This window comes from Chiloscyllium punctatum, unplaced genomic scaffold, assembly GCF_047496795.1.
Source record: "Chiloscyllium punctatum isolate Juve2018m unplaced genomic scaffold, sChiPun1.3 scaffold_126, whole genome shotgun sequence".
NCBI lineage: Eukaryota > Metazoa > Chordata > Chondrichthyes > Orectolobiformes > Hemiscylliidae > Chiloscyllium > Chiloscyllium punctatum.
The window spans coordinates 16945-305302 of record NW_027309860.1 but is presented as its reverse complement, the minus strand read 5'-3'; positions in this window follow the sequence as shown (position 1 = coordinate 305302).

The window sequence follows — 288358 nt, the reverse complement described above, 5'->3', positions numbered from 1 at the left end:
GCGTAATTAGACATGGTCCATAAATGTTGGCCTATCAACTACACCCACATTCCATGAACAAATCTAAAATGATAAACTGCAACAGCATTAATTGAATGGGAACAAGACTGATAGATAAATGCCTGTTGCCTTCCAGAATTGTGCTGGCTGTGTACTTTGACTTTGTGCAGTTCCCTAGTACTGTGCCTGGATGCTTGCATTTATTCAAAGTTGTGTTTTGGAACATTTGACAGACATGTGAATGGAGGAAAATTGTGGACAGACAGAAAGGTGCTGCGCAGACCACTCTCAGATCAGCCATGATCTGACTGTCTGTTCGAGCAATGACGAAGTGTCTAATGACCCACTCCTGCTCTTCAGTTCTCTGTTCCTATGTTCCATTCAGTCCTTAAAACCACTTGTATAGGAGCAGATAGAGAACACTTGCTCCAAATACCTGGTTTGCAGTATTACAGGATATCATTCAGTCCCTCAACACTGTGTGGTTTGCTGTGAGTTGGAAAATGTGATGGGAAATTCAAGCTGTGTATGAAAGTGGTCTCCCACCTCTTTAAAGAGTGTCTCCTCTCTGCAAGTGGTGTTTCATTTGTTGGTCATGTTGTAGACCCAGATTCATGTGAATATCCAGCCCATACCTCTCCCAGAGATGGCTCATAAAATTCTTTTCTCTCATTGTCCTCAACATTCAATAGGAAAATTTCCAGGAAAATTAAAACCATTAACATTCCAAAGACAGAATATGAGAACATAAGAAACAGGAAGAGGTAATTTGGATGCTCAAACCATTGTATGCTATCATGGCTAACCTACTGTTGGCATTAACTCTTCTTTAATGCGCAATTCTTCACAGCCCTCAGCTCTCTGACAGGTCAAAAATCCATCTGCCTCCTTTTTAAATACTTGGAGTGATATAGCTCCCCTAACTTTCTAGACCGTGAATTCCTAACATTCACTACCCTCTATGAGAAGAAAATACTCTCCACACAGACACCATCACGTATTAACATTAACAAAAGTGTTTAACTGACCTGCTCAGGTAAGAGGGATTGACCCTAATATCAAGGCTGGATATGACTGAAGATTTTATCGACAGAGGCGCTTAAATACTCAGAATCATGCATCCCGATTAAAAATAAAAATACAAGCCATGGAATTCATCACCTTCTCAGTGTCTGTGTAGAATATAACGAGTGATTGTCCATCACCATCAAGTTTGAATGCAATGACCTGTTATTCGTTGACTGTGCTACAGATTAACCTTCACTCACTCGTCTTTTACCACCAGCTCAGGGATTAGTCTCATAAACTTTCTTTGCACAACCTCTATTGTCATGAGATAATTCCTTTTAAAGGAGAAAAATCTGTCCATAATACCCCGAATATGGCCTCAACTACACTCTCAGTGATGATCACAATACTTCCTTTCCCTCACTTACTGGTCTCCGTATCTTTATTATGACATAAAAACCCATTCCTTCTCTATGCACTGCCACTGTTGTGGAATTTAAAAGTTCCTTACATCTGTCTGTCAGCATCAGTAAAGCCAGCATCAGAGGTGCCCGTGGAAATGAACATCACTCTTGGGGAGAGACTCGGTCAGAAAGATTGCACTTGAAATAGGGAATGGACACCTACCTGAATGGAAATGAAGTGTAGAAATAAGGAAAACAGGCAGAGGAAGGGAGCTAACTTTACTTTTGTTCGTCTCTCACGGGATGTGTGCAGCCATGGTCAGGCCAGCATGTTATGCTGAGCTTGAACTGAGTGACTGGTTCAGTTGTTACACAGGACAGTCAAGAGTAAAACACATTGCTGTGGGTTTGCACAGACATGACTGGGGAAGGATAACGCATTGGCTTCTCTGAAGGACATGGAGCAAGCAGATTGGCCTTTTCTCACAAATGATGATAGTTTCAGTCCAATAACATCAATGTCGTTCATGAGATATCAACAGATTATTATTCTGTGCCTCTAGATTATGTGTCAATGACTTAAGCGGCATGCAGCATCTGCCCGTCTGACAGAATCCGTGCAGTAAACAAGTTCAACATACTCAAGAGCAATTATTCTGTAATTGACATGTGGTTAAAAGGGACTTGATAAATTGTATCCAGATTTAACAAAGGCACAATTGATGGTTTATTCAGAAGATGCACTGAGGCAGGGGTGGAGTCGAGGATATCATGATGGTGGTATTGGACAGGATTCGTGAGTGGGAGGATATAGAAATGTAGATCTGTGCAGGGCTAGACGGATTATGGAGATTGAGAACAGTCTGGTTCTCCTCACAATTTAGTGAGTAATTTGCTCGATACAATTTGTGAGGAATGGAATATTTCATTGGAATTGAAAATGTTGACATCCACCTTTCTAAATTTTAAATAATATATGCAGCAATTCAGTCCAACCTGGCTTAATGAACAGATAGAATGAATTACCAGGAACACCAAATTAGCGAGAATGGGATAGTAACCAGCTTGAATAACCATCAGTACATCATAGATCCGCAAAGCTAATGAGATCCAAGGCCGAGAAAGACAGTAAAGACCCTCGGATAAACTCCTGTCCATTGCTGGAACATTTCAGGCTCATGGTCTCAGATTCTGATCCATTGTTGGAACATTCCAGTCTAATGTTCTCAGATTCTGATCTCTCCTCCCCCTCTCTCTGGATCTGCTGATGCCTGTTAGTGCTGTCAGTGATGCTCCCGCTGATACTATGAGATAACACATTGAACCGAGTCCCTAATTAATAGAAGAGGAAAGTCCTCCAGTGACATATTTAGGATGCATGGGGACTGACATCAATCATTGTCACTGAACAAATACCTCCCGTTAACCCATTTCACTTGAATGTGTTTTATTAAAATTCCAAATTATGATTAAAAATTTACATATTCTGAATGATATATGTGGGGGTGACTGAGGGAACAAATGTTGGGTCTGGTAGATCAATCATGTGTAAACATTCAATCTGCCTTGGATATGGGAGCAATGCCAAAGGTTTATCAGAATATAAGCGTGCTTCTTCGTTTATGAATTGAAACATACGTTCTGTATCGACTGATCAGGCACTGCAATATCAGGAAGACATTGAGAAAACCTTTATCGGCCATGATCTGAGAAGATAATATCCCTAAGACTACATGCAGTTATAACAGACTGCGACATGGCTATGTTAAAAGGGATTTGTACCTAAGAGATAATGGGGACTGCAGATATTGGATAATTCAGTGTAGGTAAAGCATGGCGGAGGAAAATGCACAGTAAGCCAGGCAACACCCGAGGAGCAAGAGAGTCGACGTTTCAGGCAGGACCTTTCTTCAGGACTGGGGAGGGAGAAGGGGCTAACAGAAAATGGGTGATGGGGTGATGCTGGGGGAAAGATCAGCGATAGGTGAGTGAAGATAGGAGGTGATAGTGATAGATCGGTGGGGAGTGTGGAGCAGATGGTGCGAAGGAAGATGGACATTAAGTCTCCTCAAGAGGGCAGATGTGAGTCCGGGGGTTGGATCTGGGATCTGGGTTGGCCAGGGTAGACTTGTAAACCAGTGAATCCAATGTTCATGCCGTATGTTTCGGGCTTCCGAGGCAGAAGATGAGGTGTTACTGGTAACATCCTGGTAAACTATTCTCAACCATGTCCGGCTTAATAATCTCCTTCCTATAACAGAACTGCACACAGTACTTCAGAAGAGGCTGTATCAATATCCTGCACAATCTCAGCATGACTTCCCAACTTCTCACCTCAAAGGTATGAGCAATGAAGTAACCTTAAACACCCTACGCCACAAACTTCAAAGAAATATACCTGCGCCCCTGGGTCCCTCTTTTCTATATAACTACCAAAGCCCACCACTAATTGTATAAGTCCTCCCCTTGTTTGTTTTACCAAAATGCAATGCCTCACATGTATCCATGTTAAACCCCATCTGCCACACCCCAGCCCAGTGAGTGATATTACTGCCCCCTCACACTCCCCCTTTGAATTAAACGACAATCCCCTCTCCAGAAGGCCTACAGACACCAGCCTTGAGTTTCCCAAAGACCCAGAGCTTGGTTTGCCTTGAGCAGGCAGAGCGAGGAGTCCATAACCAAAAGCTGGAAAGGAAACAGTTGCCTTGTATCAATGAATGATTTTAGGACGAGGGATGCCAAATGATTGAGATTTGAAATAGTGACAAGTATTTTGGGCCCAGAATTGTGCTCCTTTCTCCTCTCTGGTGTTCAGTATTGATATCTACTTGAGCTCATTAATAGTACAGAGTGTGTCTGCAGGATTTCTTCCCCTAAAATAGCAGACTGCTGGTAATATCCATTTAAACCAGAAATCATAGCCAAGCAATTGAAGATGTTCATTGGTTATCTCAATGGCACAGCGAATGCACTCAACATCCTTTAGTTGAGGCTAATAACTTGTACTTTTTTTTCAATTAGAAATGTCTCCTGTATAATTTGGTAATGTTAACCAGAATTTAATAAATCCACACACTTCAAATATGACCCGAAATCTGGGCATGATTTAGGCCTTGTTTCATGGATGGTGCCCACGTTTCTGAGCCGGAGCTCTGGATTCGATTCCAGTCCATGACTGTCTGATAGTGCCCCTATCTCTGGAGAAGGTGGAGTGGAGTCATGTCCTATGGAGGTGTGTCACAGCATGTTACAACAGGCTGATGAACAACATACAAGAGCATCATGTTGCAGCTTTAGGGACTAATGCTGAATGATGATAGTGTCCCTATCACTGCGCCGAAAAATCTAGTTCCAAATCCCACAGAGCTGTTTCATAATATGTCTGAACAAGTTGATTAAACTTTTTTGGAATCGTGCCTTGATGGAGAAGGAAGAGGTACCACTACTGAATTTGAGACTATAGACCCAGGATGACTGAAAGCGCAGCCAACCGTCTTGATTGGAATTAACATTTACACTTTCTAGAGGTTTATAAAATTATGAAGGGCATGGATAGGGTGAGTGGTCAAGGTTCCTTCCCCCCAAGGTAGGAGAGTCTAAAACTAGAAGGCATAGGATTAAGGTGGGAAGAGAAATATTTGAAAGACAATGAAGAACAACTTTTTTTCCTGCAGAGGGTCGTGCTTCTATGGAATAAACTGCCAGGGAAACTGGTGGAGGCTGGAACAATTACAACATTTAAAAGGCAACTGGATGGCTTTATGATTAGTGGGACATGGGCCAAATGCTGGCAAATGTGAGTGGATTAATTTAGAATAATCGGATGGCATGAACAGGTTGAAGGGTCTGTTTCCCTGTTGTACATCTCTATGAATCATTGATTTAATTAATGAAGGTCTCTTTGTAATCTTCAGCTGTTCACCATTATAAAAACACTGTCCACTGTATACCAAAAAATGATGTCATCCGCAAATTTGCGAAATGTACCTTCTATAACTCTCATCTAAATCATATATATATAAATGACAAACAAAAGTGGACCCAACAATTTCGCCTCTGGATCATCGCTGCCCACAGGCTTCCAGTTTAAAAACAACCATCCAGCATCACCCTGTCTCCTGCCATTAAACAGATATACACAGAAACACACACGCAATCACACACACATACAGAGACACCGATGCAACGATGTTTTGAAGACAAAGGTTAAATTAAAGCAACGATCGAGAGTTACAGTGAGAAGGCGGGAAAGATGTGTTGAGAAACACACCCGACAGGATCAAATAGCAAAGTAGACTTGTTGGGCCAAATGGCCTAATTCCAATTTCTTATCTTCTGTGGCCTTAAGGTGTCAGTATTATTTTCCAAGGGTGCAGTAGAAGCTAAGTTTGATAAATACTTGACTGAACAGTCAATTTGACTGTGGGATAGGTTTGAGGGGCTGAATGTTATATGTTTTTTCCTATTTGCTGTGCCCTTGTTTCTGAAAAGAGAGGTGACTTGTTGTGAGGTTAACACGCTTTAATATAAAATGGGTCTCCCATTTCCATTTGAGATTACTTTGCTCCTTTCTCCTTTGGATTGTGCGATCTGTGGCGTTCTCATCCCCCAAGAACAATGAAGTCTGGGTCATTGAGGATATTCAAGGTTGACCTTGACTGATCATTGATGAACAGGAGGGTCAATATTGATGAACAGACAGGAAAGGGGTATTCAGTTACAATCAGACCAGTCATGATGTTTCTAAACTGAGCAGCAAGTTGGAGAGGGGACGAATGGCCAACTGCTGCTTCTACCTCACCCGTTGTTCTTTCAATTGACCCCCAAGGTTGTTACAGACGGAGAGAAAGATCCCATTCAGCCAGTCAGCATCGTAACAATACAGCAGGGGGAGGCCATAATTCACCTCTATGGGGTTCGACAGGAATAGAATGAAGTATTCAAATCATTTCAGTAAATTACACAGCACAGGAGGACGCCATATAACCATCCCAGGCTGTTACACAGGAGCAGGGGCGCCCTGGGCAGCATCAGGAAATACAGAGAAGAGGTCATTACTCATTTTGTTTTTGGCAAAAAGTAACTAGTTGAATTCTTCAGGGATCTGTGTGAGATCATCAACAAATTACAATCCACACCAATGAACTGGATGGAGAGGATGGAGCTCAGTTTGATCATACATCAGGATAGTCAATCAATAAGATGTCAAATGGAGACAGAGCGTCTCCAATGAGATACAGACAGGCGAGGGCAGAGGGTCTGCAATGGGATACATAGAGGGGGAGGGAAGAGCATCTGCAATGATATTCAGACAGGGAGAGGGCAGAGCGTCTGCAATGGGATACAGACAGGGGTCGGCAGAGAGTCTGCAATGGGATACGGGGGGGGGAGGGCAGAGCATCTGCAATGGAATACAGACGGGGGAAGGGCAGAGCATCTGCAATGGGATACAGACAGGGGGAGGGCAGAGCATCTGCAATGGAATACAGACGGGGGAAGGCAGAGCGTCTACAGTGGAATACAGACAGGGGGAGGGCAGACCGTCTACAATATGATACATACAGGGGGAGGGCAGAGCGTCTGCAATGGGATACAGACAGGGGGAGGGCAGAGCGTGTGCAATGGGATACAGATGGGGGAAGGCATAGCGTCTACAGTGGAATACAGACAGGGGGAGAGCAGACCGTCTACAATATGATACAGACAGGGGGAGTGCAGAGCGTCTGCAATGGGATACAGACGGGGGAAGGCGGAGCATCTACAGTGGAATACAGACAGAGTGATGGCAGACTGTCTACGATATGATACAGACAAGGGAGGACCGAGCGTATGCAATGGGACACTAACAGGGAGGGGCAGCGCTTCTGCAATGGGATATAGACAGGGGGAGGGCAGAGCGTCTGCAATGGGAAACATACAGGGGGAGAGCAGAGCGTCTGCAATGAGATACAGACGGGGAGGGCAGAGCGTCTGCAATGGGCTACAGATAGGGAAGGGGTGCGCGTCGGCAATGGGATAGAGACGGGGGAAGGCATAGCGTGTACAGTGGAATACAGACGGGGAGGGCAGACCGTCTGCAATGGGACACTAACAGGGGAGGGGCAGAGCTTCGACAATGGGATACTGACAGGGGGAGGGCAGAGCGTCTGTAATGTGATTGAGACAGGGGAGGGCGGACCATCTGAAATGGGATACAGACAGGGGGAGGGACAGAGAATCAAGCAATGGGATACAGACAAGGGGAGGGGCAGAGCTTCTACAATTGGGATACAGACAGGGGGAGGGCAGAGCGTCTGCAACGGGATACAGACAGGGGGAGGGCGGATCATCTGCAATGGGATACAGACAGAGGACAGTTTTGAGCAAACCTTCAGCAGAAGACAAAGCAGCAGAAAATTATTTGAATGCAAGCAGAATGCATTCAAACAGAGTGGTACAGAGGGATCTGTGTGTCTTAGTGCATGAATCACATCAAATTACTCTGAAGATGCAGCTGGTGATTTGACAATAAATGGAATTATTCTGTTCTGTGTAAGGGGTGTTGTGTTTGATCTTAGCGATGATTTTTGCATCAGTACAGGGCATTGCTGAGATCACATCTGATGTATTATGTGTCGTTATAATTGCTTTAACTGATCAAAACAAAATTGCTTTCGAAAGGTTTCAAAGATTTTTCTCTTTACTCATTCTTGGGATGAAGGCATGATGTTACGAAGAAGGAACAGTTCGACCTGAGAATGAGAGATGTTTTATTGACCATATAACATCTTGAGAAGAGTGTAGTTGGTAAATACCGGATGGATATTTCTTCTTATGTGGGAGAATAAAATTGGGGAAATAATTTAAGCATAAGTCAGGTTCAAAGGAAAGGTCATTGGACCAAAAAATTGAACTCTGATTTCTCTTCATATCTGATGCCAGACAGGCTGAGCTTTTCCAGCAATTTCTGTATTTGTTTAAGAATAAAACATATTCAACTTAACACAGATATTGTGAAGTCATCAAAAGCTTATGTTTACATTATGCAGGCACATATTAACACATCTTCAAAACAAGTAGGGCCATTTATTGTTAATGAATTGATTCGGTGTATGACAACAGCAATGATGCACTGACCTGGAGTCGAGAATGTGATGGAGTCATATCGTTCGGACAATATTCAAGGAGAGCTCACAGGGTCCCGTTTGGGTGAGAAACAGCCTGGAATAGGACAGAACGGGCCAAGCCGGGTGGTGGAGTGCCCGATATCCGTTCCCTCACCCCCCTCCCCCCGCCATGTGGGGAGGACCCTGGTACGAGCTGGAGGGGACCGGGACACCTCGTGTGGAGATTCTGAAACATCCACGTCCCACCGACCGAGTAAGTAGCAATGTTCAGTGAAGGGCAATTCTCACTTTAAACCCACTGGCAGCTCCGTTTCCCCCCGGCACAACTTAGAAGCCGTGGCCCTGATGCCATCTCCCTTTTGTGTCGAGCTGGTACAAATGGAATCCCCACGGTCTCGGTGGGCAGGAGGGTGGGCTCACATCACATCGTCACCACCACTTCCCAGGAAGGGAGCACCGAGACTGCCTCCTACACCTCCCCCAATAAACAGCTCAGATACTGAAACTAATCTGTGATAGTTACTGCTCTCCCCACTTGTCCTGATATCTTCAACAATCTGTGCTCATATACACCCAGCGCCCTCTGCTCCTGCAGCCCCTTTACCATGGCACAGCCTGCTTTAAACTGCTGTTCATTGTCATTCCTACCAAAGTGCATCACCTCACACTGCTCTGCATTTATCCCCATCTGCCATAAACCTGAACACTACATCAACGTGTCACCGTCCTGTTACAGTTCCACACTGTCCATCATAGACTTCAGAGTTCTTCCAGGTTTGGTGCCATCTACAAACATTGAGATTGTTATAGTGTCACAGTACCCATGAAACAACTGAAATCCTGCCCCACACACACGAGTGTGAGCAAGTGAAATACTGATATATTCCCACGGACAGAGTTGACATGCTGTCAATGAGCAACAAAAATCCTACCATATACGAGACAGAGTAGATGAAATATTGACAAACCACAGAACAAAAGAAACCCGATAGGTCCCACTTATCGATATTCATCAGGGTATAATGTGATGAAGGACTGATGTGAACTGTACCTTTAAGAGAGGGTGAATGCTGTTCTGAACTGAGAGCTGCCTAGCACCTGTGATATGAGAGGATGGCAGACCCAGAAACAGAATATTGCTATAGAGCTGGAGTCGGGTAATAAGCAGTTAAGAGAAAGAGGGTCCCAGAGTTGTGCATAGTTGATGTAAAATGTTCACTTTCAGAGTGAAAAGAATTAAATTGATGTTTTTATTTAAAGAGTGGAATTTGGGTGTTCTCTGTCCCTCATATTTTAACAGTTTACAAGGTGAATTGAGCATTTTTTATGTTTCATTTAAGTTACCAGATGAGCTTCACGCTGTGTCCTAACCATCCCCGTGTGTTTATCTGTGTGTCTCTGTGTGGGGCAGGTCTGGTAGTCTCTGTGGTGCTTAAAGTGCTACAATGCCACCCTCTGCTGGCCTCCACAAGCCACTGCACAGGCATTGACAGAGGGTGAAAACCAACAGGAATTCATTCAGTGATGGGGAGGGAGAGGGCAGCTGCTCACAGCACCATCCAAACTGATGTCTTATCCATGGACTGATCTAAATGTCCTTTAAACATTGTAACTGTCCCTGCTTTCACCACTTCCTCTGGAAGTTCATTCCACACACAAGCCAGCTTCTGTCGAACATAATTACCTCTCATGACTTTCGTAAAACTTTTTTCCTCGCACCTTAAAAATCCCTAGTTTTGAATCCTCAACTCTAGAGAAAAGACATCAGTCGTTCAGCATCTCTGTAACCCTCATTATTTTATAAATCTCTGTAAAGTTACTGCTTAATCTTATATCCTTCAGTGAAAAAAGTCCCAGCCGATTCAGCCTCTCCTTCTAGCTCACTCCCTCCTTTCCCAGCAACAACCAGGTTAATCTCTTCTCAATCCTCTCCAGCTTAATAATATCAACGTCAGTAATATCAAAGTGAATAGTCAAGGTATTTTCTAAGGGTATGGGGAGTCCAAAACTAGAGGACATAGGCTTAAGGTGAGAGGGGAAACATTTAAAAGTGACATAAGGGGCAGCTATTTCACCCAGAGGGTGGTGTGCCTATGGAATGAGCGGGCAGGATGACCAGACTGGACACAGATGTCTCACCAATGTCCTGTACAACCACAACATGACATCCCAATTCCGATATTCAAAGGTCTGTCCGATGAAGAAGTGTGTGTTAAACACCTTCTTTACCACACTATCTATACGAGATGCAAATTTTAAAGAATTAAACCTGACGGCCTGAGTTTCTGTCCTACAGCCCTGCCAAAGGTTCTACTTTTAATTGTATAGGTCCTGCTCTTGTTTGATTTACCAAATCCAATACCTCGCATTAATCCAAACTAAACTCCATCAGCGACCCCTCAGCCCAGTGAGTGATATTACTGTCACATCACCCTCCCTCTTCAATTTTAAAATGGCCATCCCTCTGCAGGAGGCCTGCACACTCCGGCCTTGATTTTCACAAAGACCCTAAGCTTGGTTTGCCTTGTGTGGTTAGGGGGAGGAGGGACAGATTACAGACACAGTCAGTGGGGAGGAGAGGCTGGACAGTAATCAGCGGCCAGGAAGAGGGGAGTCGCACGTTAGAGATGGGTAAGTGTGATCGGTGTTTTGGGGTCAGAAATTAAGCTCTTCCTTCGTCTCTAGTGTTCAGTAATAAATATCTATTTGAGACCCTTCATTGGGCAGAGTGTGTCTGCAGGATTTCTTTCCTTAATATTGCAGACTATAGATAATCGCACTTAAAGATGTTTATTGTTAATTTTGATGGCACTGTATGTACACTCAATATCCTACAGTTGAGACAAATATCTTGCATTTGTTTAATAATACAAAGTGTTGTTTGTAATTCATTAATGGTAACCTGGTTGTAGTAAATCCACACCGAGCTGAAAGTGGGCACTAAAATATGACCCAAAATCTGGGTATGGTAGTGTAATGGGTAGTGTCCCTGTCTCTGAGCCAGAGCTCTGGATTTGAATCCAATTCCTGAACTTGTGTGGTGGTGTTCCAAGCTCTGGGCTAGAAGGCCTGGATTCAAGTCCTGCCTGTTGCAGAGGTATGTCCCAGCATGTCAGGACAGTCTGATGAACAAACACACGGGAGAATAATGTGACAGCTTTATGGGTATTGCTGAGTGATGCTAGTGTCCCTATCTCCGGGCACAAAGGTCTAGGTGTAAAGCCCACAGAGGTGTCTCAGGATACATCTGAACAAACTGATTAAAATGGATTTAGAATTGTGACTTGATGGAGAAGGAAGAGGTGTCAGGATTGCATTTCAGAATTTAGGCCCAGGATAACTGAAAGTACAGCCATTCGTGTTGATTGGGGTCACATTTTGCATCAGTAAAGGTTTATAAAATCAAAATGGCCATAGATAGGGTGAGTAGTCAGGGGTTTTTCCACAGGTTAGGGACATCCAAAACTAGAGGGAAAGTGAAAGGGGAAAGGATTTGAGGAGGCCTAAAGGGCACCATTTCACACAGAGGGTGGTGTGCGTATGGAATGAGCTGCCAGAGGAAGTGGTGGAGGCTGGTACAACTACAGCATCTGGGTACTGAGAGACCTGGCGAGCTTTTCCAGCAATTTCTGTATTTCTTTAAAACATGCATTCAGTTTAACACAGGTATTCTGAATAAATTAAACATTTTTATTTTTTAATGACGCAGGGACATATAACCATATCTTCAAATTGACCGAGACCATTTTCTGCTCAGGGTATTGCTCTGTGTATGACAGCAGCAATGATGCACCTACATGGAACAGGGAATGTGATGGAGACATAGTTTGGACAATGTACAAGGAGACCTCACATGGTCCAGTTTGGGAGAGGATGACATTACTGTGTGATTCAACTCAGAGAGGGAGACAATGTAATCTGCCTGAGAAGGAATGGTCTATTGCACTCTCTCTCCTTCATTGTTCCTCATCACAGCAATGTGTGTGAGCTAAAAAAAACCTCTACAGTCATCGCTACCATTCTTATTTTTATGGAATCCCTGCAGTGTGGAAACAGGCCCTTCGACCCAACAAGTCCATACCAACCTTCCCAACCCATTCCCCTATATTTACCTCTGACTATTGCACATAACCTAGAAATCCCTGAACACTACAGACAATTTAGCAAGACCAATCCACCGAACCTACACAGTTTGTGGTAGGAAACTGGATCACCCATTAGAAGCTCATACAGACAAGGGGAGAATGTGCAAACTCCACACAGACGGTCACCCAAGGCTGGAATCGACCCCAAGTCCCTGGTGCTGTGAGGCAGCAGTGCTCACCACTGTGCTACCCTTTGGGTGATCTCTAACCAGAATTCACTGGAATTTACTCACTGCCGAAAGCAAAGGGAATTCAGCCAAATCCAAACTCTCCCAGGATGAAATCCCATTGCTAGCAGCTGTGTGAGTACAATATCTTCAGAAGCAGAATAATGTTTTGGCAAATCTCACAATTTTTCCTTTTGTCATGAGTTCCAACGATATCTGGACAAAGTTCTTTCAAGTTAGACTTGCAGTGTGTGTGTGTGTGTGTGTGTGTGTGTGTGTGTGTGTGTGTGTGTGTGTGTGTGTGTGTGTGTGTGTGTGTGTGTGTGTGTGTGTGTGTGTGTGTGTGTGTCAGTGTTTTTATAAAGGGAAATATTGGTTATATACTTGCAATAAACAAACAGTTTGGCATTCATCTTTTCATCATAGTTTGAGTAACATTGCTCTGGATCATAAACATGTTGTTTTAGCAGATTAAAGAAACTAGTCTGACTTGTTCCTAAAACTGACCCTGACCCAGTCTGAGACCGATATCATCGGCCATATCACCAACCTGGTTACATTTAACATTTGTTGTGAGCAGTGGAGGAGTGGGACTAGAAAAGGAAACAGTGACCCAAAAAGCCAGGGAACTATAGACCGGTGAGCCTGATGTCAGTGGTGGGTAAGTTGTTGGAGGGGATTCTGAGGGATAGCATTTACATACAGTTGGGAAGGCAAAGGGCTGATCGGAGTAGACAATGTGGCTTTCTGCATGGGAAATCATGTCTCATTAATTTGGTTGAGTTTTTTGAAGAGGTGACAAAGAAGATTGATGAAGGCAGTTTGGTAGACATTGTCTATATAGACTTCAGCAAGGTGTTCATTTAAAGAACAAAGACCAAAGAAAATTTACAGCCCAGGAACAGGCCCTTCGCCCCCAAAGCCTGAGCCGATCCAAATGTACTGTCTAAATCTGTCGGTCAATTCCTAACCATCTGTATCCCTCTGCTCCCCATCTACTCATGCATCTGTCCAGACGCATCTTAAATGAATCTACCGTGTCTGCCTCTACCACCTCTGTTGGCAACACGTTCCAAATGCCCACCACCCTCTGTGTGAAGTACTTACCACGTGTATCCCCTTTAAACATTCCACCTCTCACCTTGAAAGCACAACCTCTCGTTATTCATTCCTTCAACCTGGGAAAAAGCTTGTACTTATCCACTCTGTCTATACCCTTCGTGATTTTGCAAACATTAATCAGGTCCCCCCTCAATCTTCTTTTATCGAGTGAAATAAACCTAACCTACTCAGCCTGTCTTCATAGCTAGTATTTCATTCTGATTGGTAGACAGATTAGTAAGTTTCAGTCACATAGGATACAGAAGAAGCTAGTCACAAATGGCTTGAGTGAAGAGGGATATGTTTCAGCCTGGAGGCTTGTGAGGAGCAGTATGCTGTAAGAATCAGTACTGAGTTCACTGCATTTCATCATTTATGTAAAGGATTTAGATGTGAATATCGGGGCAATAGTTAGTAAGGTTACAGATGACATCAGAAAGCTGGTGTAGTAGATTATCTCAGAGTACAACAAGACCGCAATTAAATGGGACAAAGGGGCAAGGAGTAACAAATGAAGTTTAATTTAGATAAATATGAAGCTTTGCATTTTGGGAAGGCAAATCAGGGCAGACATTATATACTTCATGGTCAGGTCCTGGGGCATGTTGTGAAACAAAGTGGCATAGGGCCGCAGATGCATTGTTCCTTGAAAGTCGAGTCGCAGGTAGACAGTGTGGTGCAGAACACATTTGGCACATTTGCCTTAATCAGTCAGAGCATTGAGTGTAGGAGTTGTGGTGGCATGTTGTATCTGTACAGGATGTTGGTGAGGCCACTTTTAAAATCTGCGTACAACTCGGTTTTCTGCAGAAATGACTGACACGGATGTTCCAGGACTGGTAGTTTGAGCTTTAAGGAGAGGTTGATTAGTTTGAGGTGTTTCCCCTTGGAGTGTCAGAGGCTGAAGGGTGACATTATACAGGTTTATAAAACCATCAGGGGCATGGATATTCTGAACAGCCACGTTCTGCTCCCCAGGATAGGGGAGTCCAGAACAAGAGAGCATAGGTTGAAGGTGAGGGGGAATTGATTTAGAAGGTTTATAAAGGTAAATGTTTCACACAGAGAGTGGTGTGTGTACATAAAGTGCTGTCAGAGGAAGTGCTGAAGACGGTTACAATTGCACATTTAAAAAGTATCTGAAAGAGGAGGAATATTGGCCAAATGCTGGCAAATTCGGACTGGATCAGATTTGATATCTGATCGGAGTGAACAGTTTGGACTAACGGGTCTGTTTCCGTTCTGCATGACTCTCTGATTCCATAAGAGGGATGATGAAAAATTCTGTAAGGTCCTTTCAAGTCGTACTTCTCTTCTCTGGAAGTTTATCATGCCTCTATGTTTACATTGATTGAAAGCTGCATGAGTTAAATATTTGACAGGGAAATGAGTCACGGATAATGGGATACAGAGAGGAAAGTGGGGCTGAGACCCCAACCTGATCAGCCACAATCTTACTGCCTGGCGGAGAAGGCTCAAAGTATCTAATGACCCACTCCTGCTCCTCAGTCCAATGTTCCTGTGTTCCATTCAGCCCCTCAAACCTGCTAGACAGGAACAGTTGGAGGCCACTTACTCCTATAACCTGGTGCACAGAAACAGAGGAGACCATGCAGTCCCTCAAGACTGTCCCACCCGCTTTGAGGTGATTTGGGAAATGTAATTGGAAAGCCCAGGCTGGGTATGAAAGAGGCCCCTCATCTCTCTTTAGAAAGCTTCCCCTCTCTGCAGCTTGTGCTTCATTTGTTGGTCATGTTGTAGACACAGATTCACTGAGAATACAGCCCCCATACCTCACCCAGAGATGGCTCAGAAAATCATCTGGTCGCCCTGACTGCAATATACAATACCAGAACATTCATAAAAAATAACTTTCATTAACTTTCCAATAGCAGAATGTGAAAACATCAGAAACAGGGGCATGTCGTTCACTCCCCAAACCTGCCTTGCCCTTCACTAAGATCATGACTGATCTGCTCCTAGCCTCAAATCCTCTTTCAAACCCAATTCTTCATAGCCCTCACCTCTCTGACAGGTCAATATCCATCTATTTCCTCTTCAAATACTTTCAGTCATCTAGCTCCCCGAACACTCTTGAGAAGAGAAATCCTGACATTCAATACCACCTGTTTGAAGAAAACACTTGCTGCTCCTATATCATGGCTTATTGATGCGAAGACAAGAGGTTGAGACAAGGGTTTAGATAAAAATTACTGGCCCCGATATCAAGGCAGTAATTGACTTCTGTTGACACCAAGGAGCTGGACTTAATGGGAATCAGAGTAACCTCTCCAGTGTTTGGAGTCAAACATGGCACAAAGGAAGATGTTCATCATCTCTGTCCTGGGTCACCTCTGTGGGAGATCCTCAGAGTAGCTTCCCCTTCACAAACATCTTTAGCTGCTTCATCAATGTCTCCCCGCGCTCACCCTCCCCACCATAAGAACAGAAGTGGGGATGGTCACTGAAGATTCCACAATGTTCTGAATAATTTGACGCCCCCGTCAGCTCCTGAACTGGTCTGTGTCCATGTGCAGCAAGACCCAGGCTCCATTGAGACTTGTGCTGTTAAAGTATCAGTAACATTCATCTACCAGCACTGCCTGACACTGCACATTGCCACAATAAAATAAGAGTTCATTCAGCACCTCACGCTGGTTTCACAGGAATATGAGGAAGTCGTTCAGCCCATTGACATGATTGGAGAAGAACAGGGATAGCCTATTCAGTGCCTCCAGCCTATTACTCAGGAAGAGAAGGAGTCTAGTGTGATGGACCACAACAGAACCCCTCGAAAATATTTGACGGCAATAGCCTGGACTTTTTTGTTTTCTTATTTTAAAGGAAATGTAAAGTGTCTGTTCCAGATGCAATGTGACTGGTCAAACTACTCGGTGGTAAGCAAAATACCATCTATTTCAACACGAAAGAAGAAATAACTCCACAGAAAGAGGAATTTAGAATAACGTAATACTGTTGGACAGCTTAACAGAATAATAGATCTAGGAACTATTACTAATGAACTGTTCCAATATAGGGAAATCCCATAAGCACAGCCCTTGGCAAAAAGGAATATTCAGACACAGAATGTCACAAATATTTCTCCAATCCAGGAATTAAAAACAGAATTAAGAGAAAATTCAGAGACAGTAGCAACCAGGAGACATCCACTGAAGCTTCCAACTCTGTGGAGACCCCAATAGTTTCTGATGTTACTGAGAAACCAAAACCCAGAGATCCTAATCTGTGAGAGCTGGCCACACCCATTCAGGCTGCATTAAAATAAACGCAAGGTCTCCCTAGCTGTTACTCAAGTGGTCTTAACTAGCCAGCTTTGTGATGACCATACAATCTCTCTCTTAAAAGAAACCTGGACAAAATAACCTCTTAAAGCTGCAGCACCATCACACTTGACAGTACATCGAGTTGTCAAACAGGAACCAGGGGTAACCCAGTCAGGCCCTTGGTTCTGTCCAATCGGACGAGGAAGAAGCCAATCACTCCCTTGAGTCACTTATACAGGAACAGCATGAGGCCATTCCCATCTCAATGCACTTACACGGGGGCAGAATGTGGTAATTGATGCTGATTCCTGATGAATGTCTTATGCCCAATACGTCAATTCTCCTGGTACTCTTGTGCTGCCTGACCTGCTGTGCTTTTCCAGCAATCGACTCTCTACTCTGATCTCCAGCATGGGCAGTCCTCACTGTTTCCTAATTGATGCTCTAACATGATGAACAAGTGGAGCAGAAGCTGCACAGACAGACTGCTCCACGTTGTTCCTCCTGGCTCCGTTGCTCATGATACACATGTGGGACTTTAACGTGGTTTTCTAATGGTGAGCAGGGAAGACATTTGTCTTGTGTGAAGTCTCAAGAAGGCATCTTTAATCTCTGCGAAGACAGCCTGGTGTTCTCTATGTAGGGTGGAAGCTGGTGGGAATGGCTACCTGTTTCAGATGGAAGGTATTGTGGCTGCTGTTGGGGATTGTGAGCAACCTGATGTTCAGTACGGGTTCACACGCTGACTGCACAATAAAGAGGCGAGAGTTAATTTAGGCATATAAACTATTAGGAAGGCCATGTTAGACTGATGAATGGATGCTCTAATTTCAAATAATGCTGATCTTGTTCATGTTGACCTTGTCTAGTGCACGTCCTATTCAGGGTAACTTGTATGCCTTACTCTGTCCAAATTTCCACCCTCTGATCTGTCTGGCCATGCTTACTATGATCTGTCTCCACTGCTCAGAAAAAAGTGTTTCCCTGTACTGAGATACACGTGACAATAAATCAAACCAATCAATCCTGGGTAAAGTATGGAATTTCTCTCCCTGTCAATGTCTCTTTTGGAAATAAGTGATCGCTGCCACTCCTCGTGTTTCAGCATCACCATTTCTTCGTCTCTCACAGCTCCACAGATTAAACACTCAGCTTATTCACTCTATCCTCATGTTACCATCACCCGTGTCTGTGGTACGGAGATCATTCCTTACAAAGGAGATCAAATCTGTACAGAGTGCCCCAAATGCTCTCTCAGGAAGGCTGTACAACAGCAGGAAGATGGCTTTACTTATGTACTCGGATCATCGTACAATAAAGGACAGCATGCCATTGACTGCACCCATTACTTACACAGGGTTTGATTCAGACTGGTCAGCATAAAATTGTGATTGGGAGATCATGCTTCCCAAATTTCTTAGAGTCCTGTGTTGAAGTGACCAAGAATGTTGATGAGGGCAGAATGATTAATGTAGTCTCTATGGATTTCAATAAGGCCTTTTGACAAGGTTCACATGGCAGGCTGCTCTGGAAGGTTCCATCACGTAGACTACTGGGGGAACTGGCCAATTGGATACACAGTTGGCTTGTTGATAGGAAGCAGAGGGTTTAGTGGAAGGATGCCTGTCAGACTGGAGGTTGGGTCCATAGCTGTTTGTTATCTATGAATTAGTTGACAATGTACAAGGCATGATTAGTAAGTTTGCAGATGACACTAAAATAAGTGGGAGCATGATCAGTGAGGAAGTTTCTCAGAAATTGCAGCAGGACCTTAATCAGGTGGGCAAGTGGGCTGAGAAATGGCAAATGGAATTTAATATAGATGTGTGAGGTCTTGCAGTTTTGAATTTCAAATCAAGGTAGGAGTTTCATGGTGAATGGGAGGGTCTTAAGGGGTGCAGTGGGCAGAGGGACTTTGGTGTTCAGGTGCACGGTTCCCTGAGAGTGTAGTCACAGGTAGGCAGGGCAGAGAAGAAGGCTTTTGACACACTCGCCTTCGTCAGGCAGGACATTGAGTCCAGAAATTGGGAATTTATGTTGCAGTTACACAGGACTTTGGTAAGGCCACAATTGGAGTATTGTGTTCAGTTTTGTCACCTTGTTATAGGGAGGATGTTATTAAATTAGTTAGAGTGCAGAAGAAATTTACAAAGACGTTGCCAGGACCCAATGGTCTGAGTTATAGGGAGAGGTTGGACAAGCTAGGACCTTTTCTTTAGAGTGTAGGAGACGGAGGAGGGTCCTTATAGAGCTGTATAAGATCATGAGGGATAGGGATAGGGTGAATGCTCTCAGTCTTTTCCAAAGTTTAGAGAATCAAGGACGAGAGGGGATCAGTTTAAGGTTAAAGGGGAAGGAATAAAAGGCAACCTGAGGGACCACTTATTTACATAAATGGCTGGTACGTGGATGAGCTGCCAGAAGATGTGGCTGAGGGGGATGTATTAACAAAATTTCAAAAGCATTTGGATAAATATGTGGATAGGAAAGGACGAGAAGGATATGGGCCAACTGCAGGGAAATGGGGTTAGTGTGAATGGACATTTACAAGGTGGAGTCAAACCCCTTTGTTAATTAAAACCAAACACCCAGAAAAGCTCGCCACACCTCCTAATCTGTTAACATATGAGTGACACAGATCTCCTACATTCCACTATTTAAACAAAAATTAACAAGTTAATTTCTTAACTTTAATAGTGAACACTAAACAAAAACTATTCGCAAATACAAGCCCCTCTTTTCTTAGCTACTTACTATCTGACTCCAACTCTGTAAAATGTATGCTGTTCCAACAACCCACATATTAAACGTTACAATCTCAAGACCACACAGTCTCTGTCTTCCCCGCTGTGTTCACTATTTCAGCTTGTATCTCCCTGGGTCATGTTTTTTTTTAATGCAAGTATGTTTTACATGAACATGTGACATTGATAGAGAGTGTTTGAGATGGCCAGTTAGCACTCCTGCTCTACAGCAGTTACTCTGCTGTTGGATGGCAGTAGCTCTCCCTCCAGTGTTCAAAATGCTGGGTTTATTTATTTACCATGATACAATAATTCTCATAATTTGATTGATTTCTAGATGTATGAACAATAATATTCAAATTCCATTGGCTTCTGATATTCTGAGCATTATTTAAAGTCTTTGTTTGCATTTGAATTGCTGTCAAAACAGCAACCAAAACTCAGACTTCCATTTCCCAGCTAATTGTTACATTTGGAACAGTCTGACCTTTAGCTGGCATCTGTGGCTGTACTTTCGATTCAGCAAAACCCGTCCTATCTTAAAGTGAACAGACATAAATTAGATTCCAGACAGTAACACACCCCGGGCTATCTGTTATTCTGCATATTAACCTCCTTGAACCCCTCGATTAGATTCCAGGCCGTAACTTAATCTGGGCTATCTGTTGTTCTGTATATAACCCACCCTGAACTCCTCGATTTGATTCCAGGCCGTAACTCACTCTGGACTATCTGTTATTCTGTATATAACCCACCCTGAACACCTCGATTCGATTCCAGGCTGTACCTCAGTCCGGGGTATCTGTTATTCTGTATATAAACCACCCTGATCCCCTCGATTAGATTCCAGGCTGTAACACACCCCAGAATATCTGTTATTCTGTATATAAACCACTCTGAACCCCTCGATTAGATAGCAGGCTGTAACTCACTCCGGGGTGTCTGCTGTTCTGTATACAAACGACCCTGAACACCTCGATTCGATTCCAGGCAGTAACTTCCTGTCAGGGTTGAAAGGGAAGGCTGGTAGTTATAGGGAATGCTGGCTGACTAAAGAAATTGAGGGTTTGGTTCAGAAAAAGAAGGAAGCATATGTCAGGTATAGACAGGATAGATCGAGTGAATCTTTAGAAGAGGATAAAGGAAGTTGGAGTACACTTAAGAGGGAACTCAGGAGGGCAAAACGCGGACATGAGATAGCTTTGGCAAATAGAATTAAGGAGAATCCAAAGTGTTTTTACAAATATATTAAGGACAAAGGGTAACTAGGGAGAGAATAGGGCCCCTCTAAGATCAGTAAGGCGGCCTTTGTGTGGAGCCACAGAAAATGGGGGAGATATTAAATGAATATTTTGCATCAGTATTTACTGTGGAAAAGGATATGGAAGATATAGACTGTAGGGAAATCGATGGTGACATCTTGCAAAATGTCCAGAGAAACAGAGGAGGAAGTGCTGGATTTCTTGAAACGGTTAAAGGTGGATAAATCCCCAGGACCTGATCAGGTGTACCCGAGAACTCTGTGGGAAGCTAGAGAAGTGATTGCTGGGCCTCTTGCTGAGAAATATGTATCATCGATAGTCACAGGTAAGATGCCAGAAGACTGGAGTTTGGCAAACGTGGTGCCACTGTTTAAGAAGGGCGGTAAAGACAAGCCAGGGAGCTATAGACCAGTGAGCCTGACCTCGGCGGTGGGCAAGTTGTTGGAGGGAATCCTGAGGGACAGAATGTGCATGAAGTTGGAAAGGCAAGGACTGATTCAGGATAGTCAACATGGCTTTGTGCGTGGGAAATCATGTATCACAAACTTGATTGAGTTTTTTGAAGAAGTAACAAAGAAGATTGATGAGGGCAGAGCAGTAGACGTGATCCATATGGAGTTCAGTAAGGCGTTCGACAAGGTTCCCCATGGGAGAATGGTTAGCAACGTTAGATCTCATGGAATACAGGGAGAAGTAGCAATTTAGATACAGAATTGGCTCAAAGGTAGAAGACAGAGAGTGGTGGTGGAGGGTTGTTTTTCAGACTGGAGGCCTGTGACCAGTGGAGTGCCACAAAGATCAGTGTTGGGCCCTCTACGTTTTGTCATTTATGTAAATGATTTGGATGCGAGCATAAGAGGTACCCTTAGCAAGTTTACAGATGACACCAAAATTGCAGGTGTAGTGGACAGAGAAGAGGGTTTCCTCAGATTACAACAGGATCTGGACCAGATGGGCCAATGGGCTGAGAAGTGACAGATGGAGTTTAATTCAGATAAATGCGAGGTGCTGCATTTTGGGAAAGCAAATCTTAGCAGGACTTCTACATTTAATGGTAAGGTCCTAGGGTGTGTTGCTGCACAAAGAGACCTTGGAGTGCAGGTTCATAGCTCCTTGAAAGTGGAGTCGCAGGTAGATAGGATAGTGAAGAAGGTATTTGGTATGCTTTCCTTTATTGGTCAGAGTACCGATTACAGGAGTTGGGAGGTCATGTTGCGGCAATACAGGACATTGGTTAGGTCAGTCTGGGAATATTGCGTGCAATTCCGGTCTCCTTCCTAACGGAAAGATGTTGTGAAACTTGAAAGGGTTCAGAAAAGATTTACAAGAATGTTGCCAGGGTTGGAGTATTTGAGCTACAGGGAGAGGCTGAACAGTCTGGGGCTCTTTTCCCTGAAGTGTCGGAGGCTGAGGGATTAACTTATCGAGGATTCCCCTGGGGTAAGGGAGACCAGAACTAGAGGGCATACGTTTAGTTTGAGAGGGGAAAGATATGAAAGAGACCTAAGGGAAAACTTTTTCTCGCAGAAGGTGGTACATGTATGGAGTGATCTGCCAGAGGAAGTGGTGAAGGCTGGTACAATTGCAACATTTAAGAGGAATTTGGATGAGTATATGAATAAGAAGGGTTTGGAGGGACATGTGCCAGGTACTGGCAGGTGGAACTAGATTGGGTTGGGATATCTGGTAGGCATTGACAGGTTGGACGGAAGGGTCTGTTTCCATACTGTGCATCTCTATGATTCTATGACTGTATAACTCACTCCGGGCAACCTGTTATTCTGCATATAAACCACCCTGAAACCATCGATGAGATTCCAGTCTGCAACTCACTCTGGGGTATCTGTTATTGTACACATAACCGTCCCGAATCCCCTTTATAAAATTCCAATCTGCAACTGACTTCCAATTTTAAGGGGCTCTGTACATTAGCCACTTCAATCCTTTGATTAGATTCCAGTCTGTATCACACTCCTGGGTATCTGTTAGTCTGTATATTAGCCATCCAATCCAAATCCTGTTAAAATTGCCCATGGTATTCAGGGATGTGTAGGTGAGGTGCATTAGTCAGGGGTAAATGTGGGGAAATGGGTCTGGATGGGTTATTCTTCTGAGGGTCAGTGTGGTCTTGTTGGGCTGAAGGGCTTGTTTCCCCACTGTCGGGATTATATGAATCACCCGGAACCCTCTCGATTAGATTCCAACGTGTAACTCACTTCCATGTATATGTGACTGGCATGTTTCAAAAACACCCCAAAACCTTCAATTCTATTCCACTTCGATAAACACGAGGCGCTGCATTTTGAGAAAGCAAATTTGAGCAGGATTTATACACTTAATGGTCAGGTCCGAGGGAGAGTTGCTGAACAAAGAGACTTTGAAGTGCAGGTTCGTAGCTCCGTGAGAGTAGAGTGGCAGGTGGATAAGATAATGGAGGCAGCGTTTGGTATGCTTTCCTTTATTGGTCAGAGTTTTGAGTATAGGCATTGAGAGGTCATGTTGTGGCTGGACTGGACATGGGTTAGGCCACTGTTGGAATATGGCATGCAATTCAGGTCTCCTTCCTATCGGAAGCATGTTGTGAAACATGGAAGGGTTCAGAAAAGATTTTCAAGGTAGATGCCAGGGTGAGAGGATTTGAGCACCAGGGAGAGGCTGAATAGTCTGGGGCTGTTTTCCCTGGAACGTCAGAGGCTGAGGGGTGACCTTATAGAGTTTTATAAAATCATGACGGGCATGGATAGGATAAATAGACAAAGTCTTTTCTTTGGGGTGGGGAGTCCAGAACGAGAAGGCATAGGTTTAATGTGAGAGGTAATATGAAAGAGACCTAAAGGGCAACTTGTTCACTCAGAGGGTGGTACATGAATGTAATGAACTGTCATAGGAAGTGGTGGAGGCTGGTACAATTGCAACATTTAAAATGCAGCTCAATTGGTATATGAATGGGAAGGTTTGGAGGGAGATGGGCCAAGTGCTTGAAAAAGAGACTAGAGTAGATTAGGATATCTGGTCGGCATGTTCAGATTGGACCAAACGGTCTGTTTCCATGCTGTACATCTCTATGACTGTATGACTCCGTGATTTTGAGACACACTACTTGTTATCTGTTATTCTGTATGTAAACCACCTCAATCCTCTCGATTAGATTCCACTCTGTCCCTCACTCCTGGGTATCTCTTATGCTGTATGTAAACCCGAAACCCCTCAATTAGATTCCAGTCTGGAACTCACTCCTAGGGATCTGTTATTGGATCTGTGGAGTGATCCTTGTTGAATGTTAGACTCAAGACAAGTTAAACTAAATGGTCAAATTTTACATGGGTAGCAAGAACACAGACAGCTGCTGGTTCATTTCTGTCCGGTTACATATCTCCAAGTTTCAGATTGGGGCTGAATTTCTGTCACAATGGGGAAAGTCTCAAAAGCTGTTTACTGTCCTGCATGAATGCATCATCATAACATGAATTCTCTTGCAAGATAGGAAATGGAGACAGCTTCTGGAAGGTGTCTGTATCCCTGTGTGTGTGATTCGGTGTGTCTGTGATTCTGTGTGCATGTTCAATGTTTTATATATTTTCAAACTGTATTGATGTTGCCAGTCTCTCTTGCTTTTCCTTATTTATAAACTCAATGTCATCGTTTTGCTGATATAAAATGGTGGCTGTGGACAAATCTAAAATGTCTGCCTGACTGATTTGTGTCAGGAATACTTTCAGCAAGGGGGAGGGGGCAATGTGTCAAAAGCCATTTCCATTCATTGATGCTAGCAGAGATAGGAAATGGAGACAGCTCTTTGAAGGTGGTTACAATGTAAATCCCAGAACCTGTTTGCAGTGAATGCGGAGAGACAATGTGACATTCCAGTAAGGTCTGCCTTACTTTCCAAGCTCCTAATATATAACAGAAACATAATACACAAAACTTGATAGAGCTCAGCCACTGAATTGTAGATTTGCAGCGTTGGATCAGAATCCTGACTGGCAAGGGCTTATCCCAAATTGAAGGGTTTCTCATATCCCACACTGACCTTCTGTGGGTTCAAAATGTGTGTTGACTACAAATAAACGAAAATATTGCACCTGCAATTAAACAGAACTCTTTCTGTAACTTTGTGCATCTGTTGGTTTAAGTATCTTTCAACAGGATTGAAGATAAATGAGGCAGTGAGAGATAGGTAGCACTATAACCAGAATGTCAGTGCAGTATAAAAGGTATATTAATATCTTCAGTGAAAGGGGAAAACAGAGGAGGATAGTCCTCAACTGAGGATTATGGGGAGTCAGTAAAGTTGTATAGTTTGTGGCGGATTATGTTTATGTGAGTCAAGATTTAAAACCAGTTGGCCAATAGTACACTTTGTGGCACACACCCAGTTACAAGTTATTTCACATAAAAAGGTTAACATATCCCTCGATTAGATTACAGGCTGTAAGTCACACGGGGCTATCTGTTATTCTGTATATAAACCACCCTGAACTACTCGATTAGATTCCAGACTGTAACTCAATCCATGGCATCTGTTATTCTGTACATAAACCATCCTAAATCCCTCGATTAGGTTCCAACCTGCAACACATTCTAGGCTATCTGTTATTCTGTATCTAAAACTCCCTGAACCCCTCGATTAGATTCCAGGCTGTAACTAACTCCAGGGTATCTGTTATTCTGGATATAAACCACCTTGAACCCTGCAATTAGATTCCAGGTTGTAACTCACTGCGGGCTACCTGTTATTCTGTATATAAACTACCCTGAAAGTCTCGATTAGATTATTGGCTGTAACTCACTCCGGGGTACCTGTTATTCCTATATAAACCACCCGAACCCCTCGAATAGATTCCAGTCTGTAACTCACTCCGGGCTATGTTATTTTGTATATTAACCATCCTGAACCCATTGATTTGATTTCACTTCCTGACATGTTAAGCTCATGTTTCCAACACAATCTAATCTCAATAATGATCAATGTATCACTGGTCCTCCTATCTTCTGGCACTACCATCATGTTAACTTTCTGATGTTTACATACATGATTACCTGTAGCAGTGAGACGCAGGTAGACAGAGTGGTGTTGAACACATTTGGCACATTTGCCTTAATCAGTCAGAGCATTGAGTATAGGGGTTGTGGTGGTATGGTGCATCTGTACAAGATGTTGGTGAGGCCACTTTAAGAATACTGCGTACAACTCGGTTTTCTGCAGAAATGACTTACATGAATGTTCCAGGACTGGAGGCTTGAGCTTTAGGGAGAGGCTGGTTAGGTTGAGGTGTTTCCCCCTGGAGTGTCAGAGGTTGAGAGGCAACATTATACAGGTTTATAAAACCATCAGGGGCATGGATATTCTGAACAGCCATGTTCTGCTCCCAAGGATAGGGGAGTCCAGAACAAGACAGCATAGGTTGGAGGGGAGAGGGCGAATGAGTTAGAAGGGACCTGAAGGTAAATATTTCACACAGAGAGTGGTGTGTGTACAGAAAGTACAGTCAGAGGAAGTGGTCAAGGCGGGTACAATCACAGCAGGAATATTGGCCAAATGCTGGTAAATGGGACTAAATCAGATTTGAGATCTGATCGGAGTGAACAGATTGGACTAACGGGTCTGTTTCCATTCTGCATGACTCTCTGATTCTATAAGAGGGATGATGAATAATTCTGAAAGGACCTTTCAAGTCGGAATTATCTTCAGTGGAAGGTTGTCGTGTCTCTATGTTCACATTAATTGAAAGCTGTGTTAGTTAAATATTTGACAGAGAAGTGAGTCATGCACAATGGGACACAGACAGGAGAGTGGGACTGAGACCCCAACCTGATCAGCTACAATTTTAGTGCCTGGTGGAGAAGGCTCACAGTATCTAATGACCCACTCCTGCTCCTCAGTCCCATGTTCCTGTGTTCCATTCAGCCCCTCAAACCTGCTAGACAGGAGCAGTTGGAGGCTACTTACTCCTATAACCTGGTGCACAGAAACAGAGGAGACCATTCAGCCCCTCAGTACTGTCCCACACAGTTTGAAGTGAATTTGGAAATGTAATTGGAAAACCCAGGCTGGGTATGAAAGAGGCCCCTCATCTCTCTTCACACAGCTTCCCCTCTCTGCAACTTGTGCTTCATTTGTTGGTCATGTTGTACACCCAGATTCAGTGTGAATACAGCCCCCATACCTCACCCAGAGATGGCTCACAAAATCCTCTGGTCTCCCTGTCTGCAACATTCAATAACAGAACATCCATGAAAATAACACCCACTAACTTTCCAATAACAGAATGTGAGAACGTCAGAAACAGGGGCAGGTGGTTCACTCCCCAAGCCTGCCTTGCCCTTCTTTAAGATCATGACTGATCTGCTCCTGGTCTCAAATCCTCTTTCATATCCAATTCTTCATCGCCCTCAACTCTCTGACAGGTCAATTTCCATCTACCTCCTCTTCAAATACGTTCAGTCATATAGCTCCCCGAATACCCTTGAGGAGAGAAATCCTGATATTCAATCCCACCTGTTTGAAGAAAACACTTGCTGCTCCTATCTCATTGGCCTGTTGATGTGAACAAAAGAGGTTATCACAAGGGTTCAGGTAAAAATGACTGGCCCCGATATCAAGGCTGTGGTTGACTTCTATTGACATAAAGGAGCTTAACAAAACTGAACTTAATGGGTATCAGAGTAACCTCTCCAGTGTTTGGGGTCAAACATGGCACAAAGGAAGATGGTTATCATCTCTGTCCTGGGTCACCTTTGTGGGAGATCCTCAGGGTAGCTTCCCCTTCACAAACATCTTCAGCTGCTTCATCAATGTCTCCCCACCCCCACCTCCCCACCATAAGATCAGAAGTGGGGATGGTCGCTAAAGATTCCACAATATTCAGAACATTTTGTCCTCCGTCAGCTCCTTAACTGGTCTTTGTCCGTGTGTAGCAGGATCCAGACTCCATTGAGACTTGTGCTGTTAAACCGTCCGTAACATTCATGTAACAACACTGGCGGGCACTGCACATTGCTCCAGTAAAACAAGAGTTCATTCAGCACCTCACGCTGGTTTCACAGGAATATGAGGAAGCCATTCACCCCATTGACACTATTGATGATGAACAGGGACAACCCATTCAGTGCCTCTGGCCGATTACCCAGGAAGAGAAGGAGTCTGGTGTGATGGGCAAAACCAGAGCCCCTCGAAAAAATTTGAAGGCAGTAGCCTCGATTCTAATGTTTTCTTATTTTAAAGGAAATGTAAAGTGTCTGTTCCAGATGCAATGTGACTGGTCAAACTACTCGGTGTGAAGCAAAACACCATCTACTTAAACACGAAAGAGAAAATGAAACCAAAGAAAGAGAAATTTAGAATAACGTAATTCTACTGGACAAGTTAACAGAATAATAGATCTAGAAAGTATTACTAATGAACTGTTCCAATATAGGAAAATCCCACACACAGCCCTTGGAAAAAAGAAATATTTAGACACAGATTGTCACAAATATTTCTCCAATCCAGGAATTAAAAACAACATCAAGAGAAACTTCAGAGAGGGTTGCAACCAGGAAACATTCACTGAAGCTTCAAACTCTGTGGAGACCCCAATAGTTCCTGATGTCACTGAGAAACCAAAACCCAGAGATCCTAATCTGAGAGAGCTGGCCACACCCATTCAGGCTGCACTAAAATAAACACAAGGCCTCCCTAGCTCTTACTCAAGTGGTCTTTACTCACCAGCTTGGTAACGATCGTTCAATCCCTCTCTTAAAAGAAACCAAGACAAAATAACCTCTTAAAGCTGCAGCATTGTCACACAAGTCAGTACAATGAGCTGTCAAACAAGAACCAGGGGTAACCAGTCAGGACCTTGGCCCTGTCCAATTGGACGAGGTTGAAGCCAATCACTCCCGTGAGTCACTTACACAGGAACAGTAGGAGGCCATTCCAACCTCAATGCACTTACACGGGGGCAGAATGAAGAAATTGATGCTGAATCCTGATGAATGCCTTATGCCCAAAACTCCGATTCTCCTGGTCCTCGGATGCTGCCTGACCTGCTGTACTTTTCCAGCAATTGATGCTCTACTCTGATCTCCAGCCTCGGCAGTCTTAAGTGTCTCCTAATTGATGCTCTAACATGATGACCAAGTGGGGCAGAGGCTGCACAGAGAGATTATTCCACGTTGTTCCTCTTGGCTCCGTTGTTTATGATACACATGTGGGACTTAACGTGGTTTTCTAGTGGTGAGCAGGGAAGCCATATGTCTTGTGCGAAGTCTCAAGAAGACAACTTCCATCTCCAAGAAGATAGACTGGTGCTCTCTATGTAGGGAGGAAACTGTTGGGAATTGCTACCTGTTTCAGACGGAAGGTATTGTGGCTGCTGTTGGGGATTGCGAACAACCCGACTGCACAATAACATGGGGAAAGTTAATTTAGCCATATAAACTATTAGGAAAGTCATGTTAGACTGATGAATGGACTCTCTAAGTTCAAATAATGCTGATCTTGTTAATGTTGACCTTGTCTAGTGCATGTCCTGTTTAGTGTATCCCGTGTGCCTTACTCTGTCCAAGTCTATTTCCACCCTATGATCTGTCTGGCCATGCTTACTATGATCTTCCTCCACTGCTCGTAAACAAAGTGTTTCCCTGTACTGAGGTGCATGTGACAATAAATCAAACCAATCAATCCTGTGTAAAGTATGGAATTTCTCTCCCTGTCAATGTCTCTTTTGGAAATAAGTGATCGCTGCCACTCCTCGAGTTTCAGCGTCACCATTTCTTCATCTCTCACAGCACTACAGATTAAACACTCAGCTTGTTCACTCTATCCCCATGTTACCATCACCCGTGTCTGTGGTAAGGAGATCATTCCTTACAAAGGACATCAAATTTGTACAGAATGCCACAAATGCTCTCTCAGCAAGGCTCTACAACAGCCGGAAGATGTCTTTACTTATGTACTCGAATCATCTTACAATGAAGGACAGCATACCATTGTCTGCACCCATTACTTACACAGGGTTTGATTTGGAGCAGTCAGCATAGACTTGTGAGTGGGAAATCATGCTTCCCAAATTTCTTTGAGTCTTTTGATGAAGTTACCAGGACGTTTGATGAGGGCAGAGTGATAGACGTAGTCTCTATGGATTTCAGTAAGGCCTTTGATAAGGTTCCACATGGCAGGCTGCTCAGGAAGGTTTCATCTCGTGGAATACTGGGGGAACTGGCCAATTGGATACACAGTTGGGTTGATGGTAGGAAGCAGAGGGTTGAGTGGAAGGATGTTTGTCAGACCAGAGGCTTGGTCCATTGCTGTTTGTTACCTATGATTTGGTTGAGAATGTACAAGGTATGATTAGTAAGTTTGCAGATGACACTAAAGTAATTGGGAGCATGATCAGTGAGAAAGTTTATCAGAAATTGCAGCAGGACCTTAATCAGGTGGGAAATGGACCGAGAAATGGTAAATGGAATTTAATATAGAAGCGTGAGGTCTTGCATTTTGGAAATTCAGATCAAAGTAGGAGTTTCATGGTGAATGGGAGGGTATTCAAGGGTGTAGTGGGCAGAGGGAACTTGGCGTTCAGGTGCACCGTTCTCTAAGAGTGGAGACACAGTGCAGTGAAGAAGGCTTTTGGCACATTGGCCTTCATCAGGCAGGATATTGAGTATAGAAGTTGGGACGTTCTGTTGCAGTTACACAGGACTTTGGTAAGGCCGCACTTGGAGTATTGTGTTCAGCTTTGTCACCTTGTTATGGGGAGGATGTTGTTAAATTGGAAAGAGTGCATAAGAAATTTGCAAGGACATTGCCAGGACCCAATGGTCTGAGTTATCGGGAGAGTGTGGACAAGCTAGGACCTTTTCTTTAGCATGTAGGAGACTGAGGAAGTCCTTATAGAGCTGTATAAAATCACGAGGGGTATGGATAGGGTTAACGCTCTCAGTCTTTTTCCAAGGTGGACAGAATCGAGGATTAGAGGGGATCAGTTTAAGGTTAGAGGGGAAGGAATAAAAGGGAACCTGAAGGGCCACTTCTTTATACGGAGGGCTGGTACGTGGATGAGTTGCCAGCAGATATGGTTGAGGGGGGCACATTAACAACATTTCAAAAACATTTGGATAAATATGTGGATCGGAAAGGACTGGAAGGATATTGGCCAACTGCAGGGAAATGGGGCTAACGTGGATGGACATTTACAAGGTGGACTCGAACCCCTCTGTTAATTAAAACCAAACACCCAGAAAAGCTAGTCTCACCTCGTAATCTGTTAAAATGTGAGTGACACCGATCTCCTACATTCCACCACTTAAACAAAAATTATCAAGTTAGTTTCTTAACTTTAATAGTGAACACGAAGCAACAACTATTCACAAATGCAAGCCCCTCTTTTCTTAGCTACTTACTATCTGACTCCAACTCTGTAAAAATATGCTGTTCCAACAACCCACATATGAAACATTACAATCTCAAGACCACACAGTCTCTATCTTCCCCGCTGTGTTCACTCTTCCAGCTGATGATCTCCTTGGGTCGTTTTTTTTCATTGCAAATAGGTTTGACATGAACATGTGTCTTTGATCGAGAGTGTTTGAGATGGTCAGTTAGCACTCCTGCTCTACAGCAGTTACTCTGATGTTGGATGGCAGCAGCTCTCCCTCCAGTGTTCAAAATGCTGGGTTTGTATACTCCCCATGATATAATAATTCTCATAATTTGATTGCTGTCCAGGTGTCCAAACAATAATATTCAAATTCTGTTGGCATATGGTGTCCTGAGCGTTATTTAAAGTATTTGGTTACATTTGAATAGCTGTCAAATCAGCAACCAAAACTCAGGAATCCATTCCTCATCTTATGGTGACATGTGGGTTAATTTCTATTCAACAAAACCCGATCTGTCTTAAAGTGCCCATACATGTTTTTGGCTTCATAACATCTTCCTGCTTCAGAAAATAAAATGAACCAGCAGAATGAAAAGATGGCTACATTTCTTTTCCTCTAATTCTTAATCCCAATTTTATGAAATACAAAAGTATTAATCTCAGTTATATCATTCATAGTAATTCTGCACACCAATACAACACTGGAATAAGTCAAATCTTATCTACACTGCTTTCCTTTAAATCCGCGAAAACCCATCTGCTATCGCATTGTAGGAGCAACAGCATGTACATTTTGTGAGTTTAAAGTCAGTAAGATAAGACCCCAATTAAATAGTCTGATATTCTGGTCTTTAAATATTCCAAAAAATGCGAGAGATTTGTCGTTGTCCACAAACATCTCTGACAATTTGTTTGTCATATAAAAATTAAAATATTGTCAGGCCAGTGTGGAACATAATCCTTCTTGTTCAATCATGGAGATTTTGTTGGTTTTTTTTTGCTGGTGGATATTGAGATTATTCGGAAAGTAGCCAATTAGCCATTCAATTCCATCATCCTCTTTCTGTATCAATACATCTCCGAACCCTATATCCCGAGCATCAAACACAATTTTCAAAGGGTTTCAGAATATTTGGTGTAGCTAAAACTGGCGTGGTGATTAATCCTGCTTTGAAATTTCTCAAATGCCTCCTGACATTGTTCTGTCCACCACAATTCTGTGTTCTTCTTCAGTAAATCCATCAGTGGTGCCAAGACACTGCTGAGGTTTTGAACAAACATTCAATAGAATCCACTCAGTTCCATAAACCAAAGCACCTCTTTCTTCGAGCATGGTCGTGGAAATTCCTCAAAGCCCTTCGTTTTTATGTTCCATGGGGTCAACCTTCCATGTCCAATGTAATGTCCCAAGAACGTCACCTCTGCCTTCACGAATTATGGTTTCTTTAAGTTTATTCCCAAGTTTGCTCCTTGTAATCGTTCAACATGCTCTGTTAACTGTAACATGTGAGCTTTCAATCATTTGCTAAAGATCACTGCATCATACAGATAAGCTGCAGAATTTGTTCATATGGCCACACCTCTGTTCTTGAGTCTTAAATGTGGCTGGTGCATTATTCATCCATATGAAATACTCCATAAAGTTTTTTTGTCATCTCCTGCATCTTTACCAGGTAGTTTAACTGACTCCACACTTTTTTTTAATTTGAAAGGGGCCACTAGACCTGGCTTTGAAGGGATTTCCTACCACTGGTGGCGATACTGATATGTCATCCCCACGGGAAATCGTCAAAGTTTCAGAGATTTTTATCTGCCACCTGCATCAATCTATACTGTGCCCCCTTCAGGTGCTGTTTAGCTAACTCACCTACTCCATCCAATCTCTCCCTCAACTCACTTACATAATCCAAGTGTGAGATATCCGACTTCGGTCCTGTAAGTTTATACTTAATTACTTTCAAAGGACCGCTCACTTCATGTACTAATATTAACTCAAATGAAGTAAAGTGAGTAGATTTATTTGGGGCATCTCTAATGGCAAACAATTTAATGTGACACCTTTATCCCAACCATTCGGGTAATCCTGACAGTACGCTGTTAACATGGTCCTCAATGTCTGATGCTAACTTTCCAAGGCTCCCTGGGATTCAGGATGGGATGCCTTTGATTTGATTTGCTGCATGCCTAAGCCATCCATGACTTCCTTAAACAGCTGAGCGGTAAAATGAGACCCTTGGTCTGACTGAATCTCTCTGGGCAGCCCACAGCGAGTAAAGGAAGCTACCAACTCCTCCACCTCCCTTTTTGCCTTAACACACCAATAATGGAATTGCCTCTGGAAATCTGGTGGACATTTCCATTATGGTCAGCAAATATTGGTTTCCACTTTTACTTTAGAAAGGGAAGTGACACAATGAATCATAACCCACGTGCAAGGTTCTTCGAATGCAGGAATTGGCAAGAAAGGTGCTGGTTTTATTACTGCCTGTTACTTACCTACCATTTGGTATGTATGTCACGTAAAACAAACATTAACAGCGTCCTTGTGCATTCCAGGCCTCTAGAAATGCTTCCGTACCTTAGCCTGAGTCTTCTGTACACCTCGGTGACCCCATGCAGTTAGTTTATGAGCTGCCCGTTGCACTGCACGTTACTGCGAACACAATCTGGTGCACTTCGGCCCATTTCCCTTCTGCAGTAACCTATCGGGGTCTCCATTTTAATTTTATGATTCTATCTTTAAGTGGGCGGCATGGTGGCACAGTGGTTAGCACTGCTGCCTCACAGCGCCAGAGACCTGCGTTCAATTCCTGACTCGGGTGGCTGACTGTGCGGAGTTTGCACGTTCTCCCCGTGTCTGCGTGGGTTTCCTCTGGGTGCTCCGGTTTCCTCCCACAGTCCAAAGATGTGCAGGTTCAGGTGATTTGGCCATGCTAAATTGCCTGTAGTGTTAGGTAAAAGGGGTGGGTGTGGGGGAATGGGTGGGTTGTGCTTCGGCGGGTCGGTGTGGGCTTGTTGGGCCGAAGGGCCTGTTTCCACACTGTAAGTAATCTTAACAACGTTCGACAATATATTCTGATTCCTTTTCTGTGTGTGTGCATGTGTATGTGTGTGTGAATGTGTGTGTATATATCTGTTGTAAGTCCATTAGCCTTTCTGGACTAAACCCCCCTGCCTGATCCTCTGCCTGTTCAGGTTTTTCCTGCACCGTGACATCAAACAGGGGGTCAGGTCACTGAGCGTCAATTCATTTGTCTTTTTCGTTCGTTTTTCATTCCTGCTGTAACTTATGACAGTGGGATCTTGTTACTACACAGTCTGGAAAGAATCCTGGGTAATTTTCTTTTAACTCACCAATTCCCGAGTCTTCCTTTGGCTTCTCCACCACAAGGGGTGCCTATCCCACCTCGCCTCCTGCTAAATCGTTCCCAAGAACAAACTGTGTTCCTGGAACTGACACTCTGTTACTCACTGTCACTGTTACTTCCCTAATCTTGATTTGGCATTCCATCCAGATGTTACACAAGGGAATGCTTAATTTATGTCCCCATTCCACAAATTAACACGCTCTTGATTAACATGCCAGAAAGTGTGAAAAAATCTTTCATCTCTTCCTATTAGAGGATGAGAGAAAGTGAGGGCTGCAGATGCTGGAGATGGGAGTTAAAAAGTGTGGGGCTGGAAATGCACAGCACTTCGGCAGCATCTGAGGGGCAGGAGCATTGACGTTTCAGGCATAAATCCCTCATCAGGAAAGGGGGAGGGAAGGGAGGGGGAAGGAGGTTGAGAAATAAATGGGAGAATGGGGGTGGAGCTGGGTGGAAGGGAGCTTGCAAGGCGATAGGTAAATGCAAGTGGGGTGTGATGGTGATAGGTCAAACAGGAGGGTGATAGGACTCCTATCGGTGGTAGGACAGCTGGAACCCTCAAACTGTATAGCATCAACGTTGACTTCACCAAATTCCAAATCTCCCCTCCACCAACCTCTCCCAGATCCAACCGTTCAATCTAGCACTGCCCTCTTGGACTGCCCTAAATAGCCATCTTCCTTCCCACATATCGACTCCACCTTTCCCTCCGACATATCACTATCATTTCCACCTTCCCAGTGACCCTACCACCAGCCCAGCTATTATCTATTTATTCGTATTTATCTTTCAGCCCCCTTGTCCTCCCGCCATGTTCCTGACGATGGGTTTCTGCCTGATATTCGATTGTTCTGCTGTTCAGACGCTGCCTGATCTGTTGTGCTTTTCTGGCGTCTCACTTTTCAACTATTACAGACTGAGCAGATCCCATATCTCACAAAATTATAACTTCTTGTCCTTCTCCGCCCTGTTCTTTCTGAGTAAACTTTATCTTCAGAGGCGAATTCTTTAGAGAGATCAGGTATTGACTCCATACCCAGTCCTTGCCGAGGATGTGCAATTTCCTGCAGCTCCTCGGCTCCACTTGGGGTCTCCTTTACCAGTGTCGCTAATGCCACTGGGCTTAGCCTCTTCTACCACATTTTCCCCAAAGTGTCTTCCTTTAACGCCCAGCATGGTGTGTCCCAGCTTACTGCAGTGAAAACAACTTTTTCCCTGAGTCCTTCTTAAACCACCAACACTGTAATTTTATGTGTTCCACTCCCTTATAGTGAGAACACCTGAGGCCCTTCACCACCTTTCAACCCCCTTGGGCTTCTTTCTTCACCTGTGGTAAACTATTGTGAACTACTGTTCGCTTTGTAATGTGTGATCGCCCCTTCTCCCAATTTCTATCCCTCACAGGATGAAATTCCTGCCAGAAGCTAAATTTCATCACATGCCACAATGCATATTTATCTGCCATTTCTGCCGCGCTTCTCACTTCTTGAAGTTTCTATTCATTCACATGAATTCCTACTATCTCTGGAAGTAAGTCTTTTAACTTCTCCAGCAGATTAATCTCCCTTCAAACCTCACAGGTCTTATCCATTTTTAAGGCCAGCACCCACCTGTCAAAATGACTGTGGTTAATTCTTTCAAACACAATATAAGTCTGACCTGGTTCCGTCTCTATTTTTTCTGAACTTCTGTCTATATGCTTCTAGTACCAATTCATAACCAATAAAAATAGCCAATTTAACATCTTGATAATCTCTTGATCCCTCATCTGACAGCGCTGCACATACCTCACCAGCTGGGCCCACCAGCTTAGTCTGAACTAGCATTACCCACAAGTTCACTGGACACGTCATCTGCCAAGCCATTTTTTCAAATGAAATAAAAAAGGGTTTGACAACTTTCTCACCGAGATATGGCAAGTTACTAACCTAGTTGTATACATCCCTACATTCTCCCTTCATTTCCATCCTGTTAATTTAAATTTCTTCTCTAATTCCCAACTTCTGAATTTCAAATCCCCTCTCTCTTTCTTTTTCCTGTCTTTCTCTTTCGTCTCTCTCTGTTTCCGTCCCTTTATTTATCTTCTAACTCCAGTTGCCACATTTGCAATTTATGTTTTTTATAACTCTACTGCAGTTGCCTGTTTCTCTGATACATCAAAGTGCTTAACCAACTCCATTACAATTTCAGCTTCCCTTTTCTCCCTGGTTAAACCCAATTCCAACCTATTTGCTAATTCAAAAAAATGTCCTCCTTCTGTCTTTCTAAACTTCCTTGGAAAATTTGGGAACCTCTTTAATAATGTTAAAAGCTATTTCCCTCACTTTTCATTTAACCAACCACAAGTAACAAAATTAAACGAATTTTCCCACTGGTTTTATTTGAAGATCAAAGTCGCTAATTGCAATGAGTTGGAATTTGCTGGGACCCGTTGTATCTCAAATCTGTTCAAGTCCGTCCACATGGCAAGGCCCCAAAATTGTTATGACATCAATATCGAACCCCTCTGTTAATTAAAACCACACACCCAGAAAAGCTCACCTCACATCATAATCTGTCAAAATGTGAGCGACAGAGAACTCCTAAATTCCACTAATAAACAAAAATTAACAATTCGTATGTGTGCAAGTTAGCTCGCTGAGCTTGAAGGTATGTTTTCAGACGTTTCGTCACCATGACGAGGTGACATCATCAGTGAGAGTATCTGCTGAAGCTCTGGTGGTATGTCCCACCTCTCTATTTATAGGTCTTGGTTTCTTAAAATGGGTGATGTCATTTCCGGTTATTTTAACAAGAGAATGTAGACAGGATCTAAATTGATGCGTTTATTGATGGACTTCTGGTTAGAATACCATTCCTCTAAGAAGGTCCTTGAGTGTCTTAGTATGTGTGTGTGCATTGTCCCAGTCAAAGTGGTGCCCTTCTTTGTCTGTATGTACGGAACGTAGTGATAATGGGTCATGTCTTTTGGTGGCTAGTTGGTGTTCATGTATCCTCGTAACACAACAACAGGACAGTTTCAATGGTGGAAAAATGATTTTATATACACTGTTTAATCAATGTGTGTGTGCAGATAAGTCGCATTTTTCATATGTGTGCAACACATTGTAAATGAACAACGGAGACACAGTTAACGAAAAATGATGCATATGATGTATAAAATTGATAAAACATTAAAACATGTTTTGATCCTCTCAACGTTCCCTCCTTTTCTGGGATTCCCAACTCTAATCTCTCATTCTTACCAGGATGTGTGCTCCAAATGCTTGATTCTGGTGTCCCAACTTATTTCAGTTAATCCCCTTTCTACTGGGACTTCAATATGTTGGCCTGCTGGGTTCTTTCCAAAACTAGTGTCTGTCATATTATTGGAGATAAATATTCTGGCATCAGACTCAGTATTTGAACATATTACTCTGTTGTACATGCACTGTACAAAGGACCACAGCACACAGGCATTGCCAAAACATTGGGGATGTTCACCTAATTCTTTCGATAATGTGGTTGCCTCATTTTCCACATCTCCATATCTATATCCTCTCTCTCGTTCTCCCGTTGTATTTAGGAAAGAAATCCACCAATTATTCTTCGTGTTCCATCTCCCAAAACTCCTTCTTTCAGTTTATATCTAGCGCTCTCTTCAAGATGTAATGTGGTTAAAATTAAGCAATATAACTACAAAGACATACGGGCGTAGCTGGCCAGTGTTAATTGGAAGGGGAGCTGAGCAGGAAAGACCATGGCGCAGCAATGGGAGGAGGTTCTGGGGATAATTCGAAAGATAATACCAGAAATGCAACCCCAAGAACTTGAAACATACTCATGGGAGGACAAGGCAGCCATGAGTGATAATGCATCAAACCAAAAGAGAAAATATACAATGTGGTGAAGATGATTGGGAATCCAGAGAATTCATTAGCTCTGAAACTACATAACGCAGGCATCACTGACACTGCAAATCTCTTAATCATGATCAGGGAAAGAAACAGAGGAAAAACATTGACTTGAAACACAGAAGATGGTATTTCTCAAGGAAAAAGATTCAGGTGACTTAAACATTTGCATTAAGATCAGTTAAATGCTTTTGCGGAATGTGTCAGGTTGGAGGCAAGACCCGGGGAGAGAGACCCTCAGCAGGATGAGAGTATGAAAATGGAAGTATTTCCACATCAGAAACCAGGTTAGGTCACTGAGTGCAGGGCTGATGGTTGAATGGGTCTCAGTGAGATTTGTGGAACAGACAGCAGAATTGCATTGCAGATATTGCAGCTCGAAACTGCGTATTCACGTAGTGCTGTAGACCACAGCAGCAGGAGAAGCAGACCTGCATTAAACACAACCTGCAACTTTTTACCAGGGAAACACTTCAGTCTGTCATTACCATCAACACCATCTATGGCTCAGTGAGGAGTGTGGGTGAATATGTCAGAGTCAGAATCACATGAATTTTAACCTGATGCTAACTCGTTAAAGCTACCGGTCTTGACCAACAGATCTGATCGAAGACTTGCAGTCCTGTCACATTCAGTTATAAATGATGATGGACGATTAAACAAATGACTGGAGGAGGGGGTTCCACAAACATTCCCATCCGAAATAATGGAACAGACCTGCACATCAGTGTAAAAGAGAAAGATGCTTTATCTGCACCATCTTCTGTTGAGTCGATGACACACCTCACCCTCTTTATGATGCCCACAAAATCACAGATACCAGTCTTCAACCAATTTGATTCACTTCACGTGACATGAAGAAACAGGTGAACACAGTAGATACAACACAGACAATGGACCCTGACACCATTCCTGCAACAAAACTGAAGACTTGTGCTGCACAACAAGCCGTGTCCCTGGAGAAGCTGTTTCATTCCTGATCCAACTCTGACATCTCCCTGGCAATGTGGAAAATTACTCCCCTTTGTCCCGTCCCCTAAAACGGGAATAATTACAATCTGACCAATTACCATCTCCTCAGTCCCACCATGACACTCAAATTGGTGGGAGTTCTTTTTGACAGAGCTTTCAAGCAGCACAGAAAGAACCTTCTCAGTATGGTTTCCGATAGGTCCCCATGTGGAGATGGTGCTGTTGTGGAAATGTCACTGGATTAATAATCCAGACCAGGCTAATGCTCTGGCAGTGGGTGGAAGTTAAAAACAATTAATAAAATATCGAGATCTCAAATCTGGGGTCAGTAACAGTGCCCTTGAAGCCAATATCGATTGTAAACAGAATTTCCTTCTCCAATGTACGTTTAGGAAGTGAATCTCCCATGGTATCCTGGGCTGGCCTAAAAGTGACTCCAAAGACCCTGACATGTGATAAACCTTTCGATGGTCTCTGAAATCGCCAAGCAAGGGCACTCATTTGTATCAAACTACTCCGAGGTCTGAAAGAATGAAACCGGACAGAACACCGTGCCTCTGCATCAGTGTTGGAAAAGGGAATGGGAACACAGTCCTGTCGACCCTGCAGAAACCTCCTTCCAAACATCCTTGTGACAGCATTTACAGAGCTTTCCCACAGACTGCACAGAAACATCGGGAATGGAAAACACATTTAGCCTCCTCATTCTAGTTCATGGAAAATATCTCCTCAATGCACTTACCCCACACGATATACATATCCATTAATGTGAGTAAACTTGGGAAGCTATAAAATAGGCGGTGCAGTAGTACGTTTGGTCCATCGAGTTTGCTATCCAATTCAATAGAAAAATGCTTGGCTCTTCATTTCCACACTGTACTCCTGCTCTCCCACCATCCCTTTACTGTCTCTAAATCCTTATTTATAAGCAGTGTCTCGGTTTCCAGGTGCGAGCGAATTCCCCAGGTTCCCCAGTCAGTGAGAGCAGACATTTATTATCATTTCAATGCAGAGTGACTGCCTGTACCTAATACTGTGGCCCCTTGTCTTACAAGTCCCAGCCAGGGGAATTATCATCCCTGCTTCCAATCTGTCTCACCCTGTCAGAGTTTTGTATATTTCACTGAGATCTCCACTCATTTTCCTAAACCCCATGGAATACTGGCCCAGTGACCCCAAACTCTGATCCCACAACATGCCCGTCACCCCAGAGATCAGTCTGGTCATCCCTCACTGCTCTCCATCAATGTCAGGTTTGTCCTTTATTAGGTAAGGAGACCAAAACTGCACACAATACAGAACAATGTTTGAGATTATGTCTCACCAAGGCCATGCACAGCTGCAGTAAGACACCTTTTCTCCTGGACTCACATCCCCCTGAAATGAAGGTCCACTCACCATTTATCTTCCTCACTGCTTTCTGTTTCTGCAGTACTGCTTTCAGCGACTGGTGTACAGGGAGATGCAGATCCTTTTCAGTGTTACAGTTCCCCACTTGGTGGGTCTGTATACACTGGTCAGTTTGCCAATGCCATGCCCAGTATTGACTTCTGGTTACAGAACTCACTGAGCTGCAGGTGCCTCAGAGGTTTATGCAGAAGGAAACAACAAAAAGGAGCATACGTCCCTTTGTAGATCAACATGTTTCAACCAATCCCTTTCAAATGGTAGGCTGCCAATTTATCGTTTCCACCAAAGGGCACACCGTCACCTCTATCCACGTTGTTCTCCATCTGTCACGTATTTACCCATTCACTCCAATTGTCTTAGTCTTCTCGGTGCTTTTCTTTTACCTCCTCGCCCACTCACAACCCCACACCCATTAGTGCTGTCAGCAGGCTGGGATATATTGTATCTGATTCCAGCAACCAAATGTTTAAAGGGCATTGTGAACAGCTGGGCCCCAAGCACCGATCCCTGCGACACCTCAGCAAACTTCCTCTGTTAATTTCTATTTATTTATTTCATGAATCTGGGTGTCACTGGCTGGGCCAGCATTTATTGCCCGTCCCTAGTTGCCCTTGAGAAGGTGCTGGTGAGCTGCCTTGTTGAACCGCTGCAGTCCACCTGCTGTGGTTGACCTCCAATGCCATTAGGGAGGGAATCCCAGGATTCTGACCCAGTGACTGTGAAGGAGTGGTGATAAATTTCCAAGTCAGGATGGTGTATGGCTTGGAGGGAACCTGAAGATGATGGTATTCCCATACATCTGCAGCCCTTGTCCTTCTAGATAGACATTATCGTGAGTTGGGAAGATGTTCTCTGAGGATCTTCGTTGAAGCATTTCATTGCAGCATGGAGATAGTCAAACACTGCTGCTGCTGCTGAGCTTTGATGGCGGAGCCTTGTCGATGAAGGGACAGTCACATTGGCTGCTTTGTCCTGGATGTTATAAAGGTTCTTGAGTGTTGTTGGGGCTGCACTCATCTAGGCAAATTGGCAGTCTCCTATTACACTTCTGACTTATGCATTGTAGACGATGGACAGACTTTTGGAAGTCAGGATGTGAGTACTCGCCGCAGTATTCCTAGCTTCGTACCTGCTCTTATAGTTACGGTGTTCATGTGGCGAGACCAGTGAGTTTCTGAGCAATGATTACCCACCAGGAATCTGATACTGGGGATTCAGTGATAGTAACACCATTGAATGCCAAGGGGCAGGTTAGATTGTATTTTATTGGTGATGGTCACGGTCTGGCATTCATGTGGCCTGAATATTACTTGCCACTTGTCAGCCTGGAAACTTTTCAGATCTTGTCGCATTTGAACATGGACTGTTTCAGTATCTGAGGAGCCACAAATGTTGCAGAACGTTGTACAATCATTGGCGAACATCCCCACTTCTGACATTAAAATCGAAGGAAGGTCATTGATGAAGCAGCCCTGAGGAAGTTTTCGGTCACTGCTCGAGGGACTCCGACAGACTTGGAGCTGAGTTGACTGACCTTCATCAACCATGACCATCTTCCCACGTGTCAGGTATGAACCTAGCCAGCAGGGATTTGGCCTCTGATACCCATTGATTCCAGTGTTGCAAAGGCCCCTTGATACCACACTTGGTCGAATGCAGCGTTGATTTAAAGGGCTATCGCTCTCACCCTACCTCTGGAATTCAGCTCTTTTGTTCATGTTTGAACCACGGTAATGGGGTCAGGAGCTGAGTGGCCCTGGTGGAGCCCAAACTGGGCGACATTGACCAGGGTATTGCTGAGCAGGTTGCTGCTTAAAAGCACAGAGACCTTCCACCACTTCACTGAAGATCGAGAGTGGACCGATGAAGTGGTATTTGGCCGGATTGGATTTGTTCTCCTTTTTATATACAGGAGATACTTGGGGTAATTTTCCACATAATGAGGAAAAGCCATTGTTGTAACTGTATTGAAACAGTTTGGCTAGGGGAGTGGCAAGTTATGGAGCACAAATTTTCATTTTTATTGCCAGAATGTTGTGAGAGTATGGATCCTTTGGAGTATCCAGTATCTCAGACCGTTTCTGGATATCGCGTGGACTGAATCGAATTGGTTGATGACTGGTAACTGAGTTGCTGAGGACCACTGGAGGAGGCTGAGATGGATCATCCACTCAGCACTTCTGACTGAAGGTTGTTGCGAATGCATCAGCCTTATCTTATACACTGAGGTGCTGGGCTCTGCCATCATGGAGGAAGGGGTTATTTGTGGAATCTCTTCCTCCAGTGAATTGTTTCATTGTCCCCAACGTTTCTCGACAAGATGTGGAAGGACTGCAGAGCTTAGATCTGAACCGTTGCTTGTGAGATCACTTAGCTCTGTCTATCACTTACTGCTTATGCCCTTTGGCGCACAAGTAATCCTGATTGGTGACTTCAGCAGGCTGACACCCCATTATCAGGTATGGCTGGTGCAGCTCCTGCCATCCTGCATACTCCACTGAACCAAGGTTGATCCTCTCGATTGATGGCAATTGTTGCGAGGGGGATATGCCAGTCCATGAGGTTATGCCGGAGTACAATTCCACTGCTATTGATGACCCACAGCACCTAATGAACATCCAGATTTGAGCTGCTAGATCTGTTCGAAGTCTGCCCTATTAAGCACCGTGATAGTACCACCCAAAATGGTGGAGGTTATTCTCAATATGCAGGTGTGACTTTGTCTCCACAATGACTATGCGGTGGTCACTCTTACCGATACTGTCATGTACAGATACTTCTGCAACTGGCAGATTAGTAAGGCTGTGGTCAAGTATGTATTTTACTCTTGTTGGTTCCTTCATCACCTGCACCCAGTTATATCCTTTAGGACCTGGCCAGCTCGATCAGTAATGCTGTAGCTGAGATACTGTTGGTGGTGAACATTGAAATCCCCCACCCAGAGTACACCTTGCGTACGTGCTACCCTCAGTGCTTCCTCCAAGTGTTGGTCAGCATGTAAGAGTACTGATTCATTAGTTGAGAGAGGCTGGTACATGGTAATCAGCAGGAAGTTTCCTTTCCCATGTGCAAACTAATGCCATGAGACTTCATGGGATACAAAGTCACTGTTGAGGACTCCAAGGGCAATGCCCTTCCAACTGTCTCCCACTGTGCCGCCACTTCTGCTGTGTCCGCCCTGCTGATGAGACAGGAGATATCTGGGGAAGGTAATGGGGTGTCTGGGACATAGTCATACTCAGAGAATCATACCTTTCAGCAAATGTCAGGCTGTTGCTTGATGAGTCTGTTTATTTCTATTCACTGTTTCCTGCCAGCTGTCCCATTCTAGAAACATGTCCATATATTCACCCCAATCCACTCAGATTTGATTTTGCAAATTGAGCTTGGAGCTTTCCCAACATTTTTCTAAAAATCATAATGTTTTACATCATTGCTTCTCTTTCATTTGTCTCCCAGTTTGTTTCTCAAACATAATTCCCATTTCATAAATCTATGTTCGTGTTGTCTATGACCATTACTTTCAGCCACAATAATTTCTGCTAAACCATTTCCTTACTATGTTTATTGTTCCATGTACTCTATCATTTTCCCACCCCAGACTCGGTTTTCCTTGTATTGTTAGAAAGTTTTGTGAAGACAGAACGGAAGTAGTGGCTTCATAGTTCTGCCATTTCCCTGTTTCCCATTCTCTATTCTCTGGTTTCAAACAGTAAGGAAACTGCACTTGATTTCTCATATTTCTCACATTGATGTAGTTTACCAAGCTATTACAGTTCACTCTTACAACCCTTATGAATATAACTCTTCAGAAACTCATCAATTCCTGCCGTAAACTGCTCAATAATTGACCTTCCACACCATACACTGACAGGGGCACAGACTCTGTGCCGATGGAAATACAGCACGATCTGTACTAGTCCCACTTTCCAACACCAGGCCCATCGCCTGGAACGTTATGACACTTCCAATTACTCCTCCAAGTGCTTTTTTATGATTGTGAGGTTATCATTCCCCTCTCAGGAAGTAATCCCAGAACCCCACACCTCGAGGTGAAAAACTGTTTAAATCATCTCTGAACCTCAAACTCTTCACTTTAAAAGTGCCCTCCTTTGTTCTTGACCCTCTGACTAAAAGGAACAGCTGCTGTCTATCCATCCTGTCCATGTCCCTCATAAACTTATCCTTCTGAATCACTGACTCCTCAGCTTTCTCTGATCCAAAGGAAACAACCCGAGCTTATCCAGGCTCTCTCCATAGCTGATATGCTCCATCCCAGGGAACATCCTGGTGAATCACCTCTGCACCCTCTCCAGTACAATCACATCCTTCCTGGAATGTGGTTCCCGGAGCTACATACAGTATTCCATTTTGTCCGAACCAAAGCCCTGTATTGCTCTTATAATCCACAAGGAGAAAGTGAGGACTGCAAATGCTGGAGATTAGAGCTTAAAAAATGTGTTGCTGGAAAAGCGCAGCAGCTCAGGCAGCATCAAAGGAGCAGCAGAATCAACGTTTCGGGCATAAGTCTTTTCAGGAATCTGCCCGAAACATCGATTCTCACCCTCCTTTGATGTTGCCTGACCTGCTGCGCTTTTCCAGCAACACATTTTTAAGCATTAACCTATCCAGTCACATTCAGGGATGTGTGGAGAAGCACAATCTGACCTTCCCAGTGTGCTGCCATTCATTGAGTCCTTCCCTGCCTGTTTTCCTTCTCCCAAAGTGCATCACCTCATATTTATCAGTGTTACATTCCATCTGCCATTGATCTGCCCATCTGACCATTCCATCTGTATTTTCCTGTAACGTAAGGCCTTCCTCCTCACTGCTAACCACCCAGCCAAGCTTTATGTCAAACATACACTTACTTATCACACCTCCCCTACTCTCCACCTAGCCCCCTCCACATTCACATGTATATTTTGTTATGAATAACACAAACAATAAGGTACACAGCACTGATCCCTGTGGTACACCAGGGGACACTGGTCTCCAGTCACACAAACAGCCTTCTCCCACCACCCTCTGCCTCCTGCCACTAAGACAATTTTCGTTGTTACTTGTCAAGTTATCCACCATATTGTGTGATTTTACTTTATTTTTCAGTTTCCCAGATGGAAATTTGTCAGAGGCCTTCCTACAAAACTAAATAATCAACCTCCTCAAACGAATTCGATCAAATCCATTTGATGTGACTTCCTTCTGATAAAGCCATGATAATTATCTCTGATCAAACCTTGTGACTCTGATTCGAGTTCAATTATATCCTTCCCTATTTTATCCAGTAGTTTCCTTCACAGTGATCTAATACTCACTCGTCGATAGTCACCTGGTGTATCTCTCCCACCCTTACTGTGAAGTGGAATCGTATTAGCAGTTCTCCAGTTCTCTGGCACCTCCCCGGTGGTCAGATTCCAATTAAAATATTCAGTCAGGGTCTTTCCTCCCTTCACCCCAACAGCCGCCTGTGATACAACTCATTCAAGCATGGAGATTGGTCAAAATTTATATAGAACATAGCCTCAAATCCTTTCTCATGTTTTACATCAATCTGTTCAAGAGCTTCCCAGTCCATCTTCTTGAATTCTGTACCTGCATGCTCCTTCTTCCAAGTAAAATAGTTGTGAAGGTAACATGTAATAATCCAGCAATGTTCTCCAGCTTGACACACAGATTGTCACTTGGTTTCTAATGGACACTAACTGTTTGGTGGTTATTCTGTTCTACTTGTCCGTGTGGAATATCGTGGGATTCTCCCTTATCTCGCCGACTTGTACTTCTCCATGTCCCTCTGTTATTCAGTCCTTTCGATGTTTCTAAGATTCACCACAATCTACTCTCTTGTTTTGAAACTCGAGATTACAGGCTGAGGTTCCCCATCAGGCAATCTTGCCATTTTACGGATTAATCTTGATAATACCTTTTGCAGTTCCTCTGTAGTCAGTATATCCTTTCTTAGATTGGGACTCCGAACGATACATAATATTCTACGTTTAGTCTCACCAACACTCGATGTGACTGGTGCACGACATCCTCTATCTTCCAATTACATTCACATGAATATAAACCTAATTTTTACTTTCCCATTTGCATATGTTCTTCCCAATACCTCTCCCTTTAATTTTTCGTATGAACTTGGTGTGTGAGTTCTTTTAAAAAAGCTCATAAATATCCAACTATACGTTATCCAATGGTTCATCATTGCCTACGTCCACAAGAATCATCTTCAAACCACTCCAAATAATGTTTGACACTTCTGGTTTTCTTTCCATCGGTACATTCTCACACTCCCCAGTTATGTTATTAACTTCTAAATATCTAGTAGCATGTTCTTTGTAATCGAGTCCAAGACATACCCGACTGCGGATGACACGATAACTGGTCTGTAGTTTACCATTCTCCAAATCCATCCTTTCTTAAACTATTGGACAATATTTATAACCTTTACCTTATCCAGTTGGCTAAACGCCTTTCGGGAATGTGTCGGAAAATAAAGTGGAAATCCTCGATGCAATCAACATGTCTATTGCTGCTTCCTCTGAAATTCTTGTATGAAGTACATCAAGTCTGTCAGATTTATATATACTCAATCCAGCTTTTGTTGCAAAGATAACCCCAACACTGATAAGAATGGTCTTAGACTTTACTTACACAAGTCCCATGGCCACTTGGTATTTCTGGGAGAATTTCTGGACATTCTTCCATGAAGATAGACACAAAGAAACTGTTTCTTTTCCCAGCGATTTCTCTGTTCTTTGCAATAAATTATCCTGAACGCACACCAACTGTTCCACATTTGACCTTGTTTTTATTTTTTTCATACATCGATAGACGCTTTTTAGCAGTCTTTATGTTTTTCTTTCATTTGCACGCTTTTTCTCTTGCTGATTTTATTCTCAGTTTCTTGGTCATCCTTTGCTGGGTCCTACATTTCTCTGAATCCACTGGCTTACGGCAAAGCTTGGCATTTTTCTAAGCTGCCTCCTTTCATCTAATAGGTAGATGAAAGTGGGGTTGGAAGTGATAGTCAGAGAGGAAAGAGGGTGGAACAGACTGATAGGGAGGAAGGTGGACACATAGGAATGTTCAAAACGGCGTTGCTGATTTGGAAGTTTGGAGTAGGATGAGGTGGGATTAGGGGAAATGGGGAAATGGGTAAATCCACTATGATCCCCTGTGGTTGGAGGGTCCCAAGGCAGAAGAGGAGGCTTTCTTCCTCCAGGCTTCTGGTGGCTTGGATTTGGCGATGGAGCAGGCGCAGGATCCTCATGTCCTTGGCAGAGTGGGAAGGGGAGTTAAAGTGCTCAGCCACAAGATGATGGATTTATTCAATGTGGCTGTCCTAGAGATATTCTCTGAAATGATCCACAAGTTGACCTCCTGCATCACCAATGTAGAGAAGACCACATTGGGTTTAATGGATGCAGTAGATGAGGCATTCTGTCTCCCTTCGTCACCTATCACTTTCAACCCCACCTTCATCTATCTATCGCAATCCCAGCTGTCTCCACCCTGCCTCACCCCCTTCCCATTTTTCTCTCAGCCCCCTTGGCCCAGAAGCTTCATTCCTGATGAAGGGCTTATGGCCGAAACATTGATTTATCTACTCTTAGTATGCTGCCTAACTGTGCTTTTCCAGCACCACACTCTTCGACTCTGATCTCCAGCATCTGTAGTCCCCACTTTCTCCTCACACCTTCATGGCTGGCATGACTCAGATTTATAACGGTTACTTCAAATAAAACAAAAACTGTCATGTACTCAAACAGCATAAAAGAAAACCAATACATTGTGGTCATTGTTCCCAAAAGGTCCTTGACAGTGTGCATCCTTGACAGCAAAAGTGCTTAGGTGCAGAGCGATCTGGGTGTCTGCTTTTATATCACAGAAAATCTGCCTGCAGGTATTTGAAGTAATGAGGAATGCAAGCATAATTTCAGTGTTTATTCATGAAAGGATAGAGTAGAAAGGTAGGGAGTGTTGGTGTAGCTATGCAAGGCATTAGCGAGGCTGCAACTGGAGTACAGTTTGGGTGTCCTGCAGAATGAAGTATTTCCATTGGAGGCAATTCAGAAGAGCTTCATTTGATTGATTCCATATTTGAAGTGAATGTCTTATGAAGAGAAATTGAGCAGTTTAGGCCTATACTCTCGAGTTTATCAGAATGAAAGACGATCTCATTGACGTCTGTAAAATGCTAAAAGTAATTGAAAGTGTAGTTGTGGAGTGGATTTTTTTTCATGTGGCGCAATCTACAACAAGAGACAAGAGTTTTAGGGTGGAGAGATGGCAGGAAAGTGGAACAGAGGCCGCGTTGACATCAGCCTCATCGAGGGGTTGGTTTCCTCACAGATGCTCCTTGTTCTTATTCAACCCTTTCTGTGTTGCACAGGAATGGGGAAGGACTGGGCATCATACAGGAGCAGGCACTCAGGATAAATCAGTCTCAATCAGTTAGAGGGAATGTAACCAGTGGAGTCACACAGTGACCAGCGCTGGGTTCTCAACTATTTACAATCTATATTAATGAGCAGGAGGATGGATCAGGAGGATATACAGATGCTGAGTTTGGTGATGTCGCTGTGGTAAGCAAGAGATTAAATTATCAAGAGAGGGTGGAGAGTCTGCAAATAGATTCAGAGAGGTAAAGGCAATAGATAATAGTTTGGCAGGTGGATTTTAACATGATATAACCTGTCATTCCATATACAGGAATAATGGAAGGAAATATGATACTGAAGTGGAGAGGGATTACAGGGATTAATGATACTGTGTACTGGGGGTTTCCCGCAGACCCGTTCAGACATGGGAGGTTTTGCTCCATCCCTGATCGTCTGCTCCCAGACACTCCAAGTGACCCCATTGCTCTCTGTACACATGGAATACTTTGATGTGGTTGATTGGTGGTGGGGATAATGTTTTGAAACGTGCATCAAGGGGACAGCCTTTATCCAAGATATATTCATTTCTTTCTACGTGGAGACCCGATGATGATGGGAATGGCTGAATGCTTCTGAATGAAGAGGCTGTGACTGCTGCCAGGACCATGGGATGTATTCACCAATACGATATACTGTGATGGGCACACTGTAACATGAATAGAGAGAGTGAGCTCCTTCGGTTCTTCTACCTCTCTCTATTGACATGGGTACTCTGCAGATGCCATGTACACCATCGGGAATCCCACTATACTGGAAATAGGCAGCAGCTCCCTGCTGTGGGAGAAACAATCTATTTATCTCATACACCATATATATCCTCCATCACCGAATGGTGACATTGATGTTGAGATACTGGGAAATGATGGATATGTCACCTAGTGCTGCCTGGAAAGTTATGGATCATAGAAGCTGAACGAAACTGAGACCCTAACAGCCAATGGCAGCACCATCCTCCCCCTGGTGTGAAGCTGCAGGTCGTGTTGAAAGAGGTGACACCGCTCTATGTAAAATCAGGGCCCCTCACACTCTGCTCCTGGGTTAAGTGGAGCTTGAGAAGCTGTTCCTGGAAGACCCGATTTGGATACAGCAGATCCCCTTCCTCACACACACTCACTCTGTGGTTTCAGAGCTTCCCCTCTCTGCAGCCTCTGCTCCATTTGGTATTCATGTTGCAGACCCAGATGCTGTATATACAGTCTCCATGCTCCATCCAGAGTTGGGTCACCAAATCCTCAGGTCTCCCTGAATGTCTGAGGCAGCTCACAGCACAACCTCCAGCAAACCATCCCCAGCACCTCCACAAAATTTTCAATTACAGGAGCCAGTCAGAAACCCCTTGGTACAAACGTTGTGGACCAGATAGCTCCCCGCAAAATATTTTAAGAAGGCCGTTTAAACGCAAACCTTTCCTTATTTTGAACATCGATGTGAAGTGTGCATTCCAGATATGTTGTGACTGGTCAAACCACTCGACATTAAGCAAAATATAATCTATTCAAATGTTTCAGTTAAAATACAATCAAAGAAAAGAACATTTTGGGATAGCTTATATGTTGGAACATTTACATAAACAATAGATACTGTACCTTCTTGGTTTACAACGCGTGGCACAAAGATATATTCAAATACAGATCCTTCCAGCAGTTTTCCAATCCAGGAGAAAACAACATCAACAGAGATCGCAGAGAAAAGCAGCTGGGGATCATGTATTGAAACTTCCAACCCATTTGGGATCCCCAGCAGCTTCTGAATTCTTCAGCTAAAAACAAAATGAGACACCCTGGTCTGGGAGAGCTGGCCACTTCCCTTCCATTTTTACCACCGTTTTAATGAAACCTAAAATATCAGTTATTTACTTAAACTGTTTTCAGACAGCAGTTCTGCACCTCTGCCTTGAAAACCTCTCTTCAAAAAAAACCCAAGAGAAAATAAGCTTTTTACAGTGATAGCATTCTCACAACTCCATCTTTAATAGAATCATCCCTCAATATACAAAGGTGATTCATTTTACACCTCCTAATCGTCCTCTATTAGCAGACTGAAATGCATATACTTTACATTGACTCTGAGCATACAAATGTTGACAACTAGTTTCGATTTCAGTCATTTTACTCCTGCCACAAAATGCCTTTGTCTTTCTTCATCCAAGGCTCCACAACGTGACAAAACTTCGGTTTTCTCGCCCTGTCACCTGTATAATTTCAAACTGAATGGCAGCAATAATAAGCTCAATCGAAACAGACTGGTATTTCTTTCCCTAAACGTCTCCAAAAACTTTAAGGGGTCACGATCAGTGAAAACGATTTGTCTCATGTATGTTATTCGCAATTTAAATGCTGAAATGTTGTAACGCCAACACCAAGCTCAAGGCCCCCTTCCCCATTGTAGAATAATTCTGTTGATGTTTCCACTGGACACTCCAACCACACGTTACATAATGGAGTACTTCTCATCTCTCCAATAGTCCCTCTGAATGGCATAGCTCCTCATGTCTCAGCATAAAAGGATTACAAACTTCTGTACATCTTAATGCTCTAACCTCTTTACCTGCTACTCCTGGCCTATGCCAGTAAACCTTAGTCTCACAGGTATATGTTTTAAAAAGATCTCGCACATTCTTCTCAATCTCTCACAGATACCAAACTTTGATTTCTCAACTCAATTATCATCATCAGCCATTGCAGCTTCTAATCTTGCCATTGTTCCTTTCTGCTCTTCTACACGAGTTCTCACGACTGCAGGAAGTGAATTGCTGAACTACTCCAAAATAAGAATCTTTCTAAGAGTGCCATAGGTTTGTTCTGTTTTTAATACCCTTACCCACCTTTCAAAGTGACTTTGTTTGATCCTTTCAAACTCAATGTGCGTTTAACCAGGGACCCTTTTTTAGATGCTGTGTATTGGCTTCTGGCCCAATCTCATATGGATTTCCGATGGCTTTCTTCACTACCTCATACTGGCCAGATACCTCCTCCGATGGGGATGCAAATACCTATCAGCGTTGTTTGGATCAACTAAATCCACATGGTCACTGGGCACTGCATTTGTTTAGCCACTTTCTCAAATGAAATTCAGAAGGCTTCCCCATCCTTCTCATCAAATGTAGATAATGCCTGGATGTATTTAAACAGAACCCCATGAGGCCATTGGTTACAATAGGGTTGCTCAACCTCACTATCCTCCTCATCCTGCCGACCTGCTACCTTCATCACCGCCCTCTATGTCAACTTTCCTCTCTAATTGCGAACATTTTAAGTTAAAACTCTCTGCTTTTCTTCTGTCCTTTCCTCTCTTTCTTCTTCATTTCCTTTTCTTTTATTTCTACTTTTCATCATAATTCAAACTGTTTCAATTCCTTCTCATGTTCAAAGTGCCTCATTTGAAATTGAGTTCCAGGTATTTCCAAAGAGTCTAATGGCAGTTCTACCAAGTGTAATTGCCGAGCTATAGCTGTAATTATCTCTCATTTTCTCACAGACAAAAGCAAACCCAACTCCAGCTTGTCTGTCAATTCCTACAGCTTTGCCTTCATTACCTTTTGTAAAACCCCCAACTTTACTTCTTCCACACTCAGAGAAGTCTTAATAACTGAAAGAATCTTTATACACAAAACACTGTTTAAACCAACCGAATTCAACATCTGGAACAAAAGACACGAACAACAACCATACACGACCTTTGAACCCAATAGTCTCCCGTGTCTGCATGAGCTTATTCTGGATTCTCTGGTTTCCTCCCACAATCCAAAGATGTGCATGTCAGGTAAATTGCCCATGCTAAATTGCTCATAGTTTTCAGGGATATGTGGGTTAGGAGCCTTTGTCGGGGTAAATGTGTAATAATAGGGTAGAGGAATGGGTCTGGGTAGGTTACTCCTCTGAGGGTTAGTGTGGACTTGTTGGGTCGAATGGCCAGTTTGCACACTGTAGGGATTGTAATGCTAAACCCAATTTGGTATTATCGAGTTAGAACCAGAGAAGAGTCCCCAGTTTGCTATGGACCAACCAGACTGACTCAAATTCGTTTAAGAGGGTAGCTTGGATGATAAACCTTTCTTATTTTAAAGGTAGATGTGAAGTGGGTGTTCCAAATGTGATGCTACTAGTCAAACCACTCACCATTAAGCAAAACACAATATATTTAAACACTCTACTGAAAATCCATTAAAAATGAAGAAGAATTTAGTATAATTTAACTATTGGAAACCTTAACCGAATAATGGATACAGTACTTTCTACAGATGAACTGTTCCAATATACTAACATCCCATAAACACACCCCTTTGCAAAAAGGTACATTTAGACATACATTCTCGCATACATTTCTCCAATCCAGGAGGAAACAGCATCAAGTCAGGTTTCAGACAGAGTAGCAGCTGGGATAAATTACTAGGCCGTTGTTACTGCTATTTATTATCAACCCTAAAAGTGTCGTAAGTTATTTCCTTGAGACATTTTCAGCAGGCAGTTTGGACTTTAAGATCTCGTATTTTAAAAAAGGAGAAAATAACTTTTTTTAAAGTAACAGCATTGTCACACAATTTAGATGCCTGGTCCTTTACTCTAGGGGCTTCCTCGTGTTACTGATCGCAAGGTCACCTGAGAGGGACAAATTCAGGTACAGGCCAAGTTACAAGGATGTATCTCATAATGTTTTACATCATTGCTTCTCTTTCATTTGTCTCCCAGTTTGTTTCTCAAACATAATTCCCATTTCATAAATCTATGTTCGTGTTGTCTATGACCATTACTTTCAGCCACAATAATTTCTGCTAAACCATTTCCTTACTATGTTTATTGTTCCATGTACTCTATCATTTTCCCACCCCAGACTCGGTTTTCCTTGTATTGTTAGAAAGTTTTGTGAAGACAGAACGGAAGTAGTGGCTTCATAGTTCTGCCATTTCCCTGTTTCCCATTCTCTATTCTCTGGTTTCAAACAGTAAGGAAACTGCACTTGATTTCTCATATTTCTCACATTGATGTAGTTTACCAAGCTATTACAGTTCACTCTTACAACCCTTATGAATATAACTCTTCAGAAACTCATCAATTCCTGCCGTAAACTGCTCAATAATTGACCTTCCACACCATACACTGACAGGGGCACAGACTCTGTGCCGATGGAAATACAGCACGATCTGTACTAGTCCCACTTTCCAACACCAGGCCCATCGCCTGGAACGTTATGACACTTCCAATTACTCCTCCAAGTGCTTTTTTATGATTGTGAGGTTATCATTCCCCTCTCAGGAAGTAATCCCAGAACCCCACACCTCGAGGTGAAAAACTGTTTAAATCATCTCTGAACCTCAAACTCTTCACTTTAAAAGTGCCCTCCTTTGTTCTTGACCCTCTGACTAAAAGGAACAGCTGCTGTCTATCCATCCTGTCCATGTCCCTCATAAACTTATCCTTCTGAATCACTGACTCCTCAGCTTTCTCTGATCCAAAGGAAACAACCCGAGCTTATCCAGGCTCTCTCCATAGCTGATATGCTCCATCCCAGGGAACATCCTGGTGAATCACCTCTGCACCCTCTCCAGTACAATCACATCCTTCCTGGAATGTGGTTCCCGGAGCTACATACAGTATTCCATTTTGTCCGAACCAAAGCCCTGTATTGCTCTTATAATCCACAAGGAGAAAGTGAGGACTGCAAATGCTGGAGATTAGAGCTTAAAAAATGTGTTGCTGGAAAAGCGCAGCAGCTCAGGCAGCATCAAAGGAGCAGCAGAATCAACGTTTCGGGCATAAGTCTTTTCAGGAATCTGCCCGAAACATCGATTCTCACCCTCCTTTGATGTTGCCTGACCTGCTGCGCTTTTCCAGCAACACATTTTTAAGCATTAACCTATCCAGTCACATTCAGGGATGTGTGGAGAAGCACAATCTGACCTTCCCAGTGTGCTGCCATTCATTGAGTCCTTCCCTGCCTGTTTTCCTTCTCCCAAAGTGCATCACCTCATATTTATCAGTGTTACATTCCATCTGCCATTGATCTGCCCATCTGACCATTCCATCTGTATTTTCCTGTAACGTAAGGCCTTCCTCCTCACTGCTAACCACCCAGCCAAGCTTTATGTCAAACATACACTTACTTATCACACCTCCCCTACTCTCCACCTAGCCCCCTCCACATTCACATGTATATTTTGTTATGAATAACACAAACAATAAGGTACACAGCACTGATCCCTGTGGTACACCAGGGGACACTGGTCTCCAGTCACACAAACAGCCTTCTCCCACCACCCTCTGCCTCCTGCCACTAAGACAATTTTCGTTGTTACTTGTCAAGTTATCCACCATATTGTGTGATTTTACTTTATTTTTCAGTTTCCCAGATGGAAATTTGTCAGAGGCCTTCCTACAAAACTAAATAATCAACCTCCTCAAACGAATTCGATCAAATCCATTTGATGTGACTTCCTTCTGATAAAGCCATGATAATTATCTCTGATCAAACCTTGTGACTCTGATTCGAGTTCAATTATATCCTTCCCTATTTTATCCAGTAGTTTCCTTCACAGTGATCTAATACTCACTCGTCGATAGTCACCTGGTGTATCTCTCCCACCCTTACTGTGAAGTGGAATCGTATTAGCAGTTCTCCAGTTCTCTGGCACCTCCCCGGTGGTCAGATTCCAATTAAAATATTCAGTCAGGGTCTTTCCTCCCTTCACCCCAACAGCCGCCTGTGATACAACTCATTCAAGCATGGAGATTGGTCAAAATTTATATAGAACATAGCCTCAAATCCTTTCTCATGTTTTACATCAATCTGTTCAAGAGCTTCCCAGTCCATCTTCTTGAATTCTGTACCTGCATGCTCCTTCTTCCAAGTAAAATAGTTGTGAAGGTAACATGTAATAATCCAGCAATGTTCTCCAGCTTGACACACAGATTGTCACTTGGTTTCTAATGGACACTAACTGTTTGGTGGTTATTCTGTTCTACTTGTCCGTGTGGAATATCGTGGGATTCTCCCTTATCTCGCCGACTTGTACTTCTCCATGTCCCTCTGTTATTCAGTCCTTTCGATGTTTCTAAGATTCACCACAATCTACTCTCTTGTTTTGAAACTCGAGATTACAGGCTGAGGTTCCCCATCAGGCAATCTTGCCATTTTACGGATTAATCTTGATAATACCTTTTGCAGTTCCTCTGTAGTCAGTATATCCTTTCTTAGATTGGGACTCCGAACGATACATAATATTCTACGTTTAGTCTCACCAACACTCGATGTGACTGGTGCACGACATCCTCTATCTTCCAATTACATTCACATGAATATAAACCTAATTTTTACTTTCCCATTTGCATATGTTCTTCCCAATACCTCTCCCTTTAATTTTTCGTATGAACTTGGTGTGTGAGTTCTTTTAAAAAAGCTCATAAATATCCAACTATACGTTATCCAATGGTTCATCATTGCCTACGTCCACAAGAATCATCTTCAAACCACTCCAAATAATGTTTGACACTTCTGGTTTTCTTTCCATCGGTACATTCTCACACTCCCCAGTTATGTTATTAACTTCTAAATATCTAGTAGCATGTTCTTTGTAATCGAGTCCAAGACATACCCGACTGCGGATGACACGATAACTGGTCTGTAGTTTACCATTCTCCAAATCCATCCTTTCTTAAACTATTGGACAATATTTATAACCTTTACCTTATCCAGTTGGCTAAACGCCTTTCGGGAATGTGTCGGAAAATAAAGTGGAAATCCTCGATGCAATCAACATGTCTATTGCTGCTTCCTCTGAAATTCTTGTATGAAGTACATCAAGTCTGTCAGATTTATATATACTCAATCCAGCTTTTGTTGCAAAGATAACCCCAACACTGATAAGAATGGTCTTAGACTTTACTTACACAAGTCCCATGGCCACTTGGTATTTCTGGGAGAATTTCTGGACATTCTTCCATGAAGATAGACACAAAGAAACTGTTTCTTTTCCCAGCGATTTCTCTGTTCTTTGCAATAAATTATCCTGAACGCACACCAACTGTTCCACATTTGACCTTGTTTTTATTTTTTTCATACATCGATAGACGCTTTTTAGCAGTCTTTATGTTTTTCTTTCATTTGCACGCTTTTTCTCTTTCTGATTTTATTCTCAGTTTCTTGGTCATCCTTTGCTGGGTCCTACATTTCTCTGAATCCACTGGCTTACGGCAAAGCTTGGCATTTTTCTAAGCTGCCTCCTTTCATCTAATAGGTAGATGAAAGTGGGGTTGGAAGTGATAGTCAGAGAGGAAAGAGGGTGGAACAGACTGATAGGGAGGAAGGTGGACACATAGGAATGTTCAAAACGGCGTTGCTGATTTGGAAGTTTGGAGTAGGATGAGGTGGGATTAGGGGAAATGGGGAAATGGGTAAATCCACTATGATCCCCTGTGGTTGGAGGGTCCCAAGGCAGAAGAGGAGGCTTTCTTCCTCCAGGCTTCTGGTGGCTTGGATTTGGCGATGGAGCAGGCGCAGGATCCTCATGTCCTTGGCAGAGTGGGAAGGGGAGTTAAAGTGCTCAGCCACAAGATGATGGATTTATTCAATGTGGCTGTCCTAGAGATATTCTCTGAAATGATCCACAAGTTGACCTCCTGCATCACCAATGTAGAGAAGACCACATTGGGTTTAATGGATGCAGTAGATGAGGCATTCTGTCTCCCTTCGTCACCTATCACTTTCAACCCCACCTTCATCTATCTATCGCAATCCCAGCTGTCTCCACCCTGCCTCACCCCCTTCCCATTTTTCTCTCAGCCCCCTTGGCCCAGAAGCTTCATTCCTGATGAAGGGCTTATGGCCGAAACATTGATTTATCTACTCTTAGTATGCTGCCTAACTGTGCTTTTCCAGCACCACACTCTTCGACTCTGATCTCCAGCATCTGTAGTCCCCACTTTCTCCTCACACCTTCATGGCTGGCATGACTCAGATTTATAACGGTTACTTCAAATAAAACAAAAACTGTCATGTACTCAAACAGCATAAAAGAAAACCAATACATTGTGGTCATTGTTCCCAAAAGGTCCTTGACAGCAAAATTTTCAATTAGCTCTTCTGATCACCCAACACCAATTCCTAAATACCTGATCTCGAGCTCAGTGCTCGACATAATATTTATGTAAACCAGCTCACACGTGGTTATGAAATCCAGTTTTCCCAGCACTAGCATTCAATTGGGTTAACACAGTTTAGATATAATTTAAACAGTGCATTATTACTGCAGTACCCACAAATGTGTATATCTCATTTCCTGTTTTATAACATGTCCAGCATTTGTATTACAGCTTTCACTTTGATATATAACTCCCATCAATGTTTGCTCCTCCTTGCTGATTTTGCGCTTCACCTTACTAGATTCTGTGGAATCTGACCGACTTGGGCTCTGGGGAGCTTAATGGTAGAGATCATCTCGCCACATCATTTATGATCTACTCAAACTTTAATTTCTCCAGATCTCCCGTGATGCTGATGGAGTAGAGAAGGACAATGATCTTTCAACAATGCTCTGTATTCCCCCAGAGAGCTGAGACAGCTCTAACCTGGGTGGGAACTTTACAACAGGCTGGTAAAGTGTTGCTGCTGCTGTACAGGTTCTTACTGAGATGACATCTGGAGTAGTGTGTACAGATTTAATCTCTTCAATGAAGAAAGGATGTTGTTATATTGGAAGCAACTCAGAGATGGTTCCCTCAACTGATTCCTGCAATGAAGATGCTAGCTTTTACCGAAAAGATGATCAGGTTGACCCAGTAGCCATTGGAGTTTCCAAAAAATAAAGATTATCTTATTTGAACATAGATGACAGAAGGAGTCAACAAGTGAAGCGAATTACGCAGATAGAGGAGTATTCCATTCCGTTCTCCAGCCTGTTACACAGGAACAACAGGAGGATATTCAGGCCTTCGACCCTGTTACATCAAAACAGGACGAGGCTATTCAGCCCCTGGAGCCTGATATACATTTACAGAAGGAGGTCAATCAGCCACTTGAGCCTGTAAAAGTAGGCCATGCGGCACCAGTATCCTATTATACAGCAACAGGATCAGTCCATTCAGCCTCCTCAAGTATGTAACATAGGAACTGGAAGAGGTTACACAGTGACTGGAGATTGTTACACAGGGATAACAGGAGGCCATTCAGACCTACCTAGCCTATTGCAAGGGAATTGGATAAGGATGAAAAACTATCTGAGAGTTCTTTCATGAGAAAGGAAGAGGTAATTTAGACACGTGTCTGTTGTATGAGAACAAGAGAAGACCAATCAATCCCGCGGTCCCATCTCTGGGATACATGAGGAGACCGTTCAGTATATCCACCTGTTATGGAGAAGTATGAGAAGACCCATCAGCCTCTCAAAATGTTACACAGCAACAGGAAGAATCCATAGTCTCCCAATCTTCTCAAGCATCAACTTGAGGAGGTCATTCTGGCCTTGGAGATGACAAAATGGGAACTCCAGAAAGATGTCAGCCCATCGCGTTTGTACACCAGCAGGATGATGAGTCCATTCAGCCAGACATGACTGTTTCACAGCAATTGGAGCAGATCTTTTAAAGCCTTGTGCCCATTAAACAGGAATTCAAAGAAAACGTAAAGGCTGTCGAAAGGGAAGAACTTATAATAATGGTATACATTCGGGACTAAAGTGTAACAATAAACTATTATAATTTAAGGCTAATTGTTAGAGTCCATTGTTCAGGACATTTGCAAAGTTAAACTACAATCCATCAGAGTCAACATGTTTTTATAAAGGACAAATCAAGTTTGAATTGTTTGCTTGAGTTATTTGAAGATGTCACAAACAAGGTGGATCGTGGGAGATGGAACACATCTGGTCTTCCTGAAGGCATCAGATATGTCACTTCTCCAATGAGTAAATGGCAAGATCAGACAACATGCGTTTAGGAGTAATTTATTAGCTTGGATAGAGGATTGGTTATCCAACAAAATGCAGTCAGATGGAATAGATGTGTCATTTTATTTTGCCAAATGCAATTTGTGGGGTGCCATTGATTTCAGTACTCATGCCTCAAGCACTTGCAATCGATGGTATTACTGTACTAGGTTGACGGGAGAGAAAATACAATGCCACATTTTCAGATGACACTAACATCGGTGGGAAATTACTTCGGAATAATGATGCAAGAGATTTTAAAACTATATGGATAGGTTAGGTAAATGGGCCAATATTTGGCAAGGAAAATTAAAGTGAATAAATATGGGGCTATTCAGGTTGGCCAGGATAATAGAAAGACAAATTTTTATCTAAAAGGAGAGAAAGTTCAAAGTGCTTAGGTGCAGAGCGATCTGGGTGTCTGCTTTTATATCACAGAAAATCTGCCTGCAGGTATTTGAAGTAATGAGGAATGCAAGCATAATTTCAGTGTTTATTCATGAAAGGATAGAGTAGAAAGGTAGGGAGTGTTGGTGTAGCTATGCAAGGCATTAGCGAGGCTGCAACTGGAGTACAGTTTGGGTGTCCTGCAGAATGAAGTATTTCCATTGGAGGCAATTCAGAAGAGCTTCATTTGATTGATTCCATATTTGAAGTGAATGTCTTATGAAGAGAAATTGAGCAGTTTAGGCCTATACTCTCGAGTTTATCAGAATGAAAGACGATCTCATTGACGTCTGTAAAATGCTAAAAGTAATTGAAAGTGTAGTTGTGGAGTGGATTTTTTTTCATGTGGCGCAATCTACAACAAGAGACTAGAGTTTTAGGGTGGAGAGATGGCAGGAAAGTGGAACAGAGGCCGCGTTGACATCAGCCTCATCGAGGGGTTGGTTTCCTCACAGATGCTCCTTGTTCTTATTCAACCCTTTCTGTGTTGCACAGGAATGGGGAAGGACTGGGCATCATACAGGAGCAGGCACTCAGGATAAATCAGTCTCAATCAGTTAGAGGGAATGTAACCAGTGGAGTCACACAGTGACCAGCGCTGGGTTCTCAACTATTTACAATCTATATTAATGAGCAGGAGGATGGATCAGGAGGATATACAGATGCTGAGTTTGGTGATGTCGCTGTGGTAAGCAAGAGATTAAATTATCAAGAGAGGGTGGAGAGTCTGCAAATAGATTCAGAGAGGTAAAGGCAATAGATAATAGTTTGGCAGGTGGATTTTAACATGATATAACCTGTCATTCCATATACAGGAATAATGGAAGGAAATATGATACTGAAGTGGAGAGGGATTACAGGGATTAATGATACTGTGTACTGGGGGTTTCCCGCAGACCCGTTCAGACATGGGAGGTTTTGCTCCATCCCTGATCGTCTGCTCCCAGACACTCCAAGTGACCCCATTGCTCTCTGTACACATGGAATACTTTGATGTGGTTGATTGGTGGTGGGGATAATGTTTTGAAACGTGCATCAAGGGGACAGCCTTTATCCAAGATATATTCATTTCTTTCTACGTGGAGACCCGATGATGATGGGAATGGCTGAATGCTTCTGAATGAAGAGGCTGTGACTGCTGCCAGGACCATGGGATGTATTCACCAATACGATATACTGTGATGGGCACACTGTAACATGAATAGAGAGAGTGAGCTCCTTCGGTTCTTCTACCTCTCTCTATTGACATGGGTACTCTGCAGATGCCATGTACACCATCGGGAATCCCACTATACTGGAAATAGGCAGCAGCTCCCTGCTGTGGGAGAAACAATCTATTTATCTCATACACCATATATATCCTCCATCACCGAATGGTGACATTGATGTTGAGATACTGGGAAATGATGGATATGTCACCTAGTGCTGCCTGGAAAGTTATGGATCATAGAAGCTGAACGAAACTGAGACCCTAACAGCCAATGGCAGCACCATCCTCCCCCTGGTGTGAAGCTGCAGGTCGTGTTGAAAGAGGTGACACCGCTCTATGTAAAATCAGGGCCCCTCACACTCTGCTCCTGGGTTAAGTGGAGCTTGAGAAGCTGTTCCTGGAAGACCCGATTTGGATACAGCAGATCCCCTTCCTCACACACACTCACTCTGTGGTTTCAGAGCTTCCCCTCTCTGCAGCCTCTGCTCCATTTGGTATTCATGTTGCAGACCCAGATGCTGTATATACAGTCTCCATGCTCCATCCAGAGTTGGGTCACCAAATCCTCAGGTCTCCCTGAATGTCTGAGGCAGCTCACAGCACAACCTCCAGCAAACCATCCCCAGCACCTCCACAAAATTTTCAATTACAGGAGCCAGTCAGAAACCCCTTGGTACAAACGTTGTGGACCAGATAGCTCCCCGCAAAATATTTTAAGAAGGCCGTTTAAACGCAAACCTTTCCTTATTTTGAACATCGATGTGAAGTGTGCATTCCAGATATGTTGTGACTGGTCAAACCACTCGACATTAAGCAAAATATAATCTATTCAAATGTTTCAGTTAAAATACAATCAAAGAAAAGAACATTTTGGGATAGCTTATATGTTGGAACATTTACATAAACAATAGATACTGTACCTTCTTGGTTTACAACGCGTGGCACAAAGATATATTCAAATACAGATCCTTCCAGCAGTTTTCCAATCCAGGAGAAAACAACATCAACAGAGATCGCAGAGAAAAGCAGCTGGGGATCATGTATTGAAACTTCCAACCCATTTGGGATCCCCAGCAGCTTCTGAATTCTTCAGCTAAAAACAAAATGAGACACCCTGGTCTGGGAGAGCTGGCCACTTCCCTTCCATTTTTACCACCGTTTTAATGAAACCTAAAATATCAGTTATTTACTTAAACTGTTTTCAGACAGCAGTTCTGCACCTCTGCCTTGAAAACCTCTCTTCAAAAAAAACCCAAGAGAAAATAAGCTTTTTACAGTGATAGCATTCTCACAACTCCATCTTTAATAGAATCATCCCTCAATATACAAAGGTGATTCATTTTACACCTCCTAATCGTCCTCTATTAGCAGACTGAAATGCATATACTTTACATTGACTCTGAGCATACAAATGTTGACAACTAGTTTCGATTTCAGTCATTTTACTCCTGCCACAAAATGCCTTTGTCTTTCTTCATCCAAGGCTCCACAACGTGACAAAACTTCGGTTTTCTCGCCCTGTCACCTGTATAATTTCAAACTGAATGGCAGCAATAATAAGCTCAATCGAAACAGACTGGTATTTCTTTCCCTAAACGTCTCCAAAAACTTTAAGGGGTCACGATCAGTGAAAACGATTTGTCTCATGTATGTTATTCGCAATTTAAATGCTGAAATGTTGTAACGCCAACACCAAGCTCAAGGCCCCCTTCCCCATTGTAGAATAATTCTGTTGATGTTTCCACTGGACACTCCAACCACACGTTACATAATGGAGTACTTCTCATCTCTCCAATAGTCCCTCTGAATGGCATAGCTCCTCATGTCTCAGCATAAAAGGATTACAAACTTCTGTACATCTTAATGCTCTAACCTCTTTACCTGCTACTCCTGGCCTATGCCAGTAAACCTTAGTCTCACAGGTATATGTTTTAAAAAGATCTCGCACATTCTTCTCAATCTCTCACAGATACCAAACTTTGATTTCTCAACTCAATTATCATCATCAGCCATTGCAGCTTCTAATCTTGCCATTGTTCCTTTCTGCTCTTCTACACGAGTTCTCACGACTGCAGGAAGTGAATTGCTGAACTACTCCAAAATAAGAATCTTTCTAAGAGTGCCATAGGTTTGTTCTGTTTTTAATACCCTTACCCACCTTTCAAAGTGACTTTGTTTGATCCTTTCAAACTCAATGTGCGTTTAACCAGGGACCCTTTTTTAGATGCTGTGTATTGGCTTCTGGCCCAATCTCATATGGATTTCCGATGGCTTTCTTCACTACCTCATACTGGCCAGATACCTCCTCCGATGGGGATGCAAATACCTATCAGCGTTGTTTGGATCAACTAAATCCACATGGTCACTGGGCACTGCATTTGTTTAGCCACTTTCTCAAATGAAATTCAGAAGGCTTCCCCATCCTTCTCATCAAATGTAGATAATGCCTGGATGTATTTAAACAGAACCCCATGAGGCCATTGGTTACAATAGGGTTGCTCAACCTCACTATCCTCCTCATCCTGCCGACCTGCTACCTTCATCACCGCCCTCTATGTCAACTTTCCTCTCTAATTGCGAACATTTTAAGTTAAAACTCTCTGCTTTTCTTCTGTCCTTTCCTCTCTTTCTTCTTCATTTCCTTTTCTTTTATTTCTACTTTTCATCATAATTCAAACTGTTTCAATTCCTTCTCATGTTCAAAGTGCCTCATTTGAAATTGAGTTCCAGGTATTTCCAAAGAGTCTAATGGCAGTTCTACCAAGTGTAATTGCCGAGCTATAGCTGTAATTATCTCTCATTTTCTCACAGACAAAAGCAAACCCAACTCCAGCTTGTCTGTCAATTCCTACAGCTTTGCCTTCATTACCTTTTGTAAAACCCCCAACTTTACTTCTTCCACACTCAGAGAAGTCTTAATAACTGAAAGAATCTTTATACACAAAACACTGTTTAAACCAACCGAATTCAACATCTGGAACAAAAGACACGAACAACAACCATACACGACCTTTGAACCCAATAGTCTCCCGTGTCTGCATGAGCTTATTCTGGATTCTCTGGTTTCCTCCCACAATCCAAAGATGTGCATGTCAGGTAAATTGCCCATGCTAAATTGCTCATAGTTTTCAGGGATATGTGGGTTAGGAGCCTTTGTCGGGGTAAATGTGTAATAATAGGGTAGAGGAATGGGTCTGGGTAGGTTACTCCTCTGAGGGTTAGTGTGGACTTGTTGGGTCGAATGGCCAGTTTGCACACTGTAGGGATTGTAATGCTAAACCCAATTTGGTATTATCGAGTTAGAACCAGAGAAGAGTCCCCAGTTTGCTATGGACCAACCAGACTGACTCAAATTCGTTTAAGAGGGTAGCTTGGATGATAAACCTTTCTTATTTTAAAGGTAGATGTGAAGTGGGTGTTCCAAATGTGATGCTACTAGTCAAACCACTCACCATTAAGCAAAACACAATATATTTAAACACTCTACTGAAAATCCATTAAAAATGAAGAAGAATTTAGTATAATTTAACTATTGGAAACCTTAACCGAATAATGGATACAGTACTTTCTACAGATGAACTGTTCCAATATACTAACATCCCATAAACACACCCCTTTGCAAAAAGGTACATTTAGACATACATTCTCGCATACATTTCTCCAATCCAGGAGGAAACAGCATCAAGTCAGGTTTCAGACAGAGTAGCAGCTGGGATAAATTACTAGGCCGTTGTTACTGCTATTTATTATCAACCCTAAAAGTGTCGTAAGTTATTTCCTTGAGACATTTTCAGCAGGCAGTTTGGACTTTAAGATCTCGTATTTTAAAAAAGGAGAAAATAACTTTTTTTAAAGTAACAGCATTGTCACACAATTTAGATGCCTGGTCCTTTACTCTAGGGGCTTCCTCGTGTTACTGATCGCAAGGTCACCTGAGAGGGACAAATTCAGGTACAGGCCAAGTTACAAGGATGTATCTCATAACTTCTGAAACACCCCTGTCCGTGGACCATCACGTGGGACATACAGGGAAGTGAACAACAGCCTGACACACACCATTTCATTGTTTCTCAGCTTCACAATGCCAGCATTCCATACACTAGAGAGACAAAAGCAAAGGCCAGGCAAAGATACAGAGGGACAGAATGATTCACATTTAAGACAGACACAGGCAGTTAATTGACTGAAAAATGTTGTGGAAATATAGAGTAAAAGACAGGGCAGTGGGACTAACTGGAGAAGTGAGATCTTCGAGAGTAAACTTACAAGAATGACAACATTGAATAAAGGCATTGTCAGATGAGCTGAAATGGTTTGTTACATCAAATTCCGAATCTACATCACAGAACACCACAAACAACATAAACTGGGACAAGATGACAACCCAGCATGGAGAGCTGTGCAGAGCGTGCTAGTGTGTTGCTCAGTAAACGGCACTAAATGCTCAGCGTAGAGTATTGCAAACTTTACTATCATATGCGAACCATACTCGCATCAGATTACTGCCGACAATGGGAAGATTTGCTGTGCGTGTGTGTTCATCAGAAACTGAGGGAGAGTGCATGTGTATGCGCGATTCGCATGGTTGAATACGAAACTCATTGTTTGAGAAGGAACGCACATGGAGGAAATTATTTTAAATAAGAACAACTGGCAGGCTTTTTGTTAATCGACAGAGAGAGAGAACGAAAGAGGTTTCATGGACAGATGAGGTAAAGTGTTTGAGAATGTTAAAATAAAGGCATTGCCAGACACAATAGCAATATACATCGGCATGCACATGAATGACAGATGGATGGGAGTTTGGTGTGAGGTCGAATCAGATTTGCTTCGGCAGTTTGAAGCCGGGAGTGTCATCAGCAGATTATTAAATTTATTAAAACGTTATTTCATAGCTCAAGGTTCAAACAGCAGATGGAATAAACCAGTGAGATATATTCTGGGGGTGGTGAGCATTTCAAGTTCGAAATGGTCAGGGAATGGTGTCAAGAATCAACTCATGGTCAAAGGGATCTCCCACAGTTGTGACGTATCTCCTTCAGCAGCAGATATTGGCCAGGGATGGGATGGAAACAGTGGAAGGAAGTGAAGTTTGTAACCAGAACAGTAGAGAGTGACCTCCGTGCTCTTAATATGTAAATAACAAAGGCAATGATACAGTAAATTGTAGTTCGCAGCTGGAACTGAGTAGTTCAACATAGAGACCCATGAGTAACATTGCCAGAGCAGAGAGGGAGACAGTAATTGAACACATTCATTGATGTAGTTATTAGTAGTCTGTAGAGTGAATATATGGATTGAAAGTTTTAACAGGAAATTTAACAGTGACAAGAAGTGTAGACTATATGAAAGAACAGTAATACAGTCATAACCGGTTTATAGAAAAAAAATCTGGTCAGTGACACTTACCAGGAACACCTACGATTGCCAGGAAAGGATAATAAAAATCTCAAATAATGAGAAGAGCGTAATAGATCCGCAATGATAATGACCAGCAATAAAATGCAGAAAGATACCAAACATGATGTGATAAACTCCTGTCTATGGTTGGAACATGCCAGTGTAATGTTCCCAGATTCTGATACATTGTTGGAACATTCCAGTCTAATGTTCTCAGATTCTGATCTCTCCTTCCCCTCTGTCCAAATCTGCTGATCCTTGTCAGTGCTGTGATGCTCCGATCATGTTATGGGATAACATATTGAATAGCGCACATTTATCATTTAAATATGGAAACCTTCCACTGGAATAATTAGAATCTATGGAGATTGGCATTAATCACAGTCACTGAACAAACTCTGGGAAACCGAGCAAAGGCTATGACAACGGATGAATGGGCACCGCACAAGAATCAACAGACAGGAGTGTTCCCTCCCAGTTGGGGAACACTTAAGTGGTCCACGACTTTCAACCTTGGACTTTCTGGTGACCATCCTCCAAGGCGGACTTCAGGTCAGGCAGCAGCGAAAGGTGACCGAGCAGAGGCTGCTAGCTAATTTTGATGCACATAGGGAGGGCCTCAACCGGGATCTTGGGTTCATGTCACATTAGAGGTGACCACCATTGCACTATACACACACACACAGGCCCTCCTATACACACACATACATACAGACACACATGTACACAGACGTGAACACAGACACTCGCACGCACCCTTACAGACACACACACACACTCACACAGTCATCCTCTCAGAGACTGAGACCATTCTACACTCATGCACACACATATACACTCTCTCTCACAGACACTTACAATCCTCCACCCCAGACACGCACACACCCCCCCAGACTCACACATGCACCCCCTCACAGACTTAAGACACTCTACATCACTACACACACATATACATTCTCTCTCACACTCACAAACCCCCCAATCCAGACAGACACAGACACAAACACACACACAAACCGACAAAGACCCACATGCACACATATATTTTGTGGGATGAATTTGGACTTGCAGAGTTACATTGTAATTTGTTCAAAAACTTCGTGAATTCATGTAAAATCCTGAGCTCAAAAACTGCATGGAGTCATGTAAAACTCTGTTATCCCACTTTTCAGATTAGAATCAATTTACACATCATGGCATAGATAGAGAACACAGGGGGCTAACACCTTCAACATATTGTCTAGCTAAAAATCACTGTTACAGCTAACCCGATAATGCAACATTTTATTTTTAAAAATGCTTTCGTGATTTACACAAATGGAAGAAGTGAAACTATCATGGTATTCAAACAGATGAAAAATTCAACAAACAATCAAGATATTTTTCTATGAATAATTTCAGTTACATCACACTGTAAATTTTTGTGATAAAGTCTGTTCCATAGAAGTGTGTCCTCCACTATCACCTGCTGAAGGAGCGGCGCTCCGAAAGCTAGTGTGCTTCCAATTAAACCTGTAGTACTATACTGGATTAGTGGTGCTGGAAGAGCACAGCAGTTCAGGCAGCATCCAACGAGCAGCGAAATCGACGTTTCTGGCGAATGGCCTTCATCAGGAAACAGTACCCTGTTGTACTATAACCTGGTGTTGTGTGAGTTTAACTTTGTACATCCCAGTCCAAAACCAAATCATGACTGAGCAAACAGGTCCAATTAACCAGTTCCACACGTCACCTTTCAAATAACTACGAAAGACAATATTTTCTGGGTTTGGATGGAATGGATGAGGGTTGCTGAGGGATGGATCATAAATCTTCAAATCTTTTTTTAAGCTTGGACATTAGAGTATTAACAGAACACTGCAGGGGTCCATTTATGTTCCACACTGTTTATGAAAGAGGCTGTTATAAAATAACAGATCGGCTGCATAAAGAAAAGTCGGGTGGGCAAGTTTCTAGATTCCTTATTGACCAGTGTGAGGCTTTAAGTGCCCTGCTACCAAATCCTTTCATAACCTTGAGACAGAGCATTGAGAACTGCTGCTCAACAACAGGCTGAAGCAAATCTGTCCCTCTGGGCCTCTTACAGAGGGAGAATAGAAGGCCATTCAGCACATATTAGCCTGTTGCTACTTGAAAAGGTGGTAACCTAGAATATTGGCGCATTTTGCCAACAAGGAGAAAGTCAGCACTGCAGATGCTGGAGATCAGAGCTGAAAAATGTGTTGCTGGAAAAGCATAAAATGTCGATTCTCCTGTTCCTTGGATGCTGCCTGACCTGCTGCGCTTTTTGCCAACAGAATCATTCAAAACAAAGAGATGTGTCACTGCAGCTGTATGAGGTGTTAGTGAGAGGGCACCTGGCTGTGTTTCTGTAACTGGGAAGGGATGAACCTCCATCAGATACAGTTAAAAGGCTGCTCGTAATCCATGTGTTGCTGTTTCATTTAATGTCTCGGGTCTGTTACACAAGGACAGGAGAGGAGGCCATTCAGCCTTTCCAGTCTATTACAAAGGGCCACGAGGAGCCCATTCAGCCTCTCGAGCCTGTTACAGTGGGGAAGGAAGTGTTTCTTTAACTTTCTGTTACGCATAAGTATTAGTTTTAAACTAGTTGTGGAATAGGAAAGACCTGATGTAAACATTAATGTTCTAACTTTGAACAAGGCCAATTTTGAAAGTGTTAGGCGAGCCCTGTGAAAGGCTGATTGGAATACCCTATTCACAGGGAAAGGGATGGTTGGAAAACGCAAGGCCATCAAAACCTGGTTTCAGAGAGTCCAGAGCCAACGTGTTCCCATTAGTGAGATGGGTAAGGCTGGTGGGTGCAGGGAGTGCTGGATGGCTAGACATATTGATGCTCTAGTCAAGGTAAGGAAGAAGGGATATGTCAGGTAAACAGAGCTGAGATCAAATAAATCCCGAGAAGTGTATAGGGGCAGCATGTGCATAGTTAATGGGGAAATCAGACCAGAAAAATGCGGACATGAGATGGCTTTAGAAATAGGGTTAACGAGGCATTGAAGAAATTCTACAAATCCTTTAATGGCAAAAGATTAACTAGGGAGAGAACAGGGCCCCTTAAAGCTCAGTAAGGCTACCTATGTGTGGAACCACCCGAGATTGGAGGGATATGAAACAAAACCTTCTCCTCAGTATTTAATGAGGAGGAGATTACAAGGGCGAGAAGAATGAAGAAATATATAGTCATACATTGAAAAGTGTCTATATTACAAGGAGGTGTTTGATATTTTAAAACGCATAAAGATGATTAAATCCCTGGGACCTGATCAGTGGTATCCCAAATGTTTGTGAGAAGCTAGGAAAGAAATTGGTCAGCATTTTGCTGATGTATTTGTATAATTGATTTCCACAGGTGAGGTGTCAAAAGACTGGAGGGCTGCTAAAATACTGTCATTATTTAAGAAAGTAAGGAAAAAAAACAGGTAATCATAGATCGGTGAGCCTGACGTCAATGGTGACGAAATTGTTGGAGGGAATTTTGTGGGAAAGGATGTAAATGCATTTGAAAAGACAAGGGCTGAAGAGGGCTTTGTACATTGGAGATCACGTCTCACTGACTCGGTGTAAACTTTTGAGGAAGTGATGAAGATGATTGATGACGGCAGGAGAGTGGATGTTGGCTTTATGGAATTCAGTAAGAAAACCAAAATGGTCTACATGGTAGACTGGTTAGATGGTCAGACTGCCTGGGATCCAGGGAGAACTCGCCATTTAGATCCAAAATTGTCTTGAATATTGGAGACAGGGCGTGACAGTGGACATTTGTTCATTAAACTTGGAGACATGAGACCAGTGGCGTGCCGCAAAGATCAGTAGTGAGTCCACTGCATTTTGTCACTGATACAAATCATTTGCATTTGAGTATATGAAGTATGGAAAGTAAGGTTGTAGATAATTACAAATTTGTTGGTGTAGTCGACAGTGAAGAATGATCTCTCAGACTATCATGGGACCTTGTTTAGGTGAACCGAGTGTCAGATAGAGTTTATTTTATTTAAAAGTGAGGTGTTGCATTTTGGTAAGACAAATCAAGGCAAGACGTATAGGTAGGTTCCTGTGGAAAGCTGAAATTAAGGAAAACTCCATAGAAATGATCGAATCCCTACAGTTAGGAAACAGGCTTTTCGGCCCATCGAGGCCACACCGACCCTCTAAACAGTATCCCACTGGACAAACACCTGCCCTATCCCTCTGAGCCTGCATTTCCCGTGGGAAATCCACCTCCCCTACACATCCCTGGGTCCGGTGCACAATTTAGCATGGCCAATCTACCCTTATCTGTATATCCTTACGCTGTCGGAGTAAAACATAGCACCTGGAGGAAACTCACGCAGACACGTGGAGAATGCACAAACCCCACACAGTGACTCATTCAAGATTGGAATTACACCCAGGTCGCTGCCCTGTGAGGCAGCAAAGCTAGCCTCGTGGTGCAGGTTCTCCGTTCCTTGAAAGTGCTGTCACAGGTAGATAGCGCAGTGATGAAGGCATTTGGTGATCTTCCCTTTATTGGTGCGTGCTTTGAGTGGAAGCGTTTGCATGACATGTTAAATCTGTACAGGACATTGGTTTGGCCACTTTTGTAATATTGCCTTTAAATCTGGTCTCCCTGCTGTCGCGAAGTCATGTCAAACTTGAAAGGGTGCAGAAGAGATGTAAAAGAATGTTGCAGGTGTTGGAGGGTCAGAGTAACAGGGAGAGAGTGAATAGGCTGGGCTATTTTCAAGTGTTGAGGCTGAGGGGGGATCCTTAAAGAGGTTTATAAAATCATGAGCGGCATAGATAATGTAAACAGTCAATGTCTTTTCCCAGGATAGACGAGTCCAAAATTAGAAGAGAAAGGTTTATGGTGAAAGGATAAATATTTAAAAAAGGGACACGAGGGACAACATTTTCACACAGAGACTGCTGTGCGTATGGATTCAACAGCCAAAAGAGATGGTGGAGGCAGGTACAGTTACACCATTTAAAAGGCATTTGGATGGATACATGTATGAGGAGACTGTAGAGGCATATGGGCCAAGTGCTGGCGAGGGGGATGAGATTAATTTAGGATATTTGGCGGTATGGATGACCAGACGGAACAATCTCTTTCCGTGCTGTACATCTCTGAGAGTCTATTGACTCTTCAGTGTATAACACGGGAACAGGAGGAGGCTATTCAGCATCTGAATTCTGCCAGTCGGCTTGTTAGCACCATGACAGAGAGTCAAATACCAAAATACATCAGTCAGATTTTGATGAAGTTTTACAGAAACAGTAGAATGGTCTTTCATCAAGAAATGCTGTAAACAATGTGAAGAGGCCATTCAGTCCCTCACCTCCATTCCACAGGAGCAGCAGGTGAGCACAGGAGCCTGTTACTCAGGAGCAGGAGGAGGACATATATTTTTACAAACATGGGATCAGGAGGCAGTCGTTCAACTGCTTGGAATTGGGGCACAGGGACAGGAGACAGTCACTCAACTGTTCGAGACAGGGACACAGGAACAGGAGCCAGTCATTAAACTGCTCAAAACTGGGGCACAGGGATATCTGGAGGCTAGTGAGGCCCGAGGATCGTGTTACGCAGGAACAAGAGGAGGTGACTCACTCCCCACCAGTATGGGACACTGGGAGAGAAGGGGAATTTGCTTGGAACAAACAGAAATGTTTGAATAAATTGCATTAGTGGTCCATTCAATCCTGCCCCACCATTCACTATGACCACGGCTGATCTGATTGTGATTTCCTCATTCCATTTTATGGAGACTGTCCTCTCTGCAGCCTCTGCTCCATTTGTTGGTCATGTTGCAGACAGAGATGCTGCAACAACAGTCACCATGACTCATCCAGAGGGATGGGTCAAACCGGATGAGTCAGGATTTGAAGAGTCCAATCACAAGAATTAAAACACAAAATAAAGGCATTGCCAGAAGTTTAGTTCTCTCATATTCGCAATCCAAATCACATAACCACCCAATCCATTACATATTCAGGATGGAGCACTGTGTAGATCCGGCTAGTGTACAGCTCTATGCAACCCAGCAATGTGCAGAGTGAAACTCTATGCAGCCCACACCAATGCTGGATCTATAATCCTGGGCTAAGTGTCCAGCATGGGGGGCTGTGCAGTCCGCACTGGTTCATTCATATATAAACCCAGGCTGTTGCATTGTTCGGCAACACTGTGTTAGATCACTGCCCATTGTGGGGAAACATGTAACCAATGCTGAAAGTTATAGGATGTGCAGTTCCAATCCATTTACAACTCCATATCTCCACTGTGCCTTGTCAAGGGATGCTGCGAATGTGAAAATCACTGCGAGGAAGAGATGTAAACGGAAACAATTTAAATACCAATAGTTCTGATTAAGGCGCATATCACTCTAGTATTTAAAGAAGAAATAGCTGATATAATAACCAATGAGATTTTGTAAATGATGCAAACAAGTAAGAGGGGGTGCTAATGTTATAGTGGTTGCGCTATAAGCCTTCAAATAATCAATGGGAATTAGCAGAACAAATATGCAGGGAGACTGGCAAGACATGCAGGAGCAATAGGGTTGTCATAATGGGTGATTTTAATTATCCTAACATAGACGGGGACTTCCAGAGGGTTAAAAACTTAGATGGAACGTAATTTGTTAAGTGTGTTCAGGAAAGCTTCCACAAGCAGCATGTAGAGGGTCATACTGGGGAAGGGACAAACTCGACCTACTGTTGGGAAACAGGGCAGGATAGGTGACGGAGGTAAAGTGGGGGAGCATTTTGGGAAATGTGACCAGAGCTGTATTAATGTTAAAATAGGTTTGGTAGGGAAAAAATTGGCCCACAGATTAAAGTTCTAAATTGGGGCAAGGCGTATATTGTTGGAATTAGACAGGGGATTGCAGGGCTTGATTGGAGTCGTGTATTTCCAGGTAAAAGGATCCCGGGCAAGTGGGAGGGCTTCAAAAGTGAGATAGCTCGAGTTCAAGGTCTGCATGTTCCTGTGAAGGTGAAGGGAAGGTGAGGCTGGAAGAGAGAACCCTGGATGACAAGAGATATTGGGGCTCTGACCAGAAAGAAAGGAGGAGTCACTCAGGTACAGGCAGCTGGGACCAAGGGAATCTCTGGAGGTACATAGGGGATACAGGAGTTTACTGAAGAAGGAAATCAGTACGGCTAAAGTGGGGTATGAGATCGCCTTGGCTGAGCAGATTAGGGTGAATCCAAATTCAGTATAGTAAAGAAAAAGAACAACTAGAGAGAGATAAGACGCCTTAAAATCCAAAATGGGCAAACATGTGTAAAACCTCAAGAGGTGGGTGAAGTCCTCAATTTCCCCTCTGCGTTTATCATGAAGAAAGACATGAAGACTTGCCACCTTTGAGAGGTTAGCTGCGATATCTTGGCACAGTCCATATCACAGTAGAGGTGCTGTTGGACATATTACAATGCACAAAGTCAGATAAATCTCTTGATCCTGACCAGATATATCTAAGAGCACTGCACGAGGCGAGAGAAGATAGTTCAGGGGCAAGGTCCCAGAAGACTGGGCAGTAGCAAATGTAGTGCCCTTATTCAGAAGGGCTGAAAAGAAAAGCCTGGCAAATATAGACCAGTAAGCTTTACATCTGTTTTGGAAACCACTAGAGAAGTTTCGGAGATATAAGATATGTATGCATTTGGAAAGACAGAGTTTGCCTTAGAGCAGTCATCATAGCTTTGTGCGTGGCAGATCATGCCTGACAAATTTTGATAGAGTTTTTTGAGGAAGTGACCAGGAAGGTTGACGAGGGCAGGGTGGTAGACATATTCTATATGGATTTCAGTAAGGCCTTTGATAAGGTTCCACATGGTAGGCCAATCTGAAAGGTTAGATCGCATGGAGTCCAATGTAAACAGGCAAATTGGCGACACAGTTGGCTTGAAGTTATGAAGCAAATGGCTATGGTGGAGGTATGCTTGTCGGACTGGAGGCCTGTGACTAGTGGAGTGCCGCAGTGGTCGGTGCTGGGCCTATTGCTGTTTGTTATCTATATCAATGATTTGGACCAGAGTGCACAACGCAACGTTAGTAAGTTTGCAGATGACACTAAATGAGGAGACATCATTTACAGTGAGGAACGTTATCAGAAATTGCAACAGTACCTTGATCAGCTGCGGAAGTGGGCTGAGAAATAGCAAATGGAGTTTAATATAGATAAGTGTGATGTCTTTCATTTTGGAAAGTCAAATTCAGGTAGGAGTTTAATGACGAATGATAGTGCCTTAAGGAGTGTAGTGGAACAAAAGGTCGTTGGAGATCAGGTGCACGGTTGTCTGAAATTTGAGTCACAGATACACAGGACAGTGAAGAAGGATGTTGGCACATTGACCTTCATCAACGCATTGAGTAAAGAAGTTGGGACGTTATGTTGCAGTTGTACAGGATGTCGGTAAGGCTGCAGTTGGAGTATTGTGTTCAGTTTTGTTCACCTTGCTCTGGAAAGGATATTATTGAACGAGAAAAAGTGTCGAAGAAATTTACAAAGATGTTTCCTGGGCTAAAGGCTCGACGTTTTAGGCAGAGATTGAACAGGTTAGAACTTATTCTTTACAGCGTTGGCTTCTTATAGAAGTATAGCTCTTATAAAATCATGAGAGGTGTGCATGTGGCGAATAATTCAAATTTTTTTCCCAGGTTTGGTGAATCGAGTACTAGAGGACATCCATTAATGTTTGGAAAGGATAAAAAATGTGAAAAGGAAACTGAGGGGCAACCTTTTAACATAGAGTGTAGTACACATATGGACTGAGCTGTCAGTGGAAGTGATTGAGGTGGGTACAATAACAACATTGAAAAGGCATTTGGACAAATACACAGGTAGGAAAGGAATAGAGGGATACAGATCAAGGACAGGGGAATGGGGTGAATCTGGATGGACATTTTGTTTGCCATTGACCAGCTGGGCCAAATGGCCAGTCATACTGGAAGTCTCGTGCAATATGAGTGTAAAGCAGTGTGTTTTGGGGAGGTGACAGGGTGGGGGGTGTACACCGAGATAAAATGTCATGGAAGGATATTTTCACAGTTTCAGAATGCTGAAATGAATTCATTCCGATAGTATCATGCAACACGGGTCAGTATTTCGAAGAATTATGAGTGAAAGGGATATTGCTGAGATTTCAGGCGATGGAGAGTTTTGGATGAGCATTCGTTGTGCAGCTTTGTAACTAGGAATGAGGACAGAAGAGTTTTCGCCTCACTGGGCTGAATCTAACAAAAACCTGTCTCAGTGACATTTTCATTGAGTGTGACAGAGGGGTTGTCTGCACGAGGCCGAGCTAGTTTCCTGGTCCAATCTAACCAATCTCACCTCATGATCTACCCACCCCACCCCATGGTGTCCCTTTCATTCAATGCCAGCCCGATTCTCCCAACCATCGTGACTGGAGGTACTCACAGTCGCCCGGATGGCACTGGATATTCCGTGATCCCGGACACTGGTGCCATCTTTAAAAGGCCAATGGGCACACGGTTTTGCTTTCTCAGTTTGGAGCAGCCCTGCACATTTTCACCGAGCATGGCAGCGAAGGGGAAATTACACCACGGTTTTTCAACAGTAGCATGGAGGTCCTGGTGGATGGGCTAGTACAAAGGGGACCATGCTCTTCTCAGAGGGGGCTACACGACCAGACTCACCCAGCATGGTCTGAGGTTACCACCCAGCTCAGTGCAGTTTCTGGGGTCTGACGAAATGACCAGTAAAACAGGGCAAGCATCATTAAGCTTCCCCATTCTGTCAGGATAAGGGTCACCATATTTTCTCTGCTCCCTCACTCATTGTATGTCTGTTATAGTACCGATTCCCGAACAAGGCTCATGCTCCACCACTCACACTACTGCATGCAGCACCTTCCATCTCTTTCTGTTTTGCCTTTCTAATGCCCCCTGTTGTTATAGAATATTCATACAACAATATTGTTATAGAATATTCTAGAGAATGTGAATTATGGAATGTTCCAGGTATTGTTCCAACTTATTTCCAGTTTCAGGAAAACGGCTGTGCCCTAGTGTGTAACACGAAAGAGGATGGAGTAGAGATGTCCGTCTTTCAAATCACACACAATTAAAATCCACCATGAGGCCATTCAGTACTTCAAATATGCTCCAACGTTCAATACGTTTGGAGGTGGTCTGATGGTTTTCTCAGCTCCATTTTACAGGAACTTTCAGTCATTCGACCCCCAGGTTCCTGTTACCGAGCAGACGATTCTCAGACACATCATACCACGGGTTTCTTCTAGCATGTGTTCAGAAGGCATTTCTCATGGGGACGGACTCTCCTTACAATATATTTCATCTGATTTATAAATTCATACAACAGTCAGCATGCTTTCCACAGACCAAAAACACGCACTTATTTTATGCTTATCGATATCCAATCACAATTAGTCATTCTGGTAATTTCACTGGTCTCACCTTATTGTATTCAGCCAAAGACAACTTTCAAACACTTGTTTCATTATAAAATATAATCTCTAGCAGAGAAAATTTTTGTCTCAAATACACCTTTTTCCTTGTCATTAAAATTTCTGTTGCCCTTTTTCTGCGACTGATTCTGTGTGTAACAGTTACACAGTCTCCCAATCAGTTGGCTGGATGGTTGGTTTGTGATGCAGAGGGAGGCCACCAGCGCAGGATCAATTCCCCACACTGACAGAGGTTACCATGACGGGCATGCTCTCTCAACCTCACCCCATCACCCGTGTGGGTACCTTCAATGTAAACCACCATGAGTGGTCTCTCTAATCAGAGTTATTTGGGACTCTAATCTATCAATGTTAGCATTATAATTTTTTAACATCTATTTTATTGAAAAAGATATTTTATTATTTATATTAAACGAACAACAAAACAACTCAAATAACTGAACAAAATTACACCCATGTGCATGTATATACAAAATAAGTTAAAATCTCTAAACGGACAGAAGAAAAACAAAAATAAACAATAAATAATAATAAATAATACGGCTCAGCATAACAAAGTGATAGCTCTCGTTCTTCGAGAGCATGAACTGATACATTCATACGTTCATAATTCTTAATATGTGATTCATTAGACAATATCGTCATGGCTGTACAAAAGCCCGTTTTAGAGTGTCAGATCAGCCTGTATCGGGTTGCCATATCTCATATAAATCTCTGCTTTTCGGTGCACTATACTTGTGAGAATGTCCAAAGGGATATTCTCCATGACGAGCTTACAATGACACAACAGACCCGGAGGTGTTTCATACATCCAACACAACAGAATATATTTACTAGCACAGGTTATATGTGGCAGATACCAAAGGAATATTGTGCATCAGTATTTACTGTGGAAAAGGATATGGAAGATATAAAATGGAGGGAAAATGTTGATATCACAGAGGAGGAAGTGCTGGATGTCTTGAACCGGGTAAAGGTGGATAAATCCCCAGGACCTGATCAGGTGTACCCTAGAACTCTGTGGGAAGCTCGATAAGTGATTGCTGAGCCTCCTGCTGAGATATTTGTAGTATGGATAGTCACAGGTGAGGTGCCGGAAGACTGGAGGTTGACTAACGTTGTATGAGAAGGGTGTTAATGACAAGCAAGAGAACTATAGACCAGTGACCCCGACGTTGGTGGTGGGCAAGTTGTTGGAGGGAATCCTGAGGGACAGGATGTGCCTGTATTTGGAAAGGCAAGGACTGATTAAGGATAGTCAACATGGCTTTGTGCGTGAGAAATCATGCCTCACAAACTTGATTGAGTTTTTTGAGAAAGTAACAAAGAGGATTGAAGAGGGTATAGGGGTAGATGTGATCTATACAGATTTCAGTAAGGGTTTTGATGAGGTTCCCCATGGGAGACTGAATGGCATGGTTTGATCTCATGGAATACAGGGAGAACTAGCCATTTGGATACAGAACTGGCTCAAAGGTAGAAGACAGAGGGTGGTGGTGGAGGGTTGTTTTTTCAGACTAGAAGCCTGTGACAAGTGCAGCGCCACAAGGATCGGTGTTGGATTCAGTACTTTTTGTCATTGACATAAATGATTCAGATGCGAGCATAAGAGGTACAATTAGTAAGTTTGCAGATGACTCCAAAATTGGAGGTGTAGTGGAGAGCGAAGAGGGTCACCTCAGATTGACCAAATGGCCAATGGGCTGAGAAGTGGCAGATGGAGTTTAATTCAGATAAATGCGAGGTGCTGCATTTTGGGAAAAAAGATCTTAGCAGGACTTATACACTTAATGGTAAGGTCGCAGGGAGTGTTGCTGAACAAAGAGACCTTGGAGTGCAGGTTGAAAGTGGAATCACAGGTAGATAGAATAGTGAAGAAGGCGTTTCCTTTATTGGTCAGAGTATTGAGTACAGGAGTTGTAAGATCATGTTGCGGCTGTACAGGACACTGGTTAGGCCAGTGTTGAAATATTGCGTGCAATTCTGGTCTCCTTCCTATCGGAAATATGTTGTGAAACTTGAAATGGTTCAGAAAAGATTTCAAGGATGTTGCCAGCATTGGAGGATTTGGGCTATAGAAAGAGGCTGAACAGGCTGGGGCTGTTTACCTTGGAGCATCGGAGGCTGAGGGGTGACATTATCGAGGTTTACAAAATTATGAGGGGCATGCATAGGGTAAATAGGTAAAGTCTTTTCCCTCGGGTCAGGGAGTCAGAACGATAGGGTATAATTTTAGGGTGAAAGGGGAAAGATATAATAGAGAACTACAAAGCAACTATTTCACACAGAGAGTGGTACGTGTATGGAATGAACTACCAGGTGATGTCAGGGAGGCTGATACAAGTGCAACATTTAAGAGGCATTTGGATGTGGAAATGAATAAGAAGGGTTTGGAGTGTTATGGGCCGGGTGCTGGCAGGTGGGAATAGATTGGTTTGGGATATGTGGTCGGCATGGATGGGTTGGACCGAAGGGACTGTTTCCATGCTGTACATCTCCATGACTCTATGATTCTATGACCTATATTAATCTCTGCTTTTGGTGCACCATACTGGTGAGAAAGTTCAAAGGGATATTCTCCATGATAAGGTTAAAAAATGTCTCAACAGACCCCGGGAGTTTTCGACATACAACACAACATAATATCTTTACTAGCATAGAAAGTAAGGTTTTTTTTTTCCCATGTGCATCTGCGTAAGATACTCTGGGCAGGTCCAGGAAAAGAGAAGCCGGGTCCATCTCCAGTTCGGTCCCCAAGACCCACTCTACCACACCTAACACAGTGCTCCAATATATTCGAAGCCTGAAGCAGGACCACATGCAATGAGTAAGAGTGTCTGTCGTCATTCTGCATTTAGGACATGCTGAAGATAATCCCACTTTGAAATTTGAGAGAAAATCTGGGGTCAGAAAGAACCTATGAAGATTTTTCAACTGCATGGAATGGGTTCTATTACAGATCAAAATCCTTCGAGCATTTTCACAACTATCCTCCCATGTCTCCGAAGAGATCTAAAATCCCAACTCTCTCGCAGAGACGTCACGAAGCTGCACAGTCTTGTCTGATGTGACACTATCCAACAAATGGTAAAGAGTACTGACAGAGATTGTATTCTTTACAATAATCACCTGCTTCTCTGTATCGGATCTATAAATGGTTTTTAAAATTGTGTTTTTTAATCAAATCTCTAATCTGGAAAAAAAACAGAAGAAGTCTCTACTAGGTCGTCCATACTTACAAGTTATTTGATCAAACAGTATCATTGTTTCTCCTTCAAGTAACATGTCGTGGCTCGGTGGTTTGCACTGCTGACTCACCGCACCAGGGTCACGGGCTTAGTTCCAGCCTTGGGTGACTCGCAGTGTGGAGTTAGTATAGTCTCAACTGTGTCTGCGTAGGTTTCCTCCCACAGTCACAAACATGTGCATGTCAGATGACTTGGCCATTGCTCAATCGCTCATGGTGTTCCAGGATCTGTAAGTTGGGGCATTAATCAGGGTAAATATAGGATGGTAGGGGAATGGGTGTGGGTGGGTTACTCTTCAGAGGATCGAAGTGGACTTGCTGGGCTCAAGGACCTGTTTCCATACTATAGGGATACTACTAATTCTAAATCACCCAAGCAAGGTACCCCCCTCGCTGCCCACAGTTTAAACCTGGAATCCATTATAGAACATAGAACATAGAACAATACAGCACAGAACAGGCCCTTCAGCCCACGATGTTGTGCCGAACTTCTAACCTAGATTAAGCACCCATCCATGTACCTATCCAAATGCCGCTTAAAGGTCGCCAATGATTCTGACTCTACCACTCCCACGGGCAGCGCATTCCATGCCCCCACCACTCTCTGGGTAAAGAACCCACCCCTGACATCTCCCCTATACCTTCCACCCTTCACCTTAAATTTATGTCCCCTTGTAACACTCTGTTGTACCCGGTGAAAAAGTTTCTGACTGTCTACTCTATCTATTCCTCTGATCATCTTATAAACCTCTATCAAGTCACCCCTCATTCTTCGCCGTACCAACGAGAAAAGGCCGAGAAATCTCAACCTATCCTCGTATGACCTACTCTCCATTCCAGGCAACATCCTGGTAAATCTTCTCTGCACCCTCTCCAAAGCTTCCACATCTTTCCTAAAGTGAGGCGACCAGAACTGCACACAGTACTCCAACTGTGGCCTAACCAAAGTCCTGTACAGCTCCAACATCACCTCACGACTCTTGAATTCAATCCCTCTGCTAATGAACGATAATGCTCCATAGGCCTTCTTACAAACTCTATCCACCTGAGTGGCAACCTTCAAAGATCTATGTACATAGACCCCAAGATCCCTCTGTTCCTCCACCTGACTAAGAACCCTACCATTAACCCTGTATTCCGCATTCTTATTTGTTCTTCCAAAATGGACAACCTCACACTTGGCAGGGTTGAACTCCATCTGCCACTCCTCAGCCCAGCTCTGCATCATATCTAAGTCCCTCTGCAGCCAATAACAGCCCTCCTCACTGTCCACAACTCCACCTATCTTCGTATCATCTGCAAATTTACTGACCCACCCTTCGACTCCCTCATGTAAGTCATTAATAAAAATTACAAACAGCAGAGGACCCAGAACTGAACCCTGCGGAAATCCACTTCTAACTGGGCTCCAGGCTGAATATTTACCATCTACCACCACTCTCTGCCTTCGACCGGTTAGCCAGTTTTCTATCCAATTGGCCAAATTTCCCTCTATCCCATGCCTCCTGACTTTCCGCATAAGCCTACCATGGGGAAACTTATCAAATGCCTTACTAAAATCCACTGCTCTACCCTCATCCACATGCTTGGTCACCTCCTCAAAGAATTCAATAAGACTTGTAAGGCAAGACCTACCCTTCACAAATCCGTGCTGGCTGTCCCTAATCAAGCAGTGTCTTTCCAGATACTCGTAAATCCTATCCCTCAGTACCCTTTCCATTACTTTGCCAACCACAGAAGTAAGACTAACTGGCCTGTAATTCCCAGGGTTATCCCTATTCCCTTTTTTGAAAAGGGGCACAACATTCGCTACTCTCCAGTCCCCTGGTACCACCCCCGTTGCCAGTGAAGACGAGAAGATCATTGCCAACGATACTGCAATTTCCTCTCTTGCTTCCCACATAATCCTAGGATATATCCCTTCAGGCCCGGGGGACTTGTCTATCCTCAGGTTGTTCAAAATGTCCAACACATCTTCCTTCCTAACAGGTATCTCTTCTAGCTTAACAGTCCGTTTCACACTCTCCTCTTTAACAATACGGTCCCTCTCGTTCGTAAATACTGAAGAGAAGTACTTGTTCAAGACCTCTCCTATCTCTTCCGACTCAATACACAGTCTCCCACTACTGTCCTTGATCGGACCTACCCTCGTTCTCGTCATTCTCAGGTTTCTGACATACGCATAAAATGCCTTGGGGTTATCCTTGATCCTATCCGCCAAGGATTTTTCATGCCCTCTCTTCGCTCTCCTAATCCCTTTCTTCAGGTCCCTTCTGGCTATCCTGTATCCCTCCACTGCTCTGTCTGAACCCTGTTTCCTCAACCTTATGTAAGCCTCCTTCTTCCTCTTTACTAGACATTCAACCTCCCTCGTCAACCAAGGCTCCCTCACACGACCATTTCTTTCCTGCCTGATAGGTACATACATATCAAGGACACGTCGTATCTGTTCCTTGAAAAAGTTACACATTTCCACCACATCCTTCCCTGACAGCCTATGCTCCCAACGTACGCTCCTCAAATCCTGTCTTACAGCATCGTAATTTTCCTTCCCCCAATTGTAAAATCTACCTTGTTGTACGCACCTATCTCTCTCCATAACCAAGGTGAAAGTCACAGAATTGTGGTCACCATCACCAAAATGTTCACCCACTCACAAGCCCACCACTTGTCCCGGTTCATTACCGAGTACCAAATCCAATATGGCCTCCCCTCTGGTTGGACACTCTACATACTGCGTTAGAAAAGCTTCCTGGACACACTTCCCAAACACCGCCCCATCCAATCTACTTGATCTGAAGAGCTTCCAATCAATATTTGGGAAGTTGAAGTCGCCCATGACTACGACCCTGTGGCTTCTGCACCTTTCCAAAATCTGTTTCCCAATCTGTTTCTCCACATTTCTGCTGCTATTGGGGGGCCTATAGTAAACACCCAACAAGGTGACTGCACCTTTCCTATTTCTGACTTCAGCCCATACTACCTCCAGAGGCAGATCCCCCTCAAACTGCCTTTCTGCAGCCATTATACCATTTCTAATTAGCAATGCCAGCCCCCCTCCTTTTTTACCACCCTCCCTAATCTTACTGAAACATCTGTAACCAGGAACCTCCAACAGCCATTCCTGTCCCTCATCTATCCACGTTTCCGTGATGGCCACAACATCGTAGTCCCAGGTACCGATCCACGCCTTAAGTTCACCCACCTTATTTCTGATACTCCTTGCGTTGAAGTATACACACTTGAGCCCATCTCTGTGTCGGCAAGTAGTCCCTGTCAGTGCTACCTTCTCCACAGCCTCCCTACAGTCTTGGGCATCCTGACACACAGCTAGCTTACTTGCTGGACTACAAGTCCGGATCCCACCCCCCTGCCAAATTAGTTTAAACCCCCCCGAAGAGTGCTAGCAAACCTACCCCCCAGGATATTGGGGCCCTTCTGGTTCAGGTGCAACCCGTCCTGTTTGTACAGGTCCCACCTTCCCCAGAATGCAGTCCAATTGTCCAAATATCTGAAGACCTCCCTCCGACACCATCCTTGCAGCCTCGTGCTCAACTGCACTCCCTCCCTATTCTTTGCCTCACTGTCACGTGGCACCGGCAACAACCCAGAGATGACGCCTCTGTCTGTCCTAGCTTTTAGATTCCAGCCTAACTCCTTGAGCTCTTGAATGACCTCCCCACCCCTCTTCCTACCTATGTCGTTGGTGCTGAGACTGCGGCCCTCCCTCAGTATCACACTCCTGACAGTGTGGCACTTCCTTAGTACTAAACGTCTGACAGTGCGGCCGTCCCTCAGTACCAAACACCTGACATTGTGGGCCTCCGTCAGTACTAAACCCCTGAGAGTGCAGCCCTCCCTCAGCACTTATCTCCTGACAGAGCGGCCATCCCTCAGTACTAAACTCCTGTCCGTGTGGCTCTCCCTCAGTACTAAACTCCTGTCCGTGTGGCCCTCCCTCAGTACTAGACACCTGACAGTGTGGCCCTCCCTCAGTCGAAACTCCTTCCAGTGTGTCATTCCTTCAGTACCAAACACCTGACAGTGCGGCCCTCCCTCAGTACTAACTCCTGACAGTGCAGCCCTCCGTCGGTCTATACTCCTGACTGTGCGGCCCTTCCTCAGTCCAAAACTCCTGACTGTTTGGCGCTGCCTCGTTACTGAACTCCTGACAGTGCGGTCCTCGCTCAGTACTAAACACCTGACAGTGTGACCTCCCTCAGTACTAAACTCCTGACAGTGCGGCATTCCATCAGTTCAAACATTCTGACAGTGCAGCATTCCCTCAGTAATAAATCCCTGAGATTGCGGACCTCCCTGAGTACCAAACTCCTGACAGTGCGGCACTCCATCAGTACTAAACTCCTGACATTGCAGTCCTCCCTGAGGACCATACTCCTGACAGTGCGAACCCTCCTTAATACTAAACTCCTGACAGTGCGGATTCCCTCAGTAGTTAACTCCTTGCCGTGCAGCTCTCACTCAGAACGAAACTCCTGCAAGTGTGGCTCCCCATTGGCACTAAAGTCCTGACTGTACTGCACTCCCTCAGGACGAAACACCTGACAGTGCGGTCCTACCTCAGTACTAAACACCTGACAATGAGGCCTTCCCTCAGCACTAAACTCCTGTCAGTGCGGCTGTCCCTTCGTACTAAACTCCTGACAGTGAGGCCCTCCCTATGTGCAAAACTCCTGACAGTGCGACATTCCCTCAATACTAAACTCCTGACAGAGCGGCATTCCATCACATCTAACAGTCTGACAGTGAGGCATTCCCTCAATACTAAACTCCTGACATTGCGGCCCTCCCTGAATACCATACTCCTGACAGTGCGGCCCTCCCTCAGTAGTAAACTCCTCACCGTGCGGCTCTTCCTCGGAACTAAAGTCATGACAGTGCGGCCCTCCCTCAGTACTAAACTCGTGACAGTGCGGCATTCCCTCAGTACTAAACTCCTGACAGTGCGGCCCTCCCTCAGTACTAAAATTCTGACAGTGCGGCCCTCCCTCAGTACCAAACTCCTGACAGTGTGGCCCTCCCTTAGTACTAAACTCCTGACAGTGCGGCCCTCCCTCAGCAGTAAACTCCTAACCGTGCGGCTCTTCATCAGAACTAAACTCATGATAGTATGGCCCGCCCTCAGTACTAAACTCCTAACAGTGCGGCGCTACCTCATTCCTAAAATTCTGACAGTGCGGCCCTCCCTCAGTACCAAACGCCTGACAGTGTGGTCCTCCCTTAGTACTGAACTCCTGACAGTGCGGCCCTCCCTCAGTACTAAACTCCTGAGAGCGCATCCCTCCCTCTGTCCAAACCCCTTTCAGTGTGGCATTGCATCAGTACTAAACTCCTGACTGTGCGGCCCTTGCTCAGGAATAAACTCCTGACTGTGCGGCCCTCCTTCAGTACTAAACTCCTGACAGGCGTCCCTCCGTCAGTACGAATCTCCTACAGGGCGGACCTCCCTCAGCACTAAACTCCTGACAGGGCGGCCTTCACTCAGTCCAAACTATATACAGTGTGGCATTCCATCAGTACTAAACTCCTAACTGTGCGGCCCTATCTCAGCACTAAACTCCTGACAGTGTGGCCCTCCCTCGGTCCAAACGCCTTACAGTGTGGCATTCCATCTGTACTAAACTCCTGACAGTGCAGCCCAACGTCAGTACTAAAGTTCTGAGATTGCAGCCCTCCCTCAGTACATAACTCCTGACAGTGCGGCCCTCCGTCAGTACTAAACTCCTAACAGTCTGGCCCTCCCTCAGTCCAAACTCCTTCCAGTGTGGCATTCTTTCTAAACTAAACCCCTGACATTGCGGCCCTCGCTCAGTAGTAAACTCCTGACAGTGCAGCCTTCCGTTGGTTCTATATTCCTGACTGTGCGGGCCTTCCTCAGTCCAAATCTCCTGACCGTGCGGCCCTCCTCCCGGACTAAACACCTGATCATGTGGCCCTCCCTTAGTACTAAACTCCTGAGAGTGCGGCCCTCCGTCAGTACTAAATTCCTGACAATGCGGCACTCCCTCAGTACTAATCTCCTGATAGTGCGGCCTTCCCTCAGTACAAAACTACTGACAGTTCAGCCCTCCCTCAGTACTAAACTACTGACAGAGCAGCCCTCCCTCAGTATTAAACACATGACTGTGCAATTCTCACTCAGTACTAAACTCCTGATAATGCGGCCCTCAGTCAGTACTAAACTCCTGACAATACGGCACTCCCTCAGTACTAAACTCCTGATAGTGCGGCCTTCCCTTACTACAAAACTCCTGACAGTGCAGCCCTCCCTCTGTATTAAACACCTGACAGCGCGATTCTCACTCAGTACTAAACTCCTGACAGTTTGGCCCTCCCTCAGTCCAAACTCCTTCCAGTGTGGCATTACTTCAGTATTAAACTCCTAACAGTGCGGCCCTCCCTCAGTAGCAAACTCCTGACATTGTGGCCCTCCCTTCGTAGTAAACCCCTGACAGTGCGGCCCTCCCTCACTACTAAACTCCTGACAGTGCGGCAATCCCTCAGTACTAAACTCCTGACAGTGTGGCCCTCCCTCAGTACTAAACTCCTGACAGTGCGGCCCTCCCTCAGTATTAAACTCCTGACAGAGCGGCATTCCATCAGTTCTAACATTCTGACAGTGAGGCATTCACTCAATACTAAACTCCTGACAGTGTGGCCCTCCCTGAATACCATACTCCTGACAGTACATCCCTCCCTCAGTACTAAAATTCTGACAGTGCGGCCCTCCCTTAGTACTAAACTCCTGAGAGTGCGGCCCTCCGTCAGTACTAAATTCCTGACAGTGCTGCACTCCCTCAGTGCTAATCTCCTGATAGTGCGGCCTTCCCTCAGTACAAAACTACTGACAGTTCAGCCCTCCCTCAGTACTAAACTGCTGACAGAGCAGCCCTCCCTCAGTATTAAACACAGGACAGTGCGATTCTCACTCAGTACTAAACTCCTGACAGTGCGGCCCTCCGTCAGTACTAAACTCCTGACAATACGGCACTCCCTCAGTACTAAACTCCTGATAGTGCGGCCTTCCCTTAGTACAAAACTCCTGACAGTGCGGCCCTCCGTCAGTACTAAACTGCTGACAGTGCAGCCCTCCCTCAGTACTAAACTCCTGACAGAGCGGCATTCCATCAGTTCTAACATTCTGACAGTGAGGCATTCACTCAATCCTAAACTCCTGACATTGCGGCCCTCCCTGAATACCATACTCCTGACAGTACAGCCCTCCCTCAGTACTAAAATTCTGACAGTGCGGCCCTCCCTCAGTACTAAACTCCTGACAGTGCGGCATTCCCTCAGTACTAAACTCCTGAGAGCGCATCCCTCCCTCAGGACTAAACTCCTGACAGGGTGGCCATCCCTCTGTCCAAACTCCTTACAGTGTGGCATTCCATCAGTACTAAACTCCTGACTGTGCGTACCTTGCTCAGGAATAAACTCCTGACCGTGCGGCCCTCCGTCAGTACGAAACTCCTGACAGTGCGGCCTCCACTCAGTCCAAACTCCTGACAGTGTGGCATTCCATCAGTAATAAACTCCTGATCATGCGGCCCTCCATCCGTACTAACTCCTGACAGTGCATCCATCCATCGGTTCTATACTCCTGACTGTGCGGCCCTTCCTCAGTTTGGCGCTGCCTCGTTACTTAACTCCTGACAGTGCGGTCCTCGCTCAGTACTAAACACCTAACTGTGGCCTCCCTCAATACTAAACTCCTGACAGTGCGGCATTCCATCAGTTCAAACCTGACAGTGCGGCATTCCCTCAGTAATAAATCCCTGAGATTACGGCCCTCCCTGAGTACCAAACTGCTGACAGTGTGGCTCTCCCTTAGTAGTAAACACCTGACAGTGCGGCCCTCCTCAGTACTAAACTCCTGACAGTGCGACATTCCCTCAGTAGTAAACCCCTGACCGTGCAGCTCTCCCATAGAACTAAACTCCTGCAAGTGCGCCCCTCCATTGGTACTAAAATCCTGACTGTGTCGCACTCCCTCAGGACGAAACACCTGACAGTGCGGCCCTCCCTCAGTATTAAACACCTGACAATGACGCCCACCCTCAGCACTAAACCCCTGACAGTGCGGCCCTCCCTCAGTACTGAACTCCTGACAGAGTGGCATTCCCTCAGTAGCAAACTCCTGACAGTGTGGCCCTCCCTTAGTACTAAACTCCTGACAGTGCGGCATTCCATCAGTACTAAACTCCTGACAGTGTGTGCCTCCCTCTGTCCAAACTCCTGACAGTGTGGCATTCCATCAGTACTAAACTCATGACAGTGCGGCCCTTGCTCTGGAATAAACCTCCTGACCGTGCGGTCCTCTGTCAGTACAAAACTCCTGACAGGGCGGCCCTCCCTCAGCACTAAACTCCTGATAGTGCGGCCTTCCCTTAGTCCAAACTCCTTACAGTGTGGCATTCCATCAGTGCTAAACTCCTGACTGTGCGGCACTATCTCAGCACTAAACTCCTGACAGTGCGGCCCTCCCTCGGTCCAAATGCCTTACAGTGTGGCATTCTATCAGTACTAAACTAATGAACATGCGGCCCACCATCAGTACTAAACTGCTGTCAGTGCGACCCTTCATCAGTACTAAACTTCTGAGAGTGCAGCCCTCCCTTAGTACTAAACACCTGACAGCGCGGCCCTCCGTCGGTACTAAACTCATGAGATTGCATCCTCCCTCAGGACTAAACTCCTGACAGTGCGGCCCTCCGTCAGTACTAAACTCCTGACTGTGTGGCCCTCCCTCAGTCCAAACTCTTTCCAGTGTGGCATTCCTTCAGTACTAAACACCTGACATTGCGGCCCTGCCTCAGTACAAACTCCTGACAGTACGGCCCTTCCTCAGTACAAAACTACTGACAGTGTGGCCCTCCCTCAGTACTAAACACCTGACAGTGCGATTCTCACTCAGTGCTAAACTCCTGACAGTGCGGCCCTCCCTCAGTACTAAACTCCTGACAGTGCGGCATTCCCTCAGTACTAAACTCCTGACTGTGCGGCCCTTGCTCAGGAACAAACTCCTGACCGTGCGGCCCAACTTCAGTACTAAACTCCTGACAGGGCGGCCCTCCGTCAGTACGAATCTCCTACAGGGCAGACCTCCCTCAGTCCAAAACCCCCGACCGTGCAGCCCGCCCTCAGTCCAAAACTCCTGACTGTGTGGCCCTACTCCAGTACTAAACACCTGATCATGTGGTCCTCCCTTAGTGCTGAACACCTGACAGTGTGGGCCTCCCTCAGTCCAAACTCCTTCCAGTGTGGCATTCCTTCAAAACTAAACTCCTGACAGTGCGGCCCTCCCTCAGTACTAAACTCCTGACCATACGGCCCTCCTCCAGTACTAAAAACCTGATCATGTGGCCCTCCCTTACGAACTAAACTCCTGAGAGTGCGGCCCTCCCTCAGTATTAAACTTCTGACTGTGCGGCCCTCCCTCAGTATTAAACTCCTGACAGTGCGGCCCTCCCTCAGTATTAAACTCCTGACAGTGCGGCCCTAGCTCAGTATTAAACTCCTGACAGTGCGGCCCTCCCTCATTACTAAACCCCTGACAGTGCAGCTCTCCTTCACTACTTCACTCCTAATAATGAGGCCCTCCCTCATTACTAAACTCCTGACAGTGCGGCTCTCCCTTCGTACTAAACTCCTAATAATGCGGCCCTCCCTCAGTACTAAACTCCTGACCGTGCGACTCTCCCTCATTGCAAAACCCCTAACTGTGCAGCCCTCCCTCAGTCCAAAACTCCTGACCGTGCGGTCCTCCTCCAGAACTAAACACCTGATCATGTGGTCCTCCCTTAGTACTAAACTCCTGACAGTGCGAGCCTCCCTCAGTACTAAACTTCGGACAGTGCGGCCCTCCCTCAGTACTAAACTCCTGACAGTGCGGCCCTCCGTCAATACTAAACTGCTGAGAGTGCAGCCTCCCCTCAGTCCTAAATTCCTGACAGTGTGGCCCTCCCTCAGTACTAAACTCCTGTCCGGGTGGCGCTCCCTCAGTACTAGACACCTGACAGTGTGGCCCTCCCTCAGTCCAAACTCCTTACAGTGTGGCATTCCTTCAGGACTAAACTCCTGACACTGCGGCCTTCCCTCAGTCCAAAACTCCTGACCATACGGCCCTCCTCCAGAACTAAACACTTGATCATGTGGCCCTCCCTTAGTAATAAACCCCTGACAGTGCGGGCCTCGCTCAGTACTAAACTTCTGACAGTGTGGCATTCACTCAGTACTAAACTCCTGACAGTGTGGCCCTCCCTCTGTCCAAACTCCTTACAGTGTGGCATTCCATCAGTACTAAACTCCTGACAGTGCGGCCCTCTGTCAGTACTAAAATTCTGACAGTGCGGCCATCCGTCCGTACCAAACTCCTGACAGTGTGACCCTCCCTTAGTACTAAACTCCTGGCAGTGCAGCATTCCCTCCGTGCTAAACTCCTGAGAGCGCATCCCTCCCTCAGTACTCTACTCCTGACAGTGCGAAATTCCCTCAGTAGTAAACTCCTTACCGTGCGACTCTCCCTCAGAACTAAACTACTGCAAGTGCTGCCCTCCGTTGGTACGAAAATCATGACTGTGCTGCACTCCCTCAGGAGGAAACACCCGACAGTGCGGCCCTACCTCAGTACTAAACACCCGACAGTGCGGCCCTCCTTCAGTACTAAACTCCTGATAGTGCGGCCCTACCTCAGTCAAAAAGACCTGATAATGAGGCCCTCCCTCAGCCCTAAACTCCTGACAGTGCGGCCCTCACTCAGTACTAAACTCCTGACAGTGCGGCATTCCCTCAGTACTAACATCCTGACAGTGAGGCATTCCCTCAATACTAAACTCCTGACATTGCGGACCTCCCTGAATACCATACTCCTGACAGTGCGGCCCTCCCTCAGTACTAAACTCCTGAGAGCGCATCCCTCCCTCAGTACTAAACTCCTGACAGTGCAGCCCTCCCTCAGTAGTAAACTCCTGACCGTGCGGCTCTTCCTCAGAAATAAACTCCTGACAGTGCGGCCCTCCCTGGGCACTAAAATTCTGACAGTGCGACCCTCCCTCAGTACCAAACTCCTGACACTGTGGCACTCCCTTAGTACTAAACTCCTGACAGTGCGGCATTCCCTCAGTACTAAACTCCTGAGAGTGCATCCCTCCCTCAGTACTAAACACCTGTCAGTGTGGCCCTCCCTCTGTCCAAACTCCTTACAGTGTGGCATTCCATCAGTACTAAACTCCTGACTGTGCGGCCCTTGCTCAGGAATAAACTCCTGACCGTGTGGACCTCCGTCAATACTAAACTCCTGAGAGTGCAGCCTTCCCTCAGTCCTAAATTCCTGACAGTGTGGTCCGCCCTCAGTACTAAACTCCTGTCCGTGTGGCCTCCCTCAGTACTAAACTCCTGTCCGTGTGGCACTCCCTCAGTACTAGACACCTGACAGTGTGGCCCTCCCTCAGCCCAAACTCCTTCCAGTGTGGCATTCCTTCAGTACTAAACTCCTGACAGTGCGGCCCTCCCTCAGTACTAAACTCCTGACACTGCGGCCTTCCCTCAGTCCAAAACTCCTGACCGTGCGGCCCTCCTCCAGTATTAAACACCTGACCATGTGGCCCTCCCTTAGTACTAAACTCCTGATAGTGCGGGCCTCGCTCAGTACTAAACTTCTGACAGTGTGGCATTCACTCAGTACTAAACTCCTGACAGTGCGGCCCTCCCTCAGTACCAAACTCCTGACACTGTGGCACTCCCTTAGTACTAAACTCCTGACAGTGCGGCATTCCCTCAGTACTAAACTCCTGAGAGCGCATCCCTCCCTCAGTACTAAACACCTGACAGTGTGGCCCTCCCTCTGTCCAAACTCCTTACAGTGTGGCATTCCATCAGTACTAAACTCCTGACTGTGCGGCCCTTGCTCAGGAATAAACTCCTGACCGTGCGGACCTCCTTCAGTCCTAAACTCCTGACAATGCGTCCTTCCCTCAGTCCAAAACTCCTGACCGTGCGGCCCTCCTTCATTACTAAACACCTGATCATGTGGCCCTCCCTTAGTATTAAACTCCTGACATTGCGGCCCTCCCTCAGTACTAAACTCCTGACAGTGCGGCCGTCCGTCAGTACTATTCCCCTGAGAGTGCAGCACTCCTTCAGTACTAAACTCCTAACAATGCGGCCCTCCCTCAGTACTAAACTCCTGACCGTGCGGCTCTCCCTCAGTGCAAAACCCCTAACTGTGCAGCCCTCCCTCAATCCAAAACTCCTGACATTGCGATCTTCCCTCAGTACTAAACTTCGGACAGTGCGGCCCTCCATCTGTACTAAACTCCTGACAGTGCGGCCCTCCGTCAATACTAAACTCCTGAGAGTGCAGCCTTCCCTCAGTCCTAAATTCCTGACAGTGTGGCCCTCCCTCAGTACTAATCTCCTGTCCGTGTGGCCTCACTCAGTACTAAACTCCTGTCCTTGTGGCGCTCCCTCAGTACTAGACACCTGACAGTGTGGCCCTCCCTCAGCCCAAACTCCTTCCAGTGTGGCATTCCTTCAGTACTAAACTCCAGACAGTGCGGCCCTCCCTCAGTACTAAACTCCTGACAGTGCGAAATTCCCTTAGTAGTTAACTCCTTACCGTGCGGCTCTCCCTCAGAAATAAACTACTGCAAGTGCTGCCCTCCGTTGGTACGAAAATCATGACTGTGCTGCACTCCCTCAGGAGGAAACACCCGACAGTGCGGCCCTCCTTCAGTACTAAAATCCTGATAGTGCGGCCCTCCTTCAGTACTAAACTCCTGATAGTGCGGCCCTACCTCAGTCAAAAAGACCTGATAATGAGGCCCTCCCTCAGTACTAAACTCCTGACAGTGCGGCCCTCACTCAGTACTAAACTCCTGACAGTGAGGCATTCCCTCAATACTAAACTCCTGACATTGCGGACCTCCCTGAATACCATACTCCTGACAGTGCGGCCCTCCCTCAGTAGTAAACTCCTGAGAGCGCATCCCTCCCTCAGTACTAAACTCCTGACAGTGCGGCCCTCCCTCAGGAGTAAACTCCTGACCGTGCGGCTCTTCCTTAGAAATAAACTCCTGACAGTGCGGCCCTTCCTGGGCACTAAAATTCTGACAATGCGACCCTCCCTCAGTACCAAACTCCTGACACTGTGGCACTCCCTTAGTACGAAACTCCTGACAGTGCGGCATTCCCTCAGTACTAAACTCCTGAGAGCGCATCCCTCCCTCAGTACTAAACACCTGACAGTGTGGCCCTCCCTCTGTCCAAACTCCTTACAGTGTGGCATTCCATCAGTACTAAACTCCTGACTGTGCGGCCCTTGCTCAGGAATAAACTCCTGACCGTGCGGACCTCCGTCAATACTAAACTCCTGAGAGTGCAGCCTTCCCTCAGTCCTAAATTCCTGACAGTGTGGCACTCCCTCAGTACTAATCTCCTGTCCGTGTGGCCTCCCTCAGTACTAAACTCCTGTCCGTGTGGCACTCCCTCAGTACTAAACACCTGACAGTGTGACCTTCCCTCTGTCCAAACTCCTTACAGTATGGCATTCCATCAATACTAAACTCCTGACTGTGCGGCCCTTGCTCAGGAATAAACGCCTGACCGTGCGGACCTCCTTCAGTCCTAAACTCCTGACAGTGCGGCCTTCCCTCAGTCCAAAACTCCTGACCGTGCGGCCCTCCTTCATTACTAAACACCTGATCATGTGGCCCTCCCTTAGTACTAAACTCCTGACATTGCGGCCCTCCCTCAGTACTAAACTCCTGACAGTGCGGCCGTCCGTCAGTACTAATCCCCTGAGAGTGCAGCCCTCCTTCAGTACTAAACTCCTAACAATGCGGCCCTCCCTCAGTACTAAACTCCTGACCGTGCGGTTCTCCCTTAGTTCAAAACCCCTAACTGTGCAGCCCTCCCTCAGTCCAAAACTCCTGACAGTGCGAGCCTCCCTCAGTACTAATCTTCGGACAGTGCGGCCCTCCATCAGTACTAAACTCCTGACAGTGCGGCCCTCCGTCAATACTAAACTCCTGAGAGTGCAACCTTCCCTCAGTCCTAAATTCCTGACAGTGTGGCCCTCCCTCAGTACTAAACTCCTGTCCGTGTGGCCTCCCTCAGTACTAAACTCCTGTCCTTGTGGCGCTCCCTCAGTACTAGACACCTGACAGTGTGGCCCTCCCTCAGCCCAAACTCCTTCCAGTGTGGCATTCCTTCAGTACTAAACTCCTGACAGTGCGGCCCTCCCTCAGTACTAAACTCCTCATACTGCGGCCTTCCCTCTGTCCAAAACTCCTGACCGTGCGGCCCTCCTCCAGTACTAAACACCTGATCATGTGGCCCTCCCTTAGTACTAAACTCCTGATAGTGCGGCCCTCGCTCAGTACTAAACTTCTGACAGTGTGGCATTCACTCAGTACTAAACTCCTGACCGTGCGGCCCTCCTCCAGTACTAAACACCTGATCATGTGGCCCTCCCTTAGTACTAAACTCCTGATAGTACGGCCCTCCCTCAGTACTAAAATTCTGACATTGCGGCCCTCGGTCAGAACTAAAATTCTGACAGTGCGGCTCTCCGTCCGTACTAAACTCCTAACAATGCGGCCCTCCCTCAGTACTAAACTCCTGAACGTTCGGCTCTCCCTCAGTGCAAAACCCCTAACTGTGCAGCCCTTCCTCAGTCCAAAACTCCTGACAGTGTGACCCTCCCTTAGTACTAAACTCCTGGCAGTGCGGCATTCCCTCAGTACTAAACTCCTGAGAGCGCATCCCTCCCTCAGTACTAAACTCCTGACAGTGCGAAATTCCCTCAGTAGTTAACTCCTTACTGTGCGGCTCTCCCTCAGAACTAAACTACTGCGAGTGCTGCCCTCCGTTTGTACTAAAATCATGACAGTGCTGCACTCCCTCAGTACTAAACCACCGACAGTGCGGCCCTACCTCAGTACTAAACACCTGACAGTGCGGCCCTCCCTCAGTACTAAACACCTGATAATGAGGCCCTCCTTCAGCACTAAACTCCTGACAGTGCGGCCCTCCCTCAGTACTAAACTCCTGACAGTGCGGCCCTCCCTCAGTACTAAACTCCTAACAGTGCGGCATTCCATCAGTTCTAACATTCTGATAGTGAGGCATTCCCTCAATACTAAACTCCTGACAGTGCGGCCCTCCCTGAATACCATACTCCTGACAGTGCGGCCCTCCCTCAGTACTAAACTCCTGACCGTGCGGCTCTCCCTCAGTGCAAAACCCCTAACTGTGCAGCCCTCCCTCAGTCCAAAACTCCTGACAGTGCGAGCCTCCCTCAGTACTAAACTTCGGACAGTGCGGCCCTCCATCAGTACGAAACTCCTGACAGGGCCCTCCGTCAATACTAAACTCCTGAGAGTGCAGCCTTCCCTCAGTCCTAAATTCCTGACAGTGTGGCCCTCCCTCAGTACTAAACTCCTGTCCGTGTGGCCTCACTCAGTACTAAACTCCTGTCCGTGTGGCGCTCCCTCAGTACTAGACACCTGACAGTGTGGCCCTCCCTCAGCCCAAACTCCTTCCAGTGCGGCCCTCCCTCAGTACTAAACTCCTGACACTGCGGCCTTCCCTCTGTCCAAAACTCCTGACTGTGCGGCCCTCCTCCAGTACTAAACACCTGATCATGTGGCCCTCCCTTAGTACTAAACTCCTGATAGTGCGGGCCTCGCTCAGTACTAAACTTCTGACAGTGTGGCATTCACTCAGTCCAAAACACCTGACCGTGCGGCCCTCCTCCAGTACTAAACACCTGATCATGTGGCCCTCCCTTAGTACTAAACTCCTGATAGTACGGCCCTCCCTCAGTACTAAAATTCTGACAGTGTGGCCCTCGGTCAGAACTAAAATTCTGACAGTGCGGCTCTCCGTCCGTACTAAACTCCTAACAATGCGGCCCTCCCTCAGTACTAAACTCCTGACCGTGCGGCTCTCCCTCAGTGCAAAACCCCTAACTGTGCAGCCCTCCCTCAGTCCAAAACTCCTGACAGTGCGAGCCTCCCTCAGTACTAAACTTCGGACAGTGCGGCCCTCCATCAGTACGAAACTCCTGACAGTGCGGCCCTCCGTCAATACTAAACTCCTGAGAGTGCAGCCTTCCCTCAGTCCTAAATTCCTGACAGTGTGGCCCTCCCTCAGTACTAAACTCCTGTCCGTGTGGCCTCACTCAGTACTAAACTCCTGTCCGTGTGGCGCTCCCTCAGTACTAGACACCTGACAGTGTGGCCCTCCCTCAGCCCAAACTCCTTCCAGTGCGGCCCTCCCTCAGTACTAAACTCCTGACACTGCGGCCTTCCCTCTGTCCAAAACTCCTGACTGTGCGGCCCTCCTCCAGTACTAAACACCTGATCATGTGGCCCTCCCTTAGTACTAAACTCCTGATAGTGCGGGCCTCGCTCAGTACTAAACTTCTGACAGTGTGGCATTCACTCAGTACTAAACTCCTGACCGTGCGGCCCTCCTCCAGTACTAAACACCTGATCATGTGGCCCTCCCTTAGTACTAAACTCCTGATAGTACGGCCCTCCCTCAGTACTAAAATTCTGACAGTGTGGCGCTCGGTCAGAACTAAAATTCTGACAGTGCGGCTCTCCGTCCGTACTAAACTCCTAACAATGCGGCCCTCCCTCAGTACTAAACTCCTGAACGTGCGGCTCTCCCTCAGTGCAAAACCCCTAACTGTGCAGCCCTTCCTCAGTCCAAAACTCCTGACAGTGTGACCCTCCCTTAGTACTAAACTCCTGGCAGTGCGGCATTCCCTCAGGACTAAACTCCTGAGAGCGCATCCCTCCCTTCGTACTAAACTCCTGACAGTGCGGCATTCCCTCAGTATTAAACTCCTGAGAGCGCATCCCTCCCTCAGGACTAAACTCCTGACAGTGCAATTCTCACTCAGTACTAAACTCCTGACATTGTGGCCCTCCCTCTGTCTAAACTCCTTACATTGCGGCCCTTCATGAATACCATACTCCTGACCGTGCGGCCGTCACTCAGTAGTAAACTCCTGACCATGCGGCTCTTCCTCAGAACTAAACTAATGACCGTGCGGCCCTCCCTTAGTACTAAACTCCTGACAGTGAGGCCCTCACGCAGTACCAATCTCCTGAGAGTGCAGCCATCCCTCAGTCCGAAACTCCTGACAGTGCGGCCCTCCATCAGTACTAAACTCCTGTCCGTGTGGCCCTCCCTCAGTCCAAACTCCTTCCAGTGTGGCATTCCTTCAGTACTAAACTCCTGACAGTGTGGCCCTCCCTCTGTCCACTCTCCTTACAGTGTGGCATTCCTTCAGTACTAAACTCCTGACCGTGCGGCCCTCCGTTGGTTCTATACACCTGACTGTGCAACCCTTCCTCAGTCCAAAACTCCTGACAGTTTGGCCCTGCCTCGTTACTGAACTCCTGACAGTGCGGTCCTCGCTCAGTACTAAACACCTGATAGTGTGGCCCTCCCTCAGTACTAAACTCCTGACAATGCAACAGTCCCTCAGTACTAAACTCCTGACAATGCAACAGTCCCTCAGTACTAAACTCCTGACAGTACGGCCTTTCCACTGTACAAAACTACTGACTGTGCGTTCGTCCCTCAGAAATAAACTCATGACAGTGTTGCCCTCCCTCAGAACTAAACTACTGAGAGTGCGGCATTCCCTCAGTACCAAACACCTGACAGTTTGGCCATCCCTTTGTCCTAAACTGCTGACAATGCGGGCCTCGCTCAGTCTTAAACCTCTGACAGTGCGGCCCTCCCTCAGTACTAAACTCCTGACAGTGGGCCCTCCCTCAATACTAAACTCCTGACAGTGCGGCCCTCCCTCAGTACTAAACTCCTAACAGTGCGGCATTCCATCAGTTCTAACATTCTGATAGTGAGGCATTCCCTCAATACTAAACTCCTGACAGTGCGGCCCTCCCTGAATACCATACTCCTGACAGTGCGGCCCTCCCTCAGTACTAAACTCCTGACAGTGGGCCCTCCCTCAATACTAAACTCCTGACAGAGCGGCATTCCATCAGTTCGAACATTCTGACAGTGAGGCATTGCCTCAATACTAAACTCCTGACACTGCGGATCTCCCTGAATACCAAACTCCTGACAGTGCGTCCCTCCCTCAGTACTAAACTCCTGACAGTGCGGCCCTTGCTTAGGAATAAATTCCTACGGTGCGGCCCTCCCTCAGTACTAAACTGACCGTACGGCCCTCCTCCAGTACTAAACACCTGATCATGTGGCCCTCCCTTAATACTAAACACCTGACCGTGCGGGCCTCGTTCAGTACTAAACTTCTGACAGTGCGGCCGACCCTCAGTATTAAACTCCTGACAGTGTGGCTCTCCCTCAGTACTAAACTCCTGACCGTGCGGCTCTCCCTCAGTACAAAACCCCTGACCGTGCAGCCCTCCCTCAGTCCAAAACTCCTGACGGTGCAGCCCTCCTCCAGGACGAAACACATGATCATGTGGCATTCCCTTAGTACTAAACTCCTGACTGTGCGGCACTTGCTCAGGAATAATCCTCCTGACCGTGCGGCCCTCCGTCAGTACTAAACTCCTGACAGGGCAGCCCTCCCTCAGCATTAAACACTGACAGTGCGATTCTCACTCAGTACTAAACTCCTGGCAGTGCGGCCCTTCCTCAGTACTAAACTCCAGACAATGCGGCACTCCCTCATTACAAAACTACTGACAGTGCGGCCCTCCGTCAGTACTAAACTCCTGACAGTACGGCCCTTCCTCAGTACAAAACTACTGAACGTGCGGTCCTCCCTCAGTACTAAACTCCTGACAGGGCAGCCCTCCCTCAGCATTAAATTCCTGACAGTGTGGTCCTCCCTTAATACTAAACTCCTGGCAGTGCCGCATTCCCTCAGTACTAAACTCCTGAGAGCGCATCCCTCCCTCAGTACTAAACTCCTGACAGTGTGGCCCTCCCTCTGTCCAAACTCCTTACAGTGTGGCATTCCATCAGTACTAAACTCCTGACAGTGCGGCCGTCCATCAGTACTAAACTTCAGACAATGCGGCACTCCCTCAGTACTCAACTCCTGACAGTACGTCCCTTCCTCAGTACAAAACTACTGACAGTGCGGCTCTCCCTCAGTACAAAAATCCCTGACCGTGCAACCCTCCTCCAGTACTAAACACCTGATCATGTGACCCTCCCTTCGTACTAAACTCCTGACTGTGCGCCCTTGCTCAGGAATAATCCTCCTGAACGTGCGGCCCTCCGTCAATACGAAATTCCTGACAGGGCGGCCCTCCCTCAGCACTAAACTCCTGATAGTGCGGCCTTCCCTCAGTCCAAACTCCTTACAGTGTGGCATTCCATGAGTACTAAACTCCTGACTGTGCGGCACTATCTCAGCACTAAACTCCTGAGAGTGTGGCCCTCCCTCGGTCCAAACGCCTTACAGTGTGGCATTCCATCAGTACTAAACTCCTGACTGTGTGGCCCTCCCTCAGTCCAAACGCCTTACAGTGTGGCATTCCATCTGTACTAAACTCCTGACCATGCGGCCCTCCATCAGTACTAAACTCCTGTCAGTGCAGCCCTATGTCAGTACTAAATTCCTGAGTGTGCAGCCCTACCTCAGTACTAAACTCCTGACAGTGTGGCCCTCCCTCAGACCAAACTCCTTCCTGTGTGGTATTCCTTCAGTACTAAACCCCTGACATTGCAGCCCTCCCTCAGTATTAAACCGGTGACTGTGCAGCCCTTCCTCAGTCCAACACTCCTGACTGTGCGGCCCTCCTCCAGTACTAAACACCTGATCATGTGGCCCTCCCTTAGTACTAAACTCCTGACAGTGCGGGCCTCGCTCAGTACTAAACATCTGACAGTGCGGCCCTCCGTCAGTACTAAAATTCTGACAGTGCGGCCCTCCCTCAGTACCAAACACCTGACAGTGTGACCGTCCCTCAGTACCAAACACCTGAAAGTGTGACCCTCCCTCAGTACTAAAATCCTGACTGTGCGGCATTCCATGTGGCTCTCCCTCAGAACTAATTTACGGCACGTGCGGCCCTGCGTTGCTAAATAAATCCTGACTGTGCTGCACTCCCTCAGGAGGAAACTCCTGACAATGATGCCCTCCCTCAGCACTAAACACCTGACAGTGCGGCTCTCCCTCAATACTAACCTCCTGACATTGCGGCCCTACCTGAATACCATACTCCTGACAGTGCGGCACTCCGTCAGTTGTAAACTCCTGACCGTGCGGCCCTCCCACAGTACTAAAATTCTGAAAGTGTGGCCCTCCCTCAGTACCAAACTCCGAACAGGGCGGCCCTCTCTCAGCACTAAATTCCTGATAGTGCGGTCTTCCCTCAGTCCAAACTCCTTTCAGTGCGGCATTCCATCAGTACTAAACTCCTAACCATGAGGCCCTCCATCAGTACAAAACTCCTGTCAGTGCGGCCCTACGTCAGTACTAAACTTCTGAGAGTGCAGTCCTCCCTCAGTCCTACACTCCTGACAGTGCGGCCCTCCCTCAGAACTAAACTCCTGACCGTGCGGCCCACCATCAGTATAAAACTCCTGTCCATGTGGGCCTCCCTCAGTACCAAACTCCTGTCCGTGTGGCCCTCCCTCAGTACGAAACTCCTGTCCGTGTGCCACTCCCTCAGTACTAAACTTGTAACAGTGCGGCCCTCCCTCAGTACCAAACCCCTGAGAGCGCATCCCTCCCTCAGTACTAAACTCCTGACAGTGTGGCCCGCCCTCTGTCCAAACTCCTTACAGTGTGGCATTCCATCAGTACTAAACTCCTGACTGTGCGGTCCTTGCTCAGGAATAAACTCCTGACAGGGCGGCCCTCCCTCAGCACTAAACTCCTGACAATGTGGCCCTCCCTCGGTCCAAACGCCTTACAGTTTGGCATTCCATCCGTACTAAACTCCTGACAGTGCGGCATTCCCTCAGTACTAAACTCCTGACAGTGCGGCATTCCCTCAGTACTAAACTCCTGAGAGCGCATCCCTCACTCAGTACTAAACTCCTGACAGTGCGATTCTCACTTAGTACTAAACTCCTGACAGTGTGTCCCTCCCTCTGTCCAACCTCCTTACATTGCGTCCCTCCCTGAATACCATACTCCTGACCGTGCGGCCCTCACTCAGTAGTAAACTCCTGACCGTGCTGCTCTTCCTCAGAACTAAACTCATGACCGTGCGGCCCTCCCTCAGTACTAAACTCCTGACTGTGAGGCATTACCTCAGTACTAAACTGCTGAGAGTGCGGCATTCCCTCAGTACTAAACTCCTGAGAGTGCGGCATTCCCTCAGTACTAAACTCCTGAGAGCGCAACCCTCCCTCAGTACTAAACTCCTGACAGTGCGATTCTCACTCAGTACTAAACTCCTGACAGTGTGGCCCTCCCTCTTTCCAAACTCCTTACAGTGTGGCATTCCATCAGTACTAAACTCCTGACTGTGCGGCCCTTGCTCAGGAATAAACTCCTGACCGTGCGGCCCTCCTTCAGTACTAAACCCCTGACAGGGCGGCCCTCCCTCAGCACTAAACTCCTGAGAGTGCGGCCTTCCCTCAGTCCAAACTCCTTACAGTGTGGCATTCCATCAGTAGTAAACTGCTGACTGTGCGACACTGTCTCAACACTAAACTCCTGACAGTGCGGCCCTCCCTCAGTACTAAACTCCTGACAGTGCGGCCCTCCCTCAGTACTAAACTCCTGACAGTGTGGCCCTCCCTCGGTCCAAACTCCTTACAGTGTGGCATTCCATCAGTACTAAACTCCTGAATGTGCGGCACTCGCTCAGGATTAAACTCCTGACCGTGCGGCCCTCCTTCAGTACTAACTCCTGACAGTGCGACCCTCCATCAGTACTAAACTCCTGACCGTGCGGCCCTCCTTCAGTACTACACTCCTGACAGTGCGGCCCTCCGTCAGTACTAAACTCCTGACCGTGCGGTCCTCCATCAGTACCAAACTGCTGTCCGTGTGACACTCCCTCAACACTAAACTCCTGTCCATGTGCCAGTCCTTCAGTACCAAACCCCTGACAGTGTGGCCCTCCCTTAGTACTAAACTCCTGGCAGTGCGGCATTCCCTCAGTACTAAACTCTTGAGAGCGCATCCCTCCCTCAGTACTAAACTCCTGACAGTGTGGCCCTCCCTCTGTCCAAACACCTTACAGTGTGGCATTCCATCAGTACTAAACTCCTGACAGTGCGGCCCTTGCTCAGGAATAAACTCCTGACAGTGCGGCCCTCCGTCAGTGCGAAACTCCTGACAGGGCGGCCCTCCCTCAGCACTAAACTCCTGATAGTGCGGCCTTCCCACAGTCCAAACTCCTTACAGTGTGACATTCCATCTGTACTAAACTCCTGACAGGGCGGCCCTCCGTCAGTATGAAACTCCTGACAGGGCGGCCATCCCTTAGTACTAAACTCCTGACAGTGTGGCCCTCCCTCAGTACTAAACTCCTGACAGTGTAGCCCTCCCTCTGTCCAAACTCCTTACAGTGTGGCATTCCATCAATACTAAACTCCTGACTGTGCGGCCCTTGCTCAGGAATAAACTCCTGACAGTGCGGCCCTCCGTCAGTACGAAACTCCTGACAGGGCAGCCCTCCCTCAGCACTAAACTCCTGACAGTGCGGCCTTCCCTCAGTCCAAACTCCTTACAGTGTGACATTCCATCTGTACTAAACTCCTGACTGTGCGGCACTATCTCAGCAATAAACTCCTGAAAATGTGGCCTTCCCTCAGTCCAAACTCCTTACAGTGTGGCATTCCATCCGCACTAAACTCCTGACCATGCGGCCCTCCATCAGTACTAAACTCCTGTCAGTGTGGCCCGACGTCAGTACTAAACTGCTCAGAGTGCAGCCTCTCTCAGTACTACACTCCTGACAGTGCGGCCCTCCGTCAGTACTAAAATCCTGTCCGTGTGGCCCTCCCTCAGTTCTAAACTCCTGACAGTGCGGCCCTCCCTCAGTACTAAACTCCTGACTGTGCGGCCCTTCCTCAGTCCAAAACTCCTATCAGTTTGGCCCTGCCTCGTTACTGAACTCCTGACAGTGCGGTCCTTGCTCAGTACTAAACAAATGGCAGTGTGGCCCTCCCTCAGTACTAAATTCCTGACAATGCGGCACTCCTTCAGTACTAAATTCCTGACAGTACGGCTCTTCCTCAGTTCAAAACTACTGACAGTGCGGCCCTCCCTCAGTACTAAACTCCTGACAGTGCGGCCCTCCCTCTGTCCAAACTCCTTACAGTGTGGCATTCCATCAGTACTAAACTCCTGACTGTGCGACACTGTCTCAACACTAAACTCCTGACAGTGCGGCCCTCCCTCAGTACTAAACTCCTGACAGTGTGGCCCTCCCTCAGTACTAAACTCCTGACAGTGTGGCCCTCCCTCTGTCCAAACTCCTTACAGTGTGGCATTCCATCAGTACTAAACCCCTGACATTGCAGCCTCCCTCAGTACTAAACTCCTGACAGTGCGGCCCTCCGTCGGTTCTATACTCCTGACTGTGCGGCCCTTCCTCAGTCCAAAACTCCTATCAGTTTGGCCCTGCCTCGTTACTGAACTCCTGACAGTGCGGTCCTCGCTCAGTACTAAACAAATGCCACAGTGTGGCATTCCATCAGTACTAAACTCTTGACTGTGCAGCACTCGCTCAACACTAAACTCCTGACAGTGCGGCCGTCCCTCAGTACTAAACTCCTGACAGTGTGGCCCTCCCTCAGTCCAAACTCCTTCCAGTGTGGCCCTCCCTCAGTCCAAACTCCTTCCAGTGTGGCATTCCTTCAGTACTAAACCCCTGACATTGCGGCCCTCCTCAGTACTAAATGCCTGACAATGCGGCCCTCCTCAGTACTAAACTCCTGACAGTGCGGCCCTCCGTTGGTTCTATACTCCTGACTGTGCGGCCCTTCCTCAGTCCAAAACTCCTAACAGTTTGGCCTTGGCTCGTTACTGAACTCCTGACAGTGCGGTCCTAGCTCAGTACTAAACAAATGCCACAGTGTGGCCCTCCCTCAGTACTAAACTCCTGGCAATGCGGCATTCCCTGAGTACCAAACTCCTGACAGTGTGGCCATCCGTTTCTACTAAACTACTGACAATGCGGGCCTCGCTCAGTCCTAAACTTCTGACAGTGCGGTCCTCGCTCAGTACTTAACATCTGACTGTGTGGCCCTCCCTCAGTACTAAACTCCTGACAGTGTGACCTTCCCTCTGTCCAAACTCCTTACAATGTGACATTCCATCAATACTAAACTCCTGACAGTGTGGCCATCCGTTTCTACTAAACTACTGACAATGCGGGCCTCGCTCAGTCCTAAACTTCTGACAGTGCGGTCCTCGCTCAGTACTAAACTCCTGACAGTACGGCCTTTCCTCTGTACAAAACTACTGACTGTGCGATCCTCCCTCAGAAATAAACTCATGACAGTGTTGTCCTCCCTTAGTACTAAACTCCTGACAGTGCGGCATTCCCTCAGTACTAAACTCCTGACAGTGCGGCATTCACTCTGGACTAAGTTCCTGACAGTGCGGCCCTCCCTCAGTACCAAACTCCTGACAGTGTGGCCATCCCTTTGTACTAAACTACTGACAATGCGGGCCTCGCTCAGTCCTAAACTTCTGACAGTGCGGCCCTCCCTCAGTGTTAAACAACTGACAGTGCGGCCCTTCCTCAGTGCTAAACAACTGACAGTGTGGCCCTCCCTCTGTCCAAACTCCTTACAGTGTGGCATTCCATCAGTACTAAACTCCTGACTGTGCGGCCCTTGCTCAGGAATAAACTCCTGACTGTGCGGCTCTCCTTCAGTGCTAAACTCCTGACAGTGCGGCCTTCCCTCAGTACTAAACTACTGACAGTGCGGCATTCCATCCGCCCTAAACTCCGGACCGTGCGGCTCTCCCTCAATACAAAACCCCTGACCGTGCAGCCCTCCCGCAGTCCAAAACACCTGACCGTGCGGCCCTCCTCCAGTACTAAACACCTGATCATGTGGCCCTCCCTTAGTACTAAACTCCTGAGAGTGCGGGCCTCGCTCAGTACTAAACTCCTGATAGTGTGGCCCTCCCTCAGTACCAAACTACTGACAGTGCGGTCCTCGCTCAGTACTAAACTCATGACAGTGTGGCATTCCATCAGTACTAAAAATGACAGTGCAGCAGTCCCTCTGTACTGAACCTTTGACAGTACTGCACTCCCTCAGTACCATCACTCTTGGCAGTGTACTGCTCCATCATTAATGCCTCTCGCATAGTGCAGCATTCCTTCAGGACTGACCTTCTGGCAGTGTAGCGGTCCCTCAGTACTGACCCTCTGATGGTGCAATACTCCCTCAGTACAGATCCGCTGACAATGTGGCATGCAGTGAGGACTGAACCTCTGGCAGTGTGACACTCCCGCACTACAGACCTCCATAGACCCTCTGAGAATGCAGCACTCCCTCTGTCCGACCCTCTGATAGTGCAGCACTCCATCAGTTCTGAACCTCCCACAGAGGCGTTGTCTCAGTACTGTTCCTCTGGCAGTGTGGCAAACTCTCAGTACATGCCCTAAGACAATACAGCACTCCCTCAGTGCTGATTCTTTTCCAATGCAGCACTCCTTCAGTACTGACACTTTAACTGTGTTGCACTCCCGCAGTACGGAACATCTGACAGTGCAACACTCCTCAGTTACTGACCCCCTAATAGTGCAGCACACACTCAGTACTAACCCTCTGACAGTACAGCACTCCATCTATGCGGACACTCTGACAGTGTGGAGTTCCCTCACTTCTGACCCTCCGAGAGTGCAGCACTCCCACAGTACTGAGCCTTCGATAGTGCAGCTTTCCCTCAGCGCTGACCCTCTCACAGGGCAGCACTCCCTTCATACTGACTCTCTGACAGTGTGACACTCCCTCAGTACTGACCCTCTGACAATGTGACACTCCCTCAGTACTGCCCCTCTGACAGAGAAGCACCCCCTCAGTAGAGACTCTCTGACAGTGTGGTGTTGCAATTTAATGAAACTCTGACAGTGCGGTATTCCATCCATACTGGCCCTCCGACATTCCGATGGACCCACAGTACTGACCCTCTGACAGTGCAGCACTCCCTCAGTACTGACCCTCTGACAGTGTGGCACTCCCTCAGTACTGACCCCCTCACAGTGCAGCACTGCCTAATCACTGACTCCCTCATAGTACAGCACTCCCTCGGTACTGACCCTTTAACAGTGCAGCACTCCCTCATTATTGATCCTCTGACAGTGTGGCACCCCCTCAGCACTGACACTTTGACAGTGTTGCTCTCCCGCAGTACTGACCCTCTGACAATGCAGCACTTCCTCATTACAGAACCTCTGACAGGGTGGCATTCCCTCAATACTCTTCCTCTGACAATGTAGTGCTCCCTCAGTACGCTCCGATAGTGTTGTGCTCCCACAGTAATGAACTTTCAACAGTGCAGTGCTTATTTTGTTCTGACCCATTAACAGTGCAGCATTCCCTCAGTATTGACGTTCCGGCAGTGTTGCGTGCCCCAGTACTGATGCTCTGACAGTGCAGGTTTCCCTCAATACTGATCCTCTGACAGCAACATTAACTTAGGACTCACTCTCCACAGATTGGCGCTCCCTCAGTAATGATCCTCTGACAGTGGACTGCTCACTGCATAATGACCCTCTGACATGCGACAGTGCCTCATTACTGACCCCCTCACAGTGCAGGACTGCCGAAGCACTGACTCCCTGATAGTACAGCACTCCTTCGGTCATGACCCTTTAACAGTGCAGCACACACTCAGTACTGACCCTTTGACAGTGCAGCACTCTGTCAGCACTGACACTCCAACTGTGCAGCACGTTCCCCCATACAGACGCTCTCACAGTGCAGCGCTCCCTCTTTCCTGACCCTCTAACAGTGCAGCACTCCCTCAGTACAGATCCTCTGACAGTGCAACACCCCGTCCGAACTGACCCTCTGACAGTGCAACACTCCCTCTGTATTGACCCTCTGACTGTGCAGCATTCCCTCAGTACTGACCATCTGACAGTGAAGCACTCCCTCAGTACTGATCCTCTGACAGTGCAACACCCCGTCCGAACTGACTCTCTGACAGTGCAACACTCGCTCTGTATTGAACCTCTGACTGTGCAGCATTCCCTCAGTACTGACCCTCTGACAGTGCAGCACTCCGTCAGTACCAAACTCCTGACAGTGTGGCCCTCCATTAGTACTAAACTACTGACAGTGCGGCCCTCGCTTAGTACTAAACTCCTGACAGTGCGGCCCTCCCTCAGTACTAAACTCCTGACAGTGCGGCATTCCCTCAGTACTAAACACCTGACAGTGCGGCATTCCCTCAGTACTAAACTCCTGACAGTGCGGCATTCCATCAGGACTAACATCCTGACAGTGCGGCCCTTCCTCAGTACCAAATTCCTGACAGTGTGACCCTCCCTTAGTACTAAACTGCTGACAGTGCGGCATTCCCTCAGTACTAAACTCCTGACAGTGCGGCATTCCCTCAGTACTAAACTCCTGACAGTGCGGCATTCCCTCAGTACTAAACTCTTGACAGTGCGGCATTCCTTCAGTACTAAACTTCTGACAGTGCGGCATTCCATCAGGACTAACATCCTGACAGTGCGGCCCTTCCTCAGTACCAAATTCCTGACAGTGTGACCCTCCCTTAGTACTAAACTGCTGACAGTGCGGCATTCCCTCAGTACTAAACACCTGACAGTGCGGCATTCCCTCAGTACTAAACTCCTGACAGTGCGGCATTCCCTCAGTACTAAACTCTTGACAGTGCGGCATTCCTTCAGTACTAAACTTCTGACAGTGCGGCATTCCATCAGGACTAACATCCTGACAGTGCGGCATCCCCTCAGTACTGACCCTCTGACAGTGCAGCACTCCCTCAGTACTGATCCTCTGACAGTGCAACACCCGTCCGAACTGACCTTCTGACTGTGCAGCAATCCTTCAGTATTGACGATCCGACAGTGCAGCTTTTGTTCAGTACTGATCCTCTGACAGTGTAGCACTCCTTCAATATTGACGTTCCACTGTGCAGCTTTTCTTCAGTACTGACCCTCTGACAGTGCAGCACTCCTTCTGTAATGACATTTCCTTCTATTTCTGAATGTTTTGTGGAGATATAGAGACATTGCCTTTGCAGATTTTGAGAAAGCATGAGAGAGACACGCAATCCAAGCCCTGTCTGAAACTCTGCAACAGTCTAATCAGAGAGATGCACAGCATGGAAACATACCCTTCAGCCTAACTTATTCATGCCAACCAGATTTCCAACTTAATTTAGTTCCATTTGCTCGCACTTGGCTGATATCCCTCTAACCCCTTCCTATTCATATACCCATCCAGATGCCTTTTAAATGTCGCCATTGTACCAGTCCCCACCACATCCTCTGGCAGCTACCTGCATGACCTTGAATAAGTGCTCAAACTTTCATAGAGACGATGCAACCTCAAACAAACACCAACCTATGAAATGCTATCACTGCCATTTTCAACCCATCCTTTGGTTCTCCGTTACGCTGATTTGAACAGAGGTAAAAAAAAACAGTCTTTGTGACCATCCAGCGTGACCTTGTTAAAAAAAGTTACTTTCAATTTTCACTTGCATTAGATTACCGCACCATCCAGTTGTCTGGAAGGTGGGATGAGCTGTATTCTCCTGCTATAGTCCTTGGTGTCCCACCTTGATGTGAGGGAGGGAACTCCAGGATTTTGACCTGAGTCACGCAGAGAGCTCTCTTACTGGAGTGTCTCTTTACAGAGGAAAGTTACCATGGACCAGGAGGACCCGAGAGCTGCTGTCTCGTCAGAGAGGCCTGGTGGGTCACACACCTCAGGTGAGGGGCGAGATTCAGAAGTTGGGGCCATCATGGTAATTTCAAACATGATAGAGAGTGATCCAACAATGTTGGGATAACGAACCTGTTAGCTGAGTGAACCGACCCTCCTTTGTAGCGAAGGAATTCTATCCCTGTAATAGTGCAAGCTTGAGTATTCAACACGAAAGTCAATCTGTACGGACGCGCTGGAGACCTGAAACATCAATACAGAGCTTGCTGAAGGAGCTAAGCATGTCCGCAGTATCTCTGAGGGGAGAGGGAGAAAGAGACAGCGAGAGAGTTCACCTTTCAATCCAGTGATTTCTGCGCGAAAGTTCCTTCAGAACAGACTGTTTTGAGGAAGGGTCACTTGAAATGCGAATTGTTCCTCTCTCTCTCTCTTCACCGTTGCTGCCTGATCTGCTGAATTTCCGCAGCCATCTGTTTGCTTGAGAATTTGATCTGACCTGATCCTAGCGTCACTGAATAATTCAGTCTGTGTTCAATGCCCTGAGGCTGCTTCTGCTGAAAGTTGACAAACAGGTTTAAGGCTTTGTAAGGTATTGTATTCGGAGGGCGGGGTACATGGGAGAACAGATACAGAACACAGGCACTTCACAAAGATACTTCTCAATTTAACTTTGTGATGTTAATTCAGAAGGAACAGTTCAGAGCTATCATTTCAGTTCATCAGCCAAGGGGAGTATATATGTCATGACAAAGACTTGTTGTAAAGACTGTACAGAACCGAACTTTAGTGACTATGTTTGTACATTTTTTTTGTGAATAAAGTCTCTGTTAGAAACTGATATAAATGTTTTTTCGAGTGGGACCAAGCATCTTGAGCTTTTGGAGGCATTGCTTTTGTCCCTAATCTTTTTAAAATAAACTCTAGTCAAGTTAGATACTCCCCGGTTATATATATATCAATGGTCATCAACGGGGAGGAGATGGTGGGATTGTCCCGGGGGCTCAGTGTTACCTCACTGCACCCGGGTTCGATTCCAGCCTCGGGCGACTGTCTGTATGGTGTTGGCACATTCTCCCCGTGTCAGCCTCCGGGTGCTCCTGTTCCCTCCCACTGTCCAAAGATGTGCAGGCTAGATGGATTAGCCAGAGGAAATAAAGGGATCAAGGGATAGAATGGGGGAATGGGCTGCTCTGCCGAGGGTCAATGTGAACATGATAGGCCGGTTGGCGTGCTTCCACATTCTATGTTCAATCCAGAGACTCAAGTAACGTTCTGGGCTCTGGGCTCCAATCTTGGTGGTGGCTGTGGGTCATCACAGTGAGAACAGGTTTGGATATGAACACGGTCCAAAGGGGTAACAGGTTTGCTTTCTGAGGTGTTGAGGACATGAATGTTTTGTCGAGGTTCCTTCGGGATAAACATACTGAGGAGGTGCTTTCAGAGGTACTGAGGGAGCGCTTTCTGGCGGTATAGGGTGCAGAAGGTGGAATGGTACAGATACACTTCCCTAATCATTTCCTCAGGGCCCTAAAGGCACGCTGGTGTGGTCATCTGAGATGGAAGCCACTCCCCATTTTAGAAGCTTAGATAAACACTCAGTGAAAAATAACACAAACGCATGCCTTAAACATGGATTGGAGGAAAACCGTTATGAATCTATCATCACTTGTTGCTTGGACACGGTTTAGAAAAGCAGGAACCCAAACAGACCAATGCTGGCGATGGAAGGGATGCTGCACAGGAAGATCCAAGAATTCATTTGCATTTGATGTCTGTCTCCCTGCAGAGGTCATCATCTGAGATCAGGGTTCAGTCCTGGGAGAAATCATCTCTCCATCAAAACCTCAACCATGTGTGTGTGTGTGTGTAAGGTGTATCCAAGAAAATAAACTCCTGCTGTTGTTTCTGGTTGATTGGTCCCTTATTTTCAAAAAACTGGCAAAGACAAATGTGAAAGCTTTTAAAAGCTGCAAAACTCACTTAACTGGGATAAGGTGAATGCTGTAAATCTCCCAGAGGTTGGGATGGAAGGAACAAGCAACATTAGATTGAGAAGAGGTAGTGCCATTCAGGTGCAGAGGTATTGTTGGAACGTCTATTCAGGATTAACTAAGTCATTTCAGGAGAGGAGAAAACAATTCCAGGTAGATCAAAAACACCTTGGATATAGTTTCTCAACCAATCTGCTCAGTGATGGTATGATATTCCACTGGACCAGGTGGGACTTGAACCTGGATCTCCTAGCTCAGAGGTAAAGACGCTACCACTGACCCTTTCTACTTTCCCCAAGCTGTACAAGAGAGCTAACACTTGGCTGCAGACATCAATTAAAAACAGCCAATGTGACAAGGTCTTCAAGAAGGAAGGAGGGAGAAACCAGGAATATACAGGCCAATCAGTCTGACGGTGGGGAAACTGTTGGAATGAATACTGAGGGACAGAATGAATCTGCATTTGGAGCAGGCAGGGGTTAATCAAGAACAGCCGGTGTGATTTTTATTAAAGGAAGGCCATATCTGACCAACCTGATTGAATTTGTCAAAGAGGTGGCCAGATGTGTAGGTGATAGCAATGCATTTGGTATAGGCTACATGGAATTCTGTGGGGCTTTTGATAAGGTCCTGCATGGGACACTGATGGCAAAGACAAGAGCCCATGGCATCCAAGGAAATTTGGCAAATTGGATCCACAATGGGCTGAGTGGCAGGAATTAGAGGGTGATGGTTGAGCTTGCTTCTGTAACTGGAAGCTTGTGCCCAGTGGGATCTTGCAGAGGCCAGTATTGGGTTCTCGCAGTTTCTAGGTTTATAGAAATAGCTTTCACTTGAAAGTTGGAGGATTGATCAGTGAGTTCACGGAAGATATGAAAACTAATGTGCTGGGAAACAGTGAGGAAGACTGAATTAGACCATAGGGGGACAAACATGGTAAAGAAATACATGATGAACTATAGGGCCCTGGGAAGCACTGAAGATCAGAGGGACCTTGTTGTGCCTGTCCACCAGTCACTTAAACACCGGGACAGGTGATAAACTCGCCTTTCATTGTTAAGCACAGTGTTTGAGCTGGGAAGTTCTGTCGGAACTATCGAAAACATTGGCTAGGGGACTGTTAGCTTGTTGTCTGCATTTCTGGAATCCACATTTAAGGAGGGATATGCTAGCACTCGAGACTTGGAAGGATGTTGTCTCAGCTAGAGAGTTTCAGTTATGAAGAGAGACTGGAAAGATTGGGTCATTTTCCTTAGACCAGAGAGTTTGAGAGGGGAGTTGCAGGTAAATAGGATAGTGGAGAAGTCTTTTTGTATGCTTTCCCTTATTGGTCAGAGCATTGAGTAAAGGAATTTGGAAGTCATGTTGTGGCTGTACAGGACATTGGTTAGGCCACCTTTGGAGTATTGTGTGCAATTCTGCTCTGATTCCCGTAGAAAGGATGTTGTGAAATTTGAAAGGTTTCAAAAAGATTTACAAGCATGTTGCCAGGGTTGGAGGGTTTGAACTACAGGGAAGGCTGAATAGGCTGGAGCTGTTTTCCCTGGAGTGTTGGAGGCTGAGGATAACCTTCCAGACGTTTATAAAATCATGGATGCATGGATAGGGTAAATAGACAAGGTCTTTTCCCTGGGGTGTGATAGTCCAGAACGAGAGGGCATAGGCTTAGGGTGAGAAGGGAAAGATTTACAAGGTCCGAAGGGCCAACGTTTTCATTCAACAGGCGGTGCATGTATGCAAGAGGAAGTTCAGGCCAGTACGCGGCTAGTAACATATAAAAGGTATCAGGAGGGTTATTAGATAACTCCATCACCACCTGATGAAGGAGCAGCGTTCCGAAAGTTAGTGGTTCCAAATAAACCAGTTGGACTATAACCTGGTGTTGTGTGATTTTTAACTTGAATTGGAAGGGATTACAGGGCCAAATGTTGGTAAATGGGACTAGGTTAATTTCGGATATCTGGTCGGCATGAACGAGTTGGGCTAAAGGATCTGTTTCTGTGTTGTACATCTGTTTGACTCTATGACATCATTGAGATGTATAAAATAATGAGAGGTGTTGATTGGGTACACAGTAAGGAAATATTCCCCTTGATGGAGGAACCAGTTAAGACAAATGCTGTAAAGACTGGAAGGCAGTGCAGATATTTAAGGTAAGGGGCAGGAGTCTTAAGGGGATTGAAAGTGATAAAGTCATACAGCATGGAAACAGACCTTTTGATTCTCCCCAAGTCAATACTAATCATAATCCCAAACAAAACTAGTCCCACCGCCTGCTACTGGCCCAGATCCCTCTAATTCTTTCCTGTTTGTCCAAATAACTTTTAAACATTGGAACTGTACCCGCATCCATTAATTCCAGAGTCACTGACGCCAATCTCCCCGTTTGATATAAACAAGCCTCACAGTCTCTGACACCAATCTCTGCCTGTCTGATATAAACCAACCCACAGTTCCTGACACCAATCTCGCCCTGTCTGATATAAACCAACCCACAGTCACTGACACCAATCTCCCCCTGTCTGATATAAATCAGCCCCACATTCACTGACACCAATCTCCCCGTCTGATATAAACGAGCCCCTCATTCACTGACACCAATCTCTCCTGATATAAACCAGTCCCCCAGAGAGTGATACGAAATTGCCCATCCAATTTAAACCATTCCCACAAAATCTTTCGCCAATCTCCTCTTGTATGACATATACCAGCCCCTAGACCACTGACACCAATCCCTCCCTTTCTGATATAAACGAGCCAGACAGTCAGTGACGAAAATGTATTGCTGGAAAAGCGCAGCAGGTCAGGCAGCATCCAAGGAGCAGGAGAATCGACGTTTCGGGCATGAGCCCTTCTTCAGGAATTATGCCCGAAACGTCGATTCTCCTGCTCCTTGGATGCTGCCTGACCTGCTGCGCTTTTCCAGCAATACATTTTCAGCTCTGATCTCCAGCATCTGCAGTCTTCTCTTTCTCCTAGACTGTCAGCGACACCAATCTCCGCCAGTCTGGTTGAAATTAACCCCACAGACGCTGACAATAATCTCCCCACTTCTGATATACACCAGCCCTGCAGTCACTGACACCAATCTCCTTCTGTCTAATATAAATCAGCCCCACCGACACTGACTATATTTTTCCCTTTCTGATATAAACCAGCCCCACAGTCACTGACACTAATCTCCTCCTGTCTGATATAAACCAGCCCCACAGTCACTGACACTAATCTCCCCCTGTCTGATATAAATCAGCTCCACAGTCACTGATACCAATCTCCTCGGGACTGACATAAACTTTGATTCCCATTCTTCCTGGTAGAAAATTAGGGCCATGTGTGGAATGTTCAAGTCAGTAAGAATTGTCAGCAAGGATTCATCATTTTTCTTTTTGGAGCTTTTAATGCCGGGGAATTTTTCAGTTATTAAATTTCAGTTCTTTTCCCGTGACCAAGTTCCATTTGAAGCAGACATTCATATTAGTTGCATACTAATTGCCTGTGAATCCCTCTCTCAAATGGAGCAGGGGAATGAATAGTTTCTCCCCAGTATGAACCTGATGTACCAGTCACTCTGAGTGCCTCCTTTATCACAGAGACAACAGGTGAATGGTCTCTCACTTGTGTGAAATAGCTGGTGTGTCAGCAGAGTTGTTGACTGAGTGAATCCTTTCCCAAACTGAGTGCAGGAGAATGGCTTCTCTCCAGTGTGACTGTGCGGATGACTTCCTAACAGGAATGAGTAATTGAATGCCTTTCCACAATCCCCATGTTTACATGGTTTCCCTGTGGTATTGATGTTGTTGCTTGTCTCCAGGTTTGGTGATCAGTTCAAGGCTTGCCCACATACAAACACAGCCACAGGGTGGCAGCAAATGGGAACTCACTGTCTGTAAGAGTTTCAGAAGGAGAAACTCTCCAAATATTGAAAATGCTGTTGTGAAGTTGAAGATGTATATTATACCTTTAAGGGAGAGTGAAGGATGTTTTGGCAGTGAGAGTAACTGTCGTGACTTGACTATGACTTGAAAATATGTAACATTTGGTTGCAAACTCGATACCTCAGTAGTTTGACCACCATTTGAATTCAACCAATCAATTTAAATTATGCCCCAGTAAACTAAAACCCAATGGAATTTGAATTTTACCGTTTTGACAACTTAGAACCAGTGAGATGATCCGATATTTGAGGTATCAAAGGTCAGCATTTTGAGAGTTAGCTAGAGAAGGGAGAGAGAGAGAGACTGCCAACCAAAACACTCTCGATCAAAGATACTTTTTTTACCCTTGCAGCAGATGTCTAAAGCCGACTCAGGGAGATCTACAAACAGGAAGATCGACACCGGAGACAGCAGCCGCTGTCTGGCTTTGAAAATTAATATGTCGCACATTTTAATCGGGGTTTATTGAGTCAGTATATTGTTATAGAGTTGGATATAGAAAACAGATCTTTAAGAGAAAAGTGGTTCAGAGTTGTAGATAGTTATTGTTTACATAGAACATAGAAACGTACAGTACAGAACAGGCCCTTTGGCCCACGATGTTGTGCCAAGGATTAATCCTAATGTAACATAAAATAACTTAACCTATGCATCCCTCAATTCACAGCTATCCATGTGCATGTCCAGTTGTCGCTTAATTGTCCCTAATGACTCTGCTTCCGCCACCACCGCTGGCAACAACATTCCATGCGTTCACAACTCTCTGCGTAAAGAAACTACCTCTGACGACCCGTTTAACCTTTCTCCTCATAACTTAAAACTATGACTCCTCGTGCCAGTCAATACTGGCCTATGGAAAAGTCTCTGGCTATTGACTCTATCTATTACTCTCATTACCTTGCACACCTCGATCAGGTCTCCTCTCTTCCTCCTCTCTCCAGAGACAAAAGTCTGAGCTTCGTCAATCTCTCTTCATAAGGCAAGCTCTCCAGTCCAGTCAGCCCTGGTAAACATTCTTTGTACCCTCTCCAAATCCTCTGTATCTTTCATATAGTCGGGCAACCAGAACCGGACACAATATTCTAAGTGTGGTCTCACAGGGACTTGTAGAGCTGTAGCAAAACCTCTCGGCTCTTAAACGTGATTACCCTGTTAATGAAAGCCAAAACACCATATGCTTTCTAAACAAACCTATCCACTTGGGTAGCATATTTGCATTAACTATGTACTTGAACACAAAGTTCCCTCTGTTCCTCCACACTGCCAAGAATATGGTCTTTAATCCTGTATTCAGCATTCTAGTTCAACCTTTCAAATTGCATCGTTTCACATTTGTCCAGGTTTAATTCCATATGCCATTTTTCAACCCAGCTCTGCATCCTGTATTTTTTTTTGCTGCAGCCTGCAATAGCCCTCGATTCTATCAACAGCACCTCCAACCTATGTGACATCTGCAAATTTTACTAACCCACCCCTCAATCTCTTCAGGGAGAAAGTGAGGACGGCAGATGCTGGAGATCAGAGCTGAAAATGTGTTGCTGGAAAAGCGCAGCAGGTCAGGCAGCATCCAAGGAACAGAAGAATCGACGTTTCTGGCATCAGCCCTTCTTCAGGCTGAAGAAGGTCTGATGCCCGAACCGTCGAATTCCTGTTTCTTGGATGCTGCCTGACCTGCTGCGCTTTTCCAGCAACACATTTTCAGCCCTCAATCTCCACCCAAATCATTTATAAAAGCTACAAACAGCAGAGACCCAAGAACAGAACCCTGTGGGACGCCACTCAAGACTGACCTCCAGGCAGAACTTGCCATCTCCAACCAATCTCTGCCTTCTGTCAGCTAGCTAATTCTGAGTCCAAATAGCCAAATCTCTCAAAACCCCATATCTCCTGACTTTATGGATGAGCCTACCATCCTTACCTTATCAGATGCCTTGCTGAAGTCCTTATACATCACATCCACCAGCTTGACCTTCATCGATCTGTCCTGTCACTTCCTCAAAAAACTCAGTAAGATTTATGTGGGATGACCTGCCCCTCACAAAGACATGATGACTGCCTTTAATCACTCTCTACTTTTCCAAATAGTCATAAATTCTTTCCAAAACGTTGCTGACCACAGATAGAAGACTGGCTGCTCTGTAATTGCCAGGCATTTCACTATTACCCTTCTTGAAAATTGCCTCCTAGTAATCCTCCCATATGACTCCCGTGGAGAGTGAGGACGCAACGATCTTCACCAGCGGCTTAGCAACCTCCTTTCTTGCTTCCTAGAGTAGCCTAGGATAAATCAGGTCTGGTCATGGGGGCTTATTAATCTTAATGTTTGCCAAAATTTCCAGCACATAAACCTCATCAATCTTGATCTGTTCCAAACTGTATCCCAGCTCCTCAAAGTTCTTATTCACAACAAGGTTACTTTCCTTAGTGAAAACCAAAGCAAAAAAAAACTCATTTACGGTTTTCCCTATCTGCTCAGACACCACGCACAAGTTCCGCACGCTCTCCCTGATTGGCCTTACCTTCACCCTGATCATTCTCTGTTCCTCACGTATGTGTAAAATGCCTTTAGATTCTCCCTAATCTTTCCTGTCAAGCCTTTTTCTTGCCCCCTCCTGGCTCTCCTCAGTCCATTACTGAGCTCCTTTCTAGCAAGCCTGTAATCCTCTAAAGCTGTGTTAGATCCTTGCCTCCTCCACCTTCTGTAAGCTGCCTTCTTCCTTTTGAGGAGAAGCTCCTCTGTTCTTGTTACCCCTTCTTACCTGTCTCAGAGGGACATATTTGTGCATAACTCGCAACAACTGCTCCACATGTCTGCTGTGCCGTTTCTATGGCACAATTGCTCCCAGTCTGTACGTCCTAACTCCTGTCTGATCGCGTCCTAAGTTCTTTTTCACCACTTAAAATATTCAGTTTTTAAAATGTTCACTTTTAGGGTTAAAGAATAAAATTGATTTTTTTAAAAAAAAAGTGGAATTTGGGAGTCCTCTGTCCCTTTAACAGATTACGAGGCAAGGTGAGTTTGTCTACGTTTTGTTTAAATTGCAGGAGGGCTCAAGGACCTTTTACTGTGCTGTACATCTCTGTAACTCTATGCTGTCCAGGTCCTGTCTGCTGAGAATGGTGAAAAGCTTTTCCGAGGCTGTGCATTTGGCTGTAACACTTCTGCTTCCAGTTCAAAGATAGCGTTCAGTTCCTGATTAATTGTGTTGTATCAGATTTTGACTGTTTTTGGTTTGGTTTGAGTTTCCTTTCTCTGGCTCTCTCCTGATGCCCTGTAAAGGAAGTTTATAAAAGTGATCAGATTAGATTACTTACAGTGCGGAAACAGGCCCTTCGGCCCAACAAGCCCACACCGCTCCGCTGAAGCACAACCCACCCATACCCATACATCTACATCTACTCCTTACCTAACACTACGGGCAATTTAGCATGGCCAATTCACCTGACTTGCACATCTTTGGACTGTGGGAGGAAACCCACGCAGACACGGGGAGAACGTGCAAACTCCACACAGTCAGTCGCCGAGGCGGGAATTGAACCCGGGTCTCTGGCGCGGTGAGGCAGCAGTGCTAACCACTGTGCCACCGTGCCGCCCTTACTGTCAACACAGGAGAGAAGTTCAGACCATTCCAGTATAGGTGAATTATTTGTCCCTGCCCTGTTCCCCCACCCTCCCAAGAGCTGTGAATGCCTGTTTCTCCCACCCCCAGGCTCTCCATCCTCCCTGGGTCAGTCCTAATTCTCCCTCCCCATCTCCACTGTCTCCGTCACTGGGATTACAGGCAGGTCCCGCCCATTCGCTGTGCATCACCAGTATAACCGCGCATGCGCCTCGTCCCAAATAAAATGGCGGCCACGGCGAAGGTCCCGGGAATTAAATTCAGGGCTGAAACCGCGGAATCTGCTAATTCTTATTCGGTTCGCGGGACCTTTACTAGATATTACCCAGACGGTTCGCACCACCTCTCCCACCGCTGGCTCTATTATTCCTACGGGACCACCCCCTCCCCGCCATGATCTGGAGACTGAATTAGGGGCCTTCAGTCAATTTGCACATGCTCCAACAGGTTCAATCCAGCGCCTGCGCACTGGTGTCCTTTTGGGGGTGAGGGGGAACATCGCGCGTCCTCTTCAGGAATGTCCATAAGACATAGGGGTGGAAGGAAGGCCATTCGGCCCATGCTCCACTCCGCCATTTAATCATGGCTGATGGGCATTTCAACTCCACTTAACTGCATTCTCCCCGTAGCCCTTAATTCCTTGTGACATCAAGAATTTATCAATCTCTGCCTTGAAGACATTTAGCGTCCCAGCCTCCACTGCACTCCATGGCAATGAATTCCACAGGCCCACCACTCTCTGGCTGAAGAAATGTCTCCGCATTTCTTTTCTGAATTTACCCCCTCTAATTCTAAGGCAGTGTCCACAGGTCCTAGTCTCCTCACCTAATGGAAACAATTTCCTAGGATCCACCCTCTCGAATCCATGTATTATCTCGTAAGTTTCTATTAGTACTCCCCTTAATCTTCTGAACTCCAATGAATACAATCCCAGGATCATCAGCTGTTCCTCATATGTTAGGCATACCACTCCAGGGATCATCCGAGTGAATCTCCGCTGGACATGCTCCAGTGCCAGTATATCCTTCCTGAGATGTGGGGACCAAAACTGGACACAGTACTCCAAATGGGGCCTAACCAGAGCCTTATAAAGTCTCAGCAGCACAACAGTGCTTTTATATACCAACCCTCTTGAGATAATTGACAACATTGCATTCGCTTTCTTAATCACGGACTCAACCTGCATGTTTACCTTTAGAGAATCCTCAACTGGCACTCCCAGATCGCTCTGTACTTTGGCTTTACGAATTTTCTGACCGTTTAGACGGTAGTCCATGCTTGTATTCTTTTTTTAAAGTGCAAGACCTCGCATTTGTTCACATTGAATTCCATCAGCCATTTCCTGGACCACTCTTCCAAACTGTCTAGATCCTTCTGCAGCAACCACCCCCCCCCCCCCCCCCACTTCCTCAGTTCTACCTGCCTGTCCACCTAACTTTGTATCATCGGCCAACTTCGCTAGAATGTCTCCAGTCCCTTCATCCAGATCATTAATATATAACGTGAACTGCTGCGGCCCAACACTGAACGCTGTGGGACACCGCTTGTCATCGGCTGCCGTTCCGAAAAAGAAACTTTTATCCCAACCCTCTGCCTTCTGTCAGACAGCCAATCCTCAATACACACCAGTCGCTCACCTCGAACACCATGGGCCCTCACCTTGCTCAGCAGCCTCCCGTGTGGCACCTTATCAAAGGCCTTTTGGAAGTCTAGGTAGCCCACATCCACTGGATTTCTCTGGTTAACGTACTTGTCACCACTTCAAAGAACTCCAACAGGTTTGTCAGCCACGACCTCCACTTACTAAATGCATGTTGACTTGTTCTAATCCGCCCTTGCTCTGACAAGAATTTAGAAACCTCATCCTTAATGATTGGTTCTAGAATTTTACCAACAAACCGAGGTTAGGCTAATTGGCCTATAATTGTCCATCTTTTGTCTTGATCCTTTCTTGAACAAGGGGGTTACAGCAGCGATATTCCATTCATCCGGGACTTTCCCTGACTCCAGTGACTTTAGAAAGATCTCAACCAACGCCTCCGCTATTTCCTCAGCCACCTTCCTCAGAACTCTAGGATGTAACCCATCAGGACTAGGAGATTTATCAATTTTAATACCTTTTCGCTTTTCTAGCACTATCTATTTTGTAATGGCAACCATACTCAACTCAGCCACCTGACTCTCTTCAATTGTTGGGATATTACTCATGTTTTCCACTGTGAAGACTGGTGCAAAGGACTTATTAAGTTCTCCTGCTATTTCCTTATCTCCCATCACTCGGCTTCCAGCTTCAGTTTGAAGTGGCCCAATGTCTACTCTTGCCTGTCATTTGTTTCTTATGTATTGAAAGAAACTTTTACAATCATTTCTAATATTACTGGCTAGCCTACCTTCATATTTGATCCTCTCCTTCCTTATTTCTCTCTTTGTTATCCTCTGTTTGTTTTTGTAGCCTTCCCAATCTTCTGATTTCCCAGTGCTCTTGGCCACTTTATAGGATCGCTTTTTTTATTTGATAGATTTCCTGAGTTCATTTGTCAGCCATGGCTGTCTAATCCCTCCCTGGATAATCTTTCTCTTCTTGGGTATGAACCTCTGTACAGTGTCCTCAATTTTACCCACAAAATCCTGCCATTTTTGCTCTACTGTCTTCCCGGCTAGGATATCCGAGATCTTCATCCTGCAGCCAGGTCTCAGTGATGACCAGTCAGATTGTGGTCTTCTCACTCACTTTCCTTCTCTTTAATTAGCTTCACAGATTATGTGTAAGGGACACTCTGTGGTCAGGAAACAGAACCAGGTATTATATTAGAATTGGAAAGATTGATTTTTATGTTATGATTGGAATATTGTTCAATTCTGAACTTGGAAGGAGAAAACACCAATTGAGGAGAAACCGTGTGTGGATGAAATCATCTGAACTGTCAAGATATTATCATAGTCAAGCTGAGGAGAAAGTATGGAAATATGAGGACAGTGAAGGAGGATTCAAATCCCCACCTCAACTGGAAATTCAGCAATGCACTCACACTGAGGAAAGGCCATTCATCTGCTCCAAGCGTGGGAAGGGATTCACTCAGTCTCCTCAAATGCAGGCAGACCATAGAGTTCACCCAGATAAAAGACCCTTTTAAATCACAAGACTGTGGAAAATGCCATAGAAATTCTGGGCAACTGATGCACCATTGACATATTCGAACAGAGGAGAGACTATTCAGGAGTTCTCACTGCGGCATTAAGTTCAGACAATCATTTCAATTCACTACACACCAGCGAGATCACACTGGGTAGAGGCTGAGAACCTGCTCTGACTGCCGCAAGGCGTTCATTCAATCATCCAGCTGCAGATATATCGGCAAACTCAGAGTGTTCCCCTGAGCCGAAAGAGAAGGCATTCTGTACCATATCCTATGTGCAAAAACACACGTGGGTTCACATAAGGGTGAGACCATTTCGTTGCACTGTGTTTCGGGAGGGATTTACTCACTCTTCTGCCCTACTGGGAGGCCAGTGAGTTCACACTAAGACTAGGACTTTTAAATGTCCAGACTGTGGGAAGTGTTTTAAAGGTTCCAGGAAACTGATGTTCCATCAACATGTTCACAATGATGAGAAACTTTTCTGGGGCTCTCACTGCAGGACCAGGTTCAGTCAATCATCTGACATCAAACTTCAGTGAGTTCACACCAGGGAGAGGCCATTCACCTGCTCTGTGTGTAAGAAGGGTTTGCTCGCTCATTCAACCTGCTGAGACACTGACGTGTTCATAACGAACTACAGCAATGAGATTGTGCTGTTCACCACATCCAGGCCCAAGCCATGTTCACTGATTTTGTTTATGCTCAGGTTAATTAACCTGTGTGAGACAGGTTTAATATTTTGGATAAAAGTCAAATAAGTTAGTTTTGCATTAGATATATTGAACCATTTTAGCATCTCTGACGCAAGTTAGTTCATTTTTGAAGGGATAACCCTCACTGTGGCATTCCAACATTAGCCCTACTGAAAGTTAAAGCTTCATGGATTAAGAACTCCAGAAATGGATTGGAGGACCGTCAAGTTTCAGTATCTTCAGGAATAGCTGTTGAGAAACAAGAGAAAACCTGACTGAAGTCTGGGCTTTCCTTGTCAGTGCAAGTCTGGGCTGAATGATGCCTTACTGCCTGATCTGTCTGACATTCAACCAGTTTGGTACAAGATGGGCTCAGTTTCTACGAGAATAGGGACAAATATTCCTCACAACTGAAGGCAATAAATATAGCCATTAGAGAAGTGGAACGGTCTTTAAAAAGAAGATAGTGAATTATTGTTGTAGAACTGAACAAAACCAAAATGTTGCTTAAAGAAAAACAAAATTGAACATTTGTACCCTACTCTCGTCAGGATTAGAAGACAAGTAAGTAAACTGAAACAGGGAGAACCAATTGATGAGTGATAAGGATTGACATGGAGATGGAGCAAAAGCTATCAGGATTTGGGTAATCCAAGATGGAGGATGGGAAAAGTTTTGCTTGGAAGAACTGCTCGCTTTTGGAGTATTTTAGGTGTTGGAAGCGAGTTTCTCGAATTCTACGAGCAGTAATTACTGTTTTTATGCTGTTGCACTGTTTTGGAAGTTTGGGAGAAAAGATCAAAACAATGGCTCTTTAAAAAGGAGGAAGTGAACAAAAGTAGTTACCACATGGTCAGGGAGAGAGAAAGAGAGGGAGAGAGAGAGACAGAGACAGAGAGAAAGAAACTTACACTGCTAACTGACACAGCAGTGAATCTGCACAGTTACTGCATTTGCTGTTTGAGTTCAAGTGTTTCCGGATATTGGAGTATGTTGAAAAAAAATTGACGAACAGCGAAATGCACAGTTGACATTCGAGGAACCTATGTTGGAGAGCACACAGCACAGGAGCAGATAAGTGCATGGTTTTTAAGTGTAATATTGCTGTCATTTTTAACAGTGAGTGTTTTTTCTTGAGATCTGTCCTTTGATTAAAATTTAAAAATATGAAACATAGATACTAAGTTAGACTGGATTACTGTTTTTTTTAGTGCATAAGACTATGTTATTTTCTGTAGGTTGTTACGTTACAAAGATGGCCTTGAGTGGAGTGATGTGCTCTTCCTATCAGCTGTTGGAGATTATGGAGAGTTTCCTTAATACTGATGATTATGTCAGCAGTAAGTATGTTTGGTTCTGAATCCTATCAGATCGCATCGATCAGTTGGAGCGGCAGTTTGAGGCAATGAGGAATTTACAGGAACTAGGGGCATCTGACGGGTGGTAGTTTAAAAGAAGGGAGAAAAACCAGGAAAAGTAGCAGAGGGAGGCAGGTAGTGCAGGAGTCTCCTGTGGCTAACCTCATCTCAAACAAGTATGTTGTTTTGGAAAATGTAAAGGTGATTGCCTTTCAGGAGAACGCAGCATGAACAGCCAAGTTTCTGGGAACGAGACAGGCTGTAATGTAACGAGGGGTATGTCAGCTACCATGCGATCGATTGTGAGAGGGGACTCTCTAGTCAGAGGCACAGACAGATGTTTCTGCGGCCGACATTGAGAAATCAGAATGGTGTGTTGTCTCCCTGTTTCCAGGATCAATGCAGAATATTCTGAAAGGGCAGTGGGACCAGCAGCAGGTCACTGTGCACACTGGAACGAATGACTCAGGGAGGAAAAAGGATGAGATGCTGAAGAGAGGAGATAGAAAGTTAGGCAGGAATTTTAAAAGGAGGTCCTCGAGGGTAGTAACATCTGGATTACTCCCGATGCTGTGAGCTAGTGAGGCTAGGAATAGGAGAATCAAGCAGATGAACGTCTAGGAAAAAGTGAAGACTGCAGATGTTGGAGATCAGAGTCGAGAACGTGGTGCTGGAAAAGCACAACAGGTCAGGCAGCATTTGAGCAGCAGGCGAATCGACATTTTAGAAAAAAGCCCTTCATCAGGAATGAGGCTGTGAGCCAAGGGGGTGGAGAGATAAATGGGATGGGGGTGGGCCTGGGGAAAGATAGATGAGAGTGCATTAGATGGATGGAGTTGGGGGTAAAGGTGAAAGGTCTGGGGGAGGGTGGAGTGGTTAGGTGGGAAGGAAGATTGACAGATAGGACAGGTCATGAGGGTGGTGCTGATTTGGAAGGTTGGGGCTGGGATTGGGGGGATGGTGAGGGGGAGGATAAATGAGGAAACTAGTGAAATCCACATTGATAGTGTGTGTTTGCAATGTCCCAAGCCAGAATGTGAGGCATTCTTTCTCCAGGTGTCGAGTGGTTAGGGTTTAGTGATAGAGGAGGACCAGGAACTGCATGTCCTCAGCGGAGTGGGGGGGGTGGGGGTGGGTGTTGAGAGGTTTACAGCCACAGTGGTGGGGTTGGTTGGTGCGGGTGTCCCTGAGATGTTCTCTGAAGCGCTCAGCAAGTAGGCGATCTGTATCCCTGATATAGAGGAGACTGTATTGGGAGCAAAGGATACAGTAAATGACGTGTGGAAGTGCAGGGAAAGCTCTGTTGTATGTGGAAGGCTGTTTTGGGAAGTGAGAGGGAGTTCGGGGCACAGGTTTTGCAATTCCTGTGGTGACAGAGGAAGGTGCCAGGAGGGGAGGGTGGGTTGGTGGGGTGTGGGGTGTGGACTTGACAAGGCAGTGGTGGAGGGAATGGTCATTACAGAATACAAATAAGTGTGTGGAGGGAAATATATCTGTGGTACTGGGGTCCATTTGTAGGTGGCGGAAATGATGAAATGTATCCGCAGGTTGGTGGGGTGGAACGTGAAGATCAGGGGGAATCTGTCCTTGTTTAGCTGTGGGAGCCAGTGGGTTTGCGGAAGATGTCTGTGTTGAGTCGGACACTGTTGATGGAGATGGAGCGGTCCAGGAAGGAGAGGGAAGGTGGTGTCCGAGATTAATGTGTAGCCAAGGAGCTTCTGTATGGGAGAAAGATTGACATTTTAGATCATTGGAAGCTCTTCTGCGGCTGAAGTGACCCATATAAGAGGGATGAATTGCACCTGAATTCGAAAGGGACTAATATACTGGCAGGGAGATTGCTGCAACTGCTTGGGAGGAATTAAATTAATAAGGTAGGCAAGGGGATGGGACCCAGGGCGATAGTGAGGAAAGAGATCAATCTGACACTGATACAGTTGGAAAAAGGAGCAAGTCAAACAGTCAGAGCAGGCAGGAACAAAGCAGAGAACAACATAGACTGATAAATCAAGCTGCATTTTCATCAATGCAAGAGACCTAGCAGGGAAGGCAGATGAACTCAGGACATGGTTAAGAACATGGGTCTGGGATATCATAGCAATCGCAGGAATGTCGCTCAATGATGGGCAGGACTGGCAGCTTAATGTTCCAAGATACAAATGCTACAGGAAAGACAGAAAGGGAGGCAGGAGAGGAGGAGGAGTGTCATTTTTGATAAGGGATAACATTATAGACAATAGACAATAGCTGCAGGAGTAGGCCATTCAGCCCTTCAAGCCTGCACCGCCATTCAATATGATCATGGCTGATCATTTCCAATCAGTATCCTGTTCCAGCCTTATCTCCATAACCCTTGATTCCACTACCTTTGAGAGCTCTATCCAACTCTTTCTTAAATGAATCCAGAGACTGGGCCTCCACTGCCCTCTGGGGCAGAGCATTCCACACAGCCACCACTCTCTGGGTGAAGACGTTTCTCCTCATCTCTGTCCTAAATGGTCTACCCCGTATTTTTAAGCTGTGTCCTCTGGTTCGGCACTCACCCATCAGCGGAAACATGTTTCCTGCTGCCAGAGTATCCAATCCTTTCATAATCTTATATGTCTCAATCAAATCTCCTCTCAGTCTTCTAAACTCAAGGGTATACAAGCCCAGTCACTTCAGTCTTTCAGCGTAAGGTAGTCCCACCATTCCAGGAATTGACCTCGTGAACCTACGCTGTACTCCCTCAATAGCCAGAATGTCTTTCCTCAAATTTGGAGACCAGAACTGCACACAGTCCTCCAGGTGTGGTCTCACCAGGCCCCTGTACAGCTGCAGAAGCATCTCTTTGCTTCTATTATGATTGTAATTAGGGAGTGATATTCCTGGGAATACATCCGGGAAGTCATTTGGGTGGAAGTGAGAAATAAGAAAGGGACTATTACCTTTTTGGGATTGTACTATAGAGCTCCACATAATCAGTGGGGAAATGAGTAACAAATTTGTAAGGAGATCTCAGTTATCTATGAGAATAATATGATGTTATGGTCGGGGATTTTAACATTCTAAACGAAGACTGGAACTGATATAGTGCTAAAGGTTTAGATTAGATTAGATAAGGTTAGTTTAGATTAGATTAGATTACTTACACTGTGGAATACAGTACATTCGGCCCAACAAGTTCACACCGACCCTCCAAACAGCAACCCACCCAGACCCATTCCCTTACATTTACCCCTTCACCTAACACTACAGGCAACTTAGCGTTGCCAATTCACCTAACCTGCACATTTTTGGACTGTGGGAGGAAACCGGAGCACCCAAGGAGCGGAATTTGTTAAGTGTGTACAAGAAGATTTTGTGATTCAGTTTGTGGATGTACCTACTAGAGAAGGTGCAAAGCTTGGCCTACCCTTGGGAAATAAGGCAGGGCAGGTGTCAGTGGGGGAGCACTTTGGTGCCAGCGACCATAATTCTATTAGTTTTAAAATTGCACTGGCAAAGGATAGACAGGATCTAACTGTTAAAGTACTAAATTGGATAAAGGACAATTTTGGCAGTACGAAGCAAGAACTTTGCAAATGTGATTATGTGCGGATTTTTGCAGGTAAAGTGATGGTTGGAAAATGAGTAGCCTTCAAAAATGAGATAATGAGACAGCATGTTCCTATGGGGATGAAAGGCAAGGGTGGGAGGTGTGGGGAATGCTGGATGACTCGAAGAAATTGAAGGTTTGCTCAAGAAAGACAAGGAAGCATACGTCAGGTATAGACAGTAGAGATTGAGTGAATTCTTCGAGTATAAGGCAGCAGGAGTATACTTAAGAGGGAACTAAGGACGGCAAAAAGGGGACATGTGGTACATTTGGCAAATGGGTTTAAGGAGAATCCAAAATGATTCTACAAATAAATGCATTAAGGACAAAAGAGAAACGAGGGAGAGAATAGGGCCCTTCAAAGATCAGCAAGGCAGCCTATGTGTCAAACTGCAAGAAATGGGAAGGGGGTATTAAAGGAGCATTTGAGTCAGTGTTTACAGAGGAGAAGGGCATGGAAGAAATAGAATGTGGGTAAATAAATAGTGACATCTTGAAAAATGTCCATATTACAGAGGACAAGGTGCCAGATGTCTTAAAATGTGGGTAAATCCCCAGGACCTGATCAGGTGTACACTTGAACTCTGTGGGAACCTAGAAGTGATTGCCGGACCCATTGCTGCGGAATGACTACCATCGATAGTCACGATGAGGTGCTGGAAGGCAGCAGGTTGGCTAACATGGTGCCACGATTGAGGAAAGGTCGTATGGAATGCCAGGGAGGTGTAGCCCAGTGAGCCTGATATCATTGGGGGCAGGGGGGGGGGGGGTGGGCGGTTGCGGTGGAATTGAAGGGAATCCTGAGGGACAGGATTTACATGTATTTGGAAAGGCAAGGACTGATTAGGGATAGTAAACATTGCTTTGTGCATGGGAAATCATGTCTCTCAAACTTGATGGAGTTTTTTGAATAAGGAGCAAAGAGATTTGATGAGGGTAGAGCAGTGTGCGTGATTTATATGAACCTCAGTCAGGCGTTCGACAGGGTTCCCCATGGGAGACTGGCTAGCAAGGTTAGATCTCATAGAATACAGGGAGAACTAGGAACTTGGATACAGAACTGGCTTGAAGGTAGAAGACAGAAGATGGTGGTGGATGTTTAATTTTCAGACTGGAGGCCTGTGACCTTTGGTGTGCCACAAGGATTAATGCTGGATCCACTGCTTTTCATCATTTACATTTAAGATTTGGATGTGAACATAGAAGGTATATGGAGTAAGTTTGCAGATGACACCAACATTGTCGGTGTAATGGAGAGCGAAGAAGGTTGCCTCAGAGTATAACGGGATCCTTGGCCAATGGGCCAAAGGTTGGTAGATGGAGTTTAATTTAGATAAATGCAAGGTGCTATATTTTGGGAAGGCAAATCAGGGCTGGGATTATACACTTCATGGTAATGTCCTGGAGAGTGTTGTTGATCAAAGAAACCTTGGAGCTCATAGTTCAGTTGAAGTGTAGTCCCAGGAAGACAGCATAGTGAAGAAGGCATTGAATATGCTTCCCTTTGTTGGTCAGAGCATCGGAGTTGGGAGGTCATGTTGCAGGTATACAAGACAATGTTTTGGCCACTGTTAGAATATTGCATGCAATTTCCCTCGTAAAGGAAGGGTACTGTGAAACTTGAAAGGGTTCAGAAAAGATCTCCAAGGAAGTTGCCAGGGTTGGAGGGTTTGAGCGACAAGGAAAGGCTGAAGAAGCTGCAGCTGTTTTCCCTGGAGTGTCGGGGGCTGAGGGGTGACCTTATAGAGGTTTGTAAAATCATTGAGGCATGGATAGGTTAAATAACGTTTTCTTTGTTTAAAGGCAAATGTGACATTGATGTTCCAGGTGTGATGCAACTGGTTAAACCACTCTGCATTAAGCCAAACAGAATTCACTTAAACACTACGGTTGAAACACAAACAAAAGTATGTGGCATTAAACAATTGGAAAACATAACTGGCTACTTGATACAGTAACTTACTAATTTCCTGATCCAATGTTGTAACAATCATAAACACACCCCTTGGCAAAAAGGTAAATTCAAACTCATATTCTTACAGGCAGGAGGGAACAGCATCTGGAGAAATGCCCGAGTGCTCAGTTAGGAATCATTTACTGAAGCTTGCAACCTTCTGATACTCAAAACATCTTGGGAATGCTGCAGCGAGACCAAAACTAGAAGAACCTGAACTGGCCACTCCTTTTCCATTGTTAAACCTTTTTAAAGAAAAAGCTACAAACACTCTGGACTCTTCAGCACCTCTGCCCTTACAATTTCTCTTCAACAAACACAGGACAAAATAACCTTTTTAAGATAACAGCATCCACACATCACTACACCCCTCACTCCCCTGCCCCCGACACACACACACACACACACACACACACAGTCTTTCGCTATCTCGCTCACACACACACACAGACAGACACACAGAGGCATGGTCTCTCTCTCTCTCTCTGACTCACTCTTTTACACTCACATGCTCAGGCACAGTGTTTCTCTCTCTCTTACACACACAGAGACACACACACAGAGGTATGATCTTTCTCTCTCTCTCTCTCTCTCTCTCTCTACACACACACACAGAGAGGTATGGTCTTTCTCTGTCTCACACACATACGCACACACAATGAACTATTATCTTTTATTTATTTTATGGGGTGTGCATGTCGCTGGCTTGCCAGCCTTTTATGCTTGTCCTTAGTTGCCCTTGAGAAGGTGGGGGTGAGATGACTTCTTGAAATACTGTGGGTTAACTCCCAATTTAATTAGGGAGGGAATTCCAGGACTTTGACCCAGTAACAGTGATGGAACGGCGTTATATTTTCAAGTCATGATGATGCATGACTTGGAGGGGAACTGAAGATAGTGGAGTTCCCACACATCTGCTGCCCTTGATCTTCTAGATGGAAGTAGCTGTGGATTTGGAAGGTGCTGTCTGAGCATCGTCGGTGAATTTCTGCAGTGAATCTTGTAGATAGGAGCTGCAGCAGTGTGTACTGAGCAGGTGTGGTGGAAGGAGTGGACACTTTTGGATGTGGTGCCAATCAAATAGGCTGCTTTTCCTGGATGGTGCCAAACGTCTTGAGTGTTGATGGGGCTGCACCCATCCAGGCAAGTTGGGGGAATTCCATCACACTTCCAACTTCTACATTGTAGATGGGGGAGAGGCTGCAGTATTCCTTGCTGCAGTATTCCTAGCTTCGAACCTGCTGTTGCAGCTACTGTGTTTGTGGCAAGTGCAGTTGAGTTGCTGGTCAATGATAACCACGCAGGATGTTGAGTAGCTTATTGCTGAGCAAGTGCTGCTTTATAGCACTGTTCATGACACTTTCCATCACTTTACCATGATTAAGAATAGACTGAAGGGACGTTAATTGGCTGTAATTTGTCCTTTTTTATGTACAGGACATCCTGGGCAATTTTCCACATTGTTGGTTTGGTACCAGTATTGTAATTGTACTGCAACATTAATAAGAGACAAAGATGATTTCATTTTAAAAACCTTAGTCTTCATCTATTATGACGTGACAATACATACACCTTGCATCACCTGGAACCATGCAAGTATTCACTACAGCATTCTGTTTCTGTCCATTTACTCCTGCCACCAAATCCCTCCATCTTACATTATCCAAGTTGTGACAAGTCATCAGCATATACATTTTCTCGTCCTGCCACGTGTATCATTTTCAAATTGAATGGCTGCAGTAATAAGCTCCATGTAAACCATCTGGAACTGCAGCCCTTACATTTTTCCAAAAGCTTTAATGGGTTATGATCAGTACAGACAATTGACCAAGGCCCATCACTGACAATGTAAATGTTGAAATGTTGGAACACCAAGCTCAAGGTCTCCTTCTCAATTGTGGAATATTTCTGATGAATATTCAATTTCCTGAAGAAATACCCAATGGGGCTTTCTGTCTTCTCATTGTCATCTTGTAAGAATACAGCACCAACACTCATATCACTCACATCAGAAGCCATCTTGAGTAGCTTTGTGCAATTCGGCGTCGCTAACACTGGGGCAATGGTTAACAGCTTTCAGGTTGGCAAATGCCTTCTGACATTCTACTGTCCACTGAAATTTCCTGCACTTTTTCAATTAGTCAATCAGTGGAGCAACCACACTACTATAATTTGGTGCAAACTTCTGGTAAACCTTTTCATTCCCAGAAGTCATAGTCCTGCTGTCGTTGTCAATGGCATTGTCGGGGCCATCTGCCCATGCCTGACAACATGGCCGAGGGACATGACTCGGACTTTGGCGAATTCACACTTAGACAGGTTTATCAACAGCCTGCATCCCAAAGTCAGTTGAATACTTCCAATAAATGCAGCAAATGTTTCTTCCATGTGTGACTAAAAGATCACAAGGTTGTCGATGTACACTGTACAATTGGATAATCCAGAAATTACTTTATTAGCTAGCCTTTCAAATGTGGCTGGCGCATTTTCCAAACCAAATTGCATGACTTAAATGAATTGGATGCGAGCATAAGAGGTACAGTTAGTGAGTTTGCAGATGACACCAAAATTTGAGGAGTCGTGGACAGCAGGATCTGTACCAGATGGGCCAATGGGCTGAGAAGTGGCAGATGGAATTTAATTCAGATAAATGTGAGGTGCTGGATTTTGGGAAAGCAAATCTTTGCAGGACTTGTACACTAAATGGTAAGGTCCGTGGGAGTGTTACTGAACAAAGAGATCTTGGAGTGAAGGCTCATCGCTCCTTGAAAATGGAGTCGCAGGTAAGTAGGATAGTGAAAGTGGTGTTTGGTATGTTTTCTTTTATTGGTCAGAGTGTTGAGTACAGAGTTGGGAGGTCACGTTGCGGCTGTATAGGACAATGGTTATGCTACTGTTGGAATATTGTGTGCAATTCTGGTCTCCTTCCTATCGGAAAGATGTTGTGAACCTTGAAAATGTTCAGAAAAGATTTACAAGGAGGTTGCCAGGTTTGGAGGATTTGAGCTTCAGGGAGGGGCTGAACAGGTTGGGGCTGTTTTCCCTGGAACATCGGACGCTGAGGGGTGACCTTATATATGTTTAGAAAATCATGAGGGGCATTAATAGGACAAATGGACAAAGTCTTTTCCCTGGGGTCAGGGAGTCCAGAACTAGTGGGCATAGGTATAGGGTGAGAGAGGAAAGATATTAAAGAAACCTAAGGGGCAACGTTTTCACACAGAGGGTTGTACGTGCATGGAATGAGCTGCCAGAGGAAGTGGTGGAGGCTGGAACAATTGCAACATTTAAAAGGCATCTGGATTGGTATACGAATTGGAAGGGTTTAGAGGGATAGGGGATGGACGCTGGCAGCCGGGACCAGTTTGGATTGGGATATCTGGTCGGCATGGACGGATTGGGCGGAAGGATCAGTTTCCATGCTGTACATCTCTATGACTCTATGATTTTAAGTTGGTAACGTCCATTCATTGTTGCAAAAGCCGAAATTGTCTTCACTACTTCGGATAAAGGTACCTGCCAGAATCCTTTGAGCAAGTCCAAATTACAAATATAAGTTGCTTGTTCTACATTTTCAATACAGTTTTCTCAATGTCAAATCGGATATGAATCAGACGCTGCAAGTGCATTAACTTTGCAAGAGGCTGCACGCAATCATCTGGTTGTGGTACCATTACTATGACTGAGCTCCAATTCCTGCAACTCACTTTGATGCTGTTGTTTTGGAACATGTGGTCAAGTTGTCTTTGAGCCTATACCAACTTTCTTTGGTGTAAATCTATAAGGATATTGCTTAATTGGAACAGCATTTCCTATATCTATATCATGCATAATTAAATTAGTACTTCCCAGCTTATTCCCACATATCTCACCCATGTAATAGAAATAACTCTTTCAGGTCACTTTGATTTCCGGAGTAAGGTACCTCAATAATTTATACCAAATTTTCAGAATATCCTCATTGTCTATTTTAATTTGAGGAAAGTCCAATTCAGAATACTGTGAACTCACTTCGTCACGTGTGTTGTATCCAGTAATACACTATCCTTTTACTTTCCTTCTCGATTGTTATGGACCAGACCAAACCCATTAAAACATTTCAAGAAGGTAGCCCAGACCCTAACTTTGTTAGTTGTTTTGAGAAGGTATACAGTGAATATTCAAGGAGAGAATCAGCTGGTTAAGCCACCTCATGGTAAACCAAACAGGATTTATTTAAAAGATTACTGAATGAAACACAAAGAACAGAAACAGAATACCGAATAACTTATCCTATCCTAAAACCTAACAGTGTATCTGTTCCAAGGTACTTGCAACATCCCCACAAGCACTCCTTGGCACAAAAGGTCATATCAAACACAAGTTATCACAGGATAGACACCTGAGAGAGATTACCAGCCTGGACCGGCTTCTTTGGGTCCAGCAGTCTTTCTTCACGCGACTGCTAAAAAAGCCAAACCAGAGTAAAGCTGAGCTGGGAGAACTGGCCGCTCCCTTTCAATATACAAATGTTTGTTTTTTAAACTTGAAAGCATTCTGTCTGCGGCAGTATCTGTTAGTTATTGTCAAATTGGCCCTCAAACCCTTCCAAACTCAGACATTTCCGAACCTGTGTTTTTATGGCCTCCAGAAGAAAAAAGACCGAATGACAACCTAACCTTGTTAAAGTAACAGCTTTGTCACAGGATCAAATTATCATTTGAGCATTTTCACATGACCCTCTCACGTTGCTTTCTATTTGCAGTCCTTATCAAATAATTCACCTCACTCAATTTCCTTTCACTTTGATAAGTTCCACTAAATCTTGTTTTTATAGGTTCAACTGGAAGTAACACTAACATTTTATCCATGTTCAAAAAATTGCAAATTTTCGACCTCTTGTCTGCTTCCTGCTTCATCACAGGCTGTGCTACTTTTAAATGCCATCTAGCCAACTCCCCGCTCAATTTAGTCATTCCCTAAAACTTGATACACAGTGCAAATATGTAGGTGAACTCTGACTCACTAATTTCTCCTAATTTAATTTCAGTGGTCCTCTCAGCTCATGCCCCAACACTCATTCAAATGGACTGAATGAGGCAGATTCATTTAGTACATCCCTATTGGCAAGATGTGCAAAGGGAATTCCTTTATCCAGTTGGTTGGATTATCTTGAATATAAGCCCTCAATAGGGTCTTCTCTAAATTTGCTAATGGTCTTTGAAGTTTGATGCCACCTTTCTAACACTCCCTGCCATACATTTGATGCAAAATTTGATCGTTGATCTGGTTGTATCTCTGTGGGTAGTCTTTATTGAGTTAAACACTGGGGTAAGTCTTCTACAATCCTTCTAGCAGTGGTATTGCACAGATGGAAGAGCCTCTGCAAATCTAATGGACTCATCTATTATTGTTAACAAATACTGACTCCCACTTTTTGTTTTAAGTAGGAGACCTATTGAATCAGTTAAGACCCTTGTAAGACCATAAGACCATAAGACATAGGAGCGGATGTAAGGCCATTCGGCCCATCGAATCCACTTCGCCATTCAATCATGGCTGATGGGCATTTCAACTGCACTTAACCACATTCTCCCCGCAGCACTTAATTCCTTGTGACATCAAGAATTTATCAATTAACCATTCTTCTGTCCATGCTAATGCATTGCCCGTAACACTGTGCATCTTTATCTGATGCAGCAGCCTTTTGTGCAGCACCTTGCTGAATGCCTTTTGGAAATCCAGATACACCACGTTCACCAGTTCCCCATTGTCTACCACTCTCGTTATAACCTTAAAGAATCCCAATGAATCAGTTAAAGATGACTTGCTTTTCATGAACCCATGCTTCAGTAAATAAATGTAGGTGTTGCATGTTTGTAAGGCAAACCAGGGCAGGACTTCTACAATTAATGGCTGGGCCTTGGGGAGTGTTGCTGAGCAAAGAAACCAAAGGGTGCAGATGCATCATTCCTTGAAAGTGGAGTAGCACGGAGACAGGGTGCGGAAGATGGTGTTTGGCATGTTTTCATTCATTGGTCATAACATTATGTGGAGGAGTCGAGATGTCATGTCTCAGCTGTACACAACATTTGTGAGGCCACATTTAGAATTATTCCAGACAAATCTGGCTGACGGTTTCTATGAAGGATTTTGTGAAACTTGAGAGGATGTAGAAAAGATTTCCAAGAATGATGCTGGAACTGGAGTGTTTAAGGTATAAGGTGAGGCTGAATAGGCTGGGACCTTTCTTTTCCCTGCAGTGAGAGGAAAGGAGGCTGAGGAGTGGCCTGACCAAGACCTATAAAATCATGTCGGGCATTGATATGGTGAATAGCCCAGGCCTTTTTCCTCGAGTGGGAGAGTCCAAAACTAGAGGACAGCGGATTAACGTGAGAGGAGAAACGTTTGAAAAGAACCTGAGGGGTAACCTTTTCACGTGTATGTATGGTTAAAGCTACCAGTGGTAGTGGTGGAGGCGGGTTCAATTAATGCATTTAAAAGGCATCTGGAAGGGTGTATGAACAGGTAACATTTAAAGGCCAAATGTTTGGCAAATGGTACTCAGTCAGATTGGGATATCTGGTCAGTGCAGTTGGAACGAAGGGTCTGTTTCTGTGATGGATATCTGTATGGCTATAATGTTTGTTAAAACTGAAAAGAAGCTCTACTCTTACCACAGTTGAAATACTGTGACATGTTCTTGGAACAATATGACAAACAAAATGTACACTGGAATATGAGACAATCCACACGAGGTTGAGTCGACTGATCCTGAAGATGGAGGGACTGTCTTGAGAGTAGAGATTGAGTCATTTGGGCCTATACTCAATGGAACATAGAAGATTCAGTGGTGACATTCTGAAACATCGATTATTTTCAGGAAACTTGATGCTGTAAATGCAGAAATGTTGTTTCCCCTTGTGGGAGAGTTTCGGACCAGGGAGTAGAATCTCTGAATTAGAGGTCACAAATTCTGGGCAGAAGAGAATTTTGTCTCCCAGAATGTAGAGAATTCTTTACCACAGAAGACTGTAGAGGTTGGGTCATTCAGTATTTTGAAGGCTGAAATGGACAGATTTTGATTTGGTAATTGAATCAATGCTTACAGTTAAAACCCTGAAAAGTGGAGCTGAGGATTATCAGTTCAGCCATGACGTCATTGTTTGGAAGACCAAACTCCATTGGCTGAACAAGCTGCTTCTGGTTCCCTATCATTGACCTTTGCTCTAAGTTAGTCTTTTCAGAATTATATCGGCCTCAGTTAAATTAACCTCCATTTCATGTGTGAAGCCCAGCTGCTTCAATCCCTCCTCATCATGAAAATAGACAGGGATTGCCTTTCTCCCTGTTTGATGGCATTGCATTCTGCCTCTAATGCAGTGACTACATTTATAGTCCTCCCGTTCTGTTAAATATTTGTCAAACACAACCGCAGTTGTCACAGAAAAGGTTAAAGACAGAAGAAAACTACATTTAAACTACCATATCAAGCACACTGTCGGCATGTGTTGCATGGAATAGACACATTGCATATTAAAGCTGTCTCAGCACTCAACCATTAAACACTGCAAGGGTTGTTCATAGATGATTTGCGTATGTGTGTATGTATGTCTGTGCCTGTAGATGATAATCTACTTGCATAACAAAGTTTCGATGCATAGTGTTGTTCCCTTTTTATTCTGGTATCGAGCATTTCAAAATCAGAAAGTCAGTGGGTAGGAGATCAAGCCCCTTTACATGGCTACGTCATATGTTTTCCGTGATTGTACAGCTCATGTAATGTACTGGGTAAATCTCCCTCTATATTGCGCTGTCGAATGCAATCATGTCAAATACATTTTGGTTTAGACACAGTGAAGAGCTGTATCCAGGATTCCCGAAAAAAAAGCTCCCAGCGTAGGTACAACACAGAGTCGATACAGAATAAATCGACCTCTACAATATTAAACATTCCATGAGATGTGCAGTAAAGGTTAATTATAGTCTAAATAAGCATTGCCCTGAACCATTAAACATTCCTCAGCCAAGAATAATACTGCTGAGATACAATGAAACACTATCACGGTAAATTATTGCAGCCTCATTCCCAACAAGCATTTCCAAATCACTCAATACTCAGACAGATGTTTTAGAAAATCTGGCTGTACTGACTCAAATCTCTCTAATGAAATGGATGAATGTGGCTGAGAGGATATGTAGGTGAGGTATTGGCTTCAGGTTATTAAGGAAAACATTGTCCGATTGTGGAGAGGCAAAACAAGACATCAGATATAAAGAAAAATGGGGGGAAAACAGGAGGGGAAGAGAGAAAAAGAGAGACAGAAATATTAGCTGGGCCAATGTATCTCTTAATTATAGTTTTTTTTGACTAAACATGACAATTGATACCTCTGTCTTTCAACAATCATACAACTTATGTATTAAAAAGTCCGAACATCAATTAGTATTGGAATCCATTGAGTTATTTGCATTTTTTCCACAATTCGTGTGGGGAAATATAATTTGGGGTTTTGTTTTCTGTAATTTATTCTGAGAATTCTATTTCTGTGTTTATTTACATAAATGGTTAATTGGTTTCAAGGAAGTGATGGTGACAGCAAAGCCAGATGAAAGAAGTGATTTGTTGGTAAGATTCACATCGAAGCAAGTTTATTTTAAGAAGGTTGACCATTTTCAGAAGGGAATACAAATTTATGAAGACGAATTGCAACAGATTTTATTTGTTTCTGGATGATAAACACAATTTAAAACTTTTATTTAGGTTAAAAATTCAGTGCTGAAAATTCTGCAATTAAACATCAATGTTGTACTGGATCTACTCTGAATGTCCCATTGATTTATATTGTAGTCCGTTTAGACGGTGCAACATCACATTGTGGGCGGCACGGTGGCACAGTGGTTAGCACTGCTGCCTCACAGCGCCAGAGACCCGGGTTCAATTCCCGCCTCAGGCGACTGACTGTGTGGAGTTTGCACGTTCTCCCCGTGTCTGCGTGGGTTTCCTCCGGGTGCTCCGGTTTCCTCCCACACTCCAAAGATGTGCAGGTCAGGTGAATTGGCCATGCTAAATTGCCCGTAGTGTTAGGTAAGGGGTAGATGTAGATGTAGGGGTATGGGTGGGTTACGCTTCGGCGGGGCGGTGTGGACTTGTTGGGCCGAAGGGCCTGTTTCCACACTGTAAGTAATCTAATCACTCAAAGTGCATTTTAGAATATTCACGTGAAATACTTGAAATGACATCAGGAACTGTCGCAAAAATTACATTTAATTGATATAGTTGTTCCGAGGTTTTGTTACACGTATTACTTTCTGGTTAGGGTCAGCAATGAGTCCCTATCCCCAATTGCCCATTGAATAGCTCGCTAAAGCCACTTCAGAACACAGTCAATTACTTCCCAGTGGGTCTGGAATCTCATGTCGGCCAGACCATGGAAAGGTGACAGATGGCTTGTCATTCGTGAACCAGCTGTTTTTGTATTTTTTCCATTGACTCGCGTTACATGGTCACCATTTCGCTTTCTTTCCGATTCCAGGCTTTCTTTGAATTCAAATTTCACCCTGGACATACGATGGTATCCAAATCCCCGTCCATTCAGCATCAAACTGGAGTTTGGGAATACTGGTGTCATGATATCACCACTAATATTGGAAATGGACAGAAAGCGGTCACAAACAGAAATGCAATAAATCTGACACTTTATATCATGAACAAGTATTGGAGTGCAATACTGGCAAGAACTCTCTTGGTGTTCACAGCAACATCACAGGAGACTTTGCATCCAATCATCAATCTTAAATGAATACCGGACTCTGTCTGAAGAGCCTGACTCACCGTCATTTGCATTTTTTGAATTCTTCACTGACTTATGAAAAAGTTCGTCACATATCCCAAGAAGGTGGTCATCAGCTACCTTTTTGAAGGCCTGCCATCTTGCTCGGCTAATTATGGTTGATCTTTCTTAAGAAGCTTTATTACAACCAAATGGTTTCTCAGTCGAGACTGTCGTGCTGGAAAAGGACAGCAGGTCAGGCAGCGTCCGAGGAGCAGGAGAATCGACGTTTCGGGCATGAGGCCTTCATTCGGATACCTGATGAAGGGGTTATGCCTGGAACGTTGATTTTCCAGCTCTTCGGATGCTGCCTGACCTGCTGTGCTTTTCCAGCACTACACTCTCAACTCTGATCTCCATTACCTGCAGTCCTCACTTTCTCCTGATGGGTTTCTTAGTCAGGTTCGGCACAGGAAAGGACCATCACATTATTGTTGAATGGTTAGGGCAGGCCAGGGAGGAAGGTCAGACGTCCTCCTCTGAAGGACAATACTGAACCATGTAACATGCTTCAAACCTTTGGTAGGTCTGCCATTATCGTTCATTATTCCAGCATTTTCATTTCATGCTCTTTTATTAATTGAAGCTACCATGGTAGGGACTGATTCTGGAACTTTACTCCAAACCTTTTAATTGCTTATTACATACTCATAATGCCTCCTCAACCACTTTATCAAACTGTCATGTTAGCTTCAATGATTTTTTTACTGACTCATGGAACATGGTGGTTGCTTTTCGTTGTCCGGACATGTCCTTCAGCAGATGGCAGTAAGCTGCCTTTCTGAAATAACATGTTCCAAAATGGCCTGAGGAAGGGAATTCCAGATTGGCCATTGTTTGTACCATTTGGCCAGTTGTAGCACCCGAGCTACAAATCTTCTTCCAAACTTTGAACACATACGGGCGAGAGACGCTAAGACAAGCCAGGAAATGGGAATCCTGTGCCAACCGCCTAAGCGCCACATATGAACAACTCCGGTTCCAAAAGAATCGAATCCTTCCACCATGTGTCAGATACAGGCCACCAGTCAACAACCCACAAGCCAGGGACACAGCCAGACAGAATGGATTCAGGATGATCCAGGTAATGATTACAGACGCTCACAACAGACTACACAAATACAGACAAGACATTGCGCGCCAAAAATCGTTAATTTCAAAATCCACCAATCAGGAATGGACCCGGACCATAGAACAGGCCATCACCATAGGACAGAACAGGACCACACACTGCAAAAAAAAAGGTTCGAAAAGAAAAAATGGCCAAACTAACACACAACAGAGAGGACACCACAACACACACCTGGGTTAAAAACCTCTCCCACAAACAGCTCACAGACACGGAAAGAACAATACTGGCCAAGGGACTCAAATACAATCACAGGGATGCCAAGACAGCAGACTTCCTAGCAGCACTAGAATGCACACTCAGGAATAATGGACTGACAGAAAAGACACAACAAACAGTGAGACAATCTATCGTACCTCTGATAACAAGGAAAAGACAAACACATAGTGATACTATGGCTGAGTGGGATGTCTGGTTTGTGCACTTTAGGAAGTCCATGGAATCTGGGGGTGTTGTTGCTTTCAGGTTTCATTATCTGCAGGTCAAACCTGGTTATCTGTCCTTTTTTTGTAGGTTCCTCAGTGTGTTGTTTATCCTATTGGTGAGCTGTGGGATGGGGTCAACACCAAGGAGAGGGAAGCACTAAAATCACTAAGAAACGATAAGAACATAATCATACTACCAGCAGACAAAGGCAGAATGACGGTCATCCTGGACAAAACAGACTACATTCAAGCAGTGCAAAAACTACTTGCAGATACCAACACCTACAAAAAGAGGGAGATTGACCCCATCCCAAAGCTCACCAATAGGACAAACAACACACTGAGGAACCTACACAAAAAGGACAGATAACCAGATTTGACCGACAGATAATGAAACCTGAAAGCAACAACACCCCCAGATTCCATGGACTACCTAAAGTGCACAAACGTGACATCCCACTCAGCCATAGTATCACTACCAGGGACACCATCACACAAACTGGCTAAAGAACTACAGCAGAAACTGAAATACGTGATCAGCAGATCCAGACACTCAATCAACACAGGAATTCTTGGACATCATCAGAAAAATACATATAGACAAGGAAGAAACCATGGTCTCATTCGATGTAACGGCACTGTTCACCTCTATCGACAAAACCCTAGCTAGAGAAACAATAGCCAACCTGCTGGACATACAGAACAGACAACAGGAAGGTGAACATATCAACAAAGACGGCATGCTCAAACTACTGGATCTGGGCCTCACAATACACTTCACATTACACAACCAAATACATGAACAAATCAACGGCACACCCATGGGCTCACCCATCTCTGGACTCATAGATGAAGCGGTAATGCAAAGATTAGAACAAACAGACTTACCGCAAATCACCCAAACTCTGGGTCAGATATGTGGATGACACCTTTGTAATCATTACAAACACAGAAATAGAGAACACACACCGGATCATCAACGCCACACTCACAGGAATCTGATTCACTAGAGAGGAAGAAAAGGACAACCAACTCCCATTCCTAGACGTGACAGTACAGAGAACACCGAACGGAGAATTCACCACAAAGGTATACACGAAAGCCAGACACACAGACCAAGTCCTGAACTACGAAAGCAACCACATCAACACACACAAAAGAATTTGCATCAAGACACTGTTCAAAAGAGCCACAACACACTGCAGTCCACCAGAACTGCAAAAAGAGGAAGAAGAACACCTATACAATGTATTCGCCAAAAACGGATACCCGCGCAATTTCATCAACAGATGCCTCGGGGAAAGACAACGGAACGAGGACATGCCACAACCCAAAGGACTAGCCACACTACCATGCATCAAGAGCATTTCCGAACTGACAGCCAGACTACTGCAACCACTAGGACTCATAACAGCACACAAACCAACAGCCACTCTCTTTCAACAACTCACCAGAACGAAGGACCCGACAGCCAGCATGAGCAAAACCAATGTACTGTACAATATCCCATGCAAGGGCTACACAAAACACTACATAGGACAAACAGGAAGACAGCTAACGATCCGCATCCATGAACATCAACTAGATACAAAACAACACGACCAGCTGTCCTTCGTAGCCACATACGCAGATGACAAGCCACATGAATTCGACTGGGACACTACTACTATTAGTGGGACAAGCCAAACAAAGGTCAGCCAGGGAATTCCTAGGAGCATGGCACTCATCCACAGATTCAATCAATAAGCACATCGATCTGGACCCAATATCCCGACCACTGCAGCGGACAGCTGGAACTGACAACCGGAAGTGGCACATTCAAACCACTACAAATGCCGGAGGAAAGATCACAGAAGCGCTTCACAGGAGGCTCCCAAGCACTGAGGATGTCACCTAGGCAGGGGACGAAACGTCTGCAACACAAATTCCCAGCTCAGCGAACAGAACCACAACAATGAGCACCCAAGCTACAAATCTTCTCACAAACTTTGAGTGTATGTATGTCCTATATCTCTCAGCCATATTTCTGTTATAGTTGGAAAATCCCATTCTTCAGAGCCAATCCATGCTCTGAACTCGTCTCACTCAACAGTCAGGCTTCATGCGCACCAGTCAGCCAACCACCCTCACCACCTCCACCTCCACCTCCCAGCTCCACAACTACCACCACCAAGGGATACTGGTACCCCTGTAGTTCAATTCAAACCTACCCCCAACTTGTTTAGGTAACCTCTACCCCAGAAGAGATCCCAATGATCCAAGAACTGAAAACACTTGCCCCTACACCAGCTCCTCAGCCAGACATTCATCCTGTCTATCTTTCTATTTCTATACTCACAGGCACGTGGCACTGGGAGTAATATGGAGATCACTACCCTCAATATCCTGCTTTTTAACTTCTTACCTAATTCCCGATACTCATTTCACAGGAGCCCATACATTTTTCTACCTCTGTCATGTGGATTGATGTGCATAATGACCTCTGGCTGTTCTCCATCCACCTTCAGAATGTTCAGCAACCGCTCAGAGACACTCTTGACCTGGAACCCCGGGAGGCAGCACACCATCCTGGGGTCTCTTCTGCAGCCACACAGTCTCCTGTCTGTCCCCCTCACAACTGAGTCTCCTATAATGAAATAGAAAACAGAGACTGTCTTGAGCTACCTCCAGACAGGACTGTATTTTGAAAGTGGAGTATTTTAAAATGATACAGTGAGGATCCATGACTAGTGTATAAAGAAAGATGGAATGACATAGGCAGCAAGACTAGTGAATACTGATCAAGTGATATCGTCAGTTTGATCGACAAAATGCAGTTCAATAAAAGCAGGTGAAGCTCTTCACAAGTATAGGGAGGGCAGGGGACCTTAGAATTGAGGGGCAAGCAATGGCCATTAAATATCATTGGCAGACACTATTAAGGAAAACCTACCCGATATCTTATTACTATAGTCAGAGTCAGAGGATTCCTAGCTAAAGAGTGAGGCCTGTTGGAAAACAAAGGGACAATCAGTGCATGGAGCCAGAGGAACTAGGTGAATTATTCAATGACTATTTCCCATCAGTATTAAAACAGGAGAAAGGCCTTGTAGCCGGGGATTTCAATCGGGATGGTGAGGTTCAAGAACATCTTAAGATCAAGAAAGAGGTATTAAATGTTTTCTCAGGCAAAAGGTGGGGAAATTCCCCTTGCCCAATGAAATGTATCCCAGGCTGCCACGGGAGGTAAGGGAGGAGATTGCTGGGTCCCTGGCAGATATATTTAATACTTTGCTGACCACGGGTGAACTGCCGAATGACTGGAGGATCGCTAATGTGGTTCCTTTGTTCAAGAATGGCAGCAGGGGTAGGCCAGGTAATTACACAGCAGATATCTGACAACAGGGATGAGAGAAATCACTGGGAACAGTTCTGAGGGACAATTAGGGATAGTCAGCACGGATTTGGTAAAGGAAGATCCTGTCTGATAAATTCAGCTGACTTTTCTTTGAAATCACTATTTAAAATATTGAGGGCAGTGCAGATGATGCGGGTTCTTTGGAATTCACTATGGCCTTTGACAAAGTCCCATATGGAAGGCTGGTCCAACAAACCAATGGGATCCAAGGCAAGTTAGCATATTGAATCCACAATTGTTGGAGGGTTGGTTTTGTGTTTGAAATTTTTTCACCAGTGGGTGTACCACAGGGAACTGTGCAGGAACCATTAATTTTCCTTATGGGCATTAATGAATAGGATGTGAAAGCAGAAGGTATCATTACTCGTTTTGCAGATGACATGAAAGGTAAGGGTGTTGTTCACAGTGAGGGGGATGGTCTCAGGCTGCAGTCTGAATGTTGAGGCTGGGACAGAATTTCAAGAGAGCCATTTAACTAGACAAGGCCTGCAAGAATACAGCAGATATAAGGGAAAACTGATCAATTAAACTACTTTATTTCAACATAACAGGCCTAACAGGTAAAGCAGATGAACTTGGTGCATGGACATGGGACTACGACACCATAGGTATGTCAGAAACACCGCTGAGGGAGGGACAGGGCTGACAACTCAATGTTCCAGGAAACGGATTCTACAGGATAGAAAGAACAGGAGGTGAGAGAGGAGGGGATTGGAGTTTTTGATCAGTGAAACATCACTGCAGCACTTAGAGAGAATATTCCTGGAGATCGCCCAGTGATGCCTTAATGGTGGAATTGAGAAATGAGAATCGGTCATCACTTTGATATAACTGCACTACAGGCCCTCAATAGTCAGTGGGAAATTGAGCATCAAATATGTCGGGAGGCCTCAGATATCTGTAAGAATGATAGCGTTACAATGGTCAGGTATTTGAACTTTCCAAACTGAGACTGGGACTGCCAGAATGTTCACAGCTTGGATGGGAGGGATTTGTTAGGCATGTTCCATAAAACTGTCCCAGTCAAAATGTCAATGGTCGGACTGCAGGAAAGCGTAAATCCTGCCCTCCACTTGGGAAACAAGGAAGGGAAAGCGACTGAGGTGTTTGTGGGGACACACTTTGGCAAAGTCACCACAATCGTATTAGTTTGAAGGTAGTGATGGAAAAGAACATGGCTGGTTCACAAGTTATTGCTCAAAACTGGTCTTGCCTGAGTCCAGAATATATGAGTCAAGAGCAATAAACAATTGATTGTGGTGGCTACTTGCAGTAAAGTGACGTTAGGCAGGTGGGAACCTTTCAGAAGAGAGATGAAGTGAGAGTTCAGGGCCAGCATATTTCTGTTAGTGTGAACAATAATGATGATGCAAGTAAGAAAACCTGGATGACTGGAGATATTGAGGTTCTGATCAAGAGAAATGGAGCACGTGTCACATATAGCCAGCTGGATTAAGGGAATCCATTGAAAAACATTGCAGGTGGAGTAATACACTTAAGTGGGAAATCAGGAGGGCCCAAAGGGGACGAGAGAAAGCTCTGGTAGTTCAAACTGAGGAAAATACAAGTATATAAACAACAGAAGATTAAATACGGATTGAATATGGTTCCTTCATGATCAATGGGGCCAACCAAGTGTGGAACCTGATGAGATGGCTGAGATCCAAAACGAAAATTTTATGTTTCAACGTACTGTGGAGAAAGATTGGGAAAGTCAGGGAAATAAACAGTGATGTCTTCAAAAGCGTCCACATTACAGAGCAGGAGGTACTGGAGGTTTTAAAATGCATAAAAGGTAGACAAATCCCTAGGAACTAACCAGGTATATCCCTGGATATTGTGGGAAGATCAGAAAGAAATTGTGGGATCCCATAAAGAGATTTTTCTATCACTGACAGTCACGGGTGATGAGCTGAAAGCCTCACACTCACTCAGGCACCGTCACACTGTCCTCCTCACACTCACTCCGCAATCGTTTCCCTGACAGGGTCACACTCACGTAGTCAACGTCACCCTGAAACACTCACACTCAATTATGAATACCAACCTAATGGAAACATACACTCACTCCATCCCTGTCACGCTGAGACATTCAGTTTCTCTGTTCCTGTTCTCTCTGTTCCAAAGGCACTCACACAGCCTTTGTCCCAGTCACCCTGTCCCGCGCACACTTACTCTATCACCATCACCCTGACCCCCTCACACTTAGTCTATCACTGTCACACTGACTCCGTCGCAATCACTCAATCTCCGTTAGCCTGTCCACCTCATATTCACTCTATCACCGTCATACTGACACCCTCACACTCATTCTGTACCGTAAGCCTGAAAAGCACACACTCACAACCTCAGTCACACCCTGAACCCCTCACACTCACACACTCACTATCACCCTGATCCGCTCCGATTCACACTGTAACTGCCATACTGGCCCCCTCTCACTCACACCATCAGGATCATGCTGAACCCCTCACACTCACTCCGTCCCCGTCACCCTGACCCCTTCATTCTCACTCCGTAGCACCATAAACATAACCCCATCAAACTCAGTCTCCATTAACCTGACCCCCTCACAATCACTACATGGCCGTCACCCTAACCCCCTCACACTCTCTCTATCACAGTCACCCTGACCAGCTCACACTCATTCTGTCACTACCACCATAACTCCCTGACACTCATTCTGCCATTATCACCCGGACCCCATCAGACTCCCTCCTTCACAGTCACAGTGACCCCTTAATCTCACTCCATTCCCATGAACCTGACTTCCTTATACTCAATCATTGATTCTCAAGCTGAAACCCTCATGCTCACTCCATCACCATCAGTCTGATACCCTCTCTCTCCTGCGGTCACCCTGATCCAGTCACATGTGATACCTCCCTGTGTCCTTGACCGTACAATTCAAACCTTCACTGCCACGCTGAACACCTCATACCTACTCTGTCACAGTAACCGTGTCTACATGGCACTCACTCCCTCATCATGATTGTTAAACCCTCCCTCTTACTGCATCCCTGTCACCCTGACAACGTCATACACACACTCAATCATCGACACACTGATCCCCTCACACTCCCTCCATCACCATCACCGTATCCCCCTCACTCTCTCTCTCTCTCTATGACCGTTACGTGGTCACGCTAACCCCCTCACTCCATCACCATAACCTTGACCCCGTCTCACACTTCTGGCACTCTCACCCGAAACCCCTTAAAAACACTAGGTCACCGTCAACCTGGCGCAATCACACACACAAACTGACCCCCTCACACTCGGTCCATTTCCATCATCCTGATCCCATTACAATATTCCTGTAACTGTCACCCTGAACCACTCACACTCACTCCGCCACTATCAACCTGATACCATCACACTCATTCTATCACTGTCTGCATGACCCACACATATTTACTCCATCACCGTAGCACTGACCCACTCACACTCACTCCTTCACCGTCACCCTGATCCTAGACCCCATCACAGTTTTTCCATCATCATCACCTTATCCCTCTCACACTCTCTCCATGACCAGCACCCGGTCATCTTCAGACTCTCTCCATCGTCGTCACGCTCACCCCGCACAATCATTCCGTCAGCATCACCCTGACGCCTCACACTCACTCCATGACTTCACCCTGACCCCATCGGGTACAGTCTGTCAACGTCACCCAGAACCACTCAAAATCACTTGGCCACTATCAAACTGACCCCATCACATTCACTCCCACCCTGACCCTCTTACATTCACTATATCATTGTCATCTAGACACCTCACACTATTCTGTCAATTTCACCCTGATATCCTCACATTCACTCAGTCACTGACACCCGGAAATCTTCACACTCACTCAGTCACTGTCACCCTGGCCCTCTTGCACTCACTACGTCACTATTTTCCTGACAGGGTCACAATCACTTTGTCACGGTCACCCTGAATCACTCATAACCACTGCATCAATGTGAACCTGACGCACACAGGTGCATTCGTCCCCGTCACACTCAAACACGCACACTCAATTCTGGCACAGTCACCCCCAGCCCCTCGCAATTTCTCTGCCCCGATCAACCTGAGCCCCTCACACTCACTCCATCTCTGTTAACCGGACACTTTCATTCTTACTCCATCACCGTCACCCTGAGCCCTTCAGACTCTTTTGATCACTGTCACCCTAACACCATCACACTCACTCCAGCACCATGACCCTGACCCCTGCACACACGCTCTGTCAGTGTCAACCTGACCCCCTCACAGTCACTCCACCAGCGTCACCCTGATCCCCTCACACTCGCTCTTTCACTGTCACACACACACACGCACACACACAGACATTTACTCTGTCATTGTCACCCTGACCGCCTCACACTCACTCCATAACCATCAGCCAGAATACTCAATGCACTTAGTCACTATCACCCGGACCCTCTCACACTCACTAAATCACCGTCACGCCATCACCAAAACACTGATCCAGTCACACTTCCTCCATCACTGTCAACCTGTGCCCCTCACAATCTCTCTGCCCCCGTTACTCTGAGGCCCTCACACTGTCTTTGTCTCCGCCATCCTGACCCAATCACAGTAACTCCATCACTGTCACCCGGTACCCCTCTCACTCACTCTGTCACTGTCACCCTGGAACCTTCACATTCACTCAGTCGCTGTCACCCTGTTCCCCTCACTCTGACCTTCTGGTATTCATCCGTCGTTATCATCTTATGTCCTGATATTCACTCCATGAGCGTAATCTGTCACACGATCCTACTCGCTCCATCACCATAACCCTGGCACCATCACACTCAATCCGTCATTGTCACAATAGACAATAGACAATAGGTGCAGGAGTAAGCCATTCTGCCCTTCACGTTAGCACCACCATTCATTATGATCATGGCTGGTCATCCTCAATCAGTATACTGTTCCTGCCTTATCCCCATAACCCTTGAAGGTCTTTAACTATCATTAAGAGCTCTGTGCAACCCTTTCTTGAAAGTTTCCAGAGACTTCGCTTCCACGGCCCTATCGGGCATAGCTATCCACACACCCACCACTGTCTGGGTGAAGAAGTTTCTCCTCAACTCTGTTCTAAATGGCCTACCCCTTATTTTCAAACTGTATCCTCTGGGTCGGGATTCACTCATCAGCGGAAATAGGCTTCCCACCTCCAGAGTGTACAATCCTTTAATAATTTTACACGTCTCAATCAGATCCCCTCTCAGCGTTCTAAACTCAAGGCTATACAAGCCCAGTCGCTCCAATCTTTCAACGTAAGACAGTCTCGCCATTCCGGGAATTGACCTCATGAACCTCCGTTGCATTCCCTCAATAGCCAGAATGTCTTTCCTCAAATTTGGAGACCAAAACTGCACACAATATTCCAGGTGCCGTCTCACCAGGGCCCTGTACCACTGCAAAAGGACCCCTTTACTTCTCTACTCGATGCCTCTTGTTATGAAGGCCAGCATGCTATTAACTTTCTTCATTGCCTGCTGTACCTGCATGCTTGCTTTCATTGACTGATGTACAAAAACATCTTAATCTCGATTTACTGCCCCTTTACCTACCTTGACTCCATTTAGGTCGTACTCTGTCTACCCGTTCTTGTCACCAAGCTGAATAACCATACATTTATCCAGATTAAACTGCATCTGCCATGCATCTGTCTACTCACCTAGCCTGTCCAGGTCACCCTGTAATCTCCTAACATCCTCTTCACATTTCACCCTGCTTCCGAGCTTTGTATCATCAGCAAATTTGCAAATATTAGTTTTACTACGATTATCTATATTATTAATGTCTATTGTAAAAAGCTGCTGTCCCAGCACTGATCCCTGCGGTACCGGACTGGTCACCGCCTGCTATTCTGAAAGGGAGCCGTTTATCACGAATCTTTGTTTCCTGTCAGCCAATCAATTTTCAATCCAAGTCAGTATTTTGCCCCCAATACCATGGACCCTAATTGTGCTCACTAACCTCCTATGTTGGACTTTACCAAAGTCTTGCAGAAAGTCCAGGCACTCATCCACAGACGCTATCAACAACCACATCGACCTGGACCCAATATACCAGCCACTGCAGCGGACAGCTCGAACTGACAACTGGAAGCGGCAGAGACAGGCCACTATAAATGCCGGAGAAAACATCACAGAAGCGCTTCACAGGAGGCTCCCAAGCACTGAGGATGTCACCTAGACAGGGGACGAAACGTTTGCAAGACAGATTCCCAGCTCGGCGAACAGAACCACAACAACGAGCACCCGAGCTACAAATCTTCTCCCAAACTTTATCCACTGGATCTCCCTTGTTCATCTTCAGAGTTACATTCTCAAAAAATTCCAGAAGATTAGTCAAGCATGATTACCCCTTCATAAATCCATGCTGACTCTGACCTATCCTGTTACTGCTATCCAGATGTGTCATAATTTCGTCCTTTATAATTGACTCCAGCATCTTGCCCACCACTGAGGTCAGGCTAACTGGTCTATAATTCCCAGCCTTCTCTCTCTCTCTCTCTCCTTTCTTGAAAAGTGGGACAACATTAGCCATCCTCCAATCTGCAGGAGCTGATCCTGAATCTATAGAACATTTGAAAATGATCACCAATGCATCCGCAATTTCTAGAGCCACGTGCTTCAGTTCCTTGGGATGTAGACCATCAGGTCCCAGGGAGTTACCAGCCTTCAGAACTAACACCATTTCCTGGCAAATATAAATTCCCTTCAGTTCAGGTCCCTCAGCCACTATTACCTCTGGGAGATTGCTTGTGTCTTCCACAGTGAACGGATCTTAAGTACCAATTCAACTCTTCTGCCGTTTCTTTGTGTTCCATAATCTGTTGACCTGTTTCTGTCTTCAAGGGTCCAATTTTAGTCCTAACTATTTTTTTTCTATTCACATACCTAAAAAAGCTTTACCGTCCTCCTTTATGTTTTTGGGCAGTTTAACTTCATACCTCATTTATTTCTCTGCGTATTTCCTTCTTAGGTATCCTCTGTTGTTCTTTAAAAGTTTCCCAGTCGTTCGTTGTCCCACTCGTCTTTGCTATGTTATACTTTTTATCTTCTGACTTTATATGTTTCTTAACTTCCCTCTTCAGTCACGGCCACCCCTGCCTCCTCTTAGGATCATTCTTTCTTTTTGGAATGAACTGATCCTGCATCTTCTGCATTATATTCTGAAATACCTGGCTCCACTGTCATCCATCCCTGTTAGGTTATTGCACCATTGAACTTTTTGGCCAGCTCTTCCCTCATAGCTCCATAGTTACCTTCATTCAATTGAAATATTCTTCACTTCACTTACGTTTGTATTCTCTCCCTTTCAAATTGCAGATTAAAGCTTCTTATGTTATGGTCACTACCTCCTAATGCATCCTTCACTTCGACGTCCCTGAGCCAATCCGCTTCGTTGCACAACACCAGATCCAGAATTGCCTTCTCCCAGTTAGGCTGCAGCACCAACTGTCCTAAGAATCCATCTCTGAGGCACTCCTCAAGCTCAATTTCTTGTGTTCCAGTACCATCCTGATTCTCCCAGTGTACTTGCATGTTGAAATCCAACATATCTTTGCGACATATCTTTGTAGTAATATCTTTGCGACAGGCCAATTTCAGCTCCTTATTCAACTTACACTCTACATCCAGACTACCGTTTGGGGGCCTGTAGATAACTCCCACGAGGGTATTTCTACCCTAAGAATTTCTCAGCTCTATCCATACTGACTCCACATCCTCTGCTTATAGGTCCTCCTTCGCAAGGGACTGAATACCATTCCTGAAGAACAGGTCCACCCCACCCCCTCTACCCGTCAGTCTGTCCTTACAATAGAATATAGCATGGAATATTCATATCCCAGGCCCTGTCCATTTGAAGCCACCTCTCCATTATCCCCAAAACCTCGTAATTGCCAATTTCCAAATGAGCCACAAGCTCATCCATCTTATTTCTAATGTTTTGTGCATTCATATATAATATTCTTAATTTTTTATGCCCTCACCCTTCCTATCAATCCCTATTTCACTTGACCTTACGGCATGATCCCTTTGTGAGTATCTGCTCCATTGATTCCGTTGTCTTTCTTGACTTCTCTTGTTCTAACTTTCCCTTCAATTTCCTTCTTAAACTTCCAGTTTTCCCCCTGCCCACGCTATTTAGTTTAAACACAACTGTATTGCAGTGACAAACCTGCCTGCCAGAATGCTGGTCTCCCATCTATTCAGCCGCAAGCCGACCCTCTTGTATAATTTATCCTTACCGCAAAACATACCTCAGTGATCCAAGAATTTAAATCCTTGCTTCCTGTACCAGTTCCCCTGCCACGCATTCAAGTCAATTATATCCCTATCCCTGTCCTCTCCAACCCGAGGAACTGGAAGCAAACCAGAGATAACCACACTAGACGTGCTGATTTTCAGCTTTCTTCCGAGTTCTCTGAATTCCCGCTGTAGAATGTCCCTCCTCCTCTTCCCGACATCATTTGTGGCGACATGTACCACCACCTCTGGATTTTCAGCTTCACCCTTGAGCACTCTGTCTGCGATATCCTTTATCCTGGCACCAGGAAGGCAACACACTATCCTCAAATCCCGCCTGTTGCCACAGAAGCCTCGTTCAGTTCCTCTCACTATGGAGTCCCCTATTACCACGGCTCTATATGATGTCTGACTCTTCGGGTCTGCCTCCAACACCAACTTTTGATTGGCAGACCTGACTGCCTCCTGGACTGGCAGTGTCATCTGTCTCTCCTGTTTCCAAAACATTCAACCTGTTCCTAACAGATGCTTCGACTAGGGCCTCTCGCACTTGTCTCCTCTCTGCCTTCCTCACCGTCTTTTCCCTTCTGGTATGCTCGGTGTAGTCACCTCATGTGTAATCTCGGTGTAATCATGCTGAAGGTTCTGTCCAGCAAAATCTCGTTGGCTTGGATGAGCATGAGGTCATCGAGTTTTTTAAAATCAGTGTGGCAATATGCTCTGGCAGGAGCTGAACGTGTACACACTTTCCACAGTTATACGAGCCAGATACACCAGAGTACTTGACCTCCAACATCATGCACATCATCCACTGAACCAGCTTCGCAGTCAAGGAAATCTACGCAAACACGGGGAGAATGTGCAAACTCCACATGGACAGTCGCCCAAGGCAGGAACTGAACCCGGGTCTCTGGCGCTGGGAGGCAACAGTGCTACCCACCGTGCCACCATAGGACCTGGGACTGATGACACACCTACTTAAATAACAGTCGCTAAACTTTGCAAATAGCCTCTGTGCTCTGACTTCACTCCTGCCCAGCTCCCGCCACTCTCTGCTGCACCCAGACCCTGACACACTCCCTGCAATGACAGTCGTCCTGTCACCGTCAAACTCCCCCATCACCATACCAATCACCCCTCACACTTATTTTGTCACCATCTCCTTGTCGCCTCGCAGTCATCCGTCACTGTCGCACTGTCTCCCACACACTCACTCTCTCACCATCACCCTGACCCGCTCACACTGACTCCACCACAATAACCCTGATACCGTCAAACTGACCCAGGCAAACTCACTCCCTCCTTGACCTCCTTACAGTCACTCTGTCACCGTCACCCTGAGCCATTCACATTCACAACATCATTGTCACACTCACACCCTGACATTGAATCCATCATCATCACTCTGACCTACTCACACTGACTACGTAACCATTAGCATGACTCCCTCACAATCACTCCATCACTGTCACGCTGACACCCCAACACTCACTCTGTCAGTCACCCTGACATACTCACATTCACTCAGTCATTGACACCTGCAAACCCCACAGTCAGTCACTGACACCTGGATCCCCTCACGCTCACTCAGTCACCCTTTCCCCTGACCCACTCACACTCACTCCGCCATTGTTTCCATGACCCCCCTGACGCTCACTCCGTCACTGATCCTTGGAAAGGGTCACAATCACTAAGTCACTATCACCCTAAAACCCCCGCAGTCATTGCATCAGTTACAGTCTGACAAACATACATGCACTCTGATCCTGATATGCTGAGGTACTCACCGTCACACTGAGCTCCTCGCATTCTCTCTGTCCCCGTCACGCTGGGATCACACTTATTCTGTCACTGTTTACCTGGCGCACAAACACACATTCTGTCCCTGCCATGCTGAGGCACTCACAGTAACTCTGTCACGTTCACCCTGTGCCCCTCACAATCTGCCTGTCCCCGTCACCCTGAGGCCCTGACACTCTCTTTATCCCTGTCACCGTCCCCCCCTCACACTCACTCCATCTTTGCCACACTGACGCCGACACACACACTCTGGCTCCGTTATGCTGCCCACCTCACACTCATCCATCACCATCGCCACCATCTGTCACACTGTCGCATTGGCCCCATTGCACTCACTCCATCAGGGTCACCCTGAACCCATCAGACCCACACCATCACCATCACGCTGACCCCCTCGCATTCACTCCATCACCATATCCCTGACCCATTCGCACACACTCAGTCACCATCACCCGGAACCCTTCTAATTCATTCGGTCACCATCAATGTGACCCCGTCACGCTCACTTCCACTTCACACTCAGTGCATCACCGTCATCTCATTAACATTATTCCAATACCGTCACACACACTTCGTCACGGTCACCCTGACACCCTGACACTCAGTCTGGCACTGTCTCCCTGAACTTATCACACTCACTACACCACTGTCACCTTGATGCCCTCACACTCATGCCGTTATTATTGCTCTGACCCTCTTACACTCACTCCGTCTCTGTTAGCCTGGCACCCTAGCACTCACCATCATTGTCACCTTGCCACCGACACATTCACTCAGTCACTGGCACCCTGGCACCGTCACACTCACTCTGTTACTGTCACCCTGATGCACTCAAACTCACTCCGTCTTTGTCACCCTGGCACCTTCGCATTCACTAATTTACTGACACCCGGACACCCTCACACTCATCCAGTTACCATCACACTGTCCGCCTCATACTCACTCCGCCATTGTTTCCCTGACAGGGTCACACTCACGCAGTCACCATCACCCTGAAACGCTCACACACAATGTATGAATGTCAACCTGATGGAAACACACACTCACACCATCCCCGTCATGCTGAGGCACTCACAGTCTCTATGTCCTTGTCACGCGGAGGCACTCACACAGTCATACTGACACCCGCACACTCACTCCATCAGGGTCATCTAGATCCCCTCACACTCACTGCAAACTCCTCACCATGATCTGCCCACACTCACCCGTCACTGTGACCCTTACCTCCGTCCATTCACTCCATCACTGTAATCTATGATACCCACACACTGACTCCATCACAGTAAACTTGGCACCCTCACATTCACTCTGCGACCATCACAATGACCCACTCACACTCACTCCATCACCGTCACAATGAATGCAACACACTCACACCTTCAATGTCAGCTGACACGCTCACACTCCCTACATCGCAGACACTCAGACCCCCTTATTCCTTCTCCGACATTGTCACACTCTGACACTCAATCTGTCACCGTTACCATCAGCCTGACACCCTCACACTCAAGCCATTGCCCTCACCCTGATCTGATCACATTCACTCCATCACTGCTAACTATGCTCACTCTGTTGCCCTGACCCACTAATAATCACTCAACTGCCATCACAATTACCGCCTTATACTCAGAATGTCACTGGCCCATGCAAACTGTGACATGCACTCTCTCACTGTCACCCTGACCCAGTCACACTGAGTCGGTTCCATCGCGCTTTTCTCCTTAACTCACAACATCACTGTAACCTGAGCCTCTCACAATCATTCCATAACCATCACCCTGATTCCCTCACACTCATCCGTCACTGTCAAACTTACCTTCTCACATTTAATCCATCACCATAACCTATGACACCCTCACACTCACTCCGTTATTATTACCCTGAAACCCTCAGAATATCTCCTTCACTGTCACCCTGACGCTCTCAAGCTCAGTCACAGGCACCTTTGCCCCTTCACACTCACTCAGTCACTGTCATCCTGTCCTCCTCACACACACTCAGTACTGCCTCCCTGACCCACTCCCAATAACAACATCACTATCATGCTATTCCCCCACCCTCGCTCTGTCACTGTCACCCTCACTCCGAAACTCACATTGGTACCGTCAAACTAATTCCATCAGACCCACTCCCTCATTGTCACCCTGACACCCTCACACACCCTCTGTCTCTGTCACGCTGAGCCAATAACACTCAGTCCGTCAAAGTAAACCTGGTGTCACAATCATAGGCATCCAGACCCCTCACACTCACTGAGTCACAATCACAGTGTCCCCCTCACATTCACCCTGTCACCGTTTCCCTGATCCCCTCACACTCATTCCATCACATCAGCCTGATACCTCACACTCACTCGAACACCATCAATCTCAGCCCCTCATATTCACTCACTCACTGTCACCCTGACCCCCTCACACACACACTCCTTCTCTGTCACCCTGACCTACTCGCAATCACTGCTTCATCATGAGCCCCACACACTCACTCCGTCACTGTCACCCTGATCATCTCACACGCTCCGCCAGGGTCACCGTAACAGTCTCGCACTCACTCCATCTCCCTCACCCTGACCTCCTCACACTCATCCGTTACTATCATCCTTACCTCCTCACATTCTTTCCATCAACTTAACCTATAACACACTCACACGCACTTTGTCACTGTCAACCTGACACCCTCAAACTCAGTCACAGGCACCTTGACCCCTTCACACTCACTCAATTACTGTCATCCTGTCCTCCTCGCACACACTCAGGTACTGTCACCCTGACCCTCTCGCACTAACTCCATTACCTTCTAGCTAATCCACCTATCCTCGCTCTTTCAATGTCACACTGACTCCGGAACTCACATTGGTACCATCACACTGATCCTATGACACTCACTCCCTCACCGTTACCCTAACACTCTCACACTCACTCTGTCTCTGTTACGCTGAGCCCATCACACTCAGTCCCTCAAAGTAACCCTGTTGTCACATTCATGGGCACTCTGACCCGCACATTCACTAAGTCACAATCAGCGTATACTCCTCACATTCACCCTGTCACCGTTTCCTTGAACCCCTCACACTCATTCCATCACTGTCACCCTGATACGTCACACTCACTGGGACACAATCAACCTCACCCCCACACATTCACTTATTCACTGTCACCCTGACCCTCTCACACACACTCCTTCGCTGTCACCTTGACATCCTTGCTATAACTGCTTCATTCTGAGCCCCGCTCACTCACTCTATCACTATCACCCTGATCCACTCACACGCATTCCGACACTTTCACCCTGATCATCTCACACACACCATGTCAGGGTCACGTTGACACTCTCACACTCATTCCATCCCCCTCACCCTGACCTTCTCACACTCATCCGTCACTGTCATCCTTACCTTCTCACACTCATCCGTCACTGTCATCCTTACCTTCTCACATTCATCCGTCACTGTCATCCTTACCTTCTCACACTCACTATGTCACTGTCACCTTGACGCTCTCAAGTTCAGTCACAGGCACCTTGAACCCTTTCCACTCACTCAGTCACTGTCATCCTGTCCTCCTCACACACACTCAGGTATTATCACCCTTACCCACTCGCACTAACTCCATCACCTTCAAGCTGCTCCCCCTACCCTCGCTCTGTCACTGTCATCCTCACTCCGAAACTCACATTGGTACTGCCACACTAATCCCATCACACTCACTCCCTCGCCGTTACCCTAACACTCTCACACTCACTCTGTCTCTGTCACGCTGAGCCCATCAGATTCAGTCCATCAAAGTAACTGTGTCGTCACAGTCATAGGCACCCAGACCCCTCACAGTCACTGAGTCACAATCAACGTATACTCCTCACATTCACCCTGTCACCGTTTCCCTGATCCCCTCACACTCATTCCATCACCATCAGCCTGATACCTCACACTCACTTGGACACAATCATCATCACCCCCTCATATTCACTCACTCACTGTCACCCTGACCCCCTCACACACACTCCTTCATCCTGACCCCATAACGCTCACTCCATCACTATCACCCAGACCCAATTACACTCAGTGCACCCCGCCACCCTGACCCTGTCACACTCAAATCCTCAATGTCATCCTGACCATCTCAAACTTACTCTGTCCCTGGGCCACCTCACACTTCTCCATCTCTGTCTCTATCACCCCCGCGCCCTCATACCTTCACTGTCAGCCTGACCTTATTACATTCATTTGTCACCCAGACTCAATCATATTCAGTCCTCCCTGACACCCTGGCCCCCCTCACCCTGTCAATCACCGTCACCCTGACTCCATCACAGACACTCCTTCAGCAATCTTCTTACCCCCTCGCACACAGACAGTCACCGTCAACCTGAACATCTCACACTCTCTCTGTAACTGTTCAGCTTCCCAGCCTCACAGCCATGACATTCTGTCACCCTGATCCCCTCACACTCACTATGTCACTGTCATCCTGACCCTCTCACACACACTCTGACACCACACCCTGACCCCTCACACTCATTCTGTCAACCTGACCCCCTCACACTCACTCTGTCCTTGTCACCCGGAACCGCTCACATTCTTTCCCTCACCCTCATGAATTCACACTCCTTCATCAACCTGAAACCACTTACATTCACTCCGCTGTTATCACCCTGACCCTCTAACACACATTTTGTCACCATCACACTGAAACCCTCACTCTCATTCCATCAGTTTCATACTGACGCCGTCAATCTCACTTCATCACAGTAACCCTGGCACCCTCAAACTGTCTCCATCACTGTCACACTAACACCTTACACACATACTCCATCACCGTCACACTGATCCCCTTACACTCACTCTGTCACTGTCACACTAACACCCTCACACTCAATCTGTCATCGTCATTCTGACACCCTCGCACTCACTTCTTCACTACCAGCCTGACACCCGCACACTCACTCCATCACCGACTTCCTGACCCCCTTACATTAACTCAGTTACCGTCACCGTGAATGCCCATTTCTCATTGGTCACAGTCATACTCTCTCTGTTTCTGTCACGCTCACTTGCTGACTCTCACTCTGTTCCCGTCACCGTGACCCCATCAGACTCCTGCCATCACAGTTACCTTGAGCCCATCACATTCACTCCATCACCGACAATCTGAATCGCTCACTCTCACGCCATCATTCTGACTCGGTCACACACATGCACCTTCCCTCTCACCCTGAACCCTCAAAATCAATCTGTCAGTGTCACGCTGACTCCCTCACACTCAATCGCCAAGGATCCACCTAAACCCCTCACACTTCCTCTGTCACTGGCACCCGCAGCCCTCTCACACACTCCATCACACTGACCATTCCTCATAAACACCCCGTCACTGTCACCCAGGCCCCCTCACACTCACAGTCACTGTCACTATGATCCCCTCAAACTCACGCAGTCACAGGCAACCTGACCCCCTCATAAACACTCAGTCACTGTCACTGTGTCCCCATCACACTCATTCCCTCACTGTCACCCTGGCCCATCGCACTAACACAATGTCCATCACACTATACCTCCAGACCCACTCAGTCACTGTCACCCTCAACTCCCTGACATTCACCATGTCAAGTCACACTAACTCCATTAGACTCAGTCCGCTGTTGTCACCCTGACCATCTCACACTCACTCTGTCACCATCATCCTGATCCCTACACGTTCACTTTATCACCTTCATACTGACCTCCTCACACTTAGTCCATTTCTGCCACCCTGACATCCTCAGTCCCACTCCGTCACTGTCACCCTGAACCCCTCAATCTCACTCTATCACAGTAAGACTAACATCCTCAAACTCTCTCCACCACTGTTACCCTGAAACGCTCTCACTCATTCCATAACCGTCACTGTCACATTTCCTTCCTCATACTCACTCCATCACCGTCACTCTGACACCCCCACACTCAACTGGGACACCGTTACCCTGACCCCCTCGCACTCACTTTGTCACAGGTAACCTTGACACACTTACTCCCAATTAGTCACTGTTACCCTGAACTGCTCACACTCCCTCCGTCACTGTCACCCTGATCCCCTTCCATACGACTCCGTTACTGTAACCCTGACCATTTACACTGATTCTGTCGCTGTCACGGTGACTACCTCACAGTCACTAGCTCACCATCACACTGACCCACCTCACACGCACTCCATCACCCTCACCCTGACGTGATCACAAAACCTCCATCACTTCTACCCTGGCTCCCTCACACTTCGTCAGTCACCCTCACTGGCACCCTGTCCCCCCACTGATCACTTCATCACACCTACCCTGCCCACCGTCATACTCGCACAGTCACGCTAACCCGCTCACACTCTTTTCCTCATCGTCACCCTGACCCCCTCAGAATCACATCATCGCCATAACCCTGAATCCCTCATGCTCACTCCATCTCTATCAACCTAACCTTATCAGACACCCTCCCTCACCATCCCCGTGAACCCATTCTACTCACACTGGAATTACCACCCTGAGGATCACACTCACTGTGTCGATGTCACCCTGGCTACTCACACACTCTCACTCCATCTCTGTAGCTTTGACCACCTCACACGTACTCTACCAAAGTCACCCTGAACCTCACACACTCATTCCGTCACTGTCAACCGGTCCACCTCACTCCATCATCGTCACCCTAACACCCTCACGCTCACTCCGAAACTGTCACCCTGACCCCTCACACTCACTTCATCAATGTCACCCTGGCCACCTCACGCTCATTCTGTCACTGTCACTCAGACCCACTCACAGGCACTTGGTCATTGTCACCCTGACCAACCCCCTGCACACACTCTGGAACTAATACCCTAACCCGTCAGACTCACTCCATTGACGTCACCCTGGCCATATCACACTTACTCCATCTTTGTCATCCTTGCCACTTCACATTCACTGCATCAACCCGATTTCATCATAACCACTCCGCCACCTTCATCACTGGGATCCCCTCACACTCACTCCGTCACTGTCAGCCTAACCTTCTTCCCCTCTCACACCCTCGGTCACTGTCACCAAGACACTCTCACACTCACCGCATCATTGTCACCCTGACGCCTTCAATCTACTTCATCACCTTCACCATGACCCCCTCATACTCTCTCCATCACCCTGACACACTCGCACTAAAACCATCATAGTCTCCTAGACCTTGTAACAATAACTCCTTCTCTGTCACCCTAAACTCCACACACCCACTCCATCACCGTCAGACTGACCCCTCACACTTACTGCGTCAGTGACCCACTGACTCCCTCATACTCACTCCACCTTTGTCTCCCTGACTCACCAACATTCAGTCTTTCATCATCACCCTGAAACCCTGATATTCTCTTTGTCACCCTGATATCCTCACACTCACTCCATAACCGTCACCATCACCCATCACATTCTCTCTGTCACCCTGATCCCGTCACAATCTGTCATCTTGCCCGCCTCCCACTTTCTCTGTTGTCAGTCTGATGCTCTCACGCTTACTCCGTCACCATCACCCTGACCCCCTCCTACACACTCTGTCACTATCACCCTTACCCACCTCACTCTCACTCCACGGCCCTCACCCTGATCTGATCACATTCACATCATCACTGAAACCCTGACCCCCTCACACTCACTCCGTTGCCTTGACCCACTAACTATCACTCCATCCCCGTCATACTTACCGCCTAACACTCAGTCTTTCACTGGTCCACGCACACACTGACACTCTCTCTGTCACTGTCACCCTGACCCAATCACACTGAGTCCGTTCCAGCACAAATTTCTCCATACACTCACTCCATCACTGTAACCCGAGCCACTCACACTCACTCCATTACTGTCACTCTGACCCGCTCACGCTCACTCCATCATTGTAACCTGAGACACTCACACTCACTCCATTGCTGTCACACTAACCCGCTCACGCTCACTCCATCATTGTAACCCGAACCACACACACTAACTCCATTACTGTCACTCTGACCCGCTCACGCTCACTCCATCAGTGTAACCTGAGCCACTCACACTCACTCCATTACTGTCACTCGAACCCGCTCACGCTCACCCAATCAGTGTAACCTGAGACACTCACACTCAATCCATTCCTGTCACTCTAACCCGCTCACGCTCACTCCATCATTGTAACCCGAGCCACTCACACTCACTCCATTACTGTCACTCTAACCCGCTCACGCTCACTCCATCATTGTAACCTGAGACACTCACACTCACTCCATTACTGTCACTCTAACCCGCTCACGCTCACTCCATCAGTGTAACCCGAGCCACTCACACTCACTCCATTACTGTCACTCGAACCCACTCACGCTCACTCCATCATTGTAACCCGAGCCACTCAGACTCACTCCATTACTGTCACACTAACCTGCTCACACTCACTCCATCAGTGTAACCCGAGCCACTCACACTCACTCCATTACTGTCACTCTAACCCGCTCACGCTCACTCCATCAGTGTAACCCGAGCCACTCATACTCACTCCATTAGTGTCACTCTAACCCACTCACGCTCACTCCATCATTGTAACCCGAGCCACTCACACTCACTCCATTAGTGTCACTCTAACCCACTCACGCTCACTCCATCAGTGTAACACGAGCCACTCACACTCACTCCATTACTATCACTCTAACCCACTCATGCTCACTCCATCAGTGTAACCCGAGACACTCACACTCACTCCATTACTGTCACTCTAACCCGCTCACGCTCACTCCATCATTGTAACCCGAGACACTCACACTCACTCCATTACTGTCACTTTAACCCGCTCACACTCACTCCATCAGTGTTACCCGAGCCACTCACACTCACTCCATTACTGTCACTCTAACCCGCTCACGCTCACTCCATCATTGTAACCCGAGCCACTCACACTCACTCCATTACTGTCACTCTAACCCGCTCACGCTCACTCCATCAGTGTAACCTGAGACACTCACACTCACTCCATTACTGTCACTCTAGCCTGCTCACGCTCACTCCATCATTGTAACCCGAGCCACTCACACTCACTCCATTACTGTCACTCTAACCCGCTCACGCTCACTCCATCAGTGTAACCCGAGCCACTCACACCCGCTCCATTACTGTCACTCTAACCCGCTCACGCTCTCTCCATCAGTGTAACCCGAGCCACTCACACTCACTCCATTACTGTCACTCTAACCCGCTCACGCTCACTCCATCAGTGTAACCTGAGACACTCACACTCGCTCCATTACTGTCACACTAACCCGCTCACGCTCACTCCATCATTGTAACCCGAGCCACTCACACTCACTCCATTACTGTCACTCTAACCCGCTCACGCTGACTCCATCAGTGTAACCCGAGCCACTCACACTCACTCCATTACTGTCACTCTAACCCGCTCACGCTCACTCCATCAGTGTATCCCGAGCCACTCACTCACTCCCCGAGCATCTGCCTCACTCACCCCAACATCAAGCGAACTTCCCCACAATCTCTTCCATGTCACACTCACTACACTGCACACTCACCCACTATCAAACTCACTCCCCCACACTCTCCACACTGTCACGCTTACTACCCTGCACACTGACCCACCATCATGCTCATTCTCCCACGCTATTCCCACCCTCACACTATCACAACCCCACCGTAGCACTCACTTGCCCACACGCCCCTACCATCGCACCCCCACGCATGCACCCCCACCATCATGTTCACCCCCTCCACACCAAAATATTCATTCTCGCACGAAATCCCCCACCTTCACACTCACTCCCCTGCAATCTCACCCAACGTCATTTTCACTTGCTCCCATACACTCCTGCACGGTTTCACTCAGTCGAACGCACACTCTCCCGCACTCACTCTCACTCCCACACAATGAAGTTCACTCTCCCATACACTGCTCCAGTGTCACACTCAGTTAACACCACACTCACCCACCGTCACAGTCACTCCCTATCCACCTTTGCACCATTACACAAACTCCCCCACGCACTCTCATACGCTCACACACTATCCTCACCACACACCACTTCCTTTGCACTCACTCCCCGGCATACTCCCCTCCCGTAACACTCACACCAATACAAACTCGCACACCATCACACTGACCCCTGCACATAGTCATCCACCCTCATACATTCTTGCCTGCACAGTTCCCCGCCAACATGCCCACTCCCCCGCACATTCACCCACCATCACACTCAGTCACCCGCACAGTCCACTACCGTCCATCTCACTCCCGCACTTCATCTCCAGCCGTCCCACTCACTCCCCACACACTTCACCACAGTCCCTGTCACTCCCCCCACATACACCACAATGTCATGCTCATACCCCCGCAAGATATGTCACTGTTATTTTCATACTCCTCGCACACTGCCCCAATGTTGCGTTCATTCTACCGCGCACGAGCCACCATCACGCTCACGTCTCTGTGCACACGGCCGCTATCTTGCTCAACCCTATCAGATACTACCCAGTCACTCTCACCCCTACCATCACACCTACTGCTCTGCATGCTCTCCCACCGTCACACACAATCCACTACACACGCACACCCACTATCTCAATATCACAAACAGTGTCCCAGATACTTCCCCACGGTGATGCTGAATCCCCAACCAGACACACTCCCCTGCACACTGCCCCATCGTTACGCTCACTCACCTCCCCTACAGAACGTTCATTACCATGTGCACCCCCCTCACACTATCACACTCACTGCCCTGCACACTGCTCTGCATTGTGGTCATTCCTCCACCACTCCACCACCATCACACTCACTTTCCCACACTATCCCCCACCGTCACACTCACTCACCTGCACACTTCAGGATCATCACACTCACGCCCCCACACACTACTACAACGTCACTCTCCCTGCCCGTGCATACTCCCAGCATCAGACTCCTGCCCGTGCACACTCTCCCACCGTCACTACCCCAAACATTCTCGCAACTTCATGCACACTCCTTACACAATTCCCACCCTGTCGTTTACTCCCTGACACACTCCTCTACCGTCATGCCTACTTCCCGCACGCTTCCTACCCCGCCCACACCAACACTGTCAGAATCAATCCCTCACACAATCCCCACTATCATACTCAGTCCCTCTTGCTTCCCGACTGATATGCCCACTCCCGCGCGCAATCCCCAACCATCACTCTCACCCATGTATTCCCCCCCATCAAGTGCACTCTACCATAATCGTGCGGACTCCCCACAAACTCCGCCAACATTACACACATTCCCCAATGCATTCTGCCACTGTCACACTCTCTTCCTAAACACTGTTCTATAATCAAGCTTACTCTCCATGCACACCCCCACTGTCATATTTACTCACTAGCATACGCTCCCACCGTCACACTACTCCCCCGCACACTCCTCCACTGTCATGCTTACTCCCCGACACACTCTCCCATGGTCACGCTCACTGCCTCACACTCCTGCAATGTTGCACTCACTCAGCAGGAGTATCCATCAACATCACACTCACTCCCCTGCATACTCCAATATCATCATGTTCGCTCCCTGCGCTCTGTCCCATTGTCACACACATCCCCGCAATCACTCACACATCACACTCACTCCCAAATATTACAGCGCACTCTCATTCACCACCCCGCATATTTACCCACTGTCACGCTCACAATCACCCACAATCACCTTCAATGCCTTGCACACACTCCCACTTTCACACTCACTCCGACACACTCCCGCACTGTACATTCACTCTCACGTACTCTCCCCCACCATCACTGTGTCTTCACTGCACGTTCCCAAAACCATCACGCTCATTCCTCTTACCTCTCCCTCACTGTAATATTCTCCTCCCACACACTTCTCCACCTTCACTCTCACTCCTCTGCACACACACCCATCATCACACTCATTCACCCTCACACTCCCTGACCATCATGTTCACTCCCTCTTATATTGCCCCACTATTACGTTCACTCCCTTGCACTCTCCACCAATGGAATGCTTGCAGCCATACACTCCCCCACTGTCACACTTACTCTGCTAGACTTTCCCCCATGGACAGGCTCGCTCATATGTGCTGATGCCAAAGTCACTTTCATTCCACCTGCAGTCACGTCGTCATGCTTACTCCCCTGCAAACTCCCATACTCTCAAACTCACTACACTACCATTACAATTACTCCCCCATGTTTGCTCACCATCTCACTCACATCCCCAAATCCCTCCACCATAATGTTCACTCCCCCATACACTCCCCCACTGCCTTGCTCGCTCCACCACACATTGCCTTATCGACAAGTCTACTCCCGACACAAATGCCCACCATCATGCACACTCACTCCCACATGCTCCACTAAAATGCACACTCCCCTGAATGCTCCCCAGAGTCACATTCACTCCCCACACAATTCGCCATGGTCACATTTACTCCCCTGCCCACGCCCCCAAAACCACACTCACGATCAAGCATACACCCGCACCGACATGCTTACTTCCCGACACACCGCCAAACTGTAATGCTCAATAACCCGCACACTGTCCTACCGTCACACACATTCCTCAGCACTCCTTCCCACTGTCCCGCTCACACTTCCACGCACAGCCCCGCCGTCGCACCCATTCCTCAGCACTGTCTCCCACTGTCATACCATCTCCCCAGCAAACTTGATTCCTTCACACTCATTCCCAAGAAACTCCATCACCGTTACTCTCCCTCCCCTGCATATTACTGCACCATCATTGTCACTTTACTGCACACTCCCCCACCATCACACTCACTCCATCTACACCCTTCTTCACTGTCGCCCTCTCTTCCCCGCACACGCCAAAACCATCATGTCCACACTCCTGGACACTTCCCCACAGTCAAGCTGACTCCCCCACAAGCTCTGTCACCGTCATGCTCACGCCCCGCACTCACCGACCAACGTACTGCCTCCCTCATACTCTACCCTCAACGTTTTGCTCTCTCTCCCCCCACATGCCCACGTTACCATGCTCACTCCACCGCGCAGTTCCCCAACATTATGCTCAATCCTCGTACACTTCATCCCCATAACGCCCACCCTGCTGCACACTCCCCACCATCACGCTTACTCCCCTGCACCCGTCCTCACTGTTGCACTTACTCCCCCCACACTCCCTCATGATCACTTTTACTTCCCCTACACTCTACTCCACTCTGACACGCTCTACCCTCCCATGCCAACACCATTGCCCTCACTCCCCCGCACACTCCCCGCAATCACTCTTTCTCCACACACACTCATACTGCATCACACTCTCTCCCCCGCAAGCACACACACTATCACGTTCACTCCCCCTGAATACTACTCCACCATTGTACTCAGTCTCCCGCACACTACCTCACGGTCCCACTCAATCACCCCGCACAGTCTCCTACCGTCATGTTCACTCCTCGTACACTCCAGCACCGTCACACCTACTCCACTGCACAGTCCACGTCGTCACGTTCATCCGCCCGGATTCTCCCTCACCGTTGCGCTCACTCACCCGCCTATTCCCTACCCTAAGCATTGGTCATGTACAACTCCCTAGTTCATTCTCTCCAACTGGCCTTTGATCACATTCTCACTCAGATCAATGAGCATCAACAATGGGTTCCACACAGTCTCTTCTGTCTGAAACAGAAGAGTTGTCCAACTCCCATCTTTTAGCCAATGCCACAGCCAATGGTGCCTCCCCCATTATTACCTCCTTGTTACGACTAATGCTCTCACATTCATCGAGCAAAGATGTTTTTCCCACGCCCCAGACTGTTAACTGAGCAATAGGTTGACACGCCACATTCATGTTTGCTCCCCGAGCATCGGCCTGAATATCTACACCTCTCTTCTATTCCCCCAGCAAGAAATGCAAAGAGAGGGTTCGAGGATGGGAGAATTGGAGAGAGGCAAATTGGGAGGTAATGAGTGCAGAACGCAGAGAACGCAGGAGAGTGGGGAATGGATGGACCTTGAAATAGACTAAATGGAAGACGGAGTGAGGTAAACAGAGGAACAGTGTGAGCATGGGAAGGAGATATGGATGGAGAGGGAAAAGACAGAGAGGTGACTTGTGCAGAATGCCAGGTCAGAGTGGAGGGACGCAGAGGTGAAAGCAAAGACAGAGTGACTTAAACCCAACTGCTGAGTTCAGGCCCATTCCCTCCCCTTTTGTGATCCAGGATTTGGGGCTGAGTCTGTCTCTCTCCAGCCCAGCTTCTTCAAAGAAAAAGCAAACAACAGTAACATTCATTCGACTGCTTGGCGCTTTTTAATGAACATTTTGTTGTTTACAAATTGAAGTGATGGAGTACAGTCATTGGGATGTTGCCGTTGCTCATTGGCCCCGAAGTTGTGAGAAACATTCTAATGTGTCCCTGTAACCCTACTATGGGGTAATGTTGGACAGACCACAACTACCCTCAGACTGTTAATATTGAGACAGACTGCTTCATCTCTGAACTTCTGAACTGATATGAGGAAATCCTGAATGGACTAATTAATGACTGAATTTGATGAATTTAGGTAAATGGATATTTCAGCGCATTCTTCAGAAGCTGTCTGAACTTATTCTGTGTCACTGCATAAATCGCGGTGTTTGTGCAGAAACTGAGGAGCTGCAGCATGAAGCCCAATTGACGCAGATAAGGATGGAGATATACAGGGGTATTTACAATGTCCTGAATCCGGACCCACATAGAATGCAGCGTAGATATTGACCATAACAGGATGAAATTGGCCGAGATCAAAAACAGTAAAATGATGGATTTAATTCGATTTCTCATTTCAGTGTCCGACTGAGCGTCCCCACTGGTGGCAATTCGGAGTCTCCTGCGGGCTTTGCTAGTCACAAAAATGTGTATGCTGGTGAGACCATTGAGCAGCAGAATCAGGAGAAATGGGAGAACCGGGGTTACAGTGTAGTGGATGGAATGGATTGTGGCCCAGACATGGGAGGATTCAACACCATCTTTTTCAGAACAAATCCAGAAGCGGTTTAACAGCTGATACTGAGTTGTGAGCTTAAAATACCAGAAAATGTTCTTTAAACAGCTCAACAGAGTCACTGCCCCCAGCACCACAACCGTTGTTTTCTCACTGCAATATTTACTTTTCAGTTTCTGGCAACAAATGGCCACAAACCGATCAAAGGTGAACATGACAGTGAACCAGACAGAACAGTCAATGGCTGCATAAATCAGGACGGCGTGGATATTACACACGGGGATGAACCTGAGAAAATAAAACAACTCTCCATAAACAACGGGAATCCTTTTCAGTATCAGGTCGAAGGTAATTACCAGCAGATCTGCCGCTGCCATGGCCACGAGGTAACGTCTCACACATAGAGACAATCCACAATCTTTCTCACGCAGGACGTAGATTGTCAGTGCATTAACTGTGAGGAAGCAAAACAAGCAGATTATTCATCAGAGTGGACGCAAATTTCCTAGTCTGACTGAGGACCCAGTGAGATTATCAAAGGGAATTATTACTGAAATAATTGGAGCTGCAATAACAAATGGGAAATTCTGCATTACTGACAAACTGTCACGAGCCACAAGAAACCCTCCCTCCCCAAACACTCAGAGACCTGTCCATAAGGACAGATGGTTCCTGAAACATTCCTACACTCTCGATCACTCGAGAGCAGGCTCAGGTCACTTCTTTCCAGATCCTAATACGGAGGGTGAAAAAGTTGCTGTCCTGAAGGATTCATTCCCAGTTCCTTAAAGACAAACGGAGTTGCGAAATTTCTGTTTTTTAGTCGAAGTTGTGGTCGGTCTTGTGTCGTAAAGGAATGTAAACGCAGGGAAAACGTACTCAACCCTTTCACTGCCTGAGTGACTTCGGAACAGTGTCTCCTTCTCACTGAAACGGGATCCTTTCCCTCGGCATCTGACCATTTGTACAATTCATTGACGTCCGGCTGTTCATCAATAAAGTCCGGGCTAGAATGTTCGGGGAATGTCCATTATATAATATTGGGTACATAATATTCTGGGAAATCTTCCGCAGCTACTTCGGCACCATTCCCCATATTTTCCTCCGCTACATTGATGACTGTACTGGAGTTATCTAGTGCTCCCACAAAGAGATTGAACAGCTCATCACCTTCGCAAATATATTCTAGCCAACCTCAAGTTCACCTGGACCATCTTTGGCACATAATCCCTTCCTAGACCTCTACATCTCCATTTCTGGCGAACAATTGACAACAGACATTTCCTACAAGCTCACTGACCTCCATAGATACTGTATCTCTTTCTACCCTGCCTCTTGTAAAAACGTGATTCCTTTATTCACAATTGCTATATCTGCGTCACAACTGCTCCCAGGAGGACCAATTACACCTCAGAAAAGAAAACCAGTTAGCCTCCTTCTTTAAAGATTACAATTTCCCTTCACACATGTTTGATAATGCCGTTCAGCGCATCTCGTCCACTTCCTGTACATGCGCCATCCAATCCCAGTGCTCCCAACGCAACAAGGACAGAAACCCTTCACCTTCCATCCCACCAACTTCTGCATGCATCGCATTATCCTTCGCCATTTACGCCACCTACAAACAGACTCCACAACTTGGAATATAGTTCCCTCCTTATCCTGATCAGAGGCCATTCCCTCCGTGAATTCCTCGTCAGATTGACGCCCGCCACCAGCCGTCATCCCAATCCTGACACTTTCCCTCGCAAGACCTGCAAAAACTGCGCCCACACCTCCTACCTCATTTCCATCTACGGTCACAAAGGGTCCTTCTGCATCCGACACAAACTTACCTGTGCCTCCGCCAATGTCATGTGCAGTATCCTTTACACCCAATTGGTTCTCCTCTAGACCGGGGATACTAGACGCCATCTTGCATATCATTTCAGACTACATCTCTGGGACACCCGCAACAATCGCCACCATCGCCCCATGTTGAACACTTCAACTCCGCCTCCCACTCCATCAGGGACATGCAGGTCCTGGCTTCTTCATCGATAAGCAATAACCAGCCGAAATCTTGAGGAAGACGCCTCATATTCCGCTATGGGACACTGCAATTGAATAGGGTTAATGTCGATTTCATCATTTTCCGCATTTCCTCCCCCCCCCCCACGTTGCCTTAATCCGAATCCTCCAAAACGGCACCGCACCCTTGACTTGTCCTTCATCTTTTCCTTTGTCTGGTGCGCACTCCTCTCTGACCTATCAACTTTAACCCCACCTTCACCTGTCTATCACATTCTCAGCTACCATGCTCTCAGCCCCAACCACTTTCCATTTGTCTCTCAGTCACCCAGCTCTTCTTGATGAAGAGCTTATTTTCGAAATGTTGATTCCCCTGCTCCTCGGATGCTGCCTGACCTGTTGTGCTTTTCAATCATTACATTCCCAGTTAGAAAAGAGTCTGACACCATCCGACTCAAAGAATCAGGCCTGATGGGTAATGATTCATGAATCATTATCACCTTTCCTGGGTATATTTTGTCCCACCGGCAGGACAGACCTAAAAGTGATTGAGGTTCCCTGGGATACAGTTCGGGAAGGGAATTCCCTGCAATTCCCCAACATTGATTTCGCGACCCGGGAAATCACATGCTAACAGGTCAAAGGCGGTCAAGGAAATCGCCTGAGGATGGATATATCCTGCTCCCCTCCGCCCCACCTCTCAGTGGTAACTCAGTTCCCCTTGACTTTGAAAACAAATCAAAGGAAGCACTGTGGGTGAGAAGGAAAAAGAACATACTCTGGGTCTGGGACTTCATGGCCATCACCAAGTGTGTCTCCACACATCCGCCACTGACTGAGCAGGGAGAGACATCAAATACACAACAGACTGGGGCAAGTGATAGGGGAACCAAAATGAAGGAAACCTTCTCACCAAACTCCTTTTTCCAGATGGATCTGTCTCTAACAGTATCTGTTGGAGCAGCCAGCACACAGTCCTGGTGGAGGGAATGACTCAGCTGCCTCATCTTGAAGATCCTGCCCAATCTTTTATGTGGCATTCCCTCCTGTGAAGTAGGACATAATTCGAAAGGGCCAAGCAAATGGAAACTTGTCCTCCATGAGGCAACATGGGCTATCAGCAGCTCCAGCATCAATGGCGTTCCCTCCATCATAAAGTCAGAAGTGGACTGCTCACAGATGGTTCCAAAATGTTCAGTAACATTCATAACTGCACCTATACTGAAGCAGGCTATTCAGCCCATCAAGGGTTTTAAACAGGATCAGAATGAGGCTATTCAGCTATTCGAGCCTGTTGCTCAGCAATTGAAGCTGATCTTTTAATATCTCATTCCTGGTCCATTGGAAAGTGCAGGGAACATTCATTATTTCAAAACAGCAACAAAGGAATATGGGAGGACTGGTTATTGAGCCGGGAGAAGGGATAACTTAGGGATAAATGAGTCTTTATCAGTTGAACACAAATTAACGACTGCAGTAGCACAGTGACCAGTACTGTGACCTCAACGATTTGCAACGTTTTCGAGAAATGCAACGGATGTATTCTAACTCAGATAGTTAGAAAATTAAGTTATCAAGAGGAGGCAGCGAATCTCTAATTGGATAAGAATTGGACAGCGACTTGGCAGCTGGAATGTAACGTGGGTATACGTAAAACTATGATATTTAGTCTGTATGATAGGCTGTATATTCAATAAATGCAGGGAGATAATAGGACTTAGAGAGACAGTATGTACTGTTGGGTTCAGTCTGACCTTTTCAGACATGGGAAGTGTTGCTCCCATGTCTGCTCACTAATGTTCCCAGTGGCCCCACTGCTCTCGTTACACACGGGATATTTTGAAGTGGTTGTTTGGCGGTGTGGAATAGTAAGGGGTACTGTGTTTTGAGCCATGTTCAAAGGGGATGGCCTTTATTTGAAAGGTTATAATTTCTGGTTACGTGGAGACCTGAATACGATGGGAATGGCTGACTGCTTCTGAATAAAGAGGTTGTAGTTGCTGCCAGGACAGTGGGTATTCACCAACATGATGCACTGTACATCGGCACACTGCAACATGAATGGAGTGAGAGACGGAGGGTCCAACCACAAAATGAGAATGAAAGGTATTACAGATCAGCTGAATTGTTAGGTATAATACATTTTCAATCCATAACAGTGAAACATTAAATCAGAGGAAATATCTGTCCAGCACACAACACTGTGTCGATCCAGATCTGCTCAGTCCAACCCATCAATCTGACGAGTGCAGAAAAAGGTGCAGACCACAGCAGTGCATTGCTCTGTAAACCCAAACTAGACATCTGTCCAGCACGGGGAGCTGTGTATACCACAGCATTGCCTCGATCTTTAAACTCGGACTAGATATATGTTCATCACTGGGAGCTATGCAGACCACAGCAGTTCATTGATCCTTAAACACAGATATCAGTCCAGTTCGCCGAGCTATGCAGAGCACAAATCCACAAATCCGGACGAGATGTCTGCCAGCACCGGGAGCGATGCAGACCCAGTAGTGCATTAATCTATGAACACGAAATGGATATCAGTCCAGCACGCGGACATATGCAGAACACAGCAGTGCATTTACCTATAAAGTCAGACTAGGTATCTGTTCACAGTGTGCTGCTGCAAACGCACATCAGGCCAGGCAGCATGCAAAGAGCAAGAGAATCGAAGTTTCGGGCAGAAGCCCTGATCAGATTCTTGATGAAGGGATTATGCCAGAAACGTTGATTCTCCTTCTCCTTGGATACTGACTGGCCTGGTGTTTATTCCCAGCAGCAAACTCTCGACTCTGATTTCCAGCATCTGAGTCCTCACCTTCTCATAGGTCTCTGTCCAGCACTGGGAGCTCGGGAGGCCTCAATACTGCAGTGGTCTATAAATCTGGAAAAGATATCTGACCAGCATGGGGACCTGAGCAGACCAGCGCAGTGCATTGATCTATGGACCTTTATAATTTATCTGTCCAGCACCAGAATCTATGCAGACCAGAGCCGTGCATTTACCTACACACTGCAGGTATCTCGATATCTGTCCAACACAGGGAGCTATGCAGACCACAGCGGTTAACTTGCATCGAGGCCACCCTGAGTGAAGCAATTTACTAGAGGTTGAGTTTATTTTAATTTCGTTTTCTCCAACTTTGAATGTTTTTTGGATATACTCTTCGAAAGTATAGTGAGAATAGATTGTAAAGTCATGAAACAACCCCAATGGCAGCATACGGGCCACCAAAGCACATGTCTATCTCTGTGTGCTATTATCTCAAGGACAACGTTGCAAGGAATCATAGAAAACTGCTCTGAGTCTTCAAAGGCATTCTTTGAAAAAGGGAACAGCGTGGAATGTCGTAAAGATGGTGCCAGGGTCAGAATGTTCCAGGTTGAACGCCTATGCTCCGACCACACTTTGTGTCTTTCTTATTTATTTTATTTTCTGGAGAGTATTTTCTTGTCAAACGATTATCATTTTAACGTGACTCCTTTGGGAAAGGAGGAAGTGAGTCCCAGACCAGAGGATCGCGAGGGGAATCAAGGCTTCAAGATTTAAAGAACAGTGCTGCCTGGAGAATGTCCAAGTGCGGTCTGGATACTGGGACCAGGGCCATCTGGAGACTGTGTCTGCTGCAGTCTGGAGACTGAGCCCCGTGCAGTCTGGAGACTGGTCCAAGTGTGGCTTGGCAACTTGGCCCAGTGTCGCCTGGACAATAGGCCCGATGCAGTTTGGAGACTGGTCCCGGAATGTTCTGCAGTCTGGCCCAGTGTGTCCCAGAGACTGGGTCTGCTGCGGCCTGGAGACTGGGCCTGATGCGGTCTGGAGACTTGGCCCGGTGCACTATGGACACTGGTCCTGGTGTAGTCTGGAGTCTGGGCCCTGTGCGGTCTTGAGACTGCGGTCTGGAGACTGAGCCTGGTGTGGTCGACATTCTCGAGACTAGGTCGCCAGTAATGTCGCCAGTAATATTTGGTCCAATGAAAGATAGTAGTGGGAAGTGTTAGTTGAATCTGAGGACATGGGATGCACTTATGTAATACTTTTCATCAGTATTCTCATTGGAAAATGGCAATGTTATTGAGAATACAGGGATACAGGCTACAAGATTTTATGGAATTGATGTTGACAAAGGAGTGTTTTTCACAATATTGGAAGATCCAAATATAGGTACTAACCATAGGCCAGCGGAATTTATTCTTGGGTTCTCTGGAAAGCCAGGGAGGATATTACGAAGTCTTTGAGTTCAAAATATATGTCATAATTGTCGACATGAGTAGTGCCAGAAGACTGGAGGATAGCAAATGCTATTCTCTTCTTTAAAAAGGGGTGTCGGGACAACCCTGGTAACTAAAGGGCAGTGCGCCTTATATCATTTGTAAGATGTTGGAAAACTTTGTGAGAGATAAGATTTGTATTCATCTGGAAAAGAATAATTTGATTAGAGATAGTCAAGATAGTTTTGTGAAGCGAAGGTCGTTCCTCACCAACTTTATTGAGTTCATCGATAAGGGGAGAAAACAGGTGGGTGAAGGTTGATGTGGTGTACAATGACTTCAGTAAAGTATTTGATAAGATTCCACACGATAGAGTATTGCACAAAATATGGAGTTTTAGGATTCAAGGCGATTCAGCGATTTAGATCAGATATTGGCGATCTGAAAGAAGACAGAGGGTGGTGGTTAGTGGGAAATGCTCATCCGGGAGGTCAGTTACCAGTGGTGTGCTACAAGGACCTGTTTTGGGACCACTGCGGCTTGTCATTTTTATAAATGATCTGGATGTGGACAAAGATGGATTGGTTAGCAAACTTGTGGTGACACAAAGGGAGCCAAAGTTGTGGATCATTCTGACGAATACATAAGATGCAGCGTTCGACTGAGAAGTGGCAATTGGAATTTAATGCAGGCAAGTTTGAGGCAGTTCAATTCGGAAGAAATGACAACAATGCAGATTATTGAGCGAATGGTAAAAGCCTTGGCATTTTAGATGAACAGAGAGATCTCAGTGTCCAGGTGCATACATACCTGAAAGTTGCAACGCAGATTTATTTGGTTGTTAAGAAGGCATATGGTATGTTGGCGTTTATTCGTAGGGGGATTGAGTTTCGGAGCCAAAAGGGCAAGGTTCAACTGAGCAAGACACTGGTAAGGCCGCACCTGGATTATGGCCTGTAGCTCTGGTCAATGCATTATATGAACGATGTGGAAGCTTTGGACAGGTTCCAGATGAGATTAACGAGAATGTTGCCTGTCACGAAAGGAAGGTCTAACGAGGAAAGGGTGAATGAGGACATACACTGTATCCGTTGGAGAGAAGAAGGTTTAGAGGTGACTTCATCGAGACGTACAAGATAATCAGAGGGTTGGATAGAATGGACAGTGAGAACGTTTATCCTCTCATGGTGAAGCCAAACACGAGGAGGCATAAGTTTAAATTGAGGGGTGATAGACATAGGATTGATATTAGGTATAGTTTCTTCACTCAGAGTGCAATAGGGGCCAGGAATGACCTGCCTGCAACAGTATTATAGTCGCCAACATTGGGCGCATTTAAATGGGCCATGGATAGACATATGCATAATAATGGAATGGTGTAGGTTAAAGGTGAATCAGATTATTTTCACCGTTCGGTGGCATTCAGTGCCACAGGGCCTTTACTCCGCTGTAACTTTCTATGTTCTATGAGTGTCGGCCCAGTGCAGCCTGGAGACGAGGCATGGTGCAATCTGGAGACTGGGTCCAGTACAGTCTGGAGACTGGGCCTGGTGCGGTCTGGAGACTGGGCCCACTGCTGTCTGGATACTTATTGCTGGCTCAGACTGGATTGTTATTCGAGTCAGTTCTTTCTTTCATTTTTATTTCTCTGCTGGACTTTTGTTTATTATTCTTTCAATTTTGTACGAAATACTTCAGAATCTACACATAGATTTCTTGTACCTGTGATGTCGCGTAAGTGAAGTCATTGCAAACATTCCGCGGCAATCATTAAACTGCACGTGACAATGAAGCCAATTCAATTCAAATGTGCGACAGTCACTGTCTTTGATGCTCCTTCCAAACAAACCTGCTCCTTGTGCAGTGAAATGGAGCATCCGGAGAGAATTTTATGACTTTATTTTAAACACAAGAGGGAGAGGCAGACCCCAAGAGAGTGAGGGGGAACATTTTGATTCCCATTTCAATGGATTTACTCAAAAGAACAGAAACCCAAATGCTCAGAGACGCAGCTGCAGAGATACATACATCAATACACTGAAGCACACATGTACGCCTGCGCGTGCACACACACACAAACCATATTCACGCAGATCCATGGAGATATTCAACCCTTCATGCCTGTCGGGACATTTCGTGGCTCATCTTATCATGGCCTCTCCTTTATTTCCTCCTAGGTAACAAGGCAGGGCAAGTGGCTTTCATGTGAGAGTGAGGGCATTTTGGGACCTGTGAACATAATTCTATCAGTTTGATAATAGTCCTGAAAAAGGATATGCCTGCTCCAGAAGTTTACGTTATAATTTGGGGCAAGACCAATTGTGATGGAATTGGGCAAACACTTTCAAAAGATGATTGGGAGAAGCTGTTGAAGGTGAAAGGACGTCAGGGAAGTGGGAGTCATTCAAAAGCAAGTTAGTGAGACTTCAGGAATGACATGTTCCCGTCAGTGTAAAGGGCAATGCTAACAGGAGTAGAGCACACGATATGTCAGGGGATATTGAGGCTTTGGACAAGGAAAAAATAAGGCATACGTCAGATGCAGGCAAGTGGTATCAAAGGTATCCGTTGAGCATACGGAGTATAGGAGAGCACTTACCAGGGAAATCACGAGGTCAAAAAGGGTGCATGAGGTAGCTTTGGCTGATAAGGTTAAGGAGATTTGAAAGAGATACTACAAATATATTAACGACAAAAGAGAAATTAGAGAGACATTAGGGCCCCATAAAAAATAATCAGCCATCTAATGTTTGGCTCCACAGGAGATGAATGAGGTTTATTAGGTCTATTGTCGCATGTACTCACGTGAGGACGGTGAAAAGTTTACAAGTCGCCACATGTGACACAATCTTAGTTACAAAACTTCCTGCCCCCAACCTCCAAGATACAAAATCTTGGTAGAAATCAGAAAAATTAAGAAAATAAAATTAAATGTAAAACATTACGGCCGTTCCTGCAGTAGTGGAAAAACAGAGAAAATCAGTTCATTGTTCAACAACAGAGTTCATAGGCATCTGGCCATGCTGGGTTCACACTCTACAAATGGACTCGACCTCCCCCATCCCGCTGAATTATAGCCTGTTTCTGCTCGAAGGGTGTGGTCCCACACAAAGACTTCATGTCGGTATTTACTCTAGAGGAAAATGCGGAAGAGTGGAAAGTCAGGGAAATAAAAATAAGTGATCTTTGAAATGAGACCATATTACAGTATGTCTTTTTAATGTCATTATAAATTTTTTAGTCCTCCTTCGTTCCAATGAATCCATAATGTCTGCCATTTTTCAGAACGACTTTCCTTGACAAAATACAATTTTTAAATTCGTCTGTTAATCATGGTTGAGTCACCTTACCCTTTTGTTCTATGCGCCTTTGAGGATATGTATATACTGTGCAACTTAGAGTGTTTCGAGAAATGAAGGGTGGCACGGTAGCTGAGTTGTTATCGCTGCTGCCTCACAGCACCAGGAACCCGGGTACAATTCCCGCCTCTGGCAACTGTCTGTGTGGAGTTTGCACATTCTCCCCGTGTCTGCGTGGGTTTCCTCCAGGTGTTTCGGTTTCCTCCCACAGTCTAAATGTGTGCAGATTAGGTGAATTGGTCATTCTAAATTGTCTATAGTGTGAGGTGTAGAGGAATGGGGCTGGGTGGACTTGGGCCGAAGAGCCTGTTCCCATACTGTAGGGAATCTACAGTATGTCTTCCAGTGTATCTTTCTGATGCATTTTTAAAATTGCCACCCTGCTCCTCATGTATTCATGATTCCAATTTAATGGAAAAAAGTAGTTTGTATTCAAACGTCATGTAAAATTCAATATATTAAGATGATTATTCCCAAAAGCTCCTTTTCCTCAAGGTTTTCAAATAGTTCTTCTGATCACACAACAGCAACTTCCAAACAGCCTGATCTCGAGTTCACTGTTCAACATTTTGTTCAAGGAAAGCAGCTCATACACACTCATGAAACCCATTTTCCCAGCATTAACATTAACTTTGATTCACATTGTTCAGATGCAATTTTAATGTCTCCATAATTACTGCAGTACCCAAATTCTTGCAATTCTATTTTCCTATTTTGTAACCTACACAGCATTTGTGTCACAGCATTGACGTTGATAAATACCTCGTATCAATATTTGCTTATCCTTGCTGTTTCTAAGCTCCACTTCATCCGCTGCTGTGGAATCTGAGCGACGTGGGATCGAGGAAAATTAATAGCCGTTTCAGGCGAAATGTTTGGCCAAGGCATATTTGAACATTAACATCATCTCGCCGCATCCTACACGTTCTTCACAAGTGTCATTTTGATATTTTCACAAGTTCTCCCATTATGCTCGTGAAGTATAGAAGAGCAAAATATTTCAACAATGCTGTGCATTCCCCCAGACAACTGAGACCGCTCTAACCTGGGTGGGAACATTACACCAGGCAGGTAAAGTGTTGCTGCTGCTGTCCAGAATCTTCATGCGATCATACCTGGAGGAGCGTGTACAGATTTAATCTCCACACTGAGGAAAGGATATTTGAATTAACCAAGAGATTAACTTATTTCCGCGGTGAAGATTTTAATCATTGAATCTTTACAGTGTGGAACTGTCCACTTGATCCATGGACTCCGCATTGAGCCTTAGGAGACCATCACATCCCAATCCGAAACACTGCTCTCGCCCAAACATTCCCCGCAACCCTGCATTTTCCATGATTAGTTCATCTAGGCTGCACATTCCCAGACATCCTCGTTAATTTATCATAGCAAATCCACCTATTCTGCAAATTTTGGGACTGTGGGTCAAAACTGGAATATCAAGTGGGAACCTTGACAGATACGGGGAGAATGTGCAAACTCCACACAGATAGTTAATTGAGGCGGGAATTGAACGCGGGTCTCTAGCGCTGAGAGGCAACAGTGCTAACGACCGAGCGACACTATGTCGTTCTTAGAACTTGCCTACATATTAAAGGAGCAGCACACACTTGTGTCCAACCTAGGGACTTTTCCCACGAGAGGTGAATGTGACAATTGCCTCATTTCAGAATCACAGTGTGGCTGCTGACTTTCTGAATGCTCTGCTTTGTCCCTCATCATAGATCACATTGCAAGAAACAGATCACATTTTTGACATATTCAATTGAAACATTGCTCACTCACACGAAGATTCAGCATTACACGTAATTACTACAAATGGCAGCGATGGGATTCAAGCACACAGTGACTTTCACAGTGAAGCTTATAAACAGTGCCTTATCTTGCTCGGCCACACCATCACGCAAAACTGAACCCATGAACAGGATTTGAATCTTGCTCCTGAGGACATTACTACATTTCTGGCTACATAGCGAAGTGCAGAATCACCTCAACTGAACACAACATTGTCTGATGGGGTCAATCCCAGCCTCTAGGAGTGGGAGCGCTGTTACCTTCAAAACAGGAAGCATGTATAATAGATAATTATCAAAATTAACATTTGCTGTGTAATCCGAAAGAAATTGCTTTGCTAAATCTAACTGTTTTCAAAAAACTTAAGTAGACAGCCTAATTTTGCTGGATTCTGCAGGCAGACAGCTGACACTTACAAGTCTTGCAAAACTGTCAGAATCACCAATAGTCAGGGAAAACATAAACTTCATATAAACAGCCGAATTTTCCCAGTTCTTGTCCTTGATAAGGATAAGCGAAATGTAGTTCAAAAATAACATGTGAAAGTTGTGTAGTCCCTCACATACGGCATCTTGCCAAGTGCATTGAGCCCCCTGCAGAGGTTACAACAAAGCTTTCTCTTTGCTCTTGCTAGCATTTGAGACGAGTCGATTTAATTTCCACGACTGCAAACTTGGGGGCTCGTTCGGGACCCCACGACTGGGTAAGAATCTGGGTATTCCCAGGAGGAGTAGGCGCCAGCGCGTTGAAGGACTTTCGCTTCATCTCGAGCGATGAATTGGCCCCTTTGCGTGCGGGGTCTGGGAATCTGTGGATCGTCCCACCGCCGGGGTTTCAATCGAATAGGACCGGGGTAACAGTCGTGGCTTAAGTAATCCTACATAGAGAATCATTCTAAGAGAATAAGTAAAGCAGGAAGAGGTTCCAGTGAACCTTCGCACGGTATTCGAGCAAAACCCAAGGTAAGGGATTGCTGTCTCTACAGTGCTTTAGAGACAGCAAGTTTAAGGGTAGTTTGAGACTTGGAGTCACAACTGCCTGAGTTAGACTTACCAAAGACGTACCAGACATGTGGTTTCTTGGTTTACCAAATCCAAGGCATTGAGGCAAACGCACCCAACGCCAGAAAGCACCTCCAGAAGTGAAAGTAAGTCAAAAAGGAAAAGATAACAGTACTGAGAGAGAGAGAGAGGGACAGCTGAACACTTTTTCAGTAAAGTTGAAATGGGCTCCATCAAAACCGAACAAAACGAGGGTCCAGAGGGGACTTGGAATGGTCAACCAAAAGTGCAGTACATGTAAAATAATTACAGCCCAGAGCCTGTAAAGTAGTTAAAATTGTGGATTAAGGAATGTGGTTTTCCGGAGGGTGGGAGTTTTAGTTGAAGGCAGTTGGAAATATTGAGGTCACGGTTGGAGGTGAAAAAGAAAGAGAGACTGAAAAGAAGAATAAAATCTGTGAATTGGAGTGCTTATAAAACGTGGAAGGCTGAGGCTGACATCAGGGAAAGTAAATATCAAGTAAAGGATAGATCAGATACGCGTAGAAACACTAGCACACATGCAGACGTGTGCGGAAAATAACCTGATGAAGCTATACAGTGCCTTAAGTTTGTTCCAGATCCTGACCATGATGACTGCTCTCTCAGACCTACAACCCCTCTACGGGATCCACCTGCCGAAGGTTCCAAGTCAGTGGCCACCGTCTTAGGGTCTGCTGGATCACCTTTAGCCTATCGTACCTGCAACCAATTGAAGCAAGAAGCCTAAAATGAGGGCGGCCACTCCAAGACTGATAGCCATCCAGGGTCTGCTCACAATCAGTCCACTCTGGACGATAAGTCAGACGGCGAGAGTACTGACGTGCGATCATCTAAGCAGGTCGTTCTGAAAGCACCAATGTTTGAGGTTGCAGGTCCAGAAGGGCGCCCAGTGCTGGTCCACCGATCATGGACCATGAAAGATTTGGAAACTGCCTATGGGCAGTTGCCTGACCCACGCGAGGTTGGAGGTAATAAGTTTGCTGAAAAAGTAACAAAGTTCTGTGTCGAGTTCCGTCCCACGTCACATGAGATCAAACATCTCCTGGAATGAACACTGGTGCCGATGTCACCAAAATCAGGGATAAGTGGTCAGCCATAAAGGTCCATGCCAGATCAACCAACCTGCAAGCGTAAGTGAACAGAGATTTAAATGATTTTGCTCCACGTGGCAGCCGCCTGTAGGGAGGCATTCCCAGTGAGAATGGACATGACCAAAATTGCAATGTGTAAACAACAAGAATGTGAGACAGTCTCCCAGTACCTGACGGGCCTCAATAATGTCCAGAACGCCCATGATGGACGGAGACCACCCGAAGACATGTTGACAGCAGAAATTACACCGCATAAAGCACACCTGAGGAACAGATTCATTAATGGAATGAAGGACGAAATAGTCAAAAAGGTAAAAGAAACATGTATTACCTGGGACACGAGAAAGCTGAATTTGATATGACAACATGCGATATATGCTGAAACAAATGCTGGCATAAGGGAAGGATAAGCAGAAACTAAAGATGGAACAGCAAGCACATAAACCTCAGCTTACTATGATGCAAATGGTCAGCCGTTGGAGGGAGGTGCTGCAGGGAGAGAGGCAGGTGTGGATGTCGCGGAAGAGGAAGAGGAAGTGGTCATGGAAGAGGTGCTGGCAGAGGTAGATCTGGCGATTGTACTTTGTTTGCGGAGAATGGACCACTGGGCGAGACAGTGTCCGTCCAGAAAATCCCAATCGGCCCTGGAGGCTGGACAGCAGGGTGACTGACAGGGGAAGGCTGAGTTGGAGGTGGGCAGCCCAAATGGTACAGGTAAGCTTCTTTCCCTTATGCTTTTCAACGAGTGCTCACTTATGCTAATCTCTTCTGCTAAATGTACGGGCACTGAAACAATTCCCGAGGCCATATTAAGCACTAAGATTGCGCAGTGTGGACTATATGTTCAATATTACTATGATGAGTATAAGTCGATGCCAACCTCCATGTTATGTGTGGAAGGCACAGCAGTTTCCTTTTTGGTAGATACAGGGACAACATATTCAGTCCTTAATTTAAGCCAGTTCAAGAAACGACGGAAATAAAGATGAGTGGAAGGCCCCTGAACACAATGGGTGCATCAGAAATCGGGATATGAGAGAGGTTTTTGTTACCGCACGTTTGTGAACTGAGTACTGTGGAAGCATTCCAACGCTCATTTTTGTTATCTGAATTCTGTCCTTTACATTTGATGGCTCGGGATCTCATAGTCAGCCTGGCTTGGATTTCCTCAGTACCCCAAGTGTTTGCACGTAATTCAAAGGGAATATCTACCCGTGCAGGCTGTAAAATACGACCCACGACCCCTGATGTATGTCTATGAGTAGCGATTTAGCCAAAGAGAGATAAGTTCAGTGAGTGGTTCACTCGCCCTGGAAATAAGTAACCATGTTAATCCTATTAACACCGATTTTCTTGCTGGCAACATGCTGCACTGCACAGCACATAAATGCCACGATGGCCCGGTCGAATCATATGGAAATGATTCGTTCAGGAGATTCGTTAAACCAGATCATTTGTTATTGTGCGAAATCTATTGGAATGAACACAGATGTGCCGTCAGTGTGAACATTACTAAAACATCTAACTGCAAGCAGACACTTCCTTTTCGATGTGCACAGCTCTTTTTCCTCATGTATTATTGACAAAGGCATCCAGCGGCAGGTGACAGGAATCAGGACCATGGGTGCTAAGGGTACAAAGGTTGGGTCTTCAGGGACGATGTGGGGATCTGCTTCAATGCAGATATGCAGACATATAGGAAGAAAATAAATTGGCTCACTCAGGCAGATCGCACAGTCCAGATAACCCCCGCTAGTTATGAAGAACATAGGAGGGTAGACTAGCGTTTCCCCTAGATAGAAGTCTCGGACCCAGGATTAAAACGGCTTCTACTGAGTTGTGGACAAAAGGCTCATACGAGGCTGTGAACCCCAAAGAATAACCCCGAAGTCCGAGTATCATCCTTGCATTGCACAATAACCGTTAAGACCCGAGGCCATAGAAAGAATTACTCCAGTCTTTGAATCCCTCCTCATGGCTGGAGTGATAATCCATTGTGAAAACTCACCGTTGAGAACTCCCATTTTTCCGGTCAAAAAGGAAAGCATTCCAGTTGGACCGGAGGAATGGAGGGTTGTTCAAGACCTGCAGGCTGTCAATACCGCTGTCGTCCCGCACGCCCCAACTGTTCCCAACTCCTATACAATTGTAACCCAAGTTACACCGGACTGTAAATGGTTCTCTGTTGTGGATTTATCAATGCCTTCTTTCGTGTACCGGTACACGCAGATAGTCAATTCTGGTTCGCTTTTTCATTCAAAGGGAAATCATATAGCTTCAAGCGACTTTGTCAAGGTTATGGTGAGTCCCCCGCCATATATAATGAGGTTTTACGCAGGAGTCTGGAAACTCTAGTTTTAAACGCGGGGTCAGCGCTTCAACGGTATAATACCAGCAACTGACAGAGGAACAATGTGAGAAGGATACACTTGCATTCCATTTTCAGAACCTGAGTCCGTTGCAATGGAACCCAGAAACCGAGTGTGCAATTGTTGAATTAAAAAGGCGCTCTTTTTAATCACCACCTACACTGGGGATTCTGAATCCAAACAAGCCTTTTGTACAAACGGTAGATGAGGAGCGTGGCTGCATGACATCTGTGCTGTTGCATGATCATGGGGGAAAATTGAAGCTGGCAGCTTATTTTTCGGCTAAGCTGGACTCCATAGCAGCAGGATTGCCTAAATGACTGCTGCTGAAAAGGCTGTTGTAGCATCCAAGGACATAGTCGGCTCTGGTGAATTAACCCTACTGGTCCCACATGCAGTATCCTTACTACTTTCCGAGCAAAAGACAGCACACATGTCGGAAGCTGGAGTAATTCTGTCGGAAGCACATTGGCTCAGATACAATACTGTGTTATTGGAAATGCCTAACATTACAATAAAGAGGTGTAACGTCGTTATCCCTGCTAGCCTTCTCCCCACAAAAGGAGGCGGAGATCCATATGCTTGTGTCGCTGTGAATAATGAATTTGCAGCCCTAGACCAGACTTGCAGGATTCACCACTTCAGAATCCGCATATGGAGGTTTTGTGGATTAGTCAGCATTCAGGAGTAAGGAGACAAGCCAGAATTGTAGTTGGTATGCTGTAGTGACTACCAACGAGGTAGTTAAACCGGGATCCTCCCTTTTCATCTGTTAGCTCAAGCAGTGCTGATTATCTTGACTGAGACATGTAAGTTGGCTAAAGGAAGACAGTGAATATTTACACCGATTGCAGATAAGCATTTAGGGTAGTATATAAGTTTTGAAATCCTGTGGAAACACAGGGGCGTCTTGGCCTCCACTGGAAAGCTCGTCACATACCGTGGCCTGATTTCTGACCTCGTGGAAGCGGTCGTATTGCCTATATCAATCGCTGTGTGTAAATATGAAGCCCACACGAAAAATACCGACTTTATTTCTTAAGGCAATGCAAGGGCAGGGTCAGCGGTAAGGACGGCAGTGTAGCAGCCGCCAAGAGATCCATTTGATATGTGTATGACAAACATTTGTACCCGAACAGCAGATGTACAGGAGTTACAGTCACGGGCCTCACTGGTAGAAAAGCATGAGTGGACAAAAGCAGGGCCCAGCATTAGGGAAGGTGTGGCCCCAGTGGTAAACCTTGTCTACAACGATTATTATTTCCATTCTATGCAAAACTGACACACGCAAGGACCATGTGTCAAAAGGGGGATGCATGACAGTATTTCGGCACAATGGTACAAGAAGGGATTTCATCATTACTTCCAGAAATGTTGTGAACGATGTTTTATATGTGTCGAGGTGAAGGCAGATGAGTCAGGCAGCACACCCCAACCCCAAAGACTCTTCGAATATTTACAGATGGATTTTATTGAACTAACACTCAGCGATAGGGAAAGGGTATTATCTGGTAAATGTTAATGTTTTCCACATGGGTGGGAGCGTTCCCTACGTCTAAACATGATGCCAGTGCAGGAGGCAAGGTTTTGCTAACTTTAATAGTTCCGAAATGGGGCAACCCTGAAAGGCTGAGTAGTGAGAATGGGACACCATTTATCAATAATGCCCCACAACAAATCAGTGATTATTTGGGAATAAACATGAAACAACACCGTGCCTATCACCCAGCGAGCGGTGGGGCAGTGGAAAGAGAAAATACTATCCTCAAAAATAATGTGACAAAATGCTATGAGGAAATCGGGATGACATGAACAAAGGCACTTCCAATTATGTTAATGTTCCTGAGATATAGGAGGAGTGGGAGACCTAATTTTAGCCCGTTCGAGATTTTGTTTGGTAGGCCTCCCAATACAGGAATTAGACCAAGACCCACGGTAAGACAGATAGCAGACCACCGTGTGGGTGAAATGTTGTGTTACTGTATATAACTCTCTATACTTTTGTTTCAAATGCGGAATGAAGTGAAAGCAGCACTACCCCAACCAGCGGAAGGGAAGCTGCACGATCGAGAACCTGGAGCCTGGATAGTGTTGAATGACTTCATTAAGAAAAGGTGAAGGCGAATGGATGGCTGGGACCGTTTCAAGTGTTCCTCATGACACAGACAGCTGTTAAGATCGCTGAAAGATCTCCGTGAATACACGCCAGCCATTACAAACGTGTAACTGCTCCTCAGGAGACATCGGACAGCACTGGAACCAATTAAGTACAAGTAGTAATTAGAAGCCTCGTACACATATGGGGATGCCCCAGTTCGCACTGTTAGCAAGCACTCTGCTAGTCTTGGCGTCTGGGATAAAGCCGCAGATGGTAATCTTAACTGACAGTGCAAGAAGCACCTTCACCATGGCCGTTTACAAACCAGGATGACAATAAATTGGATAATAAATATTTATGCAGGGATTCTGGTGGCGGCAGTGACTGGCACTTAGAAGTTGCTACCACGGCTACAGGGACACCTGACCCGGGAATTACGTATTCTGTTATCAAGGTAGGCGGTGCCAGGGCACGTGTGATAATATCCAAGACTCAGAAGATCGATGAGGGAGTCTGGTGAAATAGATGGGTCCTTCTCTGACATCTATAGGCAGGTGAATAGAGTGGCTGAGTCATCCCACACCCCGCCGAGATGTAGTGCAGAAAGTCCTCCAGTTAGTAGCACCGGGGCATGGCAACCAACCAAATCAAACATGGATCTAACCCCAAGCAGGGCAGAGGGCATGACTGTCACGCCCAAACCCGGAGGGAGTCGTCAGTGAACTCGGTAGTGGAATTGGCCCTGCAGGAAGTAAATGGCGTACATGTGACGCCAGTAGGTTGGCAGATGCAAAAGACCATTGCTAGATGTGAAGGGAACAGAGCATGTGCTTTGGCCCGAATACAACACCGGAAATTAAACGTTGGCTACGTGGATACACGCCAGCCATTGCTGGCTACACTACGCAACGGTGGACTGCTGAACGAATTACAAAGAACCTAGCGAGAAATGCTAGCTGTCTGCTTCCACGGGCGGCGACTACCCTGCAGCTGATAAGGGGAGCAATTATGGCAAACCTCGCGCCACCCATCGAAAACAAGACCAACTGCAGTCCCAACGCTGACACGTTTCCGACCACAGCCTTCCATATTGTGGAAGGCAGGGGAGAATCGTGTATTTGCACAAATGGATCAACTCCCTCTGGGGAGGATTGGGGGTATTGGATACTACATGTTCTACTAGTTGTAGGACCGGTAATATTCATAATGTTTGTATAGGACCCTGCTTGTGTACCTGGCTATGCCGTATCCTTATGAGTGCAATGGGATTCCAAATGGTAAAACAATCAGTGGCCCCATAACAGGAGGATCAGATTACGAGGACCACACAATACCGTTACGTTGACGAGTATGACGTGTGAAAATGGGCTGTGTACAGAGCACACAAGGGCAAGTGATGACACCAACTCACAGCTGTGCTACAGGTATGTGGTGTCTGAGGAAAAGCCCAGTGCTACCTAAGCAATTTTGATGTAGAACTATCTCGCTTTGTCTAGTGTTTTTGTTGTTTTTCTCATTGCTGTAAAATGCCAGCATTTTACAGGGAGAGGTGTTTTGGAAAATTAACAAATGTAGCATTTGCTGTGAAATCTGAAAGAGAATACTTTGCTAAATCTAATGCATAGATACAAATAACAATTTACTAAGATTTTAAGTAGACAGCCTAACTTTGCTCGATTCTGCAAGCAGACAGCTTGGCCTTGCAAGTCTTGCAAAACAGTCAGATTCAACAGGAGTCAGGGAAAACATACGCAATCATACCAAGAGCTGAATGTTCCCTGTTGATGTCCTTGAGCGTCTGATATTGATAAGTAAAATGTAGCATAAAAAGTATATGCACAAGTTGTTCAGTCCCTTACATGCAGCATCTTGCAAAATGTATTGGCCCCCTGCAGAGGTTACAGTAAAGCTTTTGCTTTCCTCTTGCTAGCATATGAGTAATGTCTATTTAATTTCCACGACACATGTTCAACAAAAAACCATCCCCTTCTGCACCACGAAGTTGAATCAACAACCTGATGGAACAGCAACATGGTATTTGAGAAACGTTGAACAAGGAATGGTTCATGTGAGGTGCAGACGCTGCTAGGTTCTTAACCCCAGATCTATTTGTTTATTAAGGAAGAACTCCAATAAACTAAGCCACAGTGTCATGTTAATCTAGGAGGGAGGGATGAGCAGGTTGATCTAATATCACTTAAAGTTTGCAAGAATGACAATGGTCTTGTTCTCGGACTCAACAATGGAAAGCAGGTACACATTAAATTCAGGAATCCGTTTCACTTCTCGAACCTGCAACATAGGAACAGAAGAAGGAGATTATTCGAAACTGTTACAGCAGATGTAGGAGGAGGATGTTTCGTGTATGGATCCTGATATAGAGTTTCAGGAAGAGGCCAATCAGCACCTCCACACTCCAACACAGGACCCATAATAGACAATGCAGCACCTAAATCGTGTTCCCTAAAAACAGGATGAGGCCAGTCAGCCTTCTAAATGCTGCAACACAAGAATTGGAAGAGACCACAAAGTTACTGGAAATTTTCATACTAGGTTAAGGCTATTCTGCCGATTGAGTCAATTGCACAAGAATCGCAGATAGACATGAAACCGTTTGAGTTTTTTTATGTGAACAGGAGGGGGCAATTCATCCACATTTAAGTTCTATGCGAACAAGAGAAGACCAATCACACCCTCGTTGCGATTTCAGGGATATAGGAGGAGACTGTTCAGTTTCTCCAGCCTGTTATGAAGAAACATGAGGAGACAATTCAGCCACTTGAAATGGTGCACTGCTGCAGCAAGTCTCCATATGTTGCCAATCCTCTCATGACGAAAAAGCAGAAGGCACTCACGTCTTGAGTGGCTTGGTGAGGATCAGGAGCAGGACATTCAGCCCTTTTAGACCATAAAGTCGGAACACCAGGACGACATTCAGTGTGTCAAGTCTATAATGTAGGAACACCAAGAAGCCCATTCAACACTCGACTGTGTAAAGTACGAACAGAATGAGTCCAATCAACCACCCATGCCTCTTTCATGGCAATTGGAGCTGAACGTTTGCCACCTTGTACCTGTTACACAGGAATTGAAAGAGAACGTGGAGACTATAGAAAGGGAAGAACTTCGATTACATTCGGAAGCCAAACACCCAAGGTCAGGGAAAGATACAGAGGGACAGAAAGATTCGGGCTAGAGACAGAAAGAGACAATTAAGATAGAAATAAAACATGTTGAAATATGGGGGAAAGCACAGGGGAGTATGTCTAATTGGAGGAGTGAGACCTTAATAGATCCAATCACAAGAAAGAGAACATTGAATAAAGGCAATGCCAGATCAGCTGAAATAATTTGTTACATTATATTCTGAATCTGACTCACAGAACAAACACAGACGGTCTTAACTGAGATAGGCTGACAGCTCAGCAAGGAGAGCAATGCAGACTATGCTCCTGTAATTCATAGTAAGCTAGACTATCTGCCCAGCATGGGAATATTGAAAACCTTGGACAATATATTGCTGCTATATGTGCAATAGATATCTGTCAAGCATGACGGTAAATGGGGCTCCCAAATAATTATGTTTCTGTATCTCCATGCATCAGCTCGATGCAAGGTTTTTTATATGTGCATGCGTGTGTTTATTACAGAGGCGATGATAGATGTGAAAATCATTGTCTGAGAGAGAACATATATGGAGAAAATCAGTTCAAATATGAACAACTGGCAGGGGTTGGGAAGATAGACAGAGAGGGACTGAGAAACAGTTCATGCACAGATGTGATATGATTGAGAGTATTAAAGTAAAGGCATTGCCAGACCCAATAACAACATAGACCAGTGCGCAAAGGAATGCCAGAACGATGGGGAAATGTTTTGAGAGTTCAAATAAGAGCTGTATGGAATCGACGCAGATTAGCTTCTGCAGGTTTGAAGCTGGGTGTTTTAGCAGCGGATTATTGGCTTCATTAAGACTGTCTATCATAGCGCAAAGTACAAATAGCAGATGGGATGAGCCAGTGAAGTATATCATACAGGTGTCAGTAATTATAATTAGGAGTGGGCAGGTTATGGTGTCAGGAATGAAATCAGGGCAAAAGGGATCACTACTGTTGTCATTTATCTGTTTCAGCCTCAGATATTGGTCAGGGATGGGATGGATTCAAATGAAGGAAATTGAGTTTGCAATTAGAATAGAAAACAGTGCTCTGTGCTCCCAATATTTAAATATCAAAGACAGTGATACAATGAAACATGATTCAGTGCTGAAATTGAGTAGGTCAACATAGAGACCAATGAGTAACACTGCCCGAAGAAATGAAGGAGATAGTAAATGATCAAGTTCACTGATGCAGTTAGTAGTGGTTTGTAAAGTGAATATCTGAATTCAGAGTCTCAGCAGGAACAATAGGAGCGGCAAGGATGGTAGTGTCATTGAAAAGAACAGTGTTACAGTCAAACATGATTTATAGAATAAATGACTGAACTGAACGATCCAACATGATAATTACCTTCGATCATAACATGTAGAAGGAAGCCAAATACCCCAGTATAAACTTCTGTACATTGTTGAAACATTCCATCTAATGTTTTCAGATTGTAATCAATTGTTGGAACATCCTGGTGTAACGTTCTCAGATTCTGATCTCTCCACCCCATCTGTGTGGAGCTGCTGATCCCTGTTCGGACTGTTGGTGATCCTTCCGCTCATCCGATGGGGTAACACATTGAATCGAGCCGACATATGATTAAAAGATGGAAACCCTCTACTGGAACACTTAGATTACTTGGAGATTGACATTTATCACAGTCACTAAAGGAAGAGTGAAATTAACCCCTAACTTGCAGCAATTTAAGTATCACAATAAACGAACATTTCATCGATCTGGATGCAATGGACGAAGTTGGCTGACGATTAACTTTCAATATTATAAATCTTTCCTCCCTGTAAGTAGGAACACTGTCAGAACACTACAGGATTGTATACGACAGAGATAAAATAACAGACCACCTGCACAAAATCTCTGGCGGACATTTTCTCGAGACCATAAAATGGGGTAACAATATTTACTGCTAATTGCCTTTTGTAATTTCACTCCTATTGTTAAGTGTCCTTTTATAAATCATTCCAAAACCTCGTGGAATAATCCAAAGCATCTAAATTGCTGCTTAGGAACAGGAGGAGGCAATTCTGTCCCCATGCGCCATTTGCAGAAGGATAGAAGAAGACCATCAGCATCTCTTGCCTGTTATACCAGGGTAATTCAAATTCTCGAGTCTGTTACAGAGGGACAGAAGGAGGCCAATCAGCCCTTTGACCCTGTCACAGAGGAACTGTAGGAAGTCATTCTACTTCTTTAGTCTGTTATGCAGAAAATATGAGTTTTAAAATACTTATGGAGAAATTAGTCCTGGCATAAACGTTAAAGGTTGAGTAAGGACAACTTTATACGTTTTAGGTTGGCACTTTAAAAAGCTGCTTGAGAGAAGCTATTGGCATGAAATTGGGAGGCCTTCACAAATGAGATAAAAGAGTCGAGCGACAGTATCTTTCTATTCATGAGGAGGGTAAGTCTGGTAGCTGTAGAGAATGCTGGGTGACAAAAAGGATGGAGGTTCTGTTCAACAAAAAGAAAGAAGCATATGATCGGTGTAGGTAACAAAGATCCACTGAATCCGTGGAGGAGTACAAGGGCAGTAGGATAATACTCAAGAGGGAAATCAGGAGGGAAATATGGCGACATAATATAATTTTGGAAAATAGGGTAAGCAATGATCCAAAGAGTTTCTGCAAACATATTAAGGTCAAACGAGTAACTGGGAGAGAATAGACCCTCTTAAAGTTCGGCAAGGCGACCAGCATTTGGAACCACAGGATTTGGGGAGACACTAAATAGATATTTCGCGTTCGTATGTACTGTGGAGAAGGAGACGTAATGCTGGTAACTTGAAGAAATGAACAATGATATCTTGACAATTGTTCCTATGACAGAATATGAGGAGCTGTCCATCTTAAAATGCATTAAGATGAATGACTCCCTGTCATTCTTTCCTCCATTGTTTGCAGGGTTTTTCCCCCGTGTCGTTAGAGAGTCAAGTTTCGGGAATGTGCTTTATTCTAGATGCTACTGAAATAAATCCACAGAGGCCGGCATCCCATCACCAGAGAGAGTACTTGACCCTGATCCAGCTCTCTCTGAGGCAGCTCTCAGGGTGACCGAACCACTGACACCCCTGTTTATTTTTTCGACACTCCTGTTCTTTTTGTGTGTGTGCAGCTGTGAGACAGTGAAGGACACAAGGTATACACATCTTTATTCCATTTCCACGACCATGAAGAAAAGAAACACACAAGTGGCCAGTGACCAGCAGTGCCCTTCACACCAAAGGGCAATGCTGCGTGATCAAACCGTGAAGGGGAGGGCAGGGATTAAATCAAAATAGAGTTGGAATTCCTTGTCTTTAAAGCACACGGAACTTAGTACAATGAAAGGCATGCAGGTTAGTTTGGTTTTAGAGAAGCATGAAAGACCTGCACAATATCGAGGGCTAAACGGCCTGTACTGTTTGATGTTCTCTGACCTGATCAGGTGTTTCAGAGAACACGTTGGGAAGGTCGAACAATAATTGCTCAGCCTCTCGCCGAGATACTTGTATCATGGACAGTCACAGGTAAGCTGCCAGAATGTAAGCAGGGTGGCTTATATTGTGCGATTTTTAAAGAACAACTGGGAAGGAAAAGCCAGGAACTGTAGACCGGTCTGCCAGATGCCATTGGTGGGTAACTTGCTCCAGGGGATTCTGAGAGAATTGTTTTTGGAAAGGCAAGGACTGAGCAAGATTGTCAATATGGCTTTTTGTGTGGGAAATCATATTTCACAAATTTGATTTAGTTTCTTGAAGATGTGACGAAGTAGATTGGTGAATGGGCAGAAGTATGGGTTGGCCATATGGTCTTCAGTAAGGTGTTGAAAAAGATTCCTCATGGTAAACTGGATAGCACTTGTTAGATCACATGAAATCCTGGGAGAGTTGGAGGTAATTGACCCGAAGGTAAGAGATGAAGGAAATGGTTGTGGAGAGTTTTTGTTTTGCACTGGATGCCTGTTTCCAGCTGAGTGCCATAAGGATCTATTGGATTTTGTAAAGAACATAAATGATTTGGATGTGTATAAGGTAGGAATGCTTCGTGGGTGTACAGGTAACATAAACGTTCGTGATTTAGTGAACAGTGAAGATGGTATTCTCAGAGTACAGCGGGGCACTGATCAGATGGGCCAAAATGTCGAAGATTTGCTCATGGAATTTATGTTCTACAAACTTAAGGTGTAACGGTGTGATGAGGCAACTGGGGGTGGAAGTTATAGGTAGGATCTTGGGATATATTGCCAGCCACACACACCAAAATATAAATCATAGAAGCTTTGTAGTGTGTAAACAGGCCATTCGGCACATTGTTTTACACTGTCCCGCCAAACAGCATCTAAACTAATGCAGCCATGTATTACCTCGCTAACCTGACATTTCCTACAGCCAATCCACCACAACCAGGATACTGCGCAGCAGTTTAGCAAGATCACTGCGCATGTTGTACTGTGGGACGAAACCTAAAAACAACGTTGAAACCCATTCAGACCCAGGGAGAATATGCAAACACCACACATGCTGTCACCCAAGGTCGGAATCAAAGCTAGGCCTTTGTTGCCGTGAGCCAGCAGTGCTAACCAGTGAGCCACATTCTACCCCCGTGACCAGCGCATAGTGACTGCATTCTCCCATTTTCTCTGGAACCTTCACATCTGTTCAGCTGATGTCGAGTTCCAGTGGGGTACTTCCGGCATGCCCACCTTTTCTCTCGCACGAGGATTTACGTTAACCCTATAAACCTCTGAGGGACAGGGCCTTCAACTGCAATTGACCCGTGTCTTGCACTTCTGCCCTCACCCCCTCCCCCTTTCCTAGATCAAGTAAACCATTACTACTGTAGTATACATAATAATCGACTATTGAAAAATCAAACAAAGAGTGTATATGCTGGAGATCTGAAACAAAAGTTCTTCGACTGCAACGTCCTCAGATTTGAAATGTTCACTCTGCTTTCGTCCTTCAGATCTTATGAGTCCTGCTGAGTTTTGCCAGCAATTTCTTGCACATGTAATGTCCTGCTTACAACATGCACAAAATTTGCAGGTTTGACTTTGAGAGATAACTCCCACCAGTTATTGTTTCTTCTTGCTATTTCTAAGGTCCAGACAAATTGTTTCTGTATACTCTGAGCGCTGTGGGTTATGGTGAGATTAATTATAGATTAAGCGACATGTTCCCTGTGGCCTTCCTCGATGTTAAGATAAGTTCGCTGCGTCGGACTTGTCGTTCTCAACAGAAATGGTGAGATTTTTCCCAGGGCTCCCCCTGCGCTGGCTGAGTGGAGAATCACAATGACCTCCCTACAATTATGTACGTTGCTCGCGATACCTGCTCTAATCTTGGGAGTAAAGTCAAAGCAGGTAGGCATGGTCTGCACTCATGGCCCTCACTCCTGTACCTAGGGGAAGGGGAAGTCTTGTCTGTGACCCTTCTCACCCGAGACGAGCTTATTCCCATGCCCAAAAGTTTGGGAAGGGCAGCAATGTCACCCAGCCTGCCACGTACAGGCTCAATATCAGGGGCTGTCCACGTTCTCGCCACACGACCATGCTTGTCCCAGTGCACTATGGGTTTTGAAAGATGGCACAGGTTCCTTGGGATGCTGGGTAATTCCAGGCACTCCCGTGGTGGGAATGGTGTGCAGTAAGAAGTGGGGGAAGACCGATGTGATTCTCAAGGTAAGGATCCAAACAACAATTAATGTGGGGAGTTTGGTGAGATCCCCTCAGCCTCATGTTCGAAATCTCTTCCCAAACCCAAATCAACTGGCACTTTGCATTAAAAAAAACATTAATTATGAAGATGAATCCAATCGTTCATAAGGAATTGGAGCAGGAGTCTGCCACCTAGCCCCTCAAGCCTGCACTGCAATAACGTCAGGGCGGATCTTTTCATAGAATCAGCTCCACTTACCCGTCCTCTCACCATTATCCGTGATTCCTTTACTCTTCCAAAATCTAGCTTTGTTTTAAAAGCATTCAGAAAACTAGGCACACGTATTTCACACAACAGAGTATTCTACAGAGTCATGTGAAGATGATCCTCCACAACTCTGTCCAAAATCTGCTCCCATTCATTTTGAGGATCCCCCTAGGTTTAAGTTTCACAAAAACTGTGAGGACAACCTCCCGACTACTACTGTATCTACGCCCTTCACAATTTTATGTTAGCATAAATCCCCAATCATTCTTCTAAGTCCCCATGAGTATAGTTCCAATCTACTTAATCTATCTTCATTATTCAACACTATCAATTCTAGAATCAGCATAGTGAAACCCTTCTGCACCCACCGAGTGCGAGTACGTTCTTTCTCAAGTAAGGAGTCCAAACCCGCATACGGTACACGAGGTGTGGCGTCATCAGCACCATTTACAGCTCCAGCAAAATCTTCATGTTTTAAACTGTATCCCTTCTGCAATGATGGATAATATTCCATTTGCCTTCTTAATTATCTGCAAATCAATGTTTTGTGAATCCTGCACAAGGAAAAACAGGACCCTCTGCATAGCAGCATGCTGCAATTTTTTTTACCATAATAAAGTTGTCCAGTGTACAGTTATTCCTGCCAATATGGATGAACTCACATTTACCAACATTGTACTCAATCCGGGAGACCCTTCCCCACTCACTATACCATATATACCCCTCTGCATACGTTCAGTGTCTTCTGTCCACTTCGCCAGCCTACTTCTTTTCTGTCACCTGCAAACTTTGTCAGACACAAAATCATCTACGCAATACCCTGATCAATGGATTTAAGATCCTCCTTTTCAATCATACAGTTGTCACTATTTGTTAGGAGATCTACCCTACCTCATCTTTAGTTTTGGATATCATCCCTTAATCTAAAATCAGGTGAAGGTTCAGTTCTCAGTGTTGGTCGCCGGATCACCATGTTTCTCTAATGGCATTAAATGATATCCATTTCTCAATCCCATTTGAGGATATGAAACGTTTTGCAAAGAGTACCTTTCATCAACTTTTTAAAATCATTATTCCCTTCTTTACTTCCGCCTTTATTTCTCATACTGACGCCATCAGGAAACAGTGTGACACCGTCAAACTCACAGAATCAGGCTTTATAGGTAATGTTTCAAGAAGCCTCATCACCAACACGAGGGATATCTGTCCATTCGGCATGATAGACACACCAGTGGTGGCGACACGGTGGGATACAGTCGGGAAAGGAGATACCCTGTAATTCCCCAACATTGATTCCAGAACCCGGGAAATCTCATGGTAACAGAAAGAGATGGTCAAGGAAAGCTACAGATGATAGACACCTACTGCCCTGCACAGTATTCTTCAGTGATAACACAGTTCCTCTTGATGTTGAAAACAAATCGGAGGTAGCACTGAGGGTGCCAATGACATAAAACTTACTCTGGGTGCGGGACTTCGAAGTCTATCACCAAGAGTGTCGCCATAGGCCCACCACTGACTGAGCAGGGAGAGGCCTCAAATATACATTAGGCAGACTGGGGGAAAGTGATGGGGGAACCAACAAGCAGAAAGTATTTTCAAAAAAACAATTGTTACAGATGGATCTGCCCCGACGGTATCTGTAGGACCAGCCAGGACACGGTCCTGGTGGAGGGAAAATCTCAGCCACATATTGAAGATGCCGCCTACTGTCTTATGTGACACTCCATCCTGTGCAGTAGGACATACTGCTAAAGGACCGAGCAGATGGAAACTGCACTTCCATGACGCACTGTGGGCTCGCAGTAGCTGCAGCAGTAATGGTCTTCCCTCCATGATAAAATCAGAAGTGAGCTGTTCACTGGTAGTTCCAAAATGTTCAGCACCATTCCCAACTCCACCCATACTAAAACAGGCTAATCAGACGATCAGAAAATTTAAACAGAAAAAGAATGAGGCCATTCAGCTGTTCGAGTCTTTTACTCAGCAATTGAACCAGATCTTTCAATCTCTTCTGTCTGTTACATGGAAGATGGAAGGGAATATTCAGCCTTGCAAAGCTGCTACACAGGAATACTGGAAGGACTGGTTACTGAGATGGGAGCTTGGCTAAATTAGGGATAAGTCAGTCTCTATCATTTTGACAGAAATTAACGACTGCAGTGACGCAGTGACCAGTGCTGGGGCCTCAGGTACTTGCCACTAATATCACGGTTTTCGAAAGATTTGACAAATGTATTCTAACTGAGATAGGCAGGAACTTAAGTTGTCAGGAGGCGGTGCAGTATCTCTAATTGGATAAACAATGGATGATAATTTGGTACCTGGAATATAACGTGGGTAACTGTGAACCTGTTACTTCTACAGGAATAATAACAAGATATATATTAATAAATATGAAGAGATTACAGGACTTCGTGGTAAGTGTGTACTGGATGATTCACGCTGTCGTTCACAAATGGGAAATGTTGCACCATCTCCTTGAAGATCTGCTCCTTGATGTTCTCAGTGGCCCAGTTGATCTCAGTACATACCGGATATTTTTATGTGCTTGGATGGTGGCAGGGAGTGCTGGGAGTGTGTGTTTTGTGCTGTGTATCAAGGGGAAGGCCTTTATCCGATAGGCAATGTTTTCGTTTGACGTGGAGACTCGAGGACAATGAATGAAGCCGCCAGCACAATGAGTTTTCACGAGCATGATGTACTGAGCATGGCCACACTGCAACATGAATTGAGGGAGGGACGGAGGATCCAATCACAAGAATGAGAACGAAAAGCATTGCCAGATCAGCTGATATCGTTAATTCGAACTTATTCTCAATCCAACATAGAGAACCATTAATTCAGAGGAGATATCTGTTCAGCACAGTGTGAAATTCAAACTCTGTTCAGTCTAACCGAGCAATCTGCTGAGTGCGGAAAAATGTGCAGACCATGCAAGTGCATTAATCTATAAACTCGGACTAGGTATGCGTCTAACGCTGGGAGCTATCCCCACCACAGCAGTGTATTCATCCAGACACACCAGATATCTGTCCAGCACTGGCAGCTATGCAGATCACAGCAGTGCATTGATCTATAAATCCAGACGAGATATGAGTTGTGCACCACGACCACAGCAGCACAATTGTATTCAGGCTACTCTCAGTGAAGCACACTGGAAGAGGTTGAGATGGCTTTTCAGCCACTTTCTCTAACTTTCAATAATTTGCGATACACTCTTCCAATTTTTAGTGAGATTGGATTGTAAAGTCCTGAAACAAACCCAATGTCAGCATATGGGCCAGCAATGGATATGCCCATCTCCTTTTACTAAGAGACAGCATTGCGAAGAATTGGGCAAAACTGCGCTGAGGCTCCAAAGTCATTCTTTGAAGAACGAAACAAATATCCTAAAGATAGTGGCAGAGTCAGAACGTTCCATCCGGAGCTTCTCTCCTCTGCCCGCTCTTTATATATACCTTTATTATTCTGTTTTCTGGAGAGACTTTTTTGCAATCTTGTAAAATTTTAAATTTCCTCGATTTGAATGGAGGAGGTGAGTCCCAGACAAGGGGCACTTGGTGGGGATGGGGTCCTCGAGAAAGCACGGTGAAGCCTGGAGACTGGGCCGACTACAATCTGGATACTGGACTTGGTGCGGCCTGGAGACTGAGCCTGGTATGGTGTGGAAACTATGCCAGTGGCCGCCTGTAGACTGGGCCTGGTGTAGTGTGGTCCTGGGGAACTATGGAGACTAGGCCGGCATTGTCAGTTGACTAGATCAGGTACAGTATGGAGACTGGGACCCGTCCAGCCTGGGGACTGGGCCCATTACGGCCTGGAGGCTGAACACGATGTGGCCATGAGACTGTGGTCGCTGCAGTCTGGACACTTGCCCCGGTGCAGTCTGGAGACTGGGCCCGGCACTGTCTGGCTACTGAGCCCGGTGCAACCTGGAGACAGGACTGGATACTGGGTCTCGTTCGGTCTGGAAACTGGGCCTGGTATTGTCTGCAGACTGGACTGGAGCCGCCGGGAAACTGGGCCTAGTGCTGTCTGGCGACTAGGCCTGTGGAACTCTGGAGACTGGGCCCCATATTGACAGAAGACTAGGGAGACTGGGCTCGATATACTCTGGATACTGGCCCCAGTGCAGTTCAAAACGTGGCCCGGCCCAATGTGGAGACTGGGCCCGATGCGGTCTGGAGACTCTTTGCTGGCAAAAACTTGTGTGTCAGGGACTTTAATTCGTGTTGGTTATTTTATTTCCCTTTTACTCTTCTTCTGAACTTTCAATTTTCATTATTTAATTTTTGGACCAAATATCTAAGAATGTGTACCTAGATTCCTTGTACCTAAGACGGCGCCATAAGTGAAGCCATTGCAATGTTCCCACTGCATTTCTTAAAGTGGACGTGACGATGAAGCCAATTCAGTTCAAATGTGAGGGATTCACTGTCTTTGATGGCTTTTCCAAACAGAGCTGCTGCTTTTGCAGTGGCACGGGGTGGACTGCAGAGGCTGGTATTACATCACTTAGAACACAAGATGGAGATACAAAGAGAGAGAGGGAGAGATTCCGGGACGCATTTTGATCCTCATTTCAATGGATTCACTCGCAAAACAACAGAAACCCGATTGCTCAGAGACACAGATGCAAAGAGAGACACAGTAACACACTAAAGCACAAACACATCGACACAGGAGAACACACACACATACACACACACACATAGACCAATGCAGACGTTTGGCTCCGAGTTGCTGTCTTGCCATTCAATAAGTTAATGGTTGATCTGATGCTGGCATCCCCTTTATTTCCTCCTAGGAATTAAGTCAGAGCATGCGGTTCAGCTGTTAAAATGAGTGACTGTAATTCCATTCGTTTGAAAATAGTTCTGGAAAAGAATGAGCCTGGTCCAGATGTTAACATCATAAATTAGTGCAAAGCAAATTGTGATGATATTTGGCAGCAAGGTTCAAATGATGATTGGAGAAGCTATTCGCAGTTAAAAGGACATCTGGCAAGTGGATGTCTTTCAACGCGAGATAGTGAGATTTCAGGGACAGCACGTTCCTGTTCATGTGAAGAGCAATGCCAGCAGGAGTAGGGATCAGGGCATGGCAGCGGATTTGAGTTTCTGGTCAAGGGAAACAAACAAGTATATGTCAGGTATAGGCAGCAGGGATCAATGGAATCCCTTGAGCGTTATGTGTGTCGGAGTATACTTTCCAGGCAAGTCCGGAGGGCAAAAACTGGGCATGAGACAGCTGTTAAGGTTAAGGAGAATTGAAAGAGATTATATTAGTATATTAAGAGCAAAAGAAAATCTAGAGCGACAATAGGGCTCCAAAAAACTTAGACCGCCATCTGTGTGTGGACCCACACAAACCATTGCGTTTATAAGGTTTATTGTCACGTGTGCTCACATGAGGACATGGAAAACTGTGCAAGTCACCATATATGACACAATCTTCGGCACAAAGTTCCCCTCCCCCACCAAAGTACAGGATCTTGATATAAAACAGAAAAGTAAAGAAAACACAGTTAAAATGTAAGGAATTAGAGACATTCTGGTAAAAGTGGAAGCATAGAAACACAATTGATATTTGAACAACACACGACATATGTCTCTGACTGTGCTGGATTCACAGTCCTCACAAAGAATCGAACTCACCCCACTCCGATGCCTTAGAGCCAGTTCCTGCTCAGGGGCAAGATACACCATGACAATATCGCGTCAGCATTTACTGTGGAGGAAGACATGGAAGCTGGGGGACTTAGGGAAATAAATCAATGCAGTGATGTTTTGAAATGCGGCTACATTACAGAACAGGAAGTGCCAGAATTTTGAAAATGCAAAACGTTAGATAAACACCCAGGGCCTGTTCAAACATACGTTTTTCTTTGTGGACCTTCGTGAGATTGCACAAGATGCTACGTGGTAGCCTGTTTAATAATGTTAGATCACAGGGGATCAGGAACTGTTTCTAAATTAATTTAGGAGACAGATGGTGCAGGAAGAGATTTGTTGTGACGAGCGGTGTGATACAGGGCCAGTGCTGGGGCCACTGGTTGTTATTTTGAGAAATGATTTGGGTGAGAATATACAAAGGATGGCTGGTAACATTGTAGACGACACTAAATTGCAGTTAGATGGCAGTGAAGAAGGTCATTTAAAAGGAAAATGTGATCATGATTAACTGCGCCAGTCGGCCGAGCAGTGGCAGGTGGAGCTCTGCAGATAAATATGATGTGCTGCCATTTTCGTTAGACAAATCACAACAGGACTTACACATGTGGACCGGGTGGTGTGGAAGGCAGTAGGTACGATTACCTTCATCAGACTGAGCAGTGAATATAGTAATTGGGACATAATGCTGTGCCTGTACTAGAGGACAGTAAGGACAAATTTGGAGTACTGTGTACAATTCGTGTTGCCCTGATATACGAAGAATTTTATAAGCCGGAAAGGGTGCAAAATATTTACAATGATGTGAAAGAGACTGGAGGTCTTGAGGTATAAGGGTGGCCTGGTTAGAACAAAGAGAAAATAACAATGAAGATTTATTTGTCGCTCCAAGCCTGAGCCAATCCAAATCCACTGTGTAAATCTGTCGCCCAATTCCTAAGCATCTGCATCCCTCTGCTCCCCATGTAATCATCCATCTGTTCAGGCGCATGTGAAATGGATCTAACATGCCTGCCTCTCTACCTCTGCTGGCAACACGTTCCACACACATACCACCCTCTGTGTAAGGTGTTTGCCGCGAGTATCCCCCTTAAACTTTTCACCTCTCACCTTGAAAGCGTGACCTCTCATTACTGAATCCTTCACTCTGGGAAAACGTTTATCTCGATCTACCCTATCTATATCTTTTAGGATTTTGTACACCTCAATAAGGTCTCGCCTCAATCTCCTTTTTTCTAATGAAAACAATCCAAAGCTACTCAACCGCTCTTCATTGCTCGCACCTTCCATACCAGACAACATCCTCATAAACCTTGCCTACACCCTCTCCAAAGCCTCCACATCTGTTTGGTGATGTGGCGACCAGAAATGTACACAGTATTCCAAATTCGGCCAAACCAATGTCTTGTACAATTTTAACAGACCTGACAGTTCTTCTACTAAATACCCCATCTGATGAAGGCATGCCTTCTTGACCAATCCATCCACCTGTGAGCGACATTCAGGGTTCAATGGACTTGATCTCCCCGATCTCTCTGCTCATCAACTTTTCACAATGCCATTCCGTTTACTGTATAATTCGTTCTAAAATTGGATTTGCCAAAATGCATCAACACATATTTGCCTGGATTGAACTCCATCTACCACTTCTCTGCCAACCTTCCAGTCTATCTAAATTCTCCTGTATTCTTTTACAGTGTCCTATGTTGTCTGCTCCTCCACCAATCTTCGTGTCATCTGCAAACTTGCTGATTTTACCAACAGTGCCCTTTTCCAGATCATTGATGTACAACACAAACAGCACTGGCGCCAGCACTAATCCCTGTGGAACACCACTCGTCACCTTTCTCTATTTCGAGAAACTCCCTTCAACTACTACTCTCGGTCTCCTATTTTTCAACCAGTTCTTTATCCACCTAGCTGGAACACTCTGCACACCATGTGACTTCATTTTCTCCATTAGTTTACCATGGGACCTTATCAAACCCCTTGTCAAAGTCTATGTATATGACAACTGCAGCCCTTCCTTTATCTATCAAGGCGGTTACTTACTCAAATAATTCGAGTAAGTTGGTAAGGCACAATCTCTCCCGCACAGAATCATTTTGCCTATCACTGCTAAGTCCATTCTGTTCCAAATATAAATAGATTTTACCTTCTCCAGCAACTTTCCCACCACTGATGTCAGGCTAACTGGTCTGTACTTAACCGAAATGTTCCTAGTACCCTCTTGTACATGAGGGCAAATGAGCAATTTTCCAAATCTCCAGCACCTCACCTATGTTTAAGGATGCTACAAAGTTAGCTGACAGGGCCTAGGTGTTTTCTCTCTTGCCTCCCTTATCAACCTGGAATACATCCCACCCGGTCTTGTGGATTTGTCCATCTTAATAAGCTCTAGCCTACCAAAAACATCGTACTTCCTTTGTGAACGTTATCTTCTAGCTCTAATCTCAGTATTCATCATGTCCCTCTTCTCAGTGAACACTGATGCAAAGTAATCATTCAGAATTTCACACATCTTCTCAGGTTCAAAATACAGCCTTCCTTCCTTCCTTATCATTTAGTGGACCAATCCTTTCTCCAGTTACTCGCTTGCGTCTTATATCCGAATAAAAGGCTTTGGAATACTCATTAATTGTGCTTGCAAAAGTTACTTTATGACCACTTTTAATCGAACATAGAACATAGAAACGTAGGCCCTTTGGTCCACGATATGGCAACGAGTATTAATCGTAATGTAAAATCAAATAACTTAAGCTACACAACCCTTAGTTGTCTGCTCTCCATGTGCATGCCCAGCAGTCGCTTAAATGTCCCGAATGACCCTGCTTCCACCATCACTGTTGACAACACATTCCATGCATTCACAACTCTCTGCAGGAGGAACCTTCCTCTGACATCCCATCGATACCTTTCTCCTAATATCTTAAAAACTACGAGCTCTCGTACCAGTCAATCCTGCACTGGGGAAAAGTCTCAGGCTATTGACTCTACCTATTTCGTTCTTTACCTTGCGTACCTCGATCAGGTCACGTCTCTTCCTCCTCTCCAGAGGTAAAAGTCCGAGCTTGGTCAACCTCTCTCCACAAGGCAAGCCCTCCAGTCCAGGCAGCATCCTGATAAACCTTTGCTGCACCCCTTCCAAAGCCTCTGTCCCTTTGCTACAATAGGTGACCAGAACTGGACACAATATTCCATTTGCGGTCTCACCAGTGACTTGTAGAGCTGTTACAAAACCTCGTGGCATTTAATTCGATCCCCTTGTTAATGAAAACCAAAACACCACATGCTCTTTAACACTCCTACCCACTTGGGTAGCAACTATGTGGGATCTATCTACTTGAAAACCAAGATCTCTCTGTTCCTCCACACTTCCAAGAATCTTGTCTGTAATCCTATATTCAGCTATATTCAGCTTCATATTGTCAAGGTTGAACTCCATTTGTCAGTTTCAGGCCAGCAATATATTTTGCCGAAGTGACGCTGTAACTGCAGTATCCCTCGATACTATAAACAGGCCTCCAACATTTGTGTCTTCAGCAAATTTACTCACCAACCCTCAACCTCCTCGCCCAACTCATTTATAAAATGTACAAAGACTAGAGGCCCAAGAACAGAGCTCTGTGGGACCCACTCAACTTTGACCTCCAGGCAGAATTCTTTCCACCTACATGCACTCCCTGCCTTCTGTAATCCAATCAATTCTGAATCCAGATAGCCAAGTCTCCCTGTATCCCATACTTCCTGACTTTATGAGTGAGGCTATCATGGGAAACGTTAGCAAATGCCACATCTACTGAACGACATTCGTCGACCTGCTTTGTCACCTCCCCAAAGAAAAATAAAATTTGTGAGACAGGAGTGAAGAAGGGCTTGTTCCCAAAACGTTGATTCTCCTGCTCCGAGAATGCTGCCTGGCCTGCTGTGTTTTTCCAGCTCCACGTTTTTACACTCTGGTACTCCAGCATGTGCAGTCCTCACTTTCTCCTAGTCATAAATCCTATCCCTCAGAATTCTTTCCAAATCTTTGCTGACCATAGACGTAAGACTAATTAATCTGTAATTACCAGGGATTTTCGAATTACCCTTTCTGAAAAGTGGAACAACATCCTTTCTCGCTTCCTAGAGTAGCTTAGGATAAATCTGGCCTTGACCTGGGGACTCACCAATCTTAATGTTTGCTAAAGTTTTCAGCACATTAGCTTCATCGATCTTGATCGAATAAAGCCTGTATACGAGTTCCTCAAAGCTCCCATTCGAAACAAAGTCCCTTTCCTTCGTGACAACCGAAGCAAAGCGACTCATTTAGAGCTTCCCCGTCTGCTAATATTCCACGCACAATTTCCCTACGCTGTCCCTGATCGGCCCTACTTTATCCCTGATCATTCTCTTATTCCTCACGTATGAGTTAAATGCCTTTTTTGTGTCCGATCCTGACTCTCCTCAGTCCATTTCCGGCCTCCTTTCTCGCAAGCCTGTGATCCTCTAAAGCTGTGGTAGATCCTTTCTTCGTCCACCTTGCATAAGCTGCCTTCTTCCTATGGATGAGAAGTTCATCTGTTCTCATCATCCCCTTCTTACCCGTCTCAGAGGAACAAATATTTGCATCACTTGCAATACCTTCTCCTTAAACATGTCTGCTATGCCCTTTCTGTGGAACAATAACTCCCATGCTGTACTTCCCAACTCCTGCCTGAGAGCGTCATCATTTCCCAAATTAAGTATCTTCCCGACCTGTAACTGCTGTCTTCACTCTCCAAGACTTTGGTAAATGTGAGGCAATTATGATGACTGTCACCAAAGTGTTCTCCCATCGCGAGAACTGACACCTGTCCTGGCTCACCTCCGAGCACCAAATCCAAAATAGCCTCTCCCTTCGTCGGCCTGTCTACATACTGAATAATGAAACCCTCCTGAACAAACGTGACAAAAACGGCTCCATCCAGACAATCTTCTGGAGATTCCAGTTGATTTTGGGAAAGTTGAAATCACCCATGACAACAACTTTGCTACATCTGCATTTTCCCAGAAACTGCCCAACAATGAATTCTTCAACCTTATTAGTCCGCTTAATTCCTCGATTAAGAATGGTCCTACTCTCCCGATATTCCAAGCGTGCCCATTCTGTTCTTAGCTACCTGAACTTTATGTACGCTTCCCTTTTCCTCTTGGCTACTCGTACCATTTCTCCTGTCATCCACAGTTCACGAATCTTGCCTTTCCTATCCTTTGCTTTGAACGGGACGTGTTTATCCTGCACTATCTTCACATATTTATTTTACTTCTCTCCCTGCCCTGTCTGAAGCGTTTATATCTTGGAACATTTCGTTGCTAATCAGGCCCTTCTTTCATCCATGTCTCTGTGACTGTAATAACGACATAATTCCAGGCACCAACCCAAGCCCGACCTTCATCTGCCTTCCCCAAAATACTCTTTGCATGAACGTATATGCACTTGAGACCACCAGTTCTTTGCGTTCGTCTGCTCTCTGCCTACCCTTCCCCAAAGAATGTTAACTTCATGGTTCTTATAGTCTCCAGTTTCGACATTGTTGTCTACTTCTCTGCTATTCTGGTTTCCAACCCCCTGCCACATGAGTTTAAAAGCTCCCCAACAGCAGTCACAAAAACTCTCCCAACGGCGTTAGTTCCAGTCTGGTTCAGGTGTAGACCACCAATTTTTAATAGTCCCATCTTCCGCAGAACCGGTCTAAATGTCCAACAAACCTGAAACTCCTACACCATCCCCCAAAACACGTGTTCATCCTGCCTATTCTTTCATTTTTATGTTGGCTAGCACGTGGAACCGGTAGTAATCCCGAGATCACTGCCTTTGATATTCTGGGAATTATTTTCCCTTTTGCGCAGCAACCTGAATGGTGAACTTGCAGAGTGTTATAATAATGATGGACATGGATAGGGTAAATAGTCAAGGTCTTTTCCCCAGGGAAGAGGTGACCAAAATCAAAGGTACAGGTTTAAGGTAAGAGTGGATAGATGTAAAAGAGATTGAAGAGTTAGATATTTCACACAGACTGCTGTCTACATGTAATGAGTTGCCAGAGAAAGCGGTACAGGGAAATACAATTACAACATTTAAAATACAACTCCATGGATACACGAGGAGGAAAGATTTGGGAGGCTGTATGCCAAATGCAGACAAACAGGTTTAGTTCAGTTTAGGAAACGTGCTGAGTACGGACACGTTGGCCTGAAGGGTCTTTTTGTATATTGTGTGAATATAAGACCCTATGACATTATCAATCTCTTTCATCACCAATGCTTTGGTGCTCTCAGCTCATTTCTAGGACAAAAAGCATCTTCAAAGATCATGCTCCTCTTACTTTGAAAATAACATTCTTAACATTGATGTAGTAATGTAAGCCACAGCAGGAGCAGCAAAATGGTATTGAACCCCAACCTGCAACCTTTTGCCCGGTATAGACTCCCTCAGTCTACCATCACCAACAAGCCGATCTATAATTCAGCGATGAGTGTGTTGCACATGCCAGGGTTGGAAACGTGTGTACTGAAACCTGATCACAATCTGTTAAAGTTACTGGACTGGACTGGTTACGTTCCAAAGAGCAGAATTAACAGCTGAAAGAGAAGGCGAAATGCTTTCAAGACCAACAGATCAGATCGAAACTCTTCAATCCTGCCCCATCTAGTCATAAATGGTGATGGACGAATAAAGAACTTACTGGAGTTGATTGCTCCACAAATATCACAATTATTAGTAAAGGAATAGCCCTGTGCATCAGGGTAAAAGCAACACATGCAGTATTTGCACTATCATCTGCCAGGAGTGTTCAGTCGATGATCCACCTCACCCTCGCCAGGATACCTATAGTATCACAGATTTCCATGTTCAACCAATTCGATTCACGGCACCTGACGTGAAGAAACAACTGAACAAAATAGATATAACAAAGACAATGGGCCATGACACCATTCCTGGAATAGGACTGAAAACGTCGGTTGCATGTTGTCCTTGGTGAAACTATTTCATTCAACTCCAAATCTTACGGCTCCCCAACAATGTGGAAAATTATTTAGCTGTGTCCCATCTCCTAAGAGAAGAATAATTATAATTTGACCAATTACCACCGCTTCAGTCCCATCAAGACAGTAACATTGGTGGGAGTTCTTTTTGGTAGAGCTGTCAAGCAGCTCAGAAATAACTTGCTCAGTGTGGTCTCTGATAGGTTCCCATGTTGAAATGGCGCTGTTGTGGAAATGACATTGGATTACTAACCACGCAAGGCTAATGCTCTGACAGCTGGTGGAAGTTAAAAAACATTTAATAAAATATCGAGATCGAAAATCTAGTGTCAGAAACAGTGACCCTGAATTCAGCGTCGACTGGAGGCACCGCTTTTTTTCCCCAGTGTTCTTTGAGGAATCAAATCACGCGTGCTTTCCTGGTCTGGCCTAAACGTGACGTCAGACACGCAGAAATATGATGAACTCTTCAATAGTTTAACAAAGGGCCAAGCAAGACAATCAATTACATCACATTGTTCTGAGGTCTTCAAGAACAAACCAGATAGAACAACCATCACCAGGCTCAGAATTGGAAAAAGTATCCGGATACACAGTCATGTAGACCTGCAGAGCCCTCCTTCAGAACAAGTGACAGATTGTGACAACATTTACAGAGTTTTCCCACAGACTGCACAGGAACATCGGGAAAGGAGTAGGTCATTCAACACTTTGAGCCTCCACCCATTCTAGTTCATTTGAGAATAACCCATCAATGCACTTTGTCCACACATTGTTCATATTCCTTAATATGATTAACTATTATAAAAATATAAAATAGACATTTGGAAGGCTATATGCCAGATGCTTCCACCGTTAATGCTTCATTGCTTCTTTGAGTTTTCTACCATAATCCACAAATGATGGCTGTTGCTCTATCTCCACAACATTAGCCTGTTCACTACCTCTAGTATATAGAGATTCTCATTTATATTCAGTGCCTTGACTTCCACAGCCTTATGTGCGAGAGAGTCCCCCAGGTTCACCAGTCTCTGGGTGAATTGTCATCTCAGTGCAGAGTAACCTGCCTGTACCTAATACGGTGGGCACTTGTTTAAGACGTTCCAGCAAGAGGAATTATCATCCCTGCTTCCAATCGGTCTCACCCTGTCAAAGAATTACATATGTCACTGAAATCTCCACTCATTTTCCTAAACCCTAAGGAATGCAGGAGTATTCGTCCCGTACTCCTCTCCTACACAATCTTTTCATCCCAGAGATCAGTCTGGCTCTCCTTTGCTGCTCTCCCTCAATGTCTGGTTTCGTTTGTTAGTTAAGTAGTCCAAAGCTTCACACAATCTTCCACAATGTTTGAGATGAGGTATCACCAAGCCCATGTACAGTTGCAGTGAGATACCATCACTGCTGGACTCAAATCCCCTGGAAATGAAGTGCCACACAACATTTCTCTTCTTAACTGTTTTCCGTTCCTGCAATATTGCTCTCAGTGACTGTAGTGAAAGGAGATCCAAATCCTTTTCAGTGTTACAGATACCCATGTGAGTCTATGTACGCTGGTCAGCGTGCCAATGCCATTCTCAGTATTGACTTTTCGTTTCAGAACTCACTGTCCCGCATAGCCGTCGGAGGGGTTTGCAGCAGGAAAAAGGAAAATCACAATAATTCACCTTATTCTAACAACGTTCTTTCACCAATGCCTTTTCAAATGGTATTTTGACATTTTACGTTTCCCACCAAAGAGCACAACATCACATTGCTCTTCATCTGCCACGTATTTGGCCAGTCACTCCACTTGCCACAATCACCTTGGAGCTTTATTACATCCTCCTCACCCTCTCCCATCCAACATCGGTTAGTGCCATCAACAGACTTGGAGATATTGCATTTGATCCTCCCAATCAAATCTTTGAGATGTGCTTGGAATAGCTGAGGCCGAAGTACCACTGTCTGTCGTATCCCATGATGCTTCTTCTACAAAACAAGGATATCTTTAAACCGATACACTGCTCCCTGTCAGCTCGCCCATTCTAAAACCATGTTCATGTATTAGCCCCAGTACCACTCGGTTTGATTTTGCACTCTAGGCTTGGGACTTTATGAAAACTATTCCTAAAAACTCAAATGCACTCCATCCATTTTTTTTATCCATACTGCATCGGACAGTCATGTTAATGTTGTCGATAACTATTACTTGCAACCCAAAACCTTTCTCCCAAACCGTTTATTTACAAACATCATTGTGTTGTCGAGAATGTTTTGCGTGGAATGCACAGCAGGTCAGGCAGCAACCGGGAAGCAGCAGAATCAATGTTTCAGGCATCAGCCCTTCATCAGGAATGAGGCTTGTGAGATAAATCTGAGAGCTAAATCGGACGGGGTTGGGGGGAAGTTGGCTGAGAAGGCGATGTGTGTTTTAAGGTGAAGGAGATAGTGATAAGTCTGAGGGAGGAGGGATGGACAGTTCTGGTGGGCGGTGTCGAGTTGGAAGCTTGGAACTGGAATAATGTAGGGGGAGAAGAAGTGAGGAGGCAGTGAAAATCCACATTTATCCCGTGTGCTTCTAGGGTCCCAAAGCGAAATATGAGGCATTCTTCATTCAGGCGTCGAGTAGCAATGGTTGGCTGGACCTGCATGTCGTTGATGGAGAGGGAGCGGGCGCTGAAGAATTCAGCCACAGGGCGGTGGGGTTGTTGGGTGTTGGTGACCCAGAGATGTTCCGTGAAACGATCCACAAGAAGGGAAGACAGAGCGCCTTGTCTCCCCTTCCAGATTCCGCATGTCTCCCTGAATATCTGAGACAGCTCACAGTACAACCTCGAACATAACATCCTCAACACCTGCACTAACCTTTCAATAGCAGGAGACAGTCAGAAGTCTCTAAGCTGCAACACAGATGACTGACCCTTTAGAATAATACTTGAGGGACTTCCTCGTGTTACTGACCGCACAATCAGCTGAGAGGGAATCAGGCGGTTCAGGGTCAGGCTCAGACTAAGTTACAAAGGCATGCGTCAAGGCTGCTGATAGCGCCTCTATCCAACATAGAGCACCATATGGGACACACTGGGAAGAGAACAACGGCCCGACACACACCATTTCATTTTTTCTGATCTTCAAATGCCAACACTCGACACACTGGGGAGTCAAAAGCCGAGGTCAGGGAAAGACACAGAAAGACAAGTAATTAATCAACTGCTAACATGTTGTGAACTTATAAATAAGGAGACAGGAAAGTAGAACTAAGTGGAGAAGTGAGACAATGGTTGGCCCAATCACAAGGATGACAACATTCAATAAAGACATTGTCAGATCAGTAGAAATGGTTTGTCACATCAAGTTCTGAATCTGCCTCATAGAATCGCCCCAGACACCATTAACGGGGCAAGGTACCAGCCAGAATGGAGAGCTGTGCAGACCGTTCTACTGCGGTACCACATAAATTGGGCTATTGCCCAGCATGGGGAACATTGCAAACCATTGCCATATATCACTCATATGCTTGCATTTGTGAAATGCGTTGCGTTGCATGGGGGGGGGGGGGGGGGGATATGCATCGAGTGACAGTAAGTGAACTCCCATAAATGTATGGTTCTGTATCTCATTTGCACCAGTATAAGGTAATACATTATGTGCATTTGTGTGGGTGTGTTTTTGGTCATCGATATGAAAAGCGTTTTATGAGATAGAATACACACGGAGGAAATCATTTTAAATGTGAACAATTGGCAAAGATTTGGGTAATCAACATAGAGATACTCAGCACCGATAAACAGAGAATGTTTCTTTTTAAATTTTTTTGTGATTTACATATGAAATAAATAATCTCTATCTATTTCAATATATAATTTCAATTATATCACACTATAAACTTTTGCCATAAATTCTGATGGACTATAACTTGGTGATTTTTAACTTTGTACACCCCAGTCCAACACCAGCGTCTTCAAATCATGACTGAACAAATGGGTTCAGTTAACCCCTTCCTTACAGAATTTTTATATCATAAAAGGGAACATTTACTCGGTCTGGATGGAATGGCCTTATCCTATCCCTCTGTAACAGGCTCAATCGGCTGAATGGTCTTCTCCTAAGCGTGTATAGCAGGCCGGCGGCATTAAATGACGCAGCAACCCATGGAAAATGAACAGCCAGTAAACAGTATTTGCTGGAGCTCTCACCCTTCTCAGTTATGGAAAAAACATACAGCACTATTTACTCCAGGTGTCCTTTCATTAACACCTCGTACAGCTGCAGCACCACTTCTCTACGTTTTGACCAATTCCTTTTGCAAAATGTGCCAAATTTCAGCTTTCCACCTCTTTCCGTAGTATAAGGCGCGTGTATAACCTCATATCCCTCTGTTTCAGGCACGTGGTTTCAGATTAGTTTCTCCCCGTTCCTGAGAAGCAGTCTCGGTGCTCTGAAAGATGTTTCAATGTTCTGAAAGGCCTTAATAACTGATCATTAAAACATGGAGCAGCATTGCAAAAAGTCAGCGAACAAGAAACATTTTTACGTTGCTTTGTGGCCTCTAGGCATGGCCCCATCAGACATTTTATACAGCTGGTCTGTTGTTTTATATCTGTCTTGTTTTTATAAACAGGTTGGGACATATACAACCCTGCACTGATCTGGCACTATTCACACATACAAGAATTAAAATGATTGAAAAATTTATGGTCTCTCCCTCAGCAACTGTCATCCATTCCGTTGTTGCAACACGGCAGTAAAAGCTTCTGCTAATTAAAGCACGCAGAACAGCAAAGCTCATCTTGCCTCGTAATCTGTTAAAGCATGGGTGACAGAGAACGACCCCAAATATCACTGTTTAACGAAAATAACTTAACATGGTTTTCTTTAACTCCAAAAGTGATCATTAAATAACAAAATATTCCAACTCCGAGCCTCCTTTGTTTTAAATATTTAGCTAACTTCTCTGTAACAATATACTGATCCAATATAGCCCCTATTAAATTTACAGCCTATAATTTTCAAAACCAGCTAGCAGTGTTGATGCTCCTCTGCAGGCCTTCTGCTACAGATTTTTTTTACATATGGGTAAAATGGTTCCTTTCAGAGAGAGTTACAGTCGTTCAATGGCAGAAGGTGCTCTTTTTATTGCTAACTGTCGGTAATGTTGGCGTTTATACCCCCAAAACACTGGATCGTCTCATTGGTTTAATACTGTCAAAACAGTAACATTCAAATTCCATTGCCTTTTAGAGTATTGGGGCATTATTGGGGCATAATGTAAACAGGTTGGTTGAATTCAAAATGCTGTGAAAACAAGAAGGCAACAAGGTTTCTTACGCAACAGCCAAAATGTTTCATTTTCAAATTGTTCAGGACACTTTTGGTCTGCAGTCAGCCACATGACAGCTTTTCAACTTTCTCTTGAAGGTATTCTTTCAATTTCATGCTTTCAACTTCATCACTTTATAACTTCTCCAGAGTGGGTCACCAAATGCTCTAAGCTTCTTTAATGTACACAGCTGCTTAAAACACAACTTCCACGGAAACAATCCCCAGCATTTCCAGTAAATTTTCAATAACCAAATTAAATTAGATGTCACTGAATGACAAGTTAGAATCCTAGTCTGAATCAAACACAGTTGAAGGGATTCCTCATGCAACTGAGCAAATGATCACCAAATAGTGGTTATCACGGGCTTTCAGTAAATAGGCTCAGCACAAGTTACAAAGACGTTTCTGAAAGCTGCTGAAATCCCACTGTCCAACATGAAGCACCGTGTAGAGCAAAGAAACCGCAAGCTATGCTTTTAAAAAATAAACTTTTCCTCAGCTTCTTAATAGTGGAATCACGAGGGGAAGCATCACTGAAGGCCATGGAATGCTACAGGGCAGTTATTCACTTTAAAACTGAATGTCAGTTTGATTAACAACAAATATGAGGGTTTGGAAAGTAGACAGCGGGAGAGACACTGGGAGAGAGCATTGTCGAAGGATGCGTTCACAGGTTTCAGTATGCTGAAATTAAGACATTTCAACAACATTTTGCAGTATTTCCAGTCATGATGCATAAACAGAATTTTGGTGTGAACTCAGACAGAGTCAGAGAGTCATGGAGATGTATAACATTGAAATAAACCCTTCTATCCAACTGATCCCTGCTGAACAAATATCCTAAAACAATCTAGTGACACTTGCCAGCATTTTGCCTATATCGGTCTAAAACGTTTGTTGTCATATACCTATCCAAATGCGTTTTTTTTTAGATTAGATTAGATTACTTACAGTGTAGAAACAGGCCCTTCGGCCCAACAAGTCCACACCCACCCATACCCCTTCATCTACATCTACCCCTTACCTAACACTACGAGCAATTTAGCATGGCCAATTCACCTGACCTGCACATCTTTGGACTGTGGGAGGAAACCGGAGCACCCGGAGGAAACCCACGCAGACACGGGGAGAACGTGCAAACTCCATACAGTCAGTCGCCTGAGGCGGGAATTGTTTTAATTGTTGTATTTTTACCCGCCTCCACCACGTCCTGTGGCAGTTCATTCCAAACATACACCACCCACTGCACGATAAAGTTGCTCCTCAGGTCCCTGTTAATTGTTTTCCCCTCTCACCTTAGATTGTAACCCTCTAGTTTTGGGGAAAAGACCTTTGATATTCACCCTGTCCCAGCCCCTTACGGTCCAAGCAACGTAGCCCCAAACTAATCAACCTCTCTAAAGCTCAAGTCCCAGCAACATTCTTGTAAATATTTTCTAACCTCTTCAAGTTTCACAGTTCTTTCCCACAGGAGGAGAGCTAGAATTGAATGCAGTATTTGAAAAGTGATGCAACTACTGTCCTGTACATGACGTCCCGATTCCTATAGTCAAAGCCCTGACCAATAAAGACAAACATACCAAAGCCTTTTCACAATTCTGTCTAACTGTGAGTGCATTTTCAAGGAGCCATGAACCTGCACTCCCATGTCTCTTTGTTTATCGACGCAGGACCTGCTCATTGAATGTATAAGTCTTGCAATGATTTGCCTCTCCAAATATAGCACTTCACATTTGACTATAGTAAACACCATCTGCCACTCCTCAGCCTATTGGCCTATGTAATCAAAATTCCGTTGTATTCTGAGAAAACCTTCTTCCCTATCCACTACACCATAAATTTTGGTTATATCTTCAACCTTACCAACTGGTCCTCCTATGCTCACATCCAATATATTCATATAAGCAATGAAAACTAGTGGAACAGCACCAATCCTTGTGGCACACCTCTGGTCACGGCCTAGCAGTTCAAAAACGACTCTACACCACAACCTTCAACTCCTACTTTCAAGTCAATTTTCTAATTAAATAGCTAGTTCTCCCTGTATTCCATACTAATCTTGTTAACCGGTCTACCATGTGGAAAGTTGTGAAATCTCTTACTGAGGTCCATTTCAACAATGTACATTTCTCTGCCTCAATGAAGCATCTTAGTCACTTGTTCAGAAATCTCAGTCAAGTTAGCGAGACGTGATTTCCCATGTTAAAATCTACGTTGACTATTCCTAATCAGTCCATGCCTTTCAAAATCGATGCAAATCCTGTGCCTCATAATCTTCTCCCAACAGCTTGTCCACCACTGGCGTCAGGCTCACCGCTTTTCCTTATCACCCTTCTTAGATTCTTTTAGTAATGACACCACGTTAGCCAAACTCGAGTCTTCAAATACCTGACCTGTGGCTATCCATGATTCATATATGTCAGCACGGGACCCAGCATTGTTTTCCCTATCTTTTCACGACTTCTAGGGTACATCTGATCAGCTCCTGGAAATTTTTCCAACTTAATACGTTTTAAGAACTCATCTGTAACCCAGACACTTTCCAAGATGTCATTGATTATTTCGGAATTCTCTAGCTTCAATATCCTCCTTCACAGTCAATATGATACAAAGTGTTTTTTTACTACCTCCGTCATTTCTTGCAGTTCTGCACATCGGTAACGTTGTTGATCTCCCTAGTTGCTATTTTCTCCTTAACGCATTTCTAGAATGCCTTTGGATTCTCCTTAGCTTTACTTGCCATAGCTACCTCATGTACCCTGTTTGCCCTCCTGATTTCCTTCTGAGGTGCATTCCGACTGCCTTTAGACTCCTGTGGCGATTCACTTTAAATCTGGAATTAAGAGTCTAATGACGATGATTAATCTATTTTCAATTGTTTGGAAAATCCATCAGATACACGAATGTCCTTTAAGGAAGCAAACTGCGATACTTACCTCGTCTGGTCTACATGTGACTCCAGACACACAGCAATTTGTTTAACTCGAACTGCCCTATGGGAAATTAGAGATGGCCAATAAATTCTGCCTACCCAATGACACCTTCATCCCGTTACTGAACATTGAAAAAAACTGGATTCCAGTTGTCTATATCTGACATATGATTCCCACTTATCCAAGAACAGAACCTCAACTTCTCGAGTCATCCGGCATTTCTCACACCTCCCACCTTTACCCTTCACACTAACAGGAGCATACTGACTCGGAACTCTTGACAGCTCGTTTTTGTAGGCGTCCCTCTTCCCAGCTGGCCACTTACCTGCCACTATAAGGTCCAATCGTATTTTCAAAGTTCGTGCCTAATATCATCAAGTTTGACCTTCCTCCAATTTCGAACTTGACCTTTTAGATCTAGTTCGTCCGTTTTCACCTCTATTTTAAAACTCATAAATTTATGATGACTTGCCACAAATAGTGCCCCCCCAAAGGTAAGTCACGTTTAGCTACTTCTCTGTGATAGCGAGTAATGGTCAAGCAGCTGCAGCTTTGAAACGGGGGATGGGCTCAGCAAAGTCTAAGTTTCTTTGCGCTGAATCTAACAATACTTTGTCTCAGTCACATTTTCATTGAGTGTTACAGGGAATCGTCTGCAGGAGGCCTCGCTAGTTTCCTTTCGAACTCATTTCAGTAACTACATACCCCACTCCATGGTGTCTTTCTCATTCAATGACAGTTCAATTCTCCCACCCATAATGGTTGGTGACTCTCACCATCTCCTGGATGCTCCTGGATATCCCGCAATCCCTGGCACGAGCGTTATTCTTAAAAGGACAATGGAGGTTTCTCAGTTGGGAGCTATACTGCACAGTTTACCGTGAGCATTCCAGATAAGCGGAAATTACACAACGTTTTGTCGACGGGGGCACAGAAATCCTGGTGGATGGGCTAGTATAGAAGAGGACCATTCTCTTCCCAGAGGGGGCCACACCACAAGACCCACCAAGCATGGTCTGAGCTTTCCACCCAGCCTAGTGCAGTATCTGCAGTCTGAAGAAATGCCCAGCAATACAAGGCAAGCATCAACGACCTTCACCGTATTCGCGCTGCTCCCTCATGCTCACTGTATATCTGTTATAGCACCTGCCCCGTGAACAACTCATTCTCCACCACTCTCCATTGCACACAGCATCTTTCCTATCTCTCTCTCTTTTACTCTCTTTCTCTTCAATCCCCCAAAAACCTTCTGCTATCCTCCCACATTAATAATACTGCATGGATTCAACACTGCGGATTGACTACGTACCGTCACTGTGCCAATTCATATGCCAACACAAAGAGCACGGCCACCCACTCCCACCCTCACTCCCTCCTTTCCTATCTCCCATTCCAGGATAAGAAGCATCGAATAAGACGGAAAGTGCCAAGCCAAGTGTAGGAGTGCCAGATATCTGTGTCCTCACCTCCTTCCTGCCACCATGTGGAGGGGACCCTGGTACAATTTGGAGAGGATTAGGATGCCTCGTGTGGAAATTCGGCGATATCCACGCCCTAAGAGTGAGTCAGAAGCAATGTTCATTGAGGGAGAATTCTCACTTTAAACCCACGGGCAGTTCCGTTTACCCACGGCATACCTCAGAAGGTGTGGCCCTGATGCCATCTACCTTGTGTGTCTAGTTCGTACAAATGGAATCGCCACTGTCTCAGTGGGTACGAGGGTGTGCTCATAACACATTGTCCCCAAAACCTCCCAAGAAGGAAGCACGGTGTAACTCTCTTGCGCACCCTACTGTAAACAGTTCAGAAACTGAAATCGAATCTGTGGTATTTACTGCTCTCCCTAACTGTCCTGGCATCTCCAATAATCTGTGCTCATATAAACCCAGGACCCTTTGCTCTTGGATCCCGTCGAAAAAGATACAGTTTGTTTTATGTTGTCGTTCAAAGTCATTCCTACCAAAGTGAACCACCTTCCATTGCTCTACTTTGATCCTCATCTGTCACATATCTGCAAGCATGGAAATTGTACTACATCGTGCTCCACGCAAAACAACAGACAGACTGACAAACTCAAACATCTGAGTAATAGTAATGCTGAGAAACCACGGTACAGCGAGTGAAATAGTGAGAAAACAACCAAAGATCAAAAGATATACTTACAGATTCCCTACGTCGGTATAAATGTCAAGGCATTATTGTGTATGCCTGTGTTTCTGTATTACTGTTTGTGCATCTGTATCAATGTGTTTAAGTGTAGGTACATTTATGTGTGTATTTGTCTCTGCGTGAGTCTGTGTGTGGATGCAGGTCTGGCAGTCTCAGGGATGCCACAAGAGATTCAACGTCGCACACAGCGGCAGGGGCAGAGGGTGATAGGCCTTAATGATTCAGTCTGGGGTGCAGACAGGGAGGATTGCAGGTAACAGCACCATCCAACCTGACAGCACGTGCGCGTGCACAAACACACGCACATACGGAAGAATTGCAAATAGACTTGGGACTGTCAGAATAGAACTGTGCACCTCCGACTGAACCATTTTTTCAGGGGATGAGATAATTTATTGCACACTCAGTAACTTGCAGTGTTTTCTAATGCTTAAACATTGTACGAGAAAGAATTGAAAAGTCTGAAAAAAGGCTCAATAGTGGTCAGAATATCACAGGAACAACATCGCTTACTATCGGCAAAACTGCTCTGTGCTTCCAAATATACTGTTTGGAAAACCAAACAACTGTTCAACGTTTGAGATTCACATCATTTGGTGTCTTCTCGAAGAAAAAACTGCCACTCATGCAATCGTGTGGGGTCGCCAGCTGAGTGTACTGTTGTATGAATATATTAAAAAACGGACACACAGAGAGACAGGTGGGAGACTTTGATTCCAATTTTAATGGAATTACTCAGAAAACAAGACTGCAGAGATGTTGACAGAAATACACACAAGCAGAGACACTGACACGAATACACAGAACACATGCACTAAGAGATACACACAGATATGGGCGCAGACACACAAACACATCAACCCCCCCACCCCCATTACGCACCCCCAAACACACAGGGTATATGTATGTATATATAAATATAGATAGAAATATGCTTCTCTCTCTATATATATATATATATATATATATATATAATTCCAATAGGCAGAGAATTAATTTAGTTCAGTTCGCTGAATTGTTTTAAGAGCAGAATGATGGCAACAGTATGGGATCAATTCCCATTTCCGTTTTGAGTTCCACATGAAGGACCCTCCTTCGCCTCCGTTTCCCTCACCTGCAGTCTGGTGGCCCTTAGGTTAAATCACCATCAGTCGTTTCTTGCTAATAAAAGAGCAGACCCTATGATCTGGTAAGACTAAGAGTACACAACAATTAATAGGCAATCAATGATCAGTCGGAGAAGGCAGGTGAATAACTTGGAGAAACATTTCAGCAATGATGAATCGAATAGTCTAATTCTGCTCCAGTTTCTCATTCTCATACGAACTTATGGTTTACAGAATTGTCTTTCTGCGAATTAAGTAGAGGCTAAATTTGGAAATTTTTGAGTGAAGAGCATTAATGGGAGTGTGGTCAGGTTTAAGGGGCTGAATGGTCTATATCTGTTCCGAATTGTTGTGTTTCAAACGGGCAGTGTATGGTTTGAAGGGAACAATCTTTGAGAATAAGGCATTGCCTTTTCAGACTGGGATAGAGATACTGCTTTCTCTTTAGGATTGTGCAATCTGTGGTGTTCTCATTTTCATTATGCTGTGAGGACTGGGTGTCTGAAAATATTCAAGGTTGGATTCCAGAGGGCTTTGATGAACAAGAAGACAAGCACAAATAGGATGTTCAGCCACATTCACATCAACAAAGAGCATTCTGAATGATGCAACAGGCACGACGGACTGAAGGGATAACTGCATCTCCTAACCCATGTGCACTTATCATGGCTGTTGAAGTGGTAGGTGAAGGTCCCTTCATCCATTCTACCCTCGACGGATTTACACAGGAATAGATTGAAATAATTCAGCCCTTGAATTGTATTACACAGTATCGTGGGGTGGGGGGGGGGGGGGGGTGGAAACCAAAGTTTCTACTCAGCTGCCCTGCAACTGGTGAGCCCTGGTGAACTCTAAGGGAAGAAATATTCACGATATATGTTTATTTTCGTGATGTGAAGTGGTGACGTAATAGAGTGCCTCAGGAATCAGTGTGAGGCTATCAACTATTTATAATCTATACCAATGAGGTAGATGAGGGGATTTATTCGATTAGAGCTCAATTAGTTCATTCACTAAAATAGTCATTTAATTGGATATGGAGAATCTGCAATGGGCAAAAAAAGACAGGGGAGGTTAGTGAGAAAATCTTCGGAAGTAAAGATATAAGGACGACTCGTGCTGTGACGGACGTACAAAATTATATTAAAATGCTTAAACGGAGAAAAAGAAAACGTAATATTCTGTGGTACTCAGGGATTTGTATGTTGCAGTACAAGAATCACTTAAACTTAGTCAGGAGATTTAGGAAGTGATTAAGAAAGTATATGCATTGATGCAGTTTCATACAAAGGCAATCAGGAATAATCTTGGGGATGTTTTATTGCATTTGTATATGGTAATGCCTCGATTATATACTGACGCATTGTGTGTAGTTATGAACCCCAATACTGTTCGAAAAATATGCAATTGATTTAGAAGCTTTTCAAAGATGTTGCACTTTACTCGTTACTAATTTGAAGGCCTGATTGATGCATAGAGTCATACAGCTAGTAAATAGTCCATTCAGTTCAGCTCATCTGCACAGACCAGATATTTCAATCTGATGTAATTCCATTTGCCGCATTAGGCACATAACCGTCTAAACCCTTCGGATTCATATATCCATCCAGATGCCTCGTAAAGTTTGCAAAAGTATCCAACGCTACCACTTCCTCTGGCAGCTCTTTCCATATGCACACTACCCTCTGCATGAAAATCTTGCTCCTATCACCTTAATTTATGCCCTCGAGTTTATAGCCTCTGAAAATAACTTTAGGTGTTAACCGTATCTACATCCCTCGTGGCCTACACAAGTCTAGGGCAGTTCAGGTATGAAAGTGGAAGATATTCGTATTGAACCATCTAACCTGAGGAGAGTGCATCAGAAGCAAAGCCGATGGATGAGAAAATGAAACTAAGGACTCAATTTTAAGAAAACAATACATTAATTTTATGACAGGTACTTTGAAGACATGCATTTATTGTGAATAAATTCATGCAGGCACATGTAAACATGCATTTTCATTTTAAATTATGAATCACTCCTAAATTGAGAAGAGACCAATGATGGAGTCATGCAGTCAGGGGAACTTTCAACGAGACTGTACTTCGTTCAGTTTGATTTTCACGTAACAGCAACATATGAGAGCCGAAATCCCATCAGACATCTTTTTCACTTATGTAGGATCCCTGTTGAGGATTCAATGGAATATCTCTACTGCCTGCAGCAAAGGGAATTCAGCTAAATCAAACTATTCCAGGAAGACACCCCAATGCTAGCAGCTTGTGTGAACAGAATAACTTCTGAGGTAGAATAACAACTGAGACAATCGCAATTTTCTTTTTGTCATGGAATTTATTATTATTTGGAGGAATCTCTTCTGAACTAATATTTTGTAGGATTGTGCACATTTCTGTGGTCAGAAAAATAAATATTGATGCACATATTATTGATGTCCAAACTGTTTCTCATTTATCTTTCCATCGTAGCTCGAGTAACTTTGTTTTAGAACTTATTTTTTAAAAAATTTAACAATCTGCATGACTTGCTCATAACATTGAACCTGACCCAGTCTGAGACCGATATCAATTGCCACAAGACACATTTGTTCACATATCGAAATTGTTGTGATCTATGGAGAAGTGGGATTAGAAAAAGAAACAGTGACTCTCCAATTACAGGAGGAATAGGAATCAGGAGAAATTCTCAAAAGGCCGTTTGATGGGACTTCTCTTCTCCACAAGTCTATGTCACCGGTGTGTGTACATTTATTCAAAGCTGTGCATTAGTTAAATGTTTTTCGGAAAAGTGACTCGATGATATAATGAACCACAGACGGGAAAGTGAAGCCACAATCTGATCAGCCACAATCTTTGTGACAGGTGGAACACAGAACAACTCCTGCTCCTCAGTTCGACGTCACCTCATTTCAGTCAGCTCCTCAAAATTGCTAGACAGGAGCAGTTGAAGACCACTTTCTCCTTGTAACTGATGCACAGAAAAACAAGCGGAGAAAATTCAGCCCCTGCTCACTGTCAAGCATGGTTTAATATGGATTGGAAAACGTTCTTGACGGAAGAGCAGGTATTACAGTGAAATATGCCCCTCGTTTCGTTTCTTCTTGCAGAAGTTCCCCTTGTCTCCATTTATTAACCATGTTGTACACCCAGATTCACTATGAATACATGCCTGATGCCGAACCCAGTCATTACTCATAAAATCGTTCGGTCTCTCTGACTGCAAAATTCCTTCACAGGACTTCTGGGAAAATAACAACAGTGAAACCACTAACAACAGAATGAAAGAACAAGAGAAGCAGGTGTAGGTCACTCAGCCACCAAAGCCTAACTTTCCCTTCAATCAGATCATGGTTGATCAGCTTTTGGCCCCAACACCTGAACTGACTGACGTGTCAAACATCTATCAATACCCATCTTCCAAAATTCTTAGTGATCGATCTGCCATAACTCTCTGGAGAGGAGATGTCCCGTCCGTCAATAACCTCTGTAAAAACGAAGCACTCACTGCACGTACACCGTGACCTATTGACATGAATAAAATATATGCACACAAGGGAAGAGTGTCAGGTTCTTATATCAAGCAAGAGTTAACTGAGGTTGGTATCAAGAAACTTGAAGAAAATTGAACTTAATGGCAACCAGGAATAATTTCCCCACTGGTTGGAGTGATTTAGAGCACGAAGGAAATGTTTGAGATTCGTGGACATCTACCATCTCAGTCATGGGACATTTCTGCAGGCGATCCTCAGGATAGATTACTCAACATGAAACATCTTCAGCTGCTTCATCAATGTGTTACGCCCATCATAAGATCAGAAGTGCGGATGGCCACTGAAGATTACACAATGTTCACAACAATGTGGCCCGCTCATCTCCTGAAGTGGTGTATGTTCACGTGCGGCAAGATTGGACAACATTCAGGCTTGTGCAGTTAAAGTGTGAATAAAATACATGTAATAGTACTGCTAGACAGTGCATATTTCCCCAGAAAAATTAAGGAGATCATTGAGCACCTCAAGATTGAAGCTAATCAGCCTCCCAAAATATTAGATAAGAGGGAGAGCCCATTCTCTCCCTCCTGCTATTTAAACAGGAAGAGAAAGAAACTAGTCAAAATGTTGAGCTGTTAAACAGAAACCAGCGGTAGCCAAATCATGTCCTTAAGCTTCTTCAATTAGATCAAGATGCTTCAGTCTTTCAGGACCCTCAAATGGGAGAATGATATTGTTGTGGTTCTGTTCGTCGAGCTGGGAATTTGACTTGCAAACGTTTCGTCCCCTGTCTAGGTGACATCCTCAGTGCTTGGGAGCCTCCTGTGTAGTGCTTCTGTGATCTTTCCTCTGGCATCTATAGCGGCCTGTCATTGCTGCTTCCGGTCGTCAGTTCCAGCTGTCCGCTGTCGTGGCCGGTATAATGGGTCCAGGTTGATGTGTTTGTTGATAGAGTCTGTGGATGAGTGCCATGCCTCTAGGAATTCCCTGGCTGTTCGCTGTTTGGCTTGCTCTATAATAGTAGTGTTGTCCCAGTCGAAATCATATACTAAGGATAGCCACACACGCAGATTACAAACAACATGAATTCGACTTGGACAACACTACCATTATTGGGCAAGCCAAACAGAGAACAGCCAGCGAATTCCAAGAGGCATGACACTCATCCACAGACTCTATCAACAAACACATCGACGTGGACCCAATATACCGGCCACGACAGCGGACAGTTGGAACTGACAACCGGAAGCGGCAGAGATAGGCCACTATAAATACCGGAAGAAACAGCACAGAAGCGCTTCACAGGAGGCTCCCAAGCACTGAGGATGTCACCTGGACAGGGGACGAAACGTTTGCAAGACGAATTCCCAGCTCGACGAACAGAACCACAACAACGAGCACCCAAGCTACAAATCTTCTCCCAAACTTTGAGGAGGATGATATCAACGCCCCAACATGACAAAACACGAAGCAAAGACTAGAGGGACAGACTGCTCCACGTTGTTCCTCCTGGCTCCAGTGTTAATGGTACACACGTGGTACTTTATAGTGGTTTGCTGATGGTGAGTTAGTGTTATGTGCAGAGTCTTCAAGTAGCAACTTCCATCTCCAATAAGACAGGCTAGTGCTCTGTTTGGAGGTCAGAAGCTGGTAGGACTTGCTACCTCTTTCAGCAATAAGGCATTTTGCCAGCTGACAGATTTATGAACAACATGATGTTCAGTGAAGGGTCACAAGCCAACTGCACATTGAGATAGTGAGAATGTATTCAGAGCCTGGAGCTCTGTCTCGCCTAATATGGGGGCCCCACAGAGATACTTAAACCATCAGGCAAGGCATTATCGCGAAAATGCAATTTCTTCTGCTATCAATGTCTTTCACTCCATATAATGAATGTTAGTCCATAATCTCCAACATTTAATACCATCATCTCTTATTCTGTCAGAGTGCTACAAATTGAATACTTATTTCCTTCACATTCTCCTGATAGTACCATCAACCCATGGATTAGTCTGGTGAATATCCTTTGCACTGTCTCTGTGATGTGGAGACTTTTGCTTATAAAGGAGAGAACCTCTGTCCAGAATACCCCAAATACTGCTTCAAGAACTCTCTACAGCTGTACGAGGGTGTCATTTTGTAATGAAAGATAGCATGCAATTCATTGTACTGATTCATGGATGGTCTGCATGAATTCTGTTAGTGACTTATAACCAAGGGCATCAAGGTCTGTTTCGAGAAAAACGCTTCCCTACTTCTCACCTTCGAAGAAATACAAAATGAAAAGGACTGTATACGATGGTCACATTATTTGTTGTTCAAATCATTTATTTGAGTTTTGAATAGTGGCGTTTCAACGACTCACGCATGCAATACCAATGAGTAGTAGCCTTCAGAACAGAACAGGGCCCTGCTCTCAGTATTCTCTCCATCATTCGATTCTAAATGCATTTAGTATATTCCCCCTTACCCTCCAGTGTTACTTTCTTCACTCATCTGTGCACAACCATGTGAAAATATCTTCTCAGATTAAAATACACCACTCTCACTGCTTCTCATTCGTCGATGACACAACCAACATCCTCTATAAACTCCAGTATTTTAGCAAAAATATTTTCCCGGTCATGAATCTCGGCTGACTCTGCTAAATCATATCATTATTCCCCAAGGGTCTGGATATCGTTAATTTCAAAAAGATGCGAATATTTTCCTCATACCCGACATCAAGTTATCGATCTGTTGTTTTTCTGTTTTTCCACTTTGCGTTCAGACAGGTTACCTTGCAGTTTGCAGGATGCTTTTCCATCATCGAAAGTGTTTTGATGAAGTTTTTCTTCCCTCATAGAATTAAGTAATTGGCAGTGCAGAAGGAGATCATTGAGCACCCTCAAGATTGAAGCTAATAACCCTACCAAAATGTTAGATAAGAGGGTCTCTACCAGGTCCAAAAAGTGTTATCCATCGAGCTCAACTCTCCAACACTATCTCTGTAGCCCTCTAAATTCATCACTCATCTTGTCCAGCAGCTTACCTACCTTCATTACCATGAACTTTTCTAATACATACTTTCACATCTCTAGTTTTTTGAAGTTCCTCACTTTTGCCAGTCACCCTGTTCTGTAAAATTTCCAAAAGACTAGAACAAACAGCCCTACCAACCATCAAACCAAAAATCTGGATCCGCTACGTAGATGACACTTTGTCATCACAAAAGGAAACACGATAGAAGAGACATGTAGCATCATCAACACCCTCACAGGCATAAAGTTCACTCAGGAGGAATAAACTGACAGCAAACTCGCATTCTTGGACGTCACAGTCAAACGAAAGGACAACGGAGAACTACAAACCTGCGTGTACAGAAAACCGATAAACACTGACCAACTACTTAACTACACCAGCAACCATCCCAACACACACAAACAAAGCTGTATCAGAACACTATTCCAATGAGCCACCACACACGGCAGCACTGACAAACTTCGGAAAACAGAGGAGAACCACCTATACAACGTATTCAAAAAGAACGGATACTCAAAAAATACAGTCCGCAGATTCCACAGGAACAAACCACGACAAGCAGACGTAACACAGCCAGAAAACCTAACCACCTTACCGTACATCAAAGAAGTCTCAGAAATGACAGTCAGACTACTAAGACCTCTCGGAATCCTGATAGAACAAAAACGCACCAACGCTCTCAAACAAAAGCTAACAAACTTAAAAGACTCAGTGCAACCCATGGACAAAACCAACATCATCTACAAAATTCCATGCATAAACTGCCACAAACACTACGTAGGACAAACAGGAAGAAAGTTAGCCACCAGGATACACGAACACCAGCTAGCCACAAAAATACACGACGCTCTCTCCCTCTTAGCCCTACACACGGATCAAACAAAAAGCTATTTCGACTGAGACAACACATCTATCCTGGGACAGGCTAAGCAAAGACATGCCAGAGAATTCCTAGAGGCCTGGCACTCCAACCACAACGCCATAAACAAACGCATAGATCTAAATACCATCTATCAACTCCTCAGAAAACGAACAGGAAATGACATCACCACAAACCACAGGAACCCTATCCAGGACAAACATGTAAAGAGAAAGCAGGAAACAATAGCTTTGCTTCACTTGGCGGTCGCCAATGATGATGTTACTTCGCCAGGTAATGAAACGTCTGGATACCAAACCTACAGCTCAGCGAGCAAACCTACAACCCATTTCCAAAAGATTTTCTGTTGATTCCTCTGTGGAGATACTACCAACATTTTACCTCGAACAGAGATGGCCTCTGTCATGTTGCAAACACGTGAGAGGATGACACTGTGGCATATTGGATACATCACCCGCACATGTTCGGATTGTTCTAGAATCAAAACATTTGTTGGGTATTGTCACTACAGTCTTCTATCTGGTATGGAACTACAGGTTGTGCTGAATGACGTTATAAAGCTCTGTGACCTCCACTTTGGACCTGGATAGGACACAACATTGGGAAATAGCTAAAATGAGAATGGAGTGCCTTGGCCCTCCCTGTGCGGTCTCTGCAGACCCAGACAATTTGTAATTTCAGTACCTACACCTTGTTCATTGTGGGGACACAAGACCATCAGATCACCCTGAACAATCAGAGCAACTGACAACACAAAACCAAGATTACCATCCAGTGAACGTCCTCTGAAATTCCAATAAAAGGAACAAGTAAAATCTTCATGTACATGGTACACCCGCTCATGTTAGAAATACCATCCTCTCATTAGTTTGCATTTCTGGCTAAGCACTGGCATCCTGCAGTGGTTCAAGAAAGCAGCTCACCAACTCCTTATCAAGGGCAACTGTGAAAGGGAAACATATACTGACTCAGAAATAACACTGATGCACCATTAGTGAATAAAAGAAGATGACCACACTAAAGGAATCGAAACAGAAGGAACACAACTCACTTTATACAGGGCCATATTCTGACTCAGGAATGATACTCAGGAATATGGGAAAAAGTGAGAAATCAGTGATATTAATCTCATATTTTAATTCCATCCCAGATAATTATCAACAATTCCTTTGCCGATTCCTTTTTCTTTCTCTCTATTTCTTCATATATTAGATCACTCCACCAACACACATTACACTATTTCCCAAATAATTTCAGACCTGACCCGTGATCAGTGTACTCAAAAATCTGTTTATCTGTCAACAGAGTCTGGCAAACCTGTCCGTTTCCCCAGCACTCTGCTTCTTTCTGTTTCAGATCTCCTGTATCTTTCTTTGTTTGGTTTACCCTTTATTTTGTTACTTTTCAGGGATTTCAGCAAGGGCAGCATTTGATGACCATCACTAATTTCCGTTGACTGTGATCGTTCCACAAGGCAGTATAGAACCAAGCACATTGTTATGGGTATGAAGTCACTCTTAATCCAAACTCGGTATCAATGTCATATTTCATTACCAAAGGATATCAGTAAAACGGATATGTTACTGGGCAAAATACTGGTGATTTTATGGACACAGTTCGTGCAATTTGTTTTTTTTTAACTTCGGTTCTTATTATTTGAATTTAAGTTCTGCTACCAGCTGTGGGAGGACTTAAAACAGTATCTTTCGTGAAATGACCTGTGGTTCTGATTTATCCATCCAGCGACTTTCCTACTCTGATACATTGTCCCCATTATGAAGCAAATTTGAAGACACGCACAAGTTTGTGATTGAAATATGTGGAACTGGATCAGTGACCAGAAGAGAACCGGAACTGTAAAGTCTGATGTTCACCTTGGCTTAGATAATGGTTTATTCAGCAACCACACTGACGCAGAGTTGGAGATTCGGGGTATGATGAAACAGGTAGTGGACAGGTTTGGTGATGGAAGATAATTCAATATATAACTTAGTTCAAGACAAAAACGGTGCTTGCAGTCTTGTTCTCAGTTATTTGTGAGGAAATGTTCTGAATTATGCAGATAATGAATGGAGGTTACAATGAAACGAAATACAATAGTTTATATATTTATGATATATACAAAACAGAAAAAAATCAACATGGATTCTGTAATTAATAAATGAGCAGAATTAGAGGGACTTACCAGGAACACCAATAATAGCGAGGACTGGATAATAACCTGCCTGAATCATCAAGAGTACACATAGTACCTTTCTTGGTAAATCTGACTTAGATCTGTGGAACCAGTAAAGACCTTCAGAGAAACGCCTGTGCGTAATTGTAACATTCCAGTCCATTGTTCTCAGATTCGGATCCATTGATTCAACATTCCAGTCCATTGTTCTCAGATTCTGATCGATTGTTGGAGCATTCCAGTCGAACCTTCTCAGATTCTTGTCTCTCCTTGCCCTGTCTCTGGAGCTGCTGAACTCTGTTCATGACGGAGTTGATGCATCTCTTGCTACAATGGCATAACACATTGAATGAAGCCCCGTACTAATCGGAGAGAGAAACCCTCCAGTGACACAGTTAGGATCCATGGAGGCTAACATCAATCACAGTCTCTGAACAAACAGTCCCAGTTAACTCATTAACTACAGAACTTAGAGCTCACATTAACAACTGGACTCGATTGGATGTCAATATCAATAACTATTGAGTTAATCTCTTATCATTCAGAATGTTGTCCATATACAATGCTGTAACCGCTTGCCTCCCTAAAAATCACACATTCAAGTTGTTGTTACTGTGCTGTTCTCTCCTCCGCTGTGACAAATGCCAACCAAAAGATTGACAAATGGCAGAGTTGCCCTGGCATTTCAGAAGGAGCTTGTATTTGTCTGGACGTTCCTCTCATTGCCCTCAGAAGGCCACGTTGTATTATCAACACAACGGTCACGATACATTTTTGAAAAAAAAATTTGTAAGTATCTTACTGCTGTATTACACGTTGTAAAACTATAATTGACTTTGCTTGACTTCAGACCAAAGTCAAACTTGGCATTAAAAACCATGGATTCATGTGTGAGGGACAGAGTGGATATACCATTAACTAGGAGACAGAAAGAAATGCGAACAGTGGCTGTGGAGATATCGCCCCAGTCACCTTCTCTCTTTCTGCCAGATATGACGTAACGCAATCTGAACCAAACAGGATAAGTTTAAAAGGAGAGAAGAGTATGTTATTTATAAACTTTAATCACTGGATATAGAAATCGATAAGGTTAAGAATATATGCATAGGATATTCGGAATTAAAAACACAGACACAGAGAACACAATGCACAGAGCCATGTGAGAATACAGAACAACAAAGTCAAGAAATAACTTATTCCGAGCTGGTGCAGAGATGATGGTCTCAGTAACTGCCGCCTTTGTTGTAATTTTCACGTGGAATCCTAAATTGTGATAGTGAGATATTCGGCCCATCGAGCCTACACTGACCTCTGAAGAGCACTGCACCCAGAACCACCTGCTACCCTATCCACGTATCTCCTATGGCTATCCTGCCACCTCCCTTTCCATCGAAGCTGGACTTGACGGATGGTAACATCAAGGACCCTGACCACATTATGACAAATCCAATTAGAGAATATTCTGCACTAGTAATGGGAATAGTGAGAAAAAAAAAACAACTTTAGCTCAATACATGTACTGGACTAAGGATACAATTTTACCAAGGCCCATAATGCTATAAGACAGCAGCGCTAACCCTTGATCCACCGTGCCACCGTGCCATGATCCCAACTTCGTTACTGTGACAAGGAATACTGGGGAACATGGAAATCTGAAATGCAAACAGAAAATGGTGGCGAAATGCATCAGATGAGTCAGGATCGAAGAGTGAAGCAGAATTGGCATATTGTGTCTGATGTGACTCTGTTCTGAAAAGCTCATATTGGTCTCAAAACGTAAATGCTGTTTCTCGCTGCTCAGATGCTATCAGATGTGCTAAGGTTTTCCTGCGCTTTCAACTGTCTTTTTTCTTTTGGACTGGATATATATATATATATATATATATATATATATATATATATATATATATATATATATATATATATATATGACCTGAAAGGAGATGGTGAAGCTCTCAAGCATTTGGTGAAGTATTTGAATGTAAATTTTTAAAAAAAAATTGTTTTTGACAAAGTTCTCAAAATCGATAACGTCATGGACTCTCATAATTCGCCATGAAAATGTTGAAATCAATGGCCCTGATGTCGCATTATCAACCGTCTGAGGATAATCGATTGAAGTATAAACCCTGATCCACATTACCTCAATGTCATGTCTTTTCCTGATGTCACTGGGGTCGCACTCATCTAGCAAGTTCTCAAACTTTATGAAACATAAAATATCTTGGCATATTTATACAGGACATATTCATCCATGAGTTTTGAACGCACTTGCATTGGAAGATTGTATTTGACAAACCAGATCATTCTGCAGAAGGTGACAGAGAGCTGTCTGAATGAATCTCTTTTCTCCAAGAGATGCACATACACACATTTCAACATGTTTTTAGGGACATTTCAACATGTTTGTAACAACTGATAGTGAATTAACAACAAATTAGTCCCGAGACAGAATGACATGTAACTTGGAAGATAACTTGCTAAAGTTGTTTTTTTTTCTCACTATTCCCATTACTAGTGCAGAATATTCTCTAATTCGGATTTGTCATAATGTGGTCAGGGTCCTTGATGTTACCATCCGTCAAGTCCTGCTTCGATGGAAAGGGAGTTTACTCTTATCTCACCTCAAATTCCACTGGAAGATCCATTGAAACAATAAAGAGCAAAAGATGAGAAATGTTTTATTCAATAATGTCCTCAAACTTTTGAAAAGTAAATTGGGCACGGACTTTTAATTCTGTCTGAAGATTTCTGTCCTATTAGTAATAAGACTCTTTGGTTAAGCTTTGTGAAAGAGGGACGGAAAGAAGCTCCACTTTGCATCAGTATTGACCAAAATCTTCAGTTCACGGTGCAGCAGTAGTTGGAAACATATTATTGTCTGTAGCTGTTGGAAATTGATAATTCCAAACTCATCATTCACTGAAGACCTGCAGTAGCACAGAAACCAGAAACTTTCAGCAGCTAGTTGAGAGCAAAAAGCGAAAGTGATAGTCAGGGAAAGTGGGAGTAATAGGGGAAGTGGAATGACATACAGTGCAGGAAGTGTTAAGGGAAATGGTCAGTGGAAGCCTCTGTCGCAGCTAAAGGCGCGATGCAAGGGAAGTAAATGTTAAAGGAAAGTGTAGGAAGGCGAAGAGGAAGTGTGGCTGTAAAAACATCAGTGGCAAAGAAAAGCCTGGATTTGGAAAAGTGAGATTGATGTACAATCAAATATCACTGTTCATGAAATCTGGGAACTTGTTTCCTTTGAAACCTAAGAAAAGATTTCTCCTACTTTTAAAATTAACACTAGATTCTTGTTCATATTGTGCATTCACTCTGCATTTCTGTATGTCTGTCAAGTGCACACAACATTTTCTTTTCTCCTAAATGCATTATTTCAACATGACGTCACTTTTTAAAACAATATTCAGAACCGTGGTTGTTTCTTCTATGAATTTGCTTCCAACTCAACCTAGGAATGAGAAAGAGAAAATTGATCTTCTACAGAGTGTTTAGCTGTAGAATTTCATGCAAACTTTATTCTCATCGCTCTCGCTCTTTCAAGCACTCTTAACGAAAGAGTCTGTGTCCATCCTGTAGATGAAAAAAAGATCTTCAGGTCTGACTATTGCAGTGAATGACATAAAGAATAAGCTGCAGGTGCGCATAAAACGGAAATGTTACAATGCACAGTGCCAAAAGCTTGTCTAAAAGTAATGATGTACTAGTCTTATGCACAATACATTAGATTAGATTACTTCCAGTCTGGAAACAGGCCGTTCATCCCAACAAGTGCATAACGACCATCCGAAGAGCAACCCACCAAGACCCATTCCCCAACATTTTATCCCGTCACCTAACAAAACGGGCAATTTAGCATGGCCAATTTACCTAACCTGTACATTTTTGGACTGTGGGGGGAAACCGGAGCACTCGGAGGAAACCCAAGCAGATGCGGAGAGAATGTGCAAATTCCACACAGACAGTAGCCTGTGATGGTGAATTGAACCCTTGTCTCTGGTGCTGTGAGGCAGCAGTGCTTACCACTGTGCCAACGCAGAGTAGAGTATAAAGGCAGAATTCTGCTCCATGTACAAAATACTATTTGTGGCTCCCTCACAAAAGATCTCAACGGCAATACGCTACAAATTCAGGAAGGGAGAAAAATAAGGGAGAACGGAATTATGACTTCTTCCTCTCTAACAGCTTGTGTAGAACAGGAAGAAAATCAAGTTTTGTTTCGGATATTCATAAATGTTGATGGTTAGAATGTGCGCGATGGAGAGGGTGTTGTAGGATAATAAACAATGCCGTGGATGACACGATGCTTAGCCGGGTCGGTCACAGTAAGGAGGGCGGTGTTAGGTTACAGGATGGTACAAACAGGTTGTTCAGATGGCCAGATCAATGACCCACAAAGAACTTAACGCTGGAATATGTGAATGCTGCACTTTGGAAGAAAAAACAAGATCGACAGTACTCAACCATGAAGATAGGCCAGATTTGCTTTTTGAACAGAGAAGGTTGAAGAATGAACCTGACAGAGATCGTGAGAGGTACGGATAGAGTGAACAGACAGTAACTGTTCCACTTAGTAAATGAGTTGAAAACTAGGATTTAAGTGAAAAACAAGATATTGTGAAAGTATTTGTGGAACCTGCTTTCAACAAAGAGGATAGTATGTAGCCAGAATGCATTGCCTGGGAGGGTTGTTGAAGAAGGCAACATTACAAGTCCTGTAAAGTACTGATGTCATGAGGGACATAAGGAGAAAGGATGTGTTGGGTTCGCTAAATGATAATAAGGAGGACAAATATGTCAGGAATAAAAGGATGACTAGGGTAGGTATTGGTCCAGTCAAGGATAGTAGTGGGAAGTTGTGCGTGGAGGCAGAGGAGATTGGAGAGTCACTAAAACAATACTTTATGTCAGTATTCACTCAGGAACAGGACATTGTTGCTGATGTGAATATTGAGTCACAAGTGATTAGAATGGATGGCTTTGAGGTATGTAGGGAAGAGGACCGGGGAATACTGGAAAGGGTGAAAATAGATAAGTCCCCTGGGCCTGCTGGCATTTATCCTATTATCCTCTGGGAAGTTAGGGAGGAGATGGCGGAGCCATTGGCCTTGATTTTTATGTCGTCGTTGTCTACAGGAATAGTGCCAGAAGTCTGGAGGATAGCGAATGTGGTCCCCTTGTTCAAGAAGGGGAGTAGGGACAGCCCTAGTAACTATAGGCCAGTGAGTCTCACTTCTGTTGTGGGCAAAGTCTTAGAGAGAATTGTAAGGGATAAGATTTATGAACATCTGGATAGGAATAATGTGATCAAGGATAGTCAGCATGGTTTTGTGAAGGGCAGGTCGTGCCTCACAAACCTTATTGAGTTCTTCGAGAAGGTGACCAAGGAAGTGGACGAGGGTAAAGCAGTAGATGTGGTGTATATGGATTTTAGCAAAGTGTTCGATAAGGTACCCCATGGTAGGCTACTGCAAAAATTACGGAGGTATGGCATTGAGGGTGCATTAGAGGTTTGGATTAGGAATTGGCTGGCTGGAAGGAGACAGAGGGTAGTAGTTGATGGTAAAGGTTCATCTTGGAGTGCAGTTACTAGCGGTGTTCCACAAGGATCTGTTTTGGGACCATTGCTGTTTGTCATTTTAATAAATGACATGGAGGAGGGGCTTGACGGCTGGGTGAGCAAGTTTGCGGACGATACGAAAGTCGGTGGAGTGGTGGATAGCGAAGAAGAATGTGACAGGTTACAGCGGGATATAGATAAGTTGCAGAGCTGGGCAGAAAGGTGGCAAATGGAGTTCAATGTAGCTAAGTGTGAAGTCATTCACTTTGGTAGGAGTAATAAAAAGATGGATTACTGGGCTAATGGTAGGCTACTTGGTAGTGTCGATGAGCAGAGGGATCTTGGTGTCCATGTACACAGATCTCTGAAAGTTGCCACCGAGGTAAATAGTGCTGTGAAGAAGGCATATGGCGTACTGGGCTTTATTGGTAGAGGAATTTAGTTCCGGAGTCCTGAGGTCATGTTGCAGTTTGATAAGACTCTGGTGCGGCCTTATCTGGAGTATTGTGTACAGTTCGGGTCGCCATACGATAGGAAGGATGTGGAGGCACTGGAACAGGTGCAGAGGAGGTTTACCAGGATGTTGTCTGGCCTGGTAGGAAGATCGCATGAGGAAAGGCTGAGGCACTTGGGGCTGTTCTCATTGGACCAAAGAAGGTTTAGGGGAGATTTGATAGAGGTATACAAGATGATTAGGGGTTTAGATAGGGTTGACAGTGAGAACCTTTTTCCGCATATGGAGTCAGCTGTTACTAGGGGACACAGGTTTAAATTAAGGGGTGGTTGGTATAGGAGAGATGTTAGGGGTAGATTCTTTACTGAGCGGGTTCTGAGTTCATGGAATGCCCTGCCAGTATCAGTGGTGGACTCTCCCTCTTTATGGTCATTCAAGCGGGCATTAGATAAGCATATGGAGTTTATTGGGCTAGTGTAGGTTAGGTAGGCTTCAGTCGGCGCAACATCGAGGGCTGAAGGGGCTGTACTGCGCTGTATTTTTCTATGTTCTATGTTCTATGTAAATCCCCAGGACTGGATGGGATCAATCCCAGGTTGCTGATGGAGGTGAGATAGGAAATAGCAGGGGCTGTGACAGAGATCTTTGTCACCTCTTTAAACACAGGTGAAGTTCCAGAGGACTGGAGCATTATTAATGTTGTTCCCCTGTTCAAGAAGTGTTCTCAGGATATTCCAGTTAAGTACAGACCTGTGTGCCTGTTAGTGGTGGGAAAGTTGGTAGAGAAGGTACGGCGGGATAGGATCCATTTCTATTTGGTAGATAATGATCTCAACAGTGATAGGCAATATGGTTATGTGCGGGGGCGTTCGTGCCTTACCAACTTATTAGAATTCTTTGAGGAAGTGACCAAGTTCATAGATGAAGGATGTGATGTCTATGTCATATACTTGGACTTTGGTAAGGAGTTTGATGAGTTTCCCCAGGGTAAACTAATGAAGAAATTGAAATCCCATGGTGCGCACTGTCTTCAACAGAGGTGAATAAAGACCTGGTTGAGCAACAGGAGATAGAGACTAGTAGTTGAAAGGAGTTTCTCGAAATGGAGAAACGTGACCAGTGGTGTTCCGCATGGATCAGTGCTGGGGCCACTTTTGTTTGTAATATAAATGAATGATATGGAAGAGGACATTGATGGTCTGATTGGTAAGTTTGCAGACGACACGAAGATTGGTGGAGTAGCAGAAACCACAGGGGAATTTTAAAAAATTCAGGAAAATATAGATAAACTGGAGATTTGAGCGGAGAAGTGGCTGATGGAGTTCAAATCCGGGCAAATGTGAGGTGCTGCATTTTGGGAGGTCTAGTTCGAGAGCGAACTACACTGTAAATGGAAGAGCTTTGGGAAAAGTCGATGAACAGAGAGATCTGGGTGATCTGATCAATTGTTACCCTGAAGGTGGCTGCGCAAGCAGATAGAGTGATCAAGAAGTCATATGGTATGCTTGCCTTCTTCGGACGTGATATTGAGTATAAGAGCTGGCACGTTATGTTTAAACTGTACAATACATTGTTTCGGCCGCATTTCAATATTGTATACAGTTCTGGTCACCATATTACCAAAATAATGTGGACGACTTGGAGAGGGTGCAGAGAAGGTTTACGAGGATGTTGCCTGGTATATCAATGAAGAAAGGTGGAGTAGGTTCGGTTATTTTCATTAGAAAAAAGGGATTGAGGGAGGACCTGATTAAGGGTTACAAAATCATGAAGAACAAAGACAGAATGGATAGAGACAAGCTTTTTCCTTGGGTGAAGGTTTCAATAACTAGAAGTCATGCTTTCAAGCTGAGAGGTAGAAGATTTAAGGGGGTTTCAAGCGGTAAGTTATTTACAAACAGTGTGCTGGGTGTTTGGAACGCGTTGCCAGCAGAGATGGCAGAGTCAGGCACGGTAGATTCATTTAAGATGGGTCTGGACAAATGCATGAGTAGGTGGGGAGCAGAGGTATACAGATACTTAGGAATTGACGACAGGTTTGGACAGTACATTTGGATCAGCTCAGGCTTGGAGAACCGAAGGGCCTGTCCCTAGGCTGTACGTTTTCTTTGTTCTTCTTTGTTCTTTGTTCTTTGAGATGTGGAGGCGTGATATTTTTGCCATCACAGAACTGTGGCTGAGGGAGAGCAGGACTGGTTACTCAGTATTCTACTGTACAGGAACCATAGCCAGGAGAGAAGAGGGGGTAAAACTGGAGGTGGATTTGTTTATTAATCATGGAGTGAGTTTCTGATTTAAGGAGGGATGATATCTTGGAAGAATCTTCAAGCGAGACTTTGTGGTTGGAGTTTAGGATTAAAACGATGACAGATGAATGAAAATACAGGAGCAGATATAAACACAAATCATTGAGGTGTGTAAGACAGTAATATGATGGTTATACTGAGATAGTTAAAATCCCAACATTTATTGGGGCCGTGATATCTTTTTTTTTCAGAGTAGCCAGATGGTTTGAAATTTATTGCAGAGAATTTCTTATATTAAAATGTAGAAGCCTCAACAAGGGATGGTGGAATACTGGGACCTCATTGTGGGGAGTGAAGCCAGTCAGTTATTCCAGGCAGGATTTGGAAACCATGAAAGGACCAGTAACCATGTCTCATACATTTTCAATTTGTCCAGGAAAAGTCAAAACAAAAGGGCTGAGAAGTAAGATGTTTTTGGATTGCGGAGGCAGATTTTATTTTTTTTAAATGACAGGAGTTGTCGAAAGTGCAGTTATATCTGTTTAACATTGCAGCAGAACAGGGTGAGATGGGATCACATGATTTAAATGGAAATGAAGTCAGTGCCGGTCCAACATGTTACATCGAAGCTGAAAGTTTGGAAAACCAGCACAGTGACCCTAGAATGTCGACAAATTTGCAAAATGGAACAGAAGATATAAATGAAAGCTTAAAGCAGGTATAATGTGAGCAGATCAGTGGAGGTACAAGAAGAGTGCAGAAAGTGTGAGGCTGAACTTAAGAAAGTGAGTAGAAAAGCAAAAAGGTGATGTGATAAAACATTAACGGGTAAAATTAACAACAATCCAACGATATTGCATCGGCTTGTGAAGCGGAAGAGGATAACACGTGAAAGAATTGGTTGTATTAAGGACCAAGGAGGCAGCATGTGCACGGAGCTAGAAAATATGTTAAACACGAAATTCATATCTGTCTTCACTTTGGAGAAGCCGTGACTGAATTCAGGGAGAATGACAGTGAGATCCTCGAACAGACTGATGCAAAAGCTCAGGAAGAATTGAAAGTTTATGCGGGATAAAGAGTAGGCAAATCCGCAGATCTGGGTGACCTGTATCTTCGGATGATGTAGGAGATGAGCGAGGAGATTACAGGTTCTTGAATTTTCTTTTCTTTTCGTTTTGCCTCTGTTCACTGAGGGGGTTTGATAGGACAGATACAGCTAATGCAGGTTCAATTTTCAGATTGTGAGAAATACGCCATTGAAATAAAGACTATCAATTCTGTCATTAATTGTCGGGAAACAATTGAGAAAATTCTGAAGGCTGTTCAGTTTGAATCCCAAAGAAAAGAAAGATTACCTCGGTTGGGATTAGACAATCATGGCTGACGAGGTACTCAGGAAAAGTACCACAGAAAAAGAGCGAGCCTATAAAGTCACGAGAGCACTGGGAAATCAGAAGATTGGGAAGGCTACAAAAGCAAAGACAGGATAACAAAGACAGAAATAAGGAAGTAGAGAATCAAATGTGAAGGTAGGCTAGCCAGTAATATTAGAAATTAAATTTAAATATTCTTTCAACACATAAGAAACAAACGAAAGTGAAAAGTTGAGATTGGCCTCTCCAAATTGATGCAGGAAGTCTAGTGATGGGAGAACAGGGAATAGCTGAAGAACTGTATAAATACTTTGTGTCAGTCTTCGCAGTGGAAGACATGAGTAGTATCCCAACAATCAAGGAGAGTCAAGGGGCAGTGTTCAGTATGGTGGCCATTGCAAAGGAGAAAGTACTTATAAGCTGAAAGGTCTAAAACTGAACAATCTGCTGGCCTGGATGGGCTACGCCGTAGGGTTCTGTGAGATGTGGCTAAAGAAATAGTGGAGGCGTTGTTTTTAATCTTTCAAAAATCACTGGATTCATGGAAAGTCCCAGGTGGTTGGAAAACCTCTGTTGTAATCCTCTTGTTCAAGAAAGGATCAAGACAAAAGATGGAACATTATAGACCGATTAGAATAGTTTCGGTTGGCGATAAAAAAATCTAGAATCCATCGTTAAGGATGAGATTTCACAATTATTGGAAGTACAGGGGCGAATTAGAACAAGTCAGCATGGATTTAGTAAGGGGAAGTCGTGCCTGACAAATCTATTAGAATTCTTTGAAGAAATAACAAAAGTAACTGAGACCAGAGAAACCCAGTGGATGTTACCTAACTGGACTTCCAAAGCGCCTTTGGTAAGATGCCTGACTGGAAGCTGCTGAATAAGGTGAGGGCCCATGGTGTTCGACGTGAGCTACCCATAGGGAGGGCCTCAACTGGGACATTGGGTTGATGTCACTTTACAGGTGACAACCATTGCACTATACACACACACGGATACTCCTACACACACACTGTCACACACACACAGGCAATCCTATAGACACGTACACACGGACATGCATACACACAGACACGCACACAGACACCCACACACACGCTTACAGACACACGCACTACCACACTCACACATGCACCCCCTCACAGACTTAAGACACTCTGCATCACGACACACACACATACACTTTCTCACAGTCACAACCCCCACCCTAGACAGACAGACAGAAAGACACACACAGACAAAGACCCACATGCACACATATATTTTGTGAGGTGTATTTGTATTTGCAGGGTTGCATTGTACTTTACTCAAAAACTGCATACATTCATGTAGATCTCTGAGCTAAAAAAAACTGCATTAATTTATGTAAAACTCCGTTATCTCACCTTTTAGATTAGAATCAATCTAAACATCATGGCATAGACAGAGAACACAGGGTCCTAACACCTTCAACATATTGTCTAGCTATCACCATTGTTAATATCTAACCTGAGAATGCAACTTGTATTAAAAAAAGGTTTTGTGATTTACACATGAAAGAAGTGAAACTATCACTGCATTCTAACAGATAAAAGGCATAACAGAAAATCAAATTTTCAATGCATGATTTCAGTTACTTTACACTGTAAATTTTTGTTAGGATTGAGCCCTCCACAATCACCCGATGAAGGAGCATTGCTCCGAAAGCTAGCGTGCTTCCAATTAAATCTGTTAGACTATAACCTGGTGCTGTATGATTTTTAACTTTGTTCACCCAGTCCAACGCCGGCATCTCCAAATCCGTGCTACAAAGGTGTTTAACAGTGCTTGTATAGGATTCTCTGAAGGATGACTTGCAGGTTGAGTCCGTGGTTAAGAAAGCAAATGTAATGTTGTCATTTATTTCGTGAGGGTTGGAATGTAAAAGCAGTGAATTGCGACTGATACTTTATAAAGCTCTGGTTAGGCAGCATTTAAAATATTGTGTCCAGTTCTGGACCCCCTCAGAAAGGACATACAGGCACTGGAGCGTGTCTCGCGGAGATTCACACGGATGGTCCCTGGAATGTTAGGCCTGACACATGATGAACGACTGATGATCCGGGAGTTGTATTCGTTAGAGGGGAAATCTGATCGAAGCTTATATGATAATGCATGTCTTAGAAAGGGTGGACACTGGAAATTGATTCCGTCAGGTGAGGATACCAGGACTCGTGGGCACAGCCTTAGAATTAGAGGGGGGCAATTTAAAATGAAAATTAGGAGACATTTCTTCAGCCAGAGAGTGGTGGGCCTGGAGACGTCATGGCCACAGAGCGCAGCGGACAGTAAATGTCTTCAAGATAGAGTTTAATATAATGTTTAATCTCACAAGGGCAAGGGATACTGGGACAGTGCGAGTAAGTGGCTTTTGAAATGCCCATCAGCAATGATTGAATAGCGGAGTGGATTCGATTGGCCGAATGCCTTTCCATCTATTCCTATTTCTTATGGACTTATGGAATCATTAAATATCATCAAGGCTGAGAGAGAAATACTTTTTAAACAACGGTTCTGGGTAAAATTGCAGGGAAGTGGAAAAGGGGATTGTCAGAATAAATACAATGTTATTGAAAGGAAAGTCAGACTCAGTGAGGGGTAGGAATGCTATTGCTCCTATGTCTTTGATATCCTCTTTCCAATAGCCCTGTGTTTACTGGAATATCAACCTCTCTCCATCTGGAGTGAGACACAGTTTGGAATGCAATCAACGGATTCAAGGAATTCATAAATGCATACTAATAGCCAGAAAGGACAAGCAGAGGACTGTGATGATACAGATTGGTCTGGAAGATATCAGGCAAACAACCTCCAAGGCCAACCAGTGACATGCAGTGTGCAGAAGAACATCCTGGGCCTGTTGTTGAAGAGTGCTGAAGGTCCAAACACTACATTACTACAGTGTCTCCCTCCTTCCCAAACCAAATCTAAACGGATTGGTGGAGGAGTGGAGTTGTGGAGGGGTGGAGTGATATGCTTTTGCTAGATGTTTTGGTAACATTGTCAGAAGTAAGGGTTTGGTTCAAGAGATTTCAGATAGCGGCAGCTCAGCCAAAAGTACAGGTTAGCTCATGTAAAGTCCTTTAAACTTCCGTCTAACAGGAGTTGAGACGGCAATTAGATCAGTTGTGTGTTCCTCCTGCTGAATGTAGGAACTCAGGGAGACTGCCACTACCCCTGATGACTACATGCGTTTGAGGTTCACCCATCTGCAGGTCCGGGGAGAACGTTTTCGGGAGCTGGAGCTGGATGCATTCAGGATCATTCGAGATGCTGAGCACCTCATAGACAAGAGATTTAGTGAGGTGATCACACCCACGCTCCTCCTTTTGTAATGACTGTGGTATCCCAGTCCCACATACCAATTCATGCCCTGCATTCATAAGCCTTTCCTGTCAGCCCTCTTGCATTGAAATAGATGCAATTTAATCCACCAGGTGTTCCTTCCTACTTGTCGTGTTCCAGGCAGAGAGTAGCTGGTTGACAAACCTGAAAGGCAAAGGGAGAAGGCAGAGTGAAGGAATCCCTTGTGGCCATTCCCCTCATAAACAAGTAAATTTGTTTCAGATGATGATAGGCGGATGACTATTCAGGAGAAAGCAGCGGTAGCAAGGTCGGTTTGCACTACAACTGGCTCTGGGGCAAGGCAGGAAAGGGTAAATGTAAGGGGGTTTGCATGGAGATAGGAGACTCTATAGTTAGGGGGGCAGACAGGAAACGTTGTGGCCGCAAATGGGAATCCAGCATGGAGTGTTGCCTTCCAGGTGACAGGGTACACGTTATCTGCAAGTGGCTGCAGAACGTCCTCGGATGGTGTGGGTGTGGATGTTGGGCGTGAGCAGCCAGACGCCATTGTACATTTGGTATAAATGACATAGATAGAAATATCAATGAGGTCCTGTGGAGTTGCTGCAGATAGCGAGGGAAATCGTTAAAAACCAGGACCATGACAATGATAGTACAAGATTATTTCCAGTGTCACGTGCTAGTGAGGGCATGAACAGGAAGATATGGCAGATAAATGCGTAGCTGAAGAATTAGTGTAGTGTGCAGGGATTCAGATTGTTAGATCACTGGGATAACTTCTGCGGCAGAGGTGACCTATTCAAGACGGACGGTCTGTACCTGGATTGGAGGGCGGGGAGGGCATATCATCGCACCGAGATTCCAAATGAGGGTTAAAACTATAATTGGTAGGAGAAGTGGAATCCTAAACAGCTGGGAAGCAAGTCCGAGGCAAGAAGGAGACATAGTAATCAAAAAATAGTAATTTGGACATACAGGTCAGGCTGGAACACAACAGTGAGCAAGGAATGTCTATTGGATTAAATTGGTTCTGTTTCAAAGCAAGACGGCTGATAGGTAAGACCGATAACCTCAGAACGTGGACAGATGCATTGGATAGGGATATCATTGCCATTACAGGAAAATGGCTAAGGGAATGACAGGACTGACAACTTAATGAACCAGTGTACAGGTGCTTAAGGAGGGCTAGACGTCTAGGAAGGAGCGGAGGAGGTGTTGCATGTTTGGTTAAGGTGAGCATCACAGCAGTGATCAGGGATAAAATAACCGAAGTGAAGCTTTGTGGGTGGAGCTAAGAAATAAGTACGGGATGGTGACGTTATCGGGTTTGTACTGTCGGTCCCCAAAGAGACAACTGGAATTAATGGAATAAATATGCAGGGTGAGAGGGGAGACGTGCAGGGACAATAGGGTTAATAATTTCCCTAAAAGAGCATTAGATGGAGTAATTAATTGTTCTCTGTTAGACATGACAAGTATTGCTAGATTTTACTTGAAACAGTAACATTTTGAATGGTTTTGGCTTCTCGAACTTTCACAGATTACGACTCTGGTTAAATAATTTCTGTGTTTCTGGTTTAAATCAGGGGGATAGGGACGGGAGTGCTTGGGGCTAACCCCATGTCTTAACTTGGGTCTCGGTGCTGGAATTTATCAGCTTGTGGTCTTTCATCTGAGATTTAAACTGTTTGAGACAGATTTGAAGGAACGACAATAATACCAGCAGATTTGAACACTTGCAAGTTAGTGCCCTGGATCTTTCAATAAAATTTAGGTGAGAGCATTTGTTTAATTTTTTGACTTGTGGTTGCTTCAATTAAAAGTGAGAGAAATGGCTCTTAAAATTGTGAAAGCAGTTCAAGAATTTGAAGATGATTCTCAAATTATTCCAGAAAGTTTAGAAATAAAGAAAAAGAACATTTTTTTATTTAACTAAGAAGTTAGATTTGTGTTCAACTAAAGCCAAAGTAAAGTTGAAATTGTAAGTAAGTTACACAAACACTTATGTGTGTCAGAGAAAGAGACACGTGCAGTAGAGCTAGAAAAAAAAACAGAAATTACAATTGAGGAAAATGGAGTTAGAAGATAAACAAAGAGAAAGAGAGGGAGAGAGATAGAGAAAAAAAGACAGAGAGAGGAAAAATACAGGGAGAGAAATGGCTCTTAGTTGGTCAGAGAGAGAAGAAAGGGAGAAATAACAAGAAAGAGAACGCGAACATGAGAAGTTGCAACTTAGTCAGCAAAGTCAAGTTAAGCGGCTGAAGATTAAAGGATGGTCATCATATATACAAATATGTCAAAACTCTGCCACATTTCGATGAGAAACACATTGAAACCTTACTTATTGCACTTGAAAAATTGGCAAGGTATATGGAGCGGTCAGAGGATTTATGAGTATTGCTAGTTCAGAATAAACTTGTAGGCTGAACGTGTGAGGTTTTTGTGGCGCTGTCAGATGAGCGGTCAAGGCATTATGAAGAGGTCAATCAAGTTATTTTAAGTGTTCTGAACTGGCAACAAAAGCATATAGACTGCGATTGAGGAACATAAAGTAAGAACCAAGTCAGACTTACGTTGAGTTGGAAGGATTTAAACATAGTCAATTTGATGGATGGGTGCGTGCTTTAAAAATACATAAGAACCTTCGAGGCTGTTCGAACGATTATACGTTGGAGGGGTTTACAATCCCACTTGCAGAGATCGAAATAATTTCAGTGGAGGAACAGAAAATTCAGGAAATGAAAACGACAGCCGAATTAGCAGATAATATATCGTAATGCACAATGCAAGTTCCTAGCCTGCATTTCATCGTGTGATGGAAAAACGTTGGGAGAAAAGGAGCGCCCTCACTGCGAACAAAGTGTGGAGAACACTGGTAAGGAGTTATCACCGGATAAAAAAAAATAAGGCTAAGACGTTGGAATGATCTCATGGTTTTCCACTGTGGTAACGTCAGACACGTAAAATCACAGTGTGGGTCGTTAAAGAAAGGCGCTGTGAGAAAAGATGTGGAAAAAATAACGAAACACAGTGGCATTAGTAAGGTAGTGAAGGAGACCCCAAGAAGAGCCGAGGAAGTGCAGGAGAGAGCACAGCCTCACACTAGTAGGTAACATTCTCAGTGGGCCTCCGGGCAAAGCACTGTTGATAATTGTTCCTTTTTATTTATAAGTTTTTCTATTTATTCTATTTGTAAGTAGATAGCAGGAATTATCAACAATGTTCGGTGTATGAAGTTAGTGCCTGATCTATACAAATATTTCCCCTCCGTGGGTAAAGTTTACTCTAAAGAACGGGGAAAATGACAAGACGTTATGATTTTGAGAGACAAAGGATCTAAAGCTGATAGTAAATGATGAGTGAATTTGCACTCTTTCTGATCTGTTGCCCGAGAGTGTGGCAATTTGTGGGATAGATGGACAGATATTTAGCCCTCCCAATGTAAGGTTAGGTTGGAGTGCCAACTCAAGACTGGACAATTTACAGTATGAATCATTGACAAAGTGTCATTTCCAGGAAGTCAGTTTGTTCTTTGGAATGATTTGGCAGAATCCAAGGTGGGAGAATCAAACCCTTGCTGTCCAGAAGCCCAAGGAAGAGTACGAAACTGAGGAGTTAAAATAGAACTATCCTGGTATCTTCCCAGACTGTGTAGTAACTGGTCCCACGATCATAAGTCACAGCCCGAAGCGAAACGTGAAGAGAAAGATAAAGGACCTGAATGAGGTTTGCTCGCTGAGCTGAAAGATCCATTCTCAGATGTTTCCTCACCCTACTCGGTAATATTTTCAGTGGCACTATGGGCGAAGCACTTTCTATAATTCCGCCTTTCTATTTATATGTTTTAAATTTATTCTATTTATAAATATATAGCAGGAATTATCAACAGTGCTTCGCCCATAGGCCCAAAGAAAATTTTACCTAATAGGGTGACGAAACATTTAGAAATTAACGTTCCAGCTCCGTGAGCTAATCTATATCCAGAACCTCAATCTGAGCTACAAAGCTTCTCAAAACTAACTAAAAGATGAAGGAGTTGAGGTTCAGTTAGAGAATATCCTTTTGACATAACTGTGCAGCAAAAATGAGAACAGGCAGAGGATCAGACAGAAGTTTGTAGTCCTGAAAGGCTAAGGACTTTGCTACAGCACGACGAGATGATCAAAATTATATTTTAGGATGCGTACTTCAGAAAATTGGCAGAGAATATTCTGGAGAGTTATTATCTGAAAGATAAAATGCTAAGACAGTAATGGAGACAACAGCAGATCAGTGTAAAATAGAAATTGGGCCAAAGTGCACCAGATTATGTTGCCGGTTGGATACAGACAGGAGGTGTTACTGATAACACATACACTACCTATAGGAGATCACCTACGTACATGAAAGACTATGATTAAGTTACAAAAACATTTTTTTTGCCCTGGAATGCATAAGGCTGTGATTATCTTTTGCGTACGTGTCATACATGCCAAATGTTAGGTAAGCCACAGCCAAAGACCAGCACGTTTGTTGCCAATTCACAGATTTGAAGAACCTTTCACACGGGTGATTGCTGATTGTGTAGGTCCCCTCCAGTGAATTAGGTGAGAAAACGAACTGGAGAAACAGGTATGAGTTGCTTCTCCGCACAGTGAGGAATCAAATCCAGATGATGTGGTTGATGTGTCTCAAAATCGATTAAAAAACGAAGGAGTCCTTCAGGAGTGGGATAGGTTAGTCAAATATGTGCCTCATGAGGATAAAACGCAGTTGAAAGATCTGTGACTGCATGAGAAGGACATATGTATGAGTCAGACGGTTAAGACTAATGCTGCCATACATAAAGTAGACATCGGGAATATTGCTCTGATAAAACAAGACCACTATTAGCATATTACTTTCAAAGCTAGACAGATCCAGATGGAGGCAGAGGTCGGCACGATGAGGGTATCATTGAACCAAGCCTGAAAGAACAGAGTTCGGCAAACAGCTTCGTTCTCAGACTGGAAAAAACTCAACAAATCTGCGTGGATTATCGAAAGGTCAACACCGTCCTAAAATCAGACTCATTTCCAATTTTTAGATTGGAGGACAAACGAGCGTAGTTCTGTTAAATTTGAAATCATTATTGAGAGGGACAAAACAGGTGCCCATGTTCAAGTTTTAAATTCATGCAATGTGAACTTTGACGGAATTAGACAGGAGTAGGGGTTGATTGAAGTGTTTGCTTGCAGGCAAAGGGCACTCGCGCGAGGGAGGCATTTAAAAGTGAGATAGCGGGAGTTCAAGGTTTATATGTTCCCGTGAGAGCGAACGGCAATGTTGGGAAGATTAGAGAACCATGGTGACACGACGAATTGAGGCTTTGACCAGAATAAAGAAGGCATGGCTCAAGTACAGGCAGTTGAGATAAAGGGGAGATGTACAGGAGATACTGGAGTTTACTGAAGAAGGAAATCAGGAGGGCGATAAGGGGGCACAAAGTAGTATTGGGTGAGAAGATTGGGTGATCCAAATAGGTACTTTAAGTATATTAAAGAAAAGAAACCTAGAGAGAGTAGAAGGTTAAAAATCACACAACAACAGGTTATTGTCCAACAGTTTCTATTGGAACCACACTAGTTTTTGGAGAGTCCCTCCTTCATCAGGTGATAGTGGAGGACTCAATACTAAGACACAGAATGTATAGCAAAAATGTACAGTACGATGTAACTGAAATTATACGTTGAAAAATACCTTGATTGTCTGTTGAGTCTTTCATCTGTTTGAATATCATGATAGTTTCACTTCTTTCATGTTTACTTCAAACAACCTTTCTTTAAAATTTGCATTCTCAGGTTAGCTGTAAAAATAGGTGATAGCTAAACAATATGTTGACGGTATTAGCCCTCTGTGTTCTCTGTCTATGCCATGATGTTTAGATTGATTTTAATCTAAAAAGTGAGATACCAGAGGATTACATGAATTCATGCAGTTTTTGAGCAAAGTATAACGTACCTCTGCAAGTACAAATTCACCCCACAAAATATATGTGTGCATGTGGGTCTTTGTCTGTGTGTATGTGTGTGTATGTGTGGCGGGGTGGGGGGCTGGGGGTTGTAAGCGTGAGAGAGAGTATGTGTGTTTGTGTAGTGATTGAAGAGTGAATAAGTGGCCGAGCAGATGCTGACAGGTAAGTTTGATACCCATAGAGAGGGCCTCAACCGGGACACACACGCATTCTCTCCCTCTCTAACACACACACACACACGCATCCTCTCAGAGACGTAGACCACTCTACACTCACTACACACACACATACACTCTCTCTCACATTCACAACATCCAACCCGGAAGACACACATTTACAAAGACCCACATGGACACATAAATTTTGTGGGTTGAATTTGTACTTACAGAGTTACATTGCACTTTGTTCAGAAACTGCATGAATTCATGTAATCTTCTGTTATCTCACTTTTTAGATTAGAATAAATCTGAACATCATGGCATAGACAGAGAACACAGGGGGCGAACACCTTCAACATACTGGTCTAGCTCTCACACATTGTAACAGCTAACCTGACAATGCAACTTTTAAAAAAAGGTTTTGTGATTTACACATGAAATAAGTGAAACTGTCATGATATTCAAACAGATGAAAGACTTAACGGACAATCAATTTATTTTTCAATGTATAATTTGAGTTGTATCACACTGTTATTTTTTGCTATACATTCTTTTTCTCAGGATTGAGTCCTCCACTATCACCTGATGAAGGAGCGACGCTCGAATGCTAGTGTGCTTCCAAATAACCCTGTTGGACTATAACCTGGTGTTGTGTGATTTGTGACCTGGTACACCCCAGTCCAACACCAGCATCTCCAAATAGAGAGAATAGGACCTCTCAAGGATCAAAGAGAATATGTACTTGTAGTACTGCAGGAGATGGGTGAAGTCCTCAATGCCTATTTCTTCCCTGTGTATACTATGCAGAAAAACATGAAGATTTTCAAAGTTTGGGAGAAGATTTTTAGCTCGGGTACTCGTTGTTGTGGTTCTGTTCACCGAGCTGGGAATTTGTCTTGAAAACGTTTCGTCCCCTGTCTAGGTGACATCCTCAGTGCTTGGGAGCCTCCTGTGAAGCGCTTCTGTGCTGTTTCCTCCGGCATTTATAATGGCCTGTCTCTGCCGCTTCTGGTTGTCAGTTCCAGATGTCCGCTGCAGTGGCGGGTATATTGGGTCCAGGTCGATGTGTTTGTTGATAGAGTCTGTGGATGAGTGCCATGCCTCTGGCAATTCCCTGGCAGTTCTCTGTTTGGCTTGCCCTATCATGGTAGTGTTGTCCCAGTCGAATTCATGTTGCTAGTCATCTCTGTGTGTGGCTACTAAGGATAGCTGGTCGCGTCGTTTCGTGGCTAGTTGGTGTTCATGGATACGGATCGTTAGCTGTCTTCCTGTTTGTCCTATGTAGTGTTTTGTGCAGTCCTTGCATGGGATTTTGTACACTACATTGGTTTTGCTCATGTTGGGTATCGGGTCCTTCGTTCTCGTGAGTTGTTGTCTGAGAGTGGCTCTTGGTTTGTGTGCTGTTATGAGTCCTAGTGGTCGCAGTTGTTTGGCTGTCAGTTCAGAAATGCTCCTGATGTATCGTAGTGTGGCTAGTCCTTTGGGTTGCCGCATGTCCTCGTTCCATTGTCTTTCCCTCAGACATCTGTTGATGAAATTGCGACCCCACCCCACAGCTCACCAATAGGATAAACAACACACTGAGGAATCTACAAGAAAAACCGTCAGATAACCAGGTCTGACCGACAAAGAATGAAACCTGAAAGCAACAACACCCCCAGATTCTACGGACAACCCAAAGTGCACAAACCAGACATCCCACTCAGGCCCGTAGTATCACTACCTGGGACACTATCACACAAACTGGCTAAAGAACTACAGCAGAAACTGAAACATCTGATCAGCAGATCCATACAATCCATACAATCGACACAGGAATTCTTGGACATATTCAGAAATATACACATAGACAAGGAAGAAACTATGGTCTCATCCGATGTAACGGCACTGTTCACCTCTATCGACAAAACCCTATTCAGAGAAACAATAGCCAACCTTCTAGACAGACATAACAGACAACAACACGTTGAACCTATCAGCAAAGACGGCATACTTAAACTACTGGACTTGTGCCTCACAACACACCTCACATTCAACAACCAGATATACGAACAAATCAACGGAACTCCCATGGGCTCACCGATCTCTGGACTCATAGCAGAAGCAGTAATGCAAAAGTCAGAACAAACAGTCTTACCGCAAATTCAACCCAAACTCTGGGTCAGATATGTGGATTACACCTTTGTAATAATTACAAAACACAGAAATAGAGAATGCACACCAGATCATCAACGCCACACTCACAGGAATCCGATTCACTAGAGAAGAAGAAAAGGACAACCAACTCCCATTCCTAGACGTGATGGTACAGAGAACACCGAACGGAGAATTCACCACAAAGGTTTACAGGAAAGCCACACACACAGACGAAGCCCTAAACTATGAAAGCAACCACCCCAACACACACAAACGAAGTTGCATCAAGACACTGTTCAAAAGGGCCACATCACATTACAGCACATAAGGACTGCAAAAAGAGGAAGAGGAACACCTATACAAGGTATTCGCCAAAAACGGTTACCGTCGCAATTTCATCAACAGATGCCTAAGGGAAAGACAACGGAATGATGACATGCCGCAACCCAAAGGACTAGCCACACTACCATACATCAGGAGCATTTCCGAACTGACAGCCAGACTACTGCGACCACTAGGACTCATAACAGCACACAAACCATCAGCCACTCTTAGACAACAACTCACGAGAATGAAGGACCCGATACCCAACATGAGCAAAACAAATGTAGTGTACAAAATCCCATGCAAGGACTGCACAAAACACTACATAGGACAAACAGGAAGACAGCTAACGATCCGTATTCATGAACACCAACTAGCCACGAAACGACACGACCAGCTATCCTAAGTAGCCACACACAGAGATGACTAGCAACATGAATTCGACTGGGACAACACTACCATGATAGGGCAAGCCAAACAGAGAACAGCCAGGGAATTGCTAGAGGCATGGCCCTCATCCACAGACTCTATCAACAAACACATCGACCTGGACCCAATATACCCGCTACTGCACCGGACAGCTGGAACTGACAACCGGAAGCGGCAGAGACAGGCCATTATAAATGCCGGAGGAAACAGCACAGAAGCGCTTCACAGGAGGCTCCCAAGCACTGAGGATGTCACCTAGACAGGGGACGAAACGTTATGCAAGACAAATTCCCAGCTCGGCGAACAGAACCACAACAAAACATGAAGACTTCAGAACTTGAGGATGTCCATGGTGCTATATTGGTGACAGTACATATTACAGTAGAGGAGGTGCTGAAATGCATGAAGTTAGATAAATCTCCTGGCCTTGATCAGATAAATGCAAGGTACACACTGCAAGTAGATAAATAAGAATTTGCAGTAGCCCTGGCTGATATTTTTGCATCACTATTAATAACAGGTGAGTTCCACGGTGAGTGCAGGGTAGCAAATGTTATTCTCTTTTTCATGAAGGGCTGTAAAAGGAAAAAACAGCCTGGGAACCGTAGACTGTTAAGCTTAACATTGATGGTAGGTACACTACTTGAGAAGATTATGAGCGATAAGAGATATATGCATTTGGGAAGACAGGATTTGTTTAGGAATCACTGGCATGGCTTTGTGCATGGGAGTATATGCCTGACAAATTTGTTCAAGTTAGTTGATGAAGTAAACAGGAAGGTTGACCAGTTAGAAGTCAAAAAGTGTAGCGCTGGTAAAGCACAGTAGGTCAGATAGCATGCGAGGATCAGGAGAATCGATGTTTCAGACATTTCTGATGAAGCGTGGATACCTGAAATGACAATTCTCCTGCTCCTCAGATGCTTCTTGACAGGCTGTGCTTTTCTAGTGCCACATGTTTCGGGTCTGACCTCCAGCATCTGCCGTCCTCACTTTCTCCGAGCGTCGTAGAGTTAGTCTATACGGAATTCAGTTACACCAGAACAGGATGAGGCCGTTCACCCCTGAAATCTGATATGCAATCACATTCACAGGCCAATCAGCACCTCAAACCTATAACACTGTACCCAGATTAGGCCATTCAGCACCACTACTCATGGACACAGGAACAAGATCAGTCCATTCAGCTCTTCAAGTCTGTTCGACAAGAACAGAAAGAGCCAACAAATAAATTGGCATATGTGGTATGCTGGATTAACAGGAGACCCTTTCGCCCCTCAACCCTGCTTTCATATTCAGTAACGTCAAGGCTGATTTGCTGTAGGCCTCGATTTCTGTTTCATCCCAGTTCATTGTCGCCTTCAACTCTCTGACGCGTCAAAAAACCATTGACACCCTCTTCACGCTATCCCACCAAACATTTCAGTGATACAGCTCCTGTAACTGTCTGGGATAGGGAGACCCCATCAGTTACTAACCTCTGAGAGAAGGGCATGTTCTCCACACATATACCTTGGTGTATTGACATGAACAAAGATATGAACACTGTGTAAGAATAACTGGCAATTACATCACAGCAAGATTTGACTGAGAAAGGTGTCAAGGGACCTGAGCAAAAATATGAACTTAATGGGAAATAGGTGTAAACTGGTTGGGTAATTCAGAACACAATGTGGCTGGTGGAGGTCAATCCTCTCAGTCCCTGGATATTGCTGTGGGCGATCCTCAGAGTAGCTTGTTTGGCACAAACATCTTCAGCTGCTTCGGCAATGTCTTTCCCTGCATCAGACAATCAGAGATGAGCATGTTCAGTGACTATCACACAATATTCAGAACAATTTATCACGACACCCGTGCTAAAGTGTCAAAACCTGGACAACATTCAAACGTGTGCTGTTAACGTGTAGCAAATATGCATGTAACAGTACCGTTAACTCTGCACATTTCCACAGAAAATAAAGAGAAGCACATGCAGCATCTCAAGCTGATTTCACAGGAATGTGAGAAAGCCTTACAGCCCATCGAAACTATTGGATAAGAAGAGGCATAACCCATTCACTATTTCCTGCCGAACACACAAGAAGTTTTTTTTAAAAAACTGCAAATGTTTAATCCAAAGGAAACAGGCATGAGACTGGAAGAACACAACAAGCCAGGTAGCAGCAGGAGGTGAAGAAGTCAACGCCAATCTTCAAGAGTGGAGGGGGGGGGGCGGAGGGAGTAAGGGAGCTACAGATCAAGAGGCGGGTGAGAGAGGAGGAGGCAGTGTGGTGAGGTGTGGATGGCTGAACATAGGTAGATGGTACAATCAGGCTTGTCGACGGGAGGTCTGAATCTGGTTGGTAGCTGGAAAAAGGTTTGATCAGAGGAATGGAAGTAATGGAACGGGCTGGGAAAGGAGTTGGGGGATTGGAAGGGAGACTATTTGAAGTTGGCGAACTCACCGTAGATTCCTCCAGGCTGTAGGCTTCACAGGAGGAAGATGGAGTGCTGTTCCTCCAATTTGCAGTTTGGTTCGTTCTGGCATGGAGGAGGCCAAGGAAGGCAGTGGTGTTGGAAAGGGATTGGGAGGGAGAATTGAAATAGGCAGTGAATGGGATGCCAGGTCAGTGCTGATGGGTCCAGCTGAGATGTGCAGCAAAACATTCCCTTCGTTTACGTTTGGTCTCCCCGATGTAGAGAAGACCACATCCTGAGCACCAGATACAGTACATTAGGTTGGATCTTACCACTTGGCACATATTCCACAAGGGCCGTTCGCTTCGCTAATATTTGTGCCACACTTCCCACCTATTCCTCCAGTTACCCCCACGCGAAATATCCCCTGCAACTGGAATAGATGCATCACCTGTCAGCACACCACTCCCCTCACCTCCCGACAGAGCTCTCCGTGTCGATCCAGATGAAACAGAGTTTCACCTGCCTCTCTTCTATCCTACTTTATTGCATCCTGCGCTCCTGAATGATCTTCTCACGTCCCAATTCAATCCCCCTTCCCAATCACTTTCTGACATTACCATCCTTGGGCTCCACTGTTGCCACAGTGAGTCAGACGGCAAATTGGAGGAACAATAATTCATCGTCCGCCTGGGCAGCCTACAGCTGGAAGGACACAACAATGAGTCCTGCAATTTGAAATAGCCTTCCCAGCCATGCACCTACACCATTTCAAGTCCACCTCCTCCCTTCCATTCCGCCTAACGACCCTTCGTTTCATTTACCAACCGGATTCTCTCTCATCGACCAACCATATTGCATCTATCACTTGTGTCCACCTATCCCTACTTCAGCAACCTGTTGTTCTTCCCACCACAAACAGCTCCTTCTCTCTTTATCTGCAGATCCCCCAACTCTCACCCTCAGTCAGGAAGAACGGTTAGACCTAAAATGTTGACTTCTCCACCTCCTGATGCCGCCAAGCTACTGGTTTTCTTACACCCTCCGGTTTGTCTGCTAATACACAGGAAGATGAGGAGACTACTCAGCACATCCCGCTGGTCGGCAGGAACCACGAGTCAGCCAATAAAGTATACCGTTTTGGATACTGCTGGTGGGGACAGCCAACCAGGAAAAAGCCATAGTTATCAGGTCTCTGGCACTGAGCATGTCACTTTGATCAGAAGGGGAGGGGGGTTGGGAGCAAGAGGAAAACTCTACTGGTATGGGTCTTACTAGTTAGACGGATTGACAGTAGAATTTGTGGTCAGGAACAGGACTCCTGGAAGGTATGTTACCTTCCTGGTGCCAGGGTCAGGAATGTCGCCGATCGAGTTTACAAGATTCTGAAGAGGGAGGGTGAGCAGCTAGAAATAGTGGTACATTTTGGCACCAATGATATAGCAAGGAAAGGGAATGAGAATCTTAAACGTGACTACAGAGAATTAGTTTGCAAGTTGAAGAGCACAACGAGTAGAATAGGGATCTCAGGTTTGTTACCGGTGCCACGAGAAAGTGAGACGAAGAACAATCAGCCAATGCAGCTTAACACGTGGCTGCACGACTGGTGCAGGAGGGAGGACGACAGATACGTAGACCATTGGGATAACTTCTGAGGAAGGTGGGACCTGTACATGGAGGAAGGGTTACATCTGAACTGGATGGAAACAAATGTCCTCGGTGGGAGATTTGCTCTTCCGATTCGGGAGGGTTTAAACTAGATTGACAGGGGCGTGGGAATCGGAGCCACATGTCTGAGAGGGGGTCAGTTGCAGACAGGAAGGTGACAGGATACCTTGAATCCATCGGAAGGTTTCTTACACAATGAAACAAAGGGATCAGTTAAAGTGTGTCTGCTTTATTGCAAGGAGTGTCCGGCATGAGACTGATGAACTTCGAGCATGGATCTGGACTTGGGGCTACAATGCTGTGGCCATTACAGAAACGTGGGTTTAACAGGGGCAGGGATGTTTGCTTGATATTTCAGGGTTTAGTGCACTTTTAAAAAGAAAAGAGGGAACAGCCACCGCATTGGAGTTTTCTCGAGACAACATGATAGCAGGAGAGAGACTGAAGATCTCATAGGTGGGTAGATTCTGTAAAAATGCAAAGTAGCAGGATTGTTGTTATGGGTGATTTCAACTTTCCCAATATCAAGTGGAACCTCCTCAGTGCAGATGGATCGTATGGAGCTTTTTTGTCAGCTGTGTTCAGGAGGGATTCCTTATTCAGTGTGTAGACAGTCCGACGAGGGGAGAGGCCATTTTGAATTTGGTGATCGGCAACGAGCCAGGAGAGGTTTCAGATCTCGCGGTGGGAGAGCACTTTTGGTGAAAGTGATCGCAACTGCCTTACATTTAGCATAGTCTGGGAGAGTGAAAGGTGCAATTACCGAGGAAATGTATTTAATTGTGGAAAAGGAATTTATGACCCTATCAGGCAGGAGTTGGGAAGAACAGACTGGGAGCAATTTTTTTCACAGAAAGGACATAGCAGACATGTGGAGACTATTTAAGGAGCCGCTTTTGCGAGTGATGCACAAATCAGTTCCTCTGAGAAAAGTAAGAAATGGTAAGATGAAGGAACCTTGGATGACGAGAACAGAGGAGCTTCTCATCAAAAGGAAGAAGGCAGCTTACGTAAGTTGGAGGAAGCAAGGATCTAGCACAAGTTTAGAGATTACAGGCTGGCTTGAAAGGAGCTCAAATATGGACTGAGGAGAACCAGGAGGCGGCACGAAAACAGCTTGGCAAGAAGAATTAGGGAGGATCCAAAGGCGTTTCACTCCTACGTGAGGAATACCAGAATGATTAGGGAGAAGGTAGGGCTGATCAGGGATAGTGGTGGAAACTTATGCATGGAGTCTGAGCAGAATTGAGAAGCCCGATAAGAGGATTTTTTGCTTCGGTTTTCACCAATGAAAGATAATTTGTTGCAAATGAAAACTTAGAGGAGCTGGGATACAATCTTGACCAGATCAATTTTGATGAAAATGATGTGCTAACATCTTTGAAAACATTAAGATTGATAACTCCCCAGGGCCAGACCAGATTTATACAAGGCTGCTCCAGGAAGCGAGAAGGCAGTTGCTAAGCTGCTGGCAAGGAGTTGTGCCTCCTAACTCTCCACGGGAGTCGTACTGGAAGATGGGAAGGAGGCAAATGTTGTTCCACTTTTCAAGAAAGGTAATAGGTAAATCTTTGGCAATCACAGACCAGTCAGTCTCACATCTGTGGTCAGCGAAGTTAGGCAAATAATTCTCAGGGATCGTATTGATGACTATTTGGCAAAGCATATTGAGATTAAAGGCAGTCAGCATGGCTTTGTGAGGGGCAAGTCATGCCTCACAAATATTATTATGTTCTTAGAGGAGGTAACAAGACGGGTCGTCATAGGTCGAGCAGTGGATGCACTGTAAATGCATTTCTGCAAGGTATTTTACAGGGTTCCCCATAGTAAGTTCATTCAAAAAAGTCAGGAAGTATGGGATTCAGGAAGATTTCGCTATTTGGATTCAGAATTAGATGATGGACAGAAGGAAGAGAGTGGTTGTACATGGAAAGTATTCCGCCTGGAGGTCAGTGTTGAGTAGGGTCCCGCAGGGCTCTGTTCTTGTGCCTCAGCTCTTTGTAGTTTTTATAAATGACTTGGATGAAGAGGTTGAGCGCTTGATTAGTAAATTAGCAGATGACATAAAGGTTGGAGGTGTCACCGACAGTATAGAGAAATACTGCAGGCTGCAGCACGACATAGACAGGTTGCAGAGTCGGGCTGAGAAATGCAGATGGAGTTCAACCTGGATAAATGTGAAATGATACATTTTGGAATGTCTACTTCGAATGCTGAATATAGGATTGAAGACAGAATTCTTGACAATGTGGTGGAACAGAGGGATGTGGGTGTGAAAGTACAGAGATCCCTCAAAGTTGCCATCCACGTGGATGGGATTGTTAAGAAAGCATATGGTGTTTTGGCTTTCATTCACATGGATATCGAGTTTAAGAGCCACGAGGCTTTGCTGCAGTCCCGAGTGAGACCACACTTGTTAGATTGTGTCCAGTTCTTGTCGCTCTACTGTAGGAAAGACACAGAGGCTTTGGAGAGGGTGCAAAGAAGGTTTACTCGGATGCTGCCTGGACTTCTGGGCTTGCCTTATGAAGAAAGTTTAATAAGCTCAAACTTTTATCTCTGGAGAGGCGGACGAAGAGAGGAGACCTAATCGAGGTGTACAAAATAATGAGAACAATAGATCGAGTCAATAGCCAAAGACTTTTCCGCAGGGCAGGATTGACAAATACGAGAAGTCATTGTTTGATGATGTTAGGAGGGAAGTGTAAAGGAGACATCAGATGTAAGTTCATTACACATAGAGTTGTAAGTGCATGCAATGCGTTGCCAGCTAAGGTGGTGGAAGCAATGTCATTGGAGACATTAGTAGCAGTGATCTGAGGGATGCGTAGGTTAGGTTACTATATTTTACATTACGATTAGGTCTCAGCACATCATCGTGGGCCTAAGGGTCTGTTCTGTGCTGTACCTTTCTATATTCTACGTTCTAAAGTGATCAGCACTTTCTTATTACCTAGTTCCATCCAAATGACTTCACTGGACGTACTGTCATGAATATCCTCCCTCAGCACAACCATAATGCTATCCCTAATCAAAAACGCCACTCAGCTTCGTCTCTGATTTCCCCCTTTCTATCCTTCCTCTTACATCTGTACTCTGGAACATTACGCTGCCAGTCTTATCCATCCCTGAGCCACGTTTCTGTTATGCCCATGATATCGCAGTTCCATAATTAAAACCATACTATGAGCTCATTTGCCTTCCCTGTCAGGCCTCTTGCATTGAAATAAATGCAGTGTAACTGGTCAGTTGTACCTCATTCTGTGACTTACCCCTGCCTGCTTTGACTGTTTGATTTCTGGACAGTATCAGGCTCAGACTTCTCTCTTTTCAAAATATGTCTTTGGATTTAACCCCACTCTCTCACTGGTTTAATGCCTCCCGAGTACCATCAGAAAATCTTTGATTCCAATTTAGATACAATCCGTCCTTCTTATGCAGGTCAATTCTATCACTGCAGAGATTCCATGATCCAAAAGCAGGAAACCTTCTCCCTCGCACAAGATCCTTCGCTACACGTTCATTTTCTCTATCCTGATATTCCTATTCTCACTAGTATGTGGCACTGGGACCAATCCAGATATTATTACTCACATGGAACTACTTTTTGTGTTCCAGGCTAATTTGCGATATTTTCTCATCAGGACTTCATCCTTTTTTCCTTCCTGTCTCATAGGTATCAATGTACAATGATCTCCTATGAGTTATTCTTCCCTTTTCAGAATATTCTGCATCCTCTGTGTGGCATACTTCACTCTGGTTCTAAGGCCCCACCCCATTCTGATGTGTCACTCTCAGCTACATAAACTGCAGTCAACTCTCCTGACCAGACAGTCTCCTATCACGATTGATTACCTGGAACCTTATATACCACTTATTGCACTCGGGTCAGTCTCAGTACTAGTAACTTGGCTGTCAGTGCTACAATCTCCTGAGAGTCTGTGACCCCGACGTTTTCCCAAACAGTATAAATGTTTGAGATGGAGATAGCCATAGGAGAATCCTGCACTAACTGCCCTCTACTCCTATCGTTCAGAGAGTTTACCCATCTAACTGACTGGATGCGAAGTTTTCCTACCTTTCTGAAATTGCCACTATGAAATCCCCGATTCCTGTAAATTCTTCATTACATTTAACGACCGCTCCCTCTGATCCATGAAATCCAATTTGATTTGCACGCTCACTTCCTGCAGACAATCATCAGGATCATTAAAACTCTCCCTAATCTCCCAATCCGACAGAAAGGACACATCACTCTATGAATGGCCGTCTACGTACACTAACATTACACAGATCCCAGAAAAAGGCAGTCTTGCTGCTTCACAAAATATTCCTCTAGAATATATTAGAACAAATATTTTATATTTTAGAGATTTAATCAAAATATCATAAGATGTGTATTTGAAGAAATAAACCCTCACTGCACTGAATATTATAGCTTTACTAAAATAAAACAGATGAAGGTTTATCTTTTAAGAGACTGAAACCCACTGAGCTGTGAGTCACAGAGGTGAACAGCACGTTATGGAATCTTCTGTCAAATGTGTCCATGCTGAGCAGATATCCTCACCTCATCCAATCCCTTTTGTCAGCACCTGGGCCATATCCTTCTAAAATGTTTCATATAAGTATCCAGGTGCCTTTAAAATGTCCTAATTGTACGAGCCTCCACCACTTCCTTCGGCAGCTCATTCCATACACCCACCATCCTCTGCGTCAAAAAGTTGTTCCTTCATTCCCGTTTATATCTTTCCCCTCTCAACCAAACCTACACCCTCTATTTCTGGACTACCTTACCCCAGAAAAAAGAACTTTGTCTGATAATGCTATGCAAGCCCCTCATAATTTTATACCCCTCTCTGTGGTCACCCCTCAGCCTCTGATGCTCCAGGGAAAACGTCCCAGCCTATTCTGCCACTTCCTACAGCTGAAACCCTCTAACCATGCCAATATCCTTGTAATTCTTTTTTGAACCCTTTCAAGTTTCAGAACATCCTTCCGATAGGCCGAGAACAGAATTGCACACAATTTTCCAAACGTATCCTAACCATTGTAACGCACAAGTGCAACATGACGTTCCAACGACTATACTCAATGCTCTGATCAATACAGGGAAGCAGACCAAACAGCTTCTTCGATATTCCATCTACCTGCGATTCCACTTCAAAAGAAATATGACCCTGCACTGCAACATCTATGTGTTCAGCAACAACACCTAGGAATTTTCTATTAAATATAAATATAAGATAATCAGAGGCTGGGAAAGGGTGGACAGAGCTTTTTTTTTTCAAATATGGTGACGGCGAGCATGAGGGGACAAATCTTTAAATCGAGGGATGATAGTTACAGGACAGATGTCAGAGGTAGCTTCATCACGCAGAGAGAAGTAGGGGTATGAAATTCTTTGCCTGAAACGGTAGTAGATTCGCCAACTTTAAGTACATTGAAGTCATCATTGGACAAGCATATGGACGTACATGGAATAGTGTAGGTTAGATGGGCATCAGATTGGTATGACAGGTCTGCGCAACATCGAGGGCCGAAGGGCCTGTACTGCGCTGTGTTGTTTTATGTTCCATGTATCAGTCCAGCTAAGATTGCTTTTCCAAAATGCAGCACCTCTCATTTACCTAAATTGAACATCATCTGCCACTGTTCAGTTCATTGGTCCATCCAATTAATTGTAATCCGAAGTAAACTTCTTCACTGTCCACTGCACCTCCAATTTTGGTTACCTCTGCACACTTACTAAGTATACCTCGTATGTTCACATCCAAATCATTTGTAAGTACGATGAAAAGTAGTGAACCCAGCACCGATTCTTGTGGCACTTCACTGGTCTCAGAACTCCAATCTGAAAAGCAACCCTCCACCACCATCCTCTGTCTTCTAACTTTGAGCCAGCTCTGTTATCAAATCGCTAAATCTCCCTGTATTCAATGAGATCTAACCATGCTAACCAGTCTCCTATCGGGAACCTTGTCAATCGTCTTACTGAAGTCCATATAGATCATGTCCACAAATCGGCCTACATCAATCCTCTTTGTTACTTCTCCAAAAAAACCTCAAGTTTTTGAGACATGATTTCCCACACATGAAGCCATACTATCACTAATCAGTCCTTCCCTTTGCAAATACTGTATATCCTCTCCCTCAGGATTCGCTCCAACAACTTGCACTGCACCTACATCTGGCTCACCATTCGATAGTTCCATGGCTTGTCCTTACTACCTTTCTTAACCAACTACTAGTCTACTGGTATCTCACCTTTGGCTATCAATGAGGCAAATATCTCAGCAAGGGGCCCAGCAATCACATTCCCAGCTTCCCACAGAATTCAAGGGTACACCTGATCATGTCCTGGGAATTTACCAAACTTTATGCCTTACAACACACCCGACATCTCTTATATGTTGGATATTTTCAAATTGTCACCATCTAGTTCCGCAAATCCATATCTTCCATCTCCTTCTCCACAGTAAACACTGATGCCAAATATTCAGTTAGTATCTCCTTCATCTCCTGTGGCTCCACATATAGGCTGCCTCGCTGCTCTTTGAGGGATCCAGTTCTGTCTCTAGTTACCGTTTTGTTCTTAAGCCATTTATATAAAAGAAATTCCTTTGGATTATTCTTACCTATTTGACAAAGTTATCTCATGTCCCCTTTTTGCCGTCTTGACTTCCCTCTTATGTTGCTTCTACTGTCTTTGTAATCAGGATCTTTTGGATTTTGGATTTCAATACATGCAAACTTTTACATCCTGATAAAGCAAACGAGGGCAGTCAAGCCTTGATTAGTGATAGAGAACAAAGACACCAGTTGTTTCAGGTCTTTTAAATTTGCGTCACATGTCGACAGGGTGGTTAGAAAGGTGTTGAAACACATACCTCCATTTTTGAGATCTTTGAGTATAGGAAATCGTTTTGCTGGCTATATACAGAATGTTGGTGAGGCTTCTTCTGAAATTCTGTGTCCAATTCTGGTTGTGCTGTTATCGGGTGGATATTATTAAATTGGAGCTGTTTCAGAAGAGATTTACCAGGATGTTGATGGGAATGGATGATTTGAATTATAAGCAGAGGCTGGAGAGATTGGAACTACTTTCACTGGAGTGAAGGAGTCTGAGGAGTGATCGTATTAGAGTTCTATAAACTCAAGAGGGTGACGGATAATGTCAATAGTTGGTTTCCTTTCAATGGATTGGTTGGATTACCGGGTCTGTTTTTGTGCTGTATATCTTTATGACTAACTCTCGCTGTCTGTGAATTCCTCGATCTTCACAACTCTATCACTGTCACCTCATCCAGGAGGATGCGCGATTCAAGACTGGGTAAATACTTTTTAAGGTGAGAGGAGAATGGCTTTAAGAAGACGTTCAGGATGTTTTTTCTATTTTGTGCAGACAGTAGTTCATGTGTGAAATGAGCTTCCAGAGGAAGTGGTAGTTGTGAATACAATTACAATTGTAGGATTGCACAGCGTCTCAGTGGTTAGCATTGCTGCCACAGCGCCAGGGTCCAAGGTTCGATTCCAGACTTAGGTGACTGTGTCTGTGGGATTTCCACATTCTTCCCGTGTCTGCGTGGGTTTCTTCCAGGTTCAGGGATGTGTAGATTAGGTGAATTAGTCATGGGTGGATATAGAGGAGGGGAATGGGATTCTTTGAGAACGACCTTTGGACAGCGACGTTGTTTGCATGGATTTGGACAAAGCGGAGGCACGTGGGAATAGTTCAGTTTGAAGTGATTGTTGACGTGCATTGGTTGGATGACCAGGTCTGTTTTGGTTCTGTATATCTCTACGACTAACTCTCAATATCTGTGAATTCCGCTTTCTTCACAAGTCTATCACTGTCACCTCAACCAGCCTCAGAACTCCTCCTTATCTCTAATTCTTCTGCAGGCTCAAAACCAACACTAGCTCTGCTGTCACAACCATCTCCATCGCTGTGACTTTCTCGAACCTCACATTCCTCCCGAACTCTAATCTCTTCCAGCCTCATTATCCTCCCGATCTCTAATCTCTTAGAATCTCTCAATGCGCTGCTATATGTGCAATTCCAACCTTGAGAATACCCTCTTCTTACTTTGCATTTGCCGATGGCATATCAGATTCCTTTACCCTCTCCCCAGGCTCCAGAACTTCCTCCTTAACCCCTCTATCTCACTTTACTCCCAAAATCGTCAAACAATCATTTGTCATCTTATCTAATATCACCTCTCTGACCTGAAATTCAAATGCGGCTTGTCATATTCCTCTGTCAATCATCTCAGTGGTCAACAAGACAGAAAAGGACTGTGTGGTCTATTGTATCTGTGACAAAGAAAACTACTGCCAACCTATCCAAATATATTTTCCAGTAGTTGGTCCAAAGTGTTATCTGTCCTGGCATCGCCAGTGTACACCTAAATACATATTGAATGTTTTCTGGATTCCTGTGTCTCCCACCCTAACAGACAATGAGGTTTAGTGCAATTGTTGCTCTATGATGGCTTAACCCAGAAGAATACGGAGCAGCTGGGTCTTTCCATCCAGAGATCATTCACACGTTGGTAAATTTGGCAGGATCCCAGAGAGAGTGCATAGGAGATTTACCAGGATGGTTCAAAGAATGGGGAATTTTAGTTGCAGAGACATGGGTCTTGATGATACACATCAACTATATACATGTGCAAGAGATGGACTCTCCTTCTTCAACCTCTGATGGCCTGGGCTGGTATGACCTTCAGGTTAAAATACCACCAGTCATCTCTCCCTAATGAAAGAGCAGCCTTACGGTCTGCTAAGGCAATGTTGTCTTTACCTTTTAAACAGTGATGCCACAGTGCCTCGGGGGTGGAGAGGGGAAATGCTGAAGGTGGTGGATAGGATACTATTCAGGCACAGTGCTTTGTCCTGGAGGATGTTCACTTTCTTTCATATTGTTGGGAGCTGCACTGATGCAGACAAGTTGAGAGTCGTCCAACACCACCTGTTGTGACCTTATAGATAGCAAAGATACATTGGGGAATCAGGGGTTTGTAGCAAAGGAAATTATGGAGAGCTGTGAGATAGGCATTTACAAAAGATATACATCAAGTTGATAAACTTAACACTCACCAGCTCATCATAAAAGGACGACAGGACGGATATTGAAAGTTTCGGGGAGATCTATTTAGAAAATAGTTTTATTCAAAGGTAAACTTTTATGCAACAAATGAGAACGAACTGGAAAACAATACTCATATACAATTCAAATATCCAGGTCCTGATGAATTGTGTAATTCTGTTAGTGTTTGGCGTTGCAATTACTGTGATTGCCATCTGAATGTCCACCTGTAATATCCTGTAATACAAGTTTATAAAACCCGTGCCTGTCAGTTAAGATTGGAAACTCAAACCAACCCTTCCTCCTGCCGCAGGATGACTGGAGACATTACCCCTTGTGGACATCAGCAGTCAATAGAGAGGAAAATCTATGTGGGTTTCTATGAGTTTGCACCTTGAATCTTCATGTGACTGAACAGAACAGATTTTTGACACATGGAACAGAATAATCTAAGAGTTGGTGAGATGCAATGAGCAGGATTTGCTTCATTTCATTCCTTCCGAGCTGCCGCTGCACCTCACGAAGAAGACATTGGGTGTGAAAGGCGAATGCATCTTGATGGGGAGGTTATCGCCATTCTGAAGAATGGTCAGCAATGCCCTTGCAGTCATTCCATAGAGTATCCCGAAAAGGATAACAACTGATCATGCTGCTCACTGCCCAGAGCTCCCAGGAAATGTTTAGAAGAATGAGGTGGGAAATCTCCGAGAAAAGGATAACATTAATGTTCCAAGGGGATTATAATACAGAGAGATATTCACAGGAGAAGTGAACAACAAGTTCGAAAATGGAATATAACTTTGGAAGTTGTGAAGTTGTTCATTTTCGGGAGATAATAAAAGAACAGCGTACTATTTAAATGGTGTAAACTTTAGAAAGCTACAGGTAATTGTGCAGAAAACACAGAAAGCTAGCACGCAGTTACAACAGGTCATCAAGAAGGGGAATACGAATGTTGTTCCTTATTTTAAAGGGTTTGCAGAGTAAGTGTTCGGAGTAAATACTTAGGGCAACTGTCCAAAATGCGAATCAGACTGCATCTGGAGTAATGTAAAATGTTTTGGTCCGTTTATTTGATGAATTGCATCACTTCATTGGAGGCATTTCAGAGAACATTGTCTGGGATATTCCCTAATTTGGAGGGATTATCATTTAAGCAATGGCTGTTGAAGTTGGGAATTTTGGATTTTGGGACAATGAAAAGTGATCCGATTGAAAAAATATGTGATTCTTAAGGGGTTTGAAAGGGTAAATACTCAGAAAATGTTTCCAAACATGTTGGTGTCCAGAAACAGATTCTGCGTCATTTACAGAATCAGTGTTTCTGTTTCGGATTCATCAGGCTTATGGCAACACAGACATGGGTAGGGGATTTCTGTAGCAATGGAGCTGGGGTGAGTAGGAGATTAGCAACATTTAATAGATTGTAATTTCTGGTGGTTGTGATTGTGTAGAAGTCTGATCAGAAGCTTACGAAGGGGTCAGAATTTCGAGCAATATTGTGCAGAGCGTAGTTCTGCCTCAGAGATATCCCAGTCAGAGGGAGGGGCTCAGCTGTAAGGGAAATGAATTTGTAATAGCAACTGAACGCATTAGGTTCAAACATTGCAACGTTTCATTGGAAGAACTTGCACTGAATCAGGTAGATAAAAGCGTGGTAGGCAATTTGATAACTGTAACAGTGCAGCAATGGAGAGAGATTCGAACAGATCAGATTACATACAGTGTGAAAACAGGACCTTCGCCCCAACCAGTGCACACCGCCCTCCGAAGACTAATCCAGTCAGACCGATTTCCATCTGACTAATGTACCGAACACTACGGGCAATTTAACACGGCCAATTCACCTGACCTGCACATCTTTGGACTGTGGGAGGAAACTGGATCACCCGGAGGAAGCCCACGCAGTTACGAGGCAAATGTACAAATTCCACATCGACAGTCACCCAAGGCTGGATTCGAACCAGGACCCTTTGCTGTGATGCAGCAGTGCTAAACACAGTGCCATTCTGCCACCTGGTGAGGATGATGATGCGGTAGAGCGGGGCATTGTTAAAGTACGTGTGAAACCCAACACGATATTTTGAACGATGTCACCTCCTGGAAGTATGTCGTCGAGAAACAGGAGGGACTTAGGATTATTCCTGGAGGGACACCATATAAAGGAATTCAGAAAGGAAAGGGAGAGTGGAGATGGAGCAAGAGTTTCCAACGACAGTGGGGTCAAATACTAGATTTCGCAGAATGGGTGAGAAGGATATAACTAGAAAAGACAGAGAGACAGAACAAAGAACAGTATCTGTGATATGGTGAGGGAGACTGATGAGGAGGAGGAGAAGACAAAGTTGTAGTGTCTGTAGTTTAGTGAGGCTGGGGGAAAGGGTCAAGATGAGCTCTAATTAAGCTTGACAAGAAAATGGAGAAAGCTGTTAGTTTAAGACTAAAACGAAGAGCATCACATGAGGCAGTTTGGCTTAGTAGGCCAATGGAAGGGATGGAAGCAGCAGAGGCAGCTGATCGGATTGTCTCAATATTAGTGACAGAGGAACTGCATGTGCTCCTCACTTGTTGGAGAGAATGGAGAAGACAGGATGATGGACAGTATTTAACAAAGAAACAAATCCTGGGTTAGTGATATTTAAAATGAGTGAAGAAACCTGATGTATTTAGCTTCTATCCAGAATATTAAAATGTACAACTGAAGTCCTGATTTTAATCCCACCTCGGTTGATTGTGGAATCTGAATTCAATAAAAAAAACAACTGAAATTAAGAACCGACTGATCTCCATTGAACAATTCCCATGGCAGAATAAATCCCTCATGCCCTCCCGGAAAAGATAACTGCCAATATAGCAGTGGCCCAGCAAGCTACTCATTGTCGTCACCACTGTAATGTCTCAGCAAAGAAAATGAACTGGATGGACCACATGACATCTTCCAAGGCTCCAGAAAATGCAACCACCGAATCAACCCTCTCGACACTGCAAATTTCTCTTCACTAACATCTGGTGCTAGTGCGAATATGTGGACAGGTGTCTCACAGACTAGTCATGGAACAGCTTGACATTGTCTTACTCAAGGAATCATAAATTACTGACAATAACATCACCATTCCTAGATATGTCCTATCCCACCTGCAGGACAGATCAGACAGAGGTGGTGGCACAGTGGTGTACAGACAGGTAGGACTTGCCCAGGGAGTACTCAGCATTAACAGAAGACAGCAGAATCGGTACTCCTTCGTGTTGAGCAACACTTGTAGGAAGCACTGAGGGTGTAAATGGTGCCAACCATACTCTGCGTATGGGTTTTCAATATGCACCACTAACAGTCTCTGCAACAGGAATAGTGACTCAGCTGGTTGGGTCCTAAAGGACGTACCTGCTCAACTTGGCCTGCAGCAAGTGGTGAGAGAACCAAGACGAGGGAAAAACATACTTGATCTCATTGTTGTACATTGATCAGCTACAGATAAATCTGTCCATAACAGCAGCAGTAAAAAGGACCATCACACAGTCCTTTGGAGACAATGCCTTGCATTCAAGTGGAGAGTAGTCTCCAGTGTGTTTACAGACACTATCACTTTGCTGAATGGGATATAATTCGAGCAGATGGCGGACTGCAAAACGGGGCATCTGTGAGGCACTGTGGTACAACAATAGCAGAATTGCAATCCAGCACAGCCTGAAATCTCATGGCCTGCCATACACCCACTTAACCATTACCATCAGAATAGCGGATCAATCCTGTTTCAGTGCAAAGTGCAGGATGGTATGTCAGGAGGACCGTCAGGCATACCTAAAAGAGGTAGGTGAAAGTGAGGACTGCAGGTGATGCAGATCAGACAAAATTAGAGTGTGCTGGAAAAGCACAGCGGGTCAGGCAGCATCTGAGGAGCAGGAAAATCGATGTTCTGGGCAGGATCCTTTCAACAGGATGAAAGGATCCTGCCAAAAACTTCGATTTTCCCTCTCCTCAGATGCTGCCTGATGCGCTGTGCTTTTCCAGCACCACTGTAATCTTGTATCATACCTAAAAGACCGACCAAACCAGCATGCCAAACAGCACAAGTGACAAGAAATAGAACTAGGCGATCCCACAACCAATGGATTAAATCCGAGCTCTGCAATTCTGCAACACTCAGTCATGAATGGTGATGGACAATTAAACAACTCATTGGAGGAAGAATCACAGAACATCCCCACCCTTACTGATGGAGGGGCCTCACACATTCATGCAACAGATAAGACGACAGCTTTTGCAGCAATTTCCATCTCAGCCTTCTCCAGTGGTCCCCATCACAGATGCTCAACCAATCGTTTCAGTTCAAATAATATCAAGAAATGGACAAAGAGTGTAAGGGGTATGATCCCTGCCAACATTCGGGCTATGGTACTGATGGCTTGTGCTCCAGAACTTTCCAACCACAAACCCCAGCATCGACTGACAATGTTGAACGCTGCCTGGGTATGTTCAATGCAGAAACACAGGAAACAGCCAACCCAGCCAATTTCCCTCCATCAGTCCACACTCGATCAGTAGTAAAGTAATGGAAGGTGACGCCAACAGTGCTCTCAAGCAGCAGCTGCTCAGCAATAACCTGCTCAGTGATGCCCAGTTTAGGTCCTGCCAGGGCCATTCAGTTCCTGAGCTTTTTGCAGATATGATTCAAAAAACGGACAAACAGCTGAATTCCAGAGATGAGCTGAGGGTGACAGCCTAATCCCACTCCAAAACCGCTATTTCTCCATCAGTGACTTCGCCCAACTCCACCCCAGTCTCAGCTCATTTGGTGAATTTCTTATCCATCCCAATGCTATCTCCAGACTTTATTATCCAAATACACTCCTGGCCAGACTCTCACATTCAACTTACATGTAACCTCAAGGATATCGTTAACTCAGCTGCCCAAGTGCTCACTTGTACCAAAACTTGTTGATCCATCAAAAGGTTCCTATTCAGAAGCAACAAGAACTTAAAATTCTCACCCTTGATTTAATTCTTGGCTGTGAACATTGCGATCTACCTGCACCACACAACATTTGAGATCTCTACAACTTATTTTCTTTCAGATTCCCAACCATGTTGATGCATTGCTTCACCTGCCTGGCTCTTTCTACTGTTGTCAAGGCAACACGGTCTGGAATTCCCACCCTCACGCTCTCAGGTGTGCTATCCTCCTTGAAGCTGATCCTGAAGTCCTGCTTATTTGGCAATGTGTTTGATCACCTGGCCTAATATCTCTTGTGTCAGAAGTTATAAAAATAGTAAAAGTACGAACTGTTTTGATTTGCACACATGTTGTCACCTCTTCTGAGTGAATAATCTGTAACATCTCTGAGCGAACTAAATTTTGGGAACACCTTCACCACAGGAACTGCAGCAGTACAAAGAAGTCAAACATCATATTCTCCACAGGCAAGCGTGGCATTGATCATTGGTATCTGCGGAGGGAGAAACACAGCTGATATTTAAGGGAGTGCAAAATGAATTACAGTGAATGAAAATGGTGCAGAATTTGACAGTCAGAAATGGAAGGAAAATCCACTTATTTTGGAAAAAACGAATTATTTATCGTTTCAGATATTGTTGAAAATGAAATCCGTTAAGATAGCAGCAAATGCTCAGAGGCTGAGCAGCAGTGTAAGACTCATTTATACAAGTTCTGTGAAAGTAACGGTAAAGCACTAAACAAGCCAACACGTTGCGTCCGAAGACTCTAACAACCACTCGCACATCACCAAGGACATTTAGCTCCCAGGCCTCCTCCACACCCAAATCCAAATCATATGATGCCTGAAGGAAGAATGCCTCATCTTCCGCCCTTGGTATCCTCCAATAACATGGGATCAATGTGGATTTGAGCAGTTTCTACATTTCCCCTCCCCCCACTTCATCTTCGACACAAATTTCAAACTTGGCACCGCCCTCTTGACATGTCTTTCCAGTTCATTTTCCTTCCCACTGATCGGCTGCTGCCTGACCTGCTGTGCTTTCCAGTATCACGCTCTTGGACTTTGAAAACATCCTGACTCTGGCACATTGTGAAAGTCCTGCACTATCACTCCCTGTAAGGGAAGGCTGTGCATCCGTCCTGCTGCAGCTTGCCCCTCACAATCTTGACAGCCGAGGATCACTACCCTCCAATAAAGATTCCGGCGCTCACTCGGGCCTTTTGCCATCTGAGGTAAACACAGGCCTGGGAATTTCAAATTTTTGTTTTCCGATGTGCTCTAAGTTGCTGTAAAACTTCTGAGCACATACCAACACCATTTCCCTTCCTCTTCCTGCTGTTCATTTCTTACCTTTCGCGTGTTCTGCACATTCACATTCCCAATGCCTTGTTCACAACAATACTGTGCTGCTCGCGAGGCTGATCACGTGGTCAAGTATAGCCCCGCCCCTCATTCACTCCGATTGTTTGGTGCTCTAATCCTGCGCCCTGTCCTCTTCGTGGTCCCACGCTGACATCAATCACCCGTGGACCATTGTTGGCTGTTGCATGCACAGCGCTTCTGCTTTACTCCTGCTCATCAGATAAAAGACAGAATGTTAATTCCTGTTTCTCCCATTGTCAGAAAATAACAACAACTACTTGCATTGTACGGAGCTTCAGACATTGACAAATCTCCTAAAGTGCTTCATCAATGATGGAAACTTTGATTAAAGAGAACGATTTAAAATTCATCTTAAAGGAGGTCAGAGCGGTTAGGGAGGATATCCCAGAAGATTGTGTCTTTGGCAGCTCCAATCTTGGAGTGATGTAGGTTTGGAGCAGTTTACAATGGAGGCAGTGAGTGGCTAACCGTAGGTTAACAACCCCACGTCCTCGCCTACTACCCACACACTACACCTTCTTATCGCAGCCTGCCATTATACACTACCAATGGTTAGCCACTAACACTCTCCATTAACAGCTATTCACCCTCCCCGCCACATCATTATCCATTCCTTTACACAAGCATTCTTATCGCTCTATCCCCACCGATCCTTTATTCCTTATATCGGCCCCCACCCCACCCTACCTTCTGCATATAAACTATTTTTTTTCCGGTAACATCAACTCAGGATCACTGAGATCTGAAACTTTATCTATGATTTCTCTTCACATATGTTGCTAGAACTGCTGACCTTTTCCAGAACCTCCTGGTTGTTGTTTCTGATTGCAGCATTTACATTTCATTTGGTTTTAATTTACCGGGAGTTAGTAATTCATGTGTAGCAGTGTCTGTCACAGTCTCTGCAGTCTCTCCCACTCCCTTCACACTCACTGAGTGCCCACTCACAGTGGCTCTGCGCCTGGACAGATCATGGTCACGTGTCATGCTGCTGTTCACTCTCATTGACTGCAGGGCCACACCAACTCTCCTTCTCTTAGTTGATGAGCTGCTGTCAATTAGGCGGGTACAGTTATGAGGTGAGTGGTGGGATCGTCCTTCTCTCTGCCCTGCGATGAGCTTCGTTATTGAAATGGGGCAGTAGGACAGAGCACAGGGGGTAGGGGCTATACAACCCATTGGGGCTGTTGTCTCTCCGTCTGGAGTTGCTGAAGATCTGTCGCAATTCCCTTGTCATTTGCCCATAGTCCTCCAAATCGTTCCTTAAAAATGAGAATTCCAAATCTATTTGAGAATAACTGCTGAATCTGTCTCCAGCTGCCATCAGACTGTTCCAGATGCTCACAACTTACTGAGTAAAATAATCGTCACATTTTAAACCTGTAATATTTGTCAATTATCTGAAAGTAGTTTCTAAAAATTGTGTCAATGTTAACAATTCCTCTCTGTCTGCAAATTAAATAGCCTGGAAACAAATCTGCACCTGGTCGAAATCTCTGCCTAACCTACTCAGCTCTAAGGACAATTATCTGTGCTTCTGCTGGCTGTACATTAAAGAGGAATGAAGATTATTTTAAATTATTAGTGTCATACAGAAGTACAGCACAATTCGTTCAAGACAACTAGAAATCCTAAGCAAATGGAGTACCATTTGCCAGCTATTGGTTCATATCCCTCGAACCCCTTCATATTCATGAACCCAGTCGGATGCCTTTTAAATATTGTAATTGTATCAGCCTCCACTACTTGATCTGGCAGCTCACTCCATACATAGACCACACTCAGCTTGAAAGCGATGCCCCTTGAATCCCTTTTAAATCTTTGCCCTCTCAACTTTAACCCATTTGCTCTTGTTTGGACCCACCTAACCTGGGGAGAAAATACCCCGGCAGTTCACCTTATCCGTGCCCCTCATGAATTTATAAATCTCCATTAGGTCACTTTTCAGTCTTTGACTCTCCAGAGAAAATAGACCCAGGTTATTCAGTCTTTCCCTGTCGCCCAAATCTTCCAACCCTGGCAATGTCTTGTCTGATCCCTTTCGCATTTCACACCATCCTTCCGAGAACTGGAAAATTCAAACTTAACATAGAATTCCAGAAGTGGCTTAATCAATGTTCTCTTCAGCCTCAGTATGACGTCACAGCTTCTGTATTCAATGTATTGACCAATATGTATAAGGGTACCAAATGCTGCCTTGAATCCCATGCATACCTGCAACTCTACTTTCAAGAAAAAAATGAATCTGCACTCCATGGTCGTTTTGTTCAGCAGAACTCGCCAGGACCTTACCATTGATCGCGTAAATCCTATCCTGATTTGCCTTTCCAAAATGTTCAGCCCACATTTATCTAAACTGAGCTCCGTCATCCATTTCACAGGCCATTGGCCCATCTGATCAATATCCTGTTGTATCTGAACTAACTTTCATCACTGTCCACTACACCTCCAATTTTGATATAATCTGTAACCTACTGATCATACCACATATATTCACATCCAAGTCATGTATATAAGTCATTCTCTAATGTCGCTCAGGGAAGGAATCTGCCATCTTTATCTAATCTGGCTTACATGTGACTCCTGACCTATAGCAACGTGGTCGTCTCCTAACTGCCTTCTTGATAATTAGGGATGGGCAATAAATGCTGACCCAGCCAGTGACGTCCTCATCCTGTGACAAATGAAAAAACAAGGTTAAGTTTTGTTCCTTCTCTAGTAGGTACATCCTACAATATGAATCAAACATTTTCTCGTATACACTGAACAAACACCTGTCCATCCAAGCTCTTCGCAGGATTCTGAGGATCAGTTTGGAGAGTTAAAACTCCTTATCATTTCAACCACATTATTCTTTCATATAACTGAGATCTTCCAGTAAATTGGTTTGTCAATTCCCCGCTGACTGTTGGGTGGGGGGTGGGGGGTGGTGGTGTCGATCGCACAATCCCAATAAGGAGATCATCACTTTTTTTATTTCTCCGTTCCAATCTGATAACGTACCTGGATGGGCTCCCAGGAATGTCCTCCCGAATCCCAGCCGTAATGTTATCCCTAAGAAAAAACGCCACTCCCCCTGCTCTGTTCTCCCTTTCTATCCTTGCTATAACATTTATATCTTGGAACATTGATCTGCTAGTCCTATCCACCCCTGAGTCATGCCTTTGTAGTTGCGATATATGCGATACAGTGCCATGTTCAAAACCATTACCTGCGCTCATCTGCCAACTGGTCAAGACTCTTGCATTGAAATAAAAGCACTGTAACTGGTCAGTCTCACCTCATTCTGTGGCTTGCTCTTGCTTGTATGACCTCTGAACAGTACCAGCCTCACATGTAAGTCTTTTTCCTCTGTCTCTTTGGGTTTAATGCCTCGTAAGCAGCACGAGCAAATCTCCCTGCATGGATTTTAGTCCCCTTCCAATGCAGGTGCAATCTGTCCTTGCTATGTAGGTCAGATATACCCCAGAAGAAATTCCCATGATCCAAATATGTCATTCCTTCTCCCCTGCAACAGCTCCTTCGCCACACATTCATCTCCTCCATCCTGCTATTCCTACTCTCACTAGCATGTTGTACCAGGAGTAATCTATATATTACTATCCTTGAGAACCCGTTTTTTAAACTCCTACATAACATCTTGTATTCTCTCATCAGGACCCCCTTCATCTGTCATTGGAACCATTGTGCAATGACCTCCAACTAATGATTCTCCGACTTGAATATATTTTGCTCCCAATCTGAGGCATCCTTGATCTTGGCATGAGGGAGGCACCTTCTGATGTCTCACTACCAGCTTCAGAAACGGCAGTCTGTGCCCCTTATTAGAGAGTCCCCAATCACAATTGATTATCTGGAACCTGATATATGTCACATTAGAGTAGAGCCAGTCTCAGCACCAGTAACTTGGCTGCTCGTGCTACATTTCCCTGAACGTCTATTAACCACAACATTTTCCAAACCAGAATACTTTTTTGAGGTGGGGACAGGCACAGGAGACTGCTGCATTACCTGCCTAGCCCTTGTACCTTTCGTGGAGGTAACCCATCTAACTGACTGTATCTGTAGTATCCTACCATCCTGAGACTGCCACCTCTGACACCCCCTGGCTCTTGTCAATTCCTAACTGCTTGCAATCACTCCACAATCATCTGATGAAGGAACAGCGCAACGAAAGCTAGTTCTTCAAAATAAATCTGTTGAACTATATCCTGGTGTTGTCTGATTTTTAACTCTATCTACCACAGCCTAACATCAGCGTCTCCATATCATTTAAATCCTCCCCAACCAATCCATGAAATCCGATAGGACTGGCAATCACACCTCCTTCAAATATAATCATCAAGATCATTGAAACTTTCCTTAATCTCACACATCCGACAGGAGCAACACGTCACTCGAAACAGGCCATCTCTCCGTGTTAACAATCTACAAATCCAGAAAAAGACACAGTCTTACTGATCTACAAAATACTGCCCCCGAATAACTTAATGCCTATGTTTTAAATTTTAAAAATGTAATCTAGAAACCGTAAGACATATTAATAAGAAGCCATCACTTTACTCACTACTGTAGATGGATCAAACTAAAACAGAATAAGATTGATGTTTTAAGAGATTGATACCCACTGAGATGATCCCAGGCTGGAAGTAGTTCTGAGATTGAGGTCTTTCTGAGAGCAGTTGTTAAACGTCACTTTGTGTCTCTTGTCTCCCAGCTCCATTTCCAGAGTGGTTTCTAACTTCATAGCCAGTCAGCTGAGAGAGTTCACTGCTGTCGTGTTATTCGCTGAGTTTTGCCTCTGCTGCACAGACCAGTATTAATTGGCCATTTTTATTTGACTTGGAGAAAGGTGGTGGAAACTGCCTTCCTGAAATGCGGGAGTCCATGTACAAAGGCGATGTTTGGGCAATGATCCCCCTCTAGCCTCACAGCACTCTCACTATATGTAATGCCCCTCCAGTCTCACATCCCTCCCTATCTCTGTAATCCCCCCTCCCGTTTCAGCGATTATATGTCTGTGATATAAGATTTTTATTTCGATTCATTTTTTGTTTCTTTTATCTCAAAAATATAAAATAAAAATCCAAAAAAGTAAAATATTTTCTCCCCCCATATAGACTTCTGTGAGATGATCTTTTGGAGAGGCCAATACATGGACGTTTCAGTGCGTAATCTCAAATTGTACACGTAGAATGACTGACCTTTTTGTTTTGAACCTTCGTAAAAAGGGAGGCAATGGCCGAATGGTATTCTTGACAGACGAGTAGTATGTGTAATGTTCCGCGGATTAGGGTTCGAATCCTAACATGGCTGATGGTGTTATCTGAATTCAATAAAATCGAGAATGAAAAGTCTAATGATGACCATGAAACCATTGTCGATTGTTAGAAGAAAAAAGAAATCATTTGGTTCACTAATGTCCTTTAGGGAGGGAAACTATCAACCTCACCTGGTCTAGCCAACATATGACTCCAGACCCACAGCAATGTGACTGACTCTCAACTGCCTTCTGGGAAAATGCCAACATTCTCGGGGAGAATAAACAAAAAGGATCTATTTTTAAATTGTGGATGAGAGCTTTTTTCAAAAGAAATTGTGTTTTTAAAGTAATAAAAAAATCACCTCAGTTGAATAGCACTATAGACGCTGCAATATTTAGAGAGAACTCAAGGAACAAATAGACAGAGCGATCTCTGATATAAAGTCATAATAATGTTGCAATAGTGGGTGATTCAGTTTTTTCAAACATTGATTAAGAATACCATCGTGTGAAAGGTTTGATTGGTTCAAAGTTTGAGAAATGAGTTCAAGTCAATATTCTTTACCAAATGCAATATTTCTGTCAGAAATCGAGCAACACCTGAAATTACCTTGGCACATAAGATAGGGAAAGGAACTAAAGTGATAGTACGGGAACAGTTTGGGTTGGAGGACATTGGGAGCACCATAGAGAAATACCTGTACAACTGACAACAACGGGTGAGCTGCCTGATGACTGGAGAGTGGCTAATGTTGCACTTTGTTAAAGAAGGGATATCAGGAGAAATCTGGGAACTGTAGACCTCTGAGCCTGACTTCAGAGGTGTGGAAGCTGTTGGAGGTGATTCTGAAGATTAGGATTTGCATATATTTGGAGAACTAAGGAATGATTAGGGATATACAGTATGGTTATGTAAGAGGGTGTCTCACAAACTTGATTGAGTTTTTTAAGTTAGTCACCAAGAAATCAATGACGGCAGGGCATTAGACATTGTTTTTTTTTTTACAAAAGCCTTTGAAAAGGTTCTGCATGGGAAACGAATTTGTAAAGTTCGATCACATGGGATTCAGGTACAGCTTGCCAACTGGATAGGAAATTAGCTGAAAAGCAGGAGACAGAGCAATAGTGGAGGGTTGCTTTTCAGACTGGATGTCTGTGACCAGCAGTGCTCCACTGCAATCGGTGCTGTGTCCATTTTTATTTGCCATGTATATAGATGACTTGGGGATAAGAATACACACAGTATGGTTCGTTTGTGTGACATAAAAAATGTTAAAGTGGATCCTAACAAAGATTATCTGTGATTGGAAAGGGATCTTGATCAATTGGGAGAATGGGCTGAAGAGAGGCAAATGGAGTTTAATTTGATTTACCGCGACAGTTCAAGGAATCACGTTTTTTGTTCCATGATTTTTTTTCTACATTAGCCATTCCTGTGACCGAGGAGTAGCTAATACACATCAAGCATATAATAACATCAAACGGATAAATGGTGTAATGGTTTTAGGCCCTGCAAATATTCAATAAGTAGTGTGCAATGGCAGGCTATGTGATATCAAGACCTGGTGTGTTGGGTAAGGGGCTAGGAGAAAGGTCTAATCTTATTCAACATGATATTGAGTCTGTAAGGCTGCACAGTCTCCAAGCACAATATTAGGTTCTGCGTTTCCAGCTTGTGCTGAGCTTCACTGGAATGCTGGAGCAAGCCTGAAACAGAGATGTTTGCCAGGGAACAGAGTAGTGTGCTAAAAAGACAGACAGCTCGATGGTGTGTTGTGGTTCTTGGATACTGAGGAAGAAGAAAGTCAATAGGCACGTGTTATACCTTGGGCGGTTATAGGGGAATGTGCTGGATTGGCGGTGGGTCCTGTTTGGAGTGAATGAGGAGTGGATCAGGATGTCTGAGAGGGAACTCTCCCTGCAAAAGGTGGACAAGGGATGGAAGGGAATGTTTGATGGCGGCATCTTGGAGTTGACAGAAATGACGTCAGATGATCTGTACACTGTCTGCAAGTAACCCCGAGCTTTTAGTTGCTGCCACTTTAACACCCTACCCTGTTTTCTCGCTAACAAATGACTCAGGCGTCCTGCAATCTTCCAGTGGAGATCAGCATAAGCTGGAAGAATACTTCATTTTGTGCTTGGGAACGCTGCAGCACTCCGGACATAACACTGAATTCACTAGTTATCTGGCCTGAATTCCCTCATGTCATATGCCCCTAACTCAGACACCAGGTCTTGTCATTACATAATTCGCCATTACACAATACCTATGGTTAGCCACTAACATTCTCCATTAAGAGCTATTCACCCTCCCAGCCAGATATTTATCTACTCCTTGATCCAAATGTTCTTCTCGCTGTGTATAATATACCTTCCGCATAGAAAACGACATTTTCACACCATCAGTTCTGAGGAAGTTTCACTGGATCCGAAACGTTAACACTGATTTCTTTTCACAGATGCTGCCAGACCTGCTGACCTTTTCTAGTATCTTCTGATTGTTGTTTCTGATTTAAATCATCCACAGTTCATTTGGTTCTAATTTACCTGGAGTTTCTAATTCAGGTCCAGTGACCTGCACCATGTGTTTATAAACCCTCCCAGTTAACACTAACGCTATTTTTACACAGTGTCAGCTGTCTCTACCACTCCCTTCACATTCACTGAGCTCCCCCTCACAGTGACATTGTGCCTGCACAGCCCTTGGTCACGTGTTATCCACACCAACTCACCTCCTATTGGTCTGGCGCTGCCGTCAATCAGCCGGGCGCCATTGTGAGGTGAGTGGTGGGATCCTTTCTCTCTCTGCCCTGGGATGAGCTTCATCATTCACAATGAATGGGGCAGTATCACAGATGACAGGACTAGCGGCTATTCAGCCCATTGGGCCTATACTCTCTCCCTCTGGAGATGTTTCAAATCTGTCCCAACTCCCCTTCCATTTGTTCATAGCTGTCCAAATCTGTCCTTCAAAAATTACATTCCAAATCTGTTTCAGAATGACTGCTGAATCTGTGGATGAACTGTGGATGCTGTAAATCAGAAACAACAATCAGACGATGCAGAACCGTTCCCGATGCTCAGACTTTACTGAGTAAAATAATCTTCACCTTTCAACCTTGCATGATTTGCCAAGTTTAATAGTTCCTAAAAATTGTGACAACGTTATGATTTCTCTCTCTGACTTTGTAAATTAAATAGCCTGGAAACAAATCTGCTCCTGGTTGAAATCACTGCTTAAACGTTTCAGCTCCAAGGAAATTATCTCCACTTCTGCTACCTCTCAATAAAAGAGCTGCATATTATAATTTATTAGTATAATAGAGATTTACAGCACAGAAACAGACCCTTTTGTCCAAAACGCCCCTGCCAACTGGGGATACTAAATCAATGGAGCCCCATTCGCCAGCTGTTCGCCCATAACCCTCTAACCCTTTCCTATGCATATCCCCAATCATAGTGAATGGGGCATCATCTCAGAGCACAGGGGTTGGGAGCTGTTGAACCAATTGCGGCTGTCCCTCTGGAGATGTTGCCATTCTATCCCAACCCCTCTCCTATTCGTCCATAGCTCTCTACACGTTTCTTTCAATCGTAAAATTCTAAATCTGTTTGAGAATAACTGCTGAATCTGTGTCCAGCTGCCATTCAGACAGTGCCAGATGATCAGAACTTACTGAGTAAAATAATATTCACATTTGCAACCTTCATTATTTGCCAATTACCTGATAGTAGTTACTGAAAATTATGACAACGTTAATAATTTGTCTCTGCCTCTCTGTCAATTAAATCTCTCTGAAAAAAAACTGTTCCTTGTCAAAATCATTGCTTAATCTTCTCATCTCCAAGGAGAATTATCTAAAGTTGTACTACTTGTCCAAAAAAGAGAAACCTATCACAATTATAATTTATTAATGTCATAGAGATGTACAACACTGAAACAGACCGTACAGTCCAACTCGTGCATGCCAACCAGAAATCCTAAACTAATGGACTCCCATTTACCAGGTGGCTGGCTCATGTCCCTCTAAATGTTCCTCTTCATGTACACAATCAGATGCTTTTAAATGTTACAACTGTACTAGCCTCCACCCCTTCCTCAAGCAGTTCATTCCAAGCACGAACCACACTCGACGTGCAAATGTTACCCCCTTAGATCCCTTTTTATCTTTACCCCCTCCCTTAAGCATGTGCCCTCTAGTTTGGACCACCTAACATGAGAAAAAGACACAGACTGTTCAGCTGACCCATGCCACTCATGATTATAAACCTTAATAAGGTCACCTCTCAGGCTCTAAATCTACAGCGAAAATAGAGCAAGACTATTCAGGCTTTCCCAATAGTTCAAACCGTCCAACTCTATCAAAGTCCTTGAAAATACTTTCTGACCCTTTTCAAGTTTCACAACATCATTGCTCCAACAGGGAGTTTGAAACTGAAAACAGAATTCCAGATGAGCTTTAATCAATGTCCTATAGAGCCATAATTTGACGTCGCAACCTCTGAATTCAATGCATTGACCAATAACAGAAAGTGTACCACACGCTGCCTTCACTACCCTGCCTACCTGCGACTTTTCGCATTCCACTATACCTCCAATTTCGGTCTATTTTGTAAACCTACTGACCATACCTCACATATTCACATCAAAACCCATCTGTCATCAGATGATTATCCTATCTCGACCCCTCTCCTTTCATTCTGCTCTGTAATTTTATTTCATTTATTTTATTTGCCTTTGAAAAATGTTTTTCACTGTTCTGTACCTCTTATTTCTTGATTGTCTCTCTTTCCCTCTCTCCCCACTCTCTCTTCACCTTTTGTCCTCTCCTCTTCCTCCTTTGCTACCCTTCTCCACTGTTTTCCATTTTGCATCTGCTTCACCCATCCCCCCATCAACCACATATTTTGTCACAGAACACTGGCTTCAGCCTTGGTCATTCTCAGCTCCTAATCTCCGTATAATCTCTCTCTGCACACTCATTATCACCTCTTTATTGCTACCTTTACTTCTAGAGCCAAGACTCCCCTTCTGTCAGCCTATTCACATTCAAGTCATTTACATAAAAAGACCTAGCATCTGTCCCTGCAGCACACTCCTGATCACAGGTCTCCAGTCCATAAAGCAACCCTCCATCACCAGTCTCAGTCTCCTAAATTCAATCCAACTTTCTTTCCGAATGGTTAGTTCTCAATGTATTGCATGTTATCTAACCTTGCTAACCAGTCTACTTTGTGGAGCCTCGTTGAATATCTTTCCGAAGTACATATTGACAACGTCCACAGTCTGCCTTCAATCTTCTTGGTAATTTCTTCAAAAGATACAACCAAGTTAGTGAGACAATCTCCCATGCACAAAGTCATGTTGACTATCCATAATCATTTCATGCCTTTGCAATCACATGTCAATCCTATTCCTCAGGGTCCCTTCCAACAACTTGCCTGCGCTGGCATTAAGCTCACAGTTCCATTGTTCCGCGGCCTTTACTAACAACCTTTCTTAAAATCATTGCACCTCCCGTCTTCCAGAATATCACCTGTGACTCTCTTTGATATAAATATCTCTTTGATGGGGCCCAACAATCACCTCACTGGCTTTCCACACAATTCTGAGATACACCTGATTAGGCCCCATTGATTTATCCACTTTGATGCGATTTAAAACAACTGGTACTAACACCTCTGCAATATGAACATTTATCAAGTTATCACTATTTAGTTCTCCAAACTCTTTAACTTCCATGTCACTCTCAAGTAATAAAAATGATATGTGAAATACTCGCAAGATATCTCTACCACCTTCTGTGGTTCCATAGATGGCCTTGTTAATCTTTAAGGGGTCCTATTCTCTAACTGGTTAGTCTTTTATCTGCGATGAATTTGCATCAGCTCTATGGATTCTGTTTCAACCATTTCCTCGAGCTATTTCATGTCCCATTATTTGCTCTCCTGATTCACACTCGAGTATCCTCCCGTAAGAACGTGACCCTGTGCACATAACCCCTCCGATTCTGCCATATTTTCACCCAGGAGAAGCAATTCCCCTTCAAAACATTTCAGAAAGTTTTCCGAATTCAAGAATCGCAATTTTCTTCTAACGTGTTCAACAATGTCCTCCAACGCATATCGCCCAATTCCCACACAGCCACCTTTACCCCACCGCTTCAACTACAATAGGAATTTTACCACAGGCCTCACCTTTCACCTCAGTAATCGCCAGATACAGCACATTAAAGTCTGCCAATTCTACTAACTGCTGTCAGACCACACCACCAGCGACATATTTCCTTTCCCACCCGTATCTGCATTCTGCAGAGACCATTCCCACTGCAACTCCCTTGTAGTTACGGTGGTGTGGTCCGTTTGGAGGTGGCGGAAATGTTGTCATATAATGTGATATATGCGATGTTGGGAGAGTGGAAGGTGAGCACCGGGGGGTTCTGTCCTTGTTACGGTTGGAGAGGTGGGACTTGAGGTGGAGAGGTGGAATATGCACGAGATGTGTCGGACGGCAACTTTAACCAAGTGAGAAGGGAAAATGCGGTCTCTAAGGAATGAGGCCATGATGTGCTATGTGATGGAACTGGTCTTCCTGGGAGCAGATACAGCAAAGGTGGAGGAATTGGGAATATGCGATGGGATTTTTGCAGGCGGTAGGATGGACAGAGTTGAAATCCAGGTAGCTGTGGGAGTCGGTGGGTTTGTAAAAAATGTCAGTGTCAAGTCGGTCGTTCTTTAATGAAGATGGACAGGTCCAGGAAGTGGAGGGAGAGGGAGGTGTCATAGATGGTCCAGGTGAACCAGGAAGGGGAGAGAGTTGTCAGAGATGGTCCAAACGGACCCCACCACCAATGTCCGTCCTCTCAAGTTAAAAATGTAGCCCCTAGTCTTGAAAATGCCATGTTCACAGGAAAGGATAACGAATATTAACTCTATCTATACCTTCAGTATTTTATTCACTTCTATCAGATCGCCTCTCAGCTTTCAGCTTTCAATGAAAATTTACAACAAATCCCACATTTCCTCATGACTGAGACATTCCGTACCTAGCAACATCCAGGTAAATCTCATCTGAAAGCTATCCAGCTTAATAATATTCTTCCTATAACTGGGCGCTGTATTGCAAAAGAACGTTCACCAATGGCCTGTATTATTTCAGCGTGACTTCCAACTCGTATATCCAAAGTACTGAGCAATGAAAGCAAGTGTGACACGCACATTTCAAACCATTTTGTCTATCCACGTTTGAAACTTCAAAGATTAATGTACCTGAACCCCGAGCTCTCCCTTTTCTACAGCACTGGAAAAGGTCCTACCATTTATTGTATAAGCCCTACCTTCTTTGTTGACCCAAATTTATTCAGATTGAATTCCATCTCCGGTTTTTCAGCCATTCAGCCATATCATCGAGATTCCTTTGTAATCTTAAAAAATCTCCTTCACTGCCCACGATGCCATCCTTCAGTCTTCCATCCCATCACACATGGCTCTATGTGGTACAAATATCTCTGATAGGGGCCCCAAAGTTTCTTCTCTAGCTTTTCGCTATCCCCTGAAATACATTTGATTAGGGACTGGGGATTTATCTAACTCTGTGGTTTAAGACCTCCACCACCTCCTCTTCTATAGCGGGTTCCATTTAAGATATAGAATACAAGATATGCACAGCATGGAAATAGATCCTTCGGTTCAACTCTTGCATGATGTTTCTGGTCTCATTTGCTAGAACTTTGTCAATATTCTTCTCAACCCTTCCTATTTATATACCCATTCAGATGTCTGTTAAATGAATTTCTATAAGCCTCTGCTCAGATCCCTTCGGTACACCCAATGGTGGAAGGCTTCCAATCACAAAAACAACCCTTCAACAATAGTGGATCCAAATTGATAACTTGGCATGAATCCCATTGGGTTCTTCCCTTTTGGAACAGCCTTCCATGTGGGATCTTATCAAAGTCGTTAATATACTCCATGTAAACCACGTCATCAGCACTGACCTCATCAGTACTTTCACACACCATTTCAAAACTCTCATTTGGATTAATCAGACAGGATCTTCCTGTACCAAATCTGTGCTGACTATACTTGATCGATTTCTGCCTTTCCAAAATGTTGATTCATCCTTTTTATCAGAATTATTTCAAACAATTTCCCTCCCACTAATGTCAAACTATATGCTCTGGAATTACTTGGCCTATCCCTGCTGCCATTCTTGAACGAATGAACCACATTTGCAACATCCAGTAATGTGGCACTTCACCTGTGTACAGAAAAGCATGAAGTGTATTTCCAGCAATCTCCTGCATCACCTCTCATAGCAGCCTGGGATGCATTTCATTGGGCGGTAGGGAGTTCTCCACCTTTATGTCTGTGAAAGCATTTAATACCTCCTCCTTATTGATCTTAACAAGTTCTCGAACCTCACCATCATAACTGAAGTCCCCGGCGACAATGTCTTTCTCGTGTGTGAATATAGATGGGAAGTCTTCATTCAAGACCTCACCTATTTCTTCTGGTTCCATGCACAGATTGTCTCTTTGGTTTCTAACAAGCCCCACTGTTTTGCTGGGATTCCTCTTACCCTAACTGTACTGATAAAATACCTCATGGCTTTTCTTGAATATTATTTTCCAAATATATTTCCTGACCATTGCTTTCCCCTCATGTTTTCACAATCCCATTGTCCTCTCTGTGTTTCGCCAGTTTTATTGCACTTCATTTGTTTTGTCAAACTCATGATATTGCTTGCTCAATATTCGCTGGGAGTGTTGCATTTGCCTTACACTCCTATGGGAACACGCTGGACCTGAATTCACACTGCATCACTTTAAAATACTCCTACTTTCTGAATATAGACTCAGGTGCAAGCAGTGTCTCCTAGTTTGCGCTTGTCAGATCCTGTTTATTGATAGTGATAATATCCATTAATAATGATAATCTAATGGTAAGTGTACTTCCTCAAATTTGGACACTTCAGTTTTGCACTATTCTTATCTCTTGGAGGTGGCACGGTGGTTCAGTGGGAGCACTACTGCTTCACAGCACCAGGGAGCCGTTTCGATTCCAATCTCAGGCAGCTGTCAGTGTGGAGTTTGCACATTCTCCCCGAATCTGCGTGGGTTTCCTTTGGGTGCTACGGCTTTCACCCACAATCCGAAGATGTGCTAATTATGTAGTGTTCTGAAGCTGCTTGAACCCTGCCTATGTCTGTAACCTGGCCTCCTTAATATCTCCGTGACTTCCTCCCGTCCTAAATCATCTTAACTCCTCTATCTTCCATTACACTCTTCATAACAATACCTGTATCAGCGTAACCTTAGCCAGGAAATACAACTTTCCCTAGCTCAAGAAACCCTACTGCAATCCCTATCTCTGAAGTTCAATTTATCAATACCACCCTCTAGGTCTGCGTTTTCATTCTCAATGCCCACGTCCCTCACAATGTGTGTTATCCTTTCCATGAAAAAATGCTTCATGTCTTCAATTTACCTTATCAACGTAATCTCTTCGACACGCGAAAACTCTCAATTACCTTTAATTTTCTCAAGCCAAACCATCATCACGATCTGTAACCTACTCCTGTCAAGAAAACTCCCGCTCTCAGTAAAATACTGTATCCCCTCAACACTCTATTAGCTTCGGCAGCACCTACAACCCTCCTTTTCGATATAACCTCTTCCAGTCTCTAAATCACTATCAGTCTGTGAAGATCCTACAATTGCAGCTATCTGTGTAATCCTCTAAGGTCCCTGCAGCACTGTCGATCTGACGAACCCAATCAAATGTTTGTAACTCTCTTGATCCAGTTCTTACAAGACTCACTATCGAAGTAACATCCTCCTGTTGCTCTCACTAACACAGTAAATGTAATATCCTCCAGTCTCTCCATCCATCTCCACATCTCCATAAACTTCTCCGGCTCTTATACCCCTATCTGTATAAACATCTCCCCTTCTCCCAAAACCCTCCCTTCTGCAGGAACCTCCTCCAGTTTGTACAATGTTTCCTTAACAGTCTCAAACAAAGCTGCTGTTCCTATCTCTGCTAAAATGTTCTATTCCACACCCTCCATATTTAAATAACCTGCAGAACCTAAATAACTTGCAAGAACCGTAAAAAAAACACTACATTTGACAAACAACAACTAACCACAGAAATGCATGACCCAATCTCATGAGTTTCCTCACTACGGATGAAGAAGTACACCACGATAACCGGGAGAACACATCCATGCAAGGACAAGGCAAATAGAGATACGCACGATATTTCCGAGAAGCATGATATTCCAACCAAAACTCTATCAACACACACATTGACTTGAATCCCAATTACCACCCTCAGCGACAACAATGACAGGAAATGACTCTCCATGGGGAATAACGTCATCAACCCAAGGAAACCTCAACACAGAAAATGAAAGCAGATCAATAAAACCAGTGCTTCACTGGAGTCTCATTGATGTTACCTAGTATGACGACGAAACGTCTGAAAACGAACCTTCCAGCTCATCGAGTAAACCTACATCTTTTGAGTATAAGAGTTGGGCGGTCAT